Below are 253214 nucleotides of genomic sequence, written 5' to 3' on the forward strand. Positions count from 1 at the left end.
TTCCCAAGAAAATTTCACACCTGAACATTTGTGGAGATTCACATGGAAGCTCTTTAGAGTTCACTAATGGTAGTGGAGAAGATATTTTATCATCAATGGCTTCTTCCCTCTTTCCCTATGTCTTCTCTTTCAAGCATATTGCGCAGGAACTCCTCATCCAAATGAACTTCTCCCGTTTTGTTTCTGATGGCAGGGATAGGGCAAGACAGTAATTTGTGTATTCTGAAAATTGCACTGAGATCCTTTTGGGACTTCAGAAAAATTATGAGATTTTAGGGGACTTATTTGATGTATTTTCTTCTTCATGGGACCATATTAAAATGGATGAGCTGGCCTGTCATCATTGCTGGTCAGGGAAGAGAAAGACAGGCGAAACGAAGCGCAACAGAATTGGCCGCCTGGGGGACGATGGGAAGCGACAGAGGTTTGGAAAAGCGCATCCACCACGCTTACCTAACGCCCATTCAGGCTGTGTATGGGGAACGATGGGATTTGTGCTCTCTCTCCCCCTCTCTCTTTACCTCTTTGTTTTTTTTGTCGGGCCAATGAACGGGGCCCTAAGGCCCAATCATATGCTGCTAAGATCCACGTAGCATTTTTACACGCTACGAGCTGTAACGTTGTATCATGGTTATCTCGTCATCATCAATACAATATCATTACAAGAGTAATTCGAGTGGGAATATAATATTTGTAGGATTTAGCGCCCTCCCCCGGGCGGGGGGCGGGCTTCAAGTCAAAGGCGCAATAAAGAAACTATTACCAGCGAAGGCTTGTGATCAATGTCCAGCGTGGGACGACTTGAAAAGTCAAAACCACTCCCTGCATTCAATCCATTTCTCCCAGTATGGGCCACTTCAAATCCATTCCCAACCGCCTCAATCAAGCGTCCGAATTTCATGATTCCACCAAAGCCACTTCATTATTTAATGCTGCCCATGTTTGTTAACTGGTATATTATCTGCTGGATTAATCGTTCCTTTCATAACCTATCCTCACTCAACCCAGTACGTCATCCACCAAGGCACAAGGGGAGGAACGTGAAAATGATCACTTTATGTTAAGTGATTTTACTCATAAAAAAGTGTCTTGTCTCATAAAATACAAATTTTTTTTATATAGTTATTCCCAAACCAAAAGTAATCTTATAATGTAACAATAGAGGAATAACAGAGGATATATTTATGTGTCTGTCAGTGCTGGCCCCAAAAAAAAAAAATCATGTGACTGTAAATACCATACTGCGCATAACATAACCGACTGACAAGAATCACCGCATGGCGCAATAATTGAGTTGTGGGTTTCGAATGGACTCGACTGTGGGCTTTCATTTGCTTGGACCCATCTCTACATTCTGGGCCCATCCACCAAAACCACGTGCTCTAAATCAGCACCAAAGGGAACGCCCTGCACCTAACTCCTCTAATGACTCATTCGTTCTCCATACGGACGAATAGCAGAGTCTTCCATATGGGCACATCCACCACATAACAACCCCAGATGCGTTGTTGTAATGTCATATGGCGATAAAAGAAAAGTAATTTCGAAGCACGGAAACTTGCAGTTCTCAGCGCATACCCTATATACTCAAATATTTATTCCGGTTCCGACATATCATGAAGGCCTACAGATATATTTATTTGACGACAGAGTTAGAACATAAATATTAAATACAGAACATCCGAGGAGGTAGCTCATAGAATGTAAACTAAATTTGAAATCCGAAGCATGCACTTCATCATCAAACCCAGTGCCGAGCCTTCATTTTCGAGTTTGGTTCTTTCCTGTGAAGAAGATCACCTTCTGGAATTAACTGGATGTTCCTTTTGGCTGTTAAAATAGGAACTGCAGCGTCATTTAAAAGGGGAAAAAGAATACTAGGCGGCAAGCAAAGTAACACCCACACATAAATAGATAACGTAACGCAAGAGGCGGCAAACCTCTCTCATGAGCTTCGTAGCCCACTTGAAGTTTCTTCTCTGAGGTTTCAAGTCTCTCTTCCGTTGCAGTTTTATCGGATGATGACCTGCGTGACTGTATATATAGAGGCAGATGGAATAATCGTATAAGTAGTACTGGTTTAAAACTAAGCTTGGATAATTCAAATTAAAAACGTACCTCGCTCGCGCGGGGACTAGCGTGTCTGGGTTCTGCATTGATACGAAGGGCTCTGTGCCTGTTATGAGGCTCATCATAATTGTGATTTTGACCCTCTTTCTTCACTCTTGGCTTCTCATCTCTGTCTGACGACGCACGTTCAGTCTTTGCAATATTAGGGTTTAGTGCTGACTTGGATGGCTTATGACGACTCAGTTCTTGCTTCGGTGTTTCTAGTTTCTTCCGCCTTATGGATGTGATGAGCTCTGCGTCTTGTTCCTCCAGTTTCCTTTTGGTTCCCATTGAATGGTTCTTCTCCGTCGTCGTTGCATCAGTCTTTTCGACTTTGACGTGGCTCTTGTCGGACGATCCATTGGATCTGCGATGATTTGTGAATTTCTCAACCAATTCTTTCTTTGTTTTCTCTCGTTTCATGGATTCTTGTAGCTTCGGTTCAGTCTCCTTTTCTTTTGCGACATTCCTTTGCCTTTCCCGATCAGTCTCATTATTATCCTTTCCAGTGGCATCTGTTTTCCCCATAACTAATAATATAAGCAGTTTTAGCGTTCTTGAATATAATACAAGATAATCCAGATCAGGGAGGCAGAGAGATTTATCAATCAACGACGTAGAAAACGAAAGAAAAGAAAAGAATAATGACTTACTTTCATAATCATCCATGTCGTCAAGGAACTTCTACTCATTTCAAGAAAAGGAGCCCCGTTGTGGCCAACAAAACAGGAGCACATATTCAGATGAATCGATCATGCATAAAATGCTGCAATGCGTAGATGCGTGTATGTCCCCACACACACACACACACAAAACAATTCAAAGCTCAAAGAAACAATAGCAAAAGCTGGAAATGTTATATGTTTATACCTCTGAGAACTCCACTGGAGGCTGAGGAACATATTCAACAGAAGGAAATTCTCGCCACTCGTCAAGAACAAATCTAGGCACAGGGTTTTTGGATTTTTCTACATAATGAAAATATGTTAGTAAGCGTCTGTTTCTAATTCACCTCTCTAATAATTAATGAACTCAAGACTGTCATAGATGTTTAAAATACCGCTTAATTACCTGCAGTAGTTCCTGCCGTTTTATTATCCACAAACTCCACGATCTTTGACTTCCATTGGCTGCGATATAATTGCAAATTAGGAATTACATGTTAACTATCAAATTTAATAATTCAATTCTCTCACGGTACGCCTGCATAATTTCCTTCTTGTTTCAATCAATAATGCCTCTTTCATGACTAATCGTAACAGGCTAATATGAGTTCAATTTTGTAAAATTTTCTTCTATGGATGGAATTAATTAATTAATCCCACTCAAGATGTTACGTAAACTTCAGAACCTGCATTAGCCTAAATTTACGAAGCTGGCGTAGTGAGAGGAATGGATTCGGTGCGTGGAGGAAATCACGGGTGACAAGTGTAGAGGGCTCCAAAACAATCGAAGATAACTGATATTACTTTAGAGCCTTTCATGCACGTTCGCGATTCTCTTCACGCATCATATTTATTCAAAAAAAAGAACTGAAAATAGAGTTAAAATTTGAGAGAAATATAATGTTAAAGGCTTTAAATTTGTTTGAGCCGTACATCTCTTAGTTCCACGTTGATTTGAAAAGATTTAGAGGAGATTTCTTATAAACAGGCTTCTTGCAGGTGTTGGTTTTTCCTATTTAATCAGCTTAATTATGCATGATTGTGTGTGTAAGATTGTTGTGGGAGAAAAGAAAATAAAGGGGCAGAGAATTCATACTCAGCCATGATTGTTGCTAAAAGACTGATCTCCTTCGCCCTGTGGCGCCTAAGATTACTTATTGTTTTCCCTATTTTTGTAGCCTGCACAGATAATCAGAAATACAATACATATATCATCCCAATGCTTATATGGAGGGCATATATAAAATTATATAAATACTATCTCCGGTCCTTAATATAAGAGCTAGTTGATTAATTTAAATAGATTAAAAAAACTAGTTAAGTTGGTTATTTATAATAAATAAGTATTGTCTTTCATAAAATATTTTTATTAATCATGTGTATTGATTATAACTACCATTATTATAAGGACAAATTTAGAAAAAGAATGGATAAATACGAGAGATAAAGTGAATTAGAGCCTTTTATTTAGAATCAATTAAAATAAAAATCAAACGAAATCTTCTATTAAGGACCCGAAGTAGTATACTCTTGTTAAACTCCTTCTAGCCATCTAGGCGACGGCCAACAGATATAGGGATCATCTAGAGAATTCTTCCCTGTCGCAATGCAACTCTCTGAACACCTTCAATCTACAACATCTCATCTCTATTATTAATATATTTCATATACTTGCCACACTATTTGAAACCTGCATTCAGATTAGATGGGTTGGCACTGCTTTGACTGAGACCTGGCGTTTTATGGCGTTTTTATTATGCGGGAGAGTACTATGGACTTTTACCTGAGTGGAAATTGTTAGGTGATGTTTGGTGTGGATAGACTTCACTTGTTATTATGAGAAGCTTCTCATCAAATAAAATTATGCATTATATATGTGTGTATAAGTAGGAGGACTCATTAACTTGAGTTTTAAGATTTTAAGACATGGTGTTCTCCTTTTAACCCATTTGTTTCTTACCTCATTCCAGGAGCTGCTTCTTGTTTTCATTTTCATAATACTCTCTCTTAATGATTGTATATTTTGGTTACAAATTAAAATTAGCTTTTTCGAACATCTCGTATTAATTTTCACAAAATCGAATTCATATGGTCCTCACTTGATAGAAATCAAAACCAAATCATAAATAACAAATAGTAGAGTCTTACCTCCATAACGAAAACTGATTGAACCACCAATTGCAACTTCTTTAGTGAACCGTAGATTTCACTGTCCGTCTATCAAAAGAAAAAAAGAAAACGATGAACATAGAGAATAACTTAAGGATGTAATCATCCCAAACGCACGATATACGTGGCCAGGCCAGTAGCCTTTGATTTATCGTCCAGGCATGAATATAAATCTATAGTTTTAGGTTTATTTGAACTAATCAAACCAATTCACAATCACATTGAAATCGAATTACTGTTACCGAAATTGCATGAAGTGGGAGTATGTACTGACCAGCTCGTTGCTCTCAAGCTCATCCCTAATCTGCAAAACACAGCGAACAGTTTCGTCTTCATCTTCATCGTTGTTTCCTGGTTCAGTGGCCTGCTGATCGGTCACTCTCGCTCCTCCGACTGCGGAATCATCGACGACCTTAGTGCTCTTGTGATGAGCACATGCAGTTTTGCAGTCCTGGAAAACTTGTTTAATGGTGCTATGAATATCTTTCTCCGTCTGATCAACGCAGCAGCAACACAACCCAGTGAATTGGCAAGAGTAGAGCCTCTCAACGATCTTGTTTCTGCGAAGTTTGAACTCTTCTGGGTCATCCAAAGCAGCGATTCTTATCGCATTGAAGATGATCTGGTAGATGCTGCAGTTTCCACTCTCAAAATATTTTCTCCACTCCTCAAGGCTTTTGGGTTCCATGGCGACAAAGTTTCAATATCTGGGGAATGGGAAATTCGATGAGATTATCCAAAAGGTTTCAAAGTTTGTGACTTTCTGATGATGCTACCAACACTTGAACTTGGTTATATAGGTGTGAGAAATGAGAGGAAAGGTGGTGTTCTTTTTCCCTGGGGATGCGTTTTCTGAGGAAGAAAAGGAAGAAAAGCGGGAAATTAAAAGAGAAATCCACAGATGCAGCCTGAAACAAGCAAAATGGTGGTTTTGATTAGTGAATCTGGCCTGGGTTTTCATCCGGCCAAAGATTATATACAAGGAATTCAGAGGCGTCTGTGAAAGAAAATAAATTAATTTGAAGGGATTTCCTTTTAATGATCCTGCAATTGTGTAATAATGCTTATTTTCTCAGCATTAATTGCTTTTGGCTCTGTCATAAAATTGGCAAATTAAATTCACTGCTCTGCCTTAAGCGAAACTAACTTTGAGAACATCGATACAATATTTGACAACGTCCCAAGAACTCTCAGGCTTTTTCCAGAAAATAGGCTACGAAATGGCAGTTTTAATTAAGGACTCAGCGCCCCCAAAACCTGATCCTACGGTTATGTACAAAACGTTCTTCTCACTGATTCTTTTTTTATTATTTTTTTTAATTTTTCAAAAGTGCTGCTTACAGAAAAGGCGGGGAATTTTTTTAAAATGAATTTTCACAGATAAATTGGGTAGCCATACCCGATACAAATTCATTAGAAGACTCCATCAGATTAATAAGAAAGCATCAATGGCGAGTGAATGATTAGTGCCCCGCCTCCCCCCCCCCCCCCAAAACAAAAAGGGTTTCATGTAATGCTTTATTACCAGACAAACAATACAAACATGCCATTAATGGACGTTCAATGTTCCATGATGTTTATTGTCTGATCATTAATTTCTGAATATGCTAATTAAAGGAAATAATGTTTTCGTTCGTCGAACCAGAAAATTTCCTACTTAATAGGGGACTATATGTAATCTGTGTTCTGTAACAAAAGATTTGTCAAGGATTACATTTTATTTTATGAGTTAAGATTTCAAATATATAATGAATTGACTGCTTTCACTATATAGAAAGCACAAAAAAAAATATCAATTTCGAATAATTTGGTGAAAATAAATATAATTAATTTATTGTGAATTTCAAAAACATATAAATTTTAAATTAAAATTCTTATATTTGTAAATTTAAAGTAAATTAGAAGATATTAATTACTGAAATTATTTTAATCAATAAATATTGAAATTTCAAAGCTAGAAATTTGGAAATTAAAATTGTACTAACATTTATTTGATAGAGGCTTAAATTAAAGTAAATGACTCACTATGAACCAATCTAAAAATCAACGTGTTTCTGTGTCCCGTTAACGATTGTTGTTTTAATGCTTTGACTCTAATTTTGTCCTTTCACTACTTGTATTTGTATCTATTTATATTATAAAATTAATTTAAAATAGTTTTTAAACATGTGAACAGAAGAATATAAAGTAAAGAAACCACGAAGAACGGAAAATTAATAGGGTTCCGAAGGCTAGAAGGAAGTATAAAAAGAAGGTAAAAATATACTCCGTGTACCTTAATTTTCTGCCACATGCATACAATCCAACTCGATTTTTAAGATTTCAATTGTATTCTAGATGCCAGTATTTTAATTTTGTTTGATTTTTTCCCCGGTCTTATCGATCTACTGGTCAATCAATATGTTTTGAATATCTCATTGCCTTTAATAAGTATTATATATATATAATACAAAATAAATTGTTTTTTTGGGGTGAATAGACGCATTGTTTGATTTTTTTTGGCCAAGCACTGGTTGATAAATGGATTTGCGTTATTTTACCCCGTTAACAATCCCATACTATTATTATTATTAGAAAAAATCTCCAAAAAAAATCTAAAATTTAAAATTCTAAATAAAAAATGACTGCAAAAATTTGCTGTCATTTGCTTTTTAAATGTCTTTAATTATTATTAAAGTGTTTTAAAATCTTAAGTTTTAAAAGTATTTTTTTGACATTATTATTATTATTATTATTTCCTCCCTTCAGTTCGGCCCCATCATAAAGAGGCCCAACAAAGTAAGTTTTTTTTTTCCTGGCCGTTCAGCTAATATACCTTGTGTCCCTGTGGTTAATTGATCGGAAGAATTACACTCACGTTTTAGAGGAAAAAAATAATTACTAAAAAATTTTAATGGCTGGGAGTTAAAATACATCATCATTTTCTACTATAGAATTTATTATTATAAGCTGTTCATTTGTTATGAGGTTTTTTGTGAATATATTCCTTATTTGGGACCTTACTACAGTTCTCTCTGTTTGATATCCATATGCCATACATTTATGATATTAAAGTGATTGGTGACATCACATTATTTGGATGAGTTGGCAATACGTATAGTCGTTTTTTATGCCATTATACGCATAGCCATTTTATTTTGAGAGATTTTGTTAAAATCATTTAATATGTTTCCTTTAATATTTAGAAAAAGGAGTACTTAAAAAAAATCAACACACACGTTTGTAAATAACTAGACTAGCTTTTAATCAATATAAATTAATTATCCAATTATTACATAAAAAGCTGAGGTTGGTAACCTTCCAAATACATTTCGATGCTGGTTGAAGTTCAGGAGAACTTTATTTCATGTCCCAAAAAAGAGAAAAATACTTCATTCATAACCGTCACTTCAAAAATTGCATTCCATTATTGTGAAGAATAGTGCAGAAGTTGATCGGCCTTTACTTGTTTGTCCTTAGATACACTAAATCTTGTTTAGAAGTTTGAAAGGTCTCAAAAGATAAAGAATCACCAACAAAAATATAGATTCAAGAGATAATAACACCCAAAGGAAAAGCAAAACAAGTATACTTGCTTATCAGTGGAACCAAGAATCTCAAAATGGAAGCCTGTGCGCATGCTGCCATTACATTGGGCATGTTGAATGTTCCTGGTTGGGAACGGCAAAAGCATTTGGCCAAAAATGGACAAAAAAACAGACGAGAACATACGTACATGAACACAACATGGGACATACATGCACTACCATTTGATGTTAACCATCAACTAATATTGACATAAGAACAAAGCTCACAAGGACAAGAGCATTCGGAAATCATCCCCTCCAACTTCCCTACCGTCCTTTGCTTTCCTCTTTCCAAACGCTTCCTTTGCAAGCTGCTGCTTCTTCTCTTGCAACTCCAATATCCTCTCTTCAATGCTGTTTTTAGCAATCAATCTTACAATCTTCACCTCCTCTTTCTGTCCAATGCGGTGCACACGATCCATTGCCTGTTCCTCCACTCCTGGGTTCCACCATGGCTCCAATAAGTATACTCTGGAGGCGGCTGTCAGATTTATACCTGTGCCTGTAGCCTTGAGGCTTGCCAGTAGAACAATGGGTTCATCTGTTCCTCCAGCTGCAAATTCTTCCATAACTCGAACCCTTCGTTTAGCATTCATGGTCCCGTCAAGGCGCAGTGTCTTGAAACCAGCTGCCTTCAGAGGTTGTTCCAGTAAGATCAGCATCTTACGAAATTGAGAAAACACAACTGATTTTGCAGATGGATGTTGATCCCTTGAGGCAACAAGAAGTTTCACCAGAGCAGATACTTTAGAGGATAAGCTTGTCTTGTCCGAAGAGAGTCCAGCAGCATCAGCATCAGAAGATTGAGGTGGGGCGGAGAACAAGTCAGATTCGTTGAGGGGGTGACGACAAAGGGGACAACAGGCTTTGCTCCGCTGTAGGGTTTTCAGAATACAAGCTTGGCAGAATATGTGAGCACAGCATGTAATTACAATATCCGTTGGCGGAGAAATACATATTGGACAGTCAAAATCTTCACCATCTTGCAGCACCTCTACCAACTTTTGCAGCAATTCCGGGTTATTGGAAACATCTGTTTAAACACAAAATATAAAGCAAGCATTAAACAAATGTAAAATTATGTTAACAGGTTCATTGTTGCCTGCATTTTCAGATTCTTTGATAGTTTGTCACAATTAAATCAATTAACATAAGAAAGAAACAAGGCAGATGTTGACCTCAGAACAGAAATAATCATGACTCATGACTCAACTATGTATTTTTCAGTAAAGGAATGTCATTGAACTTTCCGGCAACATATTAATATATATAACATTTTCGGACCAGTTAGATATTCTACAGTTGGCTGATACAAGAAACAAGAATAGCATCAAATTCTTCACAACTATGTCTTAGAAATCCTAACACAGATTCATTTTAAAGCCAATTAAACTTTAATCTCCTTTTAAAACAAGAAAAAGTATCGTTATGAGGTACAAAATATGGCATTGATATTGCCAACCTAAAACAATCTTCCTTTTTTGAATAAAATAACTTTGATCTCATAGACATTAAGTGATCCCCGGTAGGGTGGTCTGCACTGACCTTTTCATGATCGTCAATCATGACATATGGGAAAGGACATTACCTAAAGGAATCAAAGAAATTTTATAGCACATGGTTTGATATGTTTACAAATTATATAGAAACTTCCAAATTCCATGCATGCTCAGCTTCAAGGAATAATGGCGGCAAGAAAAGGAAAGCATGAGAAATCTAACAAACCAGATACACAAAGTAAGTATCTACTTAATTCAGTCCTACATCACAGTTATTAGTGGCGTCAGAAATCAGAGGTTGAAAAAACAAGTAGTTTAAAAAGAAAATGTTAAACTGCGAACTTTGGTACCTTCGATGCTATTAGAAGGGAGTAAAGATTTGATATCTGATGGGCACAATGCCATATCAGTACAAATTTGTCGAAGCCGTAAAATTATACCAAGTACAGTGGAATAGTTGCGCGTTATGCTTCCGTCATTAAAATAACCTGCCACTATGTTCTTTGCTCTCGATTCTATCTGATCATATAGTTTCCGTTCTTCCTCAAGAAGTTCCACAAAACAAGTCTCTACAGTTTTTGGAGGCAATCCCACCAATGCTTTATCCTTCGTTCTTCGCAATGAAATTGTTGCCATCAAGACCTACACCACAAGTAAACATTAAAGAAAACAAGTGGCAACATTAACCAATGATACATTCATTATGTTTCTGCATACAAAGAGAAGTAGCACGAAGTCCACAAATCAAGCCTAGAGCTAGAATAATGGTGCGCTATCATTTAAATATTGCCATAAGTAGGTGACCTTGGATCTTATAAGCGAACAACAGGAACTGATGCATGATAATACCTGAAGACGTAAGAGTCCGTTTGGGTTTCTTTCAACAAGAGGAAGCTGCACCAAGCTCTGCCAATAACTCTTTGTTGAAAATGGTTGAAAGCGTAAAAATGCCATGAGAGAAAATAAATCATATAAACCATTTTGAATTGGTGTCCCTGTAACAGCCCACCTCCGCTCAGCTACAATTTTCATGACAGCTTGACTTTGTTTAGCATTCACATTTTTGATTACATGTGCTTCATCCAAAATGACCCTCCACCAATATACTTTATTTATGGGTGAGTCTGGAGAAGATTCTTCAGTAGCTAAGGTCGTGTATGTGGTTAATACTAAATCATACATCTTAAGTTCTTCAGCATCCTCGGTCCTTTTATCACCATAATACATGTACGTCTTCAATGTTCCTGGTTTAGTATGTTCTTCTAACTGTGATATCCATGTTGAAATTACAGAAGCGGGGCACACAACCAAGGTAGTCTTCATATTCATGCCAGTTGAAGGTGTGACATCTGCAGCAACAGATTTTCCTTTTACATGGCCCCTTGAAGAAGTACTCTCAGTCTTGCGTTTTTTTTCTGATCCAGTGATCTGTTTATTTGTTCCTCTCCTCTTACCCTTCTTACCACTTGAGACAGCGAATCCTTCATTGCGCCCCCCATTTTCATCATGCTTCCCTTCTTCCGTATTTAGAGAAATAGAATCTTTATCAAGAGCAATTAAGGAAAGTAAAGTTAAGGTCTTGCCTAATCCCATATCATCTGCTAGAATACCACCTCGCAAAGGCTCTGGCCTTGTGTTCGTATGATAATTAGTCAAAACATTCACAAAGGCTCCATCTTTCTCTTCCCAAAATGGCGGCAATTCACCAGAATTCTCTCGATGAACTAACCACCCCAAGCCTTCCTTCTGATGTAGGAAAAGATTAGACTTGATGACACTTCGAGGAGGCTCCAAAGCTTCCAATATACCCTTTTTGCTAAAATTCTCATCAACCAACTTAAAAATCTCATCTACACTCTTAAAATCATTCTTAGCCTTCCTTTCTTTCACAGCCATAGACTCTGACAACGTAGAAGCTGCATCAGACACTAAAATTAAAGCTAACCCAGCGTCTGAAATCACGTCTTTCACGGTTGGAAAAGCCTCAATCGTCGCAAATATATGAATTTGACAAGGAATCTTGAATTTGTTACCAGAGTACGTTTTGGGCACAATGCCTTCCACAATGATGAGCTCGGAGTCTATCAAGGGAGACAGTACGGCAGCGACGGAGCGCTCAATATGCCCAACCTGAGTTGCTCTAGTGTTGAGGACCCTAATGGCGTTCTCATCGTAGGGGTTGAGAGGTTCACGGACCAGACCAACCATTTCACGGCCACTGATGGTGCCCGAATAGTACTTAACCCCAACGATGTGGGCGCAGACGAAGCCAAGCAGGTATCTTTCCGACGAAGCACCTTGAGAAGATTGATCAGTTGGGTCGATGAATTCATCATATTCCATGAGCGATTACTTAACCTTTTCGGAAGTGATTAAAACTTCGATGAAGGAGAGCGAGAGGTTCAAGCGTGAAGGTGGGCCCAAATGCGCGGTGTATTAGAATCCGAGTCAGGGGTTACAAGGCAGCAAGGCAGGGGTTTTCTTATGAGAGGGTCAAGGCGGGGGTTTTTGAGTTTCAAGCATTTCTTTGAACGCTGAATCCAACCGACTTCGACGCCGTTTTCCGTTCTTTATTCTTTAGACATTTTTCATAATACTCTTAATTAGAAAATACAGACAATAATATATTCAAATTTTCAATGACAGTCGTATATAAGTAACCCAACAGGTAAAAGAAATTCATTCATTCATCCAAGACAACTTTAAAACCCTGTAGGGTGCGACAGTGCGAGTTATATTTTTAATTTTGTCCCTCCCATTAAACTATTCACAGATTAAATGAAATATAAATTTTTTTATTTTAAAGTTCACCAGATTAGGGTTTTCTGTTCACTTTTTTTTTTTAGAGGCCGGAGGAAAACTATGAGTTTTTTTTTAATAAAGTCTCAAAGAATTAAATTAATAAAGTTAGATTATCGGTCAAGTATTTTTTTTGCCAGAAATCGGTCAAGTATTTCAAAAAAAAATAAATTGACAAGGATCTTAATTACAAATTAAAAGTTACATTACAAACTTAAATACCATATTTATAATACGAATTTTAAATTTATTTTTATTTAAGCTAACATTTACCGCACATTTTAAAAACTTTCATCAAATTTAATTATCATTAATTTATTTTTCATAAAAGAAATCTTATTTCTCATTCTTCCTTTTTCTTCAGAATAAAATATAAATAAATATAAATATTTCTTTCTTGGAGAAAAAGAAGACACGATCCTTGAATTCCTATATTACGCTGTCGGAACTCAAGACCTCTCTGATCAAAGCTGCTCGCTATTGCCATCGAAATTCAGGTATTTGCGTCTCTGTGTTTTTCAATATATATTCTCTTATGCATTAATTGACAATCCCCCTTCATTCTCACGGTAAGTAGTTTAGCGTGTTCATGATTTTCCCTCCATAGTTCTTCACCTGCTATTGTGTAGATTTGAAAGTGGTTCAGTATTTGCTCATCATGATTTTCTATGTCTTTGCTGCGACTCTAGATGTGCCTTTATCTTTAGAGTCGTTGATGAAGTCTTGATTGTGTAAGGGTTTAGCGTCACGCCTGCAACGCGTTCCAGTCACAAAAAGTAAATCTTTCCGTCAGCCGTATCGCCGTATCTATTTCTCATCTGTTATCATTTCAATGAGGCAAACGGGACGGTTGGCTCGTCTCCCCCGCCTCGGATAGCTTCCCAGCCTTCCCTCTTGTTTTCCTTAGTGAAGCACCCAAAGGTTTCTCAGTTTAAATTGCCCAGGAAGGATCCTGGAATCTCACAGATGATTTGACTTGCTTTTCTTCTTTACAAATTTCATCCGAACAATCTATTTTATGACTTTAAAGCCTCCTGCAATGGCTTTTAAGCAAAGCAAATGGCCTTCAAATGAGGTCTTATGTTAATTTCATCTATCGTCTCGTACCCTCGTAGTCCCGCAAACCAATGGGAAAAGTAAGAAATTTTAGGTATGACGCAACCTTCTTCCCCTGTCCGCAAGACAATTGTTTGTGTCCCGGTATGATGTCTTTAGAAAAGGTTGATTAGTGCTTTGTTCTGTACTTTAAAATTTGCCTGACTGGTGTGTAAGTTGGTATACTTAAAGTTGGGTCTTATTTCTAGCACAACCGTAACCCCTCTTGTGTTATTGTGACTGACTGGACAGGACATGCTTGTTTCTTTGTATTTTGCTTATATAAATAAAAGTCTATCGGTGGTGAATCCTATATTTTTTCTGGGCATTTTGGATGTGCTAATTTTTTCTTGGGAAATAATCTGTTTCTCTGTGATAATGAAAATAACTTATTTATATCATGCTTTCATTGTGTGACTATTTTTGGAGTGAATCTGGGTTTTTTAGTTTGTGGATATTGCTGGTACCTCTATGTAAGTGATAATTTTTGACGTCTGAATCTGCATATATGAATGTTTTATCTTGTAGCAAAGGGCATGCAGTTTTATTTATTTAAGAAGAAGAATAATTATGCATGTGGTAGCTTAGTTGCTCTTCTTTGATTCCATCTATCAACAATTGAAGTGTTTTGTATTTTTTATTAATTATATTTCCATATTATTCATATGAGATGCGATGTCATCCTTTCTATATGAGGGCTTTGATTTAGTGCCAGTGAAGTTACAGAACCACGTTGAATGCTTGAGCTGTAACGTATTACAGCATTGGAATAATATAAGGACGCTTTTTTCTTTGGTTGCGTGACCCCAAGTTGATGCAGTGCCTCCTTTGTTCCATTTGATTGAGCGGACTAGACGCTTTTATCAGTAACCTTGATACATAGGATGTACAAGTTTGACTTTATTGAGCTTATATTTGACCCTTCTATTAGCATGAATTATAAAATTCAAATGATGATTAAAAATCATGATTTGGATTTCTTTTTTCCTTTTCAAAATTTTACCTTATAAAAAGTTTTGCTGTCTTCATTGCCTGTATAATACCTGTTCTCAGTCCTTTGAGCTCTGCCTTAGTTTTGTATCAGTTGTTGAGTCTTGAGGCATGGACAATCAGAAAAACGAACACGAAAAGTCTACTTCTTCAGCTGCTACTGCCACAGCTGTTACCTCATGTCGGAAGAAGAAGAATGAGCAAGCTACGTTCTTGGAGGATTTGAAGGATCATGTTGATGAGTTTATCCATGCTTCTATGGATGAACACAAAACTTGCTTTAAGAAAACCATTCAAAAGGTTTGACTCTTGAAGCTTTTCTTGAGAACTCTCATGCTTGCATCGCCTTTTGGTCTTGTCTTTGTGCTGTCTCCTGATACGGTGTGATTGTGGATTGATTTAGATGTTTGGTTTGTCCAAAGTTGTTGCGGAAAGGAGCTCTGATACTACCAAAGAAGTTGAAAGCTCTCTACCTCTGCGGACAACTGTACAAGAGTAGAATCCCAAGACTTTGATCCTTTCGTTTGGCAATACCCCGTATGCACGTAGGTTAAATGCATAGAAGCTCTGAGGCCCAAAAATAAATTTGAGAGGCCTCATCTCCCTGTGTTGTTTCATGTCAGCCATGTAAATCCCCCCCCCCTCCTTGGTTTCTTTTCTTTTATATTTCCCGTCCTGTTGAGAGCTGAACTTGGTGGTGGTAGTTACTTACCCTGAACAAGTGGTTTTATTGAATCTGGTAGCACTTGAATTCCAACAATCCGGTCCGTTTCTGTAAAAGTTGAGCAGTTTTGTAACGTACTTTATAACTTAGTTGTTCAGTCGGTTCTTATGAAGGCCCTAAATAATGCTATGTTGAAAGCTTTTCATGTTTGTAGAAGAGAAGCTAAAATAACAGAAGGCACACTGGTATATCTGCTTTCAACTAACCTACGAAAGGAAGAAGAAATTTATGCGAATGAATGGTATTTAGAGAAACATGATGATAATCATTCCCATTTGGAGGGACAGAAAGACCATTCCCCCGCACTCAATCTGCAGTAGCTAATTCTATTTATGTTTTGCTTGTAATCGTTTTAATCTTGCTAAATATCAGTAACGAATCATGTGGCCTGTATTTTTCCCCCAGTTTAAGGAGAAACGTGCACGGTTCGTTCAATAGATGAGCTCATTCTCATTCATTTGGGGCTTTGGGCCATGCAACATCTGTGAATCAATAAGATCGATTGGGCCAAGTGGCTCAAAAGAAGGTCCACTGAGAACCAAATCCAAGACTAGAATGGCTGAATGTGAATTAGCGACCGGATGACTTTTACTTCTCTTGATACAGTTCCAGACTAGCTTCCCCTGGGCCCTGTGCTTCATGATCACATCACATGGGATTGTGATCCGCTGATAGTTTAATCTCGTTTGTTTGCTCCCTTGTAACACTAAAAGAAAAAAAAAAAATTCAAAAATTTGACTTGAAGTCGAGAGTTAAGCGAGTGGGAGTCCCGTGAATAAGAATTAGAGAAAATGAAGGGGTAATTATGGTTCGGGAATGAAGAATAATTGCTTGTTCGTGAATGGAGATGGGCGAGAAGAGTTAGTTCAACTAAACCGACCTAACGCGACTCAAACCATCCAATAGGAGTCTCATTTGCTTTACGCTCCGGACAATCCCATTCTTAGTCATTTTTTGCAGGTACTATTACTAGCCAGCAAAATACTGTCTACCTTAAAATAAAAATCGAAATGTTTCCAACATCAGTACAGTACATGCACGTGAATATTTTTATAACATTCCATGAAAGGCTCGTTAAAGATAAGAACAGTTCAGTACAGGGAGGGTGCAGTTGAATAGATAATTGTTAAATTCGTCCTGGGTATAGATCATAGAGGGGACACAATTCCGCGTCCTTTTCCTTTTAGTCTAAATATAATAATGGATGAGCTTTTGGGGTCAAGAAACTTAAATTAATTTAGTTTCATTCCCATCCTAGATTTGCTTATACCAAGGGTTTCCATATTGGTTTGTTGTATAAGCATGTCAATATCTAGTATCGTGATGGAATAGGAATTTGCTGTCATCTGTACCGGAAAAAGAATAATGCCATCATGACACTCGAACAGGTGTCATTTTTTAATTTCTATATTGAAGAGCTAGTGAAATACTTCATTGGAACTATAAGCAACATTAATTTATGTTTTCTTAGTTTAAACTTTTGAGAATGTAAGATTTTCTTATTCTTAGAGTCTATCGTATATTAATTTTGAATAACTATTTTTTTTTATAAGCACAAAAAACCTAGTCTTTTTTATTTGTGGGGATGATGATGACAACTTACATCACATACTGGCATCATGAAAATATTTGTAATTTTTGGGTGAGAATGAAGATACTATACTACTAAACACATACTAAATGACTTGTTCAAGTATATGTTTTAAGATCAAACATGTCGTTGCTTTTGAAGAGCTTGCAAGGGCTAGAAACTTGAAATCCATGTCTCAACTTAAGGAGGACTGGGGAGCGAAAAGACCTGGGTACTCAAGCTGCTTAATGGAGCAATACTTGCATGCGCAAACTTTCAGCAGCAGCATACTGCTTTAACCTTTATTCAGCTCGTAAGAAAGTAAAGAGAAATGAGAGGGAAAAAGGAAAAAGAAGAAAAAGCAAATAAAGAAGTAATAGAATTGGAGAGCGGTCAACGGAAGTCGTAGGCAGTTAACAACTATGTTTCCGTGTGGCAAGCTAAGGAACGCCAGAGTCTTCAACATTCAAAGAAAAATTTCCCGCCTCTTGTCACTTTCGGTCCCAACCTAATGGAACCTTCTTCATAGAGTTCAGCTGTACGAGTTATTTCGGTTCTTAATATTTCTTTCATCGTCAAGATTATTTCCAATTGACCAGGTAGTTAAAGCTATTCTTTTCTCCGTCTCTCTATGCCATTTCACCACTAGTGACTAATGATTAGTAAGCTGCATGACCAGGATTTGATGTATCTGGATTACTCAAGAGCCAATACATAGGATACACAAAGATAACAACAAAAAATGACAACTTTATTATGGGCAGAAATCAGAAACGTACTAGGAATTGAAACAGAATCGTACATTCTTGTTGCTAGCTTCAGGGATACGAAATTACAACGTGGAATCATGGGCCATGATTCTTATGACTACTAGTCTTAGTCTAAAGCTATTGCTAACTCATATAAAATAGCACCATGCACTTTCATGTGAAGCAGCAGGATGTTGAAAATCTTTATTGTTGTTGATACCAGTTGGTTCACTGGAGCTTCAAGTTCCTCAGCCTGCAATAGGATCAGATTCAGAAGGAGAAAATAAATGGTTATATAGCAAGGGAGATAGTGTATAAAATTAACCAGTGCCGCTTTAGCTTGCCAGTTGAAAAAATAAATGTCTAGTGGGGGTTTAGTAGAAAATGGGAATCATTGTTGTGGTCATATACCTTTTTTCCTCGTCAGAGCCTCCAGTTCTCTTGTAGTTAGGAAAGGGCACCCGTCCTGATTCTATGTGTTTCACGTCCTCCACAAGGAGATCGTAGTGTCTCTTTACTTCCTCAGGAGTTTTCCCACCAACAGCCTTGGCAACGTTGTACCAACGGTCAGGAGTGTCCTTGTCGTAAACTGCAAGAGCCCTTTCAAAGGCTTTGTTGTCCTTAGCAGACCATGACCCTGAGGATGACATTGAGCTTGATGCCATTTCTTAACACTGACTTGTAGTTTGAGAAGGTTCACTAAAGAGAACGGTGGCGGGTGGAAAAGCAGAGGGGATCAAGTGAGAAGAAAAGGAACAAAAGGTGATTATATGCCTAATGGAACGAGAGTTTGAAGGAAGAAGAGGGAACTTGGTGATATGTGCAGAGAGATGGCAATGCCTGCTCCTTTTATAGCAGAAGTGGAAGGTGTAAGGTGGGGTGGTGCCAGTTGGCTTGAATATCTCGCCAAAATGAAGTCGAATTTTAATGATTTGTCTCCTCAGCAACCACAGAATAGAGCAGTGGGAGAATCAGTATCTTCATACGGTAAAATAAGTGAATGAAGAATAGCTAGGACTAACCTAAGCTTTTTCTTTCTTTCTTTCCTTCCCCCCCCCCCTCCTTTCTTATTTTATATAAAAGCCATCTCAAGTTAAAAGTTCAGTATCTCAAGCTTCGAGCTTTGTGGATTTAATCTTTAGAAGACACATTGCACGTTGTTAAACAGTTGAACACATAAAACCTGTAAAGCGCTTCCCAAAAATAATAATATTTAGCTCGGCACAACGCTTCACGTGGTTCAGCAAATAAGACATAATCAAACTTCGGATTAAGCGATATATTTCCAATGTGGTAGAGACATGAGATCCGAAGAACAAACATCTGCATAGAGAAGATAACTAAAGCACTAAACTGAGTAAATAAGGGTATGTAAGCTCCTTTGTTGCATGCCAGGTCAGCTAATGTCGCTCTGAATATTATTATCTTGCTTGCAGGTTTTCCATGTGGGACCAAGCATAAACCCAATGAATCCGCTGCAGCTACTATAGCTTTCACGTGTGCCTCACACAACCATAAGCTATAAGCTTTTTATTCAAAAAGTTTGAGATTGAAAAGAAGGCCAGATATGGTCATCATCGTTGCAGATGATCTTTCTAAGTATACCATGTCCTCCACAATATTCCAACACCTAGCTGGCCCGTTTCTTTCCGTACAATGATTCTCTTTTGTTTTTTCACTTCCAAGGAAGGGCCATATACGTCACCCAATATACTCTTGTTCGCTACAGGCCGCCTCTTTCCTCAGGCCTCCTTTTCTGGACTCATTAATCACTACGGGGTTTCAGACAGAGTTTGTGATAAGTATGATACATATTGTTATCTATCACTAAGATATCCGTTATGATGTAATTGGATAAGGGAATAGCCAATAATACCTGAACTTATTTTTATAATTCTAATGCCCCAAATAATTTCGAGAGACCGTATCAAAGTCCAACTAATACAGTACCATAAATACAAAGGTAGAGGATATCCTGATTCCTGATAAGATCTTGTGCTTTGTCTTTCGCTGTTACCTCAGGCCAGTGTGGTGGAGCCGTGGAGGATAACCATAGGTTTCAGGATTTGCCCAGAGGTTTTTAACCACGAAATACAGTAAAGGGTTCATCATCTTTAGCTGCTACATTTGGCTATGCCTCATGCAAATTGGGTAACTGTCAAGTATGCCCCTCCGGGTTCAACACATGGGGTGAGCCTAGCTGTCCCATTTAATTTTTTTGGCCATTATTACAATATTACCTGTAGATAAGGAAAGTTCACCGTCATATCTTAAACGATATCTGGTTGTCATTGGAAAGGCAGTACAGTGATGACAGAAATCTTCATCAGCTTGATTACTGCCATAACTTGAGGCTGAAAGGGATAATTACTAACTAAAGAAGGATGGTTTTACCATAAATAAAGATTTCCACATATTGTATGAACATTATCTTCTGACAAATTTACAAGGAACTAAATTTTTTCTGTTTTAATTTCTGCCGTTTTATGAGCAATAGCTCAGCTTAACTCCGCTTCGATCTTCTGAAACAATTTCAAGTATAGCGTGCCTTTGCTTTGTTTGTTGTATTGTGTGCCTTGATGTTTTCATTTCGTTCTTGAAGTCTATAATCTTGCAAGTTCAATGACTTCATGCTGACATGTAAAAATGTACTCTGGATCTCTGCTTTCGCATCCTAGACCACAGGTTCATGTGTGTGGTCATGCATGTAGTGGGGGTGGGCAGTACTGATTCTTGGGTTAATGTTGTTAACCAAGCCATATACATACTTCAGTGGATTTCATTACGAAATTAAAACGACCCAATTGTGGGAAAAGGCTAAAATATCGGTCTGGATTTTGGAATCAGGCTCAATCTTTCAAGAGCACATACTTAGAGGTCGGTGTAGTGGCACCTTGACTCTAAATAGCAACTTGGTTTAGGTTGCCCCCTCTTAATGGATCTGTCGTCCATGATATCCAGCAAGTAGGCTTCAGTGTAGTCTATTCCTCTAATTAGTGAAACTTAATGCTTATTTTTCATGGTGTAACATTATTTAATGGCTTTTATATCTGAAGACTTGTAGACCTAAATATTCACATATAACTCAGGATGTTAAAGTTCAAACTTAAACACATCAGTATTCTGAATTCCCATAAGACTTGTAATGGACAAATTCAAATTCCCTCAATGCAAATGGTTTCATTTTCATTGACGTACGTTTAAGTATTCTTCCTTACAGCTCGTGAAGTCCCTCTTCCTTTCTTGTAGGAATTCTGTTAGTCACAAGTTTTTCCTACAAGATCTCTACCAATTCAAAGTGAATGCAAGAGTCTCGTTGTCAAGTTGCATCAGGACCACAATTGGTAATGTGGGGGTAGCCTGATCATTGGCTGAAAATTACTCCAACGACTTTGGTGAAATCTTAATGAGAGAAAGTGATGGGTGAAGATCTAACATTTCCCATCAATATACAGAATCCTTATCCCATGCACAAAGTGATACATGGGCTCTTCCACCATTGCGGGAAGATTCTTTTCCCACTGGTCCATTGTTACTTTGTTGAGACTTGACAAGTTCTAAACGAGTAAATCTGTTGATAAATATCTAGATTATTTTATAGTTCTGATAACTAAGAACTGGATTAAGGGGTTTGACACTATTGCAGAGGAAGAAATCAGGAATCTGCTACTTTATAGAATCAAAGGAAAAGAGTGAAGCATCTATAGAGAGGTCCTAGAATGGCCGCTAGGGCATAAAGAGAAAGCTTTGTAGGGAATATTTGGTCAATATGCTAAAGCATAGGCTTCATTTGAAAGCGTAATATATACATTTTTTAATTTAGAACGCAGCAGATAATAAAGAAGAATTTTAAGACTAAGGTTGAGGGGAAAAACTGCACGTCATGAATTGAACAAAATAAGATACATGAAGGATGTTCGTGTTAGAATTCTGTGGTTAGAGCTCAGACAAGAGACATAAACCTCAATTTCGATTTGATATAAAGGGTATTAACAGGCTTACCATGAGCCATGCATCATGTCTGTGCAAGCCAACATTTTTGTTGTGTCTCCTCAACGTGGTTACGCGTATGGCGTGGCGCTCTTCACATTCACTGCTTCTTTATTTGTTTTGTGGATAATATTTACCAGATATTTCCATTTACCCCCTTCTTTGGCCGTTGATAGCCTGCGACATTACTTTATATTTTAGAACTTCAATTTGTTAATCCAATTGCGCAACTTTTATTTCTCACAAGCATCTGGTAGAACATGGCCTAACTTTAAGGCATTAGCGGGTGTATTACTCCTAATATTATTCTCTATTCCACGGGATTGAGCAAATTGTTAGTTGTTTCTTTGGGCAATCATAACCATGTGTTGCAGATAAGTTTGAATTTTAGCTCCAAATCATCTTAAAGGAACCCTTCCGCTGGGGAATAATTGCTTATGATAGGCGTTGGGTTGGTTATGGCTAATAAAAGGGATAATTCTAGTTTTTCAATCATCCCATTGATAAGTGAAATATTGAAATCAGATTAGGTTTATGTCTCAAACCAACATAAAATATCTCTCTATATACTGAATTAATACAAATATCCTGTGATCTGTGCTTCTTGTGATAGTCAGAACCCTCAAAAGATCTTCATAATCATTTGCTCTTGCATTATTTTGACTCAACACAACAATTTTTTGTCATGAGTTTGAGAATTTTGTTTGGACTATGTAGGGTTGTTTTAGGCTTGTGCTTTCAAGTTTCAATATTAATCTTATTGCACTTAATGTTTGCTCCCCTCCACGAAAGCACATGCATGAGCATAATGCATCAAGACTAGATCTTGCATTGGGATATTTATCAGTAGGAATTCGGCAAAAGAAAATATCATTCCGACTATTTAGTTTAAGCCAGTCAAATATAATTTCTCCAAAAGCCACGTTGGAGTAAAAAGCAACTATTAATCAAAATTTTGAAATGCACAAATTTCTTTTTGTTTTAAAAAAAGAAAGTACTTTATCAAGTTTCTGTGGTTGATTTCTCAAGTGATGTTATCAAAAAGAGTATAAATATGACACGTGTTATGAAAGTTTCAAATATGCGAAATATTCATACGTTGAAGACTTTAAAATAAGAGGCTCGTAAGATGTCTAAAATAAAAATTAGAATTGTTGTAATAGGAGGCATGTTTACTAGTCCCAAAACCACACCTTCCAACCCAATAACGAAACAAAATGTTGCTTTGAATTACTTGAGCAAATTATTTTTGGTTAAGCAATTGCCAAGTTTGTTCTTTAATTTTTCATGCACACCGACAAGAAAGTTTCCTGCTGAGTGGGATTTGGGGACTGAGGTCCTGCTTATAACTCACACCGTTAGTGTAGAACTCTTCAAATCCAAAAAAATTAGTCTGAACAACTGGGGTAAGTCCTGTGGCGGTGAGCCCAGCAAAATAAGAAAATGATAAAGTCATGGGCTCTCGTTGAAGGTTGGCCCAAAACAGAACCGCCCGTCCATTTTTAAAGAGTTGTTCCAACCTCCAATCCTTGAACAAGCCGGGTCCGTTTGGATTAGTTATTAAAAAAAAAATATTGTCAATTTGATTTTTAAAAAAATAAAATTAAATAAAAACTAAATTAGATAATGTGAATTGTATTTGGATTAGAATTTATAAAAATTAATTTATGAAAATAAGTTACTTGGATTATGATTGAATCAATAATTTTAATTTGTAAAATTATTAAAATGAATAAGACTTGTATTAATAATAAAAAATAAAAAAATTATCAATTTACATAATATAATAATTTTAAATTATTTATAAACTAATCTTATATATATATTTTTTATCATTTATTATAAGGACATATTGAAAACAAAAATATATTTCTAACTTATTTATTATTTTTTAACTAATTTTAACTAATTATTTGAGACTTATAATAAGAACTATAAGAGATAGTAAATTTCTTAACTTTCTTTTTCTTCATGTTTCAAAAATCATAAGTCATAAGCCATAAGTATAAGTCGCTAATTTTTACTTATAGCTTTTTATGCAAAAAATAGATTACTCAATCATCAACCCAAACACCACAAATTTTTCAAACGTGTTTTTGCTCTCAAAAAGAAGTAACTTATTGCCCTCCAAATGCTGAGCCAGGCTCAATCCCCCCACCCCCCCCCCCAACAACTAATTATATATACGTACGTACCTATAAACAGTAATCATCCACATTTCCCAGACCAGGAAAATCACCGGGAAACTAGAGAAGGGTGTGCGTGGGCGTGAGTTTTCAAAAGGGGAGCCTTCAACGTGTAAATCGCAAAATCGGCACCCTTTTTTTTTTTTTTTTTTCCTGGGGCTGAGCCAATATCAGCAATTATCAATGGAAACCACACAACAGAACCACCAATGGATGTGCAAAATTTCAATAATCCACACTAGAAAACATACAGTATGGCTGGTCTCAAGAAGTCAAGCAGGCATGATTCGCAAAAAAAAAAAAACTCACGCAGGCACAACTAAAAAGGGGAATCCATTTAGGACGCAGGTGATGGAGCTGCGAGCAGCCAAAAAGATGAAGATGGGGGTTTCTGTCAACTGTTATTTCTTCTTGGCCACTTCTCCACTCAGTTCCTTGACAACAGCCCCAAGGGCCTCCGGGTTGACACCCAGGTCACAAAGAGCAATAAGAAGAGAGAGTGTGTGACGGTCCAGACCTGTGTCAAGTATATTCGCCATGTGAAATGCAAGGTCCAGCGATTCTCTTGCACTTTTCGCGTCTTCAGAATCCATAGTAAATCCTTACACCTTAAAATGAAACCGATCCGCTTGGTTTACCCGCTTCTCTAAAATGGATACCGCGACCTGGGACTTCAACACTGTCCGTATACATGGAGATCACTGGATCAGATAGAGCTACTTAAAATATAAATTAATTAAATTCCCTAGATTAAATCACTGAATTTTCCATGGACAGCTGTTCCTGGTTTCATGCCCTTAAACTGGACAGAGAAACTCAGAGAATCCATATTATTTACTTAATTTTTCTTCGTAAAAAATAAGTAAATAAGAGCAGGCCAATCTGCATTCCAAAATAAAGCTTCTTACACTACCCGTGCGGTTTAAATCAAACGACATGATGAACCCTAACGGAGAATTCAGAAGTGGAAAAAAGCTCGAACCTATCAAGTGGCCGACACTCCTGGTATTGCTCAGCCGAACCTTAACGGAGAAGATCTGAGCAAGCGAGCACGGATTCGATCAATAAGCAGACGAGCATAGGAGAAGATTTGAGCCCCAACACAAGATAGAGGGCAATGCGCGCGAGGCGGAGGAATAAGGACAAGGTCCCTCCGCTGCCCTCCTCTACCCAAAACACTGCCGTTTTGGGTGCAAAATGAGGGGAGCTGATTGCTTCTTTTTTTTTTTTTGTATTCCCTTTTTCTTGTATTTTTGTTTTTTTTAAGCCAGGTCACTAAAAGAATATTTTATAATACTGAATGTAACAAAAAATTATTTTAGGATATTTGATGCTTATGAAAAAAATATTTTAAGATGCTAAATGTATCAAAAAATATTTTAGAGTATTAAGTGTACCAAAAATTATTATGAGACATTAGGTGCTACCAAAAAAATATATTAGATGCTACTGAAAAAAACTTCAAAATACAAAAAAAAAGGAATACAAAAAAAAAAAAAAAAAGCAATCAGCTCCCCTCATTTTGCACCAAAACGGCAGTGTTTTGGGTAGAGGAGGGCAGCAGAGGGACCTTGTCAGCGGAGAGAAGCCAGGTCCGGAGGGATCATTGGTACAAGGCTGGGCTGTTTGGCATCTGCTTTGAAAATGCGCACAGAACTCATTTCTTATATATTTATAATCAAGTAGTTAAAAAAAAAACTGGGGTGAAAAATCTTTCTAAACTCAAGTATTTTGAGGATATTGCATTGTTTGAAACAGCTTACAAGTAGTTTTTTAATCATGATTTATGAAATACGAGAAAGTATATGAAAAAAATTTTATCTCGATTTACGTAAAAACGTGTTTATAAGAGATTTTTACCACTATCTTAAACAGGACCATTATGGTAGCTTTACAGTTTACACATTATATTAGTAGAGCATATTACATATGCTATGTATAATAAAAAAAAAAAAAGACTGCCTAAAGTATATATTTAGTGTTTTAACTTAATTAATTTTATAAAATATATTTTTAATTTTTTAGTTTTAAAACTGTTAAGCTTAAATCATGTTTTTCATAATAATTATTATTGTTTTGAAGATTAAACTATATTAAAACTCTACATTAGTTGAAGGACAATGATTAAATGCATATTTTAGCCAAATATATTTAAAGAGAATTTATAATTAGGGCCAAGTGACCAACCGGTCAATTGAAAAAGAAAAAAGCCTATCTTATTTTTCTTAAAAGATCATTAATTAGGCCTTAACTCTTACCCCTTTGTTGCTTAAGGTCAGGTTTAAGCCTAACCAATTCTCTAAGGCGTCGGATAGGGATTTAGTCTGTTTTTATGCTAACTGAGGTAGGAGAACAGTCACAGCCTGAAGAGTGAAGAGTGAGAACTGAGAAAGATTAGTTTAGGGTTGTAATTATTAAAAACTTCATTTAATTAGTCACAGTCACTCACCCACCAAATAAAATTAAGAAAAAAAACTTATATTAATTTATTTATATTCATTACATCAAGTTCTCTGATCACATGATCCTGTTTCATATTTTTAAAATATTAACAAAATATTAATATTTTAAAAATATGACATATAATCATGTATGATTGGAAAACTTGACATAATAAATATAAAAAAATTGATGTAAGTAACATCTTAAAATTAAATAAGTAACCATTACAAATTTATGCACAAATTAGGTTTCTTTTCATTTTAACCATTTTTCAAATAACGAAACTGGAAACTGAATTTTCATAAAATTAAAGTCAAATATATATAAAAAAAAGGAAATAATCGAACTGGAAAAAATGAATTTGATGGGGAAACCTTTATTCCGTTGAATTTTACTCGGCCCAAGTTGAATCAGTTGGATCAACCCAAATTCGTAAACATGAACATCAAGTGTTTACAAAATCAATTTCAATTTTTTGCTCATCAACCACGCAAACAATTTCGAGCTCACATAGGCGGCATAAACCTAATAATGGCAACCTTCCGTGTCCTGAACTTTTGGCTTTGTTTCTTCCTCCATTCGACAAACCGATAATCATATTACTATTAAAGCACGCAAAGTAAAGTAAGCGTTTTCCCTTTCGTCCCCTCCAAATATATTATCCTCCTGTTATTACGCAGTTACTTTATCAGGGACAGGTTTAAGAAGAAACTATTCATAAATGGTGGGTTGCTTTATTTTTCAATTTGATTGATGATTGATGTTCCATTTTTACAAAGTGTATGGATATGCCCTTTGTGAGATCACGCGTATAGTTAAAAAGGGCTGGCGAATTACTTACAGTTACACACATGTCATTACATGGCGCCTTCCAGCAATCAATGTTAGTGTAAGATTAGAATTGCAGAAAAATTATATGCAAACTTCAAAGTTTATGCATGATAGAAAATGACTCATGCGCACGGGCGATCAAAGCCGTAGTGTTTTTTTTTTTTTTTTACCTCGTTTAACATGTTTACGTGTCTTGACCAAGTTTTCCCCAATTATTGGGCATTTGGGCCACTAAGACTATGGATGCCACAAACCCATCAATTTTACTTTCACGTGACACTTTTCATCGTATTCGTGAAAGTACAAATCAAAAGGGCGAACACATCTGGCTAAAAATTTGCTACCAAGCGCCAACCTTTTGCCATGAAAGACGCGCGTCACGTTGTGTCGTGCTACTGTAGAGAGTTGCTTCATGCAGACTTGCTTGGCTTGAGACGGTACATCGAATTGATTTGCATATGCACTTTGGCACTTTACGTGAGCATCCTAAAGTTCTCCGCATCAGGAAATTTATGAAATAGAAATCAGAGGCGATGAAACTTGAAAGTGAAAAACGAGGTGAAAGGACATTGGAAGCACCATACGGAAATACAAGGCAGAGGAGGAGGACCCAGGCCCCAAACCCGTGTCCTTTTCCCGGACTTGGTAATAAATGGCTGGTATTATCATACTGTAAATGTCGTGATCAGTTAAAGGTAATTGGGTTCTCCAGTCAGGATTAGGACTGATAAATACTGGAACTCTTATGGCCTGGGTTTGTGGGGTAATGGAGTTTGGTAGGAGTTAGGAAAAAGGAATAAGTTCTCTGTATGCCACTGTGTAAATCACAATGACACGCAACAAATGAAGGCGCCCCGCGACTCTTGAAACCCATCATCAATTATGATAGGAGTCCCTTTCTTCCCTCCCTTCTTTCACACAATCACACTAGCACGCCGCACAGATTCACACGAAACGAGCATTCAGAAAAGGTTGAGAGTTGAGACCCACTCAGCATTTCACTGTCATCTTCTAGCTTTTTTGCGATATTCGCAAGCACATTAAACCGATCATTGGTGTCTAATTCAGACTTACCAGGTTAGTTTCTCCTTCGTCTCCTAGATTACAGTACTAGTTTGCTTATTGGGGTTTTGGCCCCATCCCATGTCATTTTCGGGTCATACCATCAATTAGTTCGTCATTATAGTGTTGGCCTATAGCTCAGTTTCTTGCGCTTGATATCTCCCTTTCAAGCCGTGACAGCTGCCTCCCACTCGCTGTACAGGATAGGCTCTCTTATTGGCCATTCACTGTATGGAGATAGTAATGCATTAAAGAAGCATGCCTGATGTTTGTTCTGTGTTTTCAATGGCTTACTTTAACTATCGGCTTTGAAAAGTTTGTCGGTTGTGGAGTCTACACAAGTCCTTCTCTTATAGCGACGGATCAAAGGAAGCACTGAGCAAAACAAAACTGTTAGTTTCGCCAATCCACCAATCTCTTCTTCCGTTGCTTGAAATAGAAAAGAAAGCATTTTCTCACTGATTGTTAAACATTTTAGTTGTTGTTGACGAAAGACCAAGCACAAGCACTTGTCATGTCCTTATTTGCAATGAGTTCTAGCTTTGCTACCCCCCCAATCTGAACTAGATAAACCACTTGATAAGTATTTTATTACAATGCTGTGCTTTTTATTGTCTTTCCTCTCCTTTCTCATCGTCCTTTCCAAGTCATTAACCGGCAAGCCAATTGGGTTTTGGGAGAGCTTATCAAGTTCACTAAGTTCCCAGCACCGGAAAAGCGAGGTAGCTTTTAGTTTTAGTGAGGTTCCTCCAACTATGTCAGTGAACAAGGACAATTTAGTGCCTAAAGTGGGGAGTGGAGAAGAGGCATGCAAATTTTCTCCGTTGGATTTGCCTGATTTGGCATTGGATTGCGTCCTTGAGAAACTTTCCCCAGCTGATTTATGCAATATGGCATCAGTGTGCCCATCTCTTAGGGAGAGATGTCGAAGTGACTATTTATGGGAGAAACACATAGAGCGTAAGTGGGGTAAAGTTATCGGTGCCTCTGCTTATAGGCAATGGAGATGGTATGTGGCTTCCCGAAACAGAGAAAAAATCTTCCACAGACGCAATCAAAAAGGAATATTTGCTTCCCTTCAAAGTTTTAGTCCCTTTCAATGGATTAAAACCAAATCAGGAAACGGCAGGCAATCTGGCAGGAGCGTGTTACCAGACGATTCATTCATGGCTTTGTATCTTTCTCTTGAGAACGGGAAGTTTTGGTTCCCAGCCCAAGTCTATAACCGAGAGGTAAATGGTTTCAGCTTGTTATGAGTTATCACTTCAGCATGTTCCTTTACTTATTGGATCGTTTATTGTTAATTCTTAGAGTTCATTTGTGTTCTGTACGGAGGATCTGCTTTTGAATTTTATATGTAGCTGTAGCACCCTTCAATGATAAATATATTCTCCCATTTTCAGAATGGTCATGCTGGTTTCATGCTCTCGTGTTATGATGCCCAACTATGCTATGATTCTCGAACTGACACCTTTCAGGCAAGGTAAGTGGAAAGGTCGCCTCTTTCAAAGAAGGGCTCTTCCCAGGCGAGTGGTTAGATAATGATCAACCGATACAGATAAATGTAGTTGGACTATGTTAATCCTACGAAGTGTTAACCAAAACTTGAAACCAACCTTTGACACTATCTTTTGTCTGTCATGGTCCTGTTTCTCTGGAGCTGAAAATGGAGATGCTTTCTGCAGGTACTTACCTCATGCGCGATGGTCAATGGAGGAAAATATACACTGGGACAGGCTGAGAATGCCGCCCATTGACATTTCCTCTCATGTTCTTTATACCTCTGACCGTTTGGATGACTTAAAACCAGGAGATCACATTGAGATCCAGTGGAGAAGAAACAAAGATTATCCTTATGGTATGTTCAATGCTGCCCAAGTTTTTCTGAATTGTTGTGAACACTATCTTCCATCATACTTATTCAGAATTAATGTACTGTTGTAGGTTGGTGGTATGGCGTCGTTGGTCACTTGGAATCATGCCAGGGACATGTGAATCATTGCCACTGTCACTTTAGTGGTGAGAGAATCAATCTGTTCCGTTTTATTTTGCCGGTTTGTTTATTTTAACTGATGAGTATCCAATGTTGTGCGTCTGGTAACAAACAAAAATTACCCAATGGTCTTCCCACTTTCTCCTTTCTGAAGTTTAGTTAAACCATAGGGTTACCATGGAATTTGGGCATTTTTCTATTAACAAGAAAAAGGGAATAAAATAATACTGAGGAGGCTTCATGGGAAAGTTGTAGCAGTAAGTAAGAGTAGCAAAGGTTGAAATGAATGGCTAACAAAAAGTGGGGTTGGTGACAGACATGGTGGTTTTGGAGTTCAAGCAGTATGCATTAGGATGCAGATGGAGACAAGCAGTGATAGACAGGAAGCACCACAGAGAGGAAGGGGATGAAGTAGATGGATTTTACGGCGGAATCAGGAAGCTGTACGGTGAGGAAGAGATCAGGATGTGGACGAGCCTCTGGCCTGACAAACTTGTAGAATAATGGTAATAATAACGGCATTATATTTATCTGTACACTTATGGCTTGCAAATCTGGAAATCAATGAATAAATCCCTTGCATGAGTAATGAAACATATTAGGGGTATGATCTTCTGTAGCATGAAAGATAAGTCATGTTTTAGTTGCCTGTATTTTTAAGAGATTAGGTGTGATCAATTATTATATTTCTTTGTTATTTTTAAAAAGCGATTCAGGTAATTACCCCATAACTAATATTTGAATTTAAGGCGTGAGATTCTGAACAATTAGTCGGGATGGGAATTTCCGAAAATTATCAAATTTTTTTTTTGGTTCCTGTCAAACTGCGTTGGAATTTTAGATTGCGGTAATAGGGGGAAGGAACCACGTCATGTTCGAATAGTATCATTGTACGAGTAAGTCTAAGTTAAGATGGGAACTCAGCAAGATTCTATTGATGTTGCCTCTAAGCACAGATTTCTTTTTTTGAATCAAACATCTAATCATGGCCAAAAAAAAAACACTTAATCATTAATTATCATGAAAGCAAATCATAAAAAATATCCACATAGTATTAAATTCTAATAGATGGTCTAATATATGGAAAACGTCATGCCGCTTATTTTTTTGATAACTTGGAAAATTCCTCTAAAAACCTTGTTATGCATGAAAGATCAGTGGTTCCATCTAAAATTATAAGACAATTTCAACAAGTACGATGTTCAAAAATATAAGACGTTTTTAAGTTTTTGAGTAGTAATTAATAATTTAAAAAAAAAGGCCCCCTAAACTCCCTCCTCCTTTATATTTATATATATATATATATATATATATATAAGTTTAGTCGAATCACGTTTAACGAAATAACAATTAAAATTAATTAAAAATAAGAGAGTAAAAAAAGAAGCAATAAATAAAAATAATAATAAAAGAAAATACACGTGAATAACATTAATGAGAAAAGGGAAGCATTAAATATAATCAACTAAGAGTAAAATAGAAAAAAAATAATAAATGTTTAGACAAAATAAAAAATAAAGTTTATATTTTGAATATCAAAACGGGAAGTTTATATATAAGATCGGAGGGAGTAGCATTAGAAATTAAGATACTGTTATTGTATTATCAATGATTAATGATTGATGCACGCCATTAAAAGCAGGTGGACGGGAAGAAGAACACCCAACTACAGTAATTCTTGAGAGCATTAGCTAATTAAGAGTACTTAAAATTTTGCCAAAAAAATTAAAAATCGCAAGCTTATTTGTACTTTTTTAAATGAAACCAACTAATATTGAATAATGCCATTGGATCTTAACTAATCCCTCGAATGCTCAGCTGTCCTGATGAGTTTTTATCCTAAATTCCCAAGGGCTTGAACTCGAGCACGCTTAATTTATTAGTAGTATTGAATAAAGGGTTTTCAAGTTTTGAACATGTTTAAATAAAAGACAACAGCCAAGAGAAAATTCAAGAATGCACGCGCACGTCAATTGAATATAGAATACGCAATTCTCGACTGCGAAGAACTCAGGGAAAGTTGCGAGAAGACGACCCTGAGACTCGGAGCCAGAGGCGAAGGCAAATTACGCAGACAAGGTCGTTACTTTCTGCTTCACTGTGAAAATGAACGGCGGCCCGTCTGGTTTTGGTGTGTAATCCCTCTCCACAACCTTCTGGGTGTTATTGCTACACCCTCTCAATAAGATTTTTGCGATGAAGGTTTTCGCTTCTGATTCATTGCTAAATGCTTATCGTCTTGAGTGTCGCAGCTAATGCTCCCGTCACAAGGACTGTCATCATCTTCTCGGCGCTTTTCTCAATCTTCTTCGGGATCCAAGGCCGTTTGAACAGTCTGGTAATGTCTATCAGGTGCCCTTGCTCGTTCGCCTGTTCCATCTTATTTTTGGTAATTAGGTCAACGGTGGCGGATAATGGAACTGGGTTTTGTGATGTTTTTTCAATGAGTTGTATCAGTCATTCCAATTTTATAGATTGAGCTTGATCCTTATTATTATTTAATTTAATTACTCTCTAAATGCGATGTTTAATCATAATTTTAATTTAATTTCTTTCAAACTGGGTCAGTGTCAATTCTTACAGCCCTTATCAGGTGCCAGATCACCTGGTATTTGTCAATTTTTATTGTACAACGCCAGACAAATGATCTTACTGATACTTTTATTCCGACGCTATAATACTAAACTTCAGACTTCTACACGGTTCTTTCTTAACTTTTTCTAGAGGTTCATGCCATAGCAGGGCGAAAGGAAAAATAAATAAGATTTCGCTAACTTTATAAACGCTTAATGAACTACCACTCTGTTGTCACTTGTAAAACCAACTCGTAAAGCATAAAGACTTCCGCTCATTTTGAGTTTAGTATGTATTCTTATGTTACCGCACTTTGTTGGCTTCATGGCAGGATTTTTTGGGAAAGCTTCGTTCTTGGAAATGGATTCTGTCCATCTTTGCCTTTTCATCGACACCAGAATTGATTTGTGGGCTGTATCTGCTTTACTATTTTAGGGTCTTCGAGAGACAGATAGGTTCCAATAAATACTCTGTAAGTAACTTTTATGCTTCTGTTGAGTTTTGAAGCAATTCCCAGAGATATAGTTAGAACAAGATGCACCCAATTATTATAATTTGGGAACTGGATTAATGTCTGCCTTTTCATGGTTGATGCTTGTTGCCTTCTAACAAAATTGGGGGATGGCTGTTATGTTGCTTCTGCCACGACTGATATTTACTCTTAAGCATAGCTGCTAGCTCGTCATCAAGAATCAAATTTTGTGTGATGCATTGTCCATACCATGATCTCCTTAATAGTGGTGCTTTAATCTATTAACTAACATGACAACTTAAGGAGGTCTATCTCTTCAAACACCATTTTTTTTCTCTTACTGCCATTATTGCCTACGTAGACGTTTGAGCATTAATTCTCAGCATTACGTTATTCTTTCCCAGAGGAAATATATTTTACCCTAACTACCCTGTATGTGGCTTTGAATTATCTTCACGCAGGTCTTTGTCATGTTTTCCATGCTAGTTTCACTTCTGTTTGAGGTCATTGCTGTAAAGCTCATGAAAGGTACACATATAAGGCTCTCATGCCCTTCCTTCGTGGCTAATTTCTTTTATAATATTTTTTTCTTGACTGATGATACTCCCTCTAGTACACAATATAAGATGTTTCTACCTAATTCACGCTTACCAATAAAAATAGTTAAAAGTATTAAATTTGTTATGAAATTTGAGTGATCCCAATATTACCCTTATTAACTATGCTAAATTCCAACATCATATTAATTTCTACTCTCTCTCACTACCCTTATTAAACATGGGCATATATGGGAAAAATATTTCATACTCATTGAAATTACCAAAATGCCTTATAAAATGGATCAAAAATTTCTTCTAGAAGGCTTCTTATAATATGGACCAAAGGGAGTACTTCATATTATCTCTGCATCGCACGTCTATCATGTGCTCAGTCTTCTTTGTTTAATGTTATTGTCCCCTTCTTTTCACTTTTTGAACTTGGAGTAAATTTTCATGTATCTTTATTACCGAGAGTGTATATGGTTACACTATACTGCGGTGCCTCAATTCTTACATAAGTGAATTCGGATTCTGCTTTATGTAGACCTGACTTTGAGCTAAATTTAGGCTTTATTGGATGCTTAGGCACCAAGTACCAGTTCTTAATGTCATTCAAATATTTCAACTAAATTGCCTGACATGGTTTTTGGTAACTAAATTGATAAAAAGGTTGTTGACAATAATGTACAATTGGAAAATTTACCTACTGAGGATTAACTGATCACATTTTCGTGCTAGTGAAATAATGATTTTGCCACTTAAAGGATTCCAGAACAATGATGCAAATTGCGAAGCTTATTTATGGTCAACCTTAGCTAGCATGTGCTTATAGTTCAGCAACAGCTTGTTTCTTATCTTATCATGATGCATTGGATATGCTTTTAAACTAGTCACCCCTTATCACTTTATGCTTTTGTGCTAAGAGATATCTACATATAAAGTATTGGTGCACTTTTGCAGATCGTTTTGTGGAACATGTCTCCTCTGGACCTTATGGTCTTATATTTGCTGCATTTGTGCCCTTTTTCCTCGATATTCCAGTTTCAACACGGCTCCGTGTGGCTGGTTTTCCCTTTTCTGATAAGTCATTCACATATCTAGCTGGTATTCAGGTAAATTGTAACCAGATTATGTATTCTTATGTGTAATTTTGTTTAACAATGCATATAATCCATTAAACTTTGATAGCTATTTATTTTTGCAGCTTCTTTTTTCGTCATTCAAAGGGTCAATCTTACCTGGATTGTGTGGCATCCTTGCTGGTTCGTTGTACCGTTTGAATGTCTTCTATATCCGCAAAGCCAAGGTAACTTTGAATCAGAAGGCATGAGATTTTTTATTATTTTATATTCTAATGTAGGCATGCTCAGTTATGTTTTCTTGTTCACTGCACAATGTTGGGTGATTATGTCTACTAGGAAGAATTCTACCACTAGCTTTGCATGAAACCGTAGAGTTAATCACTTGCGCATTATAATTTGCAGTTTTGCATCTCCATCTTTACAATCGTGTGATTTACAGACCAGGAGCTACCCTTTTTGATGGAGAAGGAATGCTAGCTCATAGCAGCTAACTGAGGCCTATGTTCTTGTTAGATACGTATGCTGATAGCATTAGGATTTTGTCTAATAATCAATGTTGATCGTTTGAAGCACTATAAAATACCTTCCTTTTGAAGGAAGCAGATATTTGTACTCGTGCATGCTGGTCTAATAATAATGTGTGGTTTCTTATCTTCCTGTTATTACATTGTTCAATCTGTGGTTAGCAGTGTAACTTCTGTTTAAAAGAAAGGGTTAGGGGAACTTTAATATGTAGATGATTATATTCTTCCTTTTCATTTTACTCTATTCTCCCTTGAACCTGAACATGTCACTTGCATGGAGCTTATGACTACAGTTGCTTTTGAGGATTTATTGTCGTGACTAGATTGTGCTTATGCTACTATGCTTTATTTCAGTTCCCACGGTCCATTGCATCACTCTTTTCACGGTTCTTTTCACCATCTATGGGGGGTTCTCGTGCTCCATCAACAAGGAATGCCGTAGGAAATAGACCATTCTATTCAGCAGTTCGCCAAGCGGAGGCAAGTTTTCACTTCTAATTTCAAATTTTACCCGTCCCATTGCCTGGATTTCACAATTTAGGCATCTCTGCGTAAAATTATAGCACATCTTATTTTGAGACTTCAAAAGAAAATTCAAGGTTCATATAATTGTAATATAATCATACACAGGAAACTATTAAAAAAACTGGCCTTCTATGTGTAGTTTGACAATTGTTAATGTCATTATTTGGTTGACTTAACAAAGTTTCGGTTACAGAGAAATTACCCTGCTCCAATGCAATCAGTGGCGGAACCATCAGAGGACTCAATTGCGACGCTTGTTTCCATGGGATTTGATAGGAGCTCAGCGAGGCAAGCGCTAGTGCATGCCAGAAATGATGTCAATGTGGCCACAAATATTCTACTGGAAGCACAGTCCCACTGATTCCTTTAACAGCTGAAATCCCATTCTTCAAGCATTGCCATTTTGCTGATTCTGACATGAGGATGGCTTTCATTGCGGGGAGCTCCAGGTGCTCTTGACACTTGTGTTCTTGCCTCCAAATTAACGTTGAACCTTGTAATTATTATTGATAAAGTAGTGAGAATTAGGAGCCTGTACAAATTACTCATACCGTACTTAACGCTCGTTTTTGTTCACTTCCATTTGCTTGCTATTGCAGTAGGCTGCGGCTTGCAGTCGTTCTAATTATGACCTCTTTCTGTAATGCTTCACTAGCATAATGAATCTTGAAAGTGCTAAGAAGATAGATAGGTGCTATTTGACAGTTTTAAAACTTGTTACAGAATTTCTGATTTAAAATTTGCAAATTAATGGAGACAATTCTAAGCTGTGCTATTCTTCCAATTAGCTTTCGTATTGTAATGGTTTAAAGAAAGCTGATGTTTAGCAAAACTATAATCATGATTTTTTTTGTGTGATAAAACTACAATCGTAAATATTGCGCACTAGTAATTTCACTTTTATATTTTTAGCAATTTAATACTTGAATGTGTATGGAATTTTAAGTAAAAATTAGTTTATTTTAATTCTCAGTTTTTTCAAAAAAAAAATTTCAATTTAAAAATTATGAATAGAAAATTTTAAATCTAAACTAATAAAATTATATGTAAATGATGCAAATTACTGATGTTACTCATGTGTGATGATTACTAAAACCAATTCCCCTAAATAATAGTATTACTTTCAATACCTAATATAAAACTAAGTTTGATTTTCAATCTAGTTTTAAACATAAAATCCTAATTTATTTTACCTCATATTTATTTATTTTTTTAAGATAATTCTTATAGTCGTTGCATATGTTAAATATTTTATCAAATGACTCTTATCAACAATGGTATTTTAAAGAAACAAGACCTATTTATTACAAATAATTAACTTAAATAATTTTTTTAATCTACTCAAATTAGTCAACTAATTTTTATATTAAAGACGAGAGGTAATATTATTTATTGGGCATTACACAAAAATAAAGGCACGTCATATTTATTTTTTATCACAACTTACACATCCATTATACTATTGATAGGGTTTAAACTCAGTTCTATTTACGCATATGGGGGGAGTTTGTTCTCAAGGATTCCTACCAAGCAAATATCTGGTTAGAGTACACTATTTACCTTTTTTTTTTTGGGGGGGGGGGGGGTACAACCTTTCTACATAGAAAATAGGTGTGGGTGTCAGCATGAGTCTTGATCGGCTGTGTAGACTGGTTCCTGCCAATTTTTATTGTTCTTTTTGGGATCATCAGTAAGGCTGAGGGTTGTCTCATCCTCCTTGAATGTTTTAATGAACGTTTTGGCTCCCATCAAAACAAGCCTCTCGATCATGAATAATTGGTAGTTGTTCTCGACCACTGGATCAAGGATCTTGCTATAGTTTGAAGAATATGCCAATTTATATCTGCGAATATGTATAGTAGAGGGGTTGGGTATCATCAAGCGGCCAACCTCTAACCCAGAATAACAGATGAATAGTATGGTTAACTGAAGTTTGCAGATTACCAGTGTGACGCACATGAGAAGGGTTACCTGACAGAGAGTGGCGAGAAGAATCCTGGAGTCCTTTCATTCGAAGCGATAAACAAGGTTCTTCCGGGGGGGACCCACTTTGCAATTCTGCAGAGAATAAACACAGGCCGTGTATCCCTATCAAGGTGAGGATGCAGGGTCTTGACAACACCAAATCTGTCCTTCCTGGTCTTCATCTTATCACCACGACGAACATGCATTGCATCATAATCACCAAGGAGTGCTTTAATCTGTGGACAAGAATATTGCCATCATTAAATAGTTTATAGATATCCCCGAAACGTAAAGTCAGCCATAATGTACTCAGCATATGAAAATCAGAAGCGAAAGGCAACATAATCCCTTTTAACTTTGAGTTGGCTGCAAAGCCATCTTTATTTTTAAAACGGGGAAACTACCCTCTAAATTATCTCTCCTAAAGGATTCAAGCCCTTTCGTTCAGTTCTTGTTAACAATATTAACTGAGATACTATTTTATTTATCATCTGGGTCCCTCCGCGTGATGCTCAAGCTATTTATCGTCAAATTTTTCCTCTGCCTCCCACAGCAACCGCTTGAAATAACTTAGCCGGGTTCTCGTCAATACGCCATTTTCTAGTCCAACACTAATGGGGAAAAAGTTAGTTACATTCTAAAAACTATATGCTCCACCAAATTATCTTAAATTAGAAATAAAACACAAATTAACCACTCAATTTAACCTGAATGTGAAAATTATTGACTTCAAACAAAAACTTCACAGAGAATGTGCATCAAATGAACCTTGTCTGCTGCCTCTCTCAGTTTCCCTGCTGCCATTGATGGCAGAAATGAATATGGCAGCATTATAGCACTCCTGTTGTTTCGATCTTTGCATTCCATAAACCTGGAGGGTCAACACCACTATTACCTGAGCAAAAACCTAAAGATTTCAAAACTATCTATTTCTACTTGCAGGAGATAATAGAAATACTCAAGATATATAACAACCTATTTTAGGGGGAGTCCTTTACATCAGAGCATGAAGCTATGCCTAAGTATATTCATGGTCTAGCAAAAGCAATTTCAAGGAAAGATTTACAGCTTGACTTAGTTATGATACTAACTTCAAATTCACCCACATAGAGAATCTTTTAGTACTTCCTACTTCTAAGCAAAATTATCCCTGCCAATAACTCTTGAGATTCTAGAAGCTCCATCAAAATTCCTTTTGATTACTATGGTTCTGTATAAATGGAGATGAGGTTTGAAGCCCAAGACACATCAAGGGCAGAAATGTTGCAGAAAGTTTAGTTGCTGAAGTAGTCACGATGATATATTTAGCTTCTCCAGTACCACAGTCACATTGAATGCAAATTAAAAATTTGTAATTGTTATTCCCAATCTCACAACTTATATCAAGCTTGATTTTAGTACAAATATGCGCTGTGCTCTATCCTTATGTCAGGCTTGATTTGCAGAATAAAAAAAATGTACAGTTTATTATATTTGAATCTGAATCTGAGAATAAAAAGGAAATAAAAAGAAGAGGAAACTAAAAAAACAGAGGAATGGGATAGATGATCTACCAAGAAAGTGGGCTAGCAGTTCTGTTTATGAGAAAGAGATTAGAGTAGCGATTGTTATCTTTCAGATCAGCACGGCTAACCCCTTCTACATGGGCAACTCCTCTGGCTTCTAACTTCATGGCTGTAGATAAAACCTCAAACCATTCTTCTGAATTGTCCAAAATTACAGGGATGGTATCTGATATGAGGTCCATATCATATAAGGAGTCCATGGCACAAGAATTTGCTTCCCACCTTTCATAGAAGACATAGTCAAATCAGAAAATCAATCCACTATCATCAATTAAAAAATTGCATAACATTAGTGCAAATGGAATCTCTTTGACAGGGAATTACTCAAGAAAACAAAAGCAACAATCAATGGGAAGCCGTAAAGCAACTCACATTTCCTCTGAACTAGCCTCACTAGACTGATGAAGGATCCCCTTCTTATTATGTAGGGGGCTAATGCACATTCTTGATGGCATGACGAAAATTCTGCAGCAAGAGTGATCATATACATGAGCAGGCAATGCAGAAGTACTCAGTCACTATATACGACGCCTACAAAATCCGAAAACTAGGAAGCACAGAGTTTCCATTTATAAGCAAGGAGCGTGCAAAGCTCTCTCGCGCGGCCCGGACGTGGAGTGAAACCGTTTAGGCTTAAAGTCAGTGTCTCCGTCAGCTCAACAGCCAGAGAATGACTGATTTAGCTGAATTAAGCCAGATAGTTAAATCAAAACCAACCAGTTAAAGGAAAGGATCAGAGATGAAAATTTGAAATAAGAAGAAAGTTGAACCTTTCGTTTTCCTTATATTCTTGGTACCCATCGAGGGCATTCTCTTAAAAAGGATGCAGAAGAAGAAGAAGGGAATGGAGAATGCGGAAAAGAGGAAGTGAGTGGATACCTCCGAAGATAGAGGGCCTCTTCAAGGGCACACCTGAGGCTGGATTCCTGGTGGCCCAAACCCTCGCAAGAATCGCAGTGTCTTCCAGGGCAGTCAATCCTTCTGCCCCAGTACAAATACTTGTCATGGTCAGTCCGATGGTGCCTCCGTTTGAGCATAATTTGATGGGCATTGGAGGAGGAGGAGGAGGAGCCATAAGTGGAGAGGCGAGAGGAAAAGAGGAAGAGGAAGGCAATGGCAGATATAACTAAGGCAAGAAGGATAAGTAAAGATCTGGGTTTTATTTGTTTAGGCTTGGTGGTTCTTTGATGAGCCATTGTAGTTACAGAAAGTGTAACTCTTTGGAAGGGCATTACTGCATTAGAGAGGGTTGCAGCTGTAGTACCTTTGATCCTATTCAATTCCAAGTCCGCATCTACCCTCATCACCATTCTCGACATGAGGGGGCCCTACTTGACATGGCATTAAGTTGGCCACAGTAATTGGGGACTTTCTTTTTTTTTTTTTGCCCAAAAGTAATTGGGAACTTGGGATCCATACGTTTAAAAACTGAATTAAGTACGCTGGCAAAAGTAAGTAAATAAATACTCTCCGGTCCTAATTATAAGATCAATTGACTTATTTGAGGAGATTAAGAAAGTAAGTTAAGTTGGTTATTTATAATAAATAAGTGTTGTCATTCCTAAAATATCCTTGCTAATTAAGTATATTGGCTAAAACTATCATTATTAGAAGGATTATCTTGAAAAAAAATGCATAAATATAATAGACAAAATGGATTGGGTCTTATAATTAGGACCAAATAAAAAGTCAAATTAGATCTTATAATAAGGACCGGAGGAGTAAATCATATGCTATTCAAAAGACCCATGTTTAAACTTATAAACTGTCTTTCGATTAGACCAAAAGTCAAAACTGGGTTTGACAAGCAAGAGTCAGCATCGGCTTAAGTTGCACACGAAATTCGTTTTTATAATCCCTTTATTTTCATGATATCATATATAATAGTAATTTATCATCAACGACTACTATCATGTTTGAATAAAGTCTCAAGTTTGAATCTAATATTAATATTATATTAAAAAAATATAATTATTTATGATATCTCTATAAAATCATTTAATATTTAACTTTGAAACATTCAATATATAATATAGAATTATAAGAAAATCACAATATTTTGAAGTTATGAATATTATTAATTATTTTTCATATTCCCTGCAACACAACGGCCTCTAGAGATGAGCATTCGGTTTTTTGGTTCAGTTTTCGGTGATAACCTAATAGAGCAAAAATTAATTATCAAACTAAAACCGATTAACCAAATTAACTGAAATATTTCGATTCGGTTAACTGATTAATCAAAATATATAAATATAAAAAGTGATTTTAAACTAAAAATAATAATAAAACACAATTAAAACTATTAATTAATAAATATTTTACCATTCAATATGATTTGTTATAATAATATTTATTATAATCATATTTATTGAATATAAATATATTTAAATATTTATTAAAATAATATTTATTAAATATAAATATATAATATATTTATTTTGTTTTTCGGTCATGACCGAATTTTTTTTCCTACTAACCGAACTGAAATTGAATTATTAAAAAAATAAAAACCAAATATATAACCGAAAACTAAAATAACTGAATCGAACAACCAATATGATATTCAGTTCGGTTTTCGGTTTTCAGCTTAGTTTTGCTCACCCTTACCGGCCTCACCCTCACGTCTTACTGTCTTGGTTTAATGACAGCAATCTGACCATGTCAGAATCTGCAATCTGCATGACTACTAAGAAAAGAGCTCTTAGTGGTCGTAGTATCCATTATTCTCGAGCGAGTCCCCTCAAATTCAATCGTTGGGTGAGTCCTGGAACTATGAGAGAAATTTTTTACTGGTTGGTTCACGGGATGATTCATTGATGTTATCTTGACTAATCAAACACTAGAAGTTCTACTTCAATGTAAACACGTTTGGTTTTACCCCCACTTATCCACAGCAAATACACTCAACAGACTCTTCATCAGACACGATTGCTAGGAAATACTTTCTAAACACCTACAATCCCCTTCCTGAAACTGGCTGTCGAAACACAGACTTGTTTGATCACAGCAATATGACACAAAATCATACACCTCAATCATTAAAGGAAGCAACTTGATACACACTTTAGAAAAAAGAAAAACCTGAAGTCCGTCACTGAAACTTTTCCCTTTTTATTTTTTTCCCGTCTTCTTTTTAACAGTGCCTAAAAGAGAGAAAGGTCCATAACACACTGTAAAATCAGTGCCAAACTGCTTATTACGAATATTGTGCAACGTGCAATTCTCTTTATTCACTACTAAAGACAATGGTATGAAATTACAGGTACTCTTTTAAATATCTAGAATCAAGTCAAGCGTTTGAGGGCAAAAAACTTCCGATATTGATATCTGAGGGTATTGGTATTAACCGAAGATGTTATCTTGGGATTTTACACCAACAAAATGCCAGCCTGCAATACCTGCATATATCATTCTGAGTAATTAAAAAAATTAAGAGAATGCAAAAATAATACTTTGATCTATAGGGAGTTACAAGACTGGGAACATTTTATTGATAGTGCCATTGGCATACATGGGATCGCCAAGACACAGCTCAGATTTGCGTGGTTCTCGCAAGTTCAATCTGTAGTCTACATCATCTGTACAATCCTCTACTTCCACAACCGCCAGCCATAAAAGGCTGAGAACAAGATGAGGAAAAGGACTTTTCGTGTATGAGATACTTGAGAAATGCTGGCTTAATATCAGGAGATCTTGTAATTAGCTTCGTCTGTATCAGGTTCCATCACCTTGCTTTCAGCACGCCGAAGCCATCATTTTCCTATGAGGGCGAACGGATTCATTGACGGAGTTTGCTCATGCATTCAAATCCCGTTTAGAAATAAACGGTCAATAAGGGCAAGAAAGAAAAAAATTAGCACCCCAGTGCTCTTTCAAGTCTTCTGAAATGAGCGGGAAGAAACCCCATGCAGAAGTCTGACAAACCCCAAGAAACTAAGCTTCCCATCTGCGTGTCTTATCCAATCTTGCAGAACCACATGAACAGGCACTGATGGGCTGAGCCCAAGTTCCTGGATGAACGAATCAAATTTCAAAAGCTTAGTACCACTCTGCAGAGGATAAGCATGTTCTTCCTAATCGACAATCCCATTTGATGTATCAGGTCAATTTCATATTATGCAGAGGATAGTCAAAGAAAACAGATAGAAACTGGTATGTGCACAAGACTACAAGAGAGTACCGAGGCTAGTTCTTCAATCATAATTGGTCTGTTTCCACGCTTTTCAAATAGCTCATAGGCTCGCCTAGCATGTTGCTCCCAGGTCTCCATACCCTCTAGCTGGTGCACGCTTATAGCAGCAGAGCAAAACTCCTCGAAGTCTAATTTCCTGTATTGGATAGAACTAATCTGCAACAAGCATATGGTAATAAAGTGACTTTCTAGGGAAGCAAATTTTGTCAAACATTTGATCTGGAAACAAAAAAAAAAAAAAAAAGTTCCCTCGAAGACTTACCATGTTCACATAATCCAAGACTCGTGAATCCTTTGAGGCATCAGTGGAGCTCCTCAGAAAAGCCTGCTCATTCCAATGTTAATGGCTTGAAATATACTTGAAAAAGAAACCATAACTGTGAATATGTGCTGACCGTCTTAAAGTTCTGCATTGAGATAAATCCACTTTTATTCGGCCCTAACTGAGTAAATTGTTCTCTGAAATAAGCTAGCTGAGCTACTGTTAATGTCTTGGCAAGAGCCTGCCAGGTTAGCAAAACTCAAATCAACATGTATCCATGGTTCCAAAAGCGAATACAATGGTTAAGTCAAGAAGCTTGAGTAATTGTACACCAAAAAAAAAAAAAAAGGGGGAAGAAGAAGAAGAAGAAGCTTGAGTAATTGATAAATTATGACGATGGACAACTGTACTGTCATCTCCAGACTACACTAATGCTTGACTAGCTTTTCAGCACAAGTATATCATGCTCAAGAAGCCAACAAATTATTGATCCAGGAAAGACAACAGTAAATGCTAACACGAGACACCTGATCCCTCTGTAAATATTTTGAGAAATATGTTCCAGAATCCAATAGTGGCATTAAGAATCTACATTGAGATAAAATGGAGGGTGGAGAAAGGGGGGGTATTGAACAGGTATTAAACAAAATTACATACCCCTAGTGCTGATTTGCGTAAAGAAGATGAGCATGTGTAAGCCTTAACAAACTTGGGGATTATCACATCCAAAGGTATCTTCATATCATCATGATGATTTGCCAGCCATGGATGACCTAACATAAAATCAGACTACAGGAATGAGAATTCATAAAAATATTAAAATAAGAAAGTAATTACTATTTACACTACCGATAGGAAATGGAAAACATACAAGCATGGTTCTCCCTCCCCTCCCTAATTACTAACTATAATCTAGTCAAAATTCATACAACTAGGAGCTCTATTAGTTTTAAATCAGAAAATACATTCAATTGAATTTTGCTCCCACAGGCAAACCCGTTGATTTAATAGCAGATGATCTAATTATATAATTTCAGTGACTTACAAAGCGCCTGAGCTGCAGTTAATCTCTTACGGTAGTCCTTATTCAATAGTCTCTTCACAAAATCTACAGCATCAACTGATAAAGAAGGCCAAGGAGCTTCATCAAAACTTGGATCTGCCTTCAGGACAGTCCGGAAAATGCCAGATTCAGTCCGGGCCCAGAAAGGACGGCTTCCACATAATAGAATGTAAGCAATTACACCGATGCTCCACATGTCTGCTTCAGTCCCATAAGATCTATGTAAAACTTCAGGAGCCACATAGTATGCACTTCCCACAATATCATTCAACCTTTCATCTGTAAGAACTTATAATTCTCAGAAAACTCTTAGCATGTTATTTTCTGTTAAAATCCTTTAAGGAAAAAAAAATGAAAGCAAGCAATAGGCTTGACTTGACCTGGCTTTACATAGTCAGAGAGACCAAAATCAATAGCCTTTAGAGTAGAGTTTAAGTTTTCATCCTTAGATGTAAACAGGAAATTCTGCGGCATGAAACCAATTTTCAATATCAGGACAATGGTAAACATGCCAAATGGAAGGGGATATATAATAAGGTACAGAAATATTCAATTGCACCCATCATTTGATTCACTGTCCACTTTAGTGCCAACTGATATCATTAAGATTGATCATTAATCAGTAAAATAATGGAGGAACATAATATAGAAAAGGAAGTCCAATTTATGCCAAGCATTCCTTCACTCGGTAATTCATGTCCTTTGTGACATGGCCCTATTCCTTTAAATGACATGCTTTTTCCTTAAAGTAATGCCCAATAAATAAATTGCCGCAAAAGGCTAGCCTTCTTTTTTAGGTGTCTCAGGTTTTGAGTTTGAAAAATACTAAACAATTTAAGAGAAGAGCAAGCAAAATTGAACAAGGAGAAACTTGGATCGAAAGGAAACGCAGAGGATTGTGCAGCAAGTATTATCTCTCAAATATCATCTAGAAACTAGGAGCATTTCTTCCTATCCTTGTAATGTTACAGCACTGGAGAACTTTCCCAGCCTTGCTAGGGCCTGAAAGTGTGTAGGGCGTTTAACAAGGATAATTGTAGGCATTCAGTTAAAGTGCAGAATGTTAGAAGGCATACTTTATTCTCAACTACCACAAAAATAAACATCAGTAAGCTGAGTGGATCACCTCTGGCTTGAGATCCCGATGAACCACACCCTGAAGATGACAGAAAGCCACCACACTTAATATCTGAATCATAACAACCTTGGCGTCCTCTTCTGAATACTTTCCACCCCTATAGATCACAACTTAATTTGAGCTGACAAGCAAGTCATTGATATTTAATACTTAATAGTGTGGTAATGGCACCGTAATGAAACCCAAATCGGAAAACCTTGTTACCTGGAAAGTATTCTATCTAGGAGTTCACCTCCTTTGCATAACCTGAATTGCATAAGACACATGTAAGCTTTTAATTTGGTGACTTCATTTAATAACTTCCAACACTTTGTCTAATTCATACTTTATCTGAAAATGAGAGGCATAACTCTTTTACTGCTTCGGAAGTAAATTTTATATGCAAGGAAAGTCATGTCTGTTCATACAAGTAATAAAACACAAAAGTTTCGTTTTGTTCTCCAGAAAGCTTGTTAAGATTGACATTATATTACCGATTGTGCAGCAGCATCAAAGATCATAAGCTGTATCCTTAACAAGAAGGAGAAAACACAGTAATAAGTAATTTGAACTTACTCCATAACCATATAAACATTGTCATCATCTTCATAGGCCTCGTAGAATTGCACCAGGTTCTTATGTCCGGTTAGAGCCCGCAACATCTTCACTTCTCTCCTCACATCCTCTATAGCAATAGCTGTGGTCATCTGCCAATCATCACCCATTTTCATAAGAAAAACACACTTCTTTATGTCTACAGGTCTTCAAAATCAATAGCCAGAACAACAAACACGGAACATAAATTCATTTGAGCCTGATAGACACTGAGAAGCACGCATGAGAATGGCGACCTTGGATTTTGGGATGACTTTGACTGCCACATCCTGCCCCTTCAAGCTGCCTTTCTTTCCCTTGGCGGAGCAAGTGTATCCAAAATGGCCACGTCCCACTTCTTCTCCAATGTCGTAATGAGCTAGGAACTGCTTCGAAAACCCGAAACTCTTGTCGAGTCCAACGAGGCACTCGCTTCCTTCGGGGATGGAGGCCTCGTTTGGCTTCACAGAACCATGCCTTCGAGCAAGCAATGACCGAATGTGTTTAGCCGGCGAAGGAGGAGGAAATGGGCGCCTGAAGATGCGTAAAGGTGTTGAGCTCACGCTCGAGATGGCAGGTGAGTTCTTGAATAGGCTCGGTAAGGGACTTGGGCTATAAAAGGGAAAGTTTGTGGATTTCCTTCCTTGAGAATTTGGAAGCCCCTCTTTCTCGTCGCAGAGATTTTCTCCTCCTTGCGTTTGCGGGATTTCGTTCGGTTTTCCATGACACAGTCCCATGAAATCAGAAACCCAATTACAGAGCACGTACGAATTGTCAAATGGCAAGCGAGTAACGGAAATAAGCTAGTTAACAGTAATTGCAAATCCAATAGAATGAAGGGACCGACAGAGCGAGAAACTAAATTGAGATCTTTTTGAAGCTCAACTGAGAAACTGTAAAGGGGAAGGGAGGGTGTCTAGCTGACAGGGAGATCGGGTAACCCAGTTTCTTTTTTCAGAAATAAATAAATAGCAAAGATTAAAGACAGAATCACGAGAAAGATAATCAGGGGAGCTCATAGAAAAAATGAAGAATCCAAGAAGGGGAATGATCTGTGTAAATTATTAAGGAATGCAGGTGCATGAACAAACAACAATGCCAGTAAAGAAAAATGACGGCAATTAAGCTGCAATGATCCGTAGCTAGAACAGAAAGCGAAATGATGATGGCAGAATCCAAAGCAAGAAAACTCGGTAAAATTACCCGAGAGAGGAACGAAGGAGCAGAAAAAGGAAAGAAAAGTGAAGCAAAGATGCTTAGCAGTGGCTGCAAGAAAAAGAAAGAGCAAGGTTGCTTTTTTCTGCTTTTTGTAAGCTTTAACTATTAATATTATTTCCAGGAAATAGTTTCGTATGAAAATACTTTCACTCTACTGGACAGGCAGTGTAGTTTGTTCTTGTCCAGTAATAATGGTGCCAGTGGGTTGGGCAGAATCCTTCCAGCCTGTCGATTTCATATGAGAAGTGAGAACAGAGCAATGTTGCCGGGAGCTGCTTCCAGTTCCCCTCTGCCCCTGTACAATAAGTTTTGACCTCCTTTTGTTGGACTATCCAGCACTGTCTTTTCTGCTTTTTCTTCCCTTATTTTCTTCCGTTTTCTCGACTGGTCTATTTTTTCAGATTTAATAACACCTCGCTTTCGTCGACACAAACACAATGACCACAGGGCAGCATATCATTCCTTTCTACTGTTATATCAAGCACCCGGCAAGAGCTTTGTTACAGTCCAACATTATCAAGACATGACCTGTTCTAATTTGTATGGCCCAGTCAGCTGAAAATTTAATATATGCTAATTCAAGCTTATTCCAATATATAACCTGTGTCACTGTGTGGTACGTACTCCATATCGAGAAATTAGTATTCCCAACCCAGGAATGATATGCTTTTCAAACACACTTGGAAGATAATACCGACTTAATTTCACGCATCTCGATTCAGACAGGCACAGATGCTTAAAGCCAAAAACTTAAATATTCCCTTCAATCTTAAATATAAACCCACTTTTGTAGCATAATTAAGTGAAAAAGTCAATAAATATAAGGTTATTATAGCACAGGCGAAGGCGGGGGTCCCTGATGGTGGCCCAAAAACGAGATGATGAGGAGAGGCCACCATTTGGCAACCCGCCACGTGAATGACGCTTATATACTATCCCCGCTGACCACCGTCTCCATAAAGACACTTCATTACAGATACATGAACTTTGCATCCAATCCACCCAGAGTGTCTATATGTTGAAAAGTGACATTTGTTTATATAGTGATAATTAGCATGGTAAAGTGCCCAAGAATGCTTCGTGCATAAGGAATTATGGATACGTGATTTATTCTCGGCCCCGATTTTGTTAAATAACAAGTACTATCTCGCATCATAAATATAAGAACTAGTTGATTAATTTGAATAGATTAAAAAAATAAATTAAATTATTTATTTATAATAAATAAGTATTGTCTTTTTTAAAATATCGTTACTAATCAAATTTATTGGTTAAAGCTATTATTATTAAAAGAATTATCTTAGAAAAATAAATAAATATGAGAAACAAAATAGATTGAAGTCTTATATTTATAACTAAAATAAAAATCAATCAATATCTTATATTAAAAACCGGATACAGTGGTATTAAAACTCAATACAGTCCTTAACATCAACTGTACTATGGATGGGTTGGGTGATCACTTGGCAATTAAAGAGCCATGATTACACACAGATGAAACGACTTGGTGAGTACTGGGTACGGTGAGGTGAGGAACTAATTTTAGTGTTCATCACAGTTATAAGCATTATGATATTCATAGCTGTGATAAAATCCAAACTATTCAAAAGCAGTTTTAGTGGTCTAGATTCAAAGTTTTTAATTAGTAGTGGTGGATGGGAGAGTTTCTTTAATTTGATTAATTTATATTCTATCTGTGGTTCTTAATTTAAAATGTATAATATCTGTCCCTTCCTTTTGCAGACAAACCAGGGCGCTAATCCAGACCCACGTAAATACTATAAGTACAGAAAATCTGATTCAAAACGCTAACGTGGCCTTTGTTATTTCCGAATGTGCAGTGACAAACATACGGGTGCGGAAATCAGTATATATTCTCTGAAATCTGATCCATCGGAATATAAATTAGATTTGGCAGTCGCTTTTCTCGGGCCACCAGACATAGATCTTAATTATTAAGGATCCCTTGAGGTGCACTCTTTTTATTTATTTATTTTTTTTGCAAAACCTTGTAGTGGAAACTTTACTGCGTTCACAAAAAGGAAATTCGCGTTCTTTAATTTAACAGATGCCCTGTCTTTTCCAATATTATTATCACTCCATGGATGCAAAATAAACAAACGAATAATGGTTGTCTGAGTGTACAGTAAAAGGAGACTTGGATGGGAATTTGAGAGGGAGGAGGAGGTAATGGAACGCCGACAGTGCCAGTGAAAATGGTGAAATGTTTTTCAGAATCCAATGGCTGTGTGCGCTAATCACGACAATATATGCAGGACGATGTCTTCAAGCAAAGTAAATGGGACATAAGCGGGGCGAGTTGAGTAACAAGTAGTAGTTTAATGATTTTTTTTTACTGAAGTATAGGTATCTTTTTATTAGAAGTAATCTTATTTGAGGTACTGTCAGGCACTACATATAGACACATCTTCTAATGAGAATTCAAACATTGATTCGTCATGCTGTGAAGGACTAGTCCATTCCGTTAGACCTAATCCCGTTAATAGTTTAATGATTAAATCAACGCAAGCTAGTTAAACGTGCCTGCCTAGTGGTCCATTGAGGAATCCCGTTCCGCTTTTTGTTAGTATCCTCTGAAAAATTAATTTCAATTCAAGAAGATAATGTCGTCTCAGTGAAGTGAGTGAATGCATGTGTGAGTGTGTATTTAATTTTACATTACAAAACTATTCAAACCATTCTCTCTGATCTTTAATTGGCATGTTGTCAACCCTACACTTGTCAATATGCAAGGTGACCCCCTTTTTTCCATTTTTCTTTTTTATTTTGAAATGTTACTATTTTATGTTTAATTTAAACATAACCTCATTTTATGCAAGAAACACAATTTTATATTTGATTTCTCATTTTATTTATTATTTTATTACTTTAAATGGATTATATAAGAATATAAAAAAATTCAATTTTTTAAAGAGACGATCTCAAAGTAACAAAAGCCAACGAACTTTAAAAATCTATTTGGGTTGAGAGAAATATGGGGAAGGGAATGTGAGGAAAAATTTTAATGAGCTCATTTGAAAAATTGTAGAGGTGTAATTATAAAATTTTAATAAAAAAGCTGTAAGATAAAAAAGTAAAAAAATAATTAAAAATTTTAATCCTACTTTTTAAATTTTTTAAAAAGAAGCTTATCAAAAAAATTTCTCATTGTTATTGCTCTCGCACAAGGCGAACTGAAACATTAGATTTTCACAGCCCAACTCAACTTCGACTTTCACCTTTTTGGCCAATTCTCTTGTCATCTCCTACACGCATTGTTTTGCTCATTTATTCCATACTGCTCCTCATAATTGAATTTAAAATCCTTTACAGTCCCCTATTTAATTCCTCCAAGCATACTCTTATTACTGTTTAAAATATGTTGGATGTGCATTTCAATGCAAAATGTTATGCTAATACAATTATTGTTAAATATTTGAAGACAATCTTTTGACTACAATAAATTTTAGAATTATTTCCGAAATAAAACGTAAAAAACGAAATCGTGCTATTCATAACTTATACTATTATTTTAAAAATCATGTGCAGTATAGAAAATTCCAATATTGTTATTATGCAGTATAAATTTGTTTTCTTTGGCCAAATACGTGGTATGAATTTATAAGCAGTCACCAACAACAAACCTTCTCTTATAAGGAGCCAGGGACATGCGTTCTTTTACCAATTTGCCATTTTTACAGTGTGAGAAAAAACACTATTTATCCGTGTTGAAGATTTGTTTCAATAATGCGCACTCGTTTGAGTAGTTCCAGATGTTTGAAAAGCCTGTGAAGAGATATTCACTCTTTTTTTTTTTTTCTTTTGGGGGACAAATTCCTACACTCACGGAAAGCTGGTTTTTTTTAGTATAGATTACTTGCTCTGGTTATTAATAAAAAAAATTAGTTGACTCATTTGAATAAACTAAAAAAACTAATTAAGTTAGTTATTCATAATAAATAAGTACTGTCTTTTCTAAAATATCATTGCTATTCAAGTGTATAAGTTAAAAATATCATTATTACAAAGAATATTTAAAAAATAAAAAATAAAATGAATTAAAATTTTATATTTAAAATAAAAATAAAAATTATATGAGTTCTTATACTAAAAATTGAAGTTAGTATAAGGATAGATTGATTGATTGATTTGGTGGGCACAAGTAGTTGTCCAATTTCCACCCGTTTTTTAATAAGGCCCGTACAACATGAATATCAAGGACTGGACCGGTCCAAAAGCCCCGCTAGCATATTTTTATGGGCCAAATTGGTAAAAGAGCGCGTTTCCTTAGCTCCTTATAAGCCCCACTATTTACTGCATCGTTTATTTTGAAACCTGATTTTATTATTATGTTAAGCTGCAGCGAAAAGCACTTCACTGTGTTTTGCAAGTGTTTTTTTTTTTTTAATTTGTTTGGATAAAAAAAGGAAGTGTATTTTTTTAATAGATAGGCTATCATTTGACCCCCAACAAAAAAAAAAAGGTTATCCGCTATCTGACATTAACTCAAATAATAAAGATGTCGAGATTAGGGCTTTGCTAGTACTACAATGGAAAAAAAAAAACCTCCCTTATAAATGTAAATGAGAGTAGAATATGAAAATATTAAAATTCAGAAAACCTCCTTAAGGGCTTAGGACCGATGAAATGAGAACAAGGGCTTTCCTATGCTTTCGCAATAGAACGACGTCGTTTGCGTGCAGCTGGAGTGGAGTCACAGGTGAAGGCTCTCAGTCGCGAGGAGTCGAAACTGAGAACCAAAGAGAGCCTTCCGGTGAGGCGGTGGCAAAACCGCGACAGCTTCCTGCCGGCGGCGTACTCTAATTTCCCTGACAGCTGTAGAACTACGATCCCTTCATCTCTTCACTGCTGGTCTCAGTTGTATTTCATTATTGCTGTACATCACCTGCGGTAAGGCCCCCTTTTTCCGTTGCACTGTCATTCTCAATCTCGCATTTGTTTTCTGTTATCCCCTGATTCATCACGCAAATTTGTTGCTTATTTGTTTCTTGTTCTGGAACTCCCACTGCTTTAAACTTATTTGACTCACTTTCCGACTGTTTGTTGCTCTCTGGGGTCGAACTTTTATGTGAATATATCTAGCACTTGTAGTTATGTTCTTTGCTGAATTTTCTGAACGAGTGATATGGCTAAAAATGTTAGTCAATACATCAAACCACTGCACGATCAGCAATCTGCACTACCATGTCCTGATGAACGAGTGGTATGGCTAAAAAGTTTCTAAGGACTTCTGGTTACTAAGGTTGATGGTTCGCTTCACTCGATTTCCTGATCAGCTTATCTTCACATGGCTTGCTTTGTTTTTATTGTGTTTACTTTGGTCCTTATTTGGAAACTTGTTCTCTGATTTGTTTTCGGTATGCGTCTCCATTGCAGAAGTTTTACCACGTTGTCGCCTAAGCTCATATTTATTATACCATTTGTCAAAAGAATTGGTTCGTTTTTCATAACTTCAGCACACATGTTCTTGTCAGATTATCTATGGGATGAAATCTGATACATAATTCTCATGATTGCTGCCACCTCCTTTAATTGATTGGTCACTGCTATATTGGGTTCAGAAAATATGAATAATAATGCTGAAAGACCACTTAATGGGGACGTAGAAGAAGATGATGATGAGGATGAAGCAAATGGTAGAGGTCTTGATGCGTGGGAGAGAACTTATGCAGAGGATAGGTCATGGGAATCTTTGCAAGAGGATGAATCTGGAATGCTTCGTCCAATAGATAATAAAGCCATTTACCATGCGCAGTATCGCAGGCGCCTTCGCGCTCTGGCTTCAACAGCAGGTGCTGCTCGGATTCAGAAAGGCCTTATTCGCTACCTGTATATTGTCATTGACCTGTCTAAGGTATTCTTTTTATCACTCGATAGTTTCTGTGTGAATATTATATTCTACATTGATGTTTGCAATACTTATGCCCGAAAAAACATTGGGAATTGTCTCTCGCTCCAGATATTTTATGTGTAACTTAATTGAGGTAATAGGACTATCAGGAGAAGATTTTTGAAGAGATGTACATAATAAAATATTATACTTTGACTTGCCAAAAGAAAGAAAGAAAGAAAGATAAATAATATAGTATTGCAGTCACATGCATCTGCTGTTAGTCCGAATTCCCCTCCCTCCATTCTCTAATACAGAACTTGGCTTTCCTCGTCATGTGAAGGCAGCTGCAGAGACAGACTTTCGTCCGTGTAGGATGGCTGTGATAGGGAAACAAGTTGAGGCATTTATCAGGGAATTTTTTGATCAGAACCCACTGAGTCATGTTGGTCTTGTGACCGTAAAGGATGGAGTTGCCCATTGCTTAACAGAACTTGGTGGCAGTCCTGAGTCCCATATTAAAGCTTTGATGTGTAAAATGGAATGCTCAGGTGATCCTTCCCTGCAAAATGCACTAGACCTTGTTCATGGCTATCTAGATCAAATTCCATCATATGGTCATCGAGAGGTTCTGATCCTATATTCAGCTCTTAATACTTGTGATCCTGGTGATATAATGGAAACCATCCAGAAATGCAAAAAGGGTAAAATAAGATGCTCAGTCATTGGTCTTGCTGCTGAAATGTTTATATGCAAACATCTTTGTCAGGAAACTGGAGGAACATACTCTGTTGCAATGGATGAGGTCAGTTCGAGTTGTTGGTTTTGTTAGACATGCATATCATTATTTCCCTCTATAAGACAGGGTTTGAGTTTTTTTGTCCGGGAAAAGTCCTGGTCTGAGGACTTTATGCATGCATTTGGAATATCAGAGATTCTCTTTCTAGCATTGCATATGATTCACATCTTCCATATGTTAATCTTGTGAACTTCTATATGTTTTTTTATTCATACAGTTACATCTTATGTAGGCCCACTTGAAAGAGTTAATCCTGGAGCATGCGCCACCGCCTCCGGCAATAGCAGAGTATGCTACTGCTAGTTTAATCAAGATGGGTTTTCCTCAAAGAGCAGCTGAGGGTTCCATTGCAATTTGTACATGTCATGAAGTGGCTAAGGAAGGTGGTGGATACACCTGTCCAAGATGCAAAGTACGTGTTTGTGAGCTTCCCACTGAGTGTCGTGTCTGTGGATTGACTCTTATCTCTTCGCCCCATTTGGCAAGGTCCTATCATCATCTCTTCCCAATAGTGCCTTTTGACGAGCTGTCTCCATCATCTCGAAATGACCCCCGTCAGAAGCTTCCCAACTCTTGTTTTGGCTGTCAACAAAGTCTTCTTAATCCGGGTAAGGTTCATGGAGAGGCCATTGAATTTGAGTTTCTTCAATGTGTATGGTGATCGTCAATCATTTGTCCAATCCAAGACTTAAATCTTAGCATTGTTATGGCAATGCATATGTGAATCGATGGAAAACTTTGGTAAGTGACCCGAAATTTGAAAAATTGTGGTTGCTTAGGTACAACTTAGATGAGGTTGTTTAGGTATCAATTGAGGGATTTCTGAAAAATATTGCAGCATGCACGTGTTAAATTACAGTTAATGAAAATTTCAGTCTAAAAGAACTTAGAATTTTGAAGATCTTGGTCTCATATGATTATCAGAAAATAACAGGTTAGCCCCTTTATCTATTCTTTATGGCATATAAAAACACAGGCCAGCTGCTGAGAATCTACTGAAATTTGAGCTAACAAGATTATAAATTCTATGCCGTTCCTGCTTTCTTCCTAAAAGGTGTTATTGTGTGTAAAATATCTCAATGTGACGAATTGCAGTAACATTGTTTACTCAATTTCTTTGCAACATCTCTGCCCTACTGGTTGTGGTACAGGAAACAAGCCCGGCCTCTCTGTTGTTTGCCCCAAATGCAAACAGCACTTCTGCCTTGATTGTGACATCTACATTCATGAGAGTTTGCATAACTGCCCAGGTTGTGAGAGCTTCAGGCATTCTAAGATGGTCGCTGCAGAATGATTGCCAACCTCCTCTCTTCCATAGCATCACTATCTAAAAGATTCTCCGTTGTCTCGTTCTCATGGCCTTGCAGCAATAAGTGGCATGGACTTGAAGGGCTTGATGATAGGTGCTGATACAATGCTGACAGATTAATATTTGTCCATACGCTCTTTGGTTAGTCCTTTGACCTTGATGCAAACCCGTGAACACCATATATCCATCAGGCAACGAGTAGAAGCGAGACATTTGCCGCACTCTGACAATCGCATCTACCGATCTTTTCCCCTCCTTTCTGGGAGAATTGTGCCATACCCTGAAGTTGGTGGTATTTGCCTTGCCGGCATTTTATGTTTGAGCTGACAAGACCGTGCTTGCTGGCTTATAGATTTTGGTCATTAAATTATCATTTGTCGACTTTTTATGACATATTTACATTTGTTTTGCTCTGGCGATGCCCGTTATAGACTTCTAATTTCAGCTATCTTCCTCGTTAAATTTAGCATGATTTTCTCTTGACTTGTTGGCGGACTTGGCATCCTGTGCAACAAATGTCACCGTTAAATGCTCAACATTAGAAGGATCCTCCAAATTTAAAAGAAAAAACAAAGTGAACTGTACGTATAACTGTGCAAGGGTTGGTGGACCCTTAAAATTGTATAGATTCTGCTTATAATATAGGATAAAGGAGTATTTAGCACTCTAATCTTTTTTGTCAGGAGCACCCATCACTTCAATCTTTTTTTTAGTGTAATTTTATCCACTATCTATTTTTTTTAGTATAATTTAACTCAATTCCAATGGATCCCCTAATGTCTGTTAAGGAAAAAAAAATTTTATAAGTCTACATCAGCATGGTTAAGAGGATGAAAATTGATAGATAATATAAAGAAGGGAAAAAAAACAAACTGAGCTCTGCGTCGCCTGTTTGTGCAATTGGGAACACTAACATCTGGTGAAAGAGAAGGCAACAAATTCGTGCGAGGAAAGTTGTCTTGATTTACAAAGGTAACAACCTTACTTTGAAATTTTACTTTTGTGTTCCTTTATACTCCGTCTCTTTTGTTTTAGAGGAGTAATTTGCCTTTGCAAGCATTGAAACCCTAAACGAATTGCAAATTCCAGCAATGAAGGTCGCGAGGAAGACGGTGAATAAAAAATCTCCATTGCTAAGATAAAATAGACCTTAGCAAGCATCAGAGCTGGTTAGCCAAACATCCATAATGGGCTCCAATTTTTGAATATATATTAGAGAACTGGTCTTCTCGAATACATATTTGAGAACTGGTTTTTTATTCACTGTCTTCCTCGCGACCTTCGCTACTGGAATTTGCAACTCGTTTAGGGTTCCAATGCTTGCAAAGTCAAATTGCTCCTCTAAAACAAAAGAGACGGAGTATGAAGGAACACAAAAGTAAAATTTCAAAGTAAGATTGTTACCTTTCCAAATCAAGACAATTTTCCTTGCACGAATTTGTTGCCTTCTCTTTTACCAGATACTAGTGTTTCCAATCACACAAAGAGGCGGGGTTCCGTTGCTTGCAAAGTGGGCGCACAAGCTCGGTTTGTTTTTTCCTTTCTTTGTATTATCTGTCAATTTTTATCCTTTTAGCCGTGCTGATGTGGACTTTTATTAAAAAAAAAAATTCTTAACAAACATTAAGGGGTCTGTTGGAATTGGGTTAAATTGTACTAAAAAAAAATAGATGATGGGTAAAATTGCACTGAAAAAAAGATTGGGGTGATAAGTGCTCTTGAAAAAAAAAATTAGGGTCCTGGGTACCTTTTTACCCTATAATATATACAGCGTTCTTTGTAGGAATGCAAAAATTGAAGGCTTACTTGGCTAATTCAGATGAGCGGGTACATAAATTACAGTTTACACGAACCTAACAAATCTTTTATAGCTACAACAGACATTCTTCATTCGTGGAAGGTGCGATCAGCATCGATCAACCGTAGGCCAATGCTGCATTTAATTATTCGTAATAGGGTCACCACTGATGGCCTCTAGCTCTGCCTGTAGACGGATCACCTCGACAGCAAGTCACATACAAGGAATCAAGGGGCAGGTAATCTGGGTGGACAAGATACAAATCTCTGAGAATGAATGCTGTTTACTTTTTATCTCCGTTGCAAAGAAATAACTCTAGTGTCTCCTCTTCAATCTTTCGTCATCTCTATGTGCAGAAACACATTAAATTTTCATCTCCAACTTCGAGAACCTAAAAGTCGGTTTATTTTTTTCTTCTTAAGTGTTGGGGCCAATATAGTTCATTTTGTTCTTAAAATCATACTCCATTATCCGCATTTTGTCAATATTAAGACGCACTCTCGGATACTGACCAAACCCCATTTTATCATGTGACCAGTTATCAATGCCTCAAACTTACCGTTGGTGTAAGGTTTAAAAAGGGGGAAAAAAATTGCCTTTGGTGATAAAGATTACCTTCAATCGGAGGGGCGAACAAGAGGCACTAGGGCTGGGAAAGGAGAAATTTCAATTGATCAATTCATTACGTAGGGATGCCGAAATTTCTGCAGTCAATCGACAGATTGATGGAATAGGTGTCTCTATTCCTCTATTGTGTAAAAATTAGCACTGCGATTTATCCCTGCAAAATTTTCTTTCGGGAGCTGGCTTGGAAAATTGACCGGGCGATATTTTCAATTTGAAGATGATTTGCAATTTATGCTAAAGCAGAGCTCATATGGTCATTGCAGGGTTTTACTCATGCCCTCAAGGAACTCAGAGAAACAGTTATCTAAGATTTCCTCCTTAAGTTGTCTACTTTGGATCAGGATATATAGCACCATTAGAATATTTCAAAATTTTGTGATGGAGCTAGACTTCAATCAAATGCAGTAAATGTCATGGCTTTCAGAATTGGGCGTTGCGCCACGAATGTTGTTTTTAATAAATAAGCCGCCTACCTCGCTATCGTTTACTTTCTTTCTTTAATAGCAATCCAAACCCATCAAGCATCCACAAGTATTTCCACTGAAATTAACGTGTAATATTTTCAACAAAATAGCTTTAATTCCCTTTTTCCTTGTTCGGGGTCTCCCGGTTCCCCCTAGGACTTTACAGCTACTATAAACACCAAAAGAAGAAATGGCTGGCGTCCTTCAGGCTTCAGCCAATGGATGGGGTACACTTAAACTCAACAAAGTAACAATTTTTTAAACAAGAATTGTTCAATTTTGAAAAGGCAAAAGCAGGAAGCAGTGCGTGAGTACTGACTAGTTAAGTGGCACACGCATGTGCAGCACATTCTTTGAAACCTGAATAGAAAAACAGAGGAGAAATAAGACCTGCTCTTTTGCTTTGAATTTTGATTGATGGGTCGCACACGTCAAGAAAAGCACTTTTCTTAGTTGATCACTTTCAGCTATCATTGACTGTGCTCGCTGCTTTCTCTAATTCTATGAGTCTTTATTGTTGTTTTCATGAACTCGTCAGCTTTTGGTTTTCAAACAAAATTCGGGCTTTTAGAATGACTGAAATGATGCAACATCATTAAAGGGGTTCTGGTGACTTGTAGGTATTATTACCGTAGTACAAAGTGAGGCAGCCTCCTCAACAACAATATAATAATGGTCAAGAAAATCCGATAGGTTTGAAATTGTAAGGGTTGAGCTAATTATATGCTTAATCTAATAGCCTTAGAGGACAAAGGAAAATAGCTTTAGTGAGTTTGGAATTTATATATGCTTCTGAGCGTTGGTTTCCATAACCAATACCATTACTATATAACAAGTGCGGCTAGTCTATGTTTGTCGATGGTACTATTTTCATGATAGGAGCACTATCCCACAAATATATTAAATAATATAAAGAATCTGATAATGTCAAGAGTAATGCGAGTTAAGGCGACATAATTATTATTATATATTAAAACATTAGAAAAGTCGGAACTGGGAACATGATGCTCTGTGTCTGAAGGAGAGCTTTTGTAGGAGCCAGAATACTAAGTTAGAGGAGTGTTCCTTGAGAGACGGAATTTATCCTAAGGAATAATCGCTCTTTAGTTTCCTTAAAACCAGAAAGCAAGGCTTTCTTTTTAGGCATAATTATGAGCTCCAATTTCCAACTCCATCACCATCCATTCTATTCAAATTTCAAAGCCTCCAATTCTTAGCTTTATCATTTCCCTATCAGACCTAACTGGCCGGCAGCATTAAGTCGACGAAAACTAAAGTAGTACTGTATTATTTAGAGTGAAATATGAGAATCAATAGAATATTGAAAGTAGGGGTGGGGTTTTAACTTTTAGCAAGGGAATGAGCATTGGCACACGGAATTTTGTTTGCCCAAACTGTCATCGCAGTAGCCGCCGCCACCAGGATGGGCAGAAGCACACTTGGAATTACAGCATTGGTCATTGCAAGCACTACTGCACCTACCCAAACCCAAGTTACATTTCTTTGGGGGAGGAACGATACACTCGTAATAGCACATGCAAGTGTTTCGCTCGCACGTTGGCTTCCCGTTTGGACGCCTTTGAATACAAGCGTTATAGCATGCCCCTCCCTGCGCCGCATCACAAGCATTCCCCACAGCCACCACGTCGGAGCACACCCTTGCCTCCCCCACCGCCACCATCGCGCCCACAACTGCATCATTAGCCATATTATCATATACTCAGTCCAATCACACACACACACATATGGGCTTTGCAATGAATTAGACAAGGGAAGGAGGGAATGTGTACATAGTGCCAGAAGGAGAAAGCCATGTGGGAGTGATTGCTGGGTGATCTTCATAGCTTCTGTAATAATGATGATCGTTTCAAGCTTCTTTTTTTTTTTCTTTGTGAATTATTGGTGTCATGTCATTGAATATTTATACCACTAGAGTCATTGTGATTTGTCATTAAATGCATTTGATATCCTTTCTCTTCATGAATGTGTGTTAATGGCAATCTTCATGGGGCACAGTAATTTATATTTTGTTCAATGTATCTATTATAAGGAGAACTATTTTTCACCTGTAATTTAATCAGGAAAATATTTTTTTTTTCCAGCAGGTTTAATACTCATCACATTCTTTTCCTTCTAAGAATATTGCATTCATGACATTCGTTTTGAGAAACAGCATGTTTATATCTTGTTCATTGCATCACGATAGAGAAGCGCTTATATTTAATATTTTTTACATTTTTCTGAGAATATTATATCAATGGCATTCAGTGTGGGTAATACTAGTGATTATTTTGTTCATCACATTTTTACAGGGAAAATTCTTTTAAAAAAAAATATCTTTTTAATTTTAAAATTTTAAATCAGGAATTATCATTTACCTTTAAAGTATAGTCAATTACTCTTAAAATATAGTGATCAAGACTAATTTTGTATTATGAAATTCAAGAGTTTTTTTTTTTGGAGATTTTTCATGCTCTATATGAATTGCTAGTTTCATGTTTCTATATGTGCGCGCGCGCGCACAATTAGTTATATAAATATGCTGGCAAAAAAAAAAAGTTATATGTATAAACTAATTGTTCTGACCAAAAATGATATAAACTTATTAGCTTATTAAAAAAATGGTAAGTATTCCTAAAATTATATAGAAAGGACAAGACAAACCTAAATTACGGGAATAAAATCCTTGTAGCATCTCTTGGGGAAAAATGTTCACCGTAACTTATAGACGAGGTTAAAGTCTAAGGCATATAGATAATCATCTGTCAATGTGGATCATACTACTCTCGATCTTTAGTATAAGAGTTAGTTTGACTTTTAATTTGGTTCTAAATATAAAATTTCAATCTAATTTGTTTCTCGCATTTATCTATTTTTTTAAAATAGTTCTTTTAGCAGTTGTATATGTTAAATGTTTAATTAAATAATAATTTTAACTAATATACTATTAGTAAGAATATTTTAGAAAAGACAACACATAGTTATTACAAATAACTAACTCAATATTTTTTTTAATCTACTCAAATTAATTAACTTTTATATGAAGAATGACATACATCCCCCTCTCTTTCTTTTTTGGGTCAACCGGAGCATGGTTGGGCAGCAGTTTGACTTTAAGAATTTAAAATAAGCCTCCAATAATCAAAAGTAGGTGGGAATGGTAGGTTTTTTCATAGTAAATGTTGTCGTCTTGTCGAATTATGTCCTAGCAAGAAAAACAAAAATGTGCCAAGCAAATGAGATTCTTTTATGAAGAGTTTCTTCCATTGGAAGATGTTTCTTTCCGAGATTCCATCTCATCTTATTCAAGAACAGAGCATCCTCTTTCATGAAATTCCCTGATAAATACTCCTAATAACTATCCATCAACGTAATACAAAAAGGTTGATGAAACTATTGAAGTAGTTTAAAGCATAATAAAATAGTTTAATTATGATTAATTTATTCTTGTTTAATTTAATTTAATGTTTAACCATCTTGTATATTATGTTTCTCCACCTTTATTTTCAACGTTATTCAGGCAGCGGATAAGTGGCCTGTGCCAGCGCTTCATCCAAAATAATAATTCACGTATAAGATTGACTATATGATGAAAGCACCACTCATAAATGACTAAGCATCAAATTCAAATTGATTAGCTAATAAAAACAAAAGTCATTTCGGCAAACACTGTCCTCAGTTGGGACAAATGTGGGTCCATTCATTATTTTTGGGCAAAAGTGCAACTACTCCCACCTCATCATAAAGCCCGAAAGACCGACTGAAACAGAGCGAGCTTTTTCTTAGTTGCCACATAGGGTAGCCTCAGCGCCACTACGCAACAAGAGCTTTCGCACAAAGCGGATTTTTTTTTTTTGGTGTCAAATAACCAATCTCTATTGCTTCTTTCTATTCTCTTTTTTTATTTTTGTTGGTTCTCTTCTCCGTTCTTTTTGGCATTCATCACACACATGCACCTCTAGCCCCATCCCCCGTTCCGAGTTCCCAACCATAAAAATTATTTTTACTATATTGCAAAGTAAATTGAAGTACGAGATCGAGAGTGACAGCTAGTGGCCCTCAAATGAAATAGAACTCCTACCAAAGACACTGAGCAGACAAGCCACATAAAAGTTTCTGTCTGCTTGCCCACATTTTCTGCATAAATCCACTTTTTGCTGATATCTTGTTGCGCTGTTGCATTTGCATTGAGATTCCCAACTGCCTTCAATTAGTCTTTTTCTAGCCTGCCAGCCTCAATGATACAGAGTTTTAATCACAGACGTGTCGACAACTACAAACAAAAGCTTCGCTTCCTTTTTCATTAAAAATAGTGGGGTTCACAAGATTTCAGAAGCCGAACACCCTAAACGGTAAAGACATCAGATTTCTAGCCGAACACTCTAAACTAAACTAAACCAAACCAATTTGGCTTTTAGCATCCCCTCACCTTGTTTCCCTCCCCTCGTCCTCCTACTGGGTCTGGGAAGTAGAACCAACCACACTTTCATTTCCACTAACTTCCAAATTCTACGTTGTTAGATGCCCTCCAAAAAACCAAAAAAAAAAAAAAAAACCCCCACGACAAAAGGGTTTTCCAGTGTAATAGTCTCCTGCAATTAGTCTTCCGGTAACAGTTGTTCTTGTGACCTCAACATGCTTCAAAGTCCCAGCAAAATGTAGTAAACTAACGTAATTGGAAGAGCAATTAGCATCCCGAATATAACCCTGAAGCATAATAAAAACCTTTCAACAGTTGAGTATATGCGCTACAAGGCATAGCAGATACTAATGAATTAACAAGAAGGGAGTTTCAAGTTCCAACCCAGTGCTTAGTATGTCAGGATGAACATTGTATTCTTTAGCAAACACAAATGGAACAATTCCCTGAGGAAGAGCAGCCTGAAAGTGAAAACATGGGGTAAACATTTCAATTCAATGAGTAGACACCGGATTTTATTGCAACTAGAGCTCATCTTGAATCTCTCTTTCACCTGTACAATCGCAATGTGCAAAAGAACTCCTTTTAGTCCAATTGCTAATGAAGCAGCAGCCATTACCGCAGGACCTGCGAGGAAACGAACAGCCATAGAAAATGCTGCCACTGAATTTCCACATGCAATAATCTTTGGCTGCAATGCCATGAACAACCCTGCAAACAGAGTTCAACATGCAGCTAGTTATATAATAATCATAAGCAATATAATTATAATTGCGGTAAGGGCTAAGAAAGGCAAACAAAAATCTTCATTTAACATACCAAGGCTAAACATGGCCATCCCAAGGCCAGCATTAGATAAAATTGAGATTGAACCAGCAACAATAGCAGGCATAGCGACATTCCACCTACGATATAAAAGATTAAACATTCATAATCTTGAAACACCAGCGGTTGAGACTGCGAAAGCCAAGTACAGTTTATTAAGAGGATGGTAAAGACGTACTTGAATGAAATCAGAGACCACGCGAGACCGAAAAGGCTGGAGTAAGTGTTGGGATTCCTGATAAGTTTTCGCCACACCATTATTAAAATAAGTCTGGTCATTACGCTAGCAGGGGGCATGGCTGAAGGTTTAGGTTCTCCTTGAGCACAAGTCTTTGGATGGAGCTCTGTCGTGGAGCTTGAACCAAGTTTAGACAGGACAGGACCCTCCTTGTCATACCCATTTGTGACGGTTCTGTTTCCGAAGCTAAACTCATCGCGGCCAAATTCGTCGTGATCTGACCAACAGAAATGGAAATAATGGTCGCTAGTTACAACACTGGAAAATGACTCGACATGAATGATAAAGTGGCATTATTGAATAAGTGGGGGAAACAACAGAGTTCCCCAACAAAGATGTGAATGGGAAATATAATACCAAAAAGTAAATAAATAAATGACAAACCCCACTTCATTATCAATATCCTATAAAGAAACTTTGGTCAGAAATAGCAACACTGGGAACAGACAAGGATAGTACCAGAATTCCTTGAGAACCAGTAAAGGCGAAGAATGATACCAATGCAGATCACATCGATATACTTTTATATGATTCACACATCAACATTCAACAACAAAAACCACACTAGCTGACAAATAGAGTCAGAGTTCGGAATTTCAAACCTTTCTGGTGAGCTACCCCTCCAAGCTCGTTGCCACAGTCCCCACCTCTGAAAACATGAATTCCACCTTCGGAAACCGGTGAAGTACTTGAACTCCAGACGAACATGTGAAGGTCCTTTCCACCATCAGCTCCGTTCACCTTTCTTGCTCCCGTCGCACCGCCCATCGGCGAGAATATTCCGGTATTTGGTGGCGCCGGATACCCGTTTCCCTGCGAATATCCTCCATTTGCCCAAGATGGGTTACCACCGAATGCACCAACCCCACTTTCCTCATCATAACCCAAGTTTCCGAAAGTGGATTGCCTCGGGCTCACGCTGTTCCCGTTCTTTCCATTTACCATGGAATAGAAGTCCGTATGATTGAAGCTCGAGCCCCTCGGCGTTGGGTTTCTCGAAGATTGAAGAGAAAAAATCTCAACGTTGGTCAAGTTTGAGGGACGAGGAGTCAAGGAAACACCAGAGTTTGGGCCATGAGATCGGCGAGAGAAGATTTCAGAGCGTGAACTCGTGGATTTTCTAACTGTAACATGCAGCTTCCCGTCTTCGCCAACCTCGGCTTCCGTCTGTAACGGCTCTTTCCCGTCCAAGGAAAGAATATCGGAGTCTACTTTGAAGGAAATAATCGACCCAGCGGTGTCCGGGAACTGCTCCACGATGAGAAGCCTGGCTCCTCTGTATTCGAACAAGAAGAGCATTAAGGTGTACCAAATGATGCATTGAAGAACAACGATTTGAACCATTAGGCTGCCAGAGAAATCTCCGTACATTCCCTTCAGCAATGGGATGCCCATGACGAGTGTGTTTGGAAGCGTCGAGAGAGAGAAAAGGGTAATGGACCACTCGAAGGATCCTCTCGCGCTGACACTTGACCATATTGCTAAGATCGCCAAGACGATAACTTTCTGAAGTGTATCAGCAGCTATGAACCTGAAGTTCATGGCGTATGGGTTGTTGGTGGAGATGAAGTGGAAGGAGAGCAATGGAACGGCGAACAGAGCCACAAAGCGGTTGATGCCCGAGCACTGATCGGGGCTGAAGATTTTCCACCATTTCACTGAGCCATAAGCTAAGATCATGGCCACGTAAAGGGGCACAACCGCCGTAAGAACATGGTATAAGTCTGTAAGAGTTATCATCTTTATTTACTGCTCTCCTTTCTCTTTAGCTTGACGGGATTTAGTGGGTTTAACACCAATCCGGAAACAGAGCAAGGTGAATCAGGAACACAAAGAAACCAGTTTTGCAGTGAGTTCACCAGAACACCAGACTTCCCCTGGAGCCTGTGCTAGAGTGTCTATATGGCGACAAAAAACCAGCTTTACAAGTCAAGGAGCATTGATGGTGAGCACGAAGGGAACCCCGTAACTTGGAAGCAGGTAACAGAGAAGTGAAAAGGAGGAGTGACAACCAAACACAAAACTGAGAGTTGATTCCCAACGACAAAGGACAGATACTTGGGGTGGGGGGAGTAGAAGCGTGGTGAAGGGCTTTATTTATGGCATTTTAATGGCGGACAGAGAATTAAAAGGCTAGACGTTTTATGACACTTTTTTACAAGTCTTTTCTTGTATCTGGAAAGACAGAAAAAACCTCAGCATCCCATCTATGGTTTTTGTTTTTTGTTTTTTGGTTTTCATGATCTCCCTGTATGGGAGAAAGAACTTTCTCAAGAGGCGGAAAAGCAATTCCGTGAGAGGGAATGGACGAAATACGGCATCAAAAAAAATAAAAAAAAGAGGAAAGAGTAGAGAGAAAAAGGGCAGACCCAGATGAGCTTCCAGAGATTCTCTCCTCTTGGTGCGGCTCGCCACTACATACTGTCATTTGACACGAGATTGAAATTGTGGGAAAAAGAAAAGAGATAAAATAAAAGAAATGCTCATGTTACCGTATATTCACAAATTGCCACTTATAAGTCAAGGTGTTGGTGGAACTTTTAGACTTGCGGTGCAGCGTAATTCAAACTCCAACCATCTTATGAAAGATTACTAACAGCTTGTTCGCTCTAAATCAGGATTAACAAAATAAATCTGAAAAGTTAGCAATTTTTCTGATGATTGGAGGCGCATTATCGCCAGCCGTGGGATCAAGAGAGGTGTTCTGGGATATTCCCCTTCACCGTGGCTCTTTACTGCTTCTTGCCAAGGAAAAAAAAAAAAATTCATTGTTAGAAGGTAGAAACCCTACATTAGTGGCGATCCGTGTCGTGTTCGTTGTAGCAAATAACAGCCGAGGCTGCAAGTTCACCAGCCGATGATTAATGACGTGACAAGAACACATAGGGTATCAATGCATGTTATGTTGGGATGGTGGATGCTTCAATGTTATTTTTCTGGCAGTGCCTTTTTTAAGAAGAGAAAAAAGAAAAAAAAAATTAACGCAGGCGAAGTCATCACAAAATCACGGGGTTCGAGTGTTCGACCAATCGTTAGAGATGGGTCGGGTTCGATGTTAGACTGAGGTCGAACCCAAACTTATAGGCCCGGTTATGCGCATGCAAACATTATTTTGTAGTGTTTTTTTTCCTTAAAACAATTTGCGGATGTTGGTTGAAGTCAAAGTGAGACATCAGGAATACATTCCACCCCCATCCAAATTGATTCTCCCCTGAACACCGAAAGCAGCAATTTTAAATTTTCTGTGCACGCAAATTGGAAATCGGTTTTATGATTATCGTTAAAAGTTAATATTCTAATCTCACGATCTTATTTCAGATTTTAATTTTTTTTGTAAGAATAATATATAAAAATAATGCATAATTATTAAGCATCTATATTTTATTTCAAATTTTATTTTTTGTCTAGTGATATCAAATATGGCCAAAAAGGGATATTTATTTTTTGCAAATCTTCCAAAGCAAGATACTGTACGCCATACTATTTATCCCCTTGATAGATAAAGACATAACGTTGAACCTTCTCGGTTCTTTTTTTTTTTTGGCTAAACCACTTATCTTAGTTGGTAAAAAGGCAATGCTGGTGAAAAAAGGTTTCTAAGGGTCCGTTTGGATCAGCGATTAGAAAAGCAGCTTATAGAAAAAGTAGCTTATGGAAAAGTGAAGTTGATAAAAGTTAAATTGGATAAGCTGAATTGTGTTTGGATTGGAGTTCAGACAAACTAGTTTACAAAAATGAGATTAGAAAAAGCTTGTTTGGATTATAGTTGAGTAAAAGTAATTTTGACTGAAAAATTACCAAAATGGGCATGAGTTTTAATAAATAATGAAACATGATTAAAAAAAAATTTCACATAATACAATGAAATTAAAATAATTTAATATGAAGAAGTCATAAAAAATATTTTAAATATAAAGTGAAACATGAAAAAATAAAAGTATATTTTTAGGAGCATATTTAAAAATAAAAATATATTTCTAACTTATTCATTACTTTCAACTAATTTTAATTGATTTTTTATTATCTACAAATTAGTTATTTGAGGCTTATAATAAGAACCAAAAGAAGTAATAAATTTTTTTAACTTTTTCTCTCTCCATATTTCAAAAGTCATAAGCCATAAGCTATAAGTCATAAGCTGTTAATTTTAGCTTATAGCTTATTGTAGCTTTTCAGACAAAAGCCCAATTATAAAAAAGCTGATCCAAACAAACCCTACTTTTGTCAATCGAGCTTATAGAGCTTATAAGCTACTTATAAGCTCCAAATAAGTGTTGCCAAACAGGGTAATATATAAAGCTTCAGGTTATTGTATTTATGAATTTACGTGGTGTTTTCCCACGCACTAGATTAATCAAACAAATTGGCGGGCACGGAGGAAGTAAGACCCGTAGAAGCAGAGTAAAGGCCAGGAAATAATTGAAGAAAACACCTCCGTCAAAGTCAAGAAAGATAGGGGGACAGCACATAACTATCAATATCAATAACAGTAGAAGGGAGTATCATTGGAGGTAATTTAATGTAAATATGAGACTGCCAAAAAAATAAAGTGAATAGAAGGGATAGCTTTCGGTCAAAAAAAAATAGAAGGGATAGGAATGTAAATGGGACGCAGTTATGAATCAAGGGACCCCGCTAAAAAAAAGCAGTGGAGATGAGAAAAATAGAAGGGCTCGGGAAGGAGGGAGACAATGAGAGTAAAAAAGGGGCAACGAGAGAGAGAGAGGGGGGGGGGGGAAATGGGTTGTGAGGGAGGGAGGAAGCCCGAGAAAGATTTAGAGAGATAGAAGGGCAGTGTCAGACTCAGAGGGAAGAATGCGAAGATATGAGACAACGCAAGCTTATATAATGGGGGAATCCCAACGGGAATCTCACGCTGCATCTATATGCATCTCTCACAAGAAACTTTCTAATTATTTTATCAGACTCTAGATAGTGCGTGTCCAGCTGGTTATCTCGTCAAAGACGGAGAAATCAGAAACGGCGCAGGCTGGGTGGGGAAAGTAAAAGGGTCTGTGTGAATAGCGACATTAAGTAAATGGCAATAGGAATAGGAGGAGGGGGGGGGCAGACAAGAGAGAGAATGAAGTGATGTGGGGAGAAGACTTGGGACTGGGGATTTGCGTAGGAGAGGGGGCAAGCCTGCCTGTGCCCTAACCGGGCAGTCCTTTTCGCTGTCTCCCGTAGGCAAAGCCCTCCCTCTTCTGACACCCCGCTATTCCCCCTCATTCATCTCTTTTCCTGCGCTTTACTCTCTCTCTCTCTCTCTCTCTCTCTCTTTGTTTTTCCCCCCCTTATATTAAAAATATTTATAGAAATTCACCCACAAAAAGAGGAAATATTTATAGAAATTACTACACTACGAGAAAATGAAGTCATGGTTGCGTGGTGTGTATTAGGAGATCATGAAATGTAATGGTTGCGTATATGGGGAATTAGGCAGAAGAATGGAGGAGCGTAGTGCAGGGGCAGGATGAAGAAACGGGAAGGGAGGAGGCAAAGGCAATGAAAATGGGAAGGAACGTGACGAGTTTTGGCACGAGCAATGCCTGCTTGACTCAGATTTTTGCCACTGCCATGCATGACGGTATTCTATTTCCACTCCCAGCCCCATCCCAAGCACTTACCACTTACTGTGCCTTTCAAAAAAAAACTGCAGCCCAATAACCTGTGGGCCGAAAATTCTTCTGCACACGGCTTCTCAATCCTATGCGGTGTTTGCCCTGATTATGTAAGAAGAGTCTTGTTTAGATCTCTCTCTTTCTCACCATATTCAATCAGCACTTTCCTCATAGGTTCATAGTCGCCGCGTTTCAACCTCGTAACCAGTCCGCTATGGTCTCTCCTTCACTCACTGGGCCTCTGCATTTGTTTCCATAAACGGATCCGCGACCCATCCATGCCCCTAACAATACGGAATTAAATACTTGGCACATCAGATATAGAATGATTCTCAAATTATTTTTAAAAATGTTTCTTTTTTCAGTTTTACGAGCAAAACTATAATTTCATTCCACGTATTAGGAATATTCGATTTCAGTCCAAATATATGCTCTTAATATGCATAAAGAAAATTTCTATTAAAGTTACAAAAAGACGTGTGACAATAAAGGTCAAAAAGGTGTGTCATTATAATTTACTCATGTGTTATTTACGAATTCATTTCTTAACTCTTACGCATCTCTTTTCCGTCAGGGCAAGGGGCTAACGACAGAGTCCAGTGAATACAGCTGACTATTGGGTCATGGCCCCCACAGGCCCAATATCTATTATCCTCACAGTCAGCCCAGAAAGAAAAGCACTTTAAACAAACAATGGAGGGGGGCGGGGTTTTTTGTGTGGCGGGAGATTATACTTTAGGGTTTGTTTGGTTGGAGGGGAGGGGAGCCCCTCCCTTCATTTGGTTAAAAATTTTGGAGGAGGGGGGAGCTAAAATATCCCCCTCCCCCTCCCCTTCCTCCATTTTGGCTCCCCTCCAATTGGGGGTTTTTGGAGGGGAACCAAATTTTTGGACCATTATGCCTTTATATTTTTTTTAATATTCCACTTCTATTCATAAAATATATTATTATAATATATATTCATCAAATAAAAAATATATTATTTTAATAAAAAAATAAAAATAAAACATTATTATAATTTAAAATATATTATAAAAAATTATCTAAATAAAAAATTATAATATTATAAATTAATTTTTTTAAATATTATTTATTAAATATATTTTAAAGCTGGAAAAAAAGATAGCCTAAAGAGAATAAAATTTCATTTTTCTTAGAACATATAAAATTTGTTAATTTGATTATTTTAAATATATTATTATATTAATTAGAATAAAAATTACTGTACCAATTTTTTAAATACACATATTAATATGATAAGACTGAATTTTTATAAATTATATATTAAATAAGATGTAAATTCTTTATATAATTATAATATTCTAAGAAATATATCAATAAATATTTAAAATCTAAATGATTAATGGCTATCCCTTCTCCCTCGTTGATTATCCTCTCCATCCTAACAAGGGATCTTAAATATCCTTCCTCCTCTCCTAATTAAACCAAACAAGATGAGGATGACCTCCCCTACCCTCCCCTACCCCTCCTCCCTCCCTCCCCTCCCCTCAACCAAACAGCCCTTAGTGGTGGTAGGCGGTGGTAAATTCTCGGCTCATTCCTTCTGCTTTCTCAGTCGCCTCCTTCCAATTTCATGTTTGTTGCCACCCACCCGCCCTATTTTATATTTTCCATTTTGACTTTTTCTGCTCTTAAATCTCACACGCCCTCTTCCCTTCCTCGTTGATTCTAAGCTCCACGCCCATGGCGTCTCGAGTCGAACCCCGCTTGGAGCCCTGGCATTCCCTGCATGGCAAAGTTGTCATGGTCACCGGCGCTTCCTCCGGTATCGGCCGAGACTTCTGTCTCGACCTCGCTAAAGCCGGCTGCAAGATCATTGCCCTCGCTCGCCGGGTCGATCGCCTTCAGTCCCTCTGCGACCACATCAATCAGTCCAGCCCGTCCGAGGCCCAGGCGGTGGAACTCGACGTGTCTGCCGATGGCCCCACCATCGACAAGTCAGTGCAGAAGGCGTGGGACGCCTTTGGGCGTATTGATGCCTTAATTAACAACGCCGGTGTGAGAGGTAATTTGGTCAGTTGCTTGAATCCACTTTGTTTGGAAATTTTGAAGATTTAAGTAGTCGGGCGAAATTGTCAAGTGTCCTTGGAAAATTGGATTATACAAGCCATTTTTACGTGGTGCTGTTGGAGTATCAACTTCCGTTGTATTTTGAACGCGGATAAATTTACTTTGCATTTTACTTTGACGGTCTTGTTCTGACATTTGATTTCAACGCGATAAGGCTAACTTCTCTTAGTCACGGCTTGTGGTTTGTGTCAGGGACTAGACTTGGTATAGATATTTACATTTTAATTAGCTGATAACTTTATGCTGTTCCGTAAAAATCATATGTATATGTATATCAGCACAGATATAAAACTGTATTTATGCTTCCTCCACCAAGTAACTTCCAACAGTATGTTGCAAGTACTTTTCTTTTTCATGAAATGTTATCTGCAGTCATCTTCTGGTCTAATTATCACAATAGTGACTCAGCTTATGTTTTTATCAATAAAAATATCAAAGTGTAATTTCCAGCTCATGATTATGAATATATTGAAACTCATGGCTGCGTGCTGTGTAAAATGTTTGTAAGGTTTGTTTATGTTGTTATATCTGAAGATGTATGTTGCGGGGGTTATACTACTATTAATTAATATTTTTTTGTCCAGCCAGGGGTTATATTATTTATTTAATAAACGTTGCCAGAACATAAGCTGACGTATCTAAATTGTCCATTTCTCCTTTTTCTTGTACTGTCTAGGAAACGTTAAATCACCGTTGGAGTTATCTGAGGAGGAATGGAATCAGGTTTTCAAAACAAACTTAACAGGATGCTGGTTGGTGTCCAAATCTGTATGCATACGCATGCGTGATGCACAGATAAAAGGCTCAATTATCAATATTTCTTCAGTCGCTGGTTTAAACCGTGGGCAACTGCCTGGAGCTACTGCCTATGCAACTTCAAAAGCTGGAGTAAACATGCTGACAAAGGTAATATCATTTTTGCATGCACAGTAATCGCATCAAACCCATAAGTTTCCCTCTTCCTTCTCTGTCGTCATCATCATTTAGGGCTTGTTTTAACTGAATTTTCAATATAAGGCCAAAAAACCAAAGGAGAAAACTGTTTTTGAATTGAGTGGAACTCTATGCCCTGAGTGCAGTTTTTGGGAGCAAGGATGATAAAGTAGCTAATTATTCCAACACTTGTTTTGTTAGACCACCAATGGCATGCCTGAAAACTCTTCATCCCCAGCCCACACGTCATTCCCACGTCCAGCACTCTTGGCATAAGGATCAATGCGGCCTTATGTACAGTTTGGTGCATCTAAATTTAGCCAGAGTGATAGGATATTTCACGGGTCTGCTCTGCAGATTCTTCCAAGATAAGAATAATGAATAATGAAATAGCATTTTTAGGACTTCATCATCTATCTAATCCCATATTACTTCGTATGTTGCATATTAATAATGATTCAACTGTCTGAGATTTTTATGATTTTATCCTTGGCATATTGACCAGGGAAGTGTTCAATCTGCTCTTATGTCAACGGCATGTTTAACCACTCACAAAGTTTGAAGCTTTTAAACAATGCATGACTTTACTGTTCATATTCACAATGACTGAAGTCATTTTTTTTGCGTGATAATGTTTGACAGGTGATGGCCTTGGAGTTGGGGGAATATAAAATCAGGGTGAATTCAATATCGCCCGGACTTTTCAAATCTGAAATCACTGAAAAGTTAATGGAAAAGGATTGGCTGAATAAGGTGGCTCAGAAAACAGTGCCCCTTGGAAGGTATGGTACCGCAGATCCAGCATTAACTTCACTGGCGCGTTATTTGATTCATGAGTCTTCTGAGTATGTCTCGGGAAACAATTTCATTGTTGATGCTGGAGCCACCTTGCCTGGTGTTCCAATATTTTCCTCTCTATGAAATAATGCGACATTCATTCAACAAAAAGAGGTTAAAATGACGCAGTATGGAATTGCTAGTGGCACTGATCTAAGTATCAATTTCACATACGTAATATGTTCTAGAGTCGCCATCTCTCCGCTCCCCCCGCCCCCGGGGGGCTTCTCTCTCTCTCTCACACACACATGCGCACACACTGCCAGTCACATATTTGTTTGTAGAAAATGATTTCATTTTCTCGAAATGATCAATTAAACAAATACGTGAAGTTTACGATCACCTATCTGTATCTTGACCTTACCAGGGACGGTGTAAATTTTCGTCGTTTCTTTCAAAATGAGTTCATGGCTTTTTGGGTATGTGGCAGATATTGATCTAAAAAGGACACAAGTTGCACAATATCGACGTATGAATTCATATGAACAGAAACGTAGAGGTTTTTTCACCCAAAAAAAAAAAAAAAGAAACGTATAGGTTTGTAATTTTCGGTGGCTGGAACAGGGTTTGAACTTTCTGAGAGGGAAGGTCTCAGAGCCCAGTTGCAAAATGGGCCACTCACATAGAAAAAGACCGAATTGCAGATCTTGTATAGGTAGGATGCTTGCTGGGAATTGGGGCTAACGGTTCATAATGTAATAAATTAAAGTTTAAATTTTCAGTAAAAGAAATACTTATATTTAGTACGTAATAATATCTCAAATAAGATTATTTTTAATAAGAGAATATCCGTATCTACCAAAAAATAGATAGGATACTTTGAAAATGTTTCTCCGTTAAGTATCCCACGGGAGGACTATGCTCTCCTTGCTTTCTGCTGGTCCAAATAAAAGTTAATCCCTTGAATGTCCTTCAACGTCAAAGCCAATATACTACCTGGATCCTAATAATAAACTCATTTGTAATTTATAAGCTAGATTTTATAATTAAAACGAAAGGTAGTATTATAAAGTTATTGACTGATTTGCATAATTTTATTGTGGAGAATTAAATCATTTTTACTTTTAAAAAAAGAGAGAACCAGACCTTTGAGGCAAAATAATGTATTGCCGATATAGAAATGGGAGAATTATAATCAAATCCTAAAAATGAAATTTAATTATCTTGAAGTTTATTGACAAGTGAAGAGCAAGCAATGACAAGTTTTAGAATGAGGAATGATAACATATTTAGATTGATTACTTGTTATTGAGACTTTTTTATAATTAAATTTTTCTTTAAGATTTCTTGATAATTCTCCCAATAGAAATGCCAGATACAGAACCAGAAATAAAGCCCAGAAAGAAAAGTGACAGCGAGAATGAGAAGCGAGACAAACCCGAAGAGGAATAATAGTATGCAGAGGCCCACTTATGATTTTATTTTCACGATGAAGTGCCAACTGGCTATCTTCCCATCAATTGAAATTCAAAATGTGGGGTGGCCTTCTGACAAACATGAGTTGGTGATAATCATATCACTAATAATAATAATAATAATATATATTTCTGCTCTAACTTTTCTACTCTCCTCAACTCATAATCAATAAGCCCGCGTTAAATATGTGCTGGTTCCTGACCACACCCCTCTCTGGAGAATGGAGATTTTGGCACTACATACGTATGTGATAATGTGAATGTTTACCCGAGTCTACAGTTTGAACTTTGAAATGTCCTTTTTAGACTGGGAGAACGAGGTCATACATATGTTTGCTTTTTATCATTTGGGTCAAAAACATATATTTGTATATTGGCTTTAAAGTTGAAGGACATCCAAGGCAGACAGTCAGACAGACAGAAACGGCTAGTGTGGAGAACTGAGAACACTGTGACATGCATGTAACAGAGGGCCAGTGGAGAGACTGTTGTCTTCCTCAATAATTTGCAGCTTAAAAGATTATATCTTTAAAGTACGTAAATTTAATGTCGTCTTTGGCTGTTTCTAGAGTCTCCATAATACTCATGCATTTGTAGCCACACAAATGTTCCCTCTGCGCCAAAAACAGTCTCATTGACAAGGCAGAGAAAATATCTGTCCTCTCCTATAAATTATAAGTTTCGAACCAATATCCATGTTCCCATCAAGTCATCAATTCCATGTTAATTACCTCTTTTAGCCCTTCACACTGCAATGCACACCAAAACTTCAGAGGGAAATGGGTTCCGTTAGTAGAGTGAGGAAGATGCCGAGCTAAGTGGAGGTGTGGCTGGCAAAAGCAGAATGAGAAATGAAACCCAGAGTGGGGCCAGCCTCATAATAACCATGGAGAAATTACGTGAGTGGGTACCTATGATTCATGCTAAGCTTCATGATTAAAAGTGGAGACGGAGGTTGAAAAATTTTATGCACATCAACGGCTCACGATTCATCTCAGTACACCTCTTCATTCCCACTGGCAAACCCTTTTCAGATTGTAGAAGAGGCTGCATCTACCATACCCCCACAGACGTACATTAGCCTACCAGCACTTTTTGCAGAGATTTTTGAGCCTTTATTTGCGCTGCTGAAATCTAAGGCCCCGTTTGCTTCCCGGGTATTTGCTCTCTGGAAATGGAACCAAACGGGGCCTAAGTTTCCCGGCAACGGCCATAGTGCTTGTTCACAGAGAAAGAGCTATTCTCACTCCACAAAGTAATTAAGCTACCCTTACCAGAACAATAAAAGTAATTACACTATGATAATATATAAAATGAATGATCTTTGACTTGTGAATTCTGAATAATTGCATTGAGCATCCCAGAACTGCATAAAATATTACGTACGTTCCATAAATGAACAAAGCTCCTTTTCTTTTGGTAGAAAAGAGCTTGAAAAAGAAAGACGATCATTCTCCACATTCATGTTACAGAATACTTTATATTATATACATTATTGTGATTTTTTTACGGGGAAGGCACATTATTGGTACCATTTCCATGCGTGCTATTCATATACAGGCTTTCTTGTTAAAGACAGTGAGGCTTAGCTAGATATGGAAAACCTGATGATGTGTGTGTGAGAATCTTGGAGGAAATCAGGACAAAGGAAGCATGCAGGCAAATACGCATCAGCTAAATTAAAGCAAAAGTTGGCCAATATTCACTCAAACCAACCACCCTATTTATAGCTATCTATGGCATTCATCTTTCGGAGGAAAAAAAAAATCTTTCAAAAAATATTTTTACTATATTCTCTCATCATCACCAAGATCATCTCAAATCTCAAACCTAATTTTGCATATACATCTGTAAATAACTTAACCGGGAAAAGTCTTGCAGAGCACAGAAAGTGCTCTTTGAAATATGGAATATAAAAGAAAGAACAAGAGGAAGAGAAAGGAACTTGGATTGAGGACACAAAGGAGCTGGATTGGCCGTTTAACTGTGTCTGCTAACTTATCTGTTGTGTAGTGGATTTGGACCTGTGTAGACTTTTCTCTTATCAGCTCCAAAAACTTCATCTTCATCCACATCTTGATGTTCATGCCCTTTGAGGCCACCACCGAAATGAAAGGGTTTGAGCTCAGAATTAGCAGACCGATGACCTTTGAATCTGTGAAATCTGGCTCTCCCGGCAGCCTTGCATGGAGAAATCAGTAGTAACGTGGTCAGAAGGAGTAGAGATAGGATCAACAAACCCATTTGCTTCTTAATCTTGGCAAAAATCATCGCATTGGATAGTTACGCCGATTACTTCGTCCTCTTCTTGCTCCTCCCTATTTTCCTCGAGACTGACGAGTGTGGGCTCGTGACTGATGAAGGTGTAGCACTAACAAATAATAGAAAAGAGAGATTTGGTTATAATATCAAGAAAGAAGGCTTTTTGGGATAGTTTCTTTATAGTAGGAGCAGCCTAGGAGTTTGAAGAGGAGGAATGTCAATGAAAAGGCTGAAGTCAAAATGCATAGAACTTGCTGCCCTCTCCTTAATTTATAATATCTGCTACTAATTTCAGAGCCCAGTTTTTTCCTTTCACAAACTCAGCTAGAGACAAACACTTCAAACTCTCCCACAAACGCAGTCATAGAGAGACAGTGAGAGAATGGTATGGCTGGCTTAGCGTAGAGAGACTAAGTGGGGAGAGAGAGGCGGATAGATAGATGGGGCTTTTTTTTTTGGTGGGGGGGGGGGGGGGAGGGGGGTAGATAGAGAGAGAGAGAGATATGGGTTGAGTTCGAGTTTCTTAGACTGAAAGCTTCGCATGGTCCCTTTCTCAATCTCAATTGATCAGTGTCAGGGCCGGGGGGTCAAGACAAATGAATCATTTTGTTAATCTTTTTCCCCCCATTCGGTTGCTCTAAGAAACAGTGCTTTCTCCATTCAGATTAATTTCTCTTGTACTGTTCTTATACCCTCACAATTAGATGTACTCGCAAAAGGGAAACTTGCTTTGACCCCTTTTGATCAACATGTGAATTTCTGTGGTCACCTATTTCTGTATGCATGAATGGCTTGGTTTTATCTCAAAATAGTACCATTTTCTACTTCTTTCGTATAATATTTTTGTTTGATTATACACTTCAACTACTGAGATTTTGCAGTTATCTCTCTATACAGACAAGTATAATAGAATTCCATATCCAAAGTTTTCAAGCCAAATCCCAAATGAAACATTAACTAAAAGCTGTCATTGACAGACGATAACGTATATTCACATACAGATCTACTGTCCCGCTTGAAACAACAGCTGATGTTTTTCTCTCCTTTTTTTTTTTTTTCCTCCTTTTTGGAATTCTTTTCACGGGTACTGTAGTACAGACAAATAGTCCCACATGAAACCCACAGGACATTATCTCAAAGTAAAAGGTGATTGCTGACCACAATCTCATCTGACCTTGAGTCCTAACAATATTACAAATCAACTCACAAATTCATTGTTCTCTTCTCTTTTCCTTTGGTTTTGGGATGCATCCCTCACACAACCTTATGAAAGTTTTTGTTTTTTTGGCCCCCAGCACTTTTTTTTCCCCTCTGATCTCGGCAGGAAAGGGAGTATTGCCATTACCAGTGTCTATAGTTTCCTATACTAAATCGTAATTAAAAAGAAAAGAGAATAGTTTGGTTATTGTTCACTTCTGGATAGCTTCCCGATGAAACTTTCAAAGTTCAAACTAAGAATGAGAGCATATAGAATTTTAAGCAGACAGGGTACGGGATTATTTCAGCAATCGTAGGAAGGATAATGTGATTGGCAATGTCCTTTTCTTGACAATAAATTCCAAGAACTATTATTAGGCCCTAAGATGGTAAGTGGTGGCTCATTGTATATTCTTTCCTTCTTGTTGCTTTGACATATGTAGCAACAAGCTGCAGGTACGAAATTGACTGCTGCATAATTTCTGATCGCCAGAATCCCTCCCAAAGGAAGAAGAATATAAAAAGAAACATTAACCAAATAAACAAATAATTGAGTCAAAAAGGAGGAATAAACGTGTTTATTGCGTGCATCAGTCAATAATATCAATCATGCCAGTAAAAAGAAATCAATATAGCAAGCAACACACACACAACACACATCATGTTGCAGAGATTATCTGGAATATATATAGTTGAACCGTAGCCATAGATTGCTTATGTGCAACATAATACAGGAAGGTACATAAAGAAGAGTAGAATAAAAAAATGGGGGTTTGCATGTAATGATTTCAACGAAAAAAAGAAACGGAGAAAGAAAGAATGAAGAGAAAGGAGGAGTAGGGAGGTGGAGTGGGCCATGGAGGAGAGGGCTGGGAGGTGAATTTCAGAATGGATGTAGTGGGTACTTTCTCCTTAGAAATGATTATGTTGTTGGTCACTTTTAATTTTTTAGAAGGATCAGTACATGAAAGTCATGGACAGTTTTTAATTTTTCCTCACCTGTATAAACACGGACGCAACCAAATATACTCAAGCAACTTCAAGTTCACACTTCAGTAAAAATAATCCAACCCACTTATGCAGTACAAGTGCTTTCTTCTGACCCTAATTCTATCATTCATGTTGGTCATTTGATTTTCAATATCGATACAAAGCAACGGTGGTCCAATGGTGCGTTGATATAAATTAATTAGGCTCTAAACCGGAAGGTTATAGTTTTAGTCGGGCTGCTAATTTATGCTTATCAGTGCTTGTTAAATAGACTAGGCTTTTATGAATCTGCATGGGTCGCAGTTCTTACCCTTTTTCTCCAATATTTGTTGTTCTATTAGGTGCTAATTAGTGGAGCCACATTTGGAATTGTTATAACTTGTCAAGAGATGACTTATTTAAAATGAAATGAAACGATAATATTGTTATTATCACAAACCAATTGAACTGGACAGCTGAACTAATAAAAACCAGTACAAAGACTAGAAAAATGTTTTCAGTTGTTGGCATAAAATACACTGTTAAGTATAAATTTTTTCAATATTACAATATTATTCCAGAATTGTTCTTACACATAATTATCAACATTTGTAAATTCCAGCAATAAATAGGACGTAAAACGATAAGCTAATTAATTTCTTATTTTGAATGAAACAAATGATTTTGAACCAATTCTTTTTGACTAGCTTGATAAGTGGTCCAGATATAGAAGCACTGATGACAAGGCTCTTAAAATTATTTTTAAAAATAGTCGTAGATCAGACACGAGAAAAGGGAAGGAAGTAATTCACATCCTATATAAAAGAAAAATGGGGCTGTTTGTAGAGAAATTAGAAGGAGAAACGAAAAGCTAAGAAGCAAGAGGAAAAGGGAGAGGTGGGGAGTGAGGTGATGAGCAGGAACAGCATGATTAGGGGCAAAGAACTCAGTTTTGTTTGCAAGCAATATGTATGATTTGAGATTTTCATGATTATCAACATTTGTAAATTCCAGCAATAAATAGGACGTAAAACGATAAGCTAGTTAATTTCTTATTTTGAATGAAACAAATGATTTTGAACCAATTCTTTTTGACTAGCTTGATAAGTGGTCCAGATATACAAGCACTGATGACAAGGCTCTTAAAATTATTTTTAAAAATAGTCGTAGATCAGACACGAGAAAACTGGAAGGAAGTAATTCACATCCTATATAAAAGAAAAATGGGGCTGTTTGTAGAGAAATTAGAAGGAGAAACGAAAAGCTAAGAAGCAAAGAGGAAAAGGGAGATGGGGGGAGTGAGGTGATGAGCAGGAACAGCATGATTAGGGGCAAAGAACTCAGTTTGTTGTGCAAGCAATATGTATGATTTGAGATTTTGTTGGTTTCGCCATTTTGGCCTTATTTTCTCAGTCAAACCCATCACCCCCAAGCATGCCTCTTCTTTTCTTACACCCTTTATTCTTGCTCCTGTCATTATTCATATACAGATATTATTCATATGAAGCTTTCGAAAGACTAGGTTTCCTTAAGTTTATGTACACTCCTGCATATATGTATTTGAATTGAACAGGATAATTAAGCAAGTTTACCAAGTGACCAAGTGATAATAACGAGATCATGCCGACACTATTCCACCGCTGAAAGCGGACTACATGTCACTAGATCATAAAAGTGATAAAACTAGGAACACCTCTTTATATGAACAAGAGGGCACGTAATTTCTCGATTTTAAATCAATTTAAAAATATGCTGTTTATAAGTTTATTAGTTATTGTTTTTTTTATTTGATGCTTATAGATATTTTTTATTGAAGACAATCATATTTAATACACTGTCGAGTACTAAATATAAATATTTCTTTTAATGAAAATTCAAATCGTGGCTAGCTCATTTTGTGAAGTAATAGTTGTTTTTTTCCTCCAAATAGTTGATCTATAGAAAAAATAAGATCCAATATCAGCATCAGCGTATCTCTGCTACATGGGACTCCTCATCATGGGCTTCAATTGCCCCATCCTTGATGGACCCCTCCCTTGTCTCTCCTCCCCAGCAAATATTCTCTATTTCTTCTTCCTTCTCTTCTTTTCAACATTATTCCTTTTGATAAAAGACAATTTATTTAAACTAAGAAAAAAGTATCAATTTCATGTTGTTTACGGATTCACATGCGCCCCAATTTCTGGCTCAAAACTGAATAATTATGATTTAATTTGGCAGCAAGAGAGGGGGGTAGCAGCTAGCAACCAACGTATAAGCTTAGAAATGATAGGATATGATGGGAATCAACCAAGACATGTTAATTATGAATGGAGGATAGATTAACTATGGTTAGGTTCTTTGTGATTTTGGTCAAACTCTCATCATTAGCGGCAAGCTGTCTCTGATTAGTACCGCTTGGCCCTTTCCTTTTGGGTTCTCCCTGTAACATAATCATTCTTACTACCTTTATTACTCTTCTATTACATGAGACTGACTCCATTAATCCTTCAGTTTTTATTAATTAATCTTCATTTATTATGGTTAATTCTTCTTCTTTTTTTTCAAATCAAATTTTATTCATTCACAATCACCTAGTGAACAGGTCCGCCCACCACCTTTAACTTTTATGTTCTTTTTTTTTTTTTTTGGGACTTCAACATATAAGTTTCAATTGCGAAGTCCAGCCCATCGTAATATGGCTCTTTTGTTTCGCCAGCTTGAGGGGCCTAACTTTTCGCTTTCATTATTAGTAATTTTTTTATTCATACAAAAAAGAATCTGGTGCATAATAATCATGAGAACAAACTATTCCTGCTTCATCTAATTATTATTTTTTTGGCTTATGTTTATATAACTGGTCTTAACACCTGCCAAAAAAAAATCTTAACAATTTTTAACTCTTTGCTAATGATTCTCGGAACATAATCATTTGTTTTTATTTTTTAATCCCAAGGCAGCCAATATCATATAATAAATGCTCACCCCAAAGGCAATTTCTTTTTGTGTTTTTTTTTTTTTTTTTTTGGGGTAACAGAGAAACGATGGTAACTCGACGAGTCAATGAGACCGTAAATACTGACCGGGCGAAGTAAAACCCTGCAAAACCCTGACTGAGCTGAGGTTTCCCTAGCAGGCGTGCTTAATTCTGATATATTCTTCGCAGCCTCTCACTCCCATCTCGCTTCTCCTGTTTTTGTCTACTCAATGGCAAGGCGCTTGGGTCCCTTGCTTAATCGCGTTTTGGTGGAGAAAATCGTTCCTCCGTCCAAAACTAACGCCGGGATTTTGCTACCCGAGAAATCCAGTAAGGTGAACCCGCTCATTCATTCTCACCCATTTCATTTCTTGCTTCTGTTGATCTTAAAATTTTCAGCTTGCTACTCATGGTTTACCTCAGCTGTCATCAGTTTTTCGTCTCTAATTTTGTAGAAAATATTATGTTTCCACGTTTTGTATGAATAAAATTAGCTAATGGACTCTTTCTTCTCTCAGTAATTGTTCATATATGCAAAGAAGGAAGTAGGAAGTAGGACTCTGTAGAAAATGTCATATCATTACAGTCCCTTTGACCTGACAACCAGACATATTAAAGAAATTCAGAGTTAGTCACTTGCAATGCTATAATTTGGGTCGCATTGCTGTGTTCCCAACTTTTCACTTCTCTTCTGACGGGTCTAGAAACTACACTTGTGATTAATCGGCTGTTTGTCAACGAATTCAAAGGAATGTGTAATATATAACGTTATGCCCACATCATCTCTTTAGTTCTCGGCCTCTTAGTAGATATGGGCTGGCCAAGGCGTCGGAAATGTTTCCTATGATATTGGGCTTTGGATGAAACCAGCTAGGATTTTTGTTTGGATTGCCATGCTGTGGTGCGTGATCCATATTAAATGTTCCATTGGATGGTTAAAGGTGCTAAACGTTGTAAAAAGGACTTAATCTAAGTTTTGCTCTGGTTTGGCTGGGAAACCAAAAAAATTTCGAGGTTTTGCTCTGTTAGAGTACATCTGATGAGCTGGTAATTGTTTGTTGGTGTTGCTGTAGCTGAATTCTGGAAAAGTTATTGCTGTGGGCCCTGGCATTCATGATAGAGAGGGAAGGCTAATTCCTGTAGCTGTAAAGGAGGGTGACACTGTCCTTTTACCTGAATATGGAGGATCAGAAGTGAAGCTGGGTGACAAAGAGTATGTACACGTTTCTCTTGGATCATATTTCACATGTTCTCCTGTTTGTTTAATTATTTTTACAAGCTAACAATCCTGGAATCACATGGGTCTAAATTCTTATATGTGGTGCATTTTCTTTATAAATAGACGCTAATATTGCAAGAGCGATCTAACTCATGTAGGCTCTCCTAGGTAACTAGGCTATAATGTATTTGATTTCTTTAGGTAACTAGACTATAATGTATTTGATTTCTTATTGGCAGGTATCATTTATATCGTGACGAGGACCTACTGGGAACGTTGCATGATTGATGTTGTTATCGCCTTTGAAAGATTAGTGGACTCAGCCTCTGCTGCGAAATTGTGATTATATCAAATTCTGCTGTTTTGACAGTTCTCATTCTGTTCTAGTTTTGATAAATTCTACGCAGATCCCTCTTGTCTTTTGTAGCACGCTTGAACAGATATGCTGATAATTTGGAAAGATCAAACTTCCGTGTTTACAAGTTGGACCAAAATAAATCATTCGGAATTCTTAAGTCATGCCGTTTTGTTTTGTTGAGGATAGATAGCAAATGTGAATATTATTATGCTAAGGGGGAGTTTGGGAACCTGTTAGAAACACTTTAAAACATATTTTCATGCAAGTCGAGACAAAATTTTTGTCACATACTTCAAACATTGTAAAATTGCTTTTAAAAAGCTAATCCAAACCCTTTATTTCTATTTCTTAATATTTCTTTCTTTCTTGTTTTTGGTCCAAGTGGGTGGGGGATTTTTTGTGGGTTGGGGGTTGGTTTGGGGGAGGAAGACGCGCATATTGGTGAAAGGGGTGTTATGGGCGATGTGTTTAGGTTGAAGGGGCGGCATCTGGAAGGGGCTTTCCATGGAGCAATGATCTGAAAAGGACGAGTGATCTCTCTGGCTGCGAAAATGGGGCTTCATGACCCGCCCCTCTTATGGTCGCAAATGATAAAATGTTACCGTAAACTTGTGTCCATCCAGCAACCTGAAAAATTATACATAAAGTTTGAGCGCAATGTTTAAGCGTATAACTCTTGCAAGTTTTCCGGATCTCTTGATATCCGAGCTACTAACCTGTCTCCCCTCGAACCAGGCCCTGTAAGGCACGGTTGTATTTAGTCCTAACTCCTTGGCTAATTTATTCACCAGAGAACGTGTTCCGGTCAATGGGACCACTGAGTCTTGATCTCCACTGCATACAAACCACTTTGCTTGTAGTAGATATGTGGATATTTAATACCAAACAAAAAAAAAGTGGACGTTTAATGGTAGCCAGCAAGTAATGAGGGAAGGCAACATCTTGAAAAGAATGAAGAATACCAACCTGTACACAAAAACCTGGATGCCGGACTTAACGAGTTCTCCTAGAATCGGAATTGTTGGTACTTCTAGATTCTGATTGTCATATCTTAGCACCCTATCATGGTGGTGATAGTTGTGTAAGCAGAAATACGAAGTCCAGAACAAATGAGGAAAGCTATGATCATGGAAAGTAGCTCTTAGGATAATGCTTTCTTTCAAGCAAGAAGACTTACTCGCTGCAAATAGACCAATTGATAACTCTCACAAGCTTTGCATGCAGAGCTTCCTGTACTTCTTTCCTGTTCAAATATGCAGATGTTTCATCTTCCAAGCAAACATCTATGTTGGCTGTCTCTTGCTGCGTCGCGAACGAAAGCAAACGGAGAAAATTTAATGGTATAATAGTCGTGGAATTATAAAATCAAGGCAATGTTATGACCCTCACCAGTTGATTTAGCATTTGAGCCTGCTTATCTATGGATGACAAACAAACATCAAGAGTGACATCGTATCGATCAACAAAGTTACCAATCTCCCTTGTCACCAGTTTATTCGCTTCTGCACAGCTGACACTTGGAGTCTCACTGTGATATTGTCTCCAAATTTGGGAAAAATTACAAGTGGTGCTAAAGACCTTGTAAGTCGAATCTGATATTAGCCCATGTGACCAATAGAATTCGGCTCTAGAATTTAGATCAGTATTAAATTCCAAAAGAGGATTCCCTATCTGCAAATAGCAACATGGAAACAAGTTATGATATGCAGATCGAGCAAAGTCGTTTATTTATTTATTTATTTTTTTCAAAAAAATCCTTTGTACTCACAGCTATCCCCTTGAGATTGAACTTTGTTTTGGTTTGAACAATAAGCTGTGCAAGTTGGGGTACATAGTGACCTGCAAACTGGTATGCTTACAGAATTGTAGTTATGAAACGAAAATACTACTTAAATGACTTACCTGCGTAGCTCTCCCCCGTGATAAAGAAATCATTGCTTTTGTACTCTGGGAATCTGGTCAACCAACGTTGTAGGAAAACAAGATTGTCTCTTGCTGTACAATAACAATGAAATCTATAGTAATTACGAAGATCTCAAGGAAAACCAGCTGACCAGTGCCTAACAGTGAGCACTATGGTGCTGCTTAACTGCTGAAATGCATAAAACCAAGTGAAAAAACCTGTGATTTCGTCGTTCACAAATTCATAGAATGATTCATTAGCAGAGTATGAGAAACCAACCCCGGCCGGTGATTCCACGTATAGCATATTTGCCTCTGTAGCAAGGAGGTAAATCAATGAGTGAGTGATCTTGATAGAAGGTCGCCAAAAAAGGGGGGCAAATCTTGATAGGAAACAGCATGCTAAATTGTAGTACTCAATCCAAAGGGATAAAACTTTTTCACTACCTCTGTTCCAACTATATTCATTTTTCACGAGGGCGTTTTCACTTGGTTTGAAAGGTCCATGTTCAACGAGCGCTCCAGCTCCCACAGACGAACAACCAGGCCCTTCATAACTCATAAAAACACCTCAATCTCTTCTTTCTCTTCCCTTGGAAGTAAATTTTATGTATTTGGCATATAAGTAAAAGCATACCTCCATTTAACCAGAGAACTAATGGCTTAGAAGCAGGTTCTGATTCTGCTTCAGCAAAATAGTAAAATAGAGCTCTGTGCTGGTTCTCATCAACGGTAATATAACCAGCGTATTGGTTAAACTTGACCGGTGGCTGCCCTGGCAAACTAGTAATCTTATCAGCTTCTGACAGTGAAGTAACTGATGTGCATATTTGTGCAAGAACCACAAGTATCAACGTTGCAGCCATGGCAAGCGGTTGAGATATCATGGTAAGGTGCTGAAATATGATGTTTTGGGTAACTCAAAACAGGCTGCGGTAAAGATGCGAATAAACCCTGGAAACAAAGGAAATATTATTAAGAGGCCTGAATGATTGCTACGTTGCTAAACGTGTGAAAAAGGAGGACACTTTGACTGCTAGCTTAAAAGCGAAATGTGGTATCGACCCCGAGTCTTCAATGGCCAATGCTTTTGTCTGGCTTTTGTTTGTCCTTGGGTCGGTTTCGTGTGAATAGAATCTTTCATTTTTAGGTTTCTTCCCCAGTCACCATCTGAAATTCCTGGGGTGATCTTCACGTTGTAGATCTGCCCGTGACGGTCGGCCCTTCTTATTTTCATATGCTAGAGACGAATCATATACGCATAGTTCAGAAATGCAAGGCAAGAGTACCGAGCATTTGAGGATGTACTGAAAAATCTGGTCAACATCCCGCTAGGACAAAAAGAGCGAACGTTGGGACGTGTTTGTTGTTTGTCTTCCATCATTGGTTTCTTTTTATATTAAATAGATAATAAAAGTAACTTTGGGCTTTATCTGCTCTTAATTACGGCGACAAATTCTACTTTTGAAAAAGAAAAATAGCATGGCTTGATTATCATGTTCATGACAAGACATTGATGATCTACTGCAATGCAATAACAAAGCGAATACGAACAAGTTTACAGCTTAGAGTTCCACCAAATCTTTGACGTCGCACAGGTTCACTAGGAAGGATAAGCATAAAGGGCTAAAGTGTAACGCATTCAAACGCGATAGCGGGCCATGTTGAGGAGTTTACTGTGAACTGATAAGCTTGAAAAGAAGTTAAATTGAAATTTCGGGATCCATATCCTACTTTTTCAATCAGTATACTTATAATTTCATATATAACTCTGACTGTGTCCTCGTCAGTTTTATTCATGGACACAGTGAAGCCATTTGAAACCAGTACGTGATAAATCTGTGGCTTCTGCTTCGAAACTTCAAATTATTCTTCATGTACATAGTGAGGATGAGTATGGTTACCGGTTTAGGACAACCACATGCCAATCTATATTGTTTCCATATGATAAAATGAACTCCCACGGAAGGTATCTGAAAATTCCGAGGTCAGTAAATTCACTCAAAACCATACATAAAAGCAACCGGAGAAAGTCTTTTAACCCATTAGCTCGTCCACCGATACACAGTAATTTAGGTTTGACTACAAGGAATCGTGGAAATCTTGTTCCTTTCAACTTGCAATTGCAATCCCGTTGAATGAAAATGTCATATTTGGACATCCAATGCTTTTGCTGGGAAATGCAATGAGAGGAGGAATTTATGGCTATGACTAATGCCATTTTTTACTTTTCTTTTCAATTAGATAGCTGTTTTTAAAACGCTTTTGGAATTTTTCTTGTTCACTACAAGCAAATTTTGATATTCTTGAGCATTTGAGCAAGTATTAATTTTGTCTCCACTTTTGCACAAATTGCACTATCTTTATTACCACGTGTTACTTGCATCACTGGTTTTTCTTTGTTCATTTTGTTGTCGAGAAGCTGCCCGTGTATCCGCACATAGCTGCCTTGCCATGGACTACCAGCCTGTATAAACGATGAAAACTTGTCGCATGATGGGAGATTATCCTCCTGTTATAGGATTTACGGGTTAAAATTAGAGCCGTTTTGGAGGTCCGGTTGCCCAGTGTGCCCATCTAAGTCCGGGAAAAAATTACTCTGCCTGGCCTACAAAAAGGCACCCCGATGAAAAATGGGCAGCCCTGCCCCAAAATATATATAATTATATTTATATTTTTTTCAGATTAGAATATAACTTAAGAAATGAATTAAAACAGTAAAAGTAACAGTTTATTTAGATAGTGGATTTTTTTCGACACATAATATGAGTAGGATGTCATCACTTAGGCAAAAAAGGAAAAATCACACTCAGGTCTCACATAACATAATTAATATCAACAAAGTCCCTAGAAATCGCAAAATGATTCTGAAGTCCCTAGGGATCTATGTGTAATTAATTCTAATTGTGAAATTACCTACTTATCCTTATTAATTTGAACTATTTACAACCTCAATAGTGGCTGTTAACAACCCGAGAAAAGGTGGTTAACAACCTCAGCAACACCCCTGGCATCCCACAGAGTGAGTTGTCAGGAGCACTGCCGAGGTTGTCAATCACTTCTTCTCGGGTTGTCAACAGTCATCCCACAGAGTGAGTTGTCATGAGCACTGTCAAGGTTGTTAATCACTTCTTCTCGAGTTGTCAACAGCCACTGTTGATGTTATAAATAAATTGTTGCAATAAAATTAACAGGGATAAGTAGGTAATTTCACAATTAAAATTAATTACACATAGGTCCCTAAGGACTTCAGAATCATTTTGTGATTTCTAGGGACTTTGTTGATATTAATTGTGCTCCATGGGACCTAAGTATAATTTTTCTGGCAAAAAAAAACCTACCTTATTCAGTCCAGATTAGCCTAATCCAAAATGTCTAGAGTTTTTACCAAGCAGGTCAGGCAACGGGTTGCAAAATACAGCCCGTTCATTCCTCTGACTAGGCATCAAGGAGGAATCTGACCCTGCCTAGTTCTGTCGATAAACAATCCTAGTTAAAATATTATAATTCGGTAGAGTTTTTTATTTTTTTTATTTTTTTATTGTGTTGGAATAAAAATAGCAATAGTAAAAGATAACTATAGTTATCCTTTTTTATTTAGTTTGTGTTTTTCAGTATGTTTTCATGATTGGCACTGACACATGATCTATTTGAAAGTTCAAAATATCATGTATCATTTTATTTTATTTAAATAAATTTGATTTTTTATATAAAAAAGAGAAGAAAATAGAGATTCTGATTTTTTTGACGAGGTTAGGTCATGATAAATCTTCTGATTTTATTTCTTTTAATAACCACCCTACAATAGAGTGGAAATAGGCAATATGTTAGTTCCATCCATTTTGTGCAGTTTCTTGATGAAATGAGATAATCCCTTCTCACTATTAAAAAAAAAAAAACGAAGCACTTTTTCCTCTGAAAAAACAGTTTCAGTATTATGTCAATGCGTTATACTACCTCCGGTCCTAATTATAAGAGCCAGTTGACTAATTTGAGGAGATTAAAAAAGTAAGTTGAGTTAGTTATTTGTCCTAAATAAATGTTGTTTTTCCTAAAATATCCTTACTAATCAAGTGTATTGACTAACTATCATTATTAGAAGGAATACTTTGAAAAAAAAATGTATAAATATAAAAGACAAAGTGGATTGGAGTCTTATATTTATAACCAAAATAAAAGTCAAACAATATTTTATATTAAGGACCGGAAGTAGTATTACTTAATTTTTATCTCTAAAAACATAAAATATTTTTTGGGGGAAAAAAACCTCACCCTGTGCATCGAAAAATCATTGAATTTACCATACACACTCGACCGAGACCACGCAACCACATAGCAAGGGCCGAAGACCACCCTATAATGTTAACAGTTGCCCGACGGTGAGGGAAGCGTCCTATTCTGGTTAAGAGGAACAATTATAGACACTGTGACCGTCGTTAGTCCTCCCGGGAACCATTTTAGTTCAAGACATTCATACTTCACTAGTGTTCACAATAAAATAATTAACAAGAGGATTACAATCAAATCCCAAAAATTACTCTTTCCTAATCTAAAACTTATTATTATATGCTACTTAAGTTATTATTGAGATTTTTTAAAAATTATTTGTCTTTTTTAGAATCTCATCATAATTCTCCCATAATTAACCCATCAGTCCATCACAGATTCTTTAGGTCCCAAGTATCAAGATCGGTTTTATACGCATTACAAGATAAAATTTGACCTCCAATTACAAGAATATCCATAAGATAAACGAGTTTCTGTCTACTAGAAAACTCCCAACAACTGCCAAGATTCCATGTGGCTGACATCAAATCATGCCCCCAAATAAAACAAACAAGTAACAAAATCCTCCAGAGCAGGGAAGCGTAATAACCACCATAGTGCAGGTCAAACGATGGGAAAGCTGTTGAGCGAATGTTTAAAGTCCTAATCCAACTGTACGGCCATCTCGCCGACGAAGACCTGCAGTGTACTGCTTCTCTAGATCCATCTGGAGCTGTTCCCTCTGCTTCTCCACATTTTGATCGTTGGATCTTTGCTCCACCTGGGGGTCGCCCTTCACACCCTACAATTGGCCATAGGCACCAATGCAACCTCAGACTCTAAAACTGTGTTAGTAAGGGGAAAACTCCAAAGGAGCCAGCCAGACTATTCAGGAACAAGTTAAATAAAAGGGGGGAAAAGGGGAAAAGATCTCCTGATGCTATTATCTCGTCAAATAGGGCAGTAGGTCAATCGAGACTTACCATGAGTTTGTTGAACTTCTCTTGACGTTCCCTATCAGAAAACAGTGCTGTATCCCAGCGGTGACCAGACTATAACATTTGGCGTGTGCATTTTTGGAGCAGCAAATGAATAAGTACCGGTTTATAGCAATTGCCAGGGCAAATAAAAAAGCACAGTGGTGTTATAACAGATACAGCACCTCAATATTCCATAACCATAACTAACCACACACCCCCCCCCCCAAAAAAAAAAAAATCCCCCCTCATGCGAGCAAATCAGGTCTCCCCCCCCCCCCCGGGACCTAATGTGAGCAAATCAGGTTGAGACTGAACTAGTAACAAATAACGAGAGAAAAAGATTTTCCCATGGAGAGCTCGACTAAGGTTTAGCTTCTCCGCCATTAAATCAAATCACTTTTGAAATCGTGCATATGATAATAACTCACTTGCATTTCAAGAATATCTAATGGTTAAAACCTTGACCTCTTAAAAGTACTGTGAACATAATTTCAAAACACAATTATCCCCAAAAAAATTGGAAAATGTATTAAAAAGTCGAAGATACCTCCTCTGCTGGTGTATTCTTCTTGCTGCCCCACAGGAGCTTCTTCTTTTGGTCAGTAGTCAAGCAACCAGCGCCAGCTAGGTTCTTATTAACTGTCATTCAACAAAACTTCCAGATAAGTACAAAATGGCTTCTGAAAGAACTAGAACATGATGCAAAATTAGGTCAATTGCAATTGAAAAGAAGCGCTTGCCTAATTCAGCTGCTTTCATGGCTGCAACCTTTGCACTATTTAGATCATTGGCAAACTCTGAACCACTGCCCTGGGTAGTCCCTAAATTCACATTACTCTCCTGAGGATGCTTCGAACTTGAAGTCTGGCTTTCATCTCCTTTTAATTCAGGAAAATTTGAAGAGTCAAAACAAATGCATCACAAAAGTCAGAAAGCTGCAAGTATAAATTATATTTGACAACGCACCATATTCAGTGCCAAACAACTTTGTTTTTTTGGCAGAAGATTCTCTATCTTCATTATTGATTTGCTCCCCAGTTTTTCTGGTGTTTCTATCAAGGTCCTCGCTAATCTGAGAGTCCCTACCAAACCTCTTACTGTCCAGTTCCTTTTGTTCACTTACATAAGCTTCTTTTAGACGATATTTAGCACTGTCTTTCCGTGAACCTGGGTCATCTCTTTGGCTCCTTGACTCAGAATAGGAGACTGCCCGATCACTTCTGTAATCTCTATAACTTCTGTGTGAATCTCTTCTTTCATCTCGATAATCACTGTCCCTTGAACGCCTCTCCCTTTCCACATCATCGTACGGAGAATGCTTCCTTCCAGATCGAGATCTGTCATATAAAGAATCCTTCCCTTTATATTTTAGATGCTCCGAGTAGGTTTCTCTATCCTTTTCTTTGCTCCTATAATCTGAACCCCTATACTCTGACCTATCATACTTGTCACGTGAATATTTGTCCACAGCTCGTAGATGATCTTTGGACCTATTATCACTCCCTTCTCTTGTATGATCACCCCTCGACTCAAGTCCAGAGCGAGAAGATAGCCTCTCATGGTATCTGTCTTCATCGGCATACTTGTCATATCTATTGTATTCTTCATTTCTAGAGTGACCATAGGAGCTCCGGGATGACAGTCGATCAGAATGTCTAAAAGAATCACTGCTCCTGCCATGGTGATTCTTGCCATAATCTCTTTCTTCTTCCCTGCCATCATCCTTCCTTGCATGATTGTCAGAGACATTTCCAGAGCCTCCCCCTGATGGATTTGGATCCGTGCTGCGATCATGCTTGGGGCTACCTGAATGCGAATAAATGTATTGAACCCAACTCCCATTAGCAGAGCTTGGCATTAATAGTGTAAAAATATTATCAATCCCAAATAAACATAAACAGCCAATATAAGAAAACATGGAGAGGCAACCTTCAAAACATCTACTTGAATCTAGACAGCCCCACCAATTCGCCTCCCATTTTCCCAATTTACTTCAAGAGCCCACAAATTTCTTTTATTTGGCAACGGAAAACACAGATGTCCATAAGGGCTAGAATCACCATTCATCAAGATTAGCACCAGTATACATTTTGAAGGTATCACCAGAAGACAACATATTTTAGAATCCTTCGAAAATTCAGTGAGTTCATCATGAAAGAAAAAAGCCTAGTAGCACCATTATTCGGCTAATTTACAGCATAAAAAGAACCACAGGTGAACAGCATGGAGGATGTGTGCGCATGCAGCCAATTTGTAACACCAATTAAAATTATAGAATGCAGATATCTACCAACTCGAAAGTATTATGATTTACTAAAAGACCATTGTAACGGCTAAAAGAAATAAGAAATGAGAGAGAGTTCAAAGATTCCAACCATCAGATGACGGCAATCCATCAGCTGGAGAATGACGGCGATAATTCCTATGAGATGAGTCTCCAGAAGGCTTGCGAAATGCATTTTTTGTATCAGTATTGTCATGGGCTGGAGATTGCAAGTTTGAGTCCATTATGCCAGGCCTAATAAAGCATGAAAACCGTGGAATATAAATTAATGATGCAAGATAATCAAAGACCATATCGAACAGTTAGGAAAAGGAAAATAGTTGAATGGTAAATGCTCAAAGAAATAGACCCAAAAAAAAAGGATGGCCAGGTTCTAATACTAATAAATTCTAAATATTTCAGCCAAGGGGAGGCCAAAATTTTACAAGGAAGGGTAGCTAATCAGGCAATTTCCAGCTATTAATTTGACAAGGACAAACGCTAGAAGTATGCACGTTCCAATAATGAAAAGAATATTGTTTAATCCTTATGCAATGCCATCATATGAAAATTTTAAGGTGATATAATCGTTATTTAATTAACAAAATCAACAGGAAGGAAGCAAGGAACAATAACATGACATTTCTGCCATGAATGCTGAACAGGCATTTTTCAAACCCCTATTTACAGTTGAGCAGGGCTAGAGGACGTTGGTAATGTGCTGACCAAGAATCGCCACTACCTTGCACGAAATGATGAGCTTTCTTCCAGAATGAACATGTATTCATAAGCACCAAATTTTAGAGAGAGAAGCAAAAAGGGCCGTAAAGAGTGAAAAAGAAACAAAAAGAGGTTTATTATTACTTTTCCTTCTCTGCTGCCTCACGGTTAGTTAAAAGAATGCCCAAGAACACTCACAGATCAGAAGAACCCAATATCTAATACGCAGAAACACCACGTCGTTTTGGTTCCGGATAGGAGTTTGACATCAGGCATAAGCTGATCAAAACCTTTTCTTTCTTCACTAAATTAAACCGTAGCGAGAGCGAAGCCAGCTAATAACTTAAATTAATCTGTGTTTCCTACTCCGCGTCCTCAGGAATCATGCGAAGAATCACATCACGAACTGAAAAAATCCAAATAATTCAGCATATTCTAACGAGATTAACAACGCAGATGCCCGCACCCGATATTTATTCAGCGAAACAGTGCATAGAACCGAATAAGGAGAACGAAAACAGATGAAGGAAATGGCACCTGCGAGCTTCCGCACTTCAAAAGGCAGACAATTGTATCATTTTATTTTGGGGATGTGTGATAGGAGAAACCCTTGCGCCTGCAAAATATCGTTTGGCTGCACGACTCGGGTATCTGGGCCTTTAGCCAGCTGAAGACATTTTTAAAGTCGTAATAAATATCACTAAAATTTACAGGATGCGATACTATTGGTGCTAGTAGCAGGTACAATTTATTTTAGATTTTGATAATCACAATCTATGGTTTTTAGATTTATAAGAATTTTTTTTTTGACCAGCGGATTTATAAGAATATAAACCTATACATCAAATATCATAACATAAAGGACTTAGATATTTATTAACCATATATGCTTAATATACTTTTGTCTAAACAAATCAAAATAAAAAGATTTTAATGTGTTAATGGCATTAATAATTAGAGCTTGTTATGAAATTAATAATATATTTAAAAATCAACATATTTTAAGTTCGTTGGAGACAGAAACATTAAATAATTAATGCTAAGTACATAAGCTGGGTGAAAACATAATACCCGTGTATTGCTTTTAATGATAGTTATGTGAAAAGCGTATGCTTGTTTAGTAAATTATAATTATAATTTGCATATTTGAATTGAAATATAAACATAAACATCATATTAATTAAATTGAACAAATAAAAACTATTTTTTAAATTAAATCCTTAAATTTTCTAACATTATTAGAGCTATGAATATGTTTACGAGTCAAATTCAATTAAGTTTGACTCAAGTTAGTTTCAAAATAACATAAGAGGGATTAGATAGCAGTACAATTGACTCAAAGTGTCGAACGAAATTTGGTTTTATGTCCCATCCAAACAATAACATTTAAAATATAAAGTGCAACAAAAAATACTTTGATTTGTGAAGAAAAATATAACCATGTTTGCTCAAAATATTTCCCCTAAAACCAATGATGGCTGGATTGAGTAAAAATAATTCAATTTTTATAAAGGTTAAGTATCAAAACACCGTGAGTTGAATGAAAGAATGTTGTGAGTTTTATCTCCACTGAGCCTAACAAGAATCAAATTTGATTATCTCATTAAAAAAGAAGATAATCAAATTTGATTAAGGATAACAACAGAAAAACACCATTAAAACCTGCGTGGCCCTATTAGAGCTCTCAAGTGGCCTAACTACAATGAAGCCTCACACAGACGCGTATATACAACACAATGACAACAAAAGACTTTAATAATGATGTTTCATTTTGAGAAATGACAGATTTAATAATATGAAAATCCAACAAAAGTCTGGGCAGTGAAACAACTCTGCGACCCACGGGACACTTGAATTTGACCCGTGTCATGAGGGAGTTCGCAACAACCTCCCAGATGCCAAGCGGGATGCTCTGACTGGCTGTGTCCGATTCACCCCGTTATTGCCATTTTGAACAAAAATATGCTATAAAACATGCGAGTGTACCAAGCTTTTTTTCCTTTAATAAGCGCAGTTCTATTTTTCTAAATAAATAGTAAACCCAAATTAAGAAACCATCATGAGATAAACTATAACGTGGCCCACGGAAAATCTTATCAGAATCAAACCGTACTCAGGCAGTTTGTTCTTTAAATTTCAAGCACTCCATTAATTAGTTATACAGAAAACACAAACAGCTTCGCATCGCAACCACCCTAATATAACGAACGATTTAACGCAATTGAAGGGATGAACGCATCATCCGTTCAAAACAACGTCTAGGAAAATTATTAGTTCCAATCTGCTACCATCACAAACCCTTCGCCAATCTGTCTACATCTAATTCCATCAACTTGCTTCCCCATTCTTCTTCCCCTTCTTCTTCGAACCAGTTAATATCATTCTCTCGCGTTTTGATTATCCTCTTTTGCGTCACCATAGTATCGGAAGCAAATAATTAATGGATCCGGCTGAAGTGCGGCGGGTGTTCCAAATGTTCGATAAAAATGGGGATGGTAAGATCACGAAGAAAGAGCTTCGCGACTCCCTAGAAAACTTGGGGATTCGCATCTCGGATACAGATATGATCCAAATGATCGAGAAGATTGACATAAACGGAGACGGGTGTGTTGATATTGACGAATTCGGGGAACTATACCAATCGATAATGGACGATAAAGACGAAGACGAGGATATGAAGGAGGCATTCAACGTGTTCGATCAAAACGGAGATGGGTTCATAACAGAAGAAGAATTGAGCACAGTCTTAGATTCTTTAGGGCTGAAACACGGGAAGGCACTGGAAGAGTGCAAGAGAATGATCAAGAAAGTGGATGCAGATGGGGATGGAATGGTCAATTTCATGGAGTTTAAGCGAATGATGAAAGCTGGTGGGTTTGCCGCTACCTGTGAGTTGATACATGAAACAGAGAGGGTGTAAGCCTAGTTAATCATGCATCCATGAACTAATGATATTTGGATTATGAATAGATCTTCGATATAACTAAAAACAAATCATTTAGAAAGGCCCCTTTCTACAATGTTTCATGTAATATGCACTATCTTGTTCTAATTATAATACCTGTTTATAGTCTATAAACAGGATTTTATAATTAGAACTGGAGATAGTATTTCAATCAAATTCATTAAAACCCTAGTTTCGGGACTTATGACCATACCGATGATGAAAATGACTCAATTACTTTTTCTTCTTTTTGAATTCTTTTTTTAACTCACTGTCATTAAATGCCACCCATGCAAGAATTATTTTATTACTGTCATTAAAAATATGTCCACAGCACTCACTATTTGTTTGGAATGATAATTGAAACTTTCAAAAACAATACTATCTCCAGTCTTAGTTATAAAACCCAACATGTTTACGATAAGCAATTCTAATCAAATATTATCTCCAGTCCTAGTTATAAAACCCCATTTATAGTCTATAAACAAAGTTTTATAATTAGAACCGGAAGTAGTACTTAGAAATACCATGGATATATAAATGACAAAAAATTCACACACATGTATACCTTGATTTAAAATGCATACACGTATATGCTATATTACTCATCAATTCTTTCTCAGTCCTTCTGGGGAAAAAAAAAAAGAAAAGAAAACAACAATCAAGACAACACGGGGAGATTTTGTTTTAATCAAAATCATGGGGAGAATTAACTTCTACAACTATGTCGACCCAATGATTTTTCCGGTAGAGCTTTGGTTTGGCATTAATTATTAACCCTCGCAATTAGAGCATTTGAAGGGGTTTTTTTTTTTTTGTCTTCAAAGTATAATTATATGTAGCTTAACATTTACTACTTCCGATCCTTAATATAAGAACTCGTTTGATTTTTATTTTGATCATAAATATAAAACCCTGATTCACCTTGTCTCTCATATTTATCTATTTTTTTAAGATAGTTCTTATAATAATTGTTGTTCTAACCAATACATTTGATTAGCAATGATATTTTAAAAAAGATAATACATATTTATTTAAATAACTAACTTAACTGATTTTCTTAATCTACTCAATTTAGTCAATTAGTTCTTATATTAAAGACCAAAGGTAGGATTAATTTTAATTTATCCTAGCAAACAAATTTTTGATCTATCACAAAAACCCCAGCGTTTGAGTAAATAAAAGACATTCCATCCATTTTTTTCCCCTCCAATTTACAATGTTTTGAATGAGCATGTCATTTTCTTATAAGCCACCTAAATGTTCAATACATTTTTTATTCTTAATTAATTACATATTTTTCTTTTTTTTAAAATTTATTATCTTTCATTTATTTTTCACTCATTCCTTCTCCCCGCCCACTTTTTTCATAAATAAGAGTATTTTTAAAAATGGAAAGGAGAGATTGTAATTATTCAATTTGAAAAAAAAAATATAGATGAAAGGTTACAAAGTTTTAGTAAAGAGGAAACGTAAGATAAAAAGTAAGAAAATTAATTAAACATCAAACCATTCCATTAAAAAAAATTGATTAAAATCTTTCATTCTCTCCTCTCCATTTCCTTCAAATGAATTTTTTTTTTGTTGATAAGATCCTTCAAATGAATATTAACCAGGGGCAAAATAAGTTATGTGAAAAAAAAGACTGTTAATGAGCTAGCCCATTTAATTTATGTAATCCATTTTGATGGCTGAACAATCCTTTAATACTCTGACTTTAGCCTCCATTATGTCTCATTGTCCTGGATTGCTTATTCACATCTCATGCCTTCGATAGTACTGCTTCCGATTCTTAATATAAGGTCTTATTTAATTTTTATTTTGGTTCTAATTATAAAATCATAATCTATTTTGTTTCTCATATTTATACATTCTTTTTCAAGATAGTCTCTCTAATAATAGTAGTTCTAACCAATAAACTTGATTAGTAAGGATATTTTAAGAAAGACAATACCTATTTATTACAAATAACTAATTTAATTTATTTTTTTAATCTCCTCAAATTGGTGAACTAGTTTTTATAATTAGAATCGGAGATAGTATACTGATAGTAGGTGACAAATTTCTTTCAATTCGCATCGTTGCACTGGCACCTGCGCTTGAAGAAATCACGGCAAAAATAAAAACTTCAGAAGCCATCTTTTATAATCATCCGATAATCATCCAAACCTAAGCAGAGATTGACAGCTAGTACGACCAGCTAGATTGTTGCCCGGTTCTTACTTACTGCTCATGTTCCTGCTCACGACTGATCAATAATAATTATAACTGTTAAGCTCATTTAAAAATAATTGTAATAATTAAGTATTAGCGTGATTACCAATTAACAATTAACACAGGCTGAACCAAAAGGGGGGGGGTTTAACTGCGATCAGGAAATAGGAAAAACAATAGGTGCGCGCAGGATATATTTACGGGGGGGCAATCAGAGGGTTTTGCATTTAGGGTTTAAGCGCGCAGCTTCCCATCACTTCCCTTCTGTTTAGCTTTCCCAACCAGCGGTCTGTTAACATGTGGGCTCTTCGTCGGGCTTCGATTCCTCTGAGGTAAGTCTCCGTAGTACTTGTCCCTTCTGGAAATGGAGAAAACAGTAGAATGCCGTGTAGTCTCGGGTCATTTCTTTGTGTTCCGTTTAAAATGCAAGTCGATGGTTTTTCCTTCTCTAGTGGCCGTCGATGAAGCTGGCAAAATTGAACGCATAGTTAAATAGTTGCTGTACACTTGTGTATAGCTGCCGACCTGCTTCTCTGTTTTTGTTTTCCTCCTCCGTCACGATTATGATGGATGCATTCCGTCTTTTCACATGACACTATCGAGTGGGCTAATAGAAAACATACACACTGGCTTGATGATTAATAGTATAGTATTTCACGGCTTTCTCATATCGGGTACTGCGGTACTGGTCATCTTTAAATATCTCCTATTCTCAATGTTGTAATTTGTCATTTGCATTTCGTGCTTCATATTTGGCTTGCTTTTATATCTGCATCAGTTTGTGACGATAATTTTTTGCAATATGTTTTTAGGAGCCGAGGGCTTAAAGCAGAAACTGCTCGCGCCTGTCTCAAATTAACACCATCAGCTTGTGTGGAAGACGAGGGCGGTGTTTCCGAGTGTTGTCCTATAATCTATGGTAGATCTCCATCATTGAACACCGTTCAGTACCACTCAGGATATGATTCACTGAAATTTATCGTGAGCAGGCGTGAACTTTCTTCACAAGCTGATGCAAGAAACACAAAAGAGGAGGAGGATGGGGAAGATGGATTTTCTGAATTGGGAGCAACTACAGGGGAAAATAATGATGAATTAATTTCTAAATCAGATCTATCTGGTGATGATGAGGATACTGAGGAACCACAAAATGAGCTGGAGCTATCAGATACTGATACTGAATCAACTGAGAAAAAGTCACCAAAGGGGAGGAGGGCTCAATCAGAAATGCTCAAGGAAATCTTAGAAGCCCCGGTTGGGAATGTCCGTTCTACTATGGACAAATGGGTTGAACAAGGGAAAGAAGTAGAGAGGAAAGAGATCTCATTGGTCATGCTCATGCTTCGCAAGCGCAAACTGTATGGGAAGGCTTTGCAGGTAAATGGATCCGAATTTAGTTTGAATAAAATTTTAAATCTATTGTCTTCACGTTGTGGCTGCTTGATGTCATTTTAATAATTTCTAATTATGCTTATTTTGATTACTTTTGTTCCTTTAACACCATTTCTTCTCTGGAACTGTCACTCTAGCAAAGCAACGCTGGGTCCATTTTATATGACAGAAGTGTCTAGTAAGACTCATTTATTTGAAAATTCAATTTTAAAAAAGAAGAATGTTAAAACAATATGCCGCAAAACAACATAGCACATAGCCTGATATAAGCAAAATGTTTCAAATCATAACACTATTTATCAGGCAAATATCTCGATATGATTTCCTTAGCAATTTATGTATTATATAGGTATATTGATTGGTCTGAATTTTAGCACAGTATGATGGGAATATAATTATCAATGCTTCAAACCTAAAGGGCTTTCACATGAATGGGTGTGTTAAGCCTATGTGTTTTTGGGATGATGGGGTCCTTCAAATGTGGAAACATGAACATGTTTGAGCATGTTTTCATCATTTTTTTGATTTAAAACGTTTATTATTGTTCCAGCCAGGCATCTTGTGCATTTTGAAGAGCTATGAATATTCAATCATGTTGCTGATTTGCCGTAGATACATACTGCCCCTATTTTGAGCTTCCTGTTTTACATGCTGATGTTTTGTACTTTTGTGGCATAACTTAATCTATATTAATTTGTTGTTGGTTCTATAGCTTTCAGAATGGCTTGAGGAGAAAAAGATCTTGGAATTTACTGAGAGAGAATATACATCTCGAGTTGATTTGTTTGCCAAATTGCATGGCCTTCATAAGGCAGAGAACTACATAGAAAGCATTCCAGAATCTTTTAGAGGGGAGGTTGTCTACCGAACTTTACTTGCTAACTGTGTTAGTCAGACCAATGTGAAAAAGGCAGAACATGTATTCAATAAAATGAGGGATTTAGAGTTCCCTCTTTCAGCATTTGCTTGCAACCAATTGCTTCTCCTGTATCAGAGGATTGACAAGAAGAAAATTGCTGATGTGTTATTGTTAATGGAAAGAGAGAATATTAAACCTTCTCCTTTCACTTATCAAATCTTAATAGATGCAAAAGGCCAGGCTAATGATATAGCTGGGATGGACCAAATTGTTGAGACAATGAAGGCTGAGGGCATCGAACCAGACATCCAAACAAAAGCAGTCTTGGCCAAGCATTATGCCTCAGCTGGGCTTAAAGAAAAAGCTGAAGACGTTTTGAGAGAGATGGAAGGGGAAGACTTGAAAGAAAATCGATGGGTATGCCGGTTTTTGCTTCCCCTCTATGGAGGCCTGGGAAAGACTGATGAAGTTGGGAGGATTTGGGAAGTCTGCAAGTCAAATCCTCGGAGTGATGAATGTCTAGCTGCAATTGAAGCTTGGGGAAGGTTGAAGAAAGTTGAAGAAGCAGAGAAAGTTTTCGAGATAATGTTGAATAAATGGAAGAAACTTTCTTCCCGGGATTATACAATGCTTCTGAAGGTTTACGCCAATAACAAGATGCTAATGAAGGGTAAGGATCTTATTAGGCAAATGGCAGATAGTGGGACCCGAATAGGCCCATTGACTTGGGATTCAATTGTGAAACTTTATGTTCAAGCAGGGGAGGTGGAGAAGGCAGACTCTGTTTTGCAGAAGGCAGTGCAGCAGAACCACATGAAGCCAATGTTCTGTACCTACATGCTTATTTTAAATAAATATGCCCAGAGGGGTGACATCCATAATTCGGAAAAGATTTTCTATAGAATGAGACAATCAGGTTATGGCTCTCGTTTGAGCCTTTATCAAGCTCTAGTCCAGGCCTATATAAATGCCAAGCAACCAGCATATGGGATGAGGGAGAGGCTGAAAGCTGATGACGTATTCCCAAATAAGAGCATGGCAGGTCTGTTGGCTCAAGTTGATGCGTTTAGGAAGACGGCAGTTTCTGATTTACTTGATTGAAGAAATCAACTAATCTTCTCAATTGAATAGCTACTTTTTTCTCAATTTTCTATTCGTGCAGCTATCATAAGATATGTAGTAGGTTGAGCATTTTGGATTTGAATGTTTATCGTACACATAATCGCCATCTAATGTTCAAAAATACCGGGTCTGAAGCTTATCTTGTGTGATGTATTGTTGCGTTGCGATAGATGTTGTCCTTGTTACTTGTATGGATCGTTGGTGACACGCAAAGGAAGTTTATTAAAAATTAGCTTGCTTCTGTTTTACACTTTTACCGGTTCTTAATTCACAAGAACTGAGGCAGCATATTGGATGGGAGGCTTGATCCAATGAATACTGAACCCCAAAATGATACATTCGCCGATAACAATTTCGACTCTATTTACAGAGACATGTGGAGACGCCGAGAAATGTAATTTCTAATCAAGGTGGCCGACCGTCATGATTTGTGTGATTCCTCAGATAGAATAATTTCATAGAATAGATGGCTGCTTTGGTTTCCGTCAGAGAAGATCTGGTATCGGACCAAGCACCGGGGGAAGTGGTGTCATTCTTACCACGCGCTAAACCTGCTGCATGGCAGGCTTAATTCAGACAAGTGACGAAGAATTTGTTAATGTGCGGGTGCGTTTGTGTATATAATTAACATTATTATCATATACTACTTCTATTCCTAATTATAAAATTTTATTTATAGTTTATAAGCAAGGTTTTATATACGTCTTTAGTTTTTCTACTTTATGAAACTATATTTTTTGCGATCTGATTCTTAATATAGAACCTAATTGTTGAGTTGATTTTGGTTTTAAATATAAAAGATACTTTTCATTTTTATTAATTTTTCATAAATTACCCTTATAGATACTCCCTCAACCATAAATCCATAATAAAGTAGAAGAGGAAGGAAAAATATTAAGGAAGATAATTAGGAATGTTTTAAGAAAATATGTCATATTTCTTATAATTAACTAATTTACCTAACTTCTTTAATCTAATCAAATTAATTAAATAGGTCTTATGTTAAAGACCGGAGAAGTATATTAGTTGTATTAATAACTCACAAACAGAGTTTTTTATTTGTTTGAAAATGTTACGTTTACCATTGCAATTTAAAGCATTGTCAAGGTTTCTCAGTAAAAGCTGTGGATGTAAAATTAAATCAACATTCAATTCATGTGAATGCCAAAAAAACAAAAAAACTATTTCTTATTCGGAACTTGACATATCAGGTCTTGAATAAAAATCTCTTAATTTTTGTTTTTGTTTTTCTTTTTGGTATGAAGTTCTTGATCTTACTAGAATGCCAGGCATATAAATAGACATTCTAAGATATTAGATATTATATCAAATACTATTAACTCATTACCTTCTTTATGAGAGGAGGCATGAGATTGAACTATGAGTTCTTGGCCATTTAAAGTTTTTTTGCAGAACCTTCTATAGTTAGATATTTTCAAGTCAATGGTAATGAATAGATAAACGTATCAGAATTGATATAGTTAGATATTTTCAAGTCAAAAGTAATGAATAAATAAACTTATCAGAATTGAAGTTAGATATTTAATACCTCTTCCCTTGTTCAATTATTTTCCTAGCAAATATGCAAAGAAATACACAAGATATTGTTTGTGGGCACTCTAGGCTTAATACTTCTAATAAAAATTCATTTAGAAAAAAGACAAGAAAATAATCGGCGGGTCGAATCATGGAAAATGAAAATACTCACTCCGGCAACTCCCCAACCTCTTTTTTATTCCCCCTTTCTTTTTGTCCATTTCTAAGTATTACGCTGATTAGGTTAAGAGTGGTAATAAAATAACTTGATTATGCTACAAATAAATCAGTAATCATAGCGGCTGAAAAACGTGCCAACTGGGCTATATGTTTGGGCAATGAAATGAAATGAGAACCTGTAATTATAAAAAAAAAAAATTTTTTTCAAGTTCATCTAGTTTTCACTTTCATGCTTGATTTTCTTAAGCTAAGCATATCACTAACCTCCAATGGCAGGGCGTGCGTCAATCATATTCCACATAAACGCAACCCAACAAATACGCACATGGAGAGATTCATATGCACAAATGCACCAACCAAAAACCATTAAAAGTAAAATTTAATACATGAGAAATGAGATAAAATAACTCCCCCCCCCCCCCAAAAAAAAAAAAAGAATCTGACTTACGGAATACGATGAACAGACGCAGCCTAAATTACAAAAGCTATTCCATTTCTTTTTCTCCTCTAACGTGCCTATCTACAAATGACATATCCACACAAACAACTTATTTGAGAACATTTCCAACGTAAAAGTGAATGAGCAAAAAGAGAGCAGGAAGAAAGATGTAGCAAAGGAGCGGTAGGTTAAGAGATAGACTGCACTAAAGGTGAAGAGTTGATCAGATCTGACTTACAAACAACGCGTCCAAGGCTTCTAGAGGAAGTCATGTTGATAATATGGCGAGTCTTCACATAATTCATTCCCGTGGTCGGGCAAGCCACAGTGAGCTCAAGGCTCTTAGCCGACAGAAATAATCACCTATCGCGAGTAGAGCTCGAGCCGATTGCCGGATGGTTAATATCCGCAGCATTTGTTGTAATGTTTGCTGTCGTAGATTATCAGCCTGGTATATGGGAGGAAAAAGAGCATGGATAAATATATCACTATTATTTTTCTAAGGGAAAAATAAGATTATACTCTCTGATATATAAGACCTACAATAAATTGTGTGGTTTATTCCTTGGACTCTATGTGTATTAGAAAATGTATCTAGTTATTAGTATGAGCTACCACCTGCGGTTGAAGTTAGCCTATTCTTTGGCTCAAAGTTCCTGATTTCTTCTCAAGTTGAATTAAATGATAGTTTTTAGCTCTTGAGATATTGGGAAACAAGTAGGAAATGAATTACCTGGCGAAGGAACCTCTCAAGTGTGCCAAGCTTCCCCATGGCCTTGGCCATTTGGCCCACATAATGTGCCACGTTCGTGGACGACCCTGAAGGGTTGGGTGAATTATCAGCAAGGGTCTCGGCCAGTGATTGCTGCAATGCATCCATTCCTTGGGACAGAGCGTCTTCAGCCTGTTGGGAAGACTGCTGCAAGTTGTAGATGCCCATCATTTGTTGCTCAGTTAAGGACTCCAACTGACTTACAAGAAGCTGCACCAAGAGTCAATTCAGTTTGAAGTTAGACAGCATATTACGGAAGGATAGCTACTTCAGAACAACAAAAATAAAACCTATTAACTTCCAATCTCGTCAACAAGTGAGACATCTTTCAGATATTGACCAAGAATAGTTGAGTTAAACTAGTTTCTTCATCCATAAAAGAAATATTCTCACCTTCAGAAGGTCAGAAGAGCGGAAGCCTCCTATCCACATGAAACACCTCTCTGCTGGAGTCTTCCACAATCCAGACAGGATGTGGAAAACATCAGCTTTTGCTGCAGCACATTTCAGTCTGAAAACCTCATCAAAGTGAGTCATGATGTTGTCAACAATTGTACGCAGCTCAATATCTCCAGCATGGGAATTGACTGCAGCCTTTAGCTCATTGATTTGTTTATTATGCTCTTCTAACCATCGTGCATACTCTATATCAAATGCCATGGCACCTGTTACAGCAAACCAATCAAACCAATCATTTACAAATTAGGATCTGATTTACAAGAGCAGATAGTAGTTACTCTAAGTTTAATCCAAGTACGTTAGGCTCCATATCCTCTAACGTGAAAATTTCCGTTTGCTTCATGAACCCATGTCATGGAATACTTTATGGGGCACTCTCTACAGCAGGGCACAGAAAAGAACATATAGCCAAATTTAACTCATTAGCCCTCGGGGCAAACTAAACCTAAATTCAAGCACCCTAGATGGTCAAAAGAACATTCTTTTTAAGTAAGTTCCCATTTTCAATTGGAAGGATCTCTATAGCCTGGTTTAGAGCCTAAGTTATAAATAATAAAATAAAGTATGAACAGCTGGGCTTGTTTAGAAGTTCACATTAGAAAATCAATAATAGCATCAGATCTGCTTGCAGTCAATGTAAACATGTATGGATAAACTGATTGTCATGCAACCTATTCTTAGTGGGATGTCAAGCCAAGTGTTAGCGAGGCTGTATTGGCGATAGTTATAATTTTGCATTTGATATCACTGCACTGAATACCCAAGACATCTCAAAATACTGTTCCACCAAGAGGGGCATCGATGATAAAGTTCTCAAGGTTAAGGCTCACAGTAATACCATTTGCACTCAATGAATGGGATTGGTCTCCTGCACTTGAAATGAAAATGCCCTACAATATAATTTAAAACCTAATTAATGTTCATGTAATAAAATTATCAGATTAAGCCAAGTTTGCCTTAAAACATGCGGCTTCAGGGACGAAAAGTGCCAAATTTGAGCAGAGACGATAAGAAAAATAACCTGTTGGCGGGCTCGCTGAAGCTCCTGCTCAAGTTGGGTCAGTTTCAGCCTGCTACTTTCCAATTGTTGTACATATGCCTGAATATATTGAAAGGAATGAGAGATGAGGAAGAAAAGAATACATGAGCAGAATGGTAAAACATGACAAGTTACTGTGGATACAAACATTTTGACAATGCTCCATCCAGCAGTTGGGTAATTATTTCATTAAATTTGTAACAGAAAAACAATGTTACTAGAAGTCTAGAACGGAGGCAGTCAATACAAAAAAGAGCCTACCTTTTTCTTTAGTCTGCTTTTTCTGGCAGCCTCACGATTTTGAGCCAGCCGTCGCAGTGTCTGCATACATGACTGTTGAATTAGTCCATAGTGATGACAAGCTTATATTTTGTGATCATCATTAAATACGACCTTTTGATCTGATCTATCGTTGGAATCAGATACTGCAATAGATGAGCGGCCCCTTTCAGGCTGCAAAACAACATTGAAACACCTATTTCGTGGAAGCATATTTTTATCAACTTAAATGTGGACATCAGCCAACATATTTGTTCAAGCATGAGATCAAAACTCGAGGCAGCATCACCAAAAGCCATTGAATTGGTGCATGAATTAAACTCCAGATATGATATAATGAAAGTAAAAGAATCACCCTTTGATTTTTAGAGTTTGTGTCATCTGTTGAAGTATCAGTCCTAGGGCTTGCATCTGCAATGTTTGACTCCCCCCAGTACTCGCGAGGGCCACCAGATATAGAAGCCAGATTAGGTTGTGTGTCTCTTTGTAATGGCAGTGTCTGAGATGCCACAATTGCAGCAGAGAGTCTCATATCTGAGGATGCTTGTGATGGTATCTTCCATAGGAAAGGAGAGGGTGAAGAAAGCAGGATTTCCAGTTATCTTTTAAGATTTATTGCTTTAACTACATGATCAGATAGACAAAGTAGAACATACCTTACTTAATGCACCAAGTTGAACATCGCCACCAAGAACCTGGCTATTTGATTTGATTTGACTGAATATTGGATCTAACAGATAATTATAGATGATAAAGTTATTAGAGATTAAATGAGGTACCAACTAGTGGGAACGACTTCTAAGACCATGAATTTCCATGACTATTTGTTGAGGTTTAAACGCCGGTTTTTTGTAGGAAAGTAAATCACATACTATTTGCTCCTGTCTCATCTATCACACTCTTCTTCCAACTTCTAATTGCGTTCGAAGAAGCATACTTGAGGAAACGAGTATCTTTCTTCTAAGACGAGGGAGAATGGAAAGGCTAATGTTGACAGCAAGTTAACTACATGCCAGAACAATTCGAGAGGATAGGATTGATTGGGCTTCAAATGCAACAAAATATTCTGAGGCGCTGAAATGTGGGAGAAGAGTTCTAGAACATGGTGAATTCACGAAGTCAAACTAATAAACACCTTCCACAAGAAAGGAAACAATATTTCACAAAGAGAGTCGAAATCAACTGCTAGGCTTATGCTCATAGTATGATAGCAACGTTGAAAGCAGATGGAAAGAATATGATTCTCCAGTTGATACTTGATTTGGGGAGAGTCAGAGAGATACTATAATACATAGGACAAAACGTGTCTTTCAGGAAAATGAGATTGAGACAATGATCAAATGTGACCGACATACTTCTGCTAAGATTGATAGCATCATCTACACGAAATCCAAGTGATTGCTCAAGGGCTCCAAATTCAGATATTTGAGAATGATGAACGGCAGATCCCTCTATATCCCTGAAAATCAAAATAATCAAAACTTTTCGTCAAAGGTGGTGTTGTGAGATTCAGAAAGCCAAGCCAGCACTAAAATCTATATTATCAAGCTTATGACTCCCGGTATGACAAGACATTTATGAAAAAAATGTTGGCAAAAAAAAGAAAAACATCAATACCAAACTAATGATAATCTGCCAGGCAAAGCCTGAGGACACCAAAATTTGCAAGAATGTATAGTTTCATGAATTTGAACAACTTTGCCACTCTTTTCAGTGAGGATCACTGAAACAGCACCAAACGAAGTTTTTTTTTTTTTTTGAGCAAATATCAAACGAAGTTAAAAGGCGGATTTCTCTATTATATAAAAAATTTACGAGTGAAGTTTCAGTAAAATACATAGTTTGACTGTCTTCCTCCAACAGTATCAGTTCTCTGATAACATGACGAGCCATAGAGTTATAAGTTTGGGTTACAATTTTATAGTATATCCACCAGCTGGCCATATGCGAATAACCAAGACAGAAACAAAAATTTGGATCGAGTGAGGATTTAAGGGGCAAGAAACTGAGAAGGTAAAGTTAAAAAGGCAATACTTCGTTGCCAAAACCTATTGTGAATGACCAAAAGAGAAATAAACATAAAAAGAGAAGAGTGGTCCGAATGATTTACATGGAACTAGAAGGCAAATGTGGAGCGTAGCTTGGCATTTCGTTCACAACGTTGTTAGCTTCCTGAATGTTAACGTTCACGATTCTATTTTCCCATGAATAACCATCCAAAGCACGACCATCTTTTCTCTCACAAACCGCAGTCCGGGAAGGCCCTGACCTGAGCCCGTTTCATATAACATTTTAGAACCCAGCTCAGAAGAAACCTTAAAATCGCAAATTATTTTAAAGTTTTCTGAAGGAGACTGTCCTCTAAGAGCTTCTAAAAGGCAAATTTCCAGAGAAATTGCAACCTATGAAAGCAGGAGACTCTTGCCTTCACTCACATAACCAAGCAAATTAAGTTTTTGGAGAAAAACAACTAGACAGGGTATATAAAGTATGAACTGGTACTTCCACAAGCATCAAATGCAAAACTAACAAAACTCAAATCTTTAATGCGCTAAACATATTTTTTAGGAAGAAAAAAAGGTCCACCTCCTAAAAACAACGTGCACAAGGATAAACCTGAGTAGAAAAAGGCTCCCCAAAATTTTAACAAGAGGAGTTCACTAATAAACTTAGCAGACAAAAAATCACAAAACACCAATTATCCACAGATTAAACAATACCCAGAAGGAGCAACTGAAGGAATACCGCCAGCCCGAACCAATGTGAAGTTGATGATAAATACACAGCCCTTTTGACTTTCTTGATTCAATATAATGGTCCTTTAATATTTAATTAATTCTGCTCGGTATGTTTTATTGTTCTCCAACCCTGAAGTCTCTTTGTCGTTTTTCCATTTGCTGATTGAATTTTTGTTTGCGACCATTTGTGAAAAGGTTTTATGCCCACCACATATGAAAAGAGAAGAATCAAGACATCAAGTCAGTTAAAAAAAAAAAAAAAAGCGGAAAATAAAGGTCATCAAGTTAAACTTTTGATCATTCTGATGTTAATGGCGGGAAAGAGAGTGAGGGGAAGAAGCGTGACGTTTAGGCCATTCCAATTCTTTCACACGTCCCTTTCGTATGAAACTGTCCTCCATTAGAGGTCGGAAAAGGGGAAAAAGAGAACTAATCTTTCCTCCCACTCCCATTTCAGTTAACTTTACCGCTTTTCGTGTTTGTCTTTTCCTGTTGATACTTTGATCAGAACCGCCCTAACTTTAATCTCATGGTTGGACGTTGTACCAGCTAGCTTTTCTTCCTAATATTCACCTCTCACTGGTCCCTGACCTTCACAGTTAGTGCAATGAGGGACAAAATCCAAAGTGCTCCTCGGTGTTGCGGATCCTCGATTTCCATCATAAGAATCAAATTGTACTAGATTTCTTTTCTTCATTCATAATAGGATTAACCAACTCTAAGAATCTGTCTTGATAGTTGGCAGAAAAAAGACTCTGTCTTTGTTTTTTGAATTAGACAATGATTTAAGATTACAAGCAAAATCGAAGCCACAAAGCGTTCATGCATGTCATTAAATTACAAGGTGGATGCGTAATAAATGGTTTCTAATGCCTATCTCAACCAATAATAAGGTTTGAAATTCAAATTTTATCCATGAAGGTAGTATGCACTTGAGGGTAAATCATCTATTAGCTCTCGACTTGTGTCATCTCAAAGTTGGTATAAATCTTGACATTGCATTGAGTCGTTGTATCTTGAACTCCTATTTGAAAGGATTGGTGCCCGAAACGCAAAAAGCCCAAACCAGGCGTGAATAAATAAGTTCTCTGTATGCAGACGGAATGGGTACTGAATCACGAACGCCAGAATCTGCCAAAAGCAAGCCCTTCCATGCACGTAAGCCAGCACCACCCGCTGCCATCAGGGCCAGGTAGCAGGGACAACTTGGAAGTGTTGTTACGTATTTTCCACTCTTCATTAATTTATATATGTACACACGCACATGCATACGTATAAGTGGGGGCCTGGGGTGATCTGCAATGTGCAGCAGCGCAGTATTGCAGGGTAGCTCTTGGGCGGCGCCGCCGTTGCGCCAGGTGGGAGAGGAGCAGGATGTTAAGTGGAGAAGGTGGAATGACAATGATACCCCTCTGTGCCAAAGTCAAGCAGGGAACTTGGACCCCCAGGATAATTGAATTTGAATCAGCTAGAGCAACCCACCTGCACTCATCGATTATTAGCAGTTTCCCATTGTTAATATCCAATTATTCAAGCTCTTACTATTATCTTGTCTGCGAATTAGTCCAAAAAGCCAACTCATTTCTCTTTCTTTCTTTTTTATTTTCGTTTTCTTCCTCACTCATAACCCTTGCAAGCTCCCATCCACCAACTGCAGCGAGTTAATCAAATCCCTTGGTTGGTTAATGATATGTTTCCCATATATGATCTAGAGTTCTCCTTGCATATTTTACCATCTACGCTTCGTGTTACTTCTTCTGGCAATCTATTTGACTCTGGTGCTTATGCGCCCCCTGTACCGCATTGCTAAATGCCAACACAAATTTTCAAGACTAATCGAAATAATCTTGCCCTTTTTTTCACACTCCTTGTGTATTGATATTCCCTCAACAACAATTAAGTAGAAGGGGGGAGAAAATTAAGAAATATGACTATGGTATTTTAGAAAAAAAATCATATTAATTGATTTAACTAACATCATTAATTTACTCAAATTAGTTAATTAGATCTTACCTTAAGAAGAGGGTAGCAGCAAATAAAAGTAATCTTGGCTGACCTGCCATCGAATTGTCACAATTATTCACGTCTTTGTCTATTAAATCTAAAATTGCATGACCTATATGCAGCGCATATTGATTTTATTCCTGACACACGGTCGATGCGAATCAACATTGGCTAAACATGACAAGTTGGGTGGTGATAAAGGGGTATTAGAAAATGCATATCGAAATTAATAAGAGGTCTTGAGAATTGTCATTCTCACATTGTTTTTTATTGAACATTTCAATTTGATGGTGCTAGGTGAAAACAAGTACGTGAATAGTTCGTGAAATCAATTAAAAATCAGTGAAAATGACGAGTGTATTATTCAAGCACCTCAAATTCCTTTGAATCCACCCCCCTCGGGGGAGCAAAATCTGAAGCTAGAAAAAGCATGGGCTACAGAATAATCAAGGACTGGCCACTAATGGGCTTGAAAGACGTTGCTAGCCCAAAATATGAGCTTGGTTCAGGCCATGCCTATCCGATCACCCAACTGGGCCTCGTTGGCCCAAAGATAAACAGAACTGGGCCTTGTCAGTTCAACAAAACTGCAAAATCCCTCGCCGAGAGTAAAATTGGTAAATTACACTTTCACGGGAGATTTTCATCCAACCAACATTTTTACTTTTCCATCGTATGGCCCAAGTCAAACAGAGGAATCGGACTGTTGAATGAATAGTCGTAAGTAATCACTTGCCCCCGAGCTTTATAACATACTCCTCGGGTCCTTAATATAGGATCCAATTCTTCAATTGGTTTTAGTCTTAAATATAATACCCATTTCTCATATTTATCAATTTTCTCTAAATTACCCCTATGGATACTCTCTCAATCATAATCAAGTATAAGAAGGAAATGGGGTATTAAGAAAGATGATTATGGTGTTTTAAGAAAAATGTGTCATTTTTCTTATAATTAACTAACTTACCTAACTTTCTTAATATAATCAAATTAGTTAAATGGGTCTTATATTAAAGACCGGACGAGTAATAGTTTATGCGAAACCTAATCTTTACCCGTAACCGTAAAAGGAAATTTAATTTGCCGTTTGGAGTAAAAAGGCTAGCAAGTTGTAGGTAGCTTTCTAATTACATTTTCTTAGTCCTTGTTTATCGTGCTTACGTGTGTGAGTTTTGTCCACTCTTTATTTAATATTTAATTTAATTCCATCGAACTAGGTGCCCCCGGGCAGAAGTCAACTGGTTAGTTGGCCGCTGTTCTGAGGGTGGATGACCAGCGATAGCACGCGGGCTCATTTATATATATACACACGCACACGCACACACAAATAGCAAGTCCATGATATATGTATATATCAAATCCAAGACAAGACAATCTTTACCAACCAAAGACACGTGAAAATTCAGCCATGTGACTGATTGGCCCGCAATTTATAACATAAAATTGACAATAAAATTATGACTATGAGAGAGAATCGTTGCCATTGGTGCATATAAGATCTGCAGCCTCGCTTGGGCAAAAAAAGAAAACAGTGTGACTTAGCGGATGGATAATCATAACGAGAAGGGGTTCTGTGGGCTTGTTAGCACCTGTTTGGATTGCCGTTAGAAGGAGAAAAAGTGCATTGAAATTGATGAAACTGATATTTGTAGGTAAATTGAAGCAGTTGGTTGTTTGGATAAATCTTTTGTACAACCAACTTTTGCCTCAAAAGTCAGTTGCGGTGGGAAGCTCAAATTTTGAGCTTTTACAGTTGCCAACATGGAGAAAGAAAACAAATGAAGATAAAAAGATAGATAAGTGTATTTAAGTGGGTCTCATTTTGATTCAATAATTTGATTTTTTTAATAGTAATTTAATTATTTTATTTATTATTTTTTTAAATTTATCAACTTATATGTATACGATATACTATCTCGGGTTCTTAATGTAAAACCAAAGGAACTAATTTGAAAGATTATGAAAACTAAATAAATTACTTAATTATATTATATGTTACGTAATCTCTCTAAAATATTTATACATACCACTGTATTACAAATCAATTTATAAGTCAAGCAGATTAGTTCGGAGAAAAATGATATCCTTTTCAGTTATTTTATATCTAAACTTACTTTTTTATTACTTATATAAACAAGTTTCAACCTATCAAACTGACTTTTATAAAAGTCAATCCAAACATAAATTACATTATACTAACTAACTTTTATTCTAATTAACATTTGCAAAAGTCATATGAAATAAAAGTCAGTTTTACCACCACTAATCCAAACACACCCTAAGAAAATAGTACTGTTTCGATCCTGAATATAGGAGTTAATTAAGAAGTTAATGTTGTTCTTATATATAAAACATGTTTTATATGTTTATCAATTTTTTAAAATTAATTCTATTGATATTCCCTCAATAATAATCAAGTGGAAGAGGAAGGGAGGGAATTAAGGAAGATATTTAAAATGTTTTAGAAAAAACATTTCATATTAGCTAATTTAACTAACATTTTTAATCTATTCAAATTATTTAATTAGGTCTTATATTAAGAATCGGAAAAATATTCAAGAGGTAATGATGGCTGCTTGTTTGATTAGCAAGAACTACTTGGAGAAGGCTCCATTGATTATATGCATTGACCGTTAGGGAGTTATTGCCTCCGATCCTAATCATAAGATATCATTTATAACTGATTCTAATTATAAGACCTTATTTATAGTCTATAAATAAGATTTTATAATTAGAATTAGAGATGATATTAATTAAATGGACTTCAAAAGCCCACCTTCCGGAGGACTAGGGGCGGTGATCCAGTCCATCACGGCTCCGCAACCCCATATATCTTCATCCACCGTGTAATCTCACATTGACTTGTTGGGGCTGCCAATGATCATTTTTAAATTCAGTATAAATTAATCCGATGACGGAAAAAATTCAGCCATTAAAACTAATTAATATATAAACTAGAAAATCTAAGCAAAATCGAACTGAGATTAAGTTAAATCACAATCACCTTTGCACTCTATTCAAATGCAAGAGATTCATTCTATTCCACCCATAAAAATCTTAACTTGCGATGAACAAGTCAGGAGTCAATGGCAAGAGACTCGCAATGGTTAAGGAATTGGGGTAGAAAGATTAGCTTCCAGGCTCTTCGTCTCCGCGGTAATTACATCAATGATGGTCGTGTCAGACAAAGCGATCCACAGGCAATGAATGCCTTGGATGTAATTACCCTGAATGAAGATCCGCCCATAAAATGGTAGTAACCATGACGTGCCACACTCTCCTGCAGGTCTGGAGCTAATCATGCATATCCATCTGACCTCGTGACGTGTACACTAGGTTTTCGTTGACGTTTAATCACATCATTTTCTTTCAAATTTCATTCACTTATTAATTAACTTCACTGCGCCGCCTTGCCCGTTTCATCCATTTCATGACCTCATCAGCTATCTCTTAATTCCACCCCCCTTTACCATCAGTATCAGTTCCGTTAAGGAAGATATATATATACACACAACCATAGGGCTTTCTCACATTTGTCCACTCCTTTCGTTTTCATTGCGTGTTAATTCAAATACCATCGGTGCATTGAACTAGAATATCAATATATATGAACAGAATAATAATGGAATGATTTGTTCTCTTTAAACTGGAATATCCCATATTCCGATGATGAGCTCCAGGCTGTAATGTAGACGACTTTAAACTTGCGTAAATAGCCATCCAAGTGTTTGATTTTTTTATTTAGTTTTGTTTGTTCGAGAATCGACCATCACGTATATGCAGAAAAGTAGCAGGGGTTGATGTTGAAAGGTTTGAATCAACCTATAGGAAGAGACCAGAAGAGAAAGGTTTGTAAGAAAGAGACTGTTGTAACATCAGAACGAGGCACCATGCATGATGACAAATTAGGTGGGAACATCAAAAGTAGAAGTAAAAAGGAAATCGGCGCATCATCATTAAATGTCTTCTGGGTTGATGAGTTGAACCATGTTAATTACAGCGAGCCTTTCATTAAATATACCTACACAGAAGAAGCTCCATTTCATGTCCACTTTACGTACTATTATACACCTCGCAACATCCAAAAGAGGGTACTTTTGTATGCGTCCTGTTCAAACATCTCTTTGTTCTCCACGGGGACAGGGAGAAGATGAAATCAAAGCTGGGTCAAGAAATCACCATCACTTGCCTGGGGCAATCAGCAGTAAATTAAATGACGACATTAATTGCATATCTTTGTATGCCTGATTTTATGCAGTTTATGGTCACATAAAATACTCTTTAATTAGTAACCAAGAGATTATAAGTTTAATCCTGCTTGTAATTTCAAATGATTAGTCCCATTAAACTGAGGAAAAATAATAGAGATATAGGGTCCGTTTGGATTAGTAGTAAAAAAAGTAACTTATTGAATAAGAGTTAGGTTGGGTAATGCGATTTGTGTTTGGATTGTCTTTTATAAAAATTAGTTTATAAAGTAAAAAATTTATTTGAATTATAATTGAATAAATAAATTTAGTTTGTAAAATGACCAAAATAGATATGACTTTTATTAAATAATAAAAAATGATTAAAATATGAATTTACAAAATATAATAATTTTAAATTATTATAATAGGAAAAGTTATATTTGATGAATAAAATATATTTAAATTAGAAATTGAACCAAATAATATTACATAATTAATTGGATGATATAGTCTATATAGTTCATGTAAATATGAAATAAAAAATAATATTAAAAGTTAAAAATATTATAAAAACTCTTAAAAATTATTTTCGGAAGAGAATATTAAAAATAAATAACTAAAAAATAATTGGGAAGCAAAAATATATATAGATAAGCATAAGAACAACAACATAAATATAAGGGCAAAAGTGTCTTTTAATTCTAAAAAACTGCTCTTGCATAAGTCATAAGTAAATTTTGGATATTTTTCTAATCGTACTTAAAAAATAGCTTTTAACTCATAAATCATGTTCTTTAAAAACTGTGACAAATAATTTTCAAATTTACAAATTAACTTATTACATTTGCGAGCTATTTTTGTCCTCCCAAAGTGTCTTGCCAAACAGGCTGATAATCATGTTGGGAAGGTGTGGGGGCGCAGACGCATAGTGGTGGAGTACAGGGGAAAGCAAGTAGGCAAGCGGGGAAAGATGCGATGAGGAATCACTATTTTGTCGTGTCTACCTCCTTGATTCCATTTGATGATTATACTACTCTCGCCCTGATTATTTGTACTCATGGGAGTTTCTAGTATTAAATAGTTCGAATCTTTCATTTTCGTTCTTATTAAGAGAACATTAAATACAGTATATCTTCTCTCATTTATTTTCTCTTTCTGCACATTTACTATAATTAATAGGAATAGAATTAAAAATGAAGCATTAAAAAAGGTATAAGTGACAATTAAAAAAGATTAAAATCCCTTCATACAAGCAACAGATAATAAGAACCCAAGTGGTGTTGGAGACTGTGACATGCACCCCAGTGGGAAATTAATGGACACATGATGACCCTTCTTCATTAATCATTCATGAGTCTCTGCCTTCCTGTTTTCTATGAGTTGCATACAAACCCATACTAGATTGGCTGGTGTAGCCCAAAAATTAGTGAACTGGCCAGGTAACCATTCTGGTTGAGTAGGTAGACCAGAGTCAATTTGATTTGAGAGTGACCCAGTGTAAACTGGAGCAACCTGGTTATCCTCGCCTGGTTTGGTGGGTTGACTTGGTTGTTTAAAAAACAAAACCTATTTTGAGCCAAAAACTATTTTTCATTCTTAAGCTATTGATAATTATTAGTTTAGTAATTAATAGATTGTAGGTAGGAATATTTTTTTCATCACATAATTTTGATATTTTGCTAGGATTAACGTATAATGAGAATATGATACTATGATGTCAATTTGTCAAAAAAATTGTCAAGAAGGCTGGAAAAAATTGTAAATATATAATTATTTTATTTGTAATTTAAGGTATTGAATTACTCCCTCCGTTCCTTATTATAAGAGACATTTGATGCTTATGGCATGTTCCCATATATAAGAAACACTTAAAAGTTGTCTCTATTTTTTTGTATTGATTTCCTATTTTACCCCTATTTATTTTGTGTCCAACTCATACTCTCTCTCCCTCCCACTTCTCTTTCTTTTAATAATTTAATTGTTCTCTCTTATACTTTCTCTCCTTATTAATGGGGGCATTGTTGGAAAAAACATTATACTTTTTACACATTAATTGTCCTCAACTAATTTTAACTGTTTTTTTGATTAAGTAATTTGATTATTTGTCTCTTATAATAAGGAACGGAGGGAGTAATATATAGTTTTTAGATAGCATGATGAAAATTTAAATTATTTTTCAAATTTTTTATTTCCCACCAGTTTGATGTCCAATTTGACTCCAGTCTGACCTACTGATTCTTAACCTGCTACCTTAACTGATTCAATGATTGGTTCGATTTTCAATATTTTGGGTTTAATTAAGCATTCATAATTCATATAGAGAGATCTCTCCCATCTATGCATAAGTCTCCCTATATATGCACAAAATCCTTCTAATTAAGATTTTACTTCAGACATATGGAACTTTCATTGCAAACAACAAAATATATGAAATTATAAGGTTTATATTCACCTGGATCAATCAATTTTATTGGCCTTGATTCCATTTTATTGGAACTTTCAATTTATAGTGATAATTTATAAATTAAATAACGTGATTTGTTAAATCAGTTTCCTAATATATTTGTGTATACTCATCTAATCCTATTTATAAGTTACTTCCAATATATTTCATACAAACCAATAAAAATCTTAAACTTTATTGACTATAATTTAAAATTTAATTACTTTTCAACTTTAGTCTTATTTAATATACATTATATTTTATATAAACAAAGTCAACACAATAATAAATAGAGGGTAAAATTATACATCCATGTAAAAAATTTCTCTCAATACCCTATAAATAAGACAAAAAAATATTTTTTACTCTCTGTCTTATAAATAAATAAGATGAGATGAGTATATTGGCTTTACATTGCTGGGAGCTTGGAAGGTCGTGCTGTGTGATGTTTCGGTTCATGGGTACTTAATTCGGTCGCGTTGGTGGATTTTAAGTTAATACAGTTATGTCTCGTTAACAGTCATATATTACTCATTTCGGTTTGTCGCAACAAACAAGACGTAATTTTCATAAAACATCTCTATATAAGATTAGTTTATTATATCATATTAGATAAATTAGTTTTTAAAAAAATGATAAATATTGTAAGTAAAGTTAATTGAAATATTATATTTAGTATCATAGTTCTAATGAAATATAGAAGTTAATTAGGAGTTGAATTTGATCTTAATTCTTAAATACAAAACATCAGTCCATTTTATCTTGTAAATTTATAATAATTTTTTCAAAAAATTTCTATTGATTGTAAAAGATAATTTTATAATACATGATCAAATAAGATATTTTAAAAAAATCAATATATATTTGTTATAAACAGTCAACTTAACTATTTTTTTTAACTTTTCTAAATTAATTATGTAGGTTCTATATTAGGGATCATAGGTATGAGGTAGTATATTATAAAATTTAATAAATCATATACCTACAATCTATAGAGAGTTTTAAGCTTTATTATAAATTATAAATAGATTGACGTGCTTTCAATTCGTACACGGATCTTTTATATAAACAGTACCTAGGGTAACTGATAAAACGTAAAAAACAATTAAACATTATATATTATTTGTAAAGGAAACTAATTTATAAGTCCTTATAATTATTTTCAATTTTGATTTTTAATCGAGTCCTTTAATTTTTTTATTGTTAGGTCTCTTAGTCCTTATCATTAAGTAAAACGAAACACTGTTAAAAATTTCTGTTACCTTCTCTCCTTCCCACCATATCACCTTCTCGGTTTTTTATCTACTCCTCTTTTTGCTTTTGTCCAGTTTGCGATCCTCACAACTCCTAGAAAGCAAACTCCCATCTCACTCTATAAACTACTACCTCCTGTAAATAGGATCTCCTTTATAGATTACAAACAAGATTTTATAAATAGGATTGAAGATGGTACATATTATTAGAAGTTTTTTATTCTTTTCTTTGATTTCAAGACTCAGATCCTCAATTGACCCAAAAAAAATTAAAGTTTAATTTTTTTTAATGTGATTTCTGGGTTTCTTCTTCAGTGAGGATATGAGAAAGCAAAAGGAGAAAATCAAGCTGTTTATCATGTCTCCCTGTTGTGACTTTCAAATTCGTTGACCATACCAAGGGGAAAATCACTGCTTGTTATTGTTATCTTCAACATCTCTTAAAATTCTGTAGCTGTATTTGAAATTAATTTATAATTTTGATCATTCATCTTAATAAACATAACCTTCCCGTGAGGGTCAAAGTAATCAATGAGAAAAATTTTTATAACTGGTAATATTGGGAAAATTATAGGATAAACACTAAAAAAAATGGTTTTGAAACCCACAAGCACCCTAGTTCACCAAATAAAAACTGAGAACCTGGAAAGTCATGACATTCTTCTGTTAGGTTAGCGTGATGTTTACCAATCTCACGTTCAAGGTATTATTCCATCTCAGATTTTTAATTATGTAAAAGCATGTCAAACTTGTTATGGACAAGTGGGAGGGAACAGTGAGGCCAGGAGAGTATAGGGGAAGGAGACGATATAACGGAAGTTTTTAACAAAGTTTGTTCATATTTAACGGCAGGGACCAATGGATTGAAAGTAGAAAATTAAAAGATCTAATAAAAAAAAGTATAAGGAATTAATTCAAAATTGATAAAACCAATAAGGACTTTCAACTTAGTTTTCTTTATGTATAATTCGCAAAAAGTTTTTTCGATTGTGCGTAACATATATGGCAGCTCATGTCTGTTCAACGGTTAAAAAAAGTAGTTGGCAAAAAGAAAAAAAGAGTTGGGAAAAAAAAGGAACGGATATGCGGAGAAAAATTAATTAATTTTCCTTGTACGGAAGAGTCAATCAGGATTTTCATTGATTGTTTTGGTGAACGTAGACTAAAAGAGTGTTTGGATAACTTTAAAAATACTTTTCAAAAATATTTTTTCGTAAATCGAAACAAACTCTCCTATATATTTATTTCATATATCATAAAAATATTTTTAAAATTATAATTTTGTTTCTACTCAAATACTTTATAAATCGGACGCACCGGGGACAGGGAACCAGGGAACCAGGGTCCCAACAAATAATAAAAGAGATGCATGCAGAGAGTTGAGGCTTGAGGGAGTGTGGGAGCTGATGGGGAAAAGCCGAAAGGCTTCAATGCAAGGCGAGGACTAGGAGAAACGTGGAAGAATGTTGGCCGTCCCAAAAGTCAACGTTGGACAACGCATATGGCTGATGAGAGGTTAGTGCAACGCTGCGCATGAGCTCTTAAAAGTCAAGCCGGTCGTCTGGACGGCCCGCGACCTTCCACGTCGCTCCTAGTGCTGAATCCAGATCCCTCTGGACTCGTGAGAACGTCCCTTTGAACTCACGTTTTCAAAATCGCTATTAATTGCTGCCGCCGCATGGCAGATCACAGCCTGTCAAAACCCCACCCCGCAAAAACTTCCCCTTTCTGTGTGCCCGCTGCCCACGGCACCCAACTTCTCCCTCTTTATTTCCCTTCATTTCGTATACAGGAATATCCCCGCTCCTCAGCATAAAATTAATTAATTTTGTTATTCGTTAAAAATATATATTAATTTTTTTTAAATATTCTCTTGATTTATTTATATTGAAATCGTCTTTTCATATAATGTGTAATATGTAAATTATAGTTTAAGAAAACAATAATTAACGATAAATAAATATAAAGAATAAAGTGTACGAAAATTTCATATTTATAATCAAGTTTAATTCTCAACTGACTTTTATATTAACAGCAGAGATGTAGTGCTATAACAAGGCTGTCACATTGCACAGTTTAATCAGCCCTCGATTTATCCACTTGCATGCGCTCAAGTAGCTCTCCTTCACTTGATTTGCTGAATAGTTTCCGCAACATATAACGTGATGCGTCAAATATAGTTTATCTGGTGGTATATACGTAATGTTACTGATAAGCAGGCGTATATACTCAAACAGCGAGTAGAGTCGTTAATTGATTACTAATTTACTTTTTTGACCAGCGATTACTAATTTACTATTACGGTGCCAAGCAATAATCTTAAATGGATATAAAATATTGTGACCTTGTTATTCATGATAATAACTTGTCACCTAACAAGCTGATTTCCTAATAAGAAGCTTGACGCGCCCCACAATATTACGAAGAAAACTTGTTCAATTAAGTTCGTATCTAGTTAATTCGTTGAGTCGCACTGTCGGCGTATTTATTTATTTATTTGTTGCCATATCTGATAACATGATCAATAAATTGCTTTCTAGGACCTGACTGTGTCGGTAGAAAATATTAATCAACCAAACAGGCTCATACCCACGTGATAATTAATTCTATTTATAGAAAATAGACATTTGATACATATCTAAGGATTGGGCTGTTGACAGAGCACGATGGCGTCGTGTGATTCATGTAGCCGACCCCACCTAGTGGGATAAGGCTTGTTGTTTGTTTGTTATAGAAAATAGACATTTGATGTGTCCCGTGTGTAATACAAATATGTACATTAGATATGCAAGGACATGGGATAAAACAAGCTTGCATTTGAAAGTATTGTTTACTATTAGAAGCAGCAGCAGTTGTTACTGTTATTATTTTTTTTGGTAAGTGTTATTGTTATTATTTATTATTGACCTTCTTCGTCCAACAAAAAATAATTCACACGCACACAAGGAGAATTAATTAAGTTTACAATCCTACGCTTAAAAAATGTGCCGAATATCGTTGTGTCTCAAAAGCACCCACGAAGTAATTAATGTGCCCTTTTTTCAGAAAAGAGGGATGCAACATAGTACAAAGACTTCTCGGGAAGTCATCTCTTCTAATACTACTCTCGTCCAAACATGTTTTACTGAGAAGTTCTAATAGAATTTGTCGCATTAATATTGGCGTGATTTGCATCTAGTTAATATATGCCCAATAGGTGTGTTTTGTATTGGGAAAAAAATATTGCCCCATAACCATTGCGTCACTACGTGCGTATACATGTGTCAATGTATGCTCGAAACATGCGATCCTTTTGTTGTGATTGGGATTTCAATTTTCAAACAGTCACGAAGGAGTCAATTAATTTTAAAGGAAGTTTGCAGTTTAGCGGCCTTTGATATTTCTTTCTATTTGTAATATTCTAGTTCTAATCTTTAATACAAGATGCAATGCCGTTGGCCCAAAAAAAAGGAGAGAGATAAAATCGACTATATTAGGAAAACTAATGAAGCTAAATTAATTAATTATAGCTTATATTACATAATTTTTTTAAAACACATATGTGTATTATTGGATTATATATATCAGTTTACAAGTCATGAAATTTAGGTTGAAAAAAAAATATAAGTATTTTAAGGTAATTTATTAATCTTACTTAATCTTTCTAAATTTATTAACCGAATCTCAAATAATTACTGGTAAAATAAAAGCAGTGATCAGGGATATTGACGAGCTAACCAATTTTGGTAATCTAAAGAAAGTCAAAGCAGGAACTGTTGTTGTGTGGAGCAGCTCCGGGAATTTGGAAGAGGCACCCACATAAATCTTATCTGGACAACTGGTAATTAATTATTGAAAAGGGGACGTCGCAACAGATGCGTTTTGATTGCATCCATGTGTGGGCGAGTGGATCGGCTTCGTTTGATTCATTTCAAGAAAGTCAAGGCACGTGCAGTGGGAAAAAAAAACTACTCCTCATCAGCTAATACGTATCATATGTATGTGTCTGTTTTTACGAAACCACTACGTTAATTTCATTTAGAAGAATTCAGATGAGCTGATTGCCTTTTCCGCGCGACCTCACCAAAGTCACCGCCACGTTGTTTTGGTAGCTTTGAAACCATACACGCATTTCAGATATTTGAGTGCCTTCTCCTCCCAAAACAAAACCCAACAAAGAAAACGTCCATTTCATATATTTAAGCGTCAACCGTCGAGGATGATTTTTTCATTCCTTCCCAACTCAAACTAGTTCAATTCCTTGGCCACAAAAAAAAAAAAAACTAGTTCAATTCCCACGACAAAACCCTAACCGGGGGGGGGGGGAGGAAAGCCTGCTTTATTTTAAAGGCCGAATTATTTTTTAAATCTGAATTTGTTAACAATACTCAATACTCTACGATCAGCAACAAAATTTCATTAATATTTGTTCATGACTAGTTTTTTTCAAAGTAGTCCTTATAAGTTGTATATGTTCAAGGTTTCATCAAATAATACTCTTTCGGTCCTTAATATAAGACCCATTTAACTAATTTGATTAGATTAAGCAAGTTAGGTAAGTTAGTTAATTATAAGAAAAGTGACACATTTTTCCTAAAACACCATAATCATCTTTCTTAATACCCCATCTCCCTCTTTTACTTGATTATGGTTAAGGGAGTATCCATAGGGGTAATTTAGAGAAAATTGATAAATATGAGAAATGGCTCTTATATTTAGGATCAAAACCAACTCAAGAATTAGATCCTATATTAAGGACCGAAGGAGTAATTCTAGTTAATACAAATTATTAGTGAGAATATTTAAAAAAAAACATATATTTATCATAAACAACTAATTTAACTAATTTTTTTAATTTTTTTAAATTAATTAATTAAATCTTATATTAATGATTGAAGATAATATATGACAAGGGAGGACAAGGATGATAGCGCTGAGAAGCATGGGACCACTCCGGCCGGAGCCAACTTGAGGACCCATGACATCATCATGAGTCCAGCCCTCTGCGTCAGCAATCCACGTGGCAGCATTATTGATGCGCTCATGGCATCAGAAACCCGTTATTCTCCCTTATCCCCATTCGCAGAGACGGAGCGTGAGACACACTCGCCAGCTTTCGTACAATAAATTATCCCATTTCCATATAAATTGCTGTGCGCCTCTTCATCCCTTTGGCCTTCGGCGCTCCCCTCACCTTACCTTCCATTCCATCGATCCTCGTTTTCGCCAATAACAAAGTTTCGCTTGGATCTTCGAAATCAAAGCTTTCCCAGAAACTCGCCTGATAAAAAGATCAAAGCCCTTTTAGCCCTTTCATGTGAAGTTGGAATCTTGAAGAGAAATGGACAGCAGCGTGCTACAGAGGACACCGACTAAAAGAAGCGACAAATTCAAGAAGAAGCCCATCAAGGTAGTGTACATATCCAACCCCATGAAGGTGAAGGTCCTCCCCTCGGAGTTCATGGCCTTAGTGCAAGAGCTTACAGGTCAGGACGCCGAATTGCCGGCGGATCTTTCCAGATTCCAGAACCCCGACATCGACGGTGGGCATCAGTCGTCGGATTCTGATCATTCGTTGGTCACAAAAAGTACTGGCAGTCATGAAAGTGATCACACGCTAGTGATGCCTCAAGTGGACCCTATTTTTAATAATTTCGAAGGCCAACTTGGAAGCTCAATGGGGGAGGGATTCGATCCATTTGATCATCATGTTTTCGCCCCTGATCAGATGATGGACGACATTTCAGCTTTCTTACCCCGTGGTGTGTTCTACGAATCTGATCTAGTTGACGAGGAGCCGAGCGGAAATATTGACGCAGTGTAATTACTAAAACTGCCCAGTAAGCTCGATTATTCCCTCCGGAGAGGTCCTATATTTCCTGGAAACTTGTTAATTTTCCGATTATACTATATGTACTGTCTTTGTCTATATATAATATAAATACTTTATGTATGTCAGAGAACATGCTTATTGATTAACTGTAGCTTTGACAATAACTTTGTTCAATTTGATTTGATGTTGGATTTGGGTGTGAAAGAAGAGAAATCCCTAACACTACACCTAGGAATGAGTAGTTTCTTGAAGAAGATTGGCGGCAACATCGATGGAAGGAAACCTAGCTAATCTTTGTTTCAAAAAGTTCTTCTGATCATTATTGATTATTAGTTGAATTGAAGATGGCGGTGCAGTCAGTTTTGAAATTGCTTGATTGATAAAGAGTAAAGTAAAATTAGTGGTTCAGATTGATGGCGTTCCCTGTGCGTATATGCATATATATGATGATTACGCTTGCTTACTATTGAGGATCACAGGCACTTAGGGAAGTGTGAAAACGAAGAATGGGATAGAGCTTAAGGTTTTAGTCATGGTAGAATTGAAGAGTCTTTGAGGTGATTGAAGAATGCTTGTGAGGGTTGTCCTAAGTCCTTCTGAGTAAGTCCCGGTTTAATTAAGATCTTATACAGTGCGGAGAGGCTTTTATCAGATCAAGTGCAAAATTTATGGCAAATAATAATGATAAGAAATAATAATACTCGGTCAAGGAAAATTACGTGGATAGTACTTGTTTTTACACTAATAAATTAAACGCTCAGCCTGGGTTAAGATAATCAAGCGTGGACGTGGTTATAAATAAATGTAGAGAATATAATGCAGAGAAATTGCTTTGGAAAGATCTTTAATATTTACAACTTCCATTGGTGTGGAACTTTCCAGCTTGCTGTGGCATGGAGGTTAAAGTAAACTATACACAAGTACTTGTCTTTTGTTAGCCATTTGTAGGTTTTCACTTTCCATATATATATGTATATGTATATATATGTTTGGCTGCGCTGGTTATTAAATTACTATGATTTTAAAGTTGTGATAGTGAGAAATTTAGAGCTGGGAAAGTGATCTTTATCAAACTTCTTGTCTCTTTATATCTGTACATAGCGGTGGTCTCATCCTGTGCCATACAAAGCCCAACTTGCTGCTCTCTGTTAAGGCCAGATAAATATCAATGAGCCATCTTATTTAAGACGCCGAAGTTGAACAACTTTCGCCTATTGATTGCTACTCCCGGTTCATAACAAATCATTTTATAAAAAGACAACGGTTGTTTTCGCTCTTCATAAAATTTAGTAAACTAATTATAACATATTTTTTTAAAATTCTCTTCATATAAATTAATTCTCAATCTACTGAAGAGTGTGCATCTTTAAAATTCTCTTCATATAGATTAATTCTCAATTTACTGAAGAGTATGCATCTTTGATTTTATGGTGACGGATGTAAATAATAACTTCAATTAAGAGTAATTTTGGAATGTTAACATAATTTTTGGGGAGAAATATTTGCAACAAAGTTTAGTGGCTTTTATTAATTTACGTAATCTGGGTTAAAAAGAATTTATATTATGAATACAAGGGTACTATTATTTTTGTGTCAAGAATATATTAATGAGGAATAATTGAAGAGATTTCCATTATATCGGTGCCAAAAAGACGTCAATGATCTCTGTTGAGTCCTTATATAAAATTTACTGCCATCTATTTACTTTTAACAGTTAGGCCTGACGCTATCTTAATTTTGATGGTCACATATATATACACACTGCTGGGTTAGAGAGAATTCATTGATAGCGACATTATCTTTTCAGAAAGCAATTCTAAATTCAAGTGTTGTAACTGCGCATTTCAACATAGTTAATATGATACTGATATTGCATGTAATGTACGGTAGACAAATTCGGGGAAATGGGCAAAAAATAGAAGCCCACGGATTTGGTAGTGAACGGACCAGTTGCCAAATCGGAGCGAGTTAGGAACAAATGATGTGGGTGGGGTGGGGTGGGAGGGGGGGAGCGCGTATTTACGCAGGTAGCCATATTCACTTGGTTTGATTATAGTTCTCATGAGAAAAAGGATAAATTAAGTACTCTTTTGATTCTAAATATAATATTCATTTTATAATATATAAAATGAGTTTTATATTTAGAATAAAAATAGTAATTAAATGCAACGTGTGTGGAATTCATCGAGGGTTGAGCTCGCAGCTCCTGTTTACTTCCGCCAGTAAATAGCAAGCGGGCCTTAATTTGAGCCGTCTGGACGGAATATAAACTAGTGGGTAGGTTCCGCCACCAGCCACTTGCCGTGAAAGGCAGCTAACTGTAGCCAAAAGGTGTCGACATACGAAAACAAACCTTGTCTGCGGTTGCGGTCTATTCGCACTTAGGAAAGAATGGATAGTGACACTGTTGCAATAGAATTCAACTTGCAATCTGTAAAGCAGCCGATTGCTATTTGATACCCCTCAAAAATAAAACACTGCTTCATATATCGGAAGGTTTGCGTGTGCGCACTGAAGACTAAACTGTTGAATTTATGACACAGAGCCTTAAATTGTTTCCCCGTATATAACGTATATGGCTTACGAAATTAGCAATAATTAGTAGCTTATTTACGATTTCGACCGTCTCCCCTCTTTTCATGATTTAAAAGTTTCCTTTGACCTAAACACAGATAGCAAAATTAATTACTACCTCATGTCCTTAATATGAGAGCCAATTGGTTAATTTGAATAGCTTAAAAAAACTAGTTAAGTTAAAAGTTAGATATTTGTAATAAATAATATAATATTTTTTTAAAATATCCTTACTAATCAAGTGTCACTTAATTTGATGAAATATTTAACACTTATAACTACCACAAGGATCACCTTAGGATAGAAAAAATAAATAAATATGAGAGACACAGTAGATTAAAACCTTATATTTAGAATCAAATTGAAAATCAAACTAACTATTATATTAAGGACTGAAAGTAGTATAAATTAGGAGCGTTTTGGCTTCATGAGTGAAGTTAACCTATTGTTACTGTAGAGTTTAATGGCACTTATTAGCTCATTTTGGATTTACTTAGGTTCTCTGAGGGTTTATCAGCATGTTTTATGAGTCGAAACAAAACACTCTTCATATATTTATCTTGTATTTTATAAATTATGACTAAAAAATTATTTATAAGTCGTTTTAAACAATATCTATATAGACACCAAGCAGCTTGCAACTTGGCAGACCGCGCTGACCTGAGCTGAAGAAATTTTTTGTTCCCGACTGCCGAGTCTCTCGTCAAGTTGCTGGGCGTGGCGTCAATACTTTGTCTTAGGGTGGTTTGTAATTATGATTTGATCAACTTCATTCGTCGAAGGACTTCGTGCTGTCGGTTTCTCGGGTACTCCTTTCTTTTTGAGTATGGCATGGGGTTCAACAGCTTTATGTGTCTCTCACGAATTTAATGTACAGTGAATCCGGCATAAGATTCTTTGTTTTTCCCCCCCTTTTCCTCCCAAGTTGTATCTGTAGGCAAGTTGCTTAAATTTTTGGCCAGACTGTAGCAAGTTGTTGAAGCATTAATGTAATTAATATCGGAATAAATAATATACTTCTGTCTTTAATATAAGAGCTAGTTAATTAATTTGAGTAGATTAAAAAATTAGATATGTTAGTTATTTGTAATATATAAATATTGTTTTTTTTTAAAATATCCTTACTAGTCAAGTATATTGGCTAGAACTATTATTATTAGAAGGACTAACTTGAAAAATAAATAAATAAATATAAGAGACAAAGTGAATTAAAGTCTTATATTTATAATCAAAATAAAAATTAAATGAGATCGAGGATGACTCTATTTATTGATATAAGAAACACTTTTTTTTAAAAAAATTAAAGTACTTATTATTATTTTTCTATTTTTTGTTCTTATTCAAGAATAAAGAGAGGAAAGAAATATTCTTCTTTATTTCCTATGCAATAGTGACTGCTTACTGGTGGGAAAAACTGAGGGTGTTATTACGAAATTTTGTTTTTCTACCTACATATTATATTTAAAAGCTTGTAGCTAAGTACTTAACCTATTTTCTTGAGGCAAAAGCATACCTTTGATTTTCTAACTCTATTAATTTGATTCTTTAATTTTAAAAAAGCATCCTTCCTAACTCTGGTTGTATGGTTATTTCGATGACGTACATTGATCGCCTCATTAAAAAAATTATACAAATTTTACACTGCGTGTGTTTCCAGGGTTGTTTTTCCACCGCAAAATCGCGCCTCCGAGGGGAATAATGATGATGATGATGAAAGGAACAGATTCCAATTCCATACAGAGGACCTATAAACATGCTTTTTCCATCTCACGAAATAAAGCCCGATTGTTGACAGCATCACAAGCTGGCCTGATGGCGTCTGGAATCACAGGCTTGTTTCTCCCACATGACGTTTATTCTGGCCGTGAATGTGAAACCAGGAATCAAAGAGTAACGGTGTTTCTTTCACCTTCTCAAGAATACTTTCATAAAAGCTGAGAACATCTTTATACTTATCTCATATATAACTGTAAAATAGCTTCTAAAAACCTATATATATATATATATATTATGCCCTTGTGTATTGAGCTGCGAATTTACGTTTTTTTTTATTTTTTCACTTGCAATCCAAAGAAGAAGGCATTATACCTTTCCAGTACCCAGAAAAACAAAAAAAAACCAGGTGGATTCGAACTCGTCGCTGTTTTGCTTTTTTTCAGGGCCACTAGCTGCGAAGTTACTGTGGCCTGCCCATGGATTTAGTGTTAGGCCCCACAACTCCACATCCAGTGCCCACTTGATCGCAAAATGTCAGAGGCGGCAGCGTTGAGGGGAAAAGTGGTCACGCCACAACCAGCCAATCGCGGCCCAACTCTGCAATCGCTTAAGACCCAAAAAACATACCCATTCTCAATCGCCCCCTCATGCCCAAAAAGTGTTTGATTAGTAAATCCTTCAAAATTGTTATTACTCTCCCGTCTTATTTACTATAAAGCAAAGGGTGAGTTTTTTGTTTTTTTAAATATAAACTACCTCATTCATTTTGTTATGATTATATATACACAGACACACGTCTAGTCCCTGTTTTGAAATGGTGGACGCTGCTTTTATTCCGTACTTCTCTGAGTTAAACAGTAAAATAAAAAAACAAAGGCCCAATAGCAATCAATCTCACAAAAAAGCTTTACATGCTGCGGCTATTACGACCATCACAGACATGGTAATGAGCAACAATATTGGATATGAAGCAGGTCCACTACAGAGCCTAGACCTCGTATACATACGAATAACGATGGCTTCAAAGACTCAAGGGTGCTGGTAATAATCCAGAATCCTTGAAACCGAAGAATATGTTCCCAGGACTCCACTACCAATTCCAAATGCAATCACCCCAACACTCACAGCCACCTTTGCAATTTCAGAGACACAAAACAAACCCCCCCCCCCCCCCCCAACAAGAAAAAGAAGAAGTCAGCAGCTAAATATTTAACCATCAATTATTTAGCAGTTAATTGATCAGGAAGCAATTCAATTACCTGGGTTTTTGGAGCTCTTATCCCTGCAATTTTCAGAAAACATGAAGTTGGCACCACCACCGTCTGCAAAATATGGCATTATATTCCCACGTCAGATCCAAATTTTCCTCGCAATAAACTGATGCAGAGTGGGCCAAAACAAGGGGAAAACGGGCGATGATAGAATTAAGATTCTACCCAGTTTGTAATGAGAACATCCATCACCAGATATTGAGTACACTATTTATCTTACTGAAAACTGAGACTTACCACGAGTATACTGAGTAGTGAGCCAATCAAAGCCATCACAAGCCCTGGTATACATATGACGTTATAACAAGGTAACATAGTGTTATTTGAGAATCTGAACTTACTGGAAAAGAATAACGTAACATATTGCAAATGACCAAGACTTAACCGAAAAAAGGAATCAGAAAAGCAACGCAAACTGTAGATATAACAATTGATGTTCTCAGAATCACGAAACACCTATTGTTATGTGAAACTTCAGCCGGCAGCAACTCCTCCACACTCCTCGCGAGTGGGATCATCAATAAAGCATACTTGTCCATCATTAAGGAACACTAACATATATAACATCTGATGGTTCAAGTGAATCCATGTGCATACACACACACACACATTAGAGTTTCATGCATAAATCAGTAATTAAATTTATGGCAAGAAAGGATATTTGGTGAATGTGTTGATCACCTGAAACACCAAGCAAACACAGAGATCAGAAACCACGCGCAACAAATCGGTTCAGGGAAAGGCAGACCAGGCCACAAGTTTTCATATTATACTCACTGTCGTCCACAGTGCAACTTTAGAAGCAAAAGCATGTGGTGGCATGTTTAACGTTATCTGAGGGAGAGTGTATTGACCATAGATCAGATATCCAACGACGGCAACGCTCCCATACATTAAAAAGCACAGAAGAAAGCTGTGCATAGAGAAATGAGATGAGTGAAGAGATGAATCAGAAAGAAGAGATCAAATAATGTTTGTCAATCGGTAAGTTGGGTATGTACCATATTATTAAGGCCTTGGTAAATTTTGTTTTGTCAGCCATTGACAGGTAAATGTTAGGGAAGACTGGATGTCCGGCATAACAAAACCCAGAGATACCGATAGCATAAGGGATTCCTCTCCAATTCACTAGCTGACCAGTGGGATGTGATCCCATACCTTCTGTTGCTCCAACCACAATCACAGACACAAGTACTAAAATTGTTGCTAAAACCCCTCCAGCTGCAGATTGTCATGTACGATGAAAGGTAAAAGAAGATACGTAAGTGCGTGTCATCAGGCTTTAAATTAAAAAGTGAAAGCAAAGGGGCTCTAGTGGTTAGTGAATTGGGTGAACCTGAAAGATAGGATATTTTGCGAAAGTCCTTCAACAACACAGTAGGGAGAACAACGAGGGCGGCCAAAACTCCAAACAGATGGCTGGAGTCCAGTTGGATACTACCAGTGTCCAAGGATGCTCCGGGAAACAACCTTGCAAGGTTATCTCCTTCCAGGATAATTGATTCCACACAATATGACTGCATTCGGTGAACACATCTCTTACATTATTGCAGAGCATTCTTCTTTTTTTTTTTTTTTAAGGAAAAAAAGATTAATTAATTAGGAATAGTTTGTTGTGTCGCACTTACATATAATTCAACGTACAGAATAATCTGCAGCAATATTTAAAAAAATAGTATGAGTAAACATTTAGTATTAAAACCAGACAGATTAAAAACACTATATGTAAAGTTCTTTCTCACGCGTGATAAAGAATTCAGAGTTTTTTTGTGTGGTCAAATAATGAATTTAGACCAAACATGGAAAATTGCAACAAAAAAATAATATCCTACCTTACGGTCAAAGCCTTAAGATCCTATGCTAAACATATAAGATATTTAGTATTTAAGGCGAACATAAGATCAAGACCTTAGAAAAGAAGGAAGGAAATTATAATAAGTAAAAGCATCAATACACCAAAAAAAAAGGAACGCCTCTATTTAGATACACTTCAAAATGTACATGTATTGTTTTTTCCAAATTGTTAAATTAGAACGCTAATGAAAATTAAAATTTAATTTTAAATTATTTTATACTTTTGTTTTTAATCTATTATGAACAGTTATTTTTATAGTTTAACCACCTGTCGTCGAGATTTTTTTTCTTTGCGTTATTTATTCTTCTGATTTAATTTGTTATTGTATATTTATATATTTTAAGTATAAATCTTATATTGTGATTTAAATAATCTAACGCGAACTCATAATACAAATTTTATAATTTATGTTGGTGCAAGGGCAGCTTGGTGAAACACTTGCGGGGGAAAAACAAAGAAGGGACTATGATAACTAATAAAACTCGGCACAGTTGGTAAATGGTTAGATCTTTTAATTAAACTAACATGGCGTTTTAGTTATGAATCAGATTATGTGAGTGGAAATTAAAAGGCTTTTTTGGAGAAAAGCAAAACCAACTTTGGGGATTTTTATTCCTTCAAGTTGTTATTTTTATAGCACCCCTCTAACACCGATCGTGGTAAAGATGAGGTAGAAGGGTGACCGATCGATGGTACTTTTATATACGAGTTCTGCAACTTTAATTTAGAACTTCTACGCTTACTCTCTTGCAACCTAGGCAATAAACATTTACTATTTAACCGTGACTATTGGCACGGGTAATATGTTGAATTATTGAATTTGTTCAAAATTAATACTTTCCTGATCCTTAATATACGATCTAATTAGAAAGTTGATATTAGTTCTATATGTAAGACCTATTTCATATGTTTATTAATTTTTTTTTGAATTAACCTTACTGGTGTTCATCTAAAAATAATGAAATAAGAGAAGGAGGAAAGAAATTAAAGAAGTTACTTAGGATGTTTTAGAAAATATATATCATATTAATTAATATTCTCGTTAATTAGATCCTATATTACATGAGTTACCAAGCGGTGTAACAGGTTGTTTAATTTCGAAGAGAAAGAGAGCATCATACGGAGACAGCAAGACGACCATATCTTCCAAAAGCAGCTTCTCCAATATCAGGGTAGGTTTTGATTCCCGGTCTCTCCTCAAAGCACTGCTTCATAAGATGCGCCGTATAGCAGCACACAACCGCGAACAGTGACAACAACACTATGCTCGCCCACCCAGCTTCTTTCACCGCGCTTGGCGCCGACAGAAGCCCTACGCCTGCCAACACATTCAGCCCTGCGTTCCATAATCATGTCAGTCACCGCCAGTTACATGCACACACACACACAAACAGGTGAGAGAAGCAAAAAGAGATTGATCAATACCATTAAAAACTGTTTGAGTGAAGCTGCACACAGAACCAGCTGCTGATTCTCCGGTGTGTTGTTCATGATGTGGAGCACCGTTATGCCTCGCTGATGAGATGCTTCCCAACCCATCATTCTGAGCGTGATCACTGCCTGCTTCGTTACCAGATAGAAAAGGAGCCTTCCCGTCGAGCTCAGAGTCGCCGCCTTTTGAAGTCGTAAAACTTGAATACATCGCCCCTGGTGTTTGAAGAAGCCCTCCAAATTGTGGTGATGCCGTAATTGCGTAAGCATCAATAGTCTCCCTGTCATTACAAAATCAATATATATAAACAATGTTATATTGGAGAGAAAATCGAGGCGATCGCCTGAGTTCAGACGGACGATCTGAAGAAAATTGCCGATAAATGGCCGTGGGGGGCCATTCGCCGGTGAATGACCACGGTGAATGTACGGTTGATAAATGATGCTGGAGTTATAAATGATGCTGGAGTTCAGTGGGCAGATATAGAATAGAAACACACAATATTAATTAAAGCGCTTACTTATAGCTTTGTGGCCATTGACGAGAAGAGAAAGCCTCCGCCGCTGCTTCGTGATTTTCTCCTTCATCATTTCCGCTACCTCTCACAAGGTTGGTAGTGTCGACGTCTCCAACTTCCTCATCATCATTTTGATCCAAACAATACTCATAGCTTCTCTCGTTCTCAATGCTAGTCATTTCAGTCACTAGCTCAAGCTCCTTCAGAAGCCCTGCACGCTTAGCTTCTGCTGCTGCTATATATATCTATTGAACTTGTTACTTATGCCAACCAAACAAAAAACGTTTTATTCTGTGAAAGCGTGAACAGCTCCACAGTAGAGTAAAATGGAAGCGGTGAATGCATAGATGGATGCAGAGAATGGTGGGAACGGTACGATTTGTATTGTTCTTTGAAATTCAATAACAGGAAGTATAAAAATATATAATATCTCTTATAATGCTCCAACTTTTCAGACTTTTTTTCTTGTAATGTATCTTTGAAATTTTTAAGATTTTTTTCTTAAAGAAAAGGCTATAAAATTATGCATTTTTAGAAAAATCATAAAAATTCAAAACTGCCTCTAAAAATAAAGCTTTACAAAATGATTATTTTCCACAAAAATGGAAATGCTTTCTAAAAATAAGGCTTTAGAAAATTATGCTAAGAAACAAACTGGTGCCCAATAGTACGGTGGATATGAATGCAATTCCGTTAAAAAGAAAAATTAAGAGCTCAGAAAGGGACAAATAAAATGAGAAAAGGGCGACAATGTCAATGCCGTGAACAACAACCTTTAATCTTGATGGGACTATCGTGTCTTCATCCAATTGGCTCAGCTTTAACGGCTTCTTGCCCTAGAACCACTTTTATAATATCATAATACTCATCAACTAAGATTTAATATTTAATATTTTTTAAAAAATATTTTTTTAATAAGTACATAATTCAAAATAAATATAATCTTTTAAGTATAATTTTTTAAAAATGAATTTTTGTTTAAAAATTAATAGTTAAAAATTTTAAATTTAGATTATTAAAACTGGTATTCAATAATTTAGATTTTATGACAAGCGAAACTCATTCTGTATTCCTCCTCACACTGCTTAGCACGTGTCCCTGCCTGGGCCTCCCAGTGGGTCCCCTTTTTCACGATGAGTCCCCTTCAAAGCCCAATCATTTTGGAGTCATTTACTTACTTACAAGGAATGTCTTGGGTTCCTTGTGGATCTAATTTCGGTGCTCATTATAATAATAAGTAATTTAAATTTATCAAATATAAATCATCTATATCTTATTAAGATGACTTGGATTTAATTTCTTTTTTATCTTTTCAAAATAATTATTTTTAATATGTATAGAATCTAAAATAAAAATAATCTCTTAATTATTATTTTTTATAAAAAAACTTATTTAAAAATAAATAATTAAAGATTTTAAATCTATACCGTTCAAATCAGATATAGAAGGTGCATATTTGATGAGTTTAGAATGCTGATTAAAATGATTAGCAATGAAGCTGGTTTCCCAACAAAAAGAATAAACATAAATACAAGAGATAAGACCCCGTACCGTGAGCCACGAGTCTTGCAGAACCAAGATAAGATAAGAGCGATTCCGACAATTCCCTTTTAGCGCGTGTGGAAGTTGTTACGTCACTCGAGGATAACCTCATTTTTAATGAAATTATACGACAGTCAACAAAGGTCGACCCAGTTTGTAATAAGTGAACTTATAATCTGTAAGGCTAGCAGTTCAAATTCTATTGTATATGTGAGTATTTTATTAGTGAATGATTTATAAGTATATTTGTAAATGTTTTTTAATATCTAAAAATATGCCTGGAATCTAGTGAGCCACCTTTGTATTGGATCCAAAGGTTTTATGCAGTTCACTCGTCCACTCACAGGTGAAGTTTGCAGTCCGCTTTTCATGAGGTTGAAGTCTTGGGCTTGGGCTCCATTGCACCAAGGCTTCCAACTGACTTTTCCGTTTCATTTTTAATATTTTCTTAATTAAAGATGTTTTGCTATTTTATACATCTTTTTCTTTCCCCCCGTGGCCATATCAACACGTCATTAATAATGATTCCTGGACTCATCAATCATTTTTTGGATTTCAAGTGAAAAAAAGCAAGAAGAAGACCAGACCTTATAATCTCGATTTATTTAGGCCATTATATATGCAAATCACTGAATAAGTCATGGACGTATGAGTGAGTGGAAATTTTGAGACGAGGAATGAAAAATGATTTGTTTCTTTGGGTATATGATGAAATAGCCCCTTGTGTAGGATAAATACAAGCAATGTAATAAGTAGACTTATTTTCTATTGAAATTGAACTGAGAATGTCAAGAATGCTTGTGTTCTCTCAAGCAAATCGAGAAAAGGAGGGAATCATACATATGAAAGAAAAACCCCAATCAACAGTAGCCCCCTTCTAAGAAAAAATGTGCATCCTAAACTCCAATAATTACCAGCCGTTCTCTCTGGCCAAACCAGAATCAAAACCATTCTAGTGATTGATGAACAAGAATTATACATATGAAGGATAAGTATAAAGGAGGTCCAATACAGAGCTTAGACCTCATGTAGATATGATTGACGATCTAGTATGTATCCAGAATCCTTGACACTGAAGAATATGTTCCCAGCATTGCACTAGCAAGTCCCAGTGCAATCACCCCAACACTCACAACCACCTTTATAATGTCAGAGACAGAAAAACAAACCCGAAGAAAAAGTCAGCAGCTAAAACTATGAACATTAATTATTTTTCAGTTCATTAAGCAGGTAGCCATTACCTGAGTTTTTGGAGCTCTTCTTCCTGCAATTTTCAGAAAACATGAAGCTGGCACCACCACTGACTGCAAAATATAGCATTATGTTCCCACGTTACATTCAATTTTCCTCGCAATAAACTGATGCAGGGTGGGCAAACAAGGGGAATGAAAACGGGTGATAGAATTAAGAGTCCACCCAGTTCATTTTATCAAGGCAGATGCAAGCTATAAATTTACGTACTATCAAAACTTCTGAATCACTAAACATTAAAAGTTTATTCATTAAGCATATTTTCTCCCCAAAAAGGTCCACAGACTAGGCTATATACACTTCCCTCCTTTTATATATATGTGGGGAACAACATTTTTCTCCTCACCAGCACTCAATGACGAATGCCTGTTTCCTCCATGTACGGTGACAAATATTTTATAATAAGAACAGCAGCATAATATTTATCTTACTGTAAGATTGGGCTTACCACAAGTATGCTGAGCAGAGAACCAATCAAAGCCATCACCAGCCCTGAGATATGACATTATAACAAATATCATAATTTACAGTCATTCAGCCCGTAGCATATAATGAAACTTGAAAAAAAAAAAGAAAAAAAGAAGAAGACTAAAACCTAGCCAAGAAACAAAATAACTAAATCACAAGTAAATGTTGCCTCTCCTTGCCTATACTTGAAACTTGCGCCCTCATAATAGCCAGTACCACATAAGGCTTTCTGCCTTGGATTGTCTGAAGTTATTTGAGAATCTGAACTTGCTCGAATAGAACAAGACAACATGCTAGAAAGTATCAATACTCACCGAAAAAAGGAATCAGGAAAGCAACACAAACTGTAGATATAACAAGTGATGTTCTGAGAATCACGAAGCACCACTTGCTATTTGAAACTTCAGTCGGCAGCAACTCCTCGACACTCCTCGCGAGTGGGTTCATCAACAAAGCATACTTGGTCATCATTAAGGAACACTAAAATAACACTGATGGATCAAGTCAAGCCACGTCCATATATTTGAGTTTCACGCATATAAACAAGTAAATTTATGGCAAGAAAGGATATTTAGTGAATGGGTTGATCACCTGAAACACCAAGCAACACAAAAATCAGAAACCACGCGCCACAAATTGGTTCAAGAGGAGGCAGACCACAGGTTTTCATGTTATACTCACTGTAGTCCACAATGCAACTTTAGAAGCAAAAGCATGTGTTGGCATGTTCAACGTTATCTGAGACTGAGTGTCTAGACCAAATATCAGAAATCCAATGACTGCAACGCCCCCATACATTAAAAAGCACAGAAGAAAGCTATACACGGAGAAATGAGATGAGTGAGGAGATGAATCAGAAAGAAGATCAGATAAAACGTTTGTCCATAAGTAAGTTGGGTACGTGCCATATTATCAAGGCCCTGGTAAATTTTGTTTTGTCAGCCATAGACAGGTAAATATTAGGAAAGACTGGATGTCCCGCATAGCAAAATCCAAAGATACCGATGGCATATGGGATTCCTCTCCAATTCACTAGCTGACCGGTGGGATGGAATCCAATACCATCTGTTGTTCCAACCAAAAACACAGACACAACTACTAGAATTGTTGCAATCACCCCTCCAGCTGCAGATTCTCATGTAAAAGAAGATACGTAAGTGCATGTCAAGCTTTCAATTAAAAAGTGAAAGCAAAGGGGCTCCAGTATTTAGAGAATTGGGTGAACCTGAAAGATAGGATATTATGCGAAGGTCCCTCAACCAAACAATTGGGAGTACAACAAGTGCCGTCAAAAGTCCAAACAGATGCATGGAGTCCAATTGGATGCGGCCAAAATCCAAGGATGTTCCGGGAAACAATCTTGTGAGGTTATCTCCTTCCAGGATAATGAACTCCACGCAATATGACTGCATTCGGTGAAAACTTGTCATGCATTTGATACTTATTTTTAGAAAATAGAAAAAAGATCAATTAATTAGGAATAGGTTTGTGGCACACTTACATATAATTCAATGTACAAAATAATCTGCAATAAATAAAAAAAAATGGTAAGAGTAAACATTGTGTATAAAAACAGTGGCGTGCAAGAATTAAAAACAATGTATGCGATAGATAATTCAGACATTTTTTGTCAAATATAGAATATTTAGTATTTAAGGCGAACATAGAGATCAAGATTGAAGACTTAGAAAAGACGGAAAAGGAAAGTACGATAACTTAAGTAAAAGCACGCCGATACACCGAAAAAAGAAATGCACCTATGTAGATATATTCCAAAATGCACCTGTATTTTTTAACTTGCCAGTATTAAATCGTAACGAGAACGAAAATTAAAATTGGAATTAAAAATTTAATTTTGACTTATTATTTTATACTTTTGTTTTTAATCTATGGTGAAAGTTTTATTTTATAGTTCCAAGTACCTGTCAGATACTTTTTGATTGATTTAAATACGCATAGCGCTGCTTGGTCAAACCAATATGTGGCCGAGAAACACGATCCAAATGGAAAACACTTCAAAGTTCAAACTGTCAAGAAAGAATTCAACACACACACACACACAAACAGAGGAACATACGGAGACAAGAAGACGGCCAAGTGGTCCAAAAGCAGCTTCTCCGATGTCAGGGTAGGTTTTGATTCCTGTTCTGCTCTCAAAGCACTGCTTCATAAGTTGCGCCGTGTAGCAACATACAACCGCGAACAGCAACAACACCACCATGCTCCCCCACCCTCCTTCTTTCACTGCGCTCGGCACCGACAGAAGCCCTATGCCTGCCAGCACATTCACCCCTGCGTTCTCCACACCACGTTTACGTTATATTTAATCATGTCGTCATCGCCACTTACATATATATATCACACACATCTGCACACACACACAAAGTTCAACCCCTCTGGGTACGTACGTAGATGAATCATCCTGCTCTTGCCCCTTAAAAAAAACAGGTAAGAGAAGCAAAAAGGGATTGATTAATACCATTGAAAACTGTTTGAGTGAAGCTGCACACAGAACCAGCTGATGATTCTCCAGTATGTTGTTTGTAATGTGAAGCGTAATTCTCTCTTGTTGATGACTGCCTTCCTGGCCCAACACTCTGAGAATGACCATCAGGGCCTTCCTGACCAGATAGAAAAGGAGTCTTTTCGTCGAGGTCAAAGTCGCCTTTTGAAGTCCTAAAACTGGAATATATCAGGCTTGGCGTTTGAAGAAGCGCTCCTAAATGTGGCGACGCAGCAATTGTGTACGAATCAATTGTCTCTCTGTCATAACAAAATCACAAATGATGTCAAGTCAGAGAGAAAATTAAAGTGGTTGCCTGAGCATGGAGATCTGAAGAAAATTGCTCACAAATAGAAGAAAATTATTTTCTCGAACACGGCTAACGAATGAGGCTAAACTTCAGGGGGCAGCTATGGATATCAGAAGCTCAAAAGAAAGACAAGCTTACTTATAACTTTGTGGCCATTGACGAGAAGAGAAAGCCTCCGGCGCTGCTTCATCACTTTCTTCATCGTCCCCCTCGCCTTCATTACCGTTACCTCTCAAGAACTCGGTAGTGTCGACGTCTCCAACTTCTTCATCGTTCTGATCCAAAAAATACTCATCACAGCTACTCTCATTCTCATTGTAAGACATTTCAAAATTCCTACAAGCCAAGCTACTGCAACTGGTATACCAACCTATCGAGCTTGGTATTTATAACAACGAAAACGAAAAACGTGTTACTCTATGAACAACTCCAAGGCAGGGTAAAATGGAAGCAATGAGTTGGAGGCGGCGAATGCTGCGTATAGGAACGAGTTGTATTGTGTGTTGAAATTCAATAACCGAAAACATAAAATTGTTCGCATGTTTCTCAGAATTAAAATGGATATTATTGTTAAATGTGGTCTTAGATCTGTTGCAGCTAACATATTATACTTGGGATTCTGAGATAATCAGAATAAATAAAAATTATACCATTTACTACTTTGTTGAAGATTTTACGCTTTCCGTTAATATATTGGAAAAGGATTTTTTTTTTTTGGGGAGCACTATCGTCTATCGATCCTAAATTATTCATTTTATATATAAAATGGAATGTAATTAATGAAAATTTGTTTATATAGTAAGTAAATGATTTATTTTGTTGGGAAAAAAAGTAAGCGGTTTATTTTCCACAAAAATGAAAATGCTTTTTAAAATATAACACCAGGGAAAAACAGAGAGACGGAGATAAGACCCAAATTGAAAGACGAGTCTTAAGGAACGGAGATGCGATAAGAGCGATTTTGTAGGGGCATGAGAAAGTTGTTACGCCACTTGAGGGAATCCTAATGGATAATTATAAGCTTGTTTTTTCAATCAAATTATACAGTCACATTCAAATGGATGATTATGATAATAATTCAAATAATAAAATCTAGACAGCCTGCCCTTGATCAGCATTTTTGTTTGGGATTCAAGGATAAGAATATTTAGGCCATTAAGATCGAGTGAGTTTCACTCTCAAGTGAATCCTGCGGTTCACTTTTCATGAGTCTTGGGACTTGGGCTCCATTGAAACAGGGCTTCCTGTTTCTTTTTCGTTTACTTTTAAGTATTTCATGAATGACTAGACACGTTTCATTATTCTGGCATACGTCCTTTTGTGTGTGTGTGTGTGTGAGAGAGAGACCAAATCAGCACGTCATTAATAGTGATCCCAATAGACTTGTCTATCTTCATTTTATCGATGTCAAAACACACAAGAAAAAGACTAGACCTTATAATTCTGATTTATTTTGGCCGGTATGTGTGTGTGTGTATGCAAATCGCTGAATCAGTGATAGACGCATCTGCGTAAGAGTAAATTTTGAGATGGGGGACGAGAAAAGATTCGTTTCTTGGGGCATATGATGAAGCAGCCTCTTGCTTGGAATAAATATTATGCGCGATGCATGTTAAAGCTTCTGCTTACAGGCCAAGAGATGCAAAGTTCTCTGCCCACCCATCAAGATTGCATCTTTTGCTGCGCATAAATATCCCCTCATTTCGTTTCTTCATCATACTGCCCTCGCCTCCTGCCCCGTCTCGTCTCCAAGCATAACATCTCTTTCAAATCCAAAGAGAACGAGAAGAAGATGGGTCAACGCCTTAACAAGCTCACCTCTGGTACGATATCTCTCAAACTCTCTCTCTCTCACACACACTGGCTCTGTTATACATATATACACGTGTACATGAAAGGGTCTGGGGAATTTGATGCATGCAGGAGGCGAAGACTCACAGAAGAAGGAGGAGCTAATGAAGGAATGTTACGAAAAATATTTGAAAGACAAGACGGACTGCAAGCCAGGCGAATTCTACCGAGCAATATGCGATGCAGTGGAGTAATTACTGAACAGGGCCTGTCCAACAAATTAATTAATTTAAACAAGAATCTGATTAAATATATGTGTGTGCTTGGACAGGAAACTGAATTCGAAGAGGGGATACACGCAGGTGAGAGCCTTAAATGCGGATGAGCTGGAAAAGCAATACAAGGTAAGCAGAGAAATGAATGGATGGTATGAATAATTGAACTGAATGAATGAGTGAATGGGATTTGTGTGGGCGCAGCATTATTGCAAGGGTGATAAGCCGACGGACGAGGAGTTCAGGAAGATGATGAAAGAAATATTGGAGGAGAAAATAGAGGTGACGGGCGTGGGGTTGAAGGATACGCTGCTGTACATATTTGGAGTGCCTGCCTCTGCCACCTTCATCAAGAACGCCCTCATGCCCTCCCTCGTCTCCAACGAAGTTCTCATCCCCGGCTTGACTTCCCTCACCGTCCTCGTCCTCGCTAAGCTTAACAAGATCTGACTTCTTCACTCCATTTTATAACTCTTCCCCCCCATTCTTATATGCATTCCTTTTCTTTCTCTCTTTAATAAATCATTACTATTTCATTCCTGCTTCTATTCTCTGTCTCCCCCCGCTTCTATCCCCGGATAGTTGATTTGTGTTGTTATGCTGGGGCCATATTTAATAAAGAATTTTTTATAAAATTCACATACAAAGTCATTAGATATACCTAAATTCAAAAATTTAATACAAGTTTAAGAAGGAGTTAATACGATTTTGTAAACTAAAAACATTTAAAAAAAATAAACTTGATAAGTACGCTTGTAAATTTGTCTGAATTTACAGCTGACACGAGTTTAAAAGCTACTCAATATGATTTTGTAAGTTGACACTCTAAAAATGTTAGACTTGAAAAGTCAACTCGTAAGTTTAATAATAATGATCATGCTTATTACAGTTTGGGGAGCAAAAAACTAGGTTCACAAATGTTCTTTGCTTTAATTTTTTTTCGCGTCAATCAAGAAAACTAGAAACTAGTGTTTATTCTTTCTATCTGTGATCTACTCAATAAACCTTACGGAAAATTTGCTAAAAAGGCAAAACACAGATTCAGCGTTCGCTTCCACGCGTCAGGGTTCTAAAAGTTGTGCGGGACGAAGGGCCCTCGCTCTCGACCCCAAATCTACAACGTAACACAAACATAGGAAGAAAAATTCTGCTGTGCGTCTATCAATTTTCAAAGTTTATTATTATGCAAAGCATCACGACCAGTTGCTAGTTACCATAACTCCAGTCGCACCAACTGGAGAACAGGTCCTAGGCCCCAGTCTGCTACTGACAGGTGTCAACATGTTCACAGATATTTACGGATAATGTGCGTCGCCTGTAAGATTGGCGCATCCCCAAACTATTTGGGAAAATGAGAATCCAAAAATCTCACGTTTGTTTTGGTTCCTCATGGGAAGGGGAAAAAAGGCAATCTTTGCTTCGGTAGCTCTTTTTCACCCCAAAACGAAGAAAGCATCGTAGCATCAAGAAATACACGATGAAATCAAGGATTTGAAATTAAACTCACATTCCCCTGCACGTTTCTCTAGATAGAAGTTCTTGCATGGGATGGTCAGAAACATGGTCCGAATCCAATGTTATCAATCGGGTGCATACATTTCCCGTAAACAAGCTTAAATTCGAGAGGGAAAGAGTTTTCAGATGTAACAAAATACAAAACAAAAGAACGAAGAGGAAAGAAAGCAGAAATCGAAATGATGGGCAGAGATGGTGGTGTTATGAAGGCGTGGGAAGCCACCGTTCGGAGGACGCACGCAGTAGCGAAAAAGCGCGCCCATAGCATATTTGGGGCCTACACCTACTCTGAATCGCATGCAAATGAAGAAGTTCTGAACGTCGAGGAAAATGGAAACGAAGTCCAATACGAAACGTACCACGCAGAGAAGGCTTTCCCCAATGGGGATTACTACAACGGTGAATGCACGGATAATTTCACTCACGGCATGGGCAAATACTTGTGGACAGATGGGTGCATGTACGTGGGAGAATGGTGTAAGGGCAAAACGATGGGAAGAGGAACGTTCAGTTGGCCTTCAGGGGCTACATATGAAGGCCAATTCACCAATGGTTATATACACGGCACGGGTACGTACACAGGGTCCAATGGGGACACCTACAAGGGAAAATGGGTTATGAATTTGAAGCACGGTTATGGCTTGAAAAACTTTGCGAATGGCGATTGTTATGAAGGGGAATGGCGACGAGGGAGTCCGAATGGACAAGGGAGATATCAATGGCAAAATGGGAACCATTATATCGGGGAGTGGAAGAATGGTTCTATTTGGGGAGAAGGGTCATTCGTGTGGGCTAATGGTAATAGGTACGATGGCTTGTGGGAAGATGGTTTGCCTAAAGGGAATGGCAGTTACAAGTGGTTTGATGGTAGTTTTTATGTCGGTAATTGGAGCAAGGATCCAAATGACCAGCATGGAACATATTATCCTTCTGAGTCAACCCAGGAGGGCCATTTTGATTGGGATCCCCAATCGTTGTATGATGAGTTAAATCAATGCAAGATATGTCCTGGGGAGAAACTTTCGGTTCTGCCATCTCAGAAGAATCCTGCAGTTTGGAAGTCCAATAAGGCTGGGAGAACAACGTCGGATACGAGGGCAGGCGAAAAGGGAAGCGATGTGGCGGTTTCACGGGATTGTACTGCGGACGGTGAAGTTAGTGGTAATGGAACTTCAGCTGCAGGCAATGATTTGTTAGAAGAATTATTGGGTTTGCGTGTAGATGATATTATTGAAGATGGCGAGGTTCAACTCCAGGTTCTGAAAGTACCAAGGGCAACAAAGAGGCAGGGAGAGGCCATATCCCCAGGCCACAGAAGTTATGATCTCATGCTTAATTTACAATTAGGGATAAGGTATCTTATATTTTGGCACAAACTGCTCTGTTTCTACAAGTCAGGCCTTGACCTGTTTTTTGTTTGCACTGGTTTGCCTTTGTTTATGTATCGTTTTCTTGTCCGTCAAAAAGGAAAACATTATTAAGTCAAAATGAACCAAACACCTAAGAGCCTAATAAACTTCGCCTTACATCCTACACCTAGCAGCCTTTAGTTTATGCTTGGTAAAGCTTTAGTTCATTTTCTTCGATCATGCAAATCAACATGAGTTTAGATGTTACTTTTTCTGACTCATCTTGGAATTTATATCAACAGTTCATTTCGCTTGCTCCAAGAACAAAATACCTTATGCTTCTTCTTCTTCTTCTTTCCATCTAGACATATTCCCGTAGTTCCAGCCAACTCAATCCCTCAAAACTCTGCACTCTGTAACTTTCTTACACGTAATGCGTGTGGCTATTCGTTTTACCTTTCATTATACATGGTTGCTTCTTGCTCTTCAACTTAGCTTGCAGAATATCATTCGTTAGCTTTACCCAGGCATTCCGTTGCAAGGCCTGGTCCCACGACAAATTTTGATCTGAGTCCTTCAGATTTTGATCCCAAGGATAAAACATGGACCAGATTTCCGCCAGAGGGATCCAAACATACCCCACCACATGGATCTGCTGAGTTTAAATGGAAGGACTATTGCCCAGTTGTTTTTAGGTCAGCCCTCTAATTTGAAAATGTTTTTTATATGTCAGTTGTTAGGTTCTTCCACCAATAGTCCTTTTCGCCATCAGGTTAACTATGGATATTTTCTTGTTAAGGACTTTAAGGAGTTTATTCCAAGTTGATGCAGCTGAATACATGTTATCTATATGTGGAGACCAAGCTCTACGCGAACTTTCCTCTCCCGGGAAAAGTGGCAGCTTTTTTTACCTGACCAATGATGACCGCTACATGATTAAGACAATTAAAAAAGCTGAAGCCAAAGTTAATTTCCTCCACTGTCTCCCACCAATTTAAATTTCTTATACGTCCATCCGGGGTTTTACTTATTTTATTATGCTGATCCCCCGTACAGGTGCTCTTGAGAATGCTTCCAGCTTATTACAACCATTTTCGATCCTTTGAACATACTTTACTCACTAGATTTTATGGCCTACATTGTGTAAAGTTTGTCGGACCTGCCCAGAAGAAGGTATATTTTCACTCTTAGTTGCTTCGTCGGGCAAATATCATAAATTAATTAATTGTTTGGTTCAAATTACAAAATATGAATGAATCATTAGTGTAAAGGTTATAGGCTTCACAATATGTTTGGTCTTCTAGGTTCGATTTATCATTATGGGGAACCTCTTCTGTACTGAATATGCCATCCATAGACGCTTTGATTTGAAGGGTTCTTCTCTTGGCCGCATAACAGATAAGCCTGAGACAGAGATTGACGCAAACACTATTTTTAAAGATCTCGATCTTAATTTTATATTTCGTTTGCACAAGTTTTGGTTTCGAGAATTTACCAGGTAACTAATGACTTCAGTAACTTAATCCTCTGTTTTATAATGTATTGCTCATCAATTTGACGTCTAACCTACTAAGCTGAACAATTGCAAAGACAAATCATGTTTACAGTTCTATTTCTTATCTTCTCTATCATCTTCTGCTCAATTAAATTGAGGATGTCAAGAATGCTTCTGTTCTCTCAGGCAAGTTGATAAGGACTGTGAGCTCTTGGAACAAGAGGGAATTATGGACTATAGCCTGTTGGTGGGCATTCATTTCAAAGATGTATCAGAAGACGGGGACATCCTTCCCATGACTACAGGTTCTCAAACTCCTAGTGGTAATGTTCATGTTCTTGTACCGGCCAGTATTACTATTATTTCATAATCTTAATATTTCGGATTGTGAAGGAACTCCACATATTCCAAAAGCAGATGTAGACCAACTTCTCTCAGACCCTTCCAGGTGAAAAATCTCTGCTTAAAATTCAATCTGTTGTTTTAGCATATGCTACAAAATAATTAGCTAAGCAGTGATTACTCTGTTGCCATGAACGTTGCTACGTACTTCTAATACAAATTGAGTATTTGAAGGTGGGAAGGTGCCAAATTGGGTGCGAGTACGCCAGGAAGGGTTGAAAGGACAGTAAGAACTGGTAAATGTGAATTGCAACTTGTGGGAGAACCAATTGGAGAGTTCTATGAGGTTGTGTTGTTCTTTGGTGTTATAGACATACTTCAGGACTATGACATCAGCAAGAAGCTTGAGCATGCCTACAAGTCCATTCAGTATGACTCAATCTCCATATCCGCCGTTGATCCTAGATTATACTCGAGGCGCTTCCGCGACTTCATCTTTAGAATATTTTCCCAAGACTCTGGAGAGCCATAGGTGATTTTGCTTCTCTTTTCTGGTCATATACAACACTTGCAGGTTGACCCAAGCAAGCCTGCATTCTCGACCATTCGTGTTTTTCTAATATCGGGGACGCCATTTATGGTTTGTTGTTAAAATTTGTTCTGTTCTTAATGACCTTCAAACTCGGTATAAAGCAGTAGATATGCATATATAATTTTTGTGAACGGATGAAGGAAATTGCTTGGAAAGCAAGAGGGGTGCTGTGATCGCACATGCTAAAGAATAATCTCTCCCTGGCTCATCAATTCTTGATTCCTGGTGGATAAAGAAGGGATTGCAGGGAGTTTTGCCATTTTTGTATCAGACAGAGTTGTATATAGGAAAGGAGAAATGAATGGATGTGTATACATAATATATATTATTATATTTCAACTTGCATTCGCTCCTTCGCTTCTCTCTTTTATATATCATTAGAGGGATTATTCGGCTAGCTATGTCATGAGATGGAATAAACAAGGGTTCCCTTCAAAAGAATTGGTCTTTCTGCAGCAGGGTCAAGTTTAGGGTTGGGAAACCATACTAATTTATCAAAGGTCTAATCTAATCAGTGATTCACATTCTGATTTCAATCGTTCAGTTTGTCAAGGATGAATAAGCCAATGGGTTGAATTTATCACAACGCCTTCCCATATTTGTGGTTCATCTCTTCTCGCAGTCGATAGTTCATGATGGAGAGCATTAGAGAAAAGAGTCATTTATATTCATTATTCTGCCATTGCCAGTAGGACCTCCTTGCCTTTAATTTTCAGGAAGCTTAATGCAAGCTACGGTTTATCCTTAAAATTTTTCAAATTTTAACTTAATTTATTATTCAATTTTATTTTGATATTGATTTATTTATGTGTATATATAATAGTATTAATATAATACTAATACATACTTTATTGGGAAAATGACACAAAAATAATACTTAAACTTGAAAATGCCAAAATGGTCACTTGAATTTGCAAAATCCCAATTTATTCATAAGTGACCAATTTGACATTTATAAATTTGTTGAAATGATCATATTGTCCTTTATTTTATTTATTGTTTTTCAAAAAATCAAATGCCTCCACTAGCCGGCCAGTTGCCAGAGCTCCGATGCCGGCGGCGGCCGTCGGAGCTTAGGTGGCTGCCGTCACCGTAGCTTCCACACTACCACTAATTGGTCTCCGAAGCTCTTGTAGCTGGTAACAATTTTTTTGAAAATTTTTACAACTTCAATAAAATAGTAACAAGTTTTGTAACGTCATTAACGAGTTCAGTATAGCAGTTAACAACAGGTTTTCAGAAAATTCAAAAATTAGCATTTTTACAACTTTAGCATTTCCAAGTTTAATGTCATTTTTGTGTCATTTTTCCTACTTTATTTTAATTATAATATGAATTTTATAAAAAAGCGTAATAATGGTATTTGATGGACTGTATCCAGGCCAGGGGTAACATGAGAACCTATGTATCTAACTATAGATCTTTGGGCCCCTCTTGACTGTATTTATGCTAGATTTCTTTCTATTTTTTTTAATCTAATTGTATAGGTGTTTGGGTCCCTCTTGACTATAGATTTTGGATATGAAATGGCATTACTTGTGTTATTACGGAATTGCTTTTCGTTTATTAAAATTAGATTTTGCCCTTTAACGTATGAGGCATTTTTTATTATTAAAATATGTTTATGTTATGTGAAATATTTTTTCGCCAAAACTTTATGTGAAGCATTAGTAAAAGAAATATATACATGAAAAGCATGGTATATTATTAAACCCCAGGGCCCAAGCAAGCTAAGATGCAGTGAGGATTATACTCAGAGCTGAACGGTTGGGGGCCAAATCGAACACAAAATAAAGAATAGCGGGCCTAAATGTAATTTTAAACCTTTTGAGGTAGAAAAGTATAATTTTTTGTAAAGATCACGTGATGTTCGGGAAGACAAGGACCATGCCTTGCCCCTCTCATCCGTCACTGCCACAGATCAGAGAAATAAAAGGATCAATAATGATAATTAAAAAAAAGAATATCTTCAAGACAAGTGATAATGCAAAAGGCATCAATATTTTGAAAATGATTCGCAGATCAAGTTAATGATAACATTGTTAAGAGCGAATATCGTAAGAGATTAACCAATTTAAAAGCAAGAGGGGAATCCAAAGTTCTGTGTTACCCACCTTATCAGCATAGCAAAGCTATGAGGGAATTATTGAGACAAAGCCAACGGCATGTGAAAATAGATCACTGTACTATTCTGGGGAAAGCCGTATAAAAAAAAAACGAGAAGATAATATAAAAGAAAGGGAAACCTGATACGTGTACAATATTCTACCGCAACTTATGTTTGGGTTTGAAAACTTCTGTTACATTGCCCATATCGATTTGTGATTTGTGCTGAACCTTGGGTTGTGAGAAATATGAGTTTATTAAGTTCAACTGAAGTGAAAATTATTAAATATATCTGGAGTAAGATAGATATACGCAAAGAAGAGTTAAAGAAGCAGAGGTGGACAACAAAAGAAAATGAAAGACGTACACCCGCCCAATGGTTGAGAATACAAGGACATTAAAGTGGGGCTGAGAAAACTCAATATTTTATCATTGTTGACGTTAGTTTATTTAACAGACGCAAATGATATGATATATATAGTGTTCAGTAATTCTTATCCAATAAGCTTGGAAGCTAAGGCCACCCTTTAATTAATCAGACCGTGCAAAGCAGCTGGCCAGCGTATTAATGGCTCGTGGATGCCTTGCTTCCCCTCGCGCACCTCTTCCTTCATCCTCCATCCTGAGTATAATCTCTTCATTATATATTGATTTTCATTGACACATGGACTCTTGTGTGGCTTCATGTAATTATATATCAGACAAACCCTAACCCTACACCTGGCAACAAACTGTGAACAAATATCCATACTTTAGGTTTGTAATCTCGATCTCTCTAATTCATAAACACAAGGAAGTTTAGTTTACTTATTTTTTCTCCACTGTTCTTCTATATTCCACAGAGCCTTCTCAGCATGAGACCTCAAAATTACCGTGCCTACTTGTCGTCTTAATTTTCTTCTTTTCCATGCTTACTCTTAGTTTTCATTGACCCCACACACAGGCACACACAGGAGTTCAAGTAAATTAAAGGGAAGAAAGCTCGGAAGTTTCATATGAGAAAGTAAAAAAGGAGAAGCAAATAAATTAAGTGATGTGTTGGCTAGGTTTGCACCCACGCACTTCCTCCTCATTCCACACAGGAGCGCATAGTTGACACGTTGCGGACATGCGCTTCGGTAGTTCTATGCGTGCCAACGGATCAACCACTGTTCATCGTACTGTAATGGATTATACTATTACAAGGCCTCAACTGAAAGTTAAAAAAATTAATAATATATCAAAAGTAAACACAATTATTAATTACACTTGCATTCGTTTTTAATTTCTCAACTATCATTTTTTAAGTCTTCGTACACTAAAGAAAACGGATGCTTACGGAGGATGAGTGTTTGCAAAGTTATATATATACACTATTCATAATGAGGATCACCATTAATGTAATTAGCAATTACTTGTTAACAGCTCCTCACTAATCCCACGATGTTGGCTTTATCGCCTTCTCTGTTCGCACCCATCGAGTGGGCCTTAGAGGAACGCACAAGTCCCAGTGATCATAACTTGTTTTACAAAGACGGGGTTGCTGATCTTCAGTTTAGTTGCTCGCCGCCACCAGATCATCAGGTTCAGGTTGAGGTTGAGGAGGCTCAGAGATCCACGCCAATATCCCTTGCCGCGAGCGGCGACCCTACCATGGTCGTCAAAAAGCTTAACCACAACGCTAGTGAACGCGATCGTCGCAAGAAGATCAATAGCCTCTATTTCTCACTTCGTTCTATGCTTCCTTTGGCTGATCAAACGGTACCTTTCTTTCTTCCTCCCCACTACCAATTTTCATTTGGGTCAAATCACTGATTAGTATAGAAAGGGCCGAGAAAATAGATACTGGTACCAAGCCCTAATTAATGGATGTTCTCATCTTACTTTTTATGCTTTGTTTTGACCTCATTCGCTTCTTATTGGGAACGGCATAATCACAAGCTATGAAGTTCAACCTTCCTTTTCTTTTCTTTTTCTTATTATCGAGAAAAAAGGCCTGCGTTATGCATCAAATACCTATCTATATACACAACTTAGAAGGTAATATGTCGTCGTTGGCCAAATAAGTATAATTATAATGTTCGATTTTGTGGTTGCAGAAAAAGTTAAGTATCCCGGCAACTATTTCACGAGTCCTAAAGTACATACCGGAGTTACAGCAGCAAGTGGAAGTGCTTATCAAGAAGAAGGAGGACCTTTTGTTGAGATTCTCTCGGCAAGGAGATGCGTCAAGTAAAGAATCTCGAAGGAAAATGGTTCATCACTACGCTGCCACTGCTTGCGTAGTTTCAACAAGCAGGCTCAGTGACAACGAAGCTGTTATTCAGATTTCCTCTGACAAGCTCCACAAAACTCCTTTCTCTGAGATATTGCTGTGTTTAGAAAAGGAAGGGCTTTTATTGCTTAATGCTTCCACCTTTGAGACCTTTGGGCAACGGGTCTTCCATAACTTGCATTTGCAGGTACGCTTCATTTCTAACATGTATTCTATTATACCATTCCAGGTTTTCTTGATTTCTAATAATACATGTTTCCATTGTCTAAATCTATGGCTGATTATGAAGTGCCTACACTGTGGTTCTGCAGATGGATGAAACTCGTAGAATAGAGCCAGAAATTCTAAGCGAGAAGATTTTGTCAATATATGAGAGGAAGGAAGGGAATTTTCAATGTTTTTAAGTATAAGATGACATCCTAATAATTTGGGAGACCTCGTATATGTAATCTGATGACGCCTGAAATGAAATCTGTACATTTTGTGGAAGTTGCAAAGAAGCAAATTGGAGATCGAATATCACTCTTTCATATATGTGGACCTCATGTTAGATACAAATTGAAGTTATCAGATGATATCAAATGAGCTTTTTCTGGATAAAGAAAGTTAGAGGTGGTTTTACCATTCTTGCATCAGACACAGTTGTATATAGGAAATGAGAAGTGAATCAAGGTTACTTACATATAAATATATGCGCCTTCGCTTCGTTAATTTCTGTTATTATCACCAGAGGTATATTATTATTAGAGTGTTACATGCATGGCAAAGAGAGCATCAATGACTCTGTTGTCTTCTTTTAAATGAGCTGCCATATATCATTTGCCTATATATACGTTAATTCATCAATTTTCTCGTTCTAAAAATGTGCCAACCCAACTTATTAATTCATTTTGAAAGATTTACATGTATCTATAGATGCACACACAGACATATGAGGCAGATCGTGGAATTATAAAGAAAATAAAAATTAAATAGGAAGCCTAATACATGCAAACACACTGTTACTTTCCCGCAACTATGCTCTCTGATCTACAAGTCAGCTGAGAGAGGTCCAGCAACTGGGTTTGTATTTGATTCTGCTATCCACATTGATTTGTGATTTCTGCTAAACCTTGGGCTCTGAGAAATAGAAGTTAATTAAGACCATCTGAAGTGAAAACTTATAAAATAAGATGAATGAAGACATATACATTAAGAGAAGTTAAAGAAATAGAGCTGGAAAATTAAACATGAAAAATATATACGCGTGCACCCGAGGCTCGAGAATACAAATTAATGACATCCAAGTTGGGGGTTTAGAGAACTCAATATTATAAATATTACTGACGTTACTTTATTCAACAGACGCAAATGATAAGAAGGAGATGATTATAAATAATAAGTGATCGGTCATTCTATCCGTCAGGTTTGAAAGGCCACCTTTAATTAATGAAACCGTGCAAAGCAGTGGTGAGCACGCTAATGGCTCGTGGATGCCATGCGTCCCCACGCGCCCTTCCCCGTCTCACAGCCTTCATCCTTCACCGTTCATCCTATATGTATATGATCACTTCTTTATATTAATCTTCAATGACACTTAGGCAATCATGTGGCTTAATTTAATTACTAGGTAAACGCTACTCCTTGACCTGGGAACAAATAACGAACAAATATTCATACTTTAATATCAATGACCTTGCTTTAATTCATATAAACACATGGAAATCTAGTTTGCTTTTTCTTCTCCATTAAACTTTCTGTGTTTCTGAGGCTTATCATTTGTCAGCCTGTGACCTCGAAATTACTATGCCTGCCTAATGTCTTTTTCTTGTTTTTTCTGCTCCTAGGTTTCATTGACTGTGAGTTCAAGTCAAGGAAGAAAGTTTGTAAGTTACATGTATATGGCAAATGGAAAAGCAAATAAATTAAGCAATGTGTTGAGTTTCCATCCACGCCGCCTCATTCAACACAATAACGCGCATAGATGACACGTTGCGGACATGCGCCTCCATGCGTACCGAAATGCATCAAATGAAAATCAAAGAACTACAAATATATAAGAAGTAAACATATTAATTATTACAGTTGTATTCATTTTTAAATTTTAACCAATCATTCTTTAAATCTTCGTAGTTCGTACACTAAAGAAAACGGATGCTTACGGAGGATGAGTGTTTATAAGTTATATACACACACACCCACACCTCGCCATAATCAATCGCCATTAATGTAATTAGCAATAACTTGTTAACAGCTCCTAACTCATACCCCACGATGTTGAATTTATCGCCTTCTCTGTTTGCGCCCAGTGAGTGGGACATGGAGGAACCCACAAATCGCAACGATGATCATCAGAACTTGTTTTTCAAAGACGGAACTACTCTTCAGTTTAGCTTCTCGCCACCACCTGCAGATCATCAGGTTGAGGAGGCTCAGAGATCTACGCCACTATCCCTTGCCCCAAGTGAAGACCCGACCACCGTCAAAAAGCTTAACCACAATGCCAGTGAACGCGATCGCCGCAAGAAGATCAACTGCTTGTATTCTTCACTTCGTTCTATGCTTCCTTGGTCTGATGCAACGGTACTTTTCTCTCCTCCTCCCCGCGCCAATTCCCAATACCTGGATCAAATCATTAATTAGTACAGATCGCTGGGATGTTTGGAGGAAGGTGGAGAGAGAAAGAAAGGGCAGAGAAAGCAGATACCGGACATCTCAATATCAAACCCTAATTAGTGGATTTTCTGATTTTCCTTTCTGTGATTAATTTGTCTCGACCAAATTCGTTCCTTATTGGGAACGTCATCAGAAGCTATGAGGTTCAGCCTGCTATAATTATAATTTTGGATTTTATGGTTGCAGAAAAAGTTGAGCATCCCGGCAACAATTTCACGAGTCCTAAAGTACATACCGGAGTTGCAGCAGCAAGTGGAAGAGCTTATCAAGAAAAGGGAGGACCTTTTGTTGAGAATCTCTCGGCAAGGAGATGCGTCGAGCAAAGAATCTCGAAGGAAGATGGCTCATCACTCCGCTGCCACCGCTTGCGTAGTTTCAACAAGCAGGCTCAGTGACAATGAAGCTGTTGTTCAGATTTCCTCCGACAAGCTCCACAAAGCTGCTTTCTCTCAGGTTTTGCTTTGTTTAGAGAAGGAAGGGCTTTTATTGCTAAATGCTTCAACCTTTGAGACATTTGGACAACGGATCTTCTATAACTTGCATTTGCAGGTACGCTTCATTTCTGACATGTATTTTACCATACCTTTGCAGGTTTTCTTAATTCCATATAATATGCACTTCCATAATCTAAATTTCTGTGCTAATTATAAAGTGCCTACTCTGATGTTTCTGTAGATGGATGAAATTTGTAGAATAGAGCCAGAAATTCTAACCGAGAAGATTTCATCAATATATGAGAGGAAGGAAGGGAATTTTCAATGTTTTTAATGAAGATGACATCCTCATAATATATGGGAGCCCTCATACATGTAATCTGATGATACCTGAAAATCTATCTGTACATGCTGTGGGAGTATTACTTTCACAAATTAAAGAAGCAAATTGGAGACGGACGGTCTTTTATATGGACCTTATGTTAGATACAAATGGTACCATCAATTGAACATCTTCTGAATCTGTAACGGCTGCTATTTGTTTAACATGTATAGTCCAATTCCAACTTATCATTATATGAACAATCGGAGCTAACAAATCAGAATTGCCCAGTTAACGTATGTATCTATAAGTGAACGTAAATGTTTAATTAAAAGCGTCGAGCAACGCGAGGCAGGCGATGATTCAGTCCTTTTATGCAAGAGACCGACAAAGGACGTACAGAAAACGGAGGAGCCCTATTAATGTCAGTGTTGGTAACACGTCCGGGTCTTGCTATGTTGTGTTATGGATATGATTGATATAATGCAGGGGTTTGGCTTTGGCTCAAAAAAGAAATTGACTACATCAAGGTCTTTAAACCTGGATTTGGAAAATGCAGGGGACGACGACATGCTGCTACTGGACATAATTCATTTTGCGTGGCTCAAATGATATGTAATTCCTTGTGTCGGCACAAACTTTAATTAATCAAAATATCGGCTTAGTTATGACAAGCCCATTGATTGAATACAGCAGTTAGCATGTGATTTCTAAGATAAATTCGGGTTAATTTGCTTGCTTATATCTAATACTTTAATTAGTTTCACTCATACACACACCGCCAGAGAAACTTCATTCCCATCCAATTTTATGGATTTTCTTGATAACCAACTTTTTACACAATGTTTGTTGGACTTTGGGTCCAACTAACCTTGATGTATGACCCAAAAAAAACCTTGATGGGCCGGGTTGTTTTAGGATTTTTCTAATTAAAATATAAATTAAATCAAGGTTTAATTACAACCGGCTATCACATGGTGGCATCTGGAATATGCGAAGGAGAAGGTTGAGAAATTATATTTTGTTAATACATTATCACTCTGATGCTATAAGGGGACATCTCTCTCAATTATTCTTTACCCTGTAAAGTTTTACGACTCTCTCTCGCATGGGGGCATCTTTTGCACAACCCTCGCCCCTTGTATGTATATTGCATACCAAAGAGACTCGGCATGAACTAAACCAGTGCAGAGATATTCTTTTTTTGAAAGAAAAAAGAAGCAAAATCACTGTTATATTCACAGTATCCCTTTTTTTATGCGCATAGTTGACTTGACTGGCTAAGAAAAGTAGGAGCGGAATGAACAGGAAATGAAACAAGAAGCCGTGTTTTTCTCCACGGACGACGTTGCGGTACTTATTATTGCCATGCGTTTGAATATCTGCTTTTGCTGTATGTTAATTCGAGGACAGACGCAATCTGCATATCCATATCCTCTGACCTATAGCGTAACCTTTAAAGATTTGCATCCAGGTGCAAAGAAATTAGAAGCCGACCACGGTCACTTGTTTTCAAGAGCAATGATTTCATAAGATGCAGCATATCAACTGGCGACGTTGACGCCTGTATCTGTCGTTTATGGATCCAGCGTTACAAATCATACAAGGGTTTACCCACTGATCAGTTTCACAAGTTTAATCTGTTGGCTGTAGCACTTACAAAGAAATAGATAATTTGAGTTACATCTTGTGCACACTGTTCTTAAAAGTTATTTTGCAGTGACCAGCAAATGAGGATGGGAAACTCTTTAAGATCAAATAGATTCTTCCTACAAAACAAAATAAGTAGAATAGCAGAAGATAATAGTAAACTTAATAATTAGCAATGCTCTAATTTTATATTTAAATAATGACGTACAAGAGAATATGGGTTATGACTATGTTAAACAAACTTAGACATTGGATTAACTTTGTCAGCACCTCGACAACAAAAGTTGTGTTGGTAGCAGGATCTAGCGAAGGGAAGAGAATGTTGCTTGCACGTACATTACTTGGATTGAAATAAAAGGAATCTTATAAAAATTGCAACAGTGAAGAGACGTTGAAATTTGCAGAAGGAGCAGGGGAGTGTCGAACAAGACATAAGTTAGTGGAAATGGACAAACTCGAATGACGGCAATAGTTAGGCATTGACCTGGCCTGCTTCTGTTCCTCAATCTGACCCCAACCAGCAGCTTGGCGAAGATGCATCGAATATGTTTAGTTTCGGCATATATAAAATGTTACATAGAAGAAATCAGGAAATTCCAACAGCAACCACGCGCGTGCCAAGAGGTAGCAGCAGATTGATGCCACAAATTTGAAACTAAAAACGTGTCTAGATAAAAACAAAACTATAATTTTAAAAATAATTTTATAAAATACGAAGTAAATATGTGAAAAAATTTATTTTGATTTATAAAAAAAATGTTTCTGTAGTAATCCAAACACCCGCTAAATATTAATTGTTGGGATATACTACATCTGGTCTTAAATATAAGAACAAGCTGACTAGTTTAAAGAGATTAAAAAATAAGCTAAGTTAATTATTTGTAATAAATAGATATTGTGTTTCTTAAAATATCTTTGTTAATCAAATATATTAGTTAAAAATATTGTTATTAAAAAGACTATCTTAAAAAATATATATAAATATAAGAAATAAAATAAATTAAAATATTATCTAGATTTTTTTTTTTTTGATTTGGCGGACATTTATATTGGATCTAACTCGATGCCGAGATGCATGAACTTTTCCCTTAGTTGTCTTGTCAATCCCCGTCTACATCTTCTTCCTGTTCTTATGTGTGGTTTAAATTTCAGAGCAGGACTTTGAAATCTTCGTACATACAGTATAGATATTTGCCCGTACATTTTCTTCTTTTTATAAAGCGGAATTCTACTATGTATCATTCTCAGTCAAACGCACGATCGTTCGCGCCTTTCGGTGCTGGAAAGTTCGATCCAGTATTTTCTGGGTCTTCATTAACTTCCAAAATACTCTCACTTTTAATGCCTTCAGACAACAACGAAAAGAGACAGGAAGTTGTGCTTATGAAATGAGATATTGGCAGGAACTGAAACGATCGATCAGTCTCAAATTTATTGATTGATGGAACATGAGGCATTTCTCGGGATGGCTGTGGCATGACCAGTAGATCGTCTAGAGTGTACCTAAAATATTCCTAAATCGCAATGGTTCAGAAAATTCTAGCTCACCAAAAAATTAAAAAAATAAATAAATACAAAATAAATTTTAAAAATTGTCATTTTATATTCTGAAACTTATAATTACAATCTGTTTAGATTTTTATTGAAACTGTTTAGTAATTTTTTTCTTTAAAATTTTATTGTAATTCTTCTAAGTAAAAAGTTACAAACAAACAAGCCCATGTTTGATGTGTTTTTAATTCTAATGCAGGAAAAATAGAATCATCTTTGATTTCCTTTATTGAATTAGGGCGTTTCAAAACGTTTTGGAACATCTTCATAGAGGAACATTTTACAGATAAATTATTCTTTACATTCTTACCTGTGGTTTCCCCCAATAGAAAATAGGTTGATATTCAAACAAGAAAATCATGCTATTTTAATTTTAATAATAAATTTTCCCTCCACAATGAAATAATATCATATTAATAAAAATCACACAAAAGGATCAAAGATGAATAACAGACAGCAGATTTAGTGATAGGGTAAGGCGCATGAAATTAAAAGGGTGCGAGCACGTTAATAAGGCCCTGAAAAACTAAACATCCTTCGCAGGAAGAGAGAGAAACTGGGAAAAACGAAGTCTGCAGTGCAAAGGACAACAAAAAAGAAGGGGTGTAGAGAGAGAGAGGGGCTGTGATCTGAGAATAAATCAAAATAACATCATTGATGGCATCTAGAGCTGCACATGGCCAGGACTGGGCAGGGCAAACCCCTTGCCCGATGCCCAGCCCGAAAGATGAGCGGGCTGCGTTTTGCAGCCCGCTGCCTGGCCCTGCCCAGTAGAAGCCCTAACCATTTTAGGCAGGGCAAGGACGGGCTGGGCAGGGTGGGCTTTTCTGCCCAGCGTAATGACACTATGCCTTATATCATATGTAGAAAAAAAATTCAATTATCGTGTTTTGAGACAAGTGAGAGAAAAAAAAATTATCACGAATGAGTCTATCACTCATATATATATAAGGCTTATGTATTCTTGTTCTTCAACTTTCAATTTCTTATGGGAGGTAAAAAAAAAATATTTAATAATTAGAACATTTAATAATCAAGCTAAATCAGTAGTTCAATTCCTTAGTTTATTCATATAGTTGACAGATTTTTATAATCATGTGAAAGCACAAAATTTGAAAGGTGGTTTTATTTTTCTTTTTTTTGTTTTAAAAAATTCGATGTAAGAGAAAAAGAAAGAAATTTGACTTGAAGTAATTTAGCATATTGAATCTTATATTTTGATATATAGCTCTTTTATATAATTATAATTTTATGTTCCTTTCATTTTTTCTAATTTTACCTAATTTTTTTGGCCAAAACAAAAGAGATAATTGCTTAAAATAATATTATCTTATATATATAATTATATATTTTTTCGGGTAGGGCCAAATGGGCAAGGCAGCATACCCTGCCCGCGGCCCTGCCCTGCCCGCGAATCAACCCAGCCCGAAGATGCCCATTTTTGCTTGGGCAGCTTTTTACTGGGTTGGGCTGGGTGCTTTTCTTGCGGGCTCGGGCGGGTTTATTGGACATTCGGGCCCCATGCACACCCCTAATGGCATTTGCTTGGGGTAGCGTCAGCCAAGGGAGCACGTCTCTAATCTGAACGGATGATTTTGATTTTGCATACTTCAGATTTAATTCCAATTTATTTTGTTGAATACATGTACGCATAATCTAAAATAAAAATAATATTATAATGAACACCTCATAAAAATAATTTAAAAGATTAAAAACTTCAAATGTAATTAAGTAGTTAGATAATTCTTCACAGGGAGCAGCGAACGAGGACCGCGGATCAATAATAACCAGTAGCGTACGCATGCAATCTTGATAATCACGTTTCCCTGAGATGGGCATCGCAGGAATTGGCAAACCATTCTACTGCCGTACAATTACGCATGCTTGGGTTGGATTTATCCCTTTATCCGGTAAGTGATATTTATAGTTTCTTCGACGTGTATATATATCCCGACGGATATCAAAATATTGACTATATCATCATCAAATTTAACTTTAATTTAATGTATTTAAACACCTTCACATCACTCAAAAATAATGTTGGCCAAAAAAATATGTTGATAAATATTGCTTTCAACTTTTAAATCAAAGTCATGCTGCTCATGCACTCTGACAAACAAAATTAAAGAACAAAATTAAAGACATTGCCATTATGACACATGGGTTACTCTTTAGTAATCAAGTGTATTGGTTAGAACTATTATTGTTTGAAAGGGCTACTTTGAAAAAAAATGTATAAATATGAGCGACAAAGTAGATTTGGGTCTTATATTTAGGATCAAAATAAAAGCCAAACAAGGTCTTATATTAAGGATAGGAGGTAGTATTGATTTATGTAACCAATTAAATAATGACAATTATATATTGTATAGCTTTTGAAAAAAGTCGTGCTATTTTATAACCTATAAAATTTTATGAGGTCTGATAAATTTTTACAGTAAATTGAAGTTAAAAATAGAAAAGCAAACCGCGTGTGTATTCTACACGATTTTCTTCACCTCAATTACCTTTTTTTTTTTTTAATTTTTGCCGAACTTTACCTCAATTTAACTTAAGTGATAGGAATGTGATGAGGCATATCATGAAAAAGTTGTTTACAACTTTCCCAACTTAACATGAAAAATAAATAAATAAATTTCTGCCCCGATCCGGTGCGATGCACGCGCCAGCTGGATATAGCAAAGATTTTACTGATCTCACTGAGGTGATTTCATTGCACTTTGTTATTTTTGCTTAAGCGAACATTTTATTCAGAAAATTTTTAAACATTAGAAAAATAAAGGAAAATCGCAAAAAGAAACTTTAGAAATAGAAAAATTGTAAATAGAAACCCATTACAACATTCGCATGGGCTTTGACAACAATTGATAAACAAATAACAAAAAATTTTATGAACAGACCCTGTGTGCAGTTTTTCAGTTTGTAAGGTTTTTTTTCTTCCGAGTTTTTCAAAAATAAAAAGCGTGGTTAAAAACACTGTACTTACGCTCTCCTTATAACAATACGATAGGATAAATCAAACTGAACAAATAATAACGAAGTATAATTGAATACGAATCATAAAAAAAAAATATGTATCGTCAAATAATTTACCATTGTAATTCTTATTATATAAGTTACTTGTAACACTTTCTTAACATACCTAAAAATGTATTAAATTAATAAAAAATTTTAAATTTACTCATATTAAAGTTTTCTCTCTTTTCACCTGCATTTATAAATACTCCTCCGGTCCTTATTATAAGACCCCATTTAACTTTTTATTTGATCCTAATTATAAGACCCCAATCCATTTTGTCTCTTATATTTATGCATTTTTTTTCAAGATAATTCTTCTAATAATGATAGTTTTAGCCAATATACTTAATTAGCAAGGATATTTTAGGAATGACAATACTTATTTATTATAAATAATTAACTTAACTTACTTCCTTAATCTCCTCAAATAAGTCAATTGGGTCTTATAATTAGGACCGGAGGAGTAATTCTTACTAACTCTCCTTTTTTTTTCCTCAATAAAAATTAAATAAGGATAAAATTAGAGAACAATCATTAAATAAATACCCTACAGATATTTCATACTTAGAATTAAAAATTTTCTTTGCAGGCAAGTTATAATAAGATTATTGCATCTTGGGGGGGGGGGGGAACCTCTTGCACGATTTTCCAAGGCGAAAATGAAGACAACCGAGGCCGAGCCAAAAGCAGAGTATTAAAGTCTTCGAATTCGTGGGACGCGACGCAATCTGTGGGTGACACAGCTGGAGTTAGGAAGCGGCTATTTAGTTTCCTTTTCTATTCAGGTGGTTTCGAGCCCATGGACTCATCCTTTGTGTTTTGTGGTTTCCGTCCTGTGATGATCTGAAGAATTATGATCACGACTTTCTTTAATATTGCGGCCCTGTTAGAGCGGGCTCATGCGCATCTCCGTCTTCACAAATCCCATCTAGTGATATGATAATCTCTTTTTAATACAGCCATAACTAGTGCCATTAGATGGAACCTAAGAAATGATCCAAAGGCTGCAAATGAAGGAATTTGCAGCGCCAGAGAGATTCTTCAAAGTTGATCGATGGATGATGAAGGAGCAGCGGTCATTCACGCCCAAACAAATGGAGCATAATTAGAATCGTTCGAGGCCGCGCTTCAACAGCTAATTGGGCTCAGTCCATTGACTTTAAAGAAATGCCTACTTGTTGATGTAAAGTTCCCCGATTCATTGAACGAAAGCCGGAAAAAACAAACCTTGATATCAGAGACCTCCTTTTGGACGTAACATCATTACTGCTTTATTAATCCTCAACTCGCTCTGATTCCTCAACTAATCATCATTTATATTCGTATATAATATACACGCCAAAGAAATATCTCACTCCTCGACTTATAAGTAATGCCACTAGCTCCCGCTTTGAATATCAACTATTGATACCTGGATCAATGGGATTAGCTGGCTGGCTGGCAGACTAGGACCAGTTAAGCCAATTCAATTTGCAGCAGACCATATATAGATATTTTTGAGTGTTCTTAATTAAAAGCTGACAACCATCATGGATTACAGGCGGCGATCGAAAGTGAAATTGGGGTAATACGGTGAAAATGAGAAGGGATCAGAAATAAATGGAGGGTAAATAAAGGGGTGAGAAATTGTCGTTTTCTTTGTTTTTTTGGGGGAGGGGGGTCTTAACATAAATAGAGGGGGAGGAAAGGGGAGAAGGAGGGAATAATGAGGGATGAGTAGAAATCGATGAAGGATACATGGAAGTGAGCTGAACCGAGACACATCTTTGATTACGGACAGCGACTCCTTTGGCATTTTACGCTGACTGTGGCCCGACCCCCTCTTTCTTGTCCCTATCCTACACGGCTACAACGCCCCCCCCCCCTCTTATATCCCCTCCTCCTCCCTTCTCTCGCAACTTCGACCTCACCTCAATCTTCTCTCCTTCTCCCTCTTCCCCCTCGCCCCCCACTACCTACCTACCCTCCTCTATTTCTGACGCGCCCCACCTCTGCACCATTGGATTCATCGCCTGCGCCCATTGTCTCTGCCGCTCCCGCTTGCCCACTATATGAATCTGTGACGTTTCTTCATTGATGATGCGCGACGTTGTGGTGCAGGCTCATTGTTGCAGGGGAGACGCCGCCCGGTGCCGCTCACTATTTGATGCATGTTAAGGTACTCCATGATGATCCTGCTCCTCCTCACTCTCTCCATTCTCCTGCTTCCTCTGGTTTTGCCTCCCCTGCCTCCCCCGCCTTCTCTCCTCCTCTTTCTCCCCGTCTTCATCCTGTTCCTTCTCCTCTTCCTGGCCTTCTCTTCTTCCAGGATCCCTAATATGTCCCTCCTCGCTTCTTCATGATGGCCTGCCTCTTCAATTTCTATACGTGACGGGGGAACCAACAGTAATAAACAGGTTGGCTTGGAATCTGAGTTTTGTTTTGATTGATTTCGCAGATCCACTGTATTGTACGCATGAGAGCTACTTTTTTTATTTTATGGTTGTTTTCCATCGTATATTTCACCTGTTGGCTCTCCTCTCTGATATTGAGCGGATTGTTTCTTTGTTTGCTCCCCATCAAACCGGTTTTTTCAATGATCGACGCGAAAATTATGACGACTGACGCGCACTCAAATGGGCTCGCTCACAGTGCAATATAGAGTATTTAGTTACCACAACCAATCACCGCCAACAGAAATGGAAACTAATGTGGTTAAATGAAAGCCGAGATATATGCTATCTTGTACATTTCGTGTTGGTATTGCCAATTTGCGGAGGAGGAGGAAAGGAATTAATTCTTTCTGGATGCTTGGATGAATCTTTCTTGAGAAGATAATAAATGGGAAATACGGATTGTCCTTTTGGAATTTATGGTCCTGAGTAGGCCTTAAGCAATTCGAGGTCAGATGTGATGAGTTGGGTAGGGTTAGGGGCGAATTGGAATTCCATTCGTGTGTATTTCCTGGTGGCTACGTCCTCAACTTGAAAGATGAAAGGCAATACAAATAAAAATGAAAATGAAAAGGGGCTCCAGCTCCACTCACCTCACAGCGTGCTTGCTGGTGAAGGAAATTAATAATGGGGAGACGCACACGGGGTGAGAGGAATTCCAAATCCGATGACGTGTTGACCTGGCGGGCGTGTAGGCAAACAGGTGGGGATGAAGTCCTCAAAGTTGACCCCAACAAATATCCGGAAATGTGCAAAAAGACATTCATATATTTAAAACCATGTGGATTCTGAGTCAGGACCATTTGCTCGTTTCGTCTATATGCTGCCCGTTTTTAAACGAGATTTTGCACTGTCTTCAGTCCACAGGTTGTGCCAATTAGAATAGGAAATATTAAAATATCAAAAATAAAAAAAAATTAGGGGGACAGGGAGAGTGAGCAGGTCATTCTCATTTCGAGGAGAGCAATGTTACTGGTTTCAATGCATCTAGCTTACGGCAAACATAGTGAGTAATGATGGTGAACGTGAGAGTGGGATAACAAGTCCGAAACGAAAAGTAAAGGTTATAATAATGGCGGATTGACCCGTACAGGACCACAGCGAAGCTGGGGCCAGTCGTTGTGGCTTTGGGTGAGGGACTCCCATCAATATGTTCCAACTTCAAACCAACATCTTGCTCATGGGGGGCATCACGCTGCCAATTGTATTTCTATAGCTGGTTTGGTCAATGGGTGTAAAATTCTATACTTTCTTTTCTTTTCTTTTTTTAAATGAGTTTTCCAAAGTCAATTAAGCTCTTAGACTCTTACAAGATACTTTTTATAATGTAATTTACACTATAAAACGAGTCTTATATTTAAGACTTATTTAATACTCTCTCCGATCCTTATTATAAATTTTAAATAATTAATTTACGGATAAAGAACAAGTGGTTAAAAATAGTAAATATGTTAGAAATATATTTTTATTTTTAAATATGTCCTTATAATAAAAAAAAAAAGATAAAAGAGAATGTGTGAAGAAATATAATAAGAGGAAAATAATTACGGGTGATATTGAAAAAATGTACTAAATATTAAGATAAACTTAAATAGAAATTTATAAAATGAATCACACTGTCTAAATTTAAAGTTTATATGCAGGATGGGAGTTTATACGTAGGATGAGATGGAGTGAAAAAAGTGTTCATCCCAAGCCTCGTACAAACACCAAGATGTGAATTTTGAGGGCAAGGAAACATGGAGTCCCAGTCCATTTATTCACATTTTTTATCTTCCAAGATTACGGCCGCCCAATCAACCTGTCTTGCAAGCTCGCAAAATGAGGTTCGGTCCTACCGGAGTCATTCTCCTTCACAGAACTCATTTGATTGACATCGAATTTACAGTAAATAAATATAGGCCGATTTTATCCCGTCCAAATCAGCTCCATTATCTTAAAATTTAGAGCAAAGAGGAAGGAGGGGAAAAGGAGTTATTGAATATTTGCCCAAACAATAGCAGAGCAGCCACTCCATGACATAACAAATAACTCCAGAAAATTTGGTTGACAACGAACGCAGTGTGGTCAATGACTTCATCATAGCGGTGTGTTCAAACACATGAAAATAAGACGAAAGTTCCATCGCTGATGCGCATATATGTGTATATGTGTATATATATGTCCAATGGAACATTAAACAGACACAGCGCCTGAACTTGTGAGTGTGGGGATAATTAAGTAGATGGGCGTGCATAAATCTACCTGGGCGTATCAAACAAGCAAACGAAAGAGGACAAAGTTGGAACCCCAAAAAGAGGGAAACCCAGAAAATATAAAGAGGGGACTCGCTGCCGAAATGAGTATGCGAGTTTCAAGTTGCAATCACTTGGGCCCGAAAATGACTAGGCTAGGGTCAAAAACATCATTCCCAAGCTGCCCTCATTATCCTGATATTTATTATGTATGTATATGTTGTGCTACGCTACAGGTCTTCACCAATAGGATGATTATTTTACCAACAAGATTTTCGTTAACATGTGAAGTGGTCTCACTCTCATAAAAGAAAAGAATACAAATTCCTATCCTAGGAAGCATGTTTAATAAAAAATCTTTAACTGTCATACTTCCCACCCGATAGATATTAATCTCAAGATCAAAATGATCAATTTAGGGATAATATGAGTTATATATATAAAAAAAATGATGATTAGGTTTATTATTAACCCCTTTCTTTTATTGTGCATACAATGACAAGTCAGTGAGGTTCAATGTATGTTGCCAAATAAAGCTGGGGTCCAAACTGATCTCTTCTCTCTCTCTCTCTCTTAGGTGTGCGTTTTAAAATTGGGAGCAGCGCTGTTCTTGTCCCACACCTGAAAAATCCATATATAGTGCCAAGTGGGGACCATTACCCAATATGCCTCCTGAAATTAATTAGCCGCTCCTTCGTACGCCCCCCGGGGGGGTTTGGTGCGTGAGGAATATTCATCTCAGAAAAGGAAGAAATGATTCAAAGGTGAATACAAAATGTTGTTTATGTTTCGGCAGAATCCCGTAACTCTATGATAAAGCTCATCACATCAAAAGTTGATTCCTTGGATTGGGGCTGCGCCACTAACGATATACGAAATGAAGTGATTGAACCATGCCCACTGGTCTTAGTCTACGGTTGGTAATTATCGCAGTCAGCAGGTACTGGTGAGTCGTGTGGCTCACCCCATCCATTCTTTTTTTTTTTTGGTAAAAATATTCTAGGCAGGATTGGGACTCAACCCAAGCAAAAAGTAGAGACGTTTGAATGACTCTTTTTAAGTAATATTAATGAATGTTCGGTAGGACGAACCTACATTATATACTTAGGTGTTAACTTAAACACTCTAATTCTAGGGTATCTCTCTAAATGCTATAGCAGGAAATTAAACCGCTTCTTTTTTGAGTGAGAAGGTGTAGTTCTTATTGCTAAACCCACGGATGATAACTACCCCATACCCTCTCTAATTATTAACAGATATTCCCTTTTTAATTCAATAATTTGGGCTCTTCCCTCCCCCGGGGGGGGGGACGACGTTAATTTGGGGTCTTCTAACTAACCCACTTAAGCCTTAACGTTGACCGTGTCTATAGCCTTTATTCTCTGCTTTACATTTGATCTAACGGTTTTATTTCCACCATTGTCTTTGTTTTTTTTTTTTTTTAAAAAAAAGTTTAGGCGTGTTGAATGTAAAAGTTGATGTTAAAATCAGAATAGTAACTGGCATCCTGATTTAAAAATACTTTCAACCATTTAAAAAATTATTTTTTTATTTCTAAGAGCAATATAATCTTTTTACATCTCAAAAAACATTATCTCATGTTTCAACATTGTTACCTCTCATTGAAAGGAAAATAAAACATTTCATGAGATCGGCTAATTTTGGAATAATTCTGATGCAGCATTCTTGAAAAAGCATATCACTCACTTGCATGTAAGAATCCCAAATTCCTTTTACGGACTCATAATACTCTGTGATCTGTCATTCGGATTCTTTATGCATTCTCTCTATTTTGTCCCGCTGCATTGAAAAAAAGCCCAGAAGAATTTATGAAATCAAAGAGTTAACAACGGAAGTCCCCACTTCCCTCCTTTTTCTAATGGGCAACAATAAGATGGTCTGGGTTCTAAAATTTAAAACTGTTGCTTTAGAGGGTGTTTGGATGAAGCCAAACCATGGTTTGGAGAATAGCTTCTAGAGAATAGATTCTGGAGAGAATAGATTTTGAAAGAATAGCTTTTCTGAAAAAGTGATTCTGATAAAGTGAGAGTGTTTGGATAGTTGTTGTCAGAAGTGTTTTTTTATATGTAGAAATTACTAAAAAGGATATAAGTTTAAATGATAATTACATATAAGATATATTTCATAATATATGTTTATTTGAAGTAAATAAATAATATTAATACAAAAATTAATACGTATATATATTAATAAAATAAATAAATATGTTTTTTTCAAAATGATTTAATAAAATAATTAAATATGTATATATATTAATAAATAATATATATTAATAAAATAATTAAAATTAAAACGTATATATATTAACAAAATAAGTAAATATGTTTTTTGTAAAATATATTATTTAACCTCACCCTCACATACTCGGTCACTCCCCTCCCTTGATTGGCGATTCCTCGTGCCCCCCTCCCCAAGCACACAAAAACCACCAGCCTTTGCCTTCGTCTCCGTCAGTCGAGTACTCGACGCTCGACACTCATCGCCCCAAAGCCCCTACCTCTCTCAACGCCTGTGCTCTCTCCTCTCTCATCGGCGTTGCCTCCGTTAGTCCTGTCTTGGCGTCTCATCTGGTTGAAGCGAAGCCAGGAGGCTGGCTCTCTCCTCTCTCGTCTCGTTGAAGCGAAGACAGGAGGCTGGAGAGTGAAGGATCGAAGAGCTCTATTTTCTTCAGAGTGAAGCACGGAGAGTGAAGGACCGAAGAGCTTGTGCCTCCTTCTAAGCGAAGCACCGAGAGTGAAGGCGTAGGACGGAGCTCGGTCGAGTGAAGGAGGAAGGAGGAAATAACTGATTCTTCTGTGTAATATTTCTGGGCCCACCAATAGTCAATTATTTGAAGCAGGCAAAAGCAACCCTCCGTCTCATTATCCGAAACCAAGGTTTTGGGGGACAAAACCATGGTTTCCCCAAAAACCATGGTTTCAGTTTTTTGAGGGGTGTTTGGCAAAAAATTTTCCAAACCATGGTTTGGGAGGGGAGCCAAACACCCCCTTAGTATGCAATAAGGCTTCAAATTATGGGGCCCATTTTGGAATTTGAACCATATCACCAAATTTGGCCCTATGGTTTAGTTGATAACCTTTTAAAGTTAAGCAATCTGCTGGGAGGTTCAACTTTCACATGACTAGAGTCCAGATTTGCCCAGAGATAATAAACATATATAAATAACCCGTGTCAATTAGGAGTTTCGAATTTCAATATATAGCAACTAGGTTTTTTCACCAAAAAAAAAGGGCCTGAAACTAAGCATTTGAAGACCCGCAATCAGATATCCATCAGAAGAGCATAACAAATTAATTATCAGCCAACTAACTATTCAAAAAGGGGGTGGAGGATTAATTAATTAAGATGGAATCAACGAATAATCATTTGTATCCAATGCTACTCAACTAAAAGAGGATACTTCGGCCAAAAAAATTTAAAAAAAAAATGGAAAACCTTACAGGCATCTCCTAGTTTTTAACGCAACTTGTGTCTGTTTAGATACAAAGTCCACTTTTCCATATAAATGGCACGGACTCGTAATTTCTCCCCAGATTTTTAATTCCTAATCAGAAGTCCGTGGCCAGTGCATGCATTCAACTACGCAATACGTTAACAGCTAAAATGAAAATAAAATTATGCATTATTCACAACATATATTTCTGATTCAGATGAACGATAAAAAAGACGTGCTAGTTTGCCCTGATCAATTAATTGCATTTCAAATAAAGCTTTTTGGACTTGGGGAGAAGAAAAAATATCTGACTGGGGACGTAAAATGGAAGATTTGAATTGGACAGTGAATTAACGTTAACAGCTGAGAAGAATAAAATAGCGAAGGGGCGCAAGTATTGAAATATGGAATGAGACAGCTCAAATATTAACAAAATAAGTATTGCCGTCGACCCAAAACCTTTCCTCATTTTGCAGATACTGCCATGCCAACAAATCGCAGTTGCTTTCAGATAAGAGCCCCGATAATGACGTCTTAACTATCTAAATCCAAAAAATTAAAACTCAGGTTATTCCGGTCACGTAAATATATCTGCTTTATTTTAATAATCATCGATACAATCTCACGCACGCTCATGATGAGTGGTCTCATGAGCATTAATACCCTATGAAGTGAAGGAAGATAATGAGATGATGAAAAATAAAAGGGAGAAGAAGAACCAAGAAACCTTACCCGATGTGGAAATTTAAGCTTCAACGAATATTTTAAGGTAATTAAATTGTTTGCTTAGAGAAATATTGTGTGCGCGTCCTTCTAATTCAAATTAAGTTTAAAATAAACAGGAAAAAATTCTGATATCCGTAAATTATAAAGATACAATACTGATTAGAATGGACCACGCATACCGGAAGAGTTATATTTTTGGACGGTTGGGACTTGGGAAATTAAAGTTCCTTCGAGGAGAAGATTCCCAAAGTCGAGTCCATGTATATGTGATCATATCTTAAGGATTGACATTTGAGAATAATTACTGATCACATAAAATAAGAGATTTACTACGTACACACCTAGCAAAGTTTTATGTGATCAGATGGATTGTAGCAAAAAAGAAAAAAGATGGATTATAGCCTGCAGGCTGCCTAAAGTAAATGCCGTTTGCAGAACAGTTATTGAGGTGGTCCTGATTAATTAGCAATTTGGTGAAGTCTGACTATATTTAAGCAAATAATCAAATAATATTATGTACCCCAATTTTCCAACTGGTTGTGGATTGGTATTTACATTTCATTAAATTCAATGGGTAATGGGGGACGAACCTGCCCCTTTTTTCAAATTTTTTCCGTTATGGGTATTAATAATAAATTGGCAGGATATCAGGCGCGATTCACAGATCTCTTTACACACTTCTAATCATGTTCAAAGGGAAATGAAGCCACTAATTTGCATTCTTCTTCTTTTGCTATTAGCGTGTTGCATTCTTTACTTGTTTTCACGTAGTACAGTTCAGATATCAGAGAAGGAAATTCTTGTTTTTGGCTGGAAAAACTCATCAGCCATGATGACTTTCATGTGTACATTTTTTTTCTTCGCCAGAATATGACTTTGATATACATTATTGAATCGTAATCTAATTACGAAATACAAGAGAAACTTCCATATAAAAAATTCACATATTTCTATATTTTCATTGGCATCTCTATTATTTAGTTACCTCCATTAAATTATATTCTATGATTATTATGTCCTAGTATTGTGACTGTAAAAAAATTCGAATTAGAATTAAGAAGGTAAGTTGGGAATTCCCCACGAATTAAGCGTTAAAAAAGGAAGATATAAACCCTATTATTATTACAAATAGGAAGGATGGTGCCCCATACTCATCTACTAGTGACCAAATAGAATAAGTCGAGTCTTGCATGCATAATTAATTTTAAGGAAGGTGTATAAGAACGTAACTTTGAGAGTAACACCACCATTAACAGTTCAATGCATCTCTGATGAGGTGTATTCCTTTGGGCCTCACATATTTTTAGTAATTGCAATGCGTAATAAAACTTAATGCTAAGTATATATAATCTTTCAATTAAGCACGACTTCCATATTCACCATGGTGCATGCACCAGGTATAATATGACAAATAAAGTCGGTGCTACTATATGTTTTCCGTTCCAAATATAATTTGGGTCGGGAGAAATTAATTAAATCCAAATCAGATCATAATGATGATGGAAATCCCACGCTAGACTAACTCAGTCCAAAATATAATTACAGAAATACCCCATTTGGATAAAGGGCCACCCACCCCTTAAGGATACGTGTACCGTGGAATGAGTGATATCAGTCATTGGGTGATTCAGATGTTGTTTAATTAAGTCCTTTCGAGTGCGACCATGGACGGTGACTTTGTAACAACTGTTCAGTCTTAAACCCCAAATCCCACTTCTCTCTCCCTCCCTCCCTTCTTCTCTCTGTGCTTCGGCCCTTTCGGAATCAGCACCGTTATATTCTGATAGGTCCCTGTCATTATTTCAGGGGCGAAATCTCATCTGGGTTTTGATCTGGAGGAAGGGGTTGTGCATTTTTCCATTGGGCCGAGTCCTCACTTGCAATAGATGCTCGAGAGATTATTGTTTGTGGAGGGATTTATACATGTTAAAGGTGTTTGGGTTGAAATCAACCGTGTTTATGGCAGTGGTGAGCATAGGACTGCTGGTGCTGCCGTTGGTGTTGCCGCCGCTGTCTCCGCCGCCGATGGTGCTCATGTTGGTGCCCGTTTTGATAATCTCACTTCTGGTGATGCTGGCGTTCTTTCCTTCGCGTTGTCCCGACATGGTTTTCTCGTCGTCCGTCTAGCCCGCGGCTCTTCTCCCTCCAGGTAGCACCATGCACGCACTTAACACTTGGGTCTGTATATTTGCGTGTTTAACCGGTTAGCTTTTCATAAGTGTAAATGCTGAACTTGAATCCGGATGCTAGAATCAACACTTTATGTCATGATGTTTTAGTTAATGTTCTGATTAGTTAGCTTTTCTTTGATTTAATTTGTTGCGCAATCGAATTGCTGAGCCTATCTGGAGGCTGGCCATTTAATGTTTAAGAGAGAGTTGATGAATGGGTAGGTAGCGTAATGAGTTCTGCAAAATGCTCAATGAGAACGAAAACGAGAACTAGTGAGGGACAAAAAAGAAAAAAGAGAATGAGTAACCGATTTCGCCATGCAACAAAGTGCGAAGAATATAGAAAGTACTCTACGTCTTGCATTATGAATGGGGTTAAAAAAGGAACAAGTTTGCAAGTGATAGATGGTGAGATAGCAGTGTGAAGCAGAATATGCAGAAAAGGGAGTAAGAAAGAGAGAAAGGGGAGGGGCATGAAATTAAATTTCCAAGGCGAAGACGGAGAGAACGAGGAAAGACAGTGGAAATTGAAGCGAGAGGGGGGGAGGGGACACGTAGAAGGAGGACTGGGAATTCCGAGGGAAGGGAAAGGCGGAGCCATGCAAGCCAATGAAGGAAACATATATGAAAGGCTACTTCTTCATCTGCATCTATCTGCCATAACCATTCATGCTCCCTCCTTTTCCTTATGTTTCGACACTTATCTTCCCTTATTTATTTATGCACTCCCCGAGAGGGCAAGTCAGCATTAGAAAAAGTGTTCTGTGAAGAAAAAGCATTGCTTTAAAATTGCCTTACGTTGTAAACTGCTCTTTCCTATGTTCTTTCTTTCTTTTTTTTTTTTTTTTAACAATGTGGTCTAAAATTGTTTTATAAGTGCCATGTAAAATGCATTGCTATTCATAAAATTGGGCCTAGCAGAATGAAGTAATCTCTTACAACAATATAATGAATTGAAGTTCTTCAAATCTTTACTAAGAGATGTGTCTATATTTAATGTGAAATATAAGATGTTTCTACTTAATTAAAAATGCATTGCTTTAAAATATGCTTTCTATATGTTCACAATGAGACTACATAGGGAACCAAGCTGCATATTCACACCCTTCACAGCAACGCAAAAAAAAAAAAAAAAAAAAAAAAGGAAAGAAAACGAAAGGTAAGCCTCGTTTGATAAGGGAAGCCAATTATTAAGCCTGGCTATTTAATTTCTTCAATGGCTCCAACATTCAAAAGGCCTTTGATGTATATTTGAAAATAATAATAATATTTAGTTTTCTGATTTCTTTTTTTTTTTTAATGGCCACGTCTATAAAGGAGCAGAGAAGAAAGAGATGCTATAATGCCAGATTCTAACATTAATATTATTCTAGAATATATGTAGATGCTCTTCAGAAGAGATCTACTTAGCTAAATGTCTTGTTAAGTTTGTTTTAATGTTTTGATTTGAAATGCGCTTGGTCAAATATGGTCCCAATAAAGAAGGCAAAAAGGAAATCCAAATTGAAAAGCAATTAGCGATTCCTTATTAGGGGGAGAGCAAGTGCATGAATAATACTTAAGCACTAATCCTCAATCGCCATTAATGTAGGTTGTCTAATTAAGTCAGGAAAATTGATTGACTTTTTGGTTTCCTCACTTGGACACTTAAGCATTAATCCTCATTATTTCAATATTTAATATAAATCACTTGTAATATATTCTCTAATATTAAAGGATGCATTAAATTAATAAAAACTTTAATAAAGTTTTTTTTTTTAGTTTTTATGATTACAAATGGTTTTCATATCTCTCACGTCTATTCTTTCTTTTCTTTTCATCTCTCTAATGAGAATTAAATAAAAGTAAAATTCGCATTAAAAAATGAAATAAGAGTAAAATTAAAAAAATAAATATTAAATATATTATAAATGACTTACATTTTATAACTAATTTAAAATAGAAATGGCATGAAATTAAAAAAAAAAAAAAAACTCTATCATCAAGTGGCCTTGCCGGAATTTAGCGGACCCACGTGTACGGGCGCCTTTGATCGTTTTTGTGGTGTTAAGTCACTCGCCATCGTCGTCTCCGTTACCTTAGCTTTCAACACTCTCCTTGCTATCACCGTTGCCGCCGCCAATATTTCACATTTGTTTTATTCTTAAAAACCCTATCATTTTCAAACAAATTTGTCTCCATAAAAGTATTGAACTATTAAGCCGCAATGTTTGTTTAAATTTTTGTGTCGTTCAAATGCTACGATGCTTTCATTAACATTCACTATACGCTAATAAGCAAACACATGCTTGCTTCATTGTTTTTTTGGGGGAAAAAAAATACATACACTTACTCCGCTCCTTATTGTTGTGTTTTTTAAAGGAAGTATTCAAATTATTTTTGGTATATAACTATTTTACAATGATAGTGAAATAGAGTAAAAATTAATATGATATTAGAGTTTAGTGGAGTTAATAAAAATAATATTAAAAAATCTCTTTTTTCTTGCCAACAATATTAAAAATCTCTGAAATTTTATGATAAATTTATTTTTTGCCAGATGATAAATTTAATGTTTTAATTATTTTTATTGGTATGTATCAATTTGTTAAAAGTGACTCATATTTAGATTGCTGACTAAATGAATATGCCTTTTGTTTCTATATATGAGTAACATTCTCTTAGCCTTATATAAGTAACACTTTCAATTTGTTTAAAAATTTAGTACATTTTTCCTTTTATTTTTATCCCAATTAATTACACGTCTCACAGTCCATTTATTCTCTCTCTCTCTCTCACTCATTTATCTACATTCACTCATCATCTTCATAAATAAAAATAAGTTTTTTTTTTTTCAAAAAATCACATCTTCACAATAGTTGTTACTTTTAACTCGTACATTTTGATCTACCGACTTAGTTGTAGAGGAGTATTGTACAAACTAATTTTATAACATCAGAATCTCACATCTATCCTTACCATCCGATATAATGCAGAATATGTTTGGTACCAGATTTTCTTTGGCACTATACAAATTATACTTTTTTTTTTTTTGCCAACACTATACAAATGATACTCTAAATAATAATTTCAAAATAACATAAACCTTTGTTATTGCATCTCCTTTCCTATTACACGCCACAAATGACCTATGATATCTTTTTCCACAAATTACACCTAACATCAAAAGGACGCATTATATTGAATATTAAAGTTGAAATCGTTCTTAACGTCAAAATTTGACGACTAGTCTTGAAGAAACGCATTATCATTTTTTGTTAAAATAATATTTAAGATCAGATTAGAAAAAAATTACAACAAACCTATAAATAATTAGCACAAAATCCCCGAATTGGAATAGGAAAACGCAAAATGGAATATCGGGGTATACATGGGCACCGGATTCAAGCCACCAAATGTTATATTCACTAAAAAAGGTGATTCACCGACGATTTCTGCCACCCCTGCCCCTGCCCCTGCCTCTGCCCCTTCCCCTTCCCCTTCCCCTTCCTTGACCGAAACTGGAATTGTCTGGCTTAAGCCCCAATGATTGAACTCCCCTTCTCTTGCGAGGTTGGTCTTCTTCGTCTTCCTTGTACTTGGATGAGCTTTTAGTGGTAAAAGTAATCTCTCGTGAACCTCCAGGACCCATCTTCACACCATCCCGCATCGCAGAAGACCTTTCGCCGTCTTTCAGAGTGGCTAGTCTATCTCCAATTGGAAGCGAGTCCTCCTCTGCAAGGGACTTCTGCTTCCAGAATGCCTCCGCATGTAACTCGTTCTTGATTTCATACATTCTGCATGTTATGAGAAAATATTCAAATATCAAAATGTCCTAAAATCCGATACATCACTGCCCATTTAACCTCATAAAAGAGGGAAATTCTAACAAGTCTCCTATGCGTTCTCACCTTGGGACCTGAGGTTTAGATTTCAGTCGATTTGCAGATTCGTCTTCTAATGAGGCTGACCCATCAGAATCACTTGAACTCTGCTCTTCATCAGACATGACAGGTTCGAAATGCTCCTTCAGTAAGGAACTTTGCTTCTTAGAAGATGCCATGGGATGTAAAGCCAAATATTCTTGTGAGGAAGGATTAATCTCATAATCCTGAAACACGCATAGAATAAAGCACCTGTCAGAAGTTATAGTGTCTAATTTAAAACCAAATGGATCATAAACAAAACCATAGAATCAAGCCAACGTCCAACAACGGGCCTTCAGATATGATTATTATACTGCAGCTGAATATTCTATTATAAAACTTCTGGATTGATAGGATCAATAACAACTTTGAATATGACTAATGTATGTTTAACAGAAAAACCAAAATCCACTGGAAACGAGTAATCAGATTCAACCGAGACACAAGGAGATGTCAAGAGTGAACCTTGTTCGTAAACATTGCAGCAAATCGGTCATCTTTAAGATCCTGCATACTAATGCTCTTCTTTTTCTTAGAAACCTTTTTAGCTTCATCATCAACAGCATCCTTTTCATTTTCAGCTTCTTCACTTTCAAGAAGGCGAGCTGCAAGGGCCCGATTAACTTTTGGTAATTTTCTCCTAATCTGCAGGGAAAACAAATAATAGAGGCTAAGGAATTGCCGAGGATTCAAATGACTATTCAGCTTCCAATACAAACCACTTTATCACCTTAAACATGGAAACAACAAATCACGAAACTGCTTCACAACCAAAAGCTGTCCCCAAAACAACACACGCAATACATCCAAGAAATGCACGTTTTTAATCAATCGAATTATGTTTGATTGAAAATAAGCATCATATAGAGGAGCAAAACAAAAACAATGGTGTATTGAAATAGCTTATTTCATCTTCTCCTCAGAGACATGATGAGAAAGCAACAAAACACAGGGATTCAATTTTTAACCGAATCTAAGTCTGCAAGATCACATGAAAATTATATCCACCAAGCAGAGAAAATCACATTAAAGCAGGATTTGAATTTTTTTTTTTTTTTGGGGGGGGGGGGCGCTTTTCATAGAATTAGAAGAATCAAAGATATCAACCGTTATCCGTGATGCGCGTTCAGCTTCCAGTTTTTCTTGCTTCTGCTGTTCAATATATGATTCATACTCAAAAGGATCTGCCAGTGCTTTTGCCTACAAGAGAGTTATTACACCATATGAGAGGACAAACACATGAGAACTAGAAATCTCAAATAAAATTAACTTCTACATGAATAAGATTGTTGATAACCATTACTTCTACCAATCAAGGCAAAAATAGCTAATGTGACACAATATGATTGAGAAAAGGATTATGTTCAGGAGATAATTAGAAAACAAGGAGGAAAAAGAAAAATCTAGGCTGCAAATGAATGGTCTTGTCCTCAACCAACTGAACAAGCCATCAAATTACCGTAGTGACCCCAGAGTGGAATCCAAGTGAAATCACCTTCTTCACATAATACCCTTCTCAACTAAGTCCCAGGGATGAATTTCATTCTAGGATACAACAAGAGTTTTTAGCTTTAAAAATTTAGTCTTGAGAACTTTTAGAACCTGGTGTTTTTAATTAAAATATAGCAGCACACGTCAATTTCCCAGACTTCTCTATATTTTCACAAGGGTACCCCTCTTATAGAACACAAGCACAAGCTCAAAGTTCATTCAATGTCCTGTCTCCCTGACCTAACTACAACTAGCTTAAATTTCATTGGGTGTCATCACATTCAAGCTTTTTCTTTTGGCAAAAATTACATCCCACAACCATGGTATCAGAAATAATATGACCTTTGAAACACGACCTATATGAAGCTTGCTCCAATCAACACTTCCATGTTAGAACATAAAGAATGGAGAACAATTCTTTTCCATTGAGTTCATAAAAGAGAATTACTATCTGTTCACAATTTAATATTATCAATATAGTAATGCCCACAAAATGAGGAAAACATTCAGTCAGTTTCACAATAGAAGAAAAATCAAGGTCTCTGTATCACACTGCTGGGAAAAAATGGGGAAAAATTCAGTCATGTTCCCACCAGAAGAAAAATACCAAGCATGTAGACAACGAAGTAAAAGCAAAACTGAGAAGGAAAACCCACCTTTTTGTATAATGAATAATTAATAAAGAAGCCATGCATGTAGGCTCTGAGTAGATTGGTACCAATCAAGTTGGTCAAATTTAACCTCTCAAGTTCTTCTTTTGTCAAAAATTGATAATAATCATAAATAGTTGCTTGTCCAGCCATATCTAGCTCCTCCTGTTCAATAAGCATAATGTCAAAGGATGAGCACCATCATAAATAGCTAAATGATAGATCACTTCACTATAAATTAAAACATCAACAACATACCGTAAAATTTTCTAGGGATGAGCACCATTTGGGAGCAGGTCCAAGGGCTGGTATAAAGTAAGATGGTATTTGGCTGCAGTCTAAGGCCAGCAGGATCAAGCCACTGCCACTAAATGTACATACATCATTTATTATTCCCGCTGTTGGTTCAATGCTGGTCATGCCTTCTCCCTGAAATCAATGATTAAATTCAACCTCATGATAAATTGAAGACTAAAACAATACCTCACAAAACCTATTACCTACTAGTACTACATTTTTTTAAGAGCATAGCAACCTCATCAGAAGAATGTAAGGTTGTGCATAGGTGCTCTGAGACAAGAATTTGCAAAATCAAATTATTCATAAAACTTCTGGAAAGATAAAAGTAATGCCATTCAGTATTTCCTTACCAACTGAGCAGGTATACTGATAATTTCTTATATAACACAGATTTATTGATCAGAAAATACAAGACACAGAACTGGAAGGACAGCTTTACCGATTCAGGATCCCATATTCTAACAACATGCTTATCACTGGTAATTAACTTTGGTCGTTCATAATTAAGAGTATGATGCCACTTAATATCCAATATGGCACTTCCATACCTGCACAAGACATTTTTTTTTTCAAGCAACATTAATAAAAGAAATAATTAAAATCAGTAAAAATTCAAACACAAGCATGTTCACTTACATGTGATCCTTAATTTGTACAGGATGCGATGAGCGCAAGTCATAGATGAGCACCTGCATGCATGTTTAAGGGGAAAAAATTTAAAAACAAGAAATGAAACGAAACGAAAGCTTACCCATGAAGACTCAGAATAAAGGGCAAAATTTTTACATCCTAATATGTAAATAACCGTTCAAATTTAGCTGTTTAATTTCAAAGAAACATGCACAGCAACAATCTAAACACGGAATAGAGTTGTATTTAACCAAAAATCACATACAAATAGTTGAAAATGCTAGGAACAGTGTTATAACTTGAGCAGTGTTTTTCTTCAAGTCATATTTCTGTTAACCATACATGTCAAACATGGGCTGGGAGCAGATTCTACTGCCAAACATTCATTTAAAGTCGGAGCATAATTTGCACATAGTGAAGCATTAGGTTTGTTGTCTGAGAGATTCTGAGCAAGAATGGAATTATTGCTTCGTTCTAAATTATTGCCAGTCTTCATATCAGGTTAGCTGTTTCGTTTAATGTTCAGGCAGTTTGTAGTTCGACAATTGTACGCACAAGTAAGTTTTTGTCAAGGTTTTCCATAAAAGGATGATACAAATTTCACTAAATACGATGCAAATATCACAGCAATGGCATGACTATAATGATTTTACACCGTACCTTCCCTGCACTGCTTCCAACAGCCATTAAATAACCTCCATCATCAAACTCTATTGCAGTGACCTCCTACAATATATTCAAAAAGACTTGGCAATAAAAATATCAATTATGCACGAAAACCTTCAGAAACTTTTAGAACCTTATCAGCACAAACATGATATTTGACTAATAAGGAACACTTTTCACTGGCACATTCGAAGTTACTGAAAAAAGAACACTATTATTGTATGCTTGCAACAATCGTCTTTCCCTAAACTTGTATGGGCAACAATAAAAGAGAGAAACCACTACCTGGTCAACATCACCACTTGGTCCAGTGGCATCGATTCTGCCAATTGAAGATCTCTCTCGCACGTCAAAACATTCCACAGCACCATCTTCACCGCCACAGGCAACTAGACCATGAAACTTGCTAAAATACAGAGGAAGTTGAAGCTTCAAAAGCTTAACACCAGGAACAAGAATAAAAGATACATCCCTCTCATAACTGAAGGAAACAAAGAGTGGTAGCATAATGATAATTTCCACAAATTACCTTCGAGATACTACATTCAAAGCTGGGGATTGAGTGGAAAGGGAGGGAAGAAATCGTCCCTGATAGATCAGAGATGTCATCAAAATGCACGCGTCAACAAGCTAGTCCATAACTTCGACATTAAAATTCTAAATTACATTTCTTTTTTGAGACAAACAAATTGTCAGACGGAAAAATGCAAAATCATTAAACGGGACATGGACAACTGCTTCCAATGTGTAACAACTTATAGCTAAATGACAAAGGAAAATTCATAAAATGCAATTCAAACAATGGAGTGAGGATTCAAGCATAAGTATCTAATAACTTCTACATTGAACAAATTTTCGGAGGCATCCTCTTGCTACAAATGATGTGTCCATAACAGGAAATTATATGCTAAATACCTGCTGTAAATTGATTCTGTATAAATCTGGTGAAGAGGCAGCACAAAGCAAGTCACAGGACCAGCAATCATAAGCAATATCCCTACCCATCCTGTAAAGTTGAAACATTATTAAAATCCGCTACAATTCTCACAAAAGAAACTGAATATACATGAATCAATGCACAGAGGGCAGCATTAAAAAAAATTTCTCAGAGATCTGTGATAATAATTTAATTTCAAAAACCTTCCAAGTATAGTGACGTGGGAAGCAGTCTGACTGCAGAGTCTCGGACCCAAAATAAGATACTAATTGTAGAAACATCCATTAGGCACATCCGTTAGGCACTGAAGCAATAAACATCAAAGATAAAGAGGAAACCTTGGTATTCGCAAACTATAGTGTTTTCCATATTTGGCGTGAAGACAAACCGATCGATCAGCACACAAAAATGCAAGTTTTGAATAGTCATCGCTTAAAACCTACATAAGCAACAATATGCTCAATTATCAATATAAAACAATTTTAAAATAGGCAGAAAAATACATACACTAACCTTGCTGGACCACCGAAATTATGAATCAATAACAGATGAAAAGAAATTACAAATCAATATAAATTAAGAAACAAAAGTAAAAGAGCAATTATCGAAAGAAAATTAATTAGATAATGAAAAATGAGAACTGCATCGGAGCAAGTCTCCCTGTAAATAAATTTCAAAGAAGAGATGCCATGAAAACAAAACATTTTCAAGGAAAATAGCCAGAGCTAAATAAGTTTGCCTCTTGTATGTTTCAAATTGGGAATAACATGAAAGCCAAAGCACTCAAGCTACCAACGAAATATACAAAATTCAGGGAACCATGGTCAATCCAACGGATACATATAAGAATCCTTATAACGCTTGGGATATGAAGACATAGGGAGGGAAATGAAGATACGTAAGTTATAAGTATAATTATAATTCAATAACAGGTATTGCAATAGTTCAAGAACAATGTAAGGATGAATTCTTCTAATGCATGAAAGATTACAATAAAAAACCTAGGGTTAAGGGGCTGACTAGCTGAGTGAATTTTGAAACAGATCAGATCTTTAAAAACATAGAACTAACAGAAAACAAAGAATTAACAGCACTAGGGAAAAAATGAAAAGTTTACATGCAGCATACATTGCACAAAAAGTAAAATACATTGAAGAGGATCAATACCCCAAGACATTAGCTTTATAAAATAAAACCAGTTTCAATACCTGAAAATCGACAATCTCAGAATCTAGGTGCCTTTCAAACTTCAACCCAAGCTCCCTAACCTCGTATACTTTTACTTGAGGTGGATATATACCTAAAATATAAAATTACATCAACATTATTTATCAGTTTCTAAATTGATTTTTTTAAAAAAAAAATTATTTCCATTAATTTTATCGAACACTAAAAATGCGTTTCATAGCTGACGGTCATACAATATTGTAACCTTGTGACTCATTTGCTGGACAACCAACCATGCCAAGAATCCCTAAATAATGAAGAATAAACCTCTAATGCAACGTTGAATCCCAGAATCAAGTATAAATGCAATCCAATTTTTTTTTTTTTTGGGAAAAAAAAAGAGCGGCCACATGAAATTTGTATAAAATTACTATCTCATCTCCACCCCCTTGCTCGCCAACCTAACCACTTGACCCAAGGACGCACACGAATTTGAAGTACCTGATGCTATGATATACTCCCCATCAGGAGTTGCCTTAATTTTAGTTGTTGCATTATCAAATCTCAAATCTTGCAGCAGTTGCACATTTTCCGTGTAACCTAATAAACATAAACAAGTAGATGATTAAAACAAAACAGTAAACAAAATCTTAAATAATTAATGATATTAAATACAGTAAGCAAAAAGACGATAATTTTTTTTTTTTGGCCATCAACAAAAAGACAATTGTAAGAAAGTAACAAACACAAACATATTTATTTAAAAGAACGTCCGAATACAAAATTTGTTGACAGTGCTTTTCTTCTAATGCCCAAATATATTTCATTGATGAAAAATGCACTAAGTAAATAAGATAAAATAACTACAGTACAATATCATTCACCATCAAAATCGGCAATCTTATGCAGAGAATGTGCATAGTCTGATAATGTCACTCCTACTTATTATTCAATCAATTGAGCTTATATGCACTTAAGGATGCCTAGTTTGTCACATCCTGAAATCCCCTTGACTGTCAGTAACTACTCTTTCACAGGCTCCTGTTATTTTCCTTAGCTACTACCATTTTTGCGGAACACTTTTTCACTTGGAGTTCAATGTAGCAGCAGGGCACAGCAAAAAGCTATTTGAACCGAAGATTAGAGAGTAATAACAAAATAAAACATGACTAGACAAAGTTCGAGAAATATAAAATTGTGAAATTTACAAGAAATAATGACAGTGGATTACTCTTTATCTTCCGATGAGACTTCTGCTTCTTGGAAGGAAGCCATGAAGCACGTGAGGGTTGCTGGGATGCTATAGTATACAACTTAACGCCGTTTATTGAGGTGGCCTTGATACCACCATCTCGGGTCGCCATTGTTGCTTATCTCCGTAAGAGGATGAGTTTTTCCCGCTTAATCTCCCGAGACGAATATGGATCACTTTCCTCTTCGTTGTTAATAACTGCGAAGACAGCCGCTTTTTCTCTGAGACTCGTGATCTTCGGATGATGAGAGGCTCGCAGAAGAACGTAGAAATTTTTGGAGAACAGAGGGATATGACTGGGCAGCTCGAGGAGGCTGTACAGGTCTTCTCCTAACGTGCAGCAGAGGCCAGCGGCTATTATCAGTTTCCCGCGTAACTTGCTGCAGAGGAGCAGCGAAGAAGGACCAAACACAACGGTGTTGATGATGCAGGAGCCCCATACATGAAAACCTAGAGTTCAGTCGCCGACATGTACCAGCTCATTGCTAGTCTTTTTTTTTTTTTTTTGGCCCACGCACTATGCAAGTATTATCATTAACATTGTATATTTGTAATTACCGTAGGAAAATATTTTTTAATTTTTTATCATTAATTAAAAAGGACCTAATTTATTTTTATCCTAATTCTTTTTTTAGCTGATATTTTTATCCCAATTCATTTTGTAACTGAGAAATAACACTTGCTCCTAATATTTTAATTTTTATATTGTAAAATTTTCTCATTATAATTGTAATTCAATAAAAAAGCATATCAAATCTATAAAATTAAGTACATATATCTTCTTCGTTTTATCTGAATGAAATGTATATAATTTTCTAAATTTTGTTCCTTTTTTTGCCAACATCTAAATTTTTATTTTAATTTATAGTAGTATTAAATATAAGAAAAAATTTCCAAAAAAATCTCTAATTCCAAGTCCTAAATCAGAACCAACTCTAAAAATTTATTGTCATTTTGCTTTTTTGCAAAGTACAGTAATTTTTGTAATTTTAAAATCCAAGAGACATTTTTTTAGATTTTTTCTAAACAAAATTTTTCACTTACGACGAATTGGGCCCTTGATCTAGCCCAACCATTCAACCGAAAGAGGAAAATGCCAAAAAGGCTCCTTGAGTTTTTGGACAATAAACCCTAGTCCCTGGTTAGAGCTGGAAACCGCCGATTATTCCGCTCCCATTTATTTGGTTTTGTGATTTTGTCTCAAGTTTGCCACTGCTTCATAAGCGTTGAGGACTTCGGCAATGACGCGGCCTTATGTTGTGAAGGACCGGAAGCGAAAGAAGAAGGAGAAGTACGATGCCGAAGAAGATGAAGAAGCGGAAGCAATGGAAGTAGTGAAGAGAGCGAATTCAAACCCTCTTGAGGAAGAAAAGACCGCGGAAGAAGCACAAGACGCGGCGGCGGCAGAGGAACTTGAAGGTATTCCTATAGCGCCAAGTGACCGCAACACTGACCAGTCTAAAGTTATATTTGTTCTCGAAAGGGCTTCTTTGGAAGTCGCCAAAGTTGGTAAGGTATTCATTCGCTGTCCAAGTTTGTTGTCTTTCTTCCGGTTTGTGGTCGTTCAATTTTTTTCGTTCTTAATTTCGTTCAATAGCTACGAGTTGGCATTTTTATGTAACATCCAATACTTTCCAGATAGAGCAACACTCGAGTACATTGCTTGAAGCTATGTTATAGTCTTCCATTCCTCTGATTTGCTTTATTTCTGCAGAGTTACCAGATTTTGAATTCGGACGACCATTCCAATTTCTTGCGTAAACATAACAGGAATCCTGCTGATTACAGGCCGGACATCGTTCATCAGGTTTGTGGAGGCCTTTTTCCCCAACCGTACGAAGCCATATATTGGTTACATTTTAATCACTCGTATTTTCATGTATAAGTTGGTTCCATCCGTTGTTTTTGCATTTCCACTTCTTTCTCTTCATGACCTTTTTCTCCCTCCTCAAGTTAGCCGCAATGGTATTCTTGTATTTCCTTTTTATTTCCAATCTCATGTTATATTAAATCATTCTTTCAGGCCCTTCTAATGATTTTGGATAGCCCACTAAACAAAGCAGGAAGAGTGAAAGCTGTGTATGTAAGAACTGAAAAGGGTGTTCTTTTTGAGGTCAAACCCCATGTTCGCATACCAAGAACTTTCAAGCGGTTCTCTGGTGTCATGTGTAAGTCTAGCTAACTTTTTTTCCCCTGCACTAGTGTCGCGTGATGGTGATTCGTGCTTTTGTCTTTGTTTCTGAAGACCAAAGTTCTCATTTGCTGCTTTGAAATTTTACCACTTTGCAGTGCAATTGCTTCAGAAATTGAGCATAACCGCTGTTGGTAAGCGTGAGAAACTTCTCCGCGTGATCAAAAACCCTGTAACCCAGCATTTACCATTAGACTCGCGTAAAATAAGTGAGTTTCTCTAATGATTTAACTGTTATATATTGATATAATATTTACTCGAGAGGAGTAACTTAGTGGCAGATACACTTGCCGAAGAACATTTATGTAATATTTACATATTTTAATTGACTAATTTGCTTGATAGGTCTCTCATACAGTTCACAAAAGCTGGTAGATATGAATGACTATGTGACAACGATCCCTACCAATATGAACCCCGTGTTTGTGGTAATCTCAGAAGTTCAACTCCTGATATTGTTAAAATTGCATCTCAGACTTTTTATTTATCTCACTAATTCTAAGACATCTAAATTCAGGTAGGTGCTATGGCCCATGGAAAGATTGAGCCAGATTATACGGATGAATTCATTGCAAGTACGTTCAGCCATCTACGCTCTTATACTTTCCATTCTTATTAGTAATTGTATACATACGCATAATATTTTATTTCCATTAAATTTCCTTTTGTCAATGCACGTGAACACTCAACTGATATCTGTCTTCCCCGACGTATGAACTTTAATCCTTGGCATGTTGGACTTGGTATTTGTAAGTTTTTGTTATCACTCGTGAATAACATAAGTTCATTGCTGATGTTCAAAGTTTTCTGGCAAAATTTTGTAATCACTGACTTTGAGTTTCATTAAATGTAGAGGTCAGAAACCCGATTTCCCTTCATCTTCCTCAAAATTGAAAAAATATAAATCGATTTGTTTTTAAAGGCAAAGTTTAACACTACAAAATACAGGGACACGAACAACCAGAACTCTATCAGAGTTATTTTTTTAGGCAAACATTTGTGTGTTTGAGCCCGAAAGGCTGTGTTGAGGCTTGAGTTAGTTAAATGTCTTGATCTCAGGAATAGACCCCTAATTCCGTCTCAGCTTCTTTTCCTTAAAATAAAATCGTTGTATATAGAGACTGGTGATCATACTGAAAATGCAGAATGAGTGAACTTCTCCATATACGAGTTGTTTGACATGCACCACCCGTTAGATATTTATTAGTTTCTAACCACGTCTTCTTTCTTAACTGCAGTTTCTGGCTACCCTCTAAGTGCTGCATATTGTCTTACTAGGATTTGTGCTGCCCTCGAAGGAAAATGGAAGATCTTGTGAGCTTCAGCTTTATCGATTCATACTTTAAATGCAATTACTGACTTGAGTGGTCCGTGTGTAAATTGTAGGGGAGGGAACCTGGCCGCGAATAGCAATTAGCCAATCATGCACCAGACCAGACTTGGTCTCTAAAGGCTTAGGGGCTTTCTTGGACTATTTACCATAGCACCTACATATTGATTACTGATTGATTATGGAATGATGTTATAGTTTGATTACACGTGTCCCTCGTGCATTTGAATAGATGATTGGCGTTTCGACATTTTTCATCCCAGGTTTTGATACGAGTATGTGAAATAAACTTGTAAGATCATAATTGATTATTTACGCGAGTTGACAAATCTTCTACTTGCGGCTTGAAACGGATGGGTTGGAACTTTTTGGGTTTTCTTTTGCGAGTTAAAACATCGAAATCAATCCTGTGCGAACGACACATGTAATGCTTTTTCCTTTCTGTGGGGGTACAAAACACTGGTAGAAACTTTTTAACGGGGAAGGTTGATCTGCAAATATGACGCCACCCATACTTGTCAATTGGGCCGCTGTTCAAGATTTTTAATTCGCATCAGTCTGCTACCTCGGTATTCGGCCCAAAAAAATTTTCCTGCTAGATCTGTCATTTTTTTATGTTTTAAAATTTTTAATTTCATCTTATTTACTTTCCTTCTGCGGATTATGAACTATTTTTTAAAAAAATTTTATTGTTTATACAAGAATAATTTTAATTTAACTTGATATTTTATTTGTTATTTGGTACATTTATACTCGTTATAAAAATTCTTAAATGTGCTAGTTCCAAATTTGATTCAACTGAACCTGCCCAGTGGGCTACTTCAAGTGAACTTTCTTTTGCATGTCCTCACTCGAGGGGGTTCGGTAAAAAGAATAGAGCATTTTTCATTACATGAAATATCAACGAGGGTTAGTTTAAGTGGTAAGCGACTTGGTAAAGTGAGGTCTCGAGTTCGAGTCTCAGCGTATGATCCCTGTTGGGAGATTCATCCACTACAGCCAGGTGCACGACGCGGGTCGTATCCAGATGTAGTCAGAATAAAGTTCCGGTAAATTAGGTGGGCAATCAAAAAAAATGTTGTGCGTATTATGTTATATTTTTGTTGCAATTATTTAACAGATATTTTTAATGTCCCCCCCCCCCCCCAGATAGCACTCATTTCAAGTAAATAGGAAAAGAGCAGCATAAGTAATTTTAATTTTATACGTGCGACGTTGATTCTCACAGAGAGTGACCCTTTACCTCAAAATAAAAGAACGCAGATCATGAGACACATAAAGTGCAGGAAAGCATCAAGTATGGCTTCTTTAATTCAAAAGGTGTATTCTTGCCTCACCGTGACGCCTTAACCACTTCAAAGTCATCATTTCAAGTAATAAAAGCCAAAAAAACAGAGCGAGGTGTTTGTTACAGGCTTTCTTGCTGATGACACTTGATGATGAAAGATTCTTTCTAATTATTACGTGCCTTTGACTTAAGCACAGGATTATCATCATCATCATCATCGGTTATTTTCGTTCCTACAAGTTCTTCAGAATTTCTTGCTTCTTCTTCTACTTTATGCGGTGGTGATGATGCCACTCCTGCATCACTTGTTTCAATGTTAATATCAGTTAATCTTCTCTTACTCAAGCACTAATTACAGTCGTCATGCTCAATGTGTGTGTGTGATTCTCAGCTGATACAGCATATGATTAGTTCTTCCCCAAAAAAAAGAAAGTACATGATTAGTCATTTCGGCGGAATTTAACAGCACATGAACAGATTCAAGACTAATCCGGGCTTAGTAAGAGAGAAAGGGGACCATCTCTTTTCAAGTTCTGTCATCAAAATTCTGTTTATAAAAGTTGTAATCTAATCTGCTGTGAGTTTTAGATTATAGTTGGTGGCAGATATAATATTACAGTAATTAAGTTTGAATGTTTTGCAATTATAAGAGAAGCCTACGCTGTGTATTTGATGAGAAATAAACTGACTTAGGTTGCAAGAATAATAATATTAAAACAGACAAAATGAATGTTGAGAATTATGTTTTTTTTATAAAAAAAATACACCTTGAACTTTATATTGCGTCTATATTTGCAGGCGGTATACAAGAGAATTATAAGGCTAAAGCCTTACATGCATTAAGACTTGTATGTATGAGTATGATGCAAGTTAAAAGGAACAAAGGCATCGTGATACTAAACTACAGTGTGTGTGTGTGTGTGTACATTAAAAATATTTAGAGGTGGATAAGAGTGTCCCTATAGCATTACATAGAGCCACCAAAGCTCACATTGCCCCAGCCGGCCTCCTTAAGGGCACATATGATGGACAGATGGAGTGGGTTGTTTTCCTTTTTGGAGTTCTGGTTCACAGCCTATTTACTTTTAAAACATATATTATTAATGTCACACACGTTGATCCCAAAATATTAAGCAAAGAACTCGAATAAAGTAATCCCAAAAAAAGATTTGGTGCATGAACCCAGTAGGAGTGGTGCATAGTCGCAAAACATAAAAAACATAACAGTATATTCCTGGGTTAGGTGTTTGTTGTTCACGTTTTGATTAGTTGGAATATTCGAAGGTCTCATGGGCCACCCATTAAATATGCAACATTTAAGGAAGACACAAATTTAGTTTACAATTCATCTATATTTCTTCTAAATCGATACACTATCAGAATATACATTGAATAATTCAATCAGAACTCAAACTCTCTCTCTCTCTCACAGATATATATATTCTCTATATATTTAACAGATTAAGTGTGTTAACTACTGTAGATATGGGATCGATGAGGCTGGTGATGATGAGTCAGCAGATAATTTAAAAATAAACGAAGTAGTGTGTGTGGCCACCAAAAACCAGTATGTGTCGAGTGAATCAGTTTTGGGGATGAAGTTGGATGAGGAAGCAGAAGAATATTTTCAGAATGAGGGAGTAGTAAAGGAGGAAGATGAAGAGGGAAGGTGACCCACAATGGCCGGCAGGAATTATGACATAGAAAAACCCATAATTTTGTAGTGAAAGATGCTTTTATTTTTTTTTATTTGTTCTCTGGGAATGAGGGACATTAGTTGATTAGAGGGTTGCAGTACCAATCCACATCCACTTCTTTCTTCAAACTCATCCACATTTGGACTGTACGTACCCTCATAGGGTTCTCTTTGTCCTCCCTCACTTTTCGTTCTTGCGGGTTCCACTCATTCATGCCCACTTTAAAAGTCTTGCTATACACTGATTTGGTTTTCTGCCACGACTGCCTCCATTTACATACTACTTCCACCACTAATATAGAAGCTAGCGGGAGGGTTGGATTATGTCACAAGCTAGTTTGCCTAATTTATAAAATTAATACATAATTTAATTTTACACATGGTATTTTAAAATGATCAGGTCATATTTATTATGATTAATCAAGTAATTTATTTTAATTTCATAATCTATCCAAATTAATTAAGTCGAGTGGGAGTAGAGCGAGTGTACTCACAAATCCTGTTCACCACAATATAATGTCCATGCCTCTGGTTTGAAGCTGTACCTCCTCCACAACTATCATGCAAAACAAACTTGCTAGCTAGGCTTTCCATTGCTTTTTCCCTTCAGGACACACCGTCCTAAAGCAACCTCTCTTCTATAGTCCTTCACCTTTTCTGTTCTTCAAAGGAACAACAGTTCCTCCCCCAGTTTGTTGTTGCCTGAGAAATTGATTCAGTAATTGACCATTAACAGTGATTGCCTGAGAAGATGTATTTTAATTAATTAGATTAGTCAAATTATAACATACACACTGCACACATGTTTGTCACTAAAGCAGGCGTTCTCAGAGTCAAACAAAATACAATTTCTAGATTTTTTTTGTTGGTCCAAAGCAAATTGGATTTCTATTTGATGAGTTTCTTTGGCTAGACTTTGCATGATCAGCGACTTTGATGACTAGGTTCACACTCCATGCATCTGTACCATATCTTCTTACGTCAAACAAGATCTTGGCCAAAACCTACTTTACGATTAATCTCAGGCTATATGCTGAATTTAATTCACTGGCAAACACATGCTTGTAATCTTTTGCCCCCCTCTATATCTAGAGATTTTCAAATGTATCAGCACTACAACTTTTCTGACCTTCCTCCGGTCAACGTCCGTAATTTACTCCAACTACACACGTAAACCAATATAAACTTTTTTAATTATACGAAGCTCCTAAACATGCTTTTAAAAGGCTAATTAACTTGTCACCACGCACAAAAGAAAAGTCGGGCAATCGCTGTAGACACCACATCAACTTTGATTTCAGAAATTTGAAACGATGTTCTAATTCTGCTGATGAGCCTTTCTTTACTTCTCTAATATCATCTTCCAAAACCAGAATAAAATGTTTTTTAAATTACTTTACTTTTGTAAATTGCCACTGTGGTCCAGGACAGTTCACGGATTAAGTAACCGGAGGCTAAGCGAATCACGCTTCTCTCTGTGAATGATCTGCCCAAAAACGATGGATAACCAACTGTATATAATCCAATTTGGCTCTATACGGTAATTTGAGTAACCTTTTTCTTGGGGCGCTTTTGGAGAATTTGTAAAGTCTGGGGATGTTGTGCTGTATTAATTTATTTATTCCCATGATATGTATAATACGTACAGTATTCACAATCACGCCTCATTCATAATTTGATGGGCCATGATTGTATGTATTTTCTTTTAGAGAGATCTCATATTAAAGTACAACCGTATCTCTTTTTGCTGATTGCCTGGCTGGACCATTCGTTCATTGTATCCAGTTCTTTTACCTAATTTAATTTAATTAATTAATTATTCCCTCCACACATCATCAGCAGTTATCTCGAATTGGTTACACCCGCTTCCCTATACTGAGTTCTTTGTTAATGTTGTTTTGAAATCATAGAATATATGAAACATACCCTCATGCCGCCACGTGGAAGCAAACAGATTTAAACCTGAAAATCAGGGCTTATGTTAATGAATCAGCCCTTTTTTTTCCGAAGCTGTGCACTTGATTGATGAGATCAAGTTTCTCCTTCTTTATTTTTCGTTTTTTCGCCGAAAAGCAAGCACTGACAATGAACGATATATTACAATTTAAAAAAAAAAAAAAGTGGCGTCTGGGTATTATTAATATTGTTGGTCTCTGCATGAAATCGTAAATACGTGTAGGTCAGCTAATTTTAAATGAGCTGCGTCGTCTGATGTATTCCCTTCAGGTCACGTTATTCATTCTGGAGGAGAAGGTAAGGGATGGGATATTATTTTGGATATTTTCGTGACACTTTTGATATAAAAGTCAAATAATAAAATATATGGCACTAAGCTGTGGTACTAATTAAATTAGTAGTTGTCAATTGGGATATTCGTGAGGAAATAAAATAAATATACATATACGTGAGTTGGCAGCATATATAGGTTTGGCGTCGGGCCGATAAGCATTCCGACAAAGGAAAGGTCGTTCAGTTGGACCCTACAATAAGCATGTACAAAAATTAAAAGCAATAATATCATATCGATCCTAATTCAAAAATTTAAGGCATTTATTAAGCATATGAGTCTTTGCCGATCTTTTTATATAACGTGACTCCATTTGACGTGAGATTTTTTGCCATGTCATGAGAAGGGAGTAGTGGGTGTGAATTAATGGGGTTTGGGTGGAAACGGGGAGGTTAACTAGGATAAAAGGGAAGCTAGGCAGACCCCGCAGAATGGAAACGATAAACAATATATCAAAACTGTTGGCGGCAGCAAATGAGGAATAGCAAATCCGGTTCGAGTCGCGTCACAAGGACACTGTCCTTGAGAGATATTCCGCAACCCCTCGGTGTAACAGGCAGCGGCACTCCCCAGGATCAAACGAACCCTTCCTGCGAAGCAAGGTAGCAGAACAGCGAAAGCGATTGTAACAGGAAACACAGCGGGAGAGAAGAGGAAGAGGATGGAACAGCGTATCTTCACGCTGCCTGGACAGTCCCTTATATAGGCGCGAATGGCCACATCACCGGAGGACGCATCCCTCTGTTTCGCCGAGCGGGTACGACCGAAGCAACGTAAGGTTCCGTTGGAGACGGAACGACGCGAACGTTGGTGCACACAACGTTCGCCTACACCCCGCGAGATGCGTCCGGTCGGCCACAAACGAAACAGTAAGCCTCTTGACTTTTAACAGGTCCAAAATAAGGCTTTTCTGGTAAGCATAATTTTATTAAAAAATATTCAACAAAATTTAAAATAATTTTCGTAAAATGAGGCTTTACCGCGTTTAATTCACGCGCAGGGGGGAAATCGCCGGTTTACAACTGCGTTTCCCTCCTGGTGGCCTGTTGTTGTATGCGCGAGGCCCACTTCCCTCTTGGCCCATTTACCCCCCCAAGGATGCTTGATCTCATTTATACACTTAGACTTCTTCTCATCTTTCCCATGTGGGACTTTATTTGACACACATATTGCATTATTTCACAACAAAAACCAGTGACCACTTGGCGCAAAAAAGAAAGTAATGTTTTTGTGTTGTGTAGCAGAGGACATGAGAAGAGACCCTCCTCAAAATAATGCAAATTAATGGAGGGGTCCATTTGCAAATGAAAAAGCCCCAAGATATGGAGCAAAGCTGGGATGGAAGTGGGGGACCGTGTGTCTACCATCTGTGTGTGCGTGTGCGTGTGCGTTAGTTATCTTCTTCGTCTTTTAACAACATCGTCTAAATTAAATCGATTAATTAATTTAGCCGGAGCTGACAGTGCCAAAATGGACGTAAATTTCAATCTACCCCTCCCATGGTCCCCGGGGGAATCTACATTTGTAACGTATAAATCAAAACAGAGAGGAATGTGAAATTGGGACATTGTGGTCTGTAAAAAACTAGAATCCCAGTCCCGCACCCCCCCCCCCCGGGGAGATTTTCTGTGCTCGCTTCGCAGCAAATACGCTCACACGCGCAGTAAAATTACAATATGTAATGAGATCAGGATGAGGGAAACAGTGTGACTAAAATATTTAAAATAAAAAAAATAAAAAGAAAAGTAGTTATCAGACGGAGTCTGACAGGATCCCGAGACTGATATGTTGGTCTGGGGGCATCTATATGGTTTGAGGCATCGGTGGGGCCCAGACGGTCTCATGCCAAATTCCCTCAAACAATGTGGTCACATGCACCGTACCATTTCCTTCACTATTTATTTATTTTCCCTTTCAATAGGACCGCAATGTGAACCCTTCGTTGCTGATGGTATTTAAATTTTACATTTACCATGTTAACCAGTCAGCTTTATATTTTGACCCGTGCTTTGAACTTTTTTCCGCAGAACATTCTTTTATTTCCTGTTTCATATTTGAGATTTATGACGTGCGGCGATCTTGACGACAGCGTGAGGTGATGCGTGCTTGTAAAGCATCACTATTTTGCAAGTGGATCTTCTTACGTGTGATTTTTCTGATCAAGTTTTCGTTTTTACTTCGGTCCAAAAAAAATATTAAGTTTTCGTAGAATCTTAAATGGTCACTTCATTTTTTAAATTTATAACACACACTCTTTTAAAGTTTTTCCTTCTGCAACATCTAAAAATACACTCCTACTTATTTTTTTACCTGAAAAATACTACCTCCGATTTTAATTATAATATTTTATTTATGGTTTATGAATGATGGTTTATAATTACGACCGAAAGAAGGTGGTAATAGATATATATACTCATGGTTAATTTGGGACTTTAGGAAACCATGATTCCAATTTAAAAAAAAGATCTTTTTTAGAATAGTTTATATCTTTAATTTCTTTGCAAGGGCGGTTTTTTATTAGGAAACCATGATTCCAGTTTTCAAAAAAGATCTTTTTTAGAATAGTTTATATCTTTAATTTCTTTGCAAGGGCGGTTTTTTACTTGATAAAATTGAAGTTCCTATGGAGGAAATCGCCCTACAATCCTACACCTAATATATATGCACAAAGGGGGTCGATAGTAAAACGTTATCCTCCGTCTCAGTTACAGGCATTTCCCCGCAAATGAGATGCGGTGGCGACAATGCCATTATCGGTGAGGGCCAAAGGTTAATGGACTCTTCACTTTACGAGTTAAATGAAGTTATAACAGTAGTACTCTGTTCCGTCTTATTTATGAGTTTTAAATTTAGTGAGGAGTGTCATCAATTTCATTGATAAGCTTTAATTTAGGACTCGTCTTAACATTTAATATTTTTTTTTTATTTTCCTGTAATTATCTATTGTGTCTCCTTTATCATACTTTCTTTTATAATATTTCTTCACACATTCTTTTTCATCATTTTTGTCATTTATTATAAAAGTATATTTAAAAACAGAACTATATTTATAACCTATTTATTTACTTTTAACTAACGATTCATTATCCATGAATTAGTTATTTAAAACTTATAATAAGGACCGGAGTCGGAGGGAGTACTATTTAAAATTTTATTTTAGTCTTAAATATAATATTTAGTTTCTGCTGTATTCTATATTAATTATATATTTCTTACATTACATACCTTATTAATTGAAGCATTTTATTTTTATGAATTAAATTTTTAATTATTTCTGGTAAAAATTGTTAACTATTGAATAATTAAAGTATTTTTTAAAAAAAAAGTTTCATAATTTTTTTCATATTAATATAATTATGAATAACCATATGAACTAATTCCAAAAAAATTTATAAATTAGTTTAAAATATTTTATATTTGGTATTTATGACTGGAGGAAGTCATTGTTTTCGACCGAATTGAAATTGCTTAATTGTGAATTGTGATGGCAAAGACAAAAGAAAAGAAATTGCTTAATTGAAAGACGAAACTTTTCAAGAGCTCTGAAATTGAGAGAGAGAGTTGACAGCTTTTCTGTGAGCGTGGAGTGGGTGCCACGTGGAAGGGGCACCGGAGGCTGCAAGGATCAAGTCCTCCATGGATCCCCGGATCGTGTTTTGGCCCCCTGAATCGATCCCTCCTGCTTCGCTGGGCGTATATTAATTGGGACCCACTCAGCCCCTTTCACTTTCCTCAATATTAAACCACTCCAACAATATGCCCAAAAAAAGAAAAAAACTACTCCAACAAAGCATCAGAAAATTAAGATTACTTTAAGGTTAAAAAATAAATAAAATTGCCCTCGACTAATTTCAAGGAATATCAAACCCTTTTTTTTTTGTCATTCAAGGAATTTAAAGCTTGAATGGGCAAGCTTTTCCTCTTAATATTTTCTCCTCCTCTGTTTTTTTTACCCTATCCAAACTGAAACCCCACGTTGTTTTTAATACAAGGCGGCTAACATACTGAAACTTTAAAATTTAACATTTCTAAAAAGTAAGAATTGGCTCTCGTGAATCGACATATACTCGTTCAGTCTCATGAGAGATCAGTCCGAAATGATATATAACTCGGTAAAAGACAGCATGAACTTGCGTAAATCCGAAGTAATTTAATTTTCAAAAAAACCGTGGGGTCACTTGCAAATTGGTGAATCTCCATTCAAGCCTTGGCCATGCCATTTTTTAAGTTCATCTGCAGTAGTATTATTACAAAATACCTGCAACGCTTCATTTTATCTTTCCCGACATTTAATTTATAGTTTGAGTCTTTTAACGTGGGCAGGATACTTAGATGCTATATTTACTTATATACCACTATTGAGTTATCAGAAAATATAACTATAAACCCGAATTAATGATAATGTTTATTTGAATAACCCGTATAGTGTTATTTAAGGAGAGAACAAAAACAGTGGCAGGTTGAATTTAATTATTAGAAAGCTCAATATGACACTTCATCACATAATAAAGTAGTGACAAACGTGATCCTCCGCGAAATCATTTAATACAGGAGCAACCAGAAAAACAATGAAACTTTAATTAACTGTCTCCACATGATCTATAAGCCACGCTAAGCAGTGTTGGTGATACAGCTAGTAAGAATAAAATCAGAAATCGGATCATAAACAACTCGGATAATAATAATAACAATGATAAACAATTGGGATGTACAAGAGATTTAAAAGCTTTGGTCCCTCTATGATGAAATTGTACATGTGAACATGTCTGTATGCCTCCGGCGTGGTGAGAAAGAGAAAGGGCGTGGTGGGGTTCGAGGTTATGGCTGTTGACGTTGTTAAGGGTCTACACTATATGTAATTAAAACCACCCCCCCCCCCCAAAAAAACTTTAATTTCCATTGCGATAAGTCTTTTTCCCACCACTTCAATAATTAAAATATGCGCAAAAACATGTGCGTGCGTGCGTGTGTATATGCCTCGCTTAACGATTTCAAATTAAATGCATAACAAAGTTTGTGTAGCACTTGATTTCGTCTTGTAATTTGACTACCATAAAGCATGCATTTGCTTGTATCGTTGTTGTTCCCTTCGGCCATAAATATAAAAGCTAGTTGACTAATTTGAAGAGATTAAAAAAATAAGTTAGTTATTTTTAATAAATAAATATTGTCTTTCCTAAAATATCTCTGCTAATTAAGTGTATGAGCTAGAGCTATCATTATTAAAAGGACTACCTTAGGAAAAAAATACATGAATACGAGAGACAAAGTGGATTAAAATATTATATTTATGATCAAAATAAAAATCAAATGAGATCTTATATTAAAAACCGGATGTAATATTTAAGGTTTGAATACTGGTATTGACATTGTGTCGCGGTCATTATCATGAGTTCACCACTATGTGTCCATTTCAAGTTGCTGTAAAAAGCATCAATTAGATGAGATCCTTGCTGATCCCCTTGTCGTCTCGTGGCTCCTGTGTGTGTTTTTGGAGTAATTTCGCAGGACATATAAACATCGGATTGAAATCTACTTTAAGCCATCAGAATTTTAGAAAATGAAACGATATCAACTTGACACCGACGGCCTTTCATTGGACATAAACCTCCCGTTCATTCAGAGATTTGGGCCCTCAGCCTCCCCCGCCGGGGGATATTCGGTGATAATTTGTAAATATTTTTTAAGTGTTGAACTGATCCTAAATTATGGACAGTTTTGAAATCTAACCCACCTAAGTTTCTAGATGTTTTTTTTCCCCTTAAATGTAAAAGGAAGAATGGATATTTGGTGTGGAAGAAAAGAGGGCATGCCTTATGGGCAAGGGGGTGTGTGGGTTGAATGGAACAAAGAAAAGAGGGCATGCCTTATGGGCAAGGGGGTGTGTGGGTTGAATGGAACAAAGAAAAGAGGGGGGCATATAAAAAGAGGAGAGAAAGGAGAAAGGGAAGAAATAGAATATGAACGCTTGACTCAGGCCAAGATGACAAATATAATGATGATGGTTTGAGAAAGAGGAGGGGGGGAAAGGGCAAAAGTGGCGTAATATTGGCGTTGGGAGTGAAACAGCGGGCATAATGGGGGAGTGAAAAAAGGAGGAAGAAGATGCCACAAAATCTAATGAAAATGGCCTACTAAAATTGTGCCATCTCACCTTTTTTCAAAATTCCCGGCATGTACCCCTCCTTTTCTTCCTCTTCTCTCTTCTTTTGCTCCCACACATGCACATCACTACAATGTTCAATATAGGTCCACACCCACTCATCCAATCACAAACCTTCCAACCACTGTTGAAAATATGTTCACTCCTTATTGCTTTTATTAACTTCTAGAGACCCCATCTAATCTCATCTAATTTTGCTCATTTCACACGCCAATCATGGTTCCCTCCCTTTATCATTACCAGCTTGAACAACAACACCATACCCCCCTCCTCTCATTCTGTCCTTATTCCCTCAACTAGCAGCGTTCCAATATGCTCCCGTCTCAACTCTAAGGCAACCCAATCATTTTAATGAATTCCCCATTCCCACAGGGATATACCATACAATAAATATATATTATTTTTCAATTTAAATATTGCAAGATAAAAAGATTTATCGAGAAAAAGGGAGCATGGACAAGAGGAAAAAAAAAAACTCAACAATGGTTCGTTGAGTAGGGAAAAATTGGATGTTGTGAATTCACGAATTGACAAATTAGGATGTGAAAGGAAAAGGAAAAACCAGGGAAAATGTAGTTAGAATGGAAGGAAAAGAAGACATGAAAACGGGGGATGTGGGATATATGGGAGATGCATGAGATGGGATGGGATGGCATGGGAAGCAAATCTTAAAAGGGAATCAAAGGAAAATGGCCTTTCTTTTCCCACCACCTGCTCTCTCTCTCTCTCTAAGCGCCCCATGATTTCACAAACACCCCTCTCAATATTATTTATTTATTAAAATTAATTTTTGAGAAAAAGGCTCCTTTGCTGACCTCACCTGTATCTCTTGATCGGATTTTCTGGGCCCTACTCACTCCTTTCTTTTTCCCTTCCCTCCCTCACTCCATTTCTTCCCCTCCCTCCCTCCCTCCTTGTATATATTAAAAATCCTTTCCAACCTAACAAAATATATTCACTCCCATTTATTTCCCATCCCCCCCTCCATTTTATTCGTTTCCTGTTTGTTTTTTAGTCCCCCCGTTTTATGTTCCCTGCATTTGCTTGCCCTGTAATTCAACATCACCTTGCAAACTCTTCAAGATTTTGGATGAAATCTGGTTGGATCTTGCTTTTGTGGGACGTGGATTTTGGTGGGTCTTTTTTCCATACATAACTCTTCTTCTCCCTCACTCCTCCCCTAGCCTCCCCATCCCACAAACCATCCCCCTCCCCTCTCCGCCATAACAAACGCCGGTCCTGTGGAAAAGCAAGCAACGCTCATTCTCCTCCGCTCTGATCTGTATTTCCTATCTCCCGCGATTCTGGGTTTTGTCTTGCGTCCGGAATCTATGCCAAATGGGAATGGCCGCGGAGTCCCAATTTCATGTCTTGGCCGTAGATGATAGCCTCATAGACAGGAAGCTGATTGAGAGGCTGCTCAAGACCTCTTCCTATCAAGGTACTTCTTGCCCGCCGTCCTTTGTCATAGCCTCGCGAATTTCAAATGGTGTTCTTTCTTCTGCTGATCTTAGGTCTGCTCATCTTAATGGACTCTGTTTCCTCAATAACAGTTACTACGGTGGATTCTGGTAGCAAGGCTTTGGAGTTCCTGGGCTTGCGCGACCGTGACCAGATCGACCCCGGCACGCCATCGGTTTCTCCTGGCAGCCATCAGGTATCATCATTTTAGTGATTCTGCTACGACTGGTTGAGATTCCCGGGATCCGTTTCTGCAATTCTTTTGCTTCATTTTCATTTCAGGGTGTCTGAAACCTTTTGGATTTTTCTGTGGTCATAGGAGGTGGCGGTGAATCTTATTATTACGGACTACTGTATGCCTGGCATGACAGGCTATGATTTACTCAAGAAAATCAAGGTATGCTCTGGTGCTTTGGTTTCTATTCCCTTTGTCCTCTTTCCCTTTTATCATTATATTCCAATTCCCCTCCACTTTTCTCGGTCTTTACCCTCAGAATAATCACCCTTTTGCACAAATCACACACCCATGTGAAGGCTTTCCATTTTGAAACCCTGCATTCCAAATCCAACTTACTACTGCTGAAATGCTGTCAGCTTGGGAATCGAGTTTTTCTCACTTTAACTGAAAAGGATAAAAGAACCCCCCGCAATATTCTCCTCATCGGTTTTCGAAACTGTTTATGAGAAACAAAGCTGGGTAGTTATAATCAAAGTATTCCATTCTTTAAAAGGGCACCCTTTAATGGCTAAGATCAGAGAAGAATTCATTCGGTCGTCTCTGGGAACCACTGTGCTCGCCTATTTAATTCAGGCTCCTGCAGACTTATAAATTAACAGGACTCCCTTTGATTTTTCAGGAATCTTCGTCTTTGAGAAACATACCGGTGGTGATTATGTCGTCGGAGAATGTGCCTTCAAGAATTAGCAGGTAACAGGGGAGACATTTTGAGTATCCGTAGCACCCTCCCTTAAAAACATTTTCTGAGGTGGAATGCTTACGTATGAATATGCATGTGAAATGGCAACAGATGCTTGGAGGAAGGAGCAGAGGAGTTTTTTCTCAAGCCAGTGAGGCTGTCGGATTTGAACAGGCTTCGACCCCATTTGATGAAGACAAGGTTGAAAGAACAAAAGCCTGAGACGCAAGAAAATCCTGAAACCCCACTAGTTAAACCAGTTGAAAATCAAATTGCTGTGCAGCAACCTACACCACAGCCACAACTAGATCAACAACAACCACAATCACCACAAGCAGCCGGTAGTAACAAGAGAAAGGCCATAGAACAACAGGGGCTTTCACCTGAGACTGACAGAACGAGACCAAGATACAGTGACATTGCCACAGTTGTGTGATCAATCATGTGAAGTATATTTCTGAAATTACAATATGTAATTCTCATATGACCGTTTTTTTCTTTTTTTAAAAATCCTTTTAACGTCTTAACTCCAGTGTTGGATAATAGATGCTTTATACGACTGTAGAGAGAGTTGCCTCCTGTACACATCTCCTGGAAAATCCGCTTCCAATTTTGTTTCCTCAAACATACCAACAAAAAAAGTAGAGAAATTCAGCTGATTTATTTCGGTTGTCGATGAATGTATTTTGGAGAATCGGATTAGACATTCGTATTCCCGTTCTTCACCCCTCCCCCTTCTACTCTTCCCAGATCTATGTCTCCTGAAGATGAACCTTAAAACAACCCTGGTAATATGTAAATGTTGTGCGGGTAAATTACGTATTCTTTTTGTTGAAACATGTGTTGTCATTTTTCAAAGCGCTCAAGGGATTTTTTTTGGAATTTTTTTTGGGGGCCTACTTTGGCTAAAAGTTTATTTAAAAAAAGGTGAAAATGTGTTCCCTTATTTTCGGAGTTTGTTTCGATCGAATCCCCGAGTTTTTTTTTGTGTGGCCCAAGTACCCTAGTTCATTTTTATTCCGCGTAATCCTTTAATTCTGAAATTTGTTTTAGTCTTCTCTTGTTAAATGGCTCCGTGGGTCCTCCATGAAGTTTTTCCTCTTAGTTAATTCTGTTTTCTTAACTCTCGACGTGTGTTGGGGGAAAAAGAAGCTCATAACTCATAAGAAAACAAACTTTTTCTGGCTCGTATATTCTTATTCTCTTCATAATATTGCATTACATTAAATTCTTGGCTAATTTCGTATAACTGAAAACAAGTCATCAGATTTGGGGGAAATTGGCGATCAAAGACCTGCGTATCGCATATAACCAGCGATAAATCCTGGCATACCTTGCGAAAATGACAATGGGACTCTTGCCCAAAACGAGTTAAGAACTTGTGTGGGTGGAAACAAAATCATAATTTTCAAAATGTTTTTACGGTATATAAAATAAATATATGTAAAGAAGTTTATCTCGATTTGTGAAAAAATATTTTTGAAAAACACTTTTCCACTCATCCAAACACTTTTATATAAGAAGTCCTGTATTTATAATATTCTGGATATGATTTTTGATATAAAAACTTTTAGTCTAAACCATAGTTTACTTTTTTTCATATACTAAGAATGATACGAATGTAAATAATAGCACGAGTTTAAATTCATATGAGAGAGAAATTTTAATTTTTGCAAGGGGCTGATCTTTAACAACTCACATGTAAGACAGAACGCAGCGATCACACTTAACAGTTAGTTAATTTTTGCAGAATGGTTGTTTGATAATAATTTTAACTCCAAAAAAAAAAAAAGAGTTCTCTTACGCTTACCGCATGATTTAATATACTATTCTTCCTATCTTTAATATAAAATATAATTAATTAATCTCAGTAGATTAAAGATGTTAGTTAAATCAATTAATCTAATACCCCCTCTTGTTTTTTACATAAAAATTAGTTAATTAATTTGAGTAGATTATGAAAATTAGTTAAGTTAGTTATTCGTAATGAATTGGTATTATCTTTTCTAAAATATATTTGCTAATTAAGTATATTGGTTAGAACTAATTAGAAAGAAATATAAATATGAGAGACAAAATAAATTAGAATATTATATTTAAGATCAAAATAAAAGTCAAATAAACTCCAACATTATGGACTAGAGGTAGTATGTTTTTTCTAAAACATCCTAACCAACCTTTTTAATTCCCCCTCCTTTTCATACATGATTAAGATTATTTTGGAACAAAAATAATATACATGTGAAATAGGTTTTATTATATACGGGATCAATATCAATTCTCAAATTGAGTTTTACATTAAAAATTAAGGATATATACTTTTCGTTCAAAACTGAAGAACGAGATAAAGGAGCAAGCTAAGAATTTTTAGTCTACTTCTGTCAATAGAACACCATGCGAAGTTTGCTCGATAAATGCTTTTTTTTTTTTTTGCCGACCGATAAATACTAAATTGGATGTATGGCCGAGGGAGGAGGGAAAATAGAATGACCTCTGTTACTCGTGGCAAAGACAAAAACAAGGGTGACTGACTTGACTTGAAGTGGAATGGACAAACTACGGGCTATTACACTCATTCACATGGGCAGGTCTTCCGAATCCTTGGTTTTAGGCCCATCAACTTTTGTCCCCTTTGACGATTTTGCATGCTCTTCACCCGATGTTCATCATCTTAATTTTCTTTTACTATTTTGGGAAAATTGTTGCTTTCACATCCAAGCATGAATAATTTGTTTAATAGATATAAAAAAATTTTATTTTATACACTAAAAATTGAAATAAAAAATTAATCTAGCCAAGCAAAAATAATAAAAATGTCATTACAGGTAAAAAGCCAATTATTACGGTCAATTTTCTATTCACGATCAAGTTTGCAAATTTACTTCTTAATTTAGATGGGGAAAAATTAGAAAGAAGAGCAAAATCTAAAAAATAGTGAAAATTTAGGCTTTTTCCCAAGTATACTATTTTCTCCATTTATTTTCTTCTCATCTAAACCAAGCCATGTGCTGATTTTATTCATAAGAAGTTCCCTTTTCTTTTTCTTTTTTTGGTGAAGGTGAAGAGAAGTTCCCTTTTCTTAACAACTAAGTTTATCATTTGGCTTTATGATTTTTTTTTAAAATCAATTTTTCATTTTATAACTGTACGTGATAAATTCATGTTGGAGTGGGAGCTCTGGAGATGAGGAGGGGAGAGAGTCCGAGTCACCTGAGCCCCACGTGCATCCCGCTCTTGCCACGTGTTGCGTTCTGGGATGCTGTATAAGCCCTTGGCCCAATGGACTGTCTGTAAGTCCGAAATTCTAACACCTGTGGCCCCTCATCTCCAAAAAGAAGAAGGTATATAAATAATTAAAATAATAATGATGATGCTGATCATAGAGTTGATGCATTAAGGGTATTAGCTTCGTCACCTCCTCCTTTTTTCTCCCAATACACACACACCTTTCCCCTCTCAAAGGTTCTCCAATTCCGATCCAATTCAGGTAAATTACCTAGGGTTTATCCCTGAACTCTTCTTTTTTCTTGGCCTCTCGAGAATTTCATTTCCAAATCTCTGGTTACTCGCATGCATGGTGTGGTTTATTTCGTTCTTTGAGATTCTTGTGGTTTCTCTTATTGATTTTGTGATCATATGATTCGGGACGTGTCGGCCACGACTGAATTAGATTTTGCATCCTTGTCTGTTGTTTCTCTGACATAGCTTGCTTGTGGGAGTGGGGAAATCTGTCTCTTTCATTTGTCACACGCACTTAGGATCAAATGTTGTGTGCGCATGAAGCAACTCCAAACCGCTTGTACGCAGAAAGTTCTGTTAAGCTTGTTTGGGGCTGTCGTCGCCCTTTTCACTTTTGTTTTTCCTGTTTTCTTGCATCCTTTTATAACCTCTGCATGTTATTTACTTTCGGCATATGGTTCTTTTAAGCAAATTATGAGGCTGAGTCCTATATTTTAGGATTACTGGAAAAGTTTTAGGAATCGAATTCCTTTCAGGTAAAATGTGCAGTATTCGGCCTTAGACTCCCCCCGCCCCCGGGTATCTCAGAATTTTATTTGGAAATCTTCAACGACATGCACGCATCCATGGTTTAATTAATTTTCTTTTGAGATTCTTGGAGCTTCTCTCGTTGATTTTATGATCACGGGATTTATAACCTTATGAGCTCGATTGAATTTTGCATCGTTTTCTGTTATTTCACTGACATAGCATGGTCACGGGGAAGGAGAAATCCATCCCTTTGATCCGAGCTATTCTGTAAAGACTCAGCTTTGTATGCGTATGAAGCTACTCCAAATAGTTAACAGGCAGAAAGTTATATTCAACTACTGGTTTTTGCCTTTTTCTGCCCTCCCTTATATCCGTTATAAACTATGCATGTCATTTACTTTCGGCATTTGTTTTCTTGAAGTAAATTATGAGCTCGATTTCTTGATTTTAAAAGATCACAGGCAAAGTTTATATAGTTTGAATTCCTTTCTTTACTTTTATTATGCCTTCAGGTGGTTGGTATAGGGCTTGTTCGTTGACCTCAAAGTACGACTGGAGCTTTACCTTACAAAACTCTAGAACTTCACTACACTACTTATTAACAGCAAATTTGGGAACTTAAGATATGTCAAGTGGATCTGAGAGACGGGTTTCCCGGGAGGATATACAACTGGTAAGAAGTAATCGTGAGCTTAACTGTAATAGATGGCTGGTGTATATCGTAAACAATCCATTCCACAACATAGTCTATAATTTTCTTATAAACCTGAAATAAAGTATTTTTGCCACCTAACATCCAAATAACCTCAAATATGTGACAAGTAATATGCAGGTTAGCTATTGTTTGTGGACACCGATTGCTTAAGAGATGATGGCGTAAAAAATTGCTGCCCAAAGGTTGTTTGACAAGATGTTGGGTGCTCTCGTAGTTTTCACTATGCGCTTCTTTAATAAAGAATTGCCTGTGTAATGGAAGCACTTATACTTGTAGTGGAATCAGTTAGCTATCAGTTATAATCTGTTGAATTTTCACATTAGTGGCCATTCTGCCTCTTAACAGTGCCATTCTTTGCCTGATATATTAGTTCCTGGTGCTATTGATTGGAAAAAACCTCCTATTTCCAAAGTATGGCAAACTACAGAAAATGTCCACCCCCCGTGCAATGTCTGCACGCATGTGTTTGGGAAGGGATTTCTAAATGTATATTGGTTTTAATTTGTGCATATAGATGGCTACAGAAATTTCTGACCCCAATGCAATGTGCACACTAGCCTAGAGGGCTTTGGCATTTAAATTTTGGCATTTATTTATGTATGAATATGCAAGTGTCTTCATGTGATTTTCGTGAGCATGATATTCTAATATCTTCTTGCGTGGAAAAGCTCTAACCGTAAGATTTGTTTAATTGCCTCATTCTAGGTGCAAAATCTTATAGAACGATGTTTACAATTATATATGAACCAGAAAGAAGTTGTCAAAATGCTGCTGGATGAAGCAAAAATAGAGCCTGGTTTCACTGAACTTGGTAATGTTCTCTGTCATTTATTTTCTTCTTTAAATTGCCAGAAGACTTGATGTGATATCCTAGTACATGATACCATATTAACTTTTTTATATTTTTTCACTTACGATGTGATTTTGATTTTATTCCAGGTGTTTTTGATCTCTTAGTCATTATTTCCAACTTTATTGCTCTGAATAGAGCACGGGTCTTTAACGTATGATTTTGGTCTAAATGTTAGTGCCTAGCTTTTCATACGGCTATCCTATTTTATGTGAAAATCTTAACTGTACAATTGCATTTCAGAATAGAGGTCAGTGAAAGTGACAGAAGATAAAACAAAGAAGAGAATGGGATTATTGTTAATTGAAAGCTGGGAGTGAATAGATGTATTCTATCACCATCAAAACAGGACACGAACACACATGCACACATTATTGAACTTGGTAAAGGAAGTTATATTGACGGTATTATTTCATTGGCTATCTGGTTATAATGTTGAGAACAACCTTTCTACCTTTCAGTTCATATTTTCATTTTTCTGAACTTCTTTGACGCAGTAGATTGTTGTAAATAACTTATGTTTGTCACAAGTTGATAATTAGGCTTCTCTTTTAAGAAAAGCTTGAACCTAAATCCAATGCTGGAAGAACCAGTGACCTGAACACTTTATGATATATGTAACTAGTTGCCTTTGCTATTTGCTTTTGAAATTATAATTTTATGTGTGCTTGAAGGACACTAAGGTGGTATGGGATGTTTTATGGGGTATTTCATGAGTCGATTCTCGTACCTTAATAGCTAGTTTCTATCCCATATCATTTGAGTATTCATTGAGTGTTATTAGAGCCGGTGGTGGATAGCCTTGGGAAGGGCTACTTATAGTTCTAATCAGTGTGGGGTTTTAACCAACGAGAAAGTTGAGTGAAGTGCTGCAAAATATAGTTGTTGGGACGTCATCTCTCTAAGATAGGCAAATTGATGAGAAATTAAGGTAGTATGAGATACCTTAATTCCAAATAAATATTATATATGTATATATATTTTGGAAATATGTTTTCCAGAATATTTAATTAATTGGGCTAGTTCTCCCACCTTAATAGCTAGCTTTTGGGAGTGCTTCCCATCTTACATGAATGCCCATCAATGCTATAATGGAGGGTGATTGTTTGCCAAGCTGAGTGGTCATTGCCTCGTTGGTGGTTTTCAGTTGATACGTTAAAAGGGACGTCAACTTTTAGTGGTAATTTTGAACTTCTGAAGTCATAGGAATATCAACAGCAAAATTTGGTCATTGATTATGTGTGTTAGCTTTTCACTTGGAAAAGTGTTTTGCAACTTTCAAGACCAAGTTCCTCTCAATCCCATATTACTTTGGTCTAAACCACGTTTTGATCAAACTCAACAGATTACTAGCGTGATGTTGAAACTGCTTTTTAATCATGAGATTAAGCATTTTAGTCAAAAGCTGAAGGTTACTTTTTACCCACTATTTCTATATTCAATGTTTTTATTTTCTTCTTTTTCAGTTTGGCAAAAGCTTGAAGAAGAAAATCAGGAGTTCTTTAAGGCTTACTATTTAAGATTGGTGGTGATGCAGCAAATAACTGAGTTCAACAGGCTGCTTGAACGGCAGATGGATTTAATGAATCAACTACAGCCAACTGCAGTTGGATCAATACCTAACTCTAATGGGTCGCATATTTCTGCATGTGAGTTTTTATCATTTCCCTGAGTTTTGGTTTCATTTATTTCAACCAAACTTTTCTTTTAATGCTATGGCATCTGGACGTGCTGAAAGTACGACTTACTCATTTTGTACTAATCTATCCTTTGAATTGGTGCTTAAATCAATATACAATCAAGTTTTCAACCACTGGGAATGTTCCCTTCAGTTATGATGATCCTTGCAACTGATTTCATGGTTGCGTTACTTCTTTGTGGTCATTTAACAGGCACAGGACAGATCATATTTTTTAGAATAGTTACTGAAATACTAAGGAATTGAAAACTATAGTACTTAAACTCTGGCTTTTTCCAAGAATGATTAGTTTTCTTTGGATGTATAGGAAGAAGATGCAATATCAATTTGCTATTGCAGATCATAAAATGATGTGTTTTCAAATTGTAGTATCAAGAGGTGCTTGGCACATGATGTGGTGGGTTCATTTAATTGATTAGCTTTTGCTCATGTCAGTCCATTACAAAATATCCAAATATTGTTTAATGTTCAGATTACAATAGAAGGCATCTTGTGTGTGTATTTTACTAAGTTTAGATAAAATTCTGCTTGACAAGGATATAATATTATTGGTTTTATATTGTTTCTGGTGATAAATTTTGTATGAAAAGTTATTAATGTTCCAGAGTAATAAAAAAGGTGGTAGTCATTGAATGGATAAAATGTGAATAGAAGGAAAAAAAACCAGTTATCTGTTTCAGTGTTTAAAGCCTATATGGTATATGGTTGATTCCATCTTTTTTCGTTAAATTTAATTTTCATTCTATACGTGATATTCTAATAAATGTTAGTTGCGCTACAGTACATCAGAATCCCGCATGCTTTGCTGCAGAGCACGTGGGAACAGCTCTGAAGCCTGAAAATATGCAACATCCTGTTGGTTCTAGTTTACAGAGTGTGTTTAATAATGACGGATCTTCCTTGTGCACAAGCATGCATAATACAGTCGAGATTTCTCATCCCAATAGGATTGATGCCCCCCCAAGCTTACTGTCAGCTCAAAACTCTAACATGGGCCTGATGCAAGGAATTAATGGGGGAATGATCAAGTCAGAACCTGGATATTCACGCAGTTCTCCTTACATGTTTGGTGCTGGTAATAGTGTCTTGGAGACACGACCAATTATTGGTGATGCATCAGTCACATCATATCCAAGTGTCGAGTCCAACTGTCAATCAATGCCACTTTTGGTTCCAGATGCTGCTTCTTCATTTGGATTTTTGGGGCAGATTCCTAGAACTTTTAGCCTTTCTGATCTGACTGCTGATTTTTCTCAGCGTTCTGGTTAGTCTTCTTTCTCTCTGACTTTTTGTCCATCCATGTTTACCTCTGCATGCGTTCATGATTCCCCTTGGTTGATTATAGAAGGAGCTTGAAAAATGTTGGTCAGGTTATTGTTGATGCCTATTTTTAAGAGTTTGGTTTTAGTCTCTAGTTTCTCACCGTCAGCTTCTCATTTGTCAGAAATACTAGAAAACTATTCACGGTCTCCCTTCCTAGTTACTGATGAGAACTTCCTTGAAAGAGGAGAACAAGGTGAGAAACATCACTTCCTCTTTCAAAATAAAGAAGGGAAAAACCTCCGAAGAGATCCTTTATTTTGAAAGATTTGAGATGGCTGCTAACTTTAATATTGTCATGGTGTTAAAGCAGACAATAAAAGGCTGGATTCCGTATCAGAAGGCTTGAGTTATGAAGACTTCGGAAGTGATTAAATAGACAACACCTAGTCATCGGCAACTTTCAGGTATCCCTTTTTTCAATGTTTTTTAAAAATTGTAATGTAGGGATCAAATTAAATCATAAACCTTCTTGATAATACACCCTGCTGGACTATGGGCAAATAAAATATCAGCTGCTTTATTGCCAAGTCATTATTACTACATTCATAGAAAAGAGCTTTTGCCAATCGCCTAAGAATATTTTACCTTGCTTGCAGGTTCATCAGCTTCCTTAGGAATAAATTGCTTGTAAATAGAAGTCTTGAAGTCAACATGTGTTCAAAATTTGAGTATTGGGTGAAGAACATTTTTATTTTTCTAGATCTCTGAAGTCATAGGTTAGTGATGGGAGATGAAATCCGGAATGCTTGCATGGAAGGGGAAAAGCATGGTCCACGTGGTGATGTTCTTTGGTATTTTGTGTTACGTAAAATTAGTTTTTTCTACATATTGTTGGATACTAGAAAATCTACTTTGCATGGATTGCATTTTGATGATTGGAGTTGTGGATTGCTCTTGAAAATGTACACTTTAGGAGTAAAATCAGCAGCAAATGAAGACTTTATTGACCAATGGAAACACGGCTAGGAATGATATGAAGACTTAAAAGGAAGAACTCTCAAGTTTTATCCATACAACAGTTGCTAGGATACATGATTTGAACATTACACGATGCTGATCAGATAAGCATGAGCATGTCCCCATGATTGGATTTTGCACCAGTCTCATATCCATTTGGTGTATGCCTGCTAAAATCACGTAATCGGAATATTCGTATACAACCTCAGGCCTTGTGGCATCAGTCTTTTATTATTTTGTGCTGGCGGCTCCAATTTTATCCGCTTTGGACGCGCATTAGTTTTTATATTCAACTTCTAGTTCTGTGTCCTGCTACACAACTGATCGAATAATCTCTGGAACTGTTAGCGTCTGAGAAGTATGCCTAAACTTGTAAGGTGGATGGTTAGATCAAAACCGGTTTAAGGGATAAAGATTATGACACCCGACTACTTATTATCGCCTTGAACTCATGTAATGTTCATGCGCAAATTGTAAATATAAGAGTATCAATAAGATTATCAATTCAGTCTTCATTAAATTTTTTCCTGGGTCTGTACTCTTGTTTTTTTCCCCTTCTTTTTTCTTTTTTGGGGGGGGGGTGGTGTTTGCTTTACTGGCTGTTTGGCTGAGTGCTATATGTGTGTGGAGGGTATGTGTTGTGGGTTCGATCCTGTCCCGTGTAACCCAAAAAAAAAGAAAAGCGAATTTATTTACTTTTATCTTTAAAATTTGGGTTTTCTTTAACAAGAGCATTTTCATTTATTCATGACAAAATGAATGTCATCTAAACTGTCTGAATAATTTAAGTTCTTTCAATTGTAAATGTTAGAGAGTTGTGACGTCTGGATGTGATTTTCCCCAACATTAGTAAGGAGAGTAGGTATTATTGCTCTCCTAGCGCCATTTACAGCAAAAGCGTCAATGCCTTGAAAGTGCGAGGTTCTGCAAATAAATAATGGAGCGGCGACCTCAAGCAAGTTAGTAATGGGCTCACTACCAATTGTACGTGTCTTCTTTTAACTGACGATGTGTTACAAACTTACCTTCGCCAACAATTTTTGGAAGCGAAGAGCCATGTGAAACACACTAACCTTCACCGTAAATCTGTAAAAGTTTTTTCATCCTTTCAAATTTGAAAAGGGTTACCAGTAAAACAGCTAAAGCAGATGAGACAGCTGCTTTAGCTGCCCAGACCCACCATTGGAATAATGCAGTTGTGGCCTGTCTGGGATCTGAAGGTTTGTTTTGTGGTCCTCCGCATTTATTAAATGGCCGATTCTTTCAGCTTCTGAGGGACCTAATGATGGCTATGGCAAATTCATATTAAATTCTTCACTTTCTTCTTTTTCCCCTTTCGTTATTTCTCATCATGACTCGCTTCTTTTGTCTGCTTCTAGTGTCCAGTGATCCCTAATTCACTCATCAAATGCATGTTCATTCAATATTGCTTACCTTTATATGAAAATTCTTAGTCCAGTCTCCAGGATGGAGGCATTCGTTGTCTTCCTGCTTCATCTGCCTAAAATTCCCTCAACAGATAGTGCCAATTCTCTCGGACGAACATTATTAAATGAATGCTGATGGGTTTCACTATTTTCAAATCATAATACTAATTTGACTAGAAATGATGAGATGATGGTGATATTGAGTTTGACAGACTGTTCATGCCAAATTAATCTTAGTTGGATTTGCTCAATCAGAAGTGATTCGTTAGAAATTGTACATGAGCATCATATTCTATCCAATTCTAAAACATTAAATGAATATAAAATTTATTCCTCATAATTTGTACATTGGGAGACCCCCTAATTTTATTTTTAATATAAAATAAAGCTAGTTAATCATAATAGTAGTCTTTGGAGTGCTCTTTGTTCCATTTGACGGAAGGATATTATCACTTATCGCCTAATAAATTTAAAAGCTCCAAACCGCCATTTCTGATCCCTTTGGCATCATTAATGCTTGCCATCTTTCCCATCCAACCCTCTTGACAGCGCCTTCTCATCCCCACAACTTTTATTTTCGTTTCTTTTCTTTTCTGTCTCTCTTCCTTTCCAGTTCCTTCTAAAGCCTCCATGCATACGCTTAAAATCATTGTACCTTTAGAACGCTCTTTCTGTAAAAGCACAAGAATTAGTCCATACAAAAGTCTTCTAAGAGACGAAGACGAACCCAGAAACTGAAAGGGGAAAAAGAAAAAGAGTAGTCCTAAGAAGACGAAGCAAAGGTAAGGTATCAAGAAGGTAAGGCAAATTCATCAGTTACTCAGACTATCTAGTTCTGCATTCATGGGCTGCTCAGCCTCAAAACAAGTCAATATAGTCGCCAGAAACAGTGAGGATTGCTCCTCTCCTCTTGCTTCTTCTTGTTCTCCATCTCCGGCTTCGTACCTCTCCAATTCGAATTCACCAGTTCCAAGATCTCTTTCTCTACCAATGCCTCTAGTCCATCACCCCCCTACAAGAAAAGGTGACACCCACCACCTTGTGTCCCTCACCTCCACCACTTACGGTTCTCTTCTCCTAATTGACCAGTCAAACCTACAAAACATGAGCTTTACCTCCATGGAGCCTCCTTCTCCACACAAGATCTCTCCTCAAGATAAACTAAACCAAACACAGGCACGGCAATCATTGACCCCAGACTGTGTCATCAACACATGGGAACTAATGGACGGCCTAGACGATGACTCTAAAGACACAACCGTGTCCCATTCCTCCATTCTTGACCAACCTACGAGTGTCCAAAATCAACCTACTTCTGAAGGGTCTGCAAAGAAAGTTTTTGAATCACCTGAATCCTCAGAAAAAATAAGGGAGAGTAAGCCACTATGGCAACATTTATCTGAGGAAGCCTTGCTTGCTAAATTGGACCCAGATGTGGCTTGGAGTTACCGGCGAGCATTATCATCCAGACGATTAGGAAGCAGTTTTTCCAGAGGCGCCACCTCCACGGGGTCTAGCCCATCATACTCAACGTTTTCTAACAATCTGCATTGGTCACCTTTACAGGGTACCGAAGATAAAATAGTGGTATATTTCACAAGTTTAAGAGGGATCCGAAAGACTTTCGAAGATTGCTGTGCGGTGAGGATGATACTGAGGGGATTCAGGGTAGCAGTGGATGAAAAGGACATCTCTATGGACTCGTCGTATAGGAAAGAGTTGCAGAATGCGGTAGGAGGCAACAGAGCAGTGAGACTGCCGGAGGTGTTCATAAGGGGAAAGCACGTGGGAGGCGCAGAGGAAATAAAGAAGATGAATGAGTCTGGAGAATTAGCAACACTGCTGATGGGTCTTCCTGAGCAAGATAGAGAATATGAGTGTGAGAATTGTGGAGGTGTTAGGTTTGTACCCTGCCTTAATTGCAACGGCAGCAGGAAGGTGTTCGAGCAGGAAGAAGCAGGGTTAAGGAGGTGCCCAGATTGTAACGAGAACGGCTTGATAAGATGCCCTGCTTGTTGCTCTTGATTGTCGATTCTGTCTTGGTTGATGAATTTCTCATCATTAGCGTCGACGTATTTCTTGCGACAATGATTACCTTCGATTCCTTCTTGTTTTGGGCTTTCTGGTTGATATTTGTGAGGCACTTTACTTTGTGATTGTTCATTACTTCATCAATTAGCCCCATTAACTGCCCCTGCTCTTCAGAAGGAACAAAGATACTCGGATTAACGGGTCATTATAGATATTATAACTCATTAGTTAAAAATAAATATAACTATTTGTCTGAATTTACAGTCGAGGAAACGGGCTGTCGAATATCCAAGTTTACTGCATTTTAGAAACTGACGCTGCCCTCGCCAGAATGGAATCGAAACAGGCAAGGATTTGAGTCGATAAATGAGGTGTCGTATTTATTGTTTCTTCATGTTTTGCCTGCAATTGTGGATGACGCAGATGAAGCATTGGGTCCCTTCCCATCTGAGTATCTCCAACATGTATTGCCTTCGGATTGAAATGCCAATGGTATTTTTTATGCATTTCGCTTTCCAATTTAACCGCACAAACGAAAAGGAAGCGTTTCCCCCCCCCCCCCTACTTGCTTCTGCCCTTCATTGATAGAGAGGACATGTTTCGATTAGCTTTTTAAAAGGTGATTTTATGGTATATTTATACAAGGTAAATATATGAAAAAAGTTTGTCTTGATTTAAATGGAAAAAAATTTTCAAACTCCCTAATAATTTGTCCTCCTCGCGGCTCAAACGAAACAAATCATGCGTGCGTGCTGGGCTCACATGAGATCCGTTCTATCGTTGACCCCAATACCAGGCCTTTCGCCATAGAAGGCAGCAAGTAGACCGTTAACCTACTTTAGCTGAAAATCATTGTTATTGCGGCATACGGTTCAAAATAATTAGTTATTTATCTAACGATTCGGAATTATTAGTTCGTTCATGACAGCAGAGAGTAGCTATTGACTGAATGAGTATCGTACTGAAAAACAGTAATTCTTTTACGGTTTGTGTATCTTAATGTTTGGAGAGGATTTAAAACGTTAGAAGTAGCAGTTGTCAACTCATTGACCTTTTAACACGCTTCTTGAAGAAAACTAAACAAGAGTCCAAAATCGCAAGCATGTCTCTATGAGTAGGGAATGTCTCATCCCCTGCGGGCAAACGCTGCTGCAAGTCCTCCAGCTATAAGTCCAACAGCTGCGGTAGTGATGCCAATTCCAATAATACCATCTGCGTTAACACAAATGACATCTGGCTATCAAAAAAATAAATAAAATTCAACAAATAACATTTGCAATCCCTTTAGTTAATGCTATTATGTGATAAAAAAATAAGCTCAAGACACAAATGGCAGTATAACCTTTAGCAATTCGGTCTTCAACAGTTTTCTTGAGGGACAGAGCCTGCCTCCAATCAGGTGCAATCTGCAAGAACAAAATGCCCAAATAGACAGTGAAGATAATTTTAAAAAGGCTATGGTGAAGACAGGCTGGTTTAGCATGAACAGACTTATCTGCAAAAATACAATCAACCTCCTAATATGGTGCAGAATCCAGGACGTTTACAATATAAGAACATTTAGTTAATTAAAAAAAATCAAGGATAAACTAGGTCTTGAGTACACTGAAAGAGAAAACCTCGAAGTTGAAAACAGATATATTCCCCAGTCCGTAAGAAAAAAGGCAAATGTTTGATGGGGATTAGATAGGTCATAAACTCGTACTCCCAGCCTTCAAGTGAAACAACACAAATATAATACAGTAGTACATATTATATAATCCAGCAGCATCAACAAAATTACACGGGACGGTTAGTTGCATACAGAAATTGAGTTGAGAAAGACAGACCTCTAAACACTGATCCAAAAGCATCCGACACTTGGAATAATCACTACTCCTATAATATCCAACAGCAAGAAGATATAGCTTCTCTCTTTGGTGCAAAGGACTGGTATTATTTCCCAGAGAAGCTGCAAATCACAACACAAGGATTACAAATGATGCAGTTGAGGCTGCAAAAGGCTATTTCTTTTAAACAGTTTCTCAGCATGCTAAAATATAAGGCCTTTTGGCATTAGCATTCTGGTTTTCATTGATCATGACAGTATAAATCACGGGGCAAAAGTATAATGTTGGAAAATTAACATTCACGTTTTCAGGCTGCAAAATGTGCTACCATGATTTGGTTTGGCATAATAGGCAGAGGAATCGTAGTCAGCAGCCATGCAGGAAGGAAAAAATATGCTTATACTTAATGCAGATTATGCAGTGTTATGGAGATTAAATGAAATGGCAAGAACATACAAAATAATGATTAACGTTTTAAGAAAAAATAAACTCAGAATTATTACCGCAATTAGGAAAACACCAGAAACAGAAAGGAATTTTTTCTCAAATACGTTATGAAAGAAATATGAAGTACTCAGTTTATTCTGTGAAGTTACTTTCAAGCATGGCTATCCCACGTTGCACATCTTCTGGTTGCCTTGAATGAACAAGCGCCCACGACAATCTCATGATGCTTTCACTCTTCCGCTCCTCAGAATCACCATTTGAAGCATCCGCAACTTCTCTCTCACAGCCCTCCAGAATATACAAAATAATTTAGACTGATGGAAGAAAATAGCAGAAGGATAGCGCGAGCGAGTACGCTACTACCAACATGATAGCCAGATAAAAATTAACAAGTGAGGTAGTAAAATCTGCAGTACCGTCACTGCGATTATTCAAAGAATTTCAACATGAGATATTACGAATAAAAAGCTTCAGTTTTTCTTTTCACCCTCTCCAGAAATAAATACATTTTCTTGTTGATACGGAAAAAAAGCAGCGGTCAGATATGAAGAGCTTCGCCAAGGCCCCAACCGACACCAAAAACACAGAAAATTAACAAATTTATTTAAAGGAACGCTCCAGCCCAAACTCTGAATTTGGTACACTGAACCTGTTCAAAGTCACGATGATAACAAGTATGCTAGTGAACCGAGATATGCTGGTAAAAAAAACAAAAGAACCGAGCTATGAATTAAATGTGATCTGTAAAATTATGAAAAAAATGAAATTGACGATCCCGAGTTCTGGGTACAGACACAGGAATTTCGAAAAACATTAAAAAGCTCAAGGTTTCAAATTCCAGCAAGAGATTGTATCAGCAAATAAAGGGGAACAGAGGCGGGGGAAACATGAGATTGAGAAACTTACAGCAATGACGTCGCGGTCGCACCAAGGGATCTGATCGCTGCCACCAAAGAACGAACCGATGGACTCGATTATCTTGTCCATTTCGAGATCGCGCAATAACGCTCTCAGCGCCTGAAATGTGCGGGGAGCAAGAGAGGTTCGTATATATAGGTTAGGGATTTTTAAGGATTTTTATCACCGCCACCTCTGGTTGGTATAAAAAACTAATTCGCTGAATATAGATTAAATAAGTATTTGTAATAATTAGGTTTTTTAATTATTTTTTAATATCATTGTTAATTAGGTATTAATTAAAATTATGATTTAAAAAAATATAAAAGACAAAATAAATTAAAATTTGTATTTAAAATTAAATTAAAAATTAAAATAGCTTTTATATTAATAATGCAAAGTGGTATTATCTTTTAGGCAACAGAGGCAAGTTTTACAAATTTGCTCACCGCGGGAGTTACGCTTTGGCTACCCTGGGACGATTTACTTGGTTTTTTCCGGCCTTAAAAAAGGTACATCCTTGCATCTAAGGGTGTGTGTTTGGTTGGAAGAGAGGGGAGGGAAAATGAGCCCCTCCCTCATTTGGTTAAAAATTTTGGAGGGGAGGGGATGTCCCCTCCCCTCCCCTCCCTCCCCCCATTTTGGCTCCCCTCCAAATTGGGGGTTTTTGGAGGGGAGCCAAAATTTTGGACCATTACGCCCTTATGATTTTTTTAATATTTCATTTACCCATAAATATATAGGATAATATTATTTCAAATAAAAAATATAGTATCCTAAGTAAAAAAAAAAAAATAAATACATTATTATAATTAAAAATATATTTTAAAAATTATTTAAAATAAAAAATATTTAAATAAAAAAATTATAATATTATAAAATTAATTGTTTTTTATAAATATATTATTTATTAAATATATTTTAAAGCTGGAAAAAAGGATAGCCTAAAAAAAATAAAATTTCATTTTTCTTATAGCATATAAAATTTGTTAATTTGATTATTTTAAATATATTATTATATTAATTAGAATAAAAAAATTACTATACCAATTTTTTAATACACATATTAACATGATAAGATGAATTTTATTAAATTATATAATTTAAATTAAGATGTAAATTAATTTATATAATATATCAATAAAAAACATAAACTAATATATAAGGGTAAAATGGTAAATTGATTATTACTATCCCTCTCCTCCCCTCCTTGAACCAAACAAGGGATCATTAAATGCCCTCCCCTCCCCTCTTTTTTAATCAAACCAAATAAGGGGAGGATGAAACCTCCCCTCCCCTCCCCTACTCCTCCCTCCCTTCCCTCCCCTCCCCTTCCCTCCAACCAAACACACCCTAAAAGTTTTCAGTCCATGAAAGGATGCATTTATTAATAAATAAGTGTGAGTAACTGTTTTTACAAAGGTTAAATTTTGTTGGCAAAAAGAAAATAAAAATTAAATTTTATTAAAACATTAATAATAATTAAAAATATTATAGTATTTTTTATTTTTAATATGAGAGCTAGTTGGGCGTTAAATTTAAAATAATACCTCAATCTACTTGATTAATATACGAGAGTATGTTTTATCTAAAACTGTCCATTTCAGCCTAGTCAATCTTTAATGTGAGTTTATCCTCGTTTGTCATAACATGCAGAACTTAATTTGAGTTGTAAAGAGTTTTATTACAATAGCATTTTCATTCTCTTAATATTTCTTCACTCCGCTAAACGCCGGGGGGAAATCAGGGATGGTCAATGGTAAGCCATTATCCTCCCCAACACCCGGACCACAAGTTAGATGTTCAGTTACTATTAGAAATAGTTAAATATTGCTATAGTATAAAAATATTGATAGTATATATTATGTTATTTTAGAAGTAATTGATAGTTTCTTTGTGCTTGGAAAAATACTATGCGAATAATGACATTTTTTGTCATAAAATTTAATAATTTGACATCGGTGGGTAAGTATTAATGATGAAGTATTTGGACAATGCATATCCATGCGATCCCATATCCTTTTCTCTGGACCACAATGTACCGTTTTTTTAAGAGGCTTCTATTGCAATATCTCGGTTACAACTTAAAAAGGCATATTCGGGTAAGAGAAATGGCTTTGGCACCTTCAGGCGTCTCCCACCTTTCCAATTCTGAGATAAACTGGAAACTTGGCAACCTTAAGCTGAGATCCATCTTCGATCCAAGCACTCTTAAGCCTTTCAACAACATCCTCGCTCAGAAGCTCCACTCCCTTCTCCTTCGCCGTCTGGTACGCTGACGCTGATCTCAGGTACGTCAAGAAATCATCCAAATCCATCTCCTTCTCCGTCACGAACTCAATCGGCCCTGTGTCATCCGCTCCATCCACAGGCTCAAACGGAAAATCGATGCACCTGTAATCGTTGTCCACAAATGCGCGTGCCGGATCCCAATAAGGCTTCAGCTCAACTGCGTATTCATCGAACAATTCATCTATTGAGTCCGTCACTCGGGGCACGTTGTAACACCAAGCGGCAATCACTCCGTGAGGTTTCTTCAGCACCCATTTCACTTGGCGGTAGAAGGTCGGGAGGTCAAACCAGTGGAGGGCCTGAGCGATGGTCACCAAGTCTACGGTTCCCTCCGGTGCCACTTTCTGTTCCAGCTCCGCCATTGACATGGTTGAAGGTGTGTGCTGGTATCGCACATTCGGGAGCTTCACTGCGTATTCAAGCTGTTTTTCACTCGCATCCGTGCCTATCACATTCTTGTATATCTCAGCTAACTGAAATTAATTTGGACCGGATTCAGGACACGAGTAAGTAATAGATACATGATGAGGTTAGATAAGTAATAGATACACGATGAGGTTAGATCGTTCGATTTGACAAAAATTCATATTCCTGTATCAATGTACTCTTTTTACGAAGGGGGAAAACTAAACAGGCTAATAATGAGGAAATGGAGCAGAATTACTGGATGAATGTAAAGGAGAGAAAAAGGGAACGCACAGATTGGGCAGCCTGGCCGCTTCCGGTGCCGACGTCCCAAGCGAGCTGGTGAGAAGGGGTCTTGGAAGCGATGAAGCGGAAGAGCTGGGAAGGGTAACCTGGCCTCGAAGCTGCATACTGCTTTGCCTGCTTCAGGAAGAGGTCTGCCATCGTTGTGTTTGAACTTCTCTTCACCAGAGTTTCCAGAATGCGACTTAAAGAATTGAGATGGGCGTGATGGAATTAGCCCCAAATATAAGAACGCATGGGGGATGGCATTCGGAGTGTTTTGTCCAGACTGCTTTCCCATCCTCTTCCTCTCTACTACTCTTTTTACTCTTCACAACTATTGGATTAAAATTCCAATAGTCTAGATTTAACATCTTATAAAAATAATATTATTAAAAAAATAAATAAATAAATTTAAATTGTTAAAATCTGGTCTGAACAGTTTATAATTGTAATAAAAAAATTAAAAAAATTTGTTTTATAATAACAGTGTATAGTTATGAACTGTTCAGATTAGATTTTAACCGTTTAAATTTATTTATCTATTTTTTATCATAATATTTATTTTTATAAAATGTTATAACATATTAAATCTGGACTATTAGAGTTTTGATCTAAAGGTTGTGATGAGAAAAAGAGGGTAATGGAGGGAAAGAGGATGAAAAGAGCAGAGAATCCAATTTCGTTTTGTCCTCGTTTGCGACGTGCTCCGTGTCCGTGATATCATGTCTGATTTTGACTTTTCTCTATGGGAAGGTGCAACTGATTTTCCAAATGACTTCATTGACCATTCTTCGATGATCAGGAAACAGCCGTGTGAAAGTAAAATTCTCTTGCTCAAAGAGCGACGAATTGGGGTGCCCCCCACCAATTGATGTCGGGGAGATTAGGCGGAGGCTGGAACATACTACCCGTATTTAATATAATAACTAATTAATTAATTTAAATAGATTAAAAAAATTAGTTATATTAATTATTTGTAATCAATAAGTGTTGTCGTTTCTAAAATATCCTTGTTAATTAAGTGTATCAGCTATAAAAGAATAAATTTGAGATATAAAATAGATTGAGATATTATATTTAGAACCAAAATGAAATTCAAATAAGTACATTTTATTCTTTTAAGATTATTAGAACATGTAGTTTATTTTAGCTTTCTTTTTTGTCAGTTAAAAAAATTATTATTTGTTCTTTATAATTTCCAGTGAAATCATTTATATCTTATGCCTTTGTTTTCACTATGATTTTAAATTTTTGTGATTCTTTTGACTACTATCAGGTTACCATAAAGCATGATTTACAGTAAATACTACCTCCGGTCCTAATTATAAGAGCTAGTTGACTAATTTGAGGAGATTAAAGAAGTAAGTTGAATTAATTATTTGTCCTAAATATGTGTTGTCTTTCCTAGAATACCCTTGCTAATCAAGTGTATTGACTAGAACTATCATTGTTAGAAGGGTTACTTTGAAAAAAAAAATGTATAAATGAGAGACAGAGTGGATTGGGGTCTAATATTTAGGACCAAAATAAAAGTCAAACAGGATCTTATATTAAGGACCGGAGGTAGTACAATGCATTTTTTAATGCTGAACAAAAGGACTTTTTTTCTTTTCCCGTTCTCCCCAAGAAGAAGGGACTGATTTTTTTTTTTTCCCGGTGACTAACATATTTTGCCGCATTCTCCAAGAAGTGTCCATCTTAGGCTTTTAGCAAGCGAGAATTATAGTGGGGTCCAAAAAAATTACTAAAAAATCTTATTAACAAATTAAAAAAGTTGTCATTAAGTTATTGAAATATGTTTAGATATTTCTTTCTTCAAACTTTATTGTATGGCATGCATCACATTGCACACTGTTTTTACCTGATGGTAAGATTGTTGAAGTACAAGGGTCACAAATATTCCATATTTCTTTTTTAAAGCAAAGCTGGTGGAATACGCTGTGACTAGTCAGTAGAAATAATGCTTTTTTCTGGATGAAGTATGTTTGGTTCCAAACTCAAAATATCAATAAAGCAAGATCCTCCTATTGCATTTTATAAGGTTCATCCTATGCAGAGTACTTTAAATTGTTCAGAGTGCGTGAGTGTCCGTAGTTATCGAGCAGAGCCCTAGAATTTAGCAAAGTTCCTCTCAAACACTTGAACAATGGCTTCATCAGATTGGTCATGCAGCTCATATGAGAGAGGAGCAACCCCGTCAGATTTGCCACAAAAGTTGAAGAGCAGCTTGGCCGAACTCGAAGAGAAAAAGCGAACTCTTGGAAGAGAGGATCGCCAACCTCTAAAGCCCATTCCCAAGATACAAAAAGTCCAACCATATCTTCGAAAGCGAGACGACTTGGCCAGGTACTACCGCCCCAAGCTGGTATCATTCGGGCCCATCCATCATGGGGAAGATGGTCTCAAGGGAGGAGAGCACTGCAAGATGACATGGGCAGCAATGTACCTTAAAGATACCCAACAAAGTGCTGAATCGCTATTTGAAAAAATTCAAAGTCGCCTGCAGGAACTGAAGGAGCCCTACACCGAGGACGCCATTGAAGGCTTCCTCGATAAGGACGAGGAGCTTGCATGGATATTCCTTTTGGACGCGTGTGCCCTGCTTGGATTCCTCCAAAAAGTGAACACTGAGCGCCCAGATGAATACCTGGAGATCAAGGAAGATCAGCTGGTCCTTGTGCAGCAGGATCTGCTCTTGCTGGAGAACCAACTTCCCTATCCTCTGCTCAGGCTGTTGAGCAATGCACACGAGAGGGAGTTGGACAATTGGATAAAACAATTTTTGTCCAGGTATCAGAGGGAAAGGATCACCGGCCAGGGAGCACCGACGGAAACGACTGGGAATCCACCACCACAGGTGGAAATAACAGTGGAGCGACCACCTCATTTGCTGCATCTTCTGCGCAAATTCATCCTGGTTGATCATGATTGTGATGATAGAAAACCTGCGGACCCAGCGAAACGGGGATCTCAAAAGTTTCCAACATACAGAAACATACAGGAGCTTAAAGCAGCAGGGATTTCGGTAGCCAAGGGAGATGGTAAAAAACTTACGGATATCAGATTCGATTGGGGAATGACTCGCAGGGGTTTTGGGAGACTCTGGCTTAACAAGCTGATCGTGGACGATTTAACGCTTCCCACATTCTTGAACTTGATAGCGTATGAGATGTGCCCAGATTTCATGAACGGCTACGGGATCAGCTCCTACGTAGCATTTTTGGATTCCCTGATTGACCATCCAGAGGATGTGAAACATCTAAGGAAAGCTGGGGTTCTCCACAACGTACTTGGCAGCGACGAAGATGTGGCCAAACTCTTCAACATTATAAGCTCCGACTTGATGCCCGGCACAGCGTATAGGGAAGTAGGTCGTGACCTGGAGACGCGTTACAATCAAAAATACTTCACGTGGTTGGCTCAGGCTCTGCACGACCATTTCAGCAGCCCATGGGCCTTGCTTGGCTTCGTTGCTGCTAGCATTGCGCTTTTTCTCACTTTCGTCCAGACGTGGTTGGCCATGCACCCTCCTCCTCCTAATGCTTAGGGATTAACCGATTCGTGCCCAGAATTAAAACTCATTTCCTCCTTCACCTACGTCTTCTTTCGTGCTTGCCATAAGCTTTCTGTCCAATTTTGCGTGAATGCATTGATGAATCTTCTGCGGATTGCGTAGTACAGTACCACGGTTTTCTGTGATGCTGCATACTTGTGTGCCTGGAGCCGATCTGTGCTTTAGGGGGGGGGGGAATTCCTTTTTCGTCGACAAGTATGATGTATCTTTCTATTTCTAATCATATATTTTTAGAGCATTTGTTTTGCTTTAGATACTATGACCAGTGATCTTAAAAGCATAGGTGACGACAGTGACCTTAAAGATGGGTATAATCATTAATCAATGGGTGTATGTACATGTATTTGTGACCAGGCACCTGTTGTTCTGCTATCACTTTAGAAACCTAAGCAAAGGACTCACTCGCTAGTACGGAAGTGGACTTGTGCCAACTCATCCAGTACTTCCACACAAGCGAACTCCCTCGCGCTAAGTAGCAAGGCATTGAATTTGAGATGTCAACCAAGACCGACTAACTAAATCGTAGACACAGACCATTAAGCCGGATGATCATTTACCACTATAATAATTTAATGATACAAAAGGGTTATCAGTTTTTGAGCTACAATATTACGAATTGACTCTCTATCGATATTATAGCGCACTACCAAGGTTTCAGTAATATAAGGAAGGTATTGATTATATTCTCCAGTTTAACAGGAAAAGTATATAATGATCCTTAATTATATAATTTCATCCCAAGCTTTCTCTAAATGAATCGCATGAGAGAGGGGTTTTAACAGGATAACAGGCTGAGCAACAAGGAACCAATTACTATTTTTATCCATAAGAGGCGTAAATGTATGTACATTTGCAAATAGGACGAACACGTCCTAAAGGAAGTTCAAGATATGCTGTTGCTAAGCATAATAGCAAGAAGAACTGATCTTATGTGTTGAAATTCAATAATATCAGTAAACTTCAGGTGCAAATGCACCAACACAGATAGCGTACAACAAATTAGCAGGCATTCATCTTATTCTTTATCTGTTATCAAGTTGTTGATCATGTTAACCAAAGGAAGAGTTCCTTTTGCCATAATCTCCACCCTAGAAGTATTAGAAGCATGAGAGAATAGAGATAGACCAAAAAACAATGAGTTCAGGAAGAAACAGTCTTGATGATAAGAAACCGTGCCAGTAACGAGGTTCTAGATCAAAAAATGCATCAAAAAACCTCCTCGTGCCCGGTAAATCAAGCTTTAATAAGATGTCCATACCAAAACAGAAGAATTCCCTTTGTCTCCTTCTTTGGATTGGCCATAAATCTCTCCACACTTGCGCAGACAGTTCAACTCCTGAAAGGCCTCTATCAGAACCAAGACACTGAACAATGGTGTTAGCAACAATTGGGGCCGTAGCCAGGGTCCTTGCTACCATATATCCGGTTGAAGGATGCACCATCCCGGCAGTACCACCGATCCCAACAACTCTTTGGGGAAGAACAGGGAGGGGTCCACCCATGGGAATGACACAGTGTTCATCTTCCTCGATGCTTTTCACTTTAATGCCCAGATGTTTCAATCGAGCAACCATTCTTTCCTGGATATCAGCCATTTGTAAACCCGGCCGAGCAACTAAAGAAGTTTCTTCCAGAAATATCCTGTTGGATGAGAAGGGCATTGCATAGAGAAAAGTAGGTATTCTGCTATTTCTCTCTTTCAGCTCCACCTTACCACCCAGATGTGAATCCCTCCAGTCCATAAAGACCATTTTATCTATGTCAAAAGGGTGCTCATCAACCTCAGCTAAAATTCCATATGCCACTTGGTAACCTGGATTATAGGGTTTATCGTATTGAACAAGACATCTTGAGAAGCCGGTTGCATCAAGAACCACAGCAGCCTGAACGGTGACACCATCATTACAGATCAACACAGACTTTGACTCCTCGTGAATTACCTTGATAACTTTAGCTTGATGAAACTTAACACCGTTTGAAATACATTTCTGCAACATCTTTGATTTCAACTGCTTCCTGTTGACCCTCCCATAAGGTCTATCAAGATCCTTCTTCGTTTGTTCATCAATAAAAACAACGGCGCCAGACCAAGTGGTGTCGAGGCAATCCAGTAGGTCCATAGCTTCAAATTCATCTACCCAAACACCATAATTATTAGGCCAAATCAATCTGGGATTTGGGTCAATAGCGCAAACTGAAAGACCTGCCTCGGAAACTTGCTGCGCAACTGCAAGCCCTGCAGGGCCCCCTCCCACGACCGCGAGGTCCACCACGACGCCCTTCGACGAGTCATACAGAGGAAGTTCAAAATCCAGAGTCTCCTTCTTAACTTCGGGAACAAGTTCCAAAAGAGCACTGCTACTAGCCCTCGTACAAAAACCACCCCATTTCATATGTGATTTCTTGGGGAAAAATCTCAGCTCCTGGTTTTGGAACCTAGAGGGGGCAGGATTACTCAATTTTTCCGAGTAACCGTGAAGTGGGTGCAGAAATTCAAGGTTGTTAGGTGTTTTGAGTAAAGTATCCATAAGCACGAAATATAACCGAAATCCTTATCCTAAATGAACCTCCGGAGAGTGCCTAGCACACCATCTGGGGCCAAACTGGATTCGCACCAACTAGATGTAGCTATAACGGAAGCAAAAAATAAAAGCACAAAATGGAGCTATAGTTAGCCAGAAATTCTAAACAGCTATAGTTTCAGGGAAGGCAGAATCACAGGCAACCGGCAACAATGTTCAAAAGGGGATTAACCAGTGAATTAAGCAGCGACGTTGAGTTAATAGCTCACCAGAGAGAAGAGAAAGAGAGCGAATGAATCATTGCAGGCAGCAAGTCGCAGAAGGGTGAGGAGGGCGTAGTGGAGCGATGTGGTGGCTGACCAGATCCAATCTCGTAGTGGAGGAGGCTCTGGTAATGGTAAAGCTCGAGTGGCCAGGCGTCGGGGACAAATTGGAGTGGGGTCACCTCAAGCCCCAAGGCGACCGAACTGAGAAAATAAATTTATATCTTTGAATTGTATCAAAAGAAATTTACATCTTTGGATGACGTCTAGCGGCCACAGCATGGTGGATTTGCCAGATGTCAAATGGCTAGTGGTCTTGCTCGTTGTTTCCTAGGCGACCGAGGGTTTTTAAAAGAAAAAATAAATTTAATCACGAAACATATGCATATCACGGAACTTGAAGGAGCAAATCTGGTTTACGACATCGTTTTGGAGGCCGCGATAAGCCATCTCGGGAGCCAGCATGCTCCTGTAAATGCGTATTGGATAATCTTTTTGACAATAGTCCTACGTGGTATCATTTTTCACTTCAAGTTACCCATTTGCCTTCTTTCTGCTTCTATGCATCTCATAATTCTTCATGTGGATTATATTGGGAAATCAAATATGTGAATCGTCTCCGCACATATTATTGATGTTTCGGGGAAAAAAAACATATGCATTGGTACCATTTCATGGGGACTGAAAGCAACTGCATTCTGATTTCGGCCCTCATCCAAATTGATTTGCGTACGAAATCCGCTTGGCGCAATTAATCGCCACTATTTTGCCTCGCCAATTACATTAATCAAATAATCAAAGACTAAAATATACATTTTGCCTTTTAACTTTATGTAAGGTTTTAGTTTAATTCCTTAATTTTATACAATATACTTTCAATCTTTTAACTCCAAAATTATTAGTCGTAAATGATAATTTTTTATAAGAATCATGGTTGTTTTAAACATTAGACTTAATATATTATCATTTAGTACTGTTTTACCAGTATTCAAAAGCTTAATGTCATTATTTTTGTTAATAGTCTCAAGGTTAAAAGATTAAAATTTACTTTTTAAAGTTAAGGATTAAAATGAAATATTATGAAAAATTAAAAGACTAAAAATATATTTTAGCCAATAATCAAATTACCAAAGCTTCAGGCGAATACAGCTACAGAACACTCCCGGCAAAAATATTTGTTCTCATCCAATTACTAATACACGAAGGACATAACAATCACGGGATGCCGCAAGGTAAGATTTTTCTGGAATCCATAAAACTCTATAGGTAGCGTACGTATTTAAGACTGTCAGGAATTTTTTTTTTTTGGGGGTACAAATCAGCAATGGATTATTATTACTACAATTCATGATTGATTGGCGAATACAAGCATTTAAGACTACTCGTCCCCTTCACGAAATTTAATGTTCTGGATCACCAAGTTGGGCTATTCCTCCCAGTCTTGGGTACAAATATTAGGCCCAACCGAACGAGGTGGCCATGGATCACGGGCCCATGAAAGTCCAATTCCCGTCTTTGCCATGCCATTTTCCATGCTTAATAGGTGAACTGTATTCTTTAACCCATTTTTTTGCAACCAAAAAATATGAATGAGAAACAGAAGCTATCGACAAAATATGCCCACGGAAAAAAAATGATAAATTAAAAAAAAAAAAGATTTTTGTCCCCCTCCAGAGTAAATAAAGATATACCGTTTTGGCATGGAACGCCGCGGTTGACTTAATTTGAATGAAAAAAATCAAAAATAAGATTAGGCTAGGCACCACTCTCGTAGGTTAGGTCTTAGCAAGCAACCTCTCGTAATGCTGAGAGAATTTGACCATTCCGCCGCACCGAATAGAAAACCGAAAAGGGATGGGGTTTTTTTTTTTGTTTGGGGGGGGGGGGGATAAAAAGAAGTGGCAATCTTTGTTCCCAACACGATCACGTGAGGAGATGCTTCCTTGGCTGGCAACTATATATACGCTGCTGTAGTTTCCCATCACCACATAAATTCTTATTAAATACCTTCAACTATGTCATTGAATTGCATACTGACGAGGAATGTATCAGTGAACTGTAGGGGGTCCTTTCCCACGTCATTACTCACGTGTTATAATAAAGAATGTTGAGTACATTGAAAATCAAACCCTTCATTAAACCGATCGATAGGAACAGCGGTTCAAGAGTTAGTAGTTTAATCAAAATATACAAAAATATTTATGTATTTGACTACAAGTTTTAACACCGATGCTCAAACTCGTGATAAGATTGTTTTATGTTTGAGAGGGGCAAAAAATATATAGAACATGCAACCCAGCTAACCCACCCAAGTGGAGCAGTGTGTTAGCTAGGCGAGTTATATTGAATTAAGTGGACTGCATTGAATTAAGTGATCAGACTAAGCAAGCTGATTGACCAGTTCATATGTAATCCGTCTATGCTTAGACAGCCTTTGGATGAAGGTGAGACAAAGCAGTACAATGATAGACACACGGATTCGTATCATTAACCACTGATTCCTTCCATTCTTATTCCCATCAGGTGATCCCCACTCATCTCATCCTCCAATTTATGTGCACTCTTTGTCCGTTGTACACTCTTGGGATTGCAAATTCCTTCAATACATATGTGTTGGTGATCGTTAAGTCTTGTTTGGGCTATGTATTAGGTAGTTTTGATGCGTATGAACATGAACAGTAGGGTGTGTTGGGATATATTATATGTATGGGGCTGCGGCAGTGTCTGTCTGTCTGTGTCTGTGTGTGACCTGAGAGAGCATGCATGTACGCGTGCGCTTCCCCTACTCCAAACTCTATGCTTTGCTTTGCAGCGAATTGTCATGCCCCCTTTCTCCCCTCTAAATTCAAAATTAGTTCATATTTGCTGATCCACCACCAGCACAGTACTGTTAAGCAATCCCATATACACATATATACTTGCGGCTGGAGAGAGAGATACATAGATGGTGGCTTATTAATCGGTTAATAATACGTATTTGTTGGGGCCAATGCTAATTAAATGCAGAAAGAGTCACTAGCAGTTTACTGTGCGTGCACGCCTGCTTCATACACAAACAAACACTTACACAACTGCTGCTTTGTCGCAGATTCAGCAGGACAAAAGCCAAATGACAACTTCTTCTACTGTGTTTGGAAGGTCCTACTCTCTCTCGTGTTCTCCGCCACACTTCTCCCCCTCATTATTGTTTTCTTTCATCTCTCTCAACTGTACACCCATCAATATATATATACGGAATTGTTTGCCTCAAATGGTACCCACACCCTGTCCTTCTCCCCCCCCCCCCCGGGAATTTATTTATTTGCCTTTAATTTGTTTCCTTCATAATTAACTCCTTTGAATTCCCTCCTTCTCCCTCTAGTTATTAATTAATCACTATACCATTTCACTACTCATAATCCGACTTCTACTTCGTTTAAATGAGATATATAAACAAAGCTTCCAGTTACATGTAATGAAGGAGAGATATAAACAAACAAACAAAATGTCATGCCCAATACTGCTTCATGTGGATTATTTTACTGATTCAAATTAAACTGCAAGGTGATACGACCATACTCACACACACTACTAGCACTAATACACACATTAATTTATCGCACTCTCATTTTCGTTCAACATGTACAGGCCTTACAATTAATCAGTATGATATAGATACAAAATACTACCTCCGGTCCTAATTATAAGAGCCAGTTGACTAATTTGAAGATATTAAGGAAACAAGTTGAATTAGTTATTTGTCCTAAATAGGTGTTGTTTTTTCTAAGATATCCTTACTAATCAAATGTATTGATTAGAACTATCATTGTTAGAAGGGCTACTTTGAAAAAAAATGTATAAATATGAGAGACAAAGTGGATTGGGGTCTTATATTTAGGACCAAAATAAAAGTCAAATAGGGTCTTATATTAAGGAACGGGAGTAGTATAAATTATTGAATTAATCTATAACTTGACGTCTTGCGTACGTGGTTATCCATTCCTGGTCGTGTTTCTTCAAGTTACGAATTAGATTTTGATATGGAATTGCTTTTATATATATAAGATTCAATATACAGTCATGGATGGAAAACTTATAAAAGAACGTTATATTGGAGTAGTAATAACACTTCCTTAATTCAGCACGGCAGTACCGGCCACTAGGCAATGTCGAGCAAAATAAGTTGAGAAAACCAGTTTTAATTTGCACCCTGAATGCATTTAAACTTGCGCCCGTATCAGTCAGAAGGAGCACAAATCTTCAAAGCATTTTCAACGGAGAATTATTGAAGCAGAGAAAAGGAAGTGCGTTAAGTAGTAGTAGTGGGAAAGCCGCATTTTTTGCTAGGTAGGAAGAGAAGTGTACGAAAGTTAGATGTAATTGAGAAGAAATTCTCATTATACATATGGTGCTGTCGGACGAGGAGGCCAATTTTGATTGCCTAGCAAGATACGCTTTCAAAGTGTGCCGTAACTTTGGGGGACGTACCCACAAGCACATTAAAATGATATCAAACGCGCTGTGTATGTGTGTGTGGGCGATGCCTATAGCTATATTAAGGGGGTTATTTTAATTAATTAGGTCTTTGGGTGGTGTCATTTTGGCTGCTTCGATGGGTAGATGGATAATAACTAAATGAATGTAGCTTTTGTGATTAAAATAGAAAGTACTAGATATGCGGACAAGGCCAGACAGATTATTGTTGATGAACAAAAAACTGCAAGCACTTCAAAAGCTCAACTTGTGCACAAATTAAAAACCGAGCCAAGTGCAGTAAATTCAGAATATGCAGCACAATATATCATATTGTTGCCTTTTTTATATATATTTTAGAGTCTATGTTGTTAATCACACCTAAAAGATTATTACCTATACGTACACCAAAATAGATGACCTTTTTATATTGTTGTAATTAAAATACTCACCACATATTTATATAGTTGTAATTAATCATCTAATCAGTTGATGTGAGAGAATTATATATCACGGCTATAGGATAAGGCATGATATGAATATATATATATATATATATAGAAATATTCTCATGCATCATTCCCCAGCGAAGATTTACAGCCATATTGGCCTCTATAAATACTTGGATGAGAAGGCAGCAATCAGATGCTTATCACGTCACTTGCCTCCTTTTCATTTTCTTCGACATTCAGAGGCTATGCAAAGCACTCGGCAGTTTCTTCAGAAAGAAATGCCCACAGAATGGAATTTTGTTTTTGATCGGGGCTTTGGATTATGTAGCATGCCTGATCAAACTACCTAATATAACATCTATTATTATGCATTATCATCGTCATCATGACTATCTAATCCTCGTTGATATTTTCTATTTTTCAACAAACTAATGTTTATCATTATTTTTTAAAAAAAGTCCTAAAAATCTCATTCTTTTCATACACATTATATCAAATGTAATTATTTAACTTAAAGTTATATTTCACTTGTTCTCGGTTTCATACCTCGGATGGATATATATATATATATATATATAGTACGCAAGCAATGTTTTTATTCTCTTGTTAATTAATGTGAGAACAGGATGACATCAAGATAAATTTACAGCCATCAGTCTATGACATCCTAATAATGAAATTGATAGATCGTCAAAGAGTAATATATCATTTCGAATCAGCGTTTTATGTGACCCATTTTATATTCATATTTCAATCATAATTATCTCACAAAAATTTTAACGGAAAAAATAAAAACATCATATGGATTTTTCAAAAAAAAGAATTGTAGGAAAAAAAAATGTTATATGAATGAAGGGGATATATAGCCAATCACTTTCTAACTGATTCACGAAAATTCATAAAATAGTTATCATGGGTAACACATATAACCAAACTTAAATTGTGTATTATAAATTTGAGAAACATAATACCAGTTGCCATTATATATCTAATAAAAGCAGATAGCGTCTGAGAACAAGTGACAAAATATGCAAGATAATACTACCTCTGGTCCTTAATATAAGACCCTGTTTGACTTTTATTTTGGTCCTAAATATAAGACCCCAATCCATTTTGTCTCTCATATTTACTCAATTTTTTTTCCAAGATAATCCTTTTAATAATTATAGTTCTAGTTAATACACTTGATTAATAAGGATATTTTAGGAAAAACAACACCTATTTAGGATAAATAACTAACTCAACTTACTTTCTTAATCTCCTCAAATTAGTCAACTGACTCTTATAATTAGGACCGGAGGTAGTAGTATGGTGCATACAGCAAATCAAAGGTATTTCATGATTCATAGTGCTTGACTATTCATGTGATACCCAAGAGACCGGGTCACAGTATATGATATGCAAAATTAACAGTTAGTTACACAATGGGTACGAACATGCATATTTAAACAGCAAGTATAGGAATAAATTTCAATAAATGCGAATTCCCAGCAACATAGAGAAGTGGATGTGTACCTTAGCTTGCCCAGCAAAACAGTTTCACATTAAAAAGCTCACGCTGAGACGCAAGCAGTTAGTAAAAAGATTACTTTTAGCAACATATAGCTTTCAAATTACGAACAAAGTGAAAACAAAAAATAGAGGTAAGAGGCGGAAAGATCTTCTGATTCAGATGGAGAGGCACAACTACATGTTTTAATTATGAATGTAAATACGGTTCATTGTAAGAGAGAATTCCAAGTTTTATTGCAAAAATTATGATTCAGGTAAACAATTTAAAAAATTATTTTAAGAATGCCAGGTCAACAGGAAGCTAAAGCTCCTGGAAAATGTACATGCAGGAAATAGAGAGTGCAGGAATCTTCACTGAGACACTGGCCAACATCCGATGAGTTTAGGCCAAATATTAAAAGAGGGGGGTAATAAAGAAATATTGATCAGAAATACAACAGGATTTTAGGCTTTTAGCTGTTTCTTTTTTTTTTTTTTTTTGCCCCCTGCGGTAACTCGGTAAGGGGCCTAAAAAGGCAAGGGGGACAAGAAAGAGGATTACATGGGAGGAGATAGTGCCAATATTTTAACTAGTCATGTGTGGTCACACTCATTGTTGCATTCATGCAAGACAACCAATCAATTTGTCCACTGCCACATGATTTCGAATTAAATATTATTCAGCCCCCCAAAACAATTGCCAATGAATCAAAAGTCTTCCCTGGCCTAAATATAACGCTGGAAGGAGGGCAAAAACATTATATTAGGTGGGAAGAGGAGAGAAAAGAAAGAGAGAGAGATCATATGATGTATTAATTATTAATTAACAGAAAAATAAGTAAATAATTGTATCCAAGAGAACCCTTAAAAATTAACAAAAAAGGGGGGGAAAAAAGGAGTAGAAACGGCTCCCTATGCAGAAATTAACAAGAGACGTAAATAATATGGGTCATGAGAAGAAAGGCGAGAAGTGGGAGTGGGACAAAGAAAAGAAATAAAGGGAGCACAATAAATTGGCCGTGAAATTAGCTGAGCTAGGGGTCAGTAAATACAAAGCAAGGAGTTGACAGGAGAAGGAATAGCGATGAAAAGATTGACCTGCGTCTCGTCGTCTCCGTTGAGCCCTCTTTATTAAAAAAAAAAAAAACTTATTAGATTCCTCTTGTCTCTCTCTCTCTCTCATCCCTCCCCCCTACCAAACTGCACTTCCGTTCCTGAATTCTGACCATTCAAATGCCTACAAAAACACCAACCAAAACATTAAAAAAACGGCTCGCACAAACCAGCGAGCCGAAAAGGCCAGTGACCCGGTGAATATTTCAACTGACCATCGAAGAAATTTCTACGATCCATCCATCATTCATCCATCCACTCGTGTCTTCTCTCTCTCTCTTTCCACACCCATGGTTGGCAACTAAATTCTATTCTAAATTCATATATATATATATATATATGAGTAGATTTCATAGAATTATCATTCTCAGTTTATAGCTAAAAATCATGGGAGTGATGGTGGTGGTACATTGTTGGGTCACATCCGCCTCCTTGCGAACCATGACGGTTCATGGGATCCCTGTGGCTATCGTCATCTCCGTCCAGTCTGGAAACTATTTGACCCGAAGCCGCCGCACCCAGATTCAGATAAACCAACCTAGAGTCCAGGTTCAGGTTGCTGCTGCTCCCACTGCTATGATCTTCACTTAGTGGCGGATATATGGCCGTTGATGTGGGAGGATTCGCATTTCCTTCTTCGCGAGATATCACTAGAGCCGCCGATTGAACCAGTTCCAAGCACAGCCTCAGCTTGTTGGGTTCGATGTGGGTTAGCCCAGGTACAGCCCCTTTGAAAAGGAAATCTGAAGTTAGGGTTCTGAGGATGTCGAGTGGGGTCACACCATCGACGGTCCGGACATTCGGATCAGCATGGTGGTCCAAGAGCACTGCCACCATGTCCGGCGATACCATCTCTGATGCAATGTGAAGCGGAGTTTTCCCGGAAGGCCCGGCTGGATAGTTGACATCGGCCGCCCCAAGCTCCAGCAATGCTTTCACCACTTCTCGGCTGCAATTCTCTACGGCGTAGTGCAAGCCCAATGCTTCGTCTAGATTTAAGCCTTCCCCCATTACCATCAGCTTAACCAGCTCGACATCCGAGGAGTCCAGTGCTCTCTTCATTCGCCGGATTTTCTGGTCCTCGAGGTCGGCCACGCGGATATCCGGGTGGTGATAGGGCAATAGAGAGCGGCGAATGTAGGAGGATTTGAGACGAATCTCTTCAATCTTAGCAACGACGTCGATGGGAAGGTGTTTGGCGAGGACTTCGGGCGGGAGACCTGACTTGGCAACGAGGTGGGAGCAAGTGGCCCACAGCTGGTGCATGTCTTGCTTTCTTGATGCTACCAGTACTTTCATTACATCTTCAATGGACGCCTTCTCTACCATACTCGCTAACTGTTTCTGTCAATGTTTATTGCCCAAACAAGCAAACCAAAAATGTGGGTGAGAAACTTTGCATTCCAAGCCTTCACAGCTTATAACACATGTAAAAAGACACACGAGAGGTGAGGGGAGAGGACCAATTTGATAAGATGTTTGCTAAAATTACGTTAACCTTTCTGCTGTGTCTTGTTCTCTTTTCCAGTCCCAAATCCTATTGAGGAAAGTGAACGCGTTTGAGAAAGATTTCATGTGCTTACTGTGGAAGACAAGAGTGGCATACAATGATCTAAATTTAGAAACTCTTTTGTTATGCGTTATAACGGGTATCGGATACAGAAACGAACCAATACGAGAAACTTCAAGGTACTCAAAAACCAAAATCAAGGGACATGAAGGTAATTGTGAGGGCTTTAATTTACCCAGAATGCAGCCAAAAGAAACTGATACGTGAAAAGATATCCCCCAAGAAAACAAAAAGAGAAGCAGCTATGAAAAACTCAAAACCGGGTCTTTGATGACGGGAATCGAAGGCGTGAGTGGGCAGGAGGATTGTTGAAATCTATAGAGGAGCAGAAATAGAACTGAGAGACACTTACAAACGCCTGACAAGCAAAAGCACCCGGCCAGAAAAGTGAGAGACCTTAGCGCTATAACCGACTGCTGAATGATTAAGCACGGAATTGAACTAATCTTACCCACTTCCTCATAAGATAATAGAATTACCCATAGGATTAAGTATTTAATTTTTCTGAACGCTTAAAGTACCCCTTGTCACTGCCCAAAATTCAGACCCAGTAATTGTTGAAATTCCCAAGACCCACAAACATACGACTGGTCACCCTAACCAGAGAGAAATGGCAGAGTGAAACAGTGACGACGATGCAGGTGATAAGAGAGAAGTTTCACCTGGGTGAGCAATGCAAGCTGTTCGACGCCAAAAGATCTGGCGGCAGCAAGAGTGTCGAGAGCAAGATCAACGGCGGAGGTGCAATGCGTGTGCCAACATCCTCGCTCGCCACAATTGGGCCGGGGCTCGTGCTTCTGAGGCACAATAGAGACCTGGCCGCTGTACAGAAACTGAAGAAGCAACAGGAATACCTCGTACCCGACTGAGTTCACCGGAATGATCCCAGGCCTCGGGCCGCAGGCAGCCGAGTTGACCCGAGAGCTGGCCGGGTCTAACCCCGACGGAGGGTCCGGTGCACAGAAGAATTTCCTGAAGAAGAGGCTTCGAGCAGCGAGGATGCATCGATGAGCGTGGACGAGACGACCCTCGACGCTGAAGGTGACGTCACTGAAGGCCTGGCCGTTGATGAGGAGGTTGAGGTAGTCCAGGGAAAGAGATCTTAGAGAATCTTCGAGGGACATGGTGGAGCTCCTTTAGGGTTGATGATCAAGGGAGAGAAATCAGGCTGAGAGAGAGAAAGAAACAGTAGAGGACAGGGACAGAGAAAGTGAGAGGGAGAGATTAAGCGAAGTGAGGGGATTGAAATAGTGAGAAGAGGAAGAAGGTTGGGTTCATTGGGTCGATGATGATGGTACTTACTGTTATTGTTGTTTTGATGGGATTCTCTGAGCGAATGGGGGGGCTCTGGCTGTGGCTTTGTGTGTTGTGTATCGATAGATATTTTGAAAGAGAAAAAGAAGAGAGAAAGAGAGATGCAGACAGAGCAATTTGGGTGGCTATTCTGGGCGGCTGTGGGTTTATAAAAGAATTCCAGAATTGAATTTTTTAAAAAAATCTTACAATTAATTTTTTCTGTTATTTTAATATATTTATTTTGTCTACATATAACATCCACATAAGCAAATAACTCTGTAGAGACTGGAGATTAATTAGGGACATATGCAGAGAAGGAGAAGTAACATGCGAACGTTGATAAAACATTTATTAGACTATTGTCTACTGTGCATCGCTAGGACAAATTAATTAATACGGTTTTTAAAAAAATATATTAAAATTTACCTTGCCTTGTAATTGTACTAGTATTGCATCCGATACTATTACTGGTCTCAGGCAATCAGTCCCTGTTTATTCGTACTCATTTTTGTTCTAATGTAACAAGATTTTAGAATTTCAATATTGTTACATATTTTTTTAAAAAATCTATTATTTCATACTACCTCTGGTCCTTAATATAAGACCCTGTTTGATTTTTATGTTGGTCATAAATATAAGACCCCAATCTATTTTGTCTCTCATATTTATTCAATTTTTTCTAAAATAGTACTTCTAATAATTATAGTTTTAACTAATACATTTGATTAATAAGATATTTTAGAAAATACAACACATGTTTATTACAAATAACTAACTTAACTTTTTTTTAATTTTTTCAAATTAGTCAATTAATTTTTATAATTAGGACCGGAGCTAGTGTGATACAATAGTAACCCATTCACTTTGTATACATATATGTATGTAGGTTCTAAGGAAGCAATATTTTCGTCACAATGGGTTATACTATTTTAAGTTTTCAAAAAAAAAAAAGATTTACAGCGGTTAGTGCAAAAATAAGTCATATATACTTTAAATCAACTGACTTTGATATTATTAACATTTTATATTGATGTCTACTTATCAAAACCAAAGTTGGTAATTTATTTTAGCTTGATTGAATTTTGACCCCTTGATCAATACAATTATAGTTCCTTCTTATATATGATTTTTATCAGTCACAAAATGGCTGCAGGCTTGATGAAAGAGAAAAGGCAATCATTTTTCGCATTGACCCGAATTTGAAAAACGAAAAAAAAAAAAACGACATCGAGAACCCGTGTGTTGTCAAATTTTTTGGACCTTGGATTCGCCACGAATATTATTTCGAACAGAAAATATTTATAATTTTTATCAAGACATTTAGGAAATCCATAATAACTATGTAACTTTTTCAAATAAGTATGCTACTTTTTAGAGCACAGCATTATATGATTTTCCCCCCAACAAGGTATGACAATTCATGTGTTATAGTTCTGCAAATGCAAACTTAAAAAAATTGCTTAACAGCAACCGTTTATCTTTTTATCGTAAAACCCTCTTAATTAGGGTCTTCGTGTACTCCGTTTTATCTTGATATAAGTTGATTTTGGATTTTAAAAAAAAGTCAAATTAATATCCGCACCTGTCACTGAAAGCAAATACAGAAAATTTTTTGGGGTTAATAACGGATTACTATTGGCTCCCTGTTCAGCGAATCAACGGAACTTTTTCGGGTTCAAAAAATTTTAATGATGGAAAAAAAAACAATTATCAACACCTCTTTAAATTTAAACTATCCCCAACACACTCTCCGACTCAAATCTTTTTGTTATTTTAAACAATTAAATTACTTTGCCAAAAAAAAAACTATTAGGTTAGTATTGCGTTAAATAGATTATAATTTAAAATATTTTAGAATATTAGTTTTACCGCTCTAACATCCAAACCTTAGATATATTAAAAAAACTGAAAGGATTGAAATAATTTACAAGAGATGTAAAGAAACATGATACGAAGAAGGCTTTTGGCTTTACCAGCAGGCTTTTATTTATGCTGCTTAATAAATTAAGTAGTACCTGTTATGATTTATTTCGTTTGTTGCTGATTCTGCCAAAAATAATATCTTGTTCGTGCAAAAAAGGAAGATGATGCTCGATCTAAGACGACCAAAATTTAGTTTATTAAGAGCAAATAATGCCTCTGGTATTTAAGAAGAAAAAAAGAAGAAGCAAACAGTGCCGGCCCGAATAACAATGAATCAACTTTGGTCAAAAAAAGAATAACAATGAATCAACATTTGAAAATACAATTAAGCAAATTTAATATTTTGATTGAATTATATCTATTTTGTCTTGTGGTTTGCTTTCCCAATCTAGACCTTAAAAATACCAATAAAATAAGAAGAATAAGGACCAGTTTTTTTTTTTTAATATGAGAATAAGAACTTATGTGTATTACTCTCTGGATATCGATCATCATGGTTGGTCCCAGTCATCACTTGCATTTATTAGAAGACCGTATACATTATTCCTTTTTCCATCATCAGATTGCTTATCTCTTGATATTACAATATTATTTATAGGACATTCAAAAGCTCATCCTCTCCTTTTTCTTAATGTTTTTAAAATACTACCTCCGGTCCTAATTATAAAAGCTAGTTAACTAACTTGAGGAGATTAAGAAAAAAAGTTAAGTTAATTATTCGTAATAAATATGTGTTGTTTTTTTTCTAAAATATCCTTACTCATCAAGTGTATTGGTTAGAACTATTATTGTTAGAAAAATTATCTTGAAAAAAAATGTATAAATATGAGAAACAAGATGGGTTAGGATCTTATATCGAGGATCAAAATAAAAGTTAAACAATATCTTATATCAAGAATCGGGGGTAGTAGCATATAAGAATCTGCACATGCAATTTTTAAATCCTTCTCATGAGATTTATGACTTGAACATGCATGATAATACATAAATCTATATTAATAATTCCTTAATTAAAACCAGACAACTCTCATCTGCTAGTTAAGAAACAATTAGTTAATTTTTCATTGATTGGCATAATTTATGATCAGTTAACTAATAACCATCTCATTATCATTTTGAGATGCTTGTTCATACGTCAAATAAAATCTGCCATGTGATGGCTGTGAGCATCGGATCGGAGATGGAATAACCAATTAATCACTTCTTTTGGGAATTTTGTATCCAGAATAATAAAATAAAATAAGCATCAAATTATTCCATATCTTGCATACGTTAGGATTTAAAAATTATGGCAGTCCAAAGTAACCAAAAAAGGGGTCTATCCATCACCGCCAGGCCAACTGCTCACGGGACTCCTGGTTCAATGTTATGCACATAGCAGAAAACTAATGGCGATTCAAAACCATACCCCTTACTTTCTATGAATTAAATAAAATCATGTCGCTGGCAAAAAAAAAAAAAGAATTGAATAAAAACATAACAAATAAATCATACTATCAATCACTTATAAGTAATAATTTTTTTCATAATTTTTTATCTGGCATCAATATATTGGTATTGATGATTTAATTCAAATTAATATTATTTTATTACAATAAAAAAAAGGAAGAGAAAAGGACGTGGAATCCGAATACGAAAGCTTGTCAATTATGAAAGAGACATATAAAAATGAGCACAAGCTTACGGAATATGATATGTGCAAAAAAACGTGTCGGCCGGGTCTTCTAATTGGGAAGTCCTCTCCTTTTAAAATTTAAATTAAGTTCCAGGTTATTGAATACTCATACTAATAATTCATAAAAAAAGAGTTATTTCATACATATAATTGGAGGGTCGTACGTGTACAAAATGCAAACGATCGCCGCATGCTTGCTATCTCAGCGATTTTTTTTTTTTGCCAAAATAACAAGCAAAAAAATACCGTATAAGTATTTTTGTTTTCTTTACAGGCCGAGTTTTTGGTTTACTGTCGATGTGCTTAAAATATTACTCCCTCTATTCTTTATAGAGAACTAATAATTTTTATAAATTGTAATTTTTATTAGATGTGATTAACCATGTAAATTTAAAACATTAGTTATTTTTATAAAATGTAAATATTATTTTTAAATCGGTGTTTATAAAATGAACTACTACCTCTGATCTTTATAGGAGCTAGCTGTAGAGTTGAATTTAATCATAAATATCAAACAATAATTCACTTTATCTCTTATTTTTTTTCAAAATATTCTTATTAATTACAGGAGATTTGTATGGAGAGAGAGAATTTAAATCACCTAATACTCATCATTTAAAAAATAGTTTAAAAAATAATTATATATTTAAAACAAATAACTAACTTAATTAATTATTTTAATATTTTTGAATTTGTTATTTCGCTATTATATTAAGCAGCCATGATACGAGCCAGCGTCGCAGGTGGTGCGTGTGATAAGCAAAACACAGTGCATTATCACGGTTAACTAGGACCGCCTGTGGAAATCAGGGGCATGCGCTGCTCGTGAAAAATGCAATTGTTAGTTTGGTGAAGGAAAAAACAAAGAAACATTTGTTGAAATTCGAGTGTCTTTTTTTTTAATTTCTAAAATCAAATGAAGCTTTTTTAAACTCTATCTGTTTCACTGATAAAACAATATTATTATTCATAAGTGAATTTTTATCGAGTTAATATGCATGATTAAAAAATGAAATGTTGACACTTTAGATATAAGCCATTCTAAACAGACTTTAACTGAAAAAAGAAAAACATGGAATGGTTATTTCTTTAGGCGCGTGATAGTTACATGATTTATTTTCCAATTAATGTGTTTAGTTGAAGATAATATGAATTTGAAGGTTGTAAAATATTGGGAAAACTCCTGGTCAAGAAAAAATTGGGAAAACAGAAAAAAAATTACATTTAAAAATTTTATTGGTGAAAATAGCCTAAATTAAAATAGATTGCTCAATGTGTACAAAAATCATAAAATATAAAGTCTCTTGAGTATGGATTTTTTTTTTTTGCGTGGATGTGTATAAAAGTTTATCATGCTATTGTTATCAATAAAATTTTTAGTGGCAACTCTTCTTGGATTCCTCCTAAAATATTTTTCTTTCTTTATATAATTCTTTCAAACTAATATAGTTATTCAGAATTTCAAGATTTGAGTTGATTTTTTTTACTTGGAGAAAAGTATTTTAACCACTGTTTTATTGAACTAATCAACACAAGTATTTGGAAATACTTTGGTCAAAGTCAAAATTACGACGATCTTAGAAGTTACCATGAGATTTATATGACAATGATGGTTTAGTTTCTGAGTTAATTTTTCTAAAATATTATTTTAATTATGATTACTTTTAGATAAAAACCTTTTTTAATATATGTAATCAGTAGAAATACTTTAGAAAATAAATTACAAATCTAGGAGATAAAGTAAATTAAAATTTTATATTTTTAATTAATTTAACTCCCAACCAAATTTTTATATTTAAGTAAGAAGATATTGTGCTTTCTTTTTAATGAAAAATTTTGGTAAGTATGTTTCAAAATGCAGTTAGCCACGTACTCAAAATACTCCAATAATAGCGCAGAAGCTGATAACGCGCGCGCGCTAAAATGTGAGTTTAGGAGAGAAGACAAAATAGAGTGGGGTGCATGAAGGATCAACGAAAGAAAGAAAGGATGGTGTTGTTTTGCCCCTCGTGCCTTCTGACTAGTAAATTGTACCTTCTTTTCCTCCCGCAGGGGACCGGAACAACCACACTTTGAATTTTTTTGTATTTTTCAAAAACAACATATATAATAATATGTTAAAAGAAGGAAAAAAAAAGGATAAAATACAGATTGCAGACTCAATTATAGATATAAATAAATAAAACATGAAAATTTGGACAAACATGAGCATTTATAACAAAATGATGAAAAAGCGAGGTATTTGGGGTGTAAAGAAAAGGAGGACAATTAATGGAATTGGAAAAAACAAGAGAAGGACGGTATGAAAAGAAAGAGGAAAAGAAAATCCCAAGGATTGACAGCACATCCCACTGACTGTCTTATGATTTCAAAGACCCCCTTCCTCTGATTTGACGTTTGACTTGTCATTTCCTTCTCTCTCTTACTTTATACTCTCTCTCTCCTGTCTCCTCCGCACACAATCGACCAATACATTCATACATACGCAACGCTCATTTTATAATCAGCTTTTCCTTTTGTACAAATACAAACTTCCCCCCACCCACAATTATTTCCCCCTCCCTTTCTCCTATTCTTGGATTTTCCTCATCCCCCGACATTCAGTTTAGCCCCTTCCTCCCTCCCCACATGCTCTGTTCTTTATTCCCCTTTCTCTCCCTTCCCATCCAAAACACGAGTCGCTTTGTTAACAATCACTAGAAAGTGTACGGACACATTCTATCAAGTTAAGGTGTGAGATCCGAGGTCCAAACCTCTTGCTATCATTAAAAAACATGTATATATATATATGCTATCGTGTTAAATTATAGGGATTTAAATCCCTGCCTCTTACTTTCATTATTGATTGAGTTAGCATTAAGCTGTTAAAGAAAAACATAACTTGTCATATGATTCAGTGTATCGTGTGAGCATGTCGATATCCTCAGATGCATGGGATGAGCCTAAGAGGGCCTATCCAGCGGGGAGCTTTTTTAATTTTCTGGTCACTTGTTGTGTTATTGGAGGAAGTACTCTGCCCCTATAATTGCTTGCGGGTAAGGAAGATGGAAAAAAAGAAAGTCTCGGAAAGTTCGGGTGGGAGATTGTCAGAGTGTGACAAATGATCATGTTTTAAGGTTGAGTGTCCCGCATCGGACGCTTCTTTTGCCTACCTAAACCCATTTAGCTCCACGCCCTACTTGCCTTGCCTTCCTCAATTTTCACCTCTCAAATTACTCCAATATCACATCCGCTTTCGTATCTGGCACCGCGTCTGACTTATTGCCACTCCCTCCTCCTTGGCCTCCCACCACAAGTTATATTGAATGTATCTGATACGAATGGTGCCTTCCCTTCCCTTCCCTCCACTGACAAAGTTAAAATCTCTCTCCCTCTCTCTCTCTCTCTCTACGTCTAACTTTCAAAGTATTAGATAGATGCTTTTAAGATAGGTTGCCTAAATTAAATCATCGCAGGCACCACATAAAGGGGGATGGCCCTTCAGCCTTTTTGTCCTCTGACTAGTCCTTTCAATCCATTTGTTTTTCAATTTTTCTTCACCCAATGCAACTATTTGCCACACGATGTAACATGTCAGTTATGCCTTGTCCTGCATATATGGAAAGTGAAATAAGGGGTCCTTAACCCATATTATAAACACGTGGACATGCTTTGATCATTGATTCATTTTAATTAATTTCCCTTTATCCAGTCAAGGCAGTGAGCTATAATTTTAGCCGAAATTAATCATATTACGTTGCTTATGGGTCTACAATTTTAGCCAAGTACATGACAACGACGCACATGCAGCATTCAGTTTTCGAAAGTTGCACACGGAGAGTTTGAAAGGTGACGAGTTTGACTAGGATCTGCAAATTCTTCATGTTAAGCTAGAATATGATACAAACCTAACACAGGTTCACAGCACTCGGAACTGTACAAGTCAAGGCGGTGAGCAAATTATTGTCTGTTAAAATGGAAAGGACGACAGAGATTTCGTATATATCGAAGCTTAAGGCACTTGTCTTCTTCTGCCTCCCTTTGATTTGGTTTCACAGGAGTAGGAGAAATTGGCCCCCATCTATCTATTCCCATCCAAGCTGGCCACTGCCTAATTTAGAACGCCGATATTCAAAGCTTTATTTGAGTGCAAGACCATGCAAGCCGAGAAACAGCGACACGGTTTATTGAAAATTTCCCCTAGTACGTTCTTCTCTGAGTTAAGCGACAAAGACAATCGGTGATGCAGGTAGATACTGTCTGACTATAAGTGCATTTGGATGGTTGCGGTGACCAGATCCATTTGACCTTTGACCCTGCCCTCTCCTACATGGTTTCCGTTACAATCGCCACTCCCGCTCTTTTCTTTAATTCAGTGTCTTTTCCTGAAAACTTAATGTTTGGTATTTGGTAAGACGGGTGATTAGATATTTTGACGTTATTGGGAAACGATGAGAATTCCATAAATAGGAAGTGGGTATGAATTGTGGGTGGCGTGAGGTCGGAAATTCCACATTATGAAATTTGCCTTGTAGGTATCTGGTGGTGCATTGATTTTGGGGTGAACAGAGAAAAAGTGGTAATTGATATTGTAGAATAATAATGGTGTCAGCTCAGAGCATTTTTTTTCCACCATTAGCTACTAAATTCTCTGGTTAATATCACATTCCACCATTAAGCCATCCATCATTTCATACACAGCATATCCTCTTTCTGCAACAATTATTTCTTTCACGACGTGACCTCGATTTTGGTCAGGGCATACGACAACTTCTTGTTTTCTTCCCCCGTGGAAGGTAGCTCAGTTTTGACTTTGTGAAGTGATAGATGTAAAAATAATTAAAGGCCAGGAGAATACTAGGATTTGACAAGGCGGGTTTACCCCTCTGCCACATGGATTATGTATAGGCCACATATTAATAACCTGGTCTCCATGACGATTATTACCCTTTGAAACACCTCCCATGAGTTCAATCAATCAACGAGCAAGCGAAATTCCCAAAGTGCCATGCACGCTCAATTCCTCCTTTCCTGGCAATTGCATATGTTAAGACAATTAGGATGTTGAATTGTTCTCGAGTACAACAAGAGGGGACTAATTATTGAAATCGAAGCGGCGCTAAAAAGTTCAACCTTGAACTTATTATTGGAAATCATGCTGGATTATTCACTAATGTCAATTCGTTTAGGAGCTTTTTAATTCTATAACTTAATCTAGGTGGCTGGAAAATTACGTCAATCCTCGTCACATTTCTTTTATAATTAAATTAATCTAACATACATAGTACGTTCAAATCAATTTTCTAATAATGGATAATTAAGTGACTGATCTATGGACCGTACATAACTGGATGTGATAAAACAGACGTCATTATAATGAACATAATACTGGGAATGATATGATTCGAGTGATGAGTAATCAAAATGACCCCGACCGATGTTGGTTGCTTGTAGCCGTAGGATTCTTGCTCGTGAACAATTTTAGTTTAGTATTCTTCTTCTCTTGACCGGGTGAATTTTAAAACGAGGGATCTTAGTCGCCCTTAATTCAAGGGACCAATCAATAAAGACAATTAAAATATGCTAGGGTTTTTATCAATGAAAAGAACATATGTTCGCGTCCAGCATTTAATATTTTCGAAGCATGCAAACAGCACAGAGACAATCTAATAATTTGTATTCATGTCTTCTCGCACTGGGATGGTTAAGCAAGCCAAGTCACCTTAAAGTTAATTAATGACCCAAACGGTAAATAAATAAATATACAGCTAGATTGAGCTCGACAGGAAACATGAAAGAATTCAAAGTACTTCGTTTCGGTCAAAGGAAAGAAAAACCCGGGTTGGTTCGTATATCCAGAAAGAACTAAGCTGACCCTTCGAATTCGATCCGGGATGTATACTAGTAGTAGCTAGCTTCCACAATATAATAGGAAAGGTTTATTTTGACATGTTTTTTTTTTATTTTTTATCAAGCATCCTAATTACTGTTGAGGTCCTGATAGATGGGTAAAACATGTTCACTACGGGAGAAGGGAGTACTTTTTTTTTTTTGGGCCTGGGGAGAAGGGACTAGGGAGTACTTGAAACTAAAGAGGGTTGAAAAGTGAGACAGGATGTGACATAATTATGAAGAAAGAGGTAAACTGACCCAACCCTCAGGTAAATAAATATAAATGCATTAAACAAAAGCGCTTGTAACCTGCTCCTTTATTAGAATTCGCTAATGCTGATGACTATTTGAAGTCATACAGAGTTATTATGTTATCCATGTGTTGGTGGAATCATTGATGACCAAGCAAACAAGCAAGCTAGGGTCGCATGCAGAAAACTCTTAAATTCATATCGCAAATTTTTTTTGCAATCAAACCCCAAACCGATATTTATCGGCCCCCCTCCATCGCAAATAAAGCTTTTCCTAGCTTCGTTGACCCTGTTTAATCATTAGCGTCAGTGGGGCATGTTACTTCAGGGAAGTAAAGTAACTTTACACAGTGAATTAGAAAAAAGAGTCGTTATTAGATACAAGGAGTATATGCTTGCAATAATGAATCAAACGATCAATGATGAACTTATTCATGCCTCTCATAATTTCCTGCCAATAATAAAATCAATTAAATGTCTCACATTTAGCATTAGACAAAACCTTGCTAGTGGGGTTAATATTGCGAAGAAAAGTGTGGTGAAGAGAGGAAGGTGAAAGCAAACTAATGGGAGCGGAGTGGCATTAATTAATGTGAGACTTGAGAAAACCACAAGGCACTCACGTAAAGTTGGAAGAAATGGTAAGCAAAGACGAAAACCCACTTCCCCCTAACCCTTTTGACCTCCACCAATTAGGGCAACGATGCCATCATTAGAGGCACCAGGGAAATACAGCATATATAGACACACACACACACACACACCACACACTTTGCTTGGATGGGAACGCGATTGCGACTGCCCTCTTGCTCTCTTGCTCTCTCTCTTTCTCCCCACATGGCCACATATTTTTGTGGGTCCCGCTTTGAATTTCTAAGATTGATGGCTTGTCTTCTAAGATTTGGCTTACTTGTTGCTAAGAACCAGATGAACATGAATCATCAGGAGCTTACTTAGACCCAGAAGAAGACCAAACATGGGATGGGACTGTTTCAGGTGAAATCTCCAAAGCACATCAAGTGGACCCACTGGCTCCAGGGGGATTCATTGCCTCCGATTAATTTTGCCCTCTTTCAATGGATTCCACAGCCAAACATGTGCTTCATGTTTGTTCGTTAAGGATTTCATCGTCAAGGGAAAAGAAAAAGAAAATCGCACTGCTGTTCTGACGCTGTCACATGAGATTAGGATGAGCGTGTGAGCGAAATGTTCATGTTCTGGTTTTGGAGAGCTTGTGTCAAACCAATAGCTATATAAAACATTTACGCTTTTTCGCAGCTGGCCCTTGCTTTTGCGACAGTCAATTGAGTTTGGCACTTCGGCTTTTGTATCCCATACTCTCATTGACGACAGTGGAAAACGGTTATTTGGTTATATTTCACATTGAACTGAATTTGTTGAGCCCCAATTAAGCAAACGCGTTAAAAGTGATTTACTATTATTCAACTTGGGCGAGAAGGAAGCGAATCTAAACTCAGCTTATGCCAATAATGATAAATAAGTGACTTTTGGCTTAAAAGTAAGATGAGCCATAAATGAAACCAAACACAACAAAATTTTTAATCTGACTTTAACGCTATGTTTGGCTCGACGGAGGGAAGGGGAGGGGAGGGATTTTAATCAAGGGAAGGGTAGCTACAAAGGGGAGGGGATTTTAATGATCTCCTGTTTGGATTGATTGGAGGGAGGGGATTTTAATAATACCTTATTTTTTCTAAAAAAAAATTGACTATTTTAGCCTCATAAAATTTAAATGAATTTCCTCATTTTTTTTTTGTTAAGATATAACTATATATATTATATAATACAATTCACTAATTTTGATTACAAGATACAGTCACACACTTATAGAATTCAAGACAAAAAGTCACAGTGATAGATTTTTTCAGAGAAAAGACTTGAAGGTGAAAGAAAATACCACACGGCCTCTTAGAATTAGAAGAGAGAAAAAAGTTTACAAAACTCATAATTTTGGAGATAATTATCTTAATCCTCTTATAGATGCTCAAAAGAACTCTATTATGTAGAAATGTTTATAATTGATTAGAGTTAACAAATCGAAAGGGCATATAAGGAATTAAAATATCATCTCTCACCTCCCCTCCAAAAACCCCACTTTTGGAGGGGAGGCTAGAAGAGAAGGGGAGGGGAGAAGAACCCCTCCCTCTTTAAAAAACATCTTAACAAACGAGGGGAGGGGAGCTCCTCCCCTCCCTCCTAAAAATTATACCAGCAAACAAGGGAGGGGAGCAACTTCCCTCCCCTCCCTCAAAACCCCGTACCAACATTTCTAAGTGAATAGTTTATAAGTTATCTTTAAGTGAATTCAAGCATACTCACTCATTTGCTTAAGGGGGTGTTTGGTAACCCTTAAAAGTACTTCTCAGAAGTATTTTTTTACAAAACGAGACAAACTCCTCCATATATTTATTCGTAAACTGTAAAAACATTTATGAAACTATGGTTTGGTTTTCATCCAAATACTCTCTAAATATGGAGCTCTAAAGCCGATAAAAAGGATGAAGAAGTCTGGCATTATTGGTCAGATCTTAGCCTTAATGTCATTCTCAGTGAGTAGTTATCACAACGTACTTGCTGGCTAAGTAATTTTGAATTGCTGGCAATTTTCAAAAGCTGCTTTAATTCGAGTCCGGAGTTTCTATCTATAAGCAGCGGACACATCCCGAAATTAATGGGCAAATCTTTCGCCTATTTGTAATTTATTTTTCCAATATGTAAATTGACTAGAGTGTAAAATAAGGAATACTTATAATTTAAGAAAAATGAGATATGATTTATGAAAAATGATGATCGGGTAATTAAGGAAATCACAAGGGTGGGAAGAAAGAGGTGGGGTTAGGGCATATGGTAAAAGTAAAAAGTGAATGGAGATGAAGGAAACGGTGAAATGACAAGACGAAGAGGAGAGGGGAGTGGTGCAGACATGGGGAGTTAAAGAAGTGACCATTCAACACACAGCCTTTTAAGGGCTACCCTCCGTACCAATTGCGACCTCCCTCCACAGTTACACGTGTCGAGGTACCCTCCGCAAATCCCCAGTTAGAGAAGAGGGAGCTGTGTTCAGTTTCAGTGTCTCTGCATGATCGTTCGTGATTATTTGCAGTACTTATGTATGGCTCTGATTCCCACGTGCCCTCTCTCTCTGTTTCATTATCAGAGATGCAGAGGCCAAACCAATGAAGGGGCGGGTTAGGGCTTGGATAGAGAGAGAGAGAGAAGGGTTTTGTTTGCTCCTTCAACTTCACATCTCTCTCTCTCTCTCATTCCTTTTGCCTTTTTGGCTCTGCCCACTCCTTCATCTGTTCCTCTCATCATTCTTTTGATTTCACTTCACACTTCGCTGTATATGCATGCCTGTTTCTCATTTTTACCCTCAACTAATCTTCCTTCGTTTTCATTATTACATGTTTCTGCCTCCACTTCCTTTGTTTAATTTCTCCCTTTTATCCGCTTTATTAGACGTAATGTAATTAACCTAACTACTTTAATTTTAACACTAGTATGCTTTATAGTGCAGCCCCATCGACTTGAAGATAAGAGCCGCCTTCTAATTTTTATTCATCACTCAACGATGACCTTCAGTATTACGGTTCTTTTTGAAGCAATCAATGCCCACTGCCACGCACACTCGCTATATGTTTAAATCATTGTATATCAAGTTACTTAAAATAATTAACATTGGATGACAAACGCCTGTTTAATTTATCACAGAGCTTTTTGTTTTTAAATATATTAATTGTGTCCCATGTGATGATCGAGATGCTTCGTCCATTGAATCATGAAAGGTTATATATATGTATATAAATTTATAAAGACAAGATCGATCATAGCAATATTTTGCGATAATAACAACTATATTGAAGTGCCCCTTTTTAAATTTGAATCGCAAAAATTCATATACAATTTCACCGGTTTAATCAAATCCAAGATCAAAGTCCAGTCCAAACAGAATATCGTCCCTCTAATTAAATATGCATCAATCCATAGATTTGACACGGGCTTATTGCAGCTTTTTAACCGCTTTTCAATCCATTGCGTCTTAACCATGCCTGAGATTATAAATATTCTAGGGGTAACTAATCAAATTCAAAATTGAAAATCGGTCGAAGCAAAATACTGCTTCACATAAGGCGTGATTATTCAAACACAGTGGGGAAATCATATAGTTCAATGAAAGTTGCCAAAAACGGGCCTTTGTTTAATTATATCCTCCATTTCCAGATTATAATAAGGTCACGAAATCGTATATTCCTGAAACATAGCACTGCATCCCCCCCCCCCAAAAAAGGGAAAAAAGATGAGAAAAAGAAAGAATAAAGAAATAAAACCTGCAAGTTGAAACGCAAAAGAAGAAAGTTGATGAAAGAAGAATCTTGTCGATCACATGCATGAAAATCCTTCGCTCTTGGGCCTCCCTTTCCAATTTTAAAAACACCTGATTTACAAAGAGCAAAATGCAGAATTGTTTATAATATGCCTCAAAATGGAAGTTTATGGCCAGCTATAATTGCCTCAAAAGCCCATTCAACACAGCAGATTATTTCTAATTTGGAAAGTGGTGGGTGACACGCATACGTCGTTCAAGCTTGTCCTGGTCTTTGGAAACATCATATATTCCTTTACCTTTAGTTAAAAGAGGCGCATATTAAATTTACCTCAACTTATGGCATGTCATTATGAACTTGTTAATTGGTTAAAATATACTAACATAGTACTAGTTTCACTTATAAGTTTCTCTTTGTGCATCACATATCTCATAAAGATGATTAATTATTGCAGTGAAAATCATGTTCATCATGATGGCTCTTAGGGATGCCTAGTGATTAAACAGATATATATGTGCACCACTCCCACATGTTCGGATACCTTGGACAAATTTTTTTAGAGATCTGTTGTATGGGAGATAACTTCATTTGAATTATTCTCTAGATTGGTTTTAAGTGATTTGATTTTATTATTTTCCAAAAAAAATTATTTTAATATTTCTATTTTGAAAATTTTAAACTATCAAGATATCTTATTTAAACAGTTCGATAAGGAGGATTGTGATTCTTTATAAGTTTAAAATTTGCTGGTTAAAATAATATTCTCCTCCAAAAAAAAAAGCTCGTTGAAATTACATAGGATTATGTCATGAACAAAGTTCGTTGCTTTCGCCCGAAAAATTGAACTGACTGTGGCTTTATCAACCCGCCTAATATTCGTATAGCTAGAAAAAAACATACAAAATCGAATAGCTACATAGATAAAATATGTAGCAATGGAACCGCCCCACACAAATACATTCCTAGGTAGTATGTAATTAAACAACTAACTGGATAGGAGATT

The 253214-nt window shown here is 36.8% G+C and overlaps 35 protein-coding genes and 1 long non-coding RNA gene across 52 annotated transcripts; 18 read left to right on the forward strand and 18 right to left on the reverse strand.

Annotated features, from left to right (window-relative positions):
• Nucleotides 1-2973: 2973 nt before the first annotated feature.
• LOC114720005 (probable mediator of RNA polymerase II transcription subunit 26a) lies at nt 2974-5631 on the reverse strand. The gene is made up of 5 exons (XM_028905589.1): nt 5218-5631; nt 4923-4991; nt 3871-3953; nt 3181-3239; nt 2974-3077 (listed from the first exon to the last, which is right to left on the reverse strand). Exons 1-5 carry the CDS (start codon nt 5629-5631, stop codon nt 2974-2976), a joined length of 729 nt encoding a protein of 242 aa, XP_028761422.1.
• Nucleotides 5632-8494: 2863 nt separating this feature from the next.
• Nucleotides 8495-12502, reverse strand: LOC114720044 (putative SWI/SNF-related matrix-associated actin-dependent regulator of chromatin subfamily A member 3-like 1). 2 transcript variants are annotated; one of them, XM_028905639.1, is made up of 4 exons: nt 12042-12502; nt 10858-11924; nt 10359-10650; nt 8495-9542 (listed from the first exon to the last, which is right to left on the reverse strand). In XM_028905639.1, exons 1-4 carry the CDS (start codon nt 12349-12351, stop codon nt 8734-8736), a joined length of 2478 nt encoding a protein of 825 aa, XP_028761472.1. In that variant the 5' UTR covers nt 12352-12502; the 3' UTR covers nt 8495-8733. The 2 variants fall into 2 exon arrangements, with proteins under 2 accessions (XP_028761472.1, XP_028761471.1); XM_028905638.1 differs by having other exon boundaries at nt 10858-12502.
• Nucleotides 12503-13227: 725 nt separating this feature from the next.
• LOC114720045 (uncharacterized) lies at nt 13228-15713 on the forward strand. Of its 3 annotated transcripts, none has more exons than XM_028905640.1 (3): nt 13228-13304; nt 14987-15192; nt 15296-15713. In XM_028905640.1, the coding sequence occupies exons 2-3, from the start codon at nt 15004-15006 to the stop codon at nt 15389-15391; spliced, it is 285 nt and encodes a 94-aa protein (XP_028761473.1). In that variant the 5' UTR covers nt 13228-13304; nt 14987-15003; the 3' UTR covers nt 15392-15713. The 3 variants fall into 3 exon arrangements, with proteins under 3 accessions (XP_028761473.1, XP_028761475.1, XP_028761474.1); XM_028905642.1 differs by lacking the exon at nt 13228-13304 and adding an exon at nt 13351-13376; XM_028905641.1 differs by lacking the exon at nt 13228-13304 and adding an exon at nt 13992-14788.
• A 2203-nt stretch (nt 15714-17916) lies between these two features.
• On the reverse strand, nt 17917-18721 carry LOC114719984 (protein RADIALIS-like 2). The gene is made up of 2 exons (XM_028905564.1): nt 18347-18721; nt 17917-18188 (listed from the first exon to the last, which is right to left on the reverse strand). The coding sequence occupies exons 1-2, from the start codon at nt 18598-18600 to the stop codon at nt 18164-18166; spliced, it is 279 nt and encodes a 92-aa protein (XP_028761397.1). The 5' UTR covers nt 18601-18721; the 3' UTR covers nt 17917-18163.
• A 5590-nt stretch (nt 18722-24311) lies between these two features.
• LOC114720067 (uncharacterized) lies at nt 24312-25248 on the reverse strand. The gene is made up of 2 exons (XR_003737951.1): nt 25094-25248; nt 24312-24790 (listed from the first exon to the last, which is right to left on the reverse strand). It is a non-coding gene; the product is annotated as an uncharacterized LOC114720067 (long non-coding RNA).
• A 3655-nt stretch (nt 25249-28903) lies between these two features.
• LOC114720065 (F-box protein At2g26850) lies at nt 28904-31146 on the forward strand. The gene is made up of 5 exons (XM_028905672.1): nt 28904-29678; nt 29850-29929; nt 30132-30304; nt 30391-30465; nt 30756-31146. The coding sequence occupies exons 1-5, from the start codon at nt 29043-29045 to the stop codon at nt 30941-30943; spliced, it is 1152 nt and encodes a 383-aa protein (XP_028761505.1). The 5' UTR covers nt 28904-29042; the 3' UTR covers nt 30944-31146.
• Nucleotides 31147-32412: 1266 nt separating this feature from the next.
• LOC114720066 (rhomboid-like protein 20) lies at nt 32413-36906 on the forward strand. Its single transcript, XM_028905673.1, has 8 exons — nt 32413-32570; nt 32692-32777; nt 33345-33485; nt 33947-34013; nt 34985-35136; nt 35229-35330; nt 35985-36110; nt 36349-36906. The coding sequence occupies exons 1-8, from the start codon at nt 32546-32548 to the stop codon at nt 36514-36516; spliced, it is 867 nt and encodes a 288-aa protein (XP_028761506.1). The 5' UTR covers nt 32413-32545; the 3' UTR covers nt 36517-36906.
• Nucleotides 36907-37560: 654 nt separating this feature from the next.
• On the reverse strand, nt 37561-40911 carry LOC114720064 (uncharacterized). Of its 2 annotated transcripts, XM_028905670.1 has the most exons (7): nt 40565-40911; nt 40058-40150; nt 39674-39907; nt 38889-38991; nt 38127-38356; nt 37741-37998; nt 37561-37704 (listed from the first exon to the last, which is right to left on the reverse strand). In XM_028905670.1, exons 1-6 carry the CDS (start codon nt 40879-40881, stop codon nt 37776-37778), a joined length of 1200 nt encoding a protein of 399 aa, XP_028761503.1. In that variant the 5' UTR covers nt 40882-40911; the 3' UTR covers nt 37561-37704; nt 37741-37775. The 2 variants fall into 2 exon arrangements, with proteins under 2 accessions (XP_028761503.1, XP_028761502.1); XM_028905669.1 differs by having other exon boundaries at nt 37561-37998.
• A 2031-nt stretch (nt 40912-42942) lies between these two features.
• Nucleotides 42943-48662, reverse strand: LOC114720061 (CDPK-related kinase 7). The gene is made up of 11 exons (XM_028905662.1): nt 47174-48662; nt 46899-47029; nt 46548-46589; nt 46332-46440; nt 45586-45670; nt 45188-45484; nt 44800-44915; nt 44276-44383; nt 44143-44205; nt 43869-44036; nt 42943-43698 (listed from the first exon to the last, which is right to left on the reverse strand). Exons 1-11 carry the CDS (start codon nt 47651-47653, stop codon nt 43561-43563), a joined length of 1737 nt encoding a protein of 578 aa, XP_028761495.1. The 5' UTR covers nt 47654-48662; the 3' UTR covers nt 42943-43560.
• A 4163-nt stretch (nt 48663-52825) lies between these two features.
• Nucleotides 52826-56576, forward strand: LOC114720062 (general transcription factor IIH subunit 2). 6 transcript variants are annotated; one of them, XM_028905666.1, is made up of 6 exons: nt 52826-53045; nt 53532-53590; nt 53717-54009; nt 54329-54790; nt 55017-55392; nt 55880-56576. In XM_028905666.1, the coding sequence occupies exons 3-6, from the start codon at nt 53722-53724 to the stop codon at nt 56113-56115; spliced, it is 1362 nt and encodes a 453-aa protein (XP_028761499.1). In that variant the 5' UTR covers nt 52826-53045; nt 53532-53590; nt 53717-53721; the 3' UTR covers nt 56116-56576. The 6 variants fall into 6 exon arrangements, with proteins under 6 accessions (XP_028761499.1, XP_028761497.1, XP_028761498.1 ...); XM_028905664.1 differs by lacking the exon at nt 53532-53590 and having other exon boundaries at nt 53630-54009; XM_028905665.1 differs by lacking the exon at nt 53532-53590 and having other exon boundaries at nt 53696-54009.
• Nucleotides 56577-60330: 3754 nt separating this feature from the next.
• Nucleotides 60331-60690, reverse strand: LOC114720006 (defensin-like protein 182). The gene has a single exon (XM_028905590.1). The coding sequence runs from the start codon at nt 60688-60690 to the stop codon at nt 60331-60333; it is 360 nt and encodes a 119-aa protein (XP_028761423.1).
• Nucleotides 60691-62845: 2155 nt separating this feature from the next.
• On the reverse strand, nt 62846-67093 carry LOC114720031 (probable auxin efflux carrier component 1b). The gene is made up of 6 exons (XM_028905622.1): nt 65068-67093; nt 64406-64682; nt 64222-64307; nt 63956-64113; nt 63787-63863; nt 62846-63689 (listed from the first exon to the last, which is right to left on the reverse strand). The coding sequence occupies exons 1-6, from the start codon at nt 66203-66205 to the stop codon at nt 63623-63625; spliced, it is 1803 nt and encodes a 600-aa protein (XP_028761455.1). The 5' UTR covers nt 66206-67093; the 3' UTR covers nt 62846-63622.
• A 4560-nt stretch (nt 67094-71653) lies between these two features.
• LOC114720033 (3-oxoacyl-[acyl-carrier-protein] reductase FabG) lies at nt 71654-74289 on the forward strand. Its single transcript, XM_028905623.1, has 3 exons — nt 71654-72112; nt 72854-73083; nt 73753-74289. The coding sequence occupies exons 1-3, from the start codon at nt 71791-71793 to the stop codon at nt 74029-74031; spliced, it is 831 nt and encodes a 276-aa protein (XP_028761456.1). The 5' UTR covers nt 71654-71790; the 3' UTR covers nt 74032-74289.
• Nucleotides 74290-82867: 8578 nt separating this feature from the next.
• On the forward strand, nt 82868-84480 carry LOC114720074 (10 kDa chaperonin, mitochondrial). Its single transcript, XM_028905680.1, has 3 exons — nt 82868-83081; nt 83820-83959; nt 84205-84480. Exons 1-3 carry the CDS (start codon nt 82977-82979, stop codon nt 84251-84253), a joined length of 294 nt encoding a protein of 97 aa, XP_028761513.1. The 5' UTR covers nt 82868-82976; the 3' UTR covers nt 84254-84480.
• Nucleotides 84481-84631: 151 nt separating this feature from the next.
• LOC114720073 (serine carboxypeptidase-like 45) lies at nt 84632-87387 on the reverse strand. Of its 4 annotated transcripts, none has more exons than XM_028905678.1 (10): nt 86863-87383; nt 86673-86774; nt 86445-86540; nt 86226-86318; nt 86092-86162; nt 85713-85994; nt 85501-85625; nt 85290-85382; nt 85040-85157; nt 84632-84950 (listed from the first exon to the last, which is right to left on the reverse strand). In XM_028905678.1, the coding sequence occupies exons 1-10, from the start codon at nt 87110-87112 to the stop codon at nt 84792-84794; spliced, it is 1389 nt and encodes a 462-aa protein (XP_028761511.1). In that variant the 5' UTR covers nt 87113-87383; the 3' UTR covers nt 84632-84791. The 4 variants fall into 4 exon arrangements, 2 of the variants coding, with proteins under 2 accessions (XP_028761511.1, XP_028761512.1); XR_003737953.1 differs by having other exon boundaries at nt 84868-84950; nt 85040-85171; nt 86863-87386; XR_003737952.1 differs by having other exon boundaries at nt 84868-84950; nt 85040-85176; nt 86863-87386.
• Nucleotides 87388-91056: 3669 nt separating this feature from the next.
• On the reverse strand, nt 91057-95047 carry LOC114720057 (arginine/serine-rich coiled-coil protein 2). 2 transcript variants are annotated; one of them, XM_028905657.1, is made up of 7 exons: nt 94992-95047; nt 93847-93989; nt 92438-93277; nt 92212-92346; nt 92019-92110; nt 91475-91543; nt 91057-91293 (listed from the first exon to the last, which is right to left on the reverse strand). In XM_028905657.1, exons 2-7 carry the CDS (start codon nt 93977-93979, stop codon nt 91147-91149), a joined length of 1416 nt encoding a protein of 471 aa, XP_028761490.1. In that variant the 5' UTR covers nt 93980-93989; nt 94992-95047; the 3' UTR covers nt 91057-91146. The 2 variants fall into 2 exon arrangements, with proteins under 2 accessions (XP_028761490.1, XP_028761489.1); XM_028905656.1 differs by having other exon boundaries at nt 92212-92349.
• Nucleotides 95048-96888: 1841 nt separating this feature from the next.
• LOC114720058 (calmodulin-like protein 3) lies at nt 96889-97389 on the forward strand. Its single transcript, XM_028905659.1, has one exon. It carries the CDS (start codon nt 96895-96897, stop codon nt 97372-97374), a length of 480 nt encoding a protein of 159 aa, XP_028761492.1. The 5' UTR covers nt 96889-96894; the 3' UTR covers nt 97375-97389.
• Nucleotides 97390-99854: 2465 nt separating this feature from the next.
• LOC114720071 (pentatricopeptide repeat-containing protein At1g80270, mitochondrial-like) lies at nt 99855-103237 on the forward strand. The gene is made up of 3 exons (XM_028905677.1): nt 99855-99944; nt 100425-100989; nt 101717-103237. Exons 1-3 carry the CDS (start codon nt 99910-99912, stop codon nt 102962-102964), a joined length of 1848 nt encoding a protein of 615 aa, XP_028761510.1. The 5' UTR covers nt 99855-99909; the 3' UTR covers nt 102965-103237.
• A 2128-nt stretch (nt 103238-105365) lies between these two features.
• LOC114719995 (transcription factor TGA2.3-like) lies at nt 105366-110498 on the reverse strand. The gene is made up of 12 exons (XM_028905578.1): nt 110435-110498; nt 109800-110114; nt 109045-109148; nt 108346-108419; nt 108045-108245; nt 107804-107863; nt 107672-107731; nt 107393-107470; nt 107210-107261; nt 106306-106577; nt 105874-106122; nt 105366-105588 (listed from the first exon to the last, which is right to left on the reverse strand). Exons 2-12 carry the CDS (start codon nt 109835-109837, stop codon nt 105442-105444), a joined length of 1335 nt encoding a protein of 444 aa, XP_028761411.1. The 5' UTR covers nt 109838-110114; nt 110435-110498; the 3' UTR covers nt 105366-105441.
• Nucleotides 110499-125462: 14964 nt separating this feature from the next.
• On the forward strand, nt 125463-126333 carry LOC114720046 (sigma factor binding protein 2, chloroplastic). The gene has a single exon (XM_028905643.1). The coding sequence runs from the start codon at nt 125638-125640 to the stop codon at nt 126118-126120; it is 483 nt and encodes a 160-aa protein (XP_028761476.1). The 5' UTR covers nt 125463-125637; the 3' UTR covers nt 126121-126333.
• Nucleotides 126334-131283: 4950 nt separating this feature from the next.
• LOC114720069 (amino acid transporter AVT1A-like) lies at nt 131284-141894 on the reverse strand. Its single transcript, XM_028905675.1, has 11 exons — nt 141707-141894; nt 141235-141518; nt 140833-141047; nt 140257-140280; nt 139981-140161; nt 139661-139880; nt 139437-139572; nt 139070-139235; nt 138736-138779; nt 138278-138340; nt 131284-131550 (listed from the first exon to the last, which is right to left on the reverse strand). The coding sequence occupies exons 1-11, from the start codon at nt 141892-141894 to the stop codon at nt 131449-131451; spliced, it is 1623 nt and encodes a 540-aa protein (XP_028761508.1). The 3' UTR covers nt 131284-131448.
• Nucleotides 132071-135673, reverse strand: LOC114720060 (amino acid transporter AVT1A-like). The gene is made up of 8 exons (XM_028905661.1): nt 135498-135673; nt 134971-135257; nt 134667-134881; nt 133319-133342; nt 133027-133207; nt 132692-132911; nt 132468-132603; nt 132071-132241 (listed from the first exon to the last, which is right to left on the reverse strand). The coding sequence occupies exons 1-8, from the start codon at nt 135671-135673 to the stop codon at nt 132071-132073; spliced, it is 1410 nt and encodes a 469-aa protein (XP_028761494.1).
• A 1395-nt stretch (nt 141895-143289) lies between the features above and the next one.
• On the forward strand, nt 143290-144182 carry LOC114720042 (uncharacterized). Its single transcript, XM_028905635.1, has 4 exons — nt 143290-143391; nt 143492-143609; nt 143691-143763; nt 143839-144182. Exons 1-4 carry the CDS (start codon nt 143361-143363, stop codon nt 144082-144084), a joined length of 468 nt encoding a protein of 155 aa, XP_028761468.1. The 5' UTR covers nt 143290-143360; the 3' UTR covers nt 144085-144182.
• Nucleotides 144183-145328: 1146 nt separating this feature from the next.
• Nucleotides 145329-148867, forward strand: LOC114720007 (phosphatidylinositol 4-phosphate 5-kinase 6-like). Its single transcript, XM_028905591.1, has 8 exons — nt 145329-146503; nt 147026-147193; nt 147298-147463; nt 147555-147671; nt 147803-147996; nt 148180-148316; nt 148387-148441; nt 148570-148867. Exons 1-8 carry the CDS (start codon nt 145329-145331, stop codon nt 148865-148867), a joined length of 2310 nt encoding a protein of 769 aa, XP_028761424.1.
• Nucleotides 148868-152422: 3555 nt separating this feature from the next.
• Nucleotides 152423-153970, forward strand: LOC114720039 (transcription factor ORG2-like). Its single transcript, XM_028905633.1, has 3 exons — nt 152423-152773; nt 153112-153474; nt 153599-153970. The coding sequence occupies exons 1-3, from the start codon at nt 152456-152458 to the stop codon at nt 153689-153691; spliced, it is 774 nt and encodes a 257-aa protein (XP_028761466.1). The 5' UTR covers nt 152423-152455; the 3' UTR covers nt 153692-153970.
• Nucleotides 153971-155494: 1524 nt separating this feature from the next.
• On the forward strand, nt 155495-156883 carry LOC114720041 (transcription factor ORG2-like). The gene is made up of 3 exons (XM_028905634.1): nt 155495-155849; nt 156129-156491; nt 156618-156883. Exons 1-3 carry the CDS (start codon nt 155541-155543, stop codon nt 156708-156710), a joined length of 765 nt encoding a protein of 254 aa, XP_028761467.1. The 5' UTR covers nt 155495-155540; the 3' UTR covers nt 156711-156883.
• Nucleotides 156884-176998: 20115 nt separating this feature from the next.
• LOC114720047 (nucleolar protein 10) lies at nt 176999-185387 on the reverse strand. The gene is made up of 16 exons (XM_028905644.1): nt 184912-185387; nt 184182-184280; nt 183722-183813; nt 182852-182952; nt 182492-182582; nt 182106-182164; nt 181862-181982; nt 181571-181636; nt 180917-180969; nt 180720-180828; nt 180239-180409; nt 179987-180145; nt 178947-179039; nt 178305-178484; nt 177825-178024; nt 176999-177710 (listed from the first exon to the last, which is right to left on the reverse strand). The coding sequence occupies exons 1-16, from the start codon at nt 185042-185044 to the stop codon at nt 177356-177358; spliced, it is 2082 nt and encodes a 693-aa protein (XP_028761477.1). The 5' UTR covers nt 185045-185387; the 3' UTR covers nt 176999-177355.
• Nucleotides 185388-186173: 786 nt separating this feature from the next.
• On the forward strand, nt 186174-188782 carry LOC114719997 (ribosomal RNA small subunit methyltransferase nep-1). Its single transcript, XM_028905580.1, has 7 exons — nt 186174-186446; nt 186647-186739; nt 186956-187100; nt 187222-187332; nt 187469-187551; nt 187641-187698; nt 188362-188782. Exons 1-7 carry the CDS (start codon nt 186174-186176, stop codon nt 188439-188441), a joined length of 843 nt encoding a protein of 280 aa, XP_028761413.1. The 3' UTR covers nt 188442-188782.
• Nucleotides 188783-200868: 12086 nt separating this feature from the next.
• On the forward strand, nt 200869-202939 carry LOC114720043 (two-component response regulator ARR9). The gene is made up of 5 exons (XM_028905636.1): nt 200869-201328; nt 201441-201544; nt 201668-201745; nt 202206-202276; nt 202377-202939. Exons 1-5 carry the CDS (start codon nt 201226-201228, stop codon nt 202699-202701), a joined length of 681 nt encoding a protein of 226 aa, XP_028761469.1. The 5' UTR covers nt 200869-201225; the 3' UTR covers nt 202702-202939.
• A 2717-nt stretch (nt 202940-205656) lies between these two features.
• LOC114719992 (uncharacterized) lies at nt 205657-212028 on the forward strand. Of its 4 annotated transcripts, none has more exons than XM_028905573.1 (8): nt 205657-205752; nt 206768-206928; nt 207676-207781; nt 209287-209469; nt 210301-210783; nt 210964-211035; nt 211153-211246; nt 211439-212028. In XM_028905573.1, exons 2-7 carry the CDS (start codon nt 206881-206883, stop codon nt 211212-211214), a joined length of 954 nt encoding a protein of 317 aa, XP_028761406.1. In that variant the 5' UTR covers nt 205657-205752; nt 206768-206880; the 3' UTR covers nt 211215-211246; nt 211439-212028. The 4 variants fall into 4 exon arrangements, with proteins under 4 accessions (XP_028761406.1, XP_028761407.1, XP_028761408.1 ...); XM_028905574.1 differs by lacking the exon at nt 205657-205752 and adding an exon at nt 205998-206064; XM_028905575.1 differs by lacking the exon at nt 205657-205752 and adding an exon at nt 207078-207152 and having other exon boundaries at nt 206765-206928.
• A 1968-nt stretch (nt 212029-213996) lies between these two features.
• LOC114720055 (uncharacterized protein At3g28850-like) lies at nt 213997-215363 on the forward strand. Its single transcript, XM_028905653.1, has one exon. The coding sequence runs from the start codon at nt 214070-214072 to the stop codon at nt 215249-215251; it is 1182 nt and encodes a 393-aa protein (XP_028761486.1). The 5' UTR covers nt 213997-214069; the 3' UTR covers nt 215252-215363.
• An 835-nt stretch (nt 215364-216198) lies between these two features.
• LOC114720008 (mitochondrial fission 1 protein A) lies at nt 216199-218520 on the reverse strand. Its single transcript, XM_028905593.1, has 5 exons — nt 218440-218520; nt 217683-217821; nt 217087-217208; nt 216600-216663; nt 216199-216469 (listed from the first exon to the last, which is right to left on the reverse strand). The coding sequence occupies exons 1-5, from the start codon at nt 218518-218520 to the stop codon at nt 216384-216386; spliced, it is 492 nt and encodes a 163-aa protein (XP_028761426.1). The 3' UTR covers nt 216199-216383.
• Nucleotides 218521-220478: 1958 nt separating this feature from the next.
• On the reverse strand, nt 220479-221624 carry LOC114720053 (putative methyltransferase DDB_G0268948). Its single transcript, XM_028905652.1, has 2 exons — nt 221422-221624; nt 220479-221195 (listed from the first exon to the last, which is right to left on the reverse strand). Exons 1-2 carry the CDS (start codon nt 221569-221571, stop codon nt 220557-220559), a joined length of 789 nt encoding a protein of 262 aa, XP_028761485.1. The 5' UTR covers nt 221572-221624; the 3' UTR covers nt 220479-220556.
• A 1934-nt stretch (nt 221625-223558) lies between these two features.
• On the forward strand, nt 223559-224959 carry LOC114720009 (UPF0481 protein At3g47200-like). The gene has a single exon (XM_028905594.1). It carries the CDS (start codon nt 223559-223561, stop codon nt 224957-224959), a length of 1401 nt encoding a protein of 466 aa, XP_028761427.1.
• Nucleotides 224960-225778: 819 nt separating this feature from the next.
• On the reverse strand, nt 225779-227948 carry LOC114719986 (lycopene beta cyclase, chloroplastic/chromoplastic-like). The gene is given in 3 exon segments (XM_028905565.1): nt 225779-226115; nt 226117-227614; nt 227778-227948. Coding segments are annotated over 2 exon segments (1512 nt in total). The 5' UTR covers nt 227515-227614; nt 227778-227948; the 3' UTR covers nt 225779-226001.
• A 7218-nt stretch (nt 227949-235166) lies between these two features.
• LOC114719998 (BTB/POZ domain and ankyrin repeat-containing protein COCH-like) lies at nt 235167-238198 on the reverse strand. Its single transcript, XM_028905582.1, has 2 exons — nt 237512-238198; nt 235167-236623 (listed from the first exon to the last, which is right to left on the reverse strand). The coding sequence occupies exons 1-2, from the start codon at nt 237971-237973 to the stop codon at nt 235658-235660; spliced, it is 1428 nt and encodes a 475-aa protein (XP_028761415.1). The 5' UTR covers nt 237974-238198; the 3' UTR covers nt 235167-235657.
• Between the last annotated feature and the right edge of the window lie 15016 nt (nt 238199-253214).

The sequence above is a fragment of the Neltuma alba genome, unplaced genomic scaffold (assembly GCF_004799145.2).
Source record: "Neltuma alba isolate B1F8T4 unplaced genomic scaffold, ASM479914v2 tig00011962_pilon, whole genome shotgun sequence".
In the NCBI taxonomy this organism is placed as follows: domain Eukaryota; kingdom Viridiplantae; phylum Streptophyta; class Magnoliopsida; order Fabales; family Fabaceae; genus Neltuma; species Neltuma alba.

Excerpts from the sequence above, each read along its gene's own strand:
- LOC114720005 (XM_028905589.1), bottom strand. The coding sequence starts at position 5,631 with ATGGAACCCAAAAGCCTTGAGGAGTGGAGAAAATATTTTGAGAGTGGA. Across the intron at positions 4,992-5,217 it reads AGCTTGAGAGCAACGAGCTG|ACGGACAGTGAAATCTACGG; the intron begins GTCAGTACATAC and ends TTCTTTTGATAG. Across the intron at positions 3,240-3,870 it reads TTAGCAACAATCATGGCTGA|CCAATGGAAGTCAAAGATCG; the intron begins GTATGAATTCTC and ends ATTATATCGCAG.
- LOC114720044 (XM_028905638.1), bottom strand. The coding sequence starts at position 12,351 with ATGGAATATGATGAATTCATCGACCCAACTGATCAATCTTCTCAAGGT. Across the intron at positions 10,651-10,857 it reads ACGGACTCTTACGTCTTCAG|GTCTTGATGGCAACAATTTC; the intron begins GTATTATCATGC and ends CTTGTGGTGTAG. Across the intron at positions 9,543-10,358 it reads CCCTTCTAATAGCATCGAAG|ATGTTTCCAATAACCCGGAA; the intron begins GTACCAAAGTTC and ends GTGTTTAAACAG.
- LOC114720045 (XM_028905640.1), top strand. The coding sequence starts at position 15,004 with ATGGACAATCAGAAAAACGAACACGAAAAGTCTACTTCTTCAGCTGCT. Across the intron at positions 15,193-15,295 it reads TTAAGAAAACCATTCAAAAG|ATGTTTGGTTTGTCCAAAGT; the intron begins GTTTGACTCTTG and ends GGATTGATTTAG.
- LOC114719984 (XM_028905564.1), bottom strand. The coding sequence starts at position 18,600 with ATGGCATCAAGCTCAATGTCATCCTCAGGGTCATGGTCTGCTAAGGAC. Across the intron at positions 18,189-18,346 it reads GGCTCTGACGAGGAAAAAAG|GCTGAGGAACTTGAAGCTCC; the intron begins GTATATGACCAC and ends ATCCTATTGCAG.
- LOC114720065 (XM_028905672.1), top strand. The coding sequence starts at position 29,043 with ATGCTGTGCTTTTTATTGTCTTTCCTCTCCTTTCTCATCGTCCTTTCC. Across the intron at positions 29,679-29,849 it reads CCCAAGTCTATAACCGAGAG|AATGGTCATGCTGGTTTCAT; the intron begins GTAAATGGTTTC and ends TCCCATTTTCAG. Across the intron at positions 30,466-30,755 it reads TTGCCACTGTCACTTTAGTG|ACATGGTGGTTTTGGAGTTC; the intron begins GTGAGAGAATCA and ends GGTTGGTGACAG.
- LOC114720066 (XM_028905673.1), top strand. The coding sequence starts at position 32,546 with ATGAACGGCGGCCCGTCTGGTTTTG. Across the intron at positions 32,571-32,691 it reads CGGCGGCCCGTCTGGTTTTG|CTAATGCTCCCGTCACAAGG; the intron begins GTGTGTAATCCC and ends TGAGTGTCGCAG. Across the intron at positions 35,331-35,984 it reads TCTATATCCGCAAAGCCAAG|TTCCCACGGTCCATTGCATC; the intron begins GTAACTTTGAAT and ends GCTTTATTTCAG.
- LOC114720064 (XM_028905670.1), bottom strand. The coding sequence starts at position 40,881 with ATGGCTCATCAAAGAACCACCAAGCCTAAACAAATAAAACCCAGATCT. Across the intron at positions 40,151-40,564 it reads GAGGCCCTCTATCTTCGGAG|AATTTTCGTCATGCCATCAA; the intron begins GTATCCACTCAC and ends CTCTTGCTGCAG. Across the intron at positions 38,992-39,673 it reads ACTGCTAGCCCACTTTCTTG|GTTTATGGAATGCAAAGATC; the intron begins GTAGATCATCTA and ends TTGACCCTCCAG.
- LOC114720061 (XM_028905662.1), bottom strand. The coding sequence starts at position 47,653 with ATGGGACTGTGTCATGGAAAACCGAACGAAATCCCGCAAACGCAAGGA. Across the intron at positions 46,441-46,547 it reads CTAGATAGAATACTTTCCAG|GGGTGGAAAGTATTCAGAAG; the intron begins GTAACAAGGTTT and ends TGTGATCTATAG. Across the intron at positions 44,916-45,187 it reads AACTGCAGCTCAGGCGCTTT|GTCATCCATGGCTGGCAAAT; the intron begins GTAAGTCACTGA and ends ATTTTATGTTAG.
- LOC114720062 (XM_028905666.1), top strand. The coding sequence starts at position 53,722 with ATGAATAATAATGCTGAAAGACCACTTAATGGGGACGTAGAAGAAGAT. Across the intron at positions 54,791-55,016 it reads ACTCTGTTGCAATGGATGAG|GCCCACTTGAAAGAGTTAAT; the intron begins GTCAGTTCGAGT and ends CATCTTATGTAG. Across the intron at positions 55,393-55,879 it reads ACAAAGTCTTCTTAATCCGG|TAACATTGTTTACTCAATTT; the intron begins GTAAGGTTCATG and ends GACGAATTGCAG.
- LOC114720006 (XM_028905590.1), bottom strand. The coding sequence starts at position 60,690 with ATGGCTAATGATGCAGTTGTGGGCGCGATGGTGGCGGTGGGGGAGGCA.
- LOC114720031 (XM_028905622.1), bottom strand. The coding sequence starts at position 66,205 with ATGATAACTCTTACAGACTTATACCATGTTCTTACGGCGGTTGTGCCC. Across the intron at positions 64,308-64,405 it reads TGGTCTCTGATTTCATTCAA|GTGGAATGTCGCTATGCCTG; the intron begins GTACGTCTTTAC and ends TTTATATCGTAG. Across the intron at positions 63,690-63,786 it reads CCTGACATACTAAGCACTGG|GGTTATATTCGGGATGCTAA; the intron begins GTTGGAACTTGA and ends ATTATGCTTCAG.
- LOC114720033 (XM_028905623.1), top strand. The coding sequence starts at position 71,791 with ATGGCGTCTCGAGTCGAACCCCGCTTGGAGCCCTGGCATTCCCTGCAT. Across the intron at positions 72,113-72,853 it reads TAACAACGCCGGTGTGAGAG|GAAACGTTAAATCACCGTTG; the intron begins GTAATTTGGTCA and ends TGTACTGTCTAG. Across the intron at positions 73,084-73,752 it reads GAGTAAACATGCTGACAAAG|GTGATGGCCTTGGAGTTGGG; the intron begins GTAATATCATTT and ends AATGTTTGACAG.
- LOC114720074 (XM_028905680.1), top strand. The coding sequence starts at position 82,977 with ATGGCAAGGCGCTTGGGTCCCTTGCTTAATCGCGTTTTGGTGGAGAAA. Across the intron at positions 83,082-83,819 it reads TACCCGAGAAATCCAGTAAG|CTGAATTCTGGAAAAGTTAT; the intron begins GTGAACCCGCTC and ends GTGTTGCTGTAG. Across the intron at positions 83,960-84,204 it reads GTGAAGCTGGGTGACAAAGA|GTATCATTTATATCGTGACG; the intron begins GTATGTACACGT and ends TCTTATTGGCAG.
- LOC114720073 (XM_028905678.1), bottom strand. The coding sequence starts at position 87,112 with ATGATATCTCAACCGCTTGCCATGGCTGCAACGTTGATACTTGTGGTT. Across the intron at positions 86,775-86,862 it reads AGTTCTCTGGTTAAATGGAG|GGCCTGGTTGTTCGTCTGTG; the intron begins GTATGCTTTTAC and ends TGAGTTATGAAG. Across the intron at positions 85,995-86,091 it reads TCAATCTCAAGGGGATAGCT|ATAGGGAATCCTCTTTTGGA; the intron begins GTGAGTACAAAG and ends TGCTATTTGCAG.
- LOC114720057 (XM_028905656.1), bottom strand. The coding sequence starts at position 93,979 with ATGGACTCAAACTTGCAATCTCCAGCCCATGACAATACTGATACAAAA. Across the intron at positions 93,278-93,846 it reads TGGATTGCCGTCATCTGATG|GTAGCCCCAAGCATGATCGC; the intron begins GTTGGAATCTTT and ends ATTCGCATTCAG. Across the intron at positions 92,350-92,437 it reads GTTGTTTGGCACTGAATATG|GAGATGAAAGCCAGACTTCA; the intron begins GTGCGTTGTCAA and ends CTGAATTAAAAG.
- LOC114720058 (XM_028905659.1), top strand. The coding sequence starts at position 96,895 with ATGGATCCGGCTGAAGTGCGGCGGGTGTTCCAAATGTTCGATAAAAAT.
- LOC114720071 (XM_028905677.1), top strand. The coding sequence starts at position 99,910 with ATGTGGGCTCTTCGTCGGGCTTCGATTCCTCTGAG. Across the intron at positions 99,945-100,424 it reads CGGGCTTCGATTCCTCTGAG|GAGCCGAGGGCTTAAAGCAG; the intron begins GTAAGTCTCCGT and ends ATATGTTTTTAG. Across the intron at positions 100,990-101,716 it reads TGTATGGGAAGGCTTTGCAG|CTTTCAGAATGGCTTGAGGA; the intron begins GTAAATGGATCC and ends TTGGTTCTATAG.
- LOC114719995 (XM_028905578.1), bottom strand. The coding sequence starts at position 109,837 with ATGCCAAGCTACGCTCCACATTTGCCTTCTAGTTCCAT. Across the intron at positions 108,420-109,044 it reads TGCTATCAATCTTAGCAGAA|ATCCAATATTCAGTCAAATC; the intron begins GTATGTCGGTCA and ends ATTATCTGTTAG. Across the intron at positions 106,578-107,209 it reads CCATTCATTGAGTGCAAATG|GTGCCATGGCATTTGATATA; the intron begins GTATTACTGTGA and ends TTGCTGTAACAG.
- LOC114720046 (XM_028905643.1), top strand. The coding sequence starts at position 125,638 with ATGGACAGCAGCGTGCTACAGAGGACACCGACTAAAAGAAGCGACAAA.
- LOC114720060 (XM_028905661.1), bottom strand. The coding sequence starts at position 135,673 with ATGACTAGCATTGAGAACGAGAGAAGCTATGAGTATTGTTTGGATCAA. Across the intron at positions 133,208-133,318 it reads TTCTGTACGTTGAATTATAT|TCATATTGTGTGGAATCAAT; the intron begins GTAAGTGCGACA and ends CACCGAATGCAG. Across the intron at positions 132,604-132,691 it reads ACCAAGGCCTTAATAATATG|CTTTCTTCTGTGCTTTTTAA; the intron begins GTACATACCCAA and ends CTCTATGCACAG.
- LOC114720069 (XM_028905675.1), bottom strand. The coding sequence starts at position 141,894 with ATGTCTTACAATGAGAATGAGAGTAGCTGTGATGAGTATTTTTTGGAT. Across the intron at positions 139,236-139,436 it reads AAGTTGCATTGTGGACTACA|TGTTCCTTAATGATGACCAA; the intron begins GTGAGTATAACA and ends GTGTTATTTTAG. Across the intron at positions 138,780-139,069 it reads TTTCCTGATTCCTTTTTTCG|GGCTGGTGATGGCTTTGATT; the intron begins GTGAGTATTGAT and ends GTCATATCTCAG.
- LOC114720042 (XM_028905635.1), top strand. The coding sequence starts at position 143,361 with ATGGGTCAACGCCTTAACAAGCTCACCTCTG. Across the intron at positions 143,392-143,491 it reads CCTTAACAAGCTCACCTCTG|GAGGCGAAGACTCACAGAAG; the intron begins GTACGATATCTC and ends TGATGCATGCAG. Across the intron at positions 143,610-143,690 it reads GCAATATGCGATGCAGTGGA|GAAACTGAATTCGAAGAGGG; the intron begins GTAATTACTGAA and ends GTGCTTGGACAG.
- LOC114720007 (XM_028905591.1), top strand. The coding sequence starts at position 145,329 with ATGATGGGCAGAGATGGTGGTGTTATGAAGGCGTGGGAAGCCACCGTT. Across the intron at positions 147,464-147,554 it reads TTAAAAAAGCTGAAGCCAAA|GTGCTCTTGAGAATGCTTCC; the intron begins GTTAATTTCCTC and ends TCCCCCGTACAG. Across the intron at positions 148,317-148,386 it reads AGGTTCTCAAACTCCTAGTG|GAACTCCACATATTCCAAAA; the intron begins GTAATGTTCATG and ends CGGATTGTGAAG.
- LOC114720039 (XM_028905633.1), top strand. The coding sequence starts at position 152,456 with ATGTTGGCTTTATCGCCTTCTCTGTTCGCACCCATCGAGTGGGCCTTA. Across the intron at positions 152,774-153,111 it reads TTCCTTTGGCTGATCAAACG|AAAAAGTTAAGTATCCCGGC; the intron begins GTACCTTTCTTT and ends TTGTGGTTGCAG. Across the intron at positions 153,475-153,598 it reads TCCATAACTTGCATTTGCAG|ATGGATGAAACTCGTAGAAT; the intron begins GTACGCTTCATT and ends GTGGTTCTGCAG.
- LOC114720041 (XM_028905634.1), top strand. The coding sequence starts at position 155,541 with ATGTTGAATTTATCGCCTTCTCTGTTTGCGCCCAGTGAGTGGGACATG. Across the intron at positions 155,850-156,128 it reads TTCCTTGGTCTGATGCAACG|AAAAAGTTGAGCATCCCGGC; the intron begins GTACTTTTCTCT and ends TTATGGTTGCAG. Across the intron at positions 156,492-156,617 it reads TCTATAACTTGCATTTGCAG|ATGGATGAAATTTGTAGAAT; the intron begins GTACGCTTCATT and ends ATGTTTCTGTAG.
- LOC114720047 (XM_028905644.1), bottom strand. The coding sequence starts at position 185,044 with ATGGCGACCCGAGATGGTGGTATCAAGGCCACCTCAATAAACGGCGTT. Across the intron at positions 183,814-184,181 it reads GGAGTATATCATAGCATCAG|GTATATATCCACCTCAAGTA; the intron begins GTACTTCAAATT and ends TTTATATTTTAG. Across the intron at positions 182,953-183,721 it reads CTGAGATTGTCGATTTTCAG|GTTTTAAGCGATGACTATTC; the intron begins GTATTGAAACTG and ends TTGCTTATGTAG.
- LOC114719997 (XM_028905580.1), top strand. The coding sequence starts at position 186,174 with ATGACGCGGCCTTATGTTGTGAAGGACCGGAAGCGAAAGAAGAAGGAG. Across the intron at positions 187,101-187,221 it reads GCGGTTCTCTGGTGTCATGT|TGCAATTGCTTCAGAAATTG; the intron begins GTAAGTCTAGCT and ends ACCACTTTGCAG. Across the intron at positions 187,552-187,640 it reads ATATGAACCCCGTGTTTGTG|GTAGGTGCTATGGCCCATGG; the intron begins GTAATCTCAGAA and ends ATCTAAATTCAG.
- LOC114720043 (XM_028905636.1), top strand. The coding sequence starts at position 201,226 with ATGGGAATGGCCGCGGAGTCCCAATTTCATGTCTTGGCCGTAGATGAT. Across the intron at positions 201,545-201,667 it reads TTTCTCCTGGCAGCCATCAG|GAGGTGGCGGTGAATCTTAT; the intron begins GTATCATCATTT and ends CTGTGGTCATAG. Across the intron at positions 202,277-202,376 it reads GTGCCTTCAAGAATTAGCAG|ATGCTTGGAGGAAGGAGCAG; the intron begins GTAACAGGGGAG and ends AAATGGCAACAG.
- LOC114719992 (XM_028905573.1), top strand. The coding sequence starts at position 206,881 with ATGTCAAGTGGATCTGAGAGACGGGTTTCCCGGGAGGATATACAACTG. Across the intron at positions 209,470-210,300 it reads TGGGTCGCATATTTCTGCAT|TACATCAGAATCCCGCATGC; the intron begins GTGAGTTTTTAT and ends GTTGCGCTACAG. Across the intron at positions 210,784-210,963 it reads TGATTTTTCTCAGCGTTCTG|AAATACTAGAAAACTATTCA; the intron begins GTTAGTCTTCTT and ends CTCATTTGTCAG.
- LOC114720055 (XM_028905653.1), top strand. The coding sequence starts at position 214,070 with ATGGGCTGCTCAGCCTCAAAACAAGTCAATATAGTCGCCAGAAACAGT.
- LOC114720008 (XM_028905593.1), bottom strand. The coding sequence starts at position 218,520 with ATGGACAAGATAATCGAGTCCATCGGTTCGTTCTTTGGTGGCAGCGAT. Across the intron at positions 217,822-218,439 it reads GCGACCGCGACGTCATTGCT|GGCTGTGAGAGAGAAGTTGC; the intron begins GTAAGTTTCTCA and ends TATATTCTGGAG. Across the intron at positions 216,664-217,086 it reads TTTTGGATCAGTGTTTAGAG|ATTGCACCTGATTGGAGGCA; the intron begins GTCTGTCTTTCT and ends TTGTTCTTGCAG.
- LOC114720053 (XM_028905652.1), bottom strand. The coding sequence starts at position 221,571 with ATGGCAGACCTCTTCCTGAAGCAGGCAAAGCAGTATGCAGCTTCGAGG. Across the intron at positions 221,196-221,421 it reads GCGGCCAGGCTGCCCAATCT|TTAGCTGAGATATACAAGAA; the intron begins GTGCGTTCCCTT and ends AATTAATTTCAG.
- LOC114720009 (XM_028905594.1), top strand. The coding sequence starts at position 223,559 with ATGGCTTCATCAGATTGGTCATGCAGCTCATATGAGAGAGGAGCAACC.
- LOC114719998 (XM_028905582.1), bottom strand. The coding sequence starts at position 237,973 with ATGTCCCTCGAAGATTCTCTAAGATCTCTTTCCCTGGACTACCTCAAC. Across the intron at positions 236,624-237,511 it reads AGCTTGCATTGCTCACCCAG|AAACAGTTAGCGAGTATGGT; the intron begins GTGAAACTTCTC and ends AAACATTGACAG.